This window comes from Haemaphysalis longicornis, unplaced genomic scaffold (assembly GCF_048455015.1).
Source record: "Haemaphysalis longicornis isolate Haplotype H1 unplaced genomic scaffold, Haemaphysalis longicornis Haplotype H1 scaffold_5, whole genome shotgun sequence".
Taxonomy (NCBI): domain Eukaryota; kingdom Metazoa; phylum Arthropoda; class Arachnida; order Ixodida; family Ixodidae; genus Haemaphysalis; species Haemaphysalis longicornis.
The window spans coordinates 42,922,456-43,182,945 of record NW_027526385.1 but is presented as its reverse complement, the minus strand read 5'-3'; the positions used below and the strand labels follow the sequence as shown (position 1 = coordinate 43,182,945).

Here is a 260,490-nt window from a genome sequence, read left to right as displayed (position 1 = left end):
AAAGTCAGGCCCATGGTACAAGCCGTACTTTTTGACACGCGGAGAGTGGAAGGATAGCCAAAAATGTAGCACGGAGAAAATGCCAATGAACTTCAAAATGGCACCACATTCCATGCCCAAAACGATGAGCGTTCAGAGGCTATGGCTGCAGTAGGTGTATTTATGCGTTCGGAATAATACATCAGGGTACACGAGATGAACTCGTCACCGCCCCTCGGGGTTCATTTCTTAACCCTGTTTGCTTCCCGCCGCCATTCAAATCCCGGTTCCGTGTTAGGCCAGAATAACGTTGGCGGGAAGGGGGGCATTTGGTCACGCGATGATAAAATTCCGTGATTTATAATTCTCAGCGTAAAATGCACCAAGAGCAACCCATTTCTGGCAACGCAGTGACAGTGTTTAGCGTGCTTTACGCGTTTCCGTGTCTTCGAGCACCGGGCGTGCATGGGCCTGTAGAACGAACCCGCTTAAGGGCGTAAATAATGTTTTTCCCCCTCCATCACCACGTAGTTGCAAAGGGCCATATTTAATTACTGCTCGTGGAAGATTAAATGACGAGATTCCGCCCACAGGGAACGAAATTCAAGCATTTCGGCCCCTGGATTCTTATCGTAATTTAACTTGCGTTATGGGGATAAGGCGCATTAGCAAAGACGTTCAATGCAAGTACTACTCTCCTCGAGAAGCTCTTCTCGACGCGTTTTGGCCCCTTCAGTAATTATCGAGGCAGATGTTCGTTTCAGTCAATGCCTTTAGCCCAATTATTTTTGTCGCCAAATCTCTTTACGGCATACCTCATCGTGGTTTCGGTGAACAGAGATCTCTGTCGCGGTACAAAAAATGAAAATAGAAATAAAACAGGAACAGCAGCAGCTGCGAACAATGTCAATGTAGTACGGGCACACATATTGCCTTACTGCTAGCATTGATGAAAATATTCTCTTAACGCAACAGATGCCCTGGGAACATTGATACAAAAACGTACGTGAGTGCGCTATCAGCGTTATCAGCACCACTTCAAGCCGGCAGACTTGGAATGGTATACGCGCAGTATTGCGACATTCCCCGTGGACGTATCAGCCGTCAGCCGGACCATTGAGTCCCCCCTTGTTATCAGGCGATAGAAACACAACAGAGGCCTGAGCCGCCACTTTGGGTGTCATATCGGCACTTGAAAGGATCCAGTCATAGAGTTTCTTACATAAAGTATGCAAGAAACTGTATAGATACGGTCACATGTTCCGATGCTCCCCCGTATACGCTAATGTTATGTCCTGTGTAAAGTTACAGCTGGCCACAGTGACCCGTAAATCCCCCTTTTTTTAACGCGGGGCTCCTTGGAGGCGCTCCTTTTACGCGGTAGAGCTTCGTTGTCTGGGTCCGAAGGAGCGAGGATCTCGCGTTTGTTTTGAAATTCCCGCCGGCATTCTGTCGTCTGCTATGCTGGAAAAGGCTGCGCCGCATCCATTAGTCTCCTTTCTACGTTTAATTTATGATCACATTGCAGTTGCGGTTTTGGTAATACCGTACTAGGTCAAAATATACACGATAGGATAGGATCTTTTTTCTGCTAGGACTTCAATGCGTGAAGGGCAATACCTTGTGAAAGGCGTAGGCATGGGCAAAAAGAACAGTAAAAAAAACAATGCCGGAAGAATGAATGTAAAACACAAGCTCATTATCACAAAGCGATAACAGCGGAAAATAATTATCTTTCAATTTTGTTATGGTGAATTCTGCCGAGCTGGAAAAGTTGTCGGTACTCTATCGAGTGCTGAATCAGTCTCGGGTCATTGGCCACCATATTGGAAACTGAGTTTCGCAACATCGGTCGCTCCTACCCTTGGAAAGTTTAAAAAGTCGCAAAAAACTGCTCGTCATATTTCCGTCCGGGCAAGACAACTCTTGTTTCACGTCCGGAGTGAGCCGTGGAGGAAATTGACCCGGGTGACACCCATGTAGCGCTGCACAAACTTTTGTGTCGTCTGCCGTAGGGACGGGGCGACGGCACCTCTGATAACTTCGGTCTAACCATGGCCAAATCAGAAGACGGACACAGTCGGGACGACGACGATGAGTCCGATATTTCGGGTGAGATAGCGACGACCGCGGAGTTTCTTGTACTTTTGAGCTTGCAACTTAGCCGGTTTAGTTTCCGAGACACCTGTTGCTCCGCGAGCGCAGATTTCGCAAGCGTCGTTTAACAAAGGACTCGCTGCACGGCTTTCAACTCGTCCGCCTGTTTTTGTCGCCGTTATCATATGCATTTCCATCATCACTGAGTACGCTATCGCATTCATATGCCTCACTTGTCAATTTTATGTCTGTCGAATGCTTGGATATGTATTACCTCAGCTGGTTATACTGAACGGTGTTTTGACGAGTCTTGTTATTGTTATGCCGCTGCTGTTGTAAATGCCTTGTTTCTCATTCGAACACCGTTATTTTGTGGAAAACAAACTCTTTTTATGCAACTGTCATTGCCAAGGGACATTGTTATGTATGCAAAATGTATTGTTATGTGTGTATTCTGTGGACAGTAACCTCATCACGATTAATGCTGCTGCTGTATCAACGAACCATTACAGTCCACGTAACTTTTACTACAAAGTGTAAATGTTTCATGGTTGCACCGATCTGCAAGTTTTATTTATTTATTCATTTAGATTACCCTCAGGGCCAAAATAGGGAGTTTGTAGTAAGTGTGATGTTAGCAACTAAACAATACAAGTGATGAGCAGAGGAAAAATACATGTACACAGTACGGAATAAAACTCTAACAGCGTTAACAAAACAACAAGATTGTATTGCATCTAAAAGTAGTGCCGAAAAAAATGCCGTAAGGCCATATCACAATGACAGATAAACACTTGAAAGGCAAGTACCAATGGAAATAACGAGGCAAAAGGCGCAACAAACAGTACCCATTGTGGTACACATTCAAGGCATATTTCTGGTAGCTGTAATTTGTAAGGGATATTGCATTGTGAGAGACAGGCAGTGTAATGAGATGATAATAAAGACAAAGACACAGGAGCACTCAAGAAAATGTACACTGTCGAGTGTAGTGTACAGTGGCGGGACGCGTACTTATGCAGCTTGGGGAAGTTAACGAAATGCCAACGTTGCAGGTCGTCCATGCAGCCGACGGTGCTGCCAACATGTGGTAGATCATCGAGAAAGAAAGACTCTGTGGGTTGATGTGGGCGGGCGTATGCCTTGCAACACTCACGCACGTGTGCGCGCAAATCTGGGCCGCTTCGGTAACGATTACGCTTGACACTGTTGCACCGGGAGGTCTGAAGATGTTCATGAACAAATTTCAGCTGGTGATCCCTCAACAAGCATCCGTACCAAAGAAGTGACTGGCTCTGACTGGCCAATTGCGGGGCGCGTACACATTTCTCTTTTTCGTCGGTGTGCATTTCGCGCGCTCCAGCCAGCCTTTCAATGCCTTCAACGTATCTTTTTCGTGCTCGCTCTGGGGGTCGTGTTTCGAGTGTGCACCTGCATCGTGTTCCCGTTCGCCAACACCGACGCATACCTTGCCATGAAAGCGATAAGCACGCTTCCACTAAGGCAAAGGTTACATTAGCTCCGCCACGGTTAAAAAAAAATTACACGTGACGAAAAATCAGTGTCGAGGGGGGGGGGGGGGGGTGGAGTGGATTAGTTAAGGGCTCTGTGGGGGGAGGGGATCGCCCAAGTGCCCCCCACCTTGGATCCGCCACTGCCTCAGACGCAGCAGATATGCGCCATGACCAGGGAAGACTGCAGTCTGCACTGCGCACAAATTTAGCGTTAGGGAGTATGGTAATTGTGAGTGCGTTTTTTTCTTGTTCGTTCTTACAGTTGACCACGCAGACGCAGAGACTAATAGCTCGGCAAAAAAGGCCAAAAGGAGGGTGACGCGACATGGAGAAAACTTGGTGTTGGGGGGGGGGGGGGGGAGGTGCCGTGATGCTGAAAGCCCCTTCTCCCCTCCCCCCAATGAGTGGTCAAGTGGATGGCCATCCCCCACACCCGCTGACACGCGTAACCCGTCATGCGAATTTTAATGTAGAATGTCCTCACCCTGAGCTGCCGAACCCATGACACAGTTTTCCTTACCACTATAAGCTTTTTTGGTCCACTAATGCGTGACACTTTACAAAGGACCTATCAACCCTCCTCCGCACCATCCTTCCTAAACATATAAGGTTCCAACAACCATATCAGATTGATCCGAGTGGTCGGATCGCGTATCTGTGTTGCCTGAGTCTTTGGAGGTGAGTCCTCTGCGCCTTGCTCGGAGCCTTGCAATTGGTATTGGTCACTGACTTCTGTGTGGGAGGGAAACCACCCAACAGCACAGGCCAGTGTCCAAGCCACTGACGTGCCGCCTCTAGGGCGGCCATGGCCGTGCCGAGCTACGGCAAAGCGCGGCCGCAGCCGACGGTCGCACCCCCCATTTGCACGGTGTGCAGCATCGGGTATGTGACGCCCGATGGCAGATCGGTGTGCTTCTGCCGTGCGGTGGGGCCTAGACCGTCGACTGCTCCAGTATGGTGCAGGAAGGGCTTGCAGCCGAGGCTCGAGGCAGCCCCCAGATGGTGCCGCAAGCGACGTGGAGTCGACATGCCACTGTCGACTTCACGCGTGACGAAGACGGCTGCAGATGCAAGTCGCCAGATCGCTGATGCGCTCTCGGCGACATCTGCCGCTCTGCCGCCGATCTTCGTGCACACCATATGGGAGTGCTGCCCAGCCGGGCAGTTCGCATCTCAGCACCATGTGCGAGATGTGTCGCGTTTGTCAGCCATCTTGAGGGCACGGTCCACCTGTGTGCAACGATAGAGCAGCGCTGGCTGCTCTACCGTCCTGCGACATAGGCACCGTACCCTCGATGGCGACAAACTGCAAGCCCACCCATACTCAAGCTGTTCTACCGTGGCGAAGGGTTGTGAGCGGAAGGGGAGAACGCACGAACGGCGGCCGCAGGGGGTACCTGGAGAAATCTGGGTGCTAGGCGTGTCACGACGCCTCGGACCCCGAGTGCCCATACTCAAGCTGTTCTACCGTGGCGAAGGGTTGTGAGCGGAAGGGGAGAACGCTCGAACGGCGGCCGCAGGGGGTACCTGGAGAAATCTGGGTGCTAGGCGAGCGACGACGCCTCGGACCTCGAGTTTAAAAATTTTTATACCGTGACTACGAGTCACATACGTGACGTCACTAGTCACGTGCTACCGCAGCAACCGCAGGCTCAGACAGACTCAGACAGAGCACAGCTGCGGTGCCTCTCCACTGCGGATCACGTTGAGCGATAAATTGAGGGTTTCAAATAATAGCAGCACGTCCCAGTTCGGGATGTTTAAGAGTTCAACAGGGTTGTTTAAGTGAAGACATAACATTAGGATGCGGGTTCGATATTAGCCACTGTGGCTGCTTTTCTGATGGAGGCGAAAAGCAAGAACGCCCGTGTGTCGACATTTTCCCTAGGTCCCTAGACATTTTCCCTAGATCCCTAGGTGGTCAAAATCAATCTTGAGCCCTCCGCTGCAGTGTGCCTCATAACCCAGTTGTAGCTTTGGTGCGTTAAACCCAGCTTGCAGTTAATGTAGTTAATATGCTGTTCTGAGGGCTGATTATACGATACGTAAACGCCTAAGTATTATGGTAAGTTACAGTCATGAGAAGAATATTGTAAAGGGTGTAAGTAGAATAAGAGACATATAATGTGAGTGGTAAGAGTGTTCTCTTGCATTTATTTATACTGTCAGATGGCAGCTAGTTGTTACACCATGTAGTGATCACATTATTTATCGACTGAAGTATAGCCGAATTGTCATCAGATGTAATTTAATGGTAGAGAGCAAAATTATCACAGGACAGATCAATTGAAGACTGAACTGTGGTGTGAAGGTCATTAATGCAAATTAGGAAGAGCAGTGGGCCAAGAACCGAACCTTTGACAATGCCCAGATAGACTGGAGAGAAACGAAAGAGTGCAATTAACAGCGGCAAACTGAAATTGGTTTATGAGAAGTTATGCACCCAGGCAAGGGTGTTGGGACTGAGGTTGAGTTTACTTAATTTAAAATTAGCGGTTCGTATATAATTCCTTCTAACAGCTTTAGCAAAATGAAGGAATGCATAGTCTACGGTTGAACCCTGCTCAGTTATATTGTTAAGTGAGTGTACGAAGCAAACGAGTTGAGGCTCACATGAATGGTTTTTAGAAAAGCTGTGTTTGAAATTGTAAAAAAAAGGTGTTAAAATTCATGTGATGAGCATTTCCAATGGCAAACTATGTTTCAAAATTTTGCATGGAATACTTGTTCGTGAAGTGGGCTAAGAGCTATTGGCGCCTTGTTTGTCACCACTTTTATGGACTGGACACACCCTCTATACTTTCCAGTCATTTGCCATGGAACCCGTCAGCAAAGACTGTTAGAAAAATTTAGAGCAAATCGTTGAGGAATTGTTTAGAATATCTTTTGAAAGCTTCAATGTATGCTATAGAGATCAGTAACCAAGGAAAGTTTAAGAGGTTCAATAATTCTGGCAGCGGCGCATGGATCAATAAATGTGGGAGGCGTGTTAGAAAATTGATAACTATTAACTGATGTCAGTCATCAGTGGCTATCAACCAATTATTGGCTATTTTTAACCATTGATTTCTTTGAAAAGTTGAAAACTGACTCATTGTCCAATTTATAGCACATAAAGGTAAACAGTTGCGTTGTTGCAGTAGCGGCCATTTACAGCAGGACTCTTCCGAATGCTGCGTTGCCGCGTCTACGCTTTCTCGCACAAACGTAAATTGGGTCTCTGCGTCAAGCGCTACTGCTCTGAGTTAACAGTCACAGGCAGTAAAACTTGCCAATTGCATTGAGAGTTACCGAAAATGCTGCCCATCCTTGCATTCAGCGAAGCCGCAGACTGGCATGTGGAATGCCAGTACCGAACGCAGTACATTCGGACCAAGCTGCCATTGAGCCTTCGAAAATGATGCATCACCTTTTGTCATGTCACCAAAGCTGGGAGGAAGCGAAACACGTTCCCGTGCTGTCAGCGCGCTGGTGGACTTTGTCGTGGATGCGTGAGCGAGGGAGCATTTTATTTTTTCCAAACTGTCTCCTCAACCTGTGTATGTTCTATCTTTTTGGTGTCCTTTTGGCTTGTATTGTATTACCCGATTGAGCGACCCAGAGTGTTCCCGTCGGTCTGTTTTTCGAGAGCTGCTCCAGTTCGTGCATACGCTTGCACGGCTTGTACGGCCGCGGTCTGTGCTGTACTTTGACTTTGAGGAACAGGTCAGTTCACTGCTGCTAGTCATGTCATTTTGTTTTTTGTGCGTCCGGCTGTGTTCCTGTCAATTTTGTGAAATTATAAAAAGGATATCAATGACGTAAGTGAGGCGGCAGGCGCGAACGAGGGAAATCTCTGGCGTGGCGACGAGCCATTTTTGAACAGATCTCTACGCTGAGAATGAAATGAGAGGATGTATGAAGCTTGAAGTTGTCGTGTTTGTGCCTTTGTGTGCGAAAGAGTTTTTTATGGTGCATGCAGCATTAGACATGCCTGGGATGTGTAGCCAGTCATCGGGACAGTTTTGTTGGCCGCTTTTGGTTTTGAGCGGAATTGCCTCTGTAACTGTCAAAAAATTTCCTTCACATATCTGGTACTATCGTTTTGGCAAGCTATTCTATGTCATGTGTGTCATCATGGTAGCGATTGGTGTTTGAATACAATGATTTTTTTGAAAGAAGTGGAATACCTTCGCCTTGCAGTTTTTCTGCTGGTAGTGAGTTTGTGTGTACCAGCCAACAGCCAAGATGCCTGGCACACTCAAACAATCTAGTCACAGCGTTAAATCTTGAAGCATGTACCTTTGTATGTACATTCGAAAGGAAAGTAACATAGAAGTAATCTTGTGCCATTATTTTTAGTCTTGTCCTTATGTGTCTGCTTGCTCCATCTTTCACTTTTTCTTTAGCAAGTCTATGTTGGGTTGTCTAAAGACGAATGTGGAAATTTGACATCGTGCGAAGGTGTGGGCACTAGGAGTGGGCAAAAAAAAAAAAAAAGAAAAAGGAGGCATTTAGATTGTGGGTGCTGTCCACAGGTTGTGCGTTCTTAGTTGCAAAAATTTTTGACAGACAACGTTACGAAATAGTGAGCTGAAACGTCTGACGTCGTCACAAAAGTTTTCCTTGGAGCATGCAAACCGCTGCTGTACGGCTGGTCACAAATGTGAACCCCAAGAAGCTGCCAAGCAGTTCCTCGTTTGGTGGGGTTGTCTGATAGAGCAACGCATGTGCGAGCTTTGCTGACAGTACTTGCTACAAATAATTCGGCTTCAGTTGTAACTTGTCTTGGATGAAGGTGGCTAAAAGTGACTTGTACTTGTTGGTGTGTATCGTTTGAGAGACCTGTAATTCTTCCAAAACACGCAGGCCACTTCTCACTGTGAGTGGAGCTTTGCGTGTACTGCTATAGTGGGCTCTTGTTTCTACTTCAATGACACACTTGGCTGGTTTGGTGGTGTCCTGTTTCGTGCACAAGTTCTTTGCCACTACTTTTGGATAACACCCTCTACTCTTGGATAACACTGTTGGATAACACTCTCTAACACCTTTGGATAACACTCTTGGATAACTTGGATAACACCACTCTTGGATAACGCACTCGAACACCCTCCCTTATGGGAGGGTGACGCAAATTGCAAAGGTTGTGTGTATGGTTAATATTAGGGGCTTCGCCCCTGCGGGGCTGTTGGCGTCTCCTGTCATCGTCATCGTTGTAATTGTCGTTGCGTGCAGTGACACCACTAAAAAGCACGAGGACACTCATTGACGCTTCGCGTTACAATGTAACGCGAGATAAAAAAAACACCGGGACACTCATTTACGCCTCGCGCTAGAGAGCTTCGTGCTTTAAAGACAAGAGACCTTTACAGCAAAGCTGTATACCCGTTCCAACGGTTTCATCTCCATTTGCAAAAAGAAGCATGCAGTGTATGAGTGTATTCTTGGTGCCTTGGCGTTTTTGCCAACGTAGATGAAACCATTTGGGGGTAGAGATATGCAGCTTTGCTGTAAAAGTGCGCATTACGAAGCGCTCCAGCGCGAGGTATAAACGAGTGTCCCAGTGTTCGTTTAGTACGCGTAACATTATAGCGCGAGGTATAAATGAGTTTCGGTGTTTTAGTGCTGTGACTACATGAGACGACGATTACGGCGACAACAGGAGACGCCAACAGCCCCAGCTCCTAAGAAGGTTGGGGGGGGATATAGGACAGTGCATCTGCAAACAAGAGGCGACCAGCGAAGTACGAGGTGTTTGATCTATGTGGTGAGGAGGAAGGAGTGTCGAAGGATGACCCTGGTGTTGAATGATGACCTTGAAGACACCCCCTTCCCTTGCAGAGGACGAGGAGCGAGAGGAGAGGGCGCGCCTGTGGCAGTACACCCTTGGTCGACGGTGCAGCCAGGGCAAGGACCTTGAGGAGCTGTGCGACACCCTCTCGCGCTGGAGCGGTCACCGTGACTGGGCGCGGGCGGTCTGCACCCTGCTGCCGTCGCGGCGCCACAAGGCCGCCTACTCTGGCTACACCGCCACGCTGCCCGCTGCCATGTCCAGGGTCAGTGCTTGTTGCAGAAGGGGCGCTCACTGCGGCCACACTGTTGGAACGCTGTTCGTAAAAACTTGTCAGTGCATTCATGGACGGTGTCATTTCGTTTAAATACATTCTGAGTGAAACAAATTCTGGCTGAAGCGCAGAGTTCCCGCGTGTATAGGTTATGATGTCTAGCGTTCCTTTACACTTGGATCATATTTAGCAGACCTGATACTGAAGGGACACTGAAGGCAAAATACAAGTTGCTCTAGATTGATAGATTAGCTTATTGAGAATGCAAGTATGCCACTCGTACCGAAAGCTTTTTTAAAATAAGGCACAGAATAAGGAAAATGTGAAGACGGGGGTCGCTGCCACTGGCTATACCATGCAACTTGCACTGGAAGTGGCTAAAACGTCTGGCAAGTGTAGTGTCTTTCCTGGCTACTGCTGGATAACGCTACTACAGCTGAACCTCGTTATAAGAGACACTGATGTAAGAGACAAATGGGTATAAGAGACACTATTGACCCACATGGTTGGCTGCCCTATCTTTCCCATTAAATTGACCTCTTTTATAACACACATTGGATGTATAAGATTGGTTATAAGGGACAAGTCATCCTTGAACTTTAATCAATAATCTCGCTTGTAATAGACATTTTAACTTCAGACGCAGTGCCACCAGTCACTAATTGCAGTTGCTTCCATCCTGGAAGCACAGGTGGACGACAGACGCCTGCAGTCTCTATTATAACTTCAGCAAACACACAGTGGTTCAGTCAGCTATGAAATGACGATGAGAAGCCCTGCCAATGGAAATGCAACTTACAGAAGTGGTTGAAGCTTACTGCCATCCATTGGATGGAGCGCGATCGCACATGCGGGTTCTCCCACTGGCATAGCTCCCAATCAAAAAGCATCGCAGATGTTGAGTCCTGCAAGCATAATGAATAGCCTGAGCACACAGCGGAAGAAGCTGTGCGCTCCGCCCATTCATCAGGCTTGTGAACTCAACATGTACGATTCATCTTCCACAAACAGGAAAGAAAAAAAAGCTTGCAGAATCGGTTGTAAAATATACAGTGTAAATACAGTCATAAAGCAAACAAAGATTCAGAACTGTTTCATAAATTCTGGGGGCCAAACAAATTAGAATGAATCTTTTGAAACATGCTGTAGCATTCTTTTGAGCTTGTTTCAGTCATAGGGTGCCCACATTAACTAGGGTCTGATTAGTAAGTGAAAACATGGTACCCTGCTTATAAGAGACATCTCGTATAAGAGACAGAAACTGCTCCCCAGTACGTGTCTCTTATAAAGGGGTTCAACTGTTGTCCATACTTGGGGCGGTGGTACTGCTTTTCGAGGAGGCTGAACAAGCTACGCACGAGTGGCTGGTTCGACGCCAACATTCGTGGGGCCTTAAAAGGACAATATGTTATCTTCAACAAAGCGTCAATTTTATGCATTTATTCTGCGCAGTTGTTCTTAAACATTGGTCATCCTTTTATTGCGAGTTACAGTGGGATTGAAATTAAATGATCATGACAAGTTGCACGAGAAGGGAAAACGCTTGAAAGATGCTGTTTGCATTCCTGAAGACTATAGTGGGATTTGTGCACACACTGTTGCTTGGCCATATGATTCCTTCTCGCCAGATATAATTGCAAACATTTTTAGAGACGGATGCAAATCTTCTAGTAGGTAAGTGCAAATTGACTGGGCAGCCTTCAGATAACTAACTGCATTCGTGAATCAAAAATTCATTGTTTGGTTTGTGGAGCATTTGCTGTACTCTGTGACTACACTTGAAATCGTGTAAAACAGACTTTGTCTCTGCTGTTATACACTGCAATTTTACGCATAAGTTATAAAAATAATTACCAGGTATAACATACCAAAAAGCATACCAAAAGGGTGACAACTGGAGCAGGAAGTGAACTAGGTGGTAGCATCTGCGAACCACCAAGTGACTGACAGATGAAGACGGGTGTAGCCAGAACAGTAGATTTTAGGTAGCTGGGGCTTCCGGGCTTCCATTGTCTCAAAATGGAATTACTTGAAGATTGCAAAAAAGGAACGGTTCTAGATGAGACATTACGTGCATCGATCGCGAAGGAGGAGTACAGTAGCGTACCTTTATGTATCTTATAAACTCCGGTATTGTTTACACGTAGATCGTTTGTAGATGCGTTCACTTAGTGCGCTAAAAATCGCCGCATGGGTCCATTGCATACCTTCATTCCCGATTTTGGCTTTGAAGGTTTGACGATCGATTGGATGTACTTTCAGTGAAAGTTGGATGCTCTTTCAGCAAAGGTTTTGTTGTACTTTTGATGCAGTTTTGATGCGGGAAAGGTAATACGTTTCTCTCAACTTCCTTTGGGAAGGGACGGTAAAGTTTTTTCAGTATTTAATTCCGTATTTTTCATTCTTTCTTGATTTGATTTGATTTGAAAGCCACTGTTTGGCAGTCGCACATCAGCGCGCACCTGTCTCATCGTCGTCTGCCCCCCCTGCAGGGTTCCATAGACGATCCGGATACGCTGGCTGTCCGGCGGCAGCTGTCCACTGCCTCCCACCGGCGGCGGCCTGGCTCCTTTGGCCTGAGCCGGGGGCTGAGCATGCGCTCACCCAGCGGCCATGACTCCTACGACTCCGTGGTGAGGAGGGTTCCCTTTTTTCTGAAGTTTTCACTAGTGTTGGACCACTGGTTGGCTTAGTAGGACATGTGAGGATGGGTAGTATACTGTCACCTGTTTGGCACACAGGGGGAAAAGGGTAATGGAGTCAGTGGAACTGGGTTGCAGGTTGCGCTTGGGTTGCAGAACTGTTGGCAAGACTGTGCAGAAAGGGGCATGCATTTTTGTGCTACATGGGGCTCCAACATGGAATTTTTGATGGTCATAATCATAATCGTAATCATCATCATCAGCCTGGCTGCACCCACTGCAGGGCAAAGGCCTCTCCCATTGATCTCCAATTATCCCGGTTTTGTGCTAACTGCGACCAATTTATTCCCGCAAACTTCTTGATTTCATCTGCACATCTAATACCCGTCACACAGGCACTTTCAATCACGATTGAAGTGAATTGCGATCGAGTTTTCGAGCGCGCTCGACGCACTGCCGCTGCTACACGGCCCGTTTCAATCGCGATCGAGAAGTTGCACCGGTTGCACTCGTGTACGCCAGATGGCGCTAACAATTTCCTTGCAACCGGCGTCTGGTAACTTCATGCGGTCGTAGGTATACGTAACTCCCCGCACGGGGCACCTTGAGCAATCTTGGGTGACGGTACTGGCGATACCGCGGACCCCGAGCCCCCAAACATACGCTGGATCCAACCGTGGCAATGTGTTTATAGGTGGAGGGTTAGAAGCCGTGAACGGTGGCCGTCGGAGCCCAGGTCAAGCTCCGGCGGATGGGCTCCCTGTCTGTTCACCAGGCAGGGAGCTCCGGGACCTCTTTGGCTACCAGGGTAAGGTCAAAGGAGAAAGTACCCCTGTCTCCCTGCTTTCCAATGTGTCATATGGCATTTTCCAAACCCCCCCCCAAACGTGATCGGCCCCCGAAAAGGGGCCGCACCGAAGTTTCGTACCCACCTCTTTCAACAACTGTCTTGTCAACAACCGCAAATAACTATGCTCGCTTTCTTGTGATTGAGTCTGCTGACTCAGCACGACCTGTCGCATCCATGTCCGTATTCTTGATCTCTAAATTTCTGCAAAGCACCATAGGTGGCAAATATCAAGCTAAAAAGCTCAGGACCGGAGAAATCCTGGTAGAAGTCAATGTTGAACAACAAGCCCGCACTCTTCTTGCACAAACCCGCATCCATGATCTCGACATCAGGGTCACGCCACACAGGAGCCTGAACAGCTCTCAGGGTGTGATTTCTGAGACAGATCTCCTGACGGAAACAGATGCCGACCTTCTCGAAGGTTTAAAGGATCAGGGCGTCACAGCTGTGCGGCGCATCACGATGCGCAGGGACGACAAGATAATCCCCACCAAACACATCATCCTGACCTTTGACCGCTCGGCACTTCCACAATATATAAATGCAGGCTTCATCCGATGCTCCATTCGACCTTACATTCCGAACCCGCGCCGCTGCTTCAAGTGCCAGCGGTTCGGGCACAGTACAAACTCTTGCCGTGGCCGAATGACTTGTGCAAAATGCGCCGCGTACGATCACCCCAGTGACAACTGCCCATCCAACACCCTCACGTGTGTGAACTGCGGGGGGCCGCATGCAGCGTACTCCTGCAAATGTGAAAAATTTCACACAGAGAAAAAGATCATCAACATCAAGATAACTGAGAACATCACCTTCCCAGAGGCGCGAAAGAGGTTCGTCTCTTTCCCCCTGGGGAGGTACGCCGACGCGGCTCGCCGGGGGGCGGAGCGGCGTCTGGTGTCTACAGGGACCCAGTTCAGCGAGTCTGACCTGGTCCCTCCCCCGCCCCCCCCTGGGGTGCCTCAGGCAGCCCAACCCGCCACCACGCCGCTTGCTGAGGCAGCAGCGGTTGTGGTGACAACCTCTTCTGTAGGGACCGGTGCCGCTCCCGCCTCCGCCTCCCCGTCCTCCAGTGCGTTGGAGGCTACCGAGGTGATGGACACCACGGGCCCCGCATCGGCTCCCACCGCCACCGCACCGCCCGTGCCACTTTTGGCGTCCCCGACGCCCGCGGCGGTGGCGGCTCAAACGAAGGGCTCCCGAATGGGGGCCAAGTCTGGGGGGCCCGGTCCGTCGGGCACCCCTCGGACATCCGACGACGAGATGGATGTCGGGCCGTTCCTGCCTGCAACGCAGCGCAAGGAGCGGCCTCCGACGCCCAAGCCAGCAGCAGAAAGGCCCAAAAAGCCAAATCCTAGAGTAACAGCCCCGAAAGACACATGAACACAAATACACACAGACTTCAGTAGCTTCTAAATCTCCATAATGGGAAGAGAAAATATTAGTCAATGGAACTGTAGAGGCCTCATTAAAAATCTTGATGATGTCCATGAGATATTGCATTCGAACCAGCCAAGTGTGATGTGTCTTCAGGAGACGCATTTGAATCCCAATCACACAAATTTCTTAAATAGGTACATGGTATTCAGAAAGGATAGGGTTGGCTGCACACACTCTTCGGGCGGTGTAGCCATAATAGCCCGGAAATCCCTAGCATGCCACCCTATCACTCTCAACACCGTCCTTGAGGCTGTAGCAATACGCACAATAATTTTTAATAGGTTGGTAACGGTATGCTCAATTTACATTCGTCCTGATTATGCACTTTCCAGCTCTGACTTCGAGGCGCTGGTCGACCAGCTGCCCGAACCGTACATCCTAACAGGCGACCTTAATGCACACAACTCTCTTTGGGGCTCCTCCAGAACGGATGCCCGAGGTCGCCTGATAGAGAAATTTCTTACATCTTCAGGAGCATGCCTTTTCAACAAAAAGCAGCCTACATACCATAACTTAGGACATAATACATACTCACATCTCGACTTGGCTATTGGTTCCGCAGTTCTCTTTCCATGTCTTGAGTGGGGTGTGGGCACAGACCCATATGGTAGTGATCATTTCCCCACTTCCCTAACATATATAGGTAAAGGCCCATGCAGTCCATCTTCCCATTACAGGTTTAATGAATCAAAAGCAAACTGGAGTATATTCACAGAAACATCTAAACTACACCACACAACCATAGAACACCTACACGTGGAGGAAGCATCCCAACTTATCACGGCACACATCCGCGACGCTGCCGAAAAATCCATTCCCCACGCCTCCAGCGCTCCGCGCAACCAAAGGAGGCCGTGGTGGAATGAGGACTGTAGGCGGGCGCGAGAGGCCCAGAACAAGGCGTGGGGTGTCCTTCGCCGGTACCCCACATCAGATAATCTCATTTCGTTTAAACGGGCCAAGGCTTTTGGGAAGCGAGTGCGCCGTGAGGCGAAAAGGGAGAGTTGGCGCACCTTCCTCACTTCCATCAACTCCTACACTGACACGCGAAAAGTATGGACACGAATACATAAACTAAAAGGACAACAGACACACAGCCTGCCCCTGGTTAGTACAACAGGGGACACACTGGAAGACCAGGCTGACGCGCTCGCACAACACTTCCAACATGTGTCCAGTTCAGCGCACTACACCAACACTTTCATAAAACACAAAACATCCTGTGAGAAGAAGTCCTTACGAGACAGTAATAAGTCGACCTCATCTTATAACACCCCCTTCTCACTGCATGAGCTGAAGATCGCACTTAGTACTTGTAAACCTTCAGCTCCAGGCGCAGACAACATTACATACACTATGATTCAACACTTGCACACAGACACACTTGAAACCCTCCTTCACCTCTACAACAAAATATTTCTTTCGGGGCACCTCCCAGGGTCATGGAGGGAGGCCATTGTAGTGGCCTTTCTGAAAGAAGGGAAGGACCCTTCCTCTCCCGCAAGTTATCGTCCCATCGCCCTCACAAGCTGCCTGTGTAAGCTGTTCGAGAAGATGATCAATAGGAGACTCATGTACTTCTTAGAGTACAATGGTCTTCTCGACAGCTGCCACGCTGGCTTCAGGGCTGGGAGATCCACCAATGATCAACTGGTTGCATTGGAAACATATATAAAAGATGCCTTCATTCATAAGCAGTATTGTATAACAGTCTTCTTCGATATGGAGAAGGCCTATGACACGGCCTGGCGGTACGGCATCTTGTGTGACCTCAAGTCGTTTGGTGTTTCCGGCAACATGCTGAACACGCTCAGTAGCTACATGTCGGAAAGGACCTTTCGAGTGAGGGTTGGCAGTGCCCTTTCGAATGTATACGTGCAGGAAAATGGCGTCCCTCAAGGTGGTGTCTTGAGCTGCACACTGTTTATTGTTAAGATGAACTCACTTCGGAAGGCACTGCCACCAACCATTTCCTGTTCTATATATGTAGATGACATTCAAATATCTTTTAAGTCCTGTAACTTTTCAGTTTGTGAACGCCAAGTCCAGCTTGGGGTGAACCAACTTGCTGGCTGGGCGGACACAAACGGTTTTAAACTGAACCCTGGAAAGAGTACTTGTGTTGTGTTCTCCCGCAAGCGCGGGATTAAGGCAGACCCGGAGATCACCCTTCATCGCGCTTCTATCCCTGTAAAAAAGGAGCACAAGTTTTTAGGTGTCATATTTGATGAAAAACTCACGTTCATTTCACAAATCAAACAACTTAAACATAAATGCCTGAAAACACTAAACATTCTCAAAGTCCTCTCCCACCAGTCCTATGGTGCAGACAAAGAACTCCTTCTTCGCGTTTTTACCGCCTTAGTCGGGTCTCGGCTAGACTACGGTAGTGTTGTGTATGGGTCGGCATCAAAAACAGCACTAAAAATGCTTGACCCAGTTCTCCATTTGGGCCTGCGCCTTGCGTGTGGGGCTTTCCGCACTAGCCCGGCCCAGAGTCTGTACGCTGAAAGTAACAAATGGTGCCTGGAACATCAACGAATGTACATAGATTTATTATATGCTTTTAAGGTCTCATCATTCAATAACCATCCTTTTAAACCTGTCCTCAACGATACATCTACAACCCAGCTATTCTCAAATCGTCCATCTGTTCCTTTGCCCTACTCTCTGAGGGTGAGAGAGGAAGCTTCAGGTCTTTCCGTTGGGTTTTTAGATGTCTGTACATCTTCATCATTTTCTGACGTTATACCACCATGGCAACTGCAGCCTGTTTGTTGTGATGTTTCATTTATGAAAATAGATAAAAACAGGGTTCCGAGAGCTGCGATTCTGCAGCATTTCTTGTCACTTCAGGATAAATATAAATGTGCCGAATTCTATAGCGATGCCTCGAAAACTTCAATTACAGTGTCGTGCGCCGCTCATGGCCCCAACTTTATTGCTTGCAGAACCATGAGTGTACACACCACTATTTTCTCTGCAGAAGCATATGGCATTTTACTCATCGTTCAGCACATTCTTAAAAAACGAATTCCTAAGTCCGTCATCTTCACAGACTCTTTGAGCATTGTACGTGCATTGTCTTCACACAGACCCAAGAAAAACCACATTGTCAATCTTGTCTTTAATTTCATAATGTCTATATATGCAAATAATTTTCAAGTAATCCTGTGCTGGGTTCCAGGCCATGCTGGAATCGCGGGGAATGAGACCGCTGATGAAATGGCCGCCACTGCTGCACTTGCAAGCACAGTGGACATAACAACAATACCCTACACTGACCTCAAGCCACACATCCGACAACACCTTCGCAAAACATGGCAAGCCGACTGGAATACACAGACAGACAACAAGTTACACATAGTAAAGCCACACTTAGGACAATACACTAGTGACTCACACAACAGATTCATCGAAGTTGCCCTAGGTAGATTACGGATAGGCCACACACACGCGACACACTCCCATCTGCTCACCGGATCTCCAAGACCCCTGTGTAGCAGGTGTGGGGAGGGCCTATCCGTACTTCACATCCTCATTACATGCAAAGCACTCCAGACAACAAGACGCAAGCACTTCCCTCAACTCTACAGACAACACATTCCACTACACCCAGCACTCTTTCTAGCGGATGATCCCGTGATTCCTGTGCAACGCACTTTTAAGTTCCTCAGTGACATCAAGTTTTTACATCTCATTTCCTATCACGCGTAGTTTTTTAAAGCTTTATTTCATGCCACGCACCATCACAACCTGGCCCTTTACACCAGCCATCCTCACTGTCTTTTATTGATTTTACTTTTGTTCTTGCTTACTGATATCAGTGTCTAAGTTCTCACCTCTCATATTTAACCACTGTTTTGGCGCTCTTTGCCCTAGTTGGCCTTGCGCCATTAACATCCAACCATCATCAGGTATACGTAACTATGTAAATGTTACCGCACGCTTATTTGGGTCAAGTTATTTGACACAATTTGTGGTGTTAGTTGAAGTTGTCACCTTCTGTGCCATTACTGAGTGGGGACGAGAGTATCGCCACTTTCATTCGATCGCGCTTGGAAGCCTCGATCGCGCTTGAGAAACCAGGATTGAGTTCGAGCGGGATCGAGCAAGATCGCAATTGAAACTGCTGTGTAGCAGCGCCCGATCCGGATTGAGCTTGATCCGGATCGACTCAATCGCGATTGAAAGTGCCCGTGTGACAGGGGTATAACTTTCTGCCGCCCCCTGCCACGCTTGCCTACTCTAGGGATCCACTCTGTTACCCTTAATGACCAATGGTTATCTTGCCTTCGCATTACATGGCCTGGCCACGTCCATTTCTTGTTCTTAATTTCCACTAATATGTCCTTAATGTTCCCCGACCCACTCAGCTCTCTTCTTGACCGTTAATGTTACACCTATCATCTTCCGCTCCATTGCTAGCTGAGTCGTGCTCAATTTAAGTTGAACCCTCTTTGTGAGCCTCCAAGTTTCTGCCCTGTAGGTGAGTACCGGTAAGATGCAGCTGTCATACACTTTCTTCCTCGTACAGTGGTAGTTAGCTATAAAGGGTAGTGTCTGGGAGGAGTTTCTGAGCTACCTAATGTGTACAAGGTGTTTGCATGAAATCTGTCTTCGGCTTGGGGGGAATGCACGATCAGAGCTACACTAATCTAAGACATCTAATATAAGTTCTTTTCGCCGCAGGATACTCTTGTGCCCCGTAGTTAGCCCCTTGATAAACAACACTGAGTTATCTTGCCCATGGTTTGTTTTCGTTACCAGAAACGCCCAGTCGTATGAATTTGATTTGGCGGTGTAGTTTAGGATTGCCTGGTCACCTGACTAGAGTTTCCTCTGAGGTTTTTATTTCTGTTGGTTGGCTTGTGCTCGGAGGGAGGGGAGCAGAGGTGCAAGCCACACTCGGGATGCGTCTCTGCCTCTGCCCAGTTCGACTCGAGGCTCAACGATGAGCCCCTCACCGAGCAGGAGCAAATGGAGATGCGGGCGGCCATCCAGAGCCTCCCCGTGCCGCTGGCGATGCGCCGCCTCTTCCGGTAAGTTCTCTTGCAAAGTGGGAAACGGTATATCTCATGAAAGGGGAAACTGTATGTTTTAAGCGTTGGGAAATCATATGTCTTACGAGACGGGAAATTTGCTTGTCTTATAAGACGAAAAATCGTATGCTTTAGGTGTTGGGAAATCGCATGTCTTACGAAAAGGGCAATTCGTATGTCTTATAAGAGGGAAAATTGTATGCTTTAGGCATTTGGAAACTGTGTCTTACGAGGCTAGAACTTCATATGTCTTATAATATGGAAAATTGTACACCCTATACCACATGTCTTACAAAACGGGGAATTGTATAAGGCTTTTCGGGAGTAAACTGTACATCTTCTGGTGGGTGCAGGAAAGAAAAGGACCGCACTGCCATTGTTCTCAATGCTGTTCTGCTGCAGAAGCTGAATTACATAAGTGAGTGTAGACACATTGTAAAAACATGATCAAAATGAAATAAATCAAGACAACAGGGTTGTTTGGATTATAGAATGAGTAAATAAAGCCCACTTCAAGCAAAATTCAGTTTTGGCTATGAAAAATGAAAAACAAGGCATTGCCGAGCATGAAGAAAAACAAAGCATTGCCAAGTGGCCCAGCCAGGTACTTACTATGCTTCTAGAGCTTGTAGAGTTTGGCGCAAGTCATGACGGTGTGCACTGGGTACCGAGCTTCCTGACACTCAGTGGCGGGCAGTGGTGTGCCTAACTGTGCCAAAACAGTCACTCTACCAACTGAGCTAACCAGGAGGCTCGCCGTTTGTAGCACGAGTGCGAATTGATCAGCAACTTGTGTTGAGGGTGAATTTAAGGAAAATCTCCAAAATAGAGTAAAGTGCTGCGAAGGGAACATTTGACACCGACCTGAAATGCAGTGGAAGTGGTAAGCGAATATATCTACTTAGGCCAAGTTGTGACCCCGGATTCCAACCATGAGGCAGAGATAATTCGAAGGATAAGAATGGGGTGGAGTGCATTTGGCAGGCATTCTCAGACAACAAATGGCAGCCTACCATTGTCACTAAAGAGGAAAGTGTATGACAGCTACATCTTACTGGTACTCACCTACGTGGCAGAAACTTCGAGGCTCACTAAGAGGGTCCAACTTAAATTGAGAACAACTCAGCGGGCAATGGAGTGTAAAATGATAGGTGTAACATCAAGGGACAAGAAGAGAGCGGAGTGGGTCAGGGAGCAAACTGGTGTTAAAGACATATTAGTGGAAATTAAGAAGAAGAAATGGGCGTGGGCAGGGCATGTAATGCGAAGGCAAGATAACCATTGGTCATTAAAGGGAACAGAGTGGATGCCTAGGGAAGGCGAGTGTGGCAGGGGCGGCAGAAAGTTAGATGGGCAGATGAGATGCAGAAGTTTGCGAGGATAAATTGGTCGCAGTTAGCACAGGACCGGGGTAATTGGAGATCTATGGGACAGGCCTTTGCCCTGCAGTGGGCATAGATAGGCTGGTGATGATGATGATGAAATGCAGCTGGGGGGCACAAATTCTCCCTTGCTGAAGCTTACTCCACCTTGGAGATTTCCCCTAAACTGGTCGACTAAAACTTGTAGCTTGATTGTTATAAAGAAAATAAAAGTGCCGTCAATTCATGTGCTGGTCGTTGCACTGCTTGAAATTTCGCTGCTACCTTGAGCAAGACTCATAGCAGTGGATGGGGCATGGTAAGTGTGTGGTACTACCATGCACTACCATGTATGGAAGTGCATGGTAGTGCCGCTACCATGCACTTCCCAATGCATGGTAGTGGAACTAGCATCTAGTGGTAGTTTTAAAGTTTTTAGGCATATATTCATACATCGGAGATGTTTTTTTGCGCAGCGTAAGGCTGCCCCGGTTTCAGGGAGAAAGACTTTGGTGAATACCGTTTAAAAACAAGACCGGCGCTGAAAGACTGACAAACTACCTACATAGTTCTGGTCAGGGGTTGATGCGGTAAACCACATGACTGAGAACAGGCGGGTATGCGAGGGAAAAATGCTTCTCCCTCACCTGTTTTTTTGCTGCAGTGATTGATACACGTGAGTCAAAGGTGCCCTTTAATCGGATTTAATGCAGTTTCATCTGGGGCTGATTGTAGTCTGAGGCTTTTATAACAGTACTGAAGTTTTCATTGGGAAGTTATTGTTATTACCAGTAACTATTGAGGCAAAAAAGGTAATTGAGGTATTGAGCAAAGTAAAAAGGTATTGAGCAAAAAAAGGTTGAGCAAAAAAAGGTAATTCCCACAGAATTTATAAATTTATTTTGCATGTATTTAAAAAACTGGAAACTAACTGTATGGCCATGCAGACTAAGCAGTGCTTGCCCCCACAGACTCAATCGAACCCTTAGCTTTTTTTTTTTTAATTGCACTGTGGTTAGCGGGTTCTATTCAACTTCGGTGGCCTTTTCTTTTTTAATATGGGGGGCATTCTGGGCATGTTGGTAATCCAATTCTTCCAATTCTTTTTCCACGTTCCCCCCTCCCCAATATAAAAAAACAATAACCTGTGGAACAACACCCGCTCCAGCAACGCTATGGCAGGTTTGCAGCCGATCAAAAATAAATGAACAGGTGTTATAACGCAAACATTCTTTTTGCTGAAAAAGCCAATTGGTAGAATGCAAAAATAAATACCCCCCACATATTGGTTTGTTTTCGGCCAGTTCATAGCAGTTCGGCCAGTTTGTACTCCCATGGTACTGCACGTCCACACGCGTATGGAACGCACACATAAGCACGCACCATACGAAAATACCTTAGAGCATGCCACTAGAACACGAGAGGGGTCACCGATCTGGCCCTGCCCACCCCGAAAACACGGGAACACCGCTTTTACATCCCGAACGGCACACACTGCTTGATCACATGGCAGCAGGAGCACAGTACTGAGGAGCAGCGTCCAGAACATAGAGTTTCATACTAATATATGCTAGAGGGAAATCTGTCGCTGCAGTCGCGGGCCGCCGTGGGCGGCGCCATTGCCGCTAGCGACGTTCCTCGCCTGCTTGGCTGAGCTAGCCATATGGCTTCTTTTTTGTCTCGAAGCCAAAATCAACAAAAAAGGGATGCATTTTTTTCTCGTTCATTGTTCCTGAAGCTTCTACATAACCACTGGCGAATTAATCTTTCTGGAGGTTCAATTTTATAAAAACAAAACAAACTTGATGAACATTCTGCAGTACCATTGTTGCTTTTTGTAGCCAGAGCCGACTTTTCAGCCTGTTCATGAGCCATGTCAAGGACAAGTGGAACGTGCCTTCCCAGTACATGACGGAACGCTCGCCGAAGCATAGCTCCCCTAGACAGTGGCGCCAGATTTCCCTCTAGTATATATTAGTATGAAACTCTATGGTCCCGAAAAACCCCGCAGCGGATGACGGTATAGTCACAGCAACTCCACGAACTTCATAAAAGTTGTAACATGAGTTCAAACACGCATCAGCACAGGCTTTGCCTCAGGCTTCACTCAAACGTTGTAGAGGACGGCAGATATCATGTGCCCAGCATACAGGCACTGACTACCTGAAGACCAGATTCACTGCCGCGAAACGTCCGGCATGCGATCTCCGACAAACTCCACCAGTCCTATTAAAACTTTCACCACTTCAGTGTTGTCCAGTGCCTGACACAAATGAGGAGGTTTCAGTGGAAGGCGAACAACGCGATTTAAATGCGTCGTTTGCCATGAGTTGGTTATGGTTATGTTGGTAATCCATAAACGTGTGCGTGATTGCAGAAAAATGCACAAGTGAGAGAAAGAACAGACACACACAATGCTAGCTTTCAACTAAATTAATTGTGCCACTGCAAAGAATTTTTTTTTATCAGTATCTACTTTGCAGGAGGTTATGTTCAAAGCAAAACAGAACCGAACAAAAAACAACAGCTAAGAACCACAGGATGCTGCTGCCGAAAAAGACAATGACAGAGCGACAGAGCAGGGGCCCGAAGCTGGGGTGGGGGGAAGAGAGGGGCCCCGAGAAGTGCGGCAAGCAGCACTGGAATATGTTTGTTGAGTGCGTAGACTGTGTCGTGGACCGGTCATTGACGGCAACAGCTGGTGCGCCCACTTTTGTGTGGGTGGTACAGTTGACTCCCGGTAATACGAAGTCCACAGGGACCACAAGAAACTTCAAGCTAACCGAACTTCCAATCAAACGAAGAGCACAATGACAACATTGCCATTAGTCCGCAACAGGTGTCCCTTGTTGATTTTGTTCAGAATCTTGACTTTCGTTGGCAGTTTGAGCGTACGACATGTGTTGCCCTGATAGTTCAGACTTGTTGCTAAATTCGAAGCTAGAAGCGTCCACATGGAGACTGCTCGCACAGTGCTGTGTGCGACAAAGAAGGTTGAGGACCTGAAAAGAGAGAGGGGCGTTAACTTGCACAAGTCTCATCTGACCTGCCGGTTTGTGATGGCACCGACATAGTGCGGAGCACGGTGGTGTTTTGGCACTTAAAATTTTGAGTCTTATCGAGATGACAGTCACCTCGATGCTTTTTATTCGAAATAACTTCCAAATAACCGATATATCGGGTTTAAGATTCGAATTACCGAGTGATTTCTTCTATTAAATAGCATGTGAAATTGGCGGGACATGAACATCACTTCCAAAGAACTAAACATGCCGATTAAGCGATTTCGAATTATTGAGCGTCGACGGTAATACATTGGGCGGACCAGGTGTTGTCTCACTGGTTGGTCATGTGAACGCTGCAACTATGTCGGTACTGTAAGGGGTGGTTTCTCGCTGATACATTGTCAGAAATGCGCCTGTGAACCCATCGTCAATCAGTGTACAGTTGTGTCTGACGGCAGGATGTAGCTCATTCATGAAATAACATAAGCTGAGACGATCTCAAGAATCTGGTATAAGTGTGTTAGTTTCTCCTTTTTGACCCTCAGTGATGAAGAGTTGTACTCTTTTGCATCGGCTTTTTCTTTCTCATAGTTTTCTTGCTTTTTCTTCTTTTTTTTTTATTAATACTCCTTTTTGACCCTCAGTGGTGAAGAGTTGTATTCTTTTGCATCGACTTTTTCTTTCTCGTAGTTTTCTTGCTTTTTCTTCTTTTTTTTTTTTTTGAATACACACACCCACACAGTTGGTACTGTTTGAGTACAAAATTCTGCACGGTGGCACAGTAAATTTAGTTGAAAGTTTGCACTGTCTACGCCTGTTCTTTGCTGAAGTAAAGCACAGACATAACAGACGTAACAGACATATTATGCATACTCAAGTTCTTCTTTAAATCTCTGTGGTTAACAGGATCCGTTTTTCCCGACTGCAGTTATGCAGCTTAAAGGAGCACTGACACGAAAATTTTATGTTACATTTTTATGGCTTTTATCGATGCTTAATGGTCTGGCGAACCTGAAACAGCACTTCAAATACTTCAGCGCGCGATAGTTAATTACTTTGAACGGCCTGAAAATCATTTGTTTCAAATTCCCGCGCTTTCATCCCGAACGGCGCATATGACAGCCTCCCGGTTTGACCTCACCGCTTTGTGCGGACGTCACCGGCGCCCGCTTGAGAGGGTGTTGCGCCCGGTCGCCGCTCGTGGGGCCGCACGCGTGAAGTGACGTCACGAGTTTTTGACGAGCGCTGTCGCGTCACTTCTTTTTCCTGTCCTGGAGTGATGTCACGCTGATGTCCATTTGCTGAGTGCCGCTCTGCGCGCTGCTCCGTCGGCGCGATAAATGCGATCCAATTGAACTATGTTCTTCGTGTCGCAGGCCGCTCATATTTCAGCCAGGGTATTCTGTTGAGTGAAGGAAGCGAACTGTGCAATAATATTAACGCCGAAAATTGGTGTCAGTGCTCCTTTAATGATAAATAAAATGACCAGAGTCACAATGTAATGGATGTAGTCATTATAGTCGTTATAATTGTAATTATGAGGCTTTCTTTTTGTTTAGGAGGTGCACATAAACCAGGACTTTGCCCTCTTATCTCCTGCGGCTTAGGTTATAATCAAGAGGGGCAGTCTTTTGGTATTCCCCTCAAGGCTGACATAATTGAAACAGGGTAAAGCACCTAGACAGCTTAGCACAAAAGCATGGGACCGCCTGCCTTTCAACAAAAGGCCTTTCTCTCTTTGGTTTGATTCTTCTTTCATCCAGTGCTACAGGGGGTGCCGTATAATGCGGAATATAGGTCGACCCCCTTACCTTGTAGCCGAAAAAGGCACAAAAAAATAATTCGGTACACAACATCGTTTTATTCAGGCTATAACTTGTTTCGTCTCGGGTTACTCGTTATGGTTGTCTGAAATGTCATTGGACGGCTGCTCGTCGCTGGCTGTCGCCCACACAGCAAGTTGTACTCGGTGCAGTCCATGGAATTGCTTATGCAGCACTCCTTAAACACAAGACCGTGTCATCGTGAAGCGAGTGCAAAGCATGGGGCACTCGTGTGGAGACCGTAGCGAGAGCCAGTCTGTGCAGGTGGCCAGCAAACACCTTGGGGTATCCATTCGTAGAGACGTTGCATGACGCTCGCGGACAAAAGTCGACACTTTGTATAGCAGCACAGGTGCACAGGTGCTCAGAGCAGCACCCATGCAATGAGGTCTTCCCAGCGTTGCATGCCGAGAGCTGCCCCTTCATCTAACGCCATTAGCGACACTTCTTTTGGTGATACCGAACTGGCGCAAGGCGGACACGCCATTGACCTTGGGAAACCCCCAACTTTTCTTTTAAGTGCTGCTGTGAATTGGCACCAAGTGCCTAAACTCATTTTCAGCAAGAAGAAAATAGCACACACACATCTGCTGACAGGAAGAGAAGCAACAAAACAAAGATGGCGTCGCGTCCGATTGATGGTGGCGGCAATGGTGCCTTTGGGGCTTGGATGGGCCCGATGGACTGCCCGGTCGACAGATGACAACTAGAATTATGCCAGTGACTGCTATATAGGTCGAGGGGTGACTTTTCGGCAAATTTTTCGGTAAAAAATCTCGACCTATATTCCGCTTTATACGGTAAAGCTTTGAGGTGACTGCTCGCACGAGCTAACTGAACTAACTGCACTTTTGAGCCTTCCGTCTGATTTTTCTAAAACATGTAGTGCAGTTGGTTGTCGGACTCTGCCTAAATTAACATTGCAATATGTCTGCTGGTTGTGAGCTCAGAGTCCCCAAAGCATGTTCAAACAGCCTGAAAATTTGCAATGCAAAACCTCAAAGCAAAATAATCCGCAGCAGAACAGAATGTGTATGTTGCATGCGCTGTGACTTGGCTTGTGGCGAGATAATGTACTCGCTGGGTATGGGCTGAAAACCTCGATACAATAATGTGCCACTGCTGTGTCTTACGCTGCACATGAATGCCACTTTACCAGCATGACGACACTAAACACAAACACCAGTATCTTTATGGCACAGGCGCGCAGCATTTTAATTACAGTAAAGCACAGAGCGTAAACAAAGACCGAGCAGACTGTCATCTTTACTCACTCCCCAAGCATTTTCATGGCCTTCCACTCATGTTGAGCAAGAAAAAATATGGCTCTGAACAAACTGATAAAAGCCATGATGTCTGCTTATGCTCAAAGAATCACCATTATTGTGTGCTGAGTGCCTGAACACTACGGCGTTCTGAACAATAAAATTGCTAACCTGTGCGCCGCTGTCGCTACACTATGCTCTGACATAAATGTCCTGCATGTCCTTTTAGAACTTGAATTAAATTAAAGCCGTTGGGACTTAAATTACGACTTGAAGCTGTTCCTTTGTAGGAGACTGAGGGAACGCTGGCAGAAAACATGGGGCGCACAAACAGGCAACAAACTGCACCCTATAAAACCACATATAGGTAGATACATACCTAACACACAAGCGAAACAGGTTCTTCAAAGAGTCTTTATCTGGGTTACAGATAGGCCACACACGTGCAACCCGTTCTCATATGCTCACTGACCCCTGTGTAGCAGGTGCAGAGAGTGCCTGTCATTAATTCACATTTTAACAATGCCAAGCACTCGACACAACATGGCTGAAACACCGCTCGGACAACATATTCTACTCCACCCATCTTTCTGTTTATCCGATGACCCCACGGTTCCTTTTAAGTTTGTTTTTAAGTACCTATCAGGGATTATAGTTTTAGAGCCCATTTCGTATCGCTCATAATCACAATCTGACTCTGTACACCAGCCATCTCCATTTTCTTGTAATTCATTTCACTTTTATTCTTACTAACTGACTTTGGTATTTATCTTTACGCTAGGGGTGTGTGAATTTTCAAAATTTCGAATGCGAATCGAGTACTCTCTTATTCGGAGTGAATTCGATTCGAGAAACGCATATTTGAAAATTTCAGAATATTCGGCGATGAGCGAATGGTCTGGAAAGGCAGCGAATATTCGCGAAAGTAACTAACTATATGCGGGCTACGTATTCTCCTATAGGCCCAACAACCTAGCTCCGTAGTTACCAACGTACTCGCGAATCATCAGTGGAAGCCTGCGTAGTAGTATGCGTGGGCCGTGAACTATGCTGGCGAGGGTGAGTGACTTCACGGCAGCGGCTGTGTGACCGTGCCAGCTGCTGTACGGCTAAGGCCTAACACTGCCACTGCAGTGGAAGCTTGCCTTTCATTTCGTACCGTTAAGTTGTATCCAAATGAAGAGCAATGAAACCAGGACTGTTATTTTGAATTTCAACCCATTATCAGCGAGAGTGAAAACACGTAGGGATTACACTGGGCTCCAAACTTCCACACACGCTTTTGCAGAGCTACGTCGATGCGCGAGTATGTCGAAAAATGCGTGTCATTACTCGATTCTAATACGCCCTTTTTTTTTTCTCAGAAAAACACACCCCAGAATCGCGGGCATATTAGCATCGATAACATTGTGGTTGCTTATCATTACCCGAGGCAACCATGATAACATGTTTGCGCGAGTTAACACGCTTGATAACATGCTTGATAACACGCTGCGTGATAACACGTTTTGGTGGCAAAACTGTGCACTAGGGTGAAGACTGTGGCGTATTTGGAGCGTTTGGAGGGCGTTCCCGGTGGAGCAAGAGGCCTTTGCATCTTCCGCTGTCTTCTGGCTTTCATTAGTGGCACGACCATCGTAACGCCAAACCGCTGTTTCTATCTCCTGATGTACTCGCTCAGTGCAACAAAATTCCTGAGCTGCAAGTTGTATGCTACTTGAACAGCTTCTTCAGACAGAAGCGTGTTACACACAGCACGCCCTCCGCTTCTTCTTTCTCTTTCACGAAACTCAAAAAGAGCGTCATCCACTCCTTCACTGCACACCGACGCTTTGTTGCTCAACTTCCGCCAAAGCTTGGCCTTGAAAAAGTTCTGCTGCAGAAAACTCTCGTACCTTTTGTCCCGCTCGTATATCCTCTCTTGATTTTAACTCAAGTGGCGAGATGTCACGTGCATGTTTTTTCCTGGTGCGGCGATGCCATTCCACGACTTCGATTTTCTTCTATCTGTATACAAATACATCGCACCAACTGCCGCTGTCGCGAAGTCGCAAGCACATTCGGCCCTGTCATATGACAATGAGAAAATGGTGAGCATGTACGGAATCGCCCCGTGTATTTTTCAATGCCAAACGCATTGCTTGCTTGACATTTGGAGGGAGTGGGACGCCTGTTTCGGCCACATGTCATAAGTTGGGGTTCCAAGCTTAGCTGGGATCACCCGACCGTAACAGAATTCAAGAGCGGCGTGTGCCTGGTTATCAAGGCAACCGATGTTTGAGACCACCGCAATTGAAAACTCAGCGCCACAAGAGAGTGGTGGGGGAGGGGGGAGGGGTGCTCTTGTTTGGTAGTACGCGAAAACTTGAAATAACTCAGATTATGGGAGTGGGAAGCCTGCGTGGGTGGGGACGCTTGATCGGTATTTTACGGTACTCACATATTCAATATTCGATTCGACATTCAAAAGCAGTTTTTTGCCTTATGCAGGTTCGATTCGTACTAGAAAATTGCAATATTCGGACACGCCTACTTTGCACCACATTTATTCAACCATGTCTTGGCACTCTTGGCCCACATTGACCTTGCACATTTAAAACCCACACTCATCGATATGACAGTGCGCAACAGTTGTGCATTCACGGGGCACCCATTTGCGTGCAGATTTGAAAAGCAACAGAGACAGACCTTTATTTTTTAAAGACTATAGTCTTTCTTGGGCTACATAAATCCAGAAATTTTGGTCTGTCTGTCTGTCTGTAACTCGATTCAGCCACCCGGCCAAAGTAAAATGAATACTGCGCAATAGTCTTATATACTCACAGCCAAAGGGAAACGTGTAAGCCCGGTTTATATGTTCATACTTGTCAACTTGGTTGAACAAGAACGAGAGATTATGCAAATATAAGACAGGAAATTAGTACACAAGGGATATTTACAGCGTTCCTTTTATTTAAAAAAAATTCATGGATGCTTGGTTTTTCGGTAGCAAATGATATTCTACATCAACTGCAGAAAACCGTCGCCTGCTGTTGCCCGCACCACCTCCTGGCGGCTTATGAGAAATCACGCGGCAACAGCAACGAAAGGTTCCACTATAGCTAGGTTCCACATTCTGCTTGGAATGCACGTGGAGCACGGCAACGCGGTTCTATAAACCTTGTAGTCGGCCGCCTCGATTCACGCGCGTCTCCGCCATACTGCAGCGCTGGCATCGAGGAACCCGGCCTGTAGCTGTGGAACGTGGTGAATTCTAATCGCCTTGAGCAAACCTTTAGTGTGTTTACCTTGGGATGAGCGCGACGGAACAGGAACAGCATGAGAGGTGAGCGGGAAAGCAAAGGGGGACATTTCCTTGGCCAATGTCTACAAAGACTATCGTCTTTTGACGACATTTGCAACGAAAGGAGCAGACACGCGGCCAAACCAAACTGTATGGTGGATGTTTGTTGATGTTCTGATCATCACTTCTCAGTCAAAACTTTAATTTGAGGTTTATTATCATGTTCTGACTCGTTATGGTAGCCCTGCTTGCAGGAATAAGGTACAATGACCTAGAATCGTGCCGAGCAAGCTTCCACCAAGTCGCCGTCGTGCTATGAAGTGATTTCAGCACTACGAGCCTACTAAATTGCAGCGCCACCTAACAATTTTGAAAAGAAACAATTGCAAGGCTGTTCAAGACTTTGTCAGAATAGACAGCTCTACTAAGAAGCGACACTAGACTTCCGAAAATACCCTCAGACAAAAACGAAACTAGCCGGCGAGCAGCTGGCGGTGTTCAAGGCTGATTAGAAGCGTTCTCCTCGTCTGAACTGATATTGGCTGATTCGGTGTTATCTTTCGACTTTCAGCGGAAGCTGTTATCGCAAAAGTAAGGCGTGGGTAAAGTGGAAGCACGAGCGGCATGCTTGTTTCGAGGAACAGTAGCGGGCAACGGAGACGCTATGGCAAAAGAGCTTGTAGTTGGGTGACGATGCACTCAGAAAGGTTGGTCTCCGTTGGGATAAACTGGATGACTACAACCGCCGGGTGCAGGAAGATAATTACTGATAAATACTACAGGTCACTGATGGACTTTCTGCACACCACTGGACTGCACGCATACCTGTAGACTCGAAAACCTATCGGTTTCGTGACCTTCTGTGCTTTTGGCAGCCCCTCTCTCTCTACTTTCTTCTCTTTCTCTTGCCTTCCTACTTTCTTCTCTCCTCCCATCTTTAAACCGCCTCTCATATGCCGCGCAGCAAAAACTCGAAATAAAAAAAAAATTGCATTGTAGCGCCAAATATGAATTTCGCAAAACACAAAAACGAAACCGAAACTGGCTGAAAATTCAAGGCGCACTTGCTAGACATGCGGGAACCATCAGAAATAAGCTTTGGCAGAATAAAACAACCTTTTCTCTGAACCAAAGATTACTACTGAATAGCTGGTGTCATTTTCAAGTAATTATCACCTCTCAACGCTGTCAGATTACAAAGCTGACAGCCTTATTCGGTACTTGACTTTTGCCAGGAGCCTTTTGATAAAAAGAAATTATAAGGTAATGCAGCCTAACCACGAGTGGCATGTGCAGCAGCCACGCCCCCTTCCTCAAAAACACACTCACCTCTGCTCGCAAAAAACGGCGTCAAAAATCTCAATATCGCCGGAGCGGGAAAATTTAAACTGATTCTAAAAGTGCAGTGCCTAGACTGACCACTAACTAACTAGCCGCATTAGGTGTACGAGAAACGACAACAACATGTCCAAATAGGCAATATAAATCATCGATCACCGGTGATCGATTTGAATAGGGGTGGTAACGAAAGAGTTAAAAAGACCTCTTGGTCCTGACAGCAGTGATACCAGTTTTGTCGCAGGCTTCTCACAAATAGTATGGATAGTCGGCAAAACAGATGCAGAAGTAGTGTCTCTCTAGCCACTTAGGGCAATTTTTCTTACAATGTTGAGTATTTTATGTGTGCGATTATTGGCCACAGGCCAAGACCACTTCCAAAAAAACATGACTCTGCAATTGTGGTCTCCAGTTCCATTTGATGGTATTGCGTGAATGCTGACATGCAGTTTACACACTGATAGCTCTGTTTTTAAGTGGGGACACCGGTCTTGAGGACATTTTTGTGGTTTTTTAGCCTATGTGGTTGACATTTACACATTAGGTGTACTTTAACACCTTGAGCACAAATATTCAGTCAGTTTTCGTCTGTGTGGGGTAAGTTTGAAGTTGTGCATCGTGTTATGCCATTCCGTTTCGGGCAAGTTTTTTCATTATCTACCTGTGACACACTGGAGTACTTTTTATCCCCTTGTACTCCAGAAGTACCAGGGAGTGCAACTGTACCGCAGTAGTAATTTTAGTACTGTTTCTGTAATTGCTATAGAGTTATTAAATGTCAGGCCATCAATTACCAATGTTTTCAAATGAACGAACTGCATAAAAATTGTGCTAGCAAAAAGAAATTCGATATTTTTGCGTTTTTATTGCACTGTTCAGTTCATAAGCATTCGAGTGCAGCAAGAATGATTCAAATCTGACCAGTACATCCAAAGATATTGTGTCCATCAGTTGACCTCATGGGAAAAAAAACTGTTCCTGAGAAAAAAAGAAAAACCCGCCGCGGTGGCTCAGTGGCTAAGGCGTTGCGCTGCTGAGCACGAGGTCGTGGGTTCGATTTCCGGCCGCGGCGGCCACTTTTCTGATGGAGGCGAAAAGCAAAAACGCCCGTGTGTACAAGATTTCGGCGCACGTTAAAGATCCCCAGGTGGTCAAAATTAATCCGGAGCCCTCCACTACGGCGCGCCTCATCGCCTGCGTTGTGTCGGCGCGTTAAACCCCAAAATCAATCAATGTTCCTGAGAAAACAAGGCATGAAGTTTGGGAACATTAGTTAAAATGGTCATTTGGGCTACTTGAAAGGATGACAGCTTTGTAAATACTTGTGGTACAGCTAAAAAAGGTAGATGGAAGGTACATCATGCAGGTTAATTCTTTGGGACCTGTAGACTGCAAATGAAATTAATATAAAAAAATGTTTTGGTAAATTTTCAGTCTTCAAGACCCGTGTCCTCCTTAAAGGAGGACACGGAGGATGAAGACAAAATACAAGTTGGGTTTATTAGAAAGACTGCTTAGTCCCGATAACAATGATACCAATATCATCGCAATCTTTGAACAAATAACTTAGATATTGAAGAAAACGTGTGAAGCAGTCGCGACCCCCTAGCCAATTTCCCACAACTTTTCTATGACGTCACGGAACCTTGTTTGTGCGATTGGCGTCTGCCTAACTGACCTGTCGCAACGACACATGGCCGGACGTCTGTAATGGGGCCTCTAGTTCCATTTGACCGCATCTCTTGAATGCTAACGTGCAGTTAACGCACCAAAAATTATGTTTTATTGTTGGCCCGTATGACGTCATTCTTGCTCATAACACGTCACTGTGGCGCAAAATTTGAAAGTTTTTAAATACTTCTGGCTTTTTTTTTTCGTTAAAAAAACATCTTTTGGGGCTGTAATGGAGCTGAGTGAGATACTGAATCCTAGTTCTTTCAAATTAAACGAAGTTGTATTTTCTCTTCATGGCTCCTTTAATGCTGGCCTTTATTACGTCTCTGCTGACATCATGTAGTGCAAAATTTGAGAGTTCTCTCCTATTTCTTGGGTTTTGCCAGCTAAAAAAACATCTCTTGTGACAGGAATGGAGCTGAGTTGGTTGCCAAAAACCAGTTTTCTCAAATTAGACAAGGGTGAATTTTGTTTTTCATGCCTTGTCTAAAACATTTAGTGGGTCATAGTTTGCTGAAAGCACAGCAAATTCTAATAAACGCAACTTTTTTTAGAGATGATCGATTGATCGGAACTAGTAGAACTGAGATTTGCTAAGTCGTGAAATTGCCCTCTCCGGATTGGCCACATTTTTTGAAGGTCGGCCGCCTGACACGAGGGATTGAGGTTGCGTGGGGAAACACAGATTGCAGGCTATTGCCGCTAGATGCGTTTTCTCTCAGGTCACAGTTCACTGCTTATCTGTGCCCTGCCTTCTGATGAAAAACCGTGCAGCGCAATTGAGCCTATGACCCAACAACCCGCCACAACAATCGGCATGCCTCTTTGGCTGTCAGCTACGACTTGCTGGTATTGCTGTCTGTGGTGATAGGGAGGTGGTGATAGGGGAGATGGGAGGCACGTAAGAAAAGAAGAAAAAGAAAAAGGACGTAACAGTGACAGGACTTAGTAGAAACACTTGAGTAAAGGAACATTTATCAGCGATGCCTGGCAGTGAAGTTCGGGAGTATATGTGGGTGCATTTTCCGGCCACTCAGCACTTGGGCAGTGTCAAGGCTTCATCCTCCTCCCCCTCCTCCTCCTTGTGTGGTCGTCCCAAGTGCTTATCAAGCACTGTAACCTTGACAGTGCTGCACGGTTTTAGCGATATGCGAGTGCAGTGTTTGCAAAGGCCAGATTTGAGTGCTGCAGCCCTAATGTACACAAGGTCTTCCCTTATCCACCCGTATTTGTACAGCAAGAGGACCGACAAAGGGTAGGAGGTTCTCAATTGTGATTGTGCCATAGATAAGCTGCCCCAAAACGAGGAAGTCTTTGTTTCGTTGCCTGCCTTTGAGCAATGCAGGCGTGTTTGCCCCGTAAAGCACATGAAAGCACAGCATTTTATGGGTCAGCAAACACTTTGGGGGTGGTGGTGCTTCGACGAAGCGTACACCAATTCAACATTTGGTTGGCTTGCTTGGAGAAACCTTGAAATTTTTCGGTACTGGAAGTTAGCTTTGTAAAATAAACTAGTTGGTTCAGACAGGGAAGTGCGTCAAACATGGTTTAAGGCCAGGCAAGCATTAAGTTTTAAATGACAAATTTGGATGTGTGGGGGCAAGAGGTAGTAAATAACAATTTCACTGGCCTGCGGTGTACGTGTGACATAAGGGGCTGCCTGTCGCAATCTACTCAGTGCTTGTAATTTCTCGCACTCTTTCCGAAGGCCGTCGATAGCCTACAATGCCGTGAAGCTGATGGAGAGGCTCTCGAAGTTGTCGCTATCTGAGGCCAACTGATAAGCCACGCTTCTTGGCGGCTGGATAATGCACGCTGCCAGTTGCTGTCGCTGGTTGCTGGGTGACGGACGTTCGAAGCGAAGGGGTTGTTGGTGATGGACGGAAGAGGCCGCGAAGGATTTGGTTTGCGCGATGCTCACGTCCGACGGAGAGGCACTTTTGGACCTGATGAGGACACTGCGTACGAGGAGATGCGAGACTACGGGAAGTATTTTTCTCCAAGGAATGCGACGAGCTTGGAAAGCCAATACGTTCAGTGCGACGGCTACGACAACGGCAGCTACGAACCCCGCTACGAGCGGTGCGACCAAGGTGGGAGCTCGGTGATAAGAAGAAGCGATCACTATCGGGATAACGGCTATGGAGACCGATCCCACGGTGAAAGTTACGGCAACGGAATCGGCTGTAAAGATTACTGTGAAGACGACTGGAAAAGCTCTCGGAGGAAACACAGGCAAAGTTTCAAAGGCGACGACTATGAAGACCAGAGGCAGTACAGGGAGGATGGGCGCTACGGTGCCCGGAGAAATGGCAGTTCCAAAAAATTGCGGGAAGATGACTACAAAGGCCATGGAAGTGGATTTTACGACCAAAGATTTGGCAATCAGGAGTTCATAAGGGAGAGGGCGGTGGCCGATGTTGATGACTGGGGACCGGAAGTAGAGGTGCACTCTGCCAGTGGTGAGCATGGGGTTTATAATTACCGTCAGCATGACGACCACCGTTCTTCAAGAAATCGAGGACAAGGTAACCGGTCCCTATCTTGTGACATGTACCGCACAGATTTGTGTGACGAGAAAGACCTGGGTGGCGTAGATGATAAACGTGTTCACCCTGATTACAACTATCACCCGAGTAAGAGACACAAGGTGCGAGACATCGAGGGAAGGCCTGGCCAAGCAGAGGAGAGTTGCAGTAGATATAGTGATTACAGCTGTGATAGCGGAAGAATGCAGTCCTACGGAGATTACTACTCCAGAGAAGAGAGCTTTGGAAAGAGCAGAAGACCACCTCCAGGAACTCAGCTTGAGCTGTGTGAGCAGAGGATGTCACGCCCCAGGACACCGTCCTTTGAAGACGGCCGTCCCTCGGATGATTACCAGAACGGAAGGCGTGGACTAGACAATGAAGGCTATGAAGTGGATGACATGGACCGCTATGAGCACTGGTCATACACAAGACAGGAAAGGAGGGATAGGGGGGACAGTTTGTGTTACCGTGAACGGAGTGCCGGTGATGGTGGCAGCTTGTTGGACCATAACTCTGAACAACATTTCTACAACAGTCGTCACTCTGGGGGCACCACAGAGGGACATCCTCCGGAAAACCTCTCCTCAGTCCAGAAGGAGGAAGGCAACCCTGTTCAGGAACGTGCGTTGAGGAGCTCAGCAGAAATCGCGGACAAGCCGCCAGCGATGGGCAACAGTGTCGCCGTCCCCAAGCGGATGCCGTTGACTTCGACGACGTTCGCTCCAAACGGGGAATCCACAGGGAACCTCCTTGACATTCCACAGCGTGCGGAAGATCCCCCTGTTGTCTTGAGGAGACGGGGAGAGTCTCTGATGCCTCACGGATCGCAGAGGTTCGCCACAATGAAGAACGCCAAGAAGATTGCAAAGGAGATGGGCATGGAAGAGGCCAAGGCGGAGGCAAGGGCAGAGGTGGAACAGGCAGTGGAAGTCCTTGAGGATTACGCTGGCCGGGTGCAGCGAACAAGCTGGGCGAAGAGGTATGATGTGGTAGTGGGGTTGACGCGGCACTTGTGAGATCTGTGGGTTGTGCTGGCATGTGGTTTGGAGTAGCGGTGCATTGCGCTGGCTTGTACTATCAGACACAGTGGTGAAACTTTGGTCGAAGCGGAAAATATTTTCCGGGTCCTGAACAATGCAGGGCACTTTACTGTGATGAGCTTCAAAGGTTTCCCTCCTTTCGTGCAGGCCTTCAGTTTTGAAGCCGGTAGGTTGGGCGTTTGTCAGATTTCTGAGGTCATTTTCCGAGGGATTAAATTAAGAAGGTCGGGGAGGTGTCCCAGTCGAATTCCGTCTTCCATTCACGGCAGCAACAAGAACGTCGTTTGACTACCCTTTTGTACATTTTGTGTTGAAGGCTAGAGATAAACGTAGTCAATAAATCCATTCGTCTACATGTTGTTCGTGTTTGTGTTGGTTTAATTATATGTAGACTGCTGTGGGAGCAAGAGACACGTAGACACACTCCGTCTTCACCTGATGTCATCTGCCAACACACTCGACTTGTTTTGATTGAAATCCTTTTTGCTTTATTGTTTAAAATGCTTGCAGGAATCAGATACAAAAAGCGCCCACGCAAGAGGGTGACAAGTTTGACGCCTGGGAACTGAAGAGCTTCAAGGTATGTCCGTGTGTTATCTCTAATCTCAACTGCTTTATCTCGCTGTGAAGTTGTCAGACACCAAGCAGTTTGCGAGGCCCAGCCACCTGTAACTCATAACTTGTGGTTGTTTAGTTACGCGTTTAGTGATTTATAGTTATGACAAAGTACATGACAAAGGTCATACATTGAGTGACCTGTTTCTTAAAGTACGTTTGTTCAGCTATTTCGTAATGCTCTTATCTAGAAGAACAGCTATGCAGTAAACCATGACAAATGCAAGCTTCCAAAAATTAGCATTGTACAGATGAAACCAAAACGTCTTTGCTCTTTGTTTTGCGCAATTTGCGTTGTAATCCAACGTTATTTACGGGAATTTTTTTTTCTTGCCTGATAATTTGACACTCTTTTAGAAAGTAAGATTGTGATTCTTAAGGGTTTTGATTTATTCAAACATTTCTGCGTTCCATCGGGCCTAACAATCAGTCATTGACCGTGTGTGTTGTATGCATACATTAATGCATTGCTGCAAGAAATTAAATCCGGCACCTGTGGCTGCCCTGTACGATTACAGTAACGCTGCACTGTAGCTGCACTGCACTGTGGCTGCTCTGTGTGTGGAACTACACAAATGCTGCACTGAGGCTGCAATCCGCTGTGGCTTTGCTCCACTGTGGCTGCTCTGTGCAGCTACACTAATGCTGCCACTATGGCTGCACTGCACTGTGGCTACTCCGTGCAGCTACACTATGGCTTCACTGCACTGTGGCTTTACTACACTGTGGCTGCTCTGTGCAACTACACTATGGTTACAGTGTGGCTGCACTATGCGAGTCTAGACATATGTACCGCCCATAATGGTCTCTCACTGGGACTTGCTCTGACTGCAGTACTTGTTTACTGTGTAAGATGAGACCGCGATTTTTTTTTCTCTGTGCACAGGCGATGAAGAAGGCGTCAGAGCTGAGCAGAGATGTCACAACCTGGTTCACAATGTGGTCAAGTGCTCTCAAAACTATCGAAGGTGGGCACTTCTTTCTTTTCTTTTTGCTCTTCTTGCCTTTTATGCCCATGTGCTGACCAAAATTAAAAAAAAAAAAAAAGGTGGCCAAGATTATTCCCACATATAACTCATTGGCAATTTGGAGACAGCAGTGCCAAAGGCACAATCGGCGCCAATTTGGTTGTCCGCCCAGATAAGTCTAATCACGTCGTTTGGCCGACCCAGAGATGTGGTTGCAAAGCTAATGCCTCAAGAGGGTAAGCGACGCAGGGGGAACCAAACTGGAAAGAACAACAAGGTACAGGGATGCCGACGACAAAATAAATTATGAACGAAATAAATTATGAACTCCTCCTCAACCCGCTCTATCCTTTTTGATGGATTTGTTCCTGCTATTGAGAGTTGTTAGAATTTTCTTTTATATATACCACTGCTTTGCAACTCTGCGTTGTCTCCTCTGTACCCTTTGCGTTTCGCCCACTCCTGTAATAGTTCTCTCAGGCAGCAGCATGTATAAACAAACAAATGAATAAATAAGTAAGTAAACAAACATCACTTTTCAATTCTTGCTGCATAATGTACAGGCAAAGTTTTTCCAACCCGAAGTGGACTGGTTGTGGCCAAGCTGTTCACAGATGTCGAACACCTGACGTCTGAGTTGTGAGGAGCTGTTGAATTGAGAGAAGCGTTCCCTTATATCTGAAGGGTGTGCGTAACACGAAGTGCCTCCCCCTCCTCCTCCTCCTGATGATGATGATGATGATGGTGATCCCCACCCGATGCGCAGGCCACTTTGGCACGGGCGTGGTGTCCTACTTCCTGTTTCTGCGGTGGCTGCTGTTGGTGAACCTGCTAATGTTCCTCCTCCCCGCCCTGTTCATCATCACCCCGCACTGGATCCTGCCCACCGTGTTCGCCCTGGCCTCCTCCAACGACACAAGCGCTAGCAGCAGCAACAGCAGCGGGTGAGTGGGCATCACATCGGACAGACAGCTGTCGTCTTTATTAGACTGCACAACTCTTGTTCTGTTTTTTCCAACTGAATACAGTAGCCGACCGTCTTTTCGGACTCCGAAAATTTGTACTTGGTGGATATTTCGGACTTTCCCGAAGAACCGGTGGTTGTCCCATAGGAGTAATGACTCACGGATTTTTCGGACTGCTCTTTTGTTTGGACTGTTTTTGGTTCCCCTCCAGGTCCGAAAAATCGGTCGGCTACTGTAATTGAATGAGAGTGATGAAGAACTGAACATGTATTGAAACTGCTGCTGCTGGACAGTACTTTAAGCTTGATGTCGTGTAAGTAGGTGAACCCTTTCTAGGCAGATACCGCTTGAAAAGATGTCATTTTGGGAAGGAGGGGGGTTGTGTTTGGCAGGAAAGTTTAAAAATTTACTGAAAACTTTGAGAAGACGGAGTAGTAAGCAGTGCAATAATGCAATCGGATACGTTTACCTTTACTGGGAGTGTAGCGAAATATTGCCTATAGCAAATGCCCTCTGTGCCCCTGAAATGTTTTCAGATCTTTGTGCATTGATTTACTTACTTTTTTATATGTCCAGTTTGCGTGGTATGTATTGAATCATCAACTATGGGTCTGGGAAATCAAGGCAACCCGCTTGAAAACAGACAAAAACTGGTTGTTTAGAGGCAAGGCAGCGTTGTAAATGCGCAAAATGCAGCTGTAATATTTTGCACTTACATTTTTTTTTTGTTTTGCAAGAAGGAGAAGATGGTAGGGAGAGGTTAGGCTTTGTAGATGATGTAGGGGAAGTAAGGTTCGCATTTAAAAACTGTGCAGTCTTTCCTCTGTGCAATTTTTTTTAGATTTCCCCGTTTACCTTCAGGTGGGTTCCACATAGTTTTTGAAAAGGTTGATGTCACATAAGCAAGTCATTGGTTTTTTTAGTACCCTGGAGCATGGTGAAGGAAAAAAGTAAACAAACATATTCAAGGGTCAGCTCAAACAAAAGCGTTCATGAAGCTAAATTGGGATGCCAATGCTCCTGAATTTCCCTGAAAATGTATTGACTTGAACTTGTTTTACAGCTTTGTGAATCTTGCTATAAATTTTACAAAAATTAGCTCCCTGCGAAAGAAACTGAACGTTTAGTTCAGGCCATCACAACAAGGTTAAAAGTACTGTCCGTGGCAGTTTCTCATGTTCTGCTTTTTACTGGGCATCGTCATTAGCATATAAAACGAAACAAAAGTAAAATGTACCTGTCCCCTTTGTTCGAGCATTGCAACATTCTGGTGTTACCAAAATAACAAAAACAACAATACACAGGAGACCATTGTTCCCACAGAACACAAAAGGCCGTGTCAGCTGCTAATCTCGCCCACTCCAGTTTCGCAGTGGTGCAAGCACGTGCTTATCTTCACAAGTCAAGCTTGCACACTGGCTCCCTTCATTGTCCACTAATCTTTGCGCTGGTTCAAGGTTAGGGAAGCTTGTGCACATAACAAGTGCACCTGCCCTTGCACTGACGAAAGAGGGAATAAAGGGAGTTGTCATGTAATTCTGTGCATTATTGGTTGCTTCCTTGTTTCTGTGTGAATTATCTATCCTTGGCCAAAGTGTTGTGACCTTTATTCGAATAAGGCTACCTTGCTTTATTATAATGGTGGCCCCAGTGTTGCAGTGACCCGTACATTGAGTGACGGTGACTGCACCAATTCTGACCGGGGACTTTTTCTTGCTGCAGGCTCCGGACTTTCCCCGAGCCGTCAACGCTGGCATTCTCCTCAGTCAGTTTGTCCCCAACCTCCCAGTCCATGGTGAGTGGAAAACGGTTGGCTGGGGCTGTGTTGCTGCCGGTGCTGCTGCTGCTGCTTTCAAGGTCTACCCCTATACTGCCCATTGTTGAAAATTAAAACTGTAGCAAACCATAACTGACAAGAAGTGGAGAATTTCGAAGATTCATTTCTTCTTGTGACTATGTTTGCTATATGTATATACAGTGAACTCTTCTTATCAGAAGTTCATCTTATCTTGCTTCAAGACGGTGAATGAAGTAGACTTACGATGGAGAAAAAAAAAATCATTTATGTGAGTGCGCAACTTTATAAAAGATTGTCTTCAAGTGCTCTTGCCTGGTTTTATCCAGTCCAAGCGGCGGCGGAGAGCATACAGGCGCTACCTCTAGCGACAATGCAGCAGAGGCAGGGAGGGAACTCCTTGCGTTCTCGGTGGTGACACGGTGGGACTTGTGACTCGAACCAACAGGAACTCACATGCTCCCGCTGAGAAACGGCATTGGTCAGGAGAGCTGCTACTTTTGCTAACAGAAAGTCTCCATCGTCACTTTTTTTTAACCTTTCATCCTTCTAGTTTTGTGCACCTCTCCTCCATAGCAGAGCGGCCACAAAACTTTTTTTTGCTTTGCCGCTGGCTCCATGAATTGAAGGGTGGGAATAGTGGTAGGTTTATCCGTGTTTCTTTTTTTCTCGCTCCCTCCCTTCCTCTGTGGCGCAAGTTCGCTTTGCGGTGTGGTTTTCTTTTACTTTCCTTTCCCTCTGGTCGCGTGAACGCCCCGCTGCACCCCACAAAGACTGCCGTGTTCACTACCCAGAATCGCAAGCAGTGGTGGTCACCCCGAAAGTTGTTTGTCTTAACTAAAGAGTAGTCTTAACCAGATTTTTCTTTTGCATTGGGTTTATGGAAAACAAAACAGATGTTCCCACGTTGTTCGGCATATGTGAGAATTCGTCGTAACCAAGTTCGTCTTAATGGGAGTTCACTGTATATACAGTTAAACCTCGATATAACGAAGTCGTACTTGGGGCCGCAAATTTCGTTAAATCGAGAATTTCGTAAAATCGAGGTTTCGATTTTACAGTTCATTTAACCAGTTATTGGGGTTTTAACACTTTGGCCCTCGCCAGGCAACGACTGCTATGTAGTTACCTCTCCAATTAAAGCGAAATTTGTACTAAAACTGGCCGCGAAAATTGTGTGAATTAAGAGTTTCAACACTTGGGCAATGGAATTCGGATAGCCGACGGTAGTTCATGTGTCATCGTAAAACCGGTGCTTTTTCCGCAACGCCTCATTAAATATGATAGCAGACTAGGTTTCCACTTTTTCTTTTTTCATTTCGGTCACTACTAAATGCCGCTGTTAGTCAATTGAACCCGCGTCCATGTCCCGTGAACTTCACCCCGCCGAGGTGCTCGTTCGAAGTTACGCCTCTTTTCGTCCATTCAGTGGTAGGCTTAGGCGCGGCGGGCCAATAGCGAAAGGCTGCTATGAAACTTTCGAAAGACTTTTTTAATGTACAAGGGCTCCGCAGTATGGGCGCGTGATTCAACCACAACACTCGAGATAAAACCATGATTGCGAGTTGAGCGGAGTACACGCGGACCGCTTCACTGTGTGAAGCAGCGCTTACGTGATCCGGAAAGCGGAAAGCTTACATTAAAAATCTTCCGGCCAAATTCGATTAAGCAATTACTTTTATGCCCACTGAGCCCTTACGAAACGGATTTCTCCGCACCGCAGCTGTCTAATGAACGCTGGTGAAACGAAGATGACCACGTTCAAAGAGAGCAATTTATTGCCACCAGCACTCGATGTTCAAGCCGTAGTGAAGAAGTCCGTAAGCAGTGCTTGGCGTTTCTTGACCAGGGCGGGCTTTACGTGACGCTCGTATGCTGACAGCGCTAACAAGGTCTTAAACATTCGTGTGCACCTGCGTGCCTCCGCAGAACATCGATGGCATCCATCACACTTCGGTGGCTGTCAGTTTCACCGAGCTTCCTCAGGCTCTTGTTCGGAACACTTTTCTTTCTCTTGGAGTGCTCATGCTGCTTACAAGACTCACCTAACGATGCACGAACAAAATATTAATTTGGTTATCAGCGAGCACAACCTAGCGCAGCAGCACCGTGAGCAATGACGCGTAGAAAAAAAAAAGGCAGCGTCTCCTGCCACGCGCGTGGCAGCAGCCACGCCCCCCTGGCAACGGCTGCTGCCACGCGTGACGTCATAATGACGTCATAACATTAATAATTGTCATTATTTTGTGTAGTGTAGTCCGAAATACACATTTTTTTTTATTTGCAGTACAAAATAACGCACCATTGAACTGCTAAAACTTTTCTAAACAAACAATTTTTGTTCTTGCGGGAGCAGCCGGCGATGCTGCTGCTGCTGCCAGCTGCCGTATCGCGCACATGGAGTCGCGTATCCGAAAGCGTGACGAAGCTCCGATTTTCTCGGGCCGACAACGTAGATAAACCGGAGTTCATATTGTTAGAAGCACTATCTGAAAACGTGAGAAAGTTGCTTGTGATTATGTATTGCGTGGGGACCCAGCCAGCCTTTCCAGACCGCAGCAAAATAGCCGCTCTCGAGTAATGTTGACCTGTGACCGCTTGGTTATGCTTGGTGTACGCCGATGGTACCTGCGTACAGTTTCAGCGTACGTGAGACGACATCGCACAGCCGACTGGCCTCGTTCGAACAAGCTACGTTCCACACAAGGAAAGACACCGTCCGAGCGTAATTCTGTGAACCTTCCGACGCATGTCGGCGCGGCGGCATCTGCTATCAACAGTTTGCACCACGGCAAGTCCAGAATGCTTAAATGGGCGACCTGAAATCGCGGTGTGTGTTCTCGAAATGAAGACAACTTAGCAGCGCCAAAAGTTAATCAGAATGTACAGTGCCGAGGACGAAGGGTAGTGGCGGCAACCGTTTTTTACTAGGCACATGTGCGCATTACAATTACAGACAATTGCGCCGAGAATAGGAAAGGTAATCTTTGGTGTCCCCACACATGTACCACGTACGTACCACTACAGTAGATCTCCTCTTCTGAAATATTAGCAAGGAAAACTCGAAAATCGGGAAGTTCTTATTTTCTAGTGGGCGAAATTGTAGCTTAAAATTTGTTTTACACCCACGATACGTTTTATGAGCAGAAAAGTCTTGTGAGCATGCGCCACAAGGATCATAATTGCGTGATATTCAGCGCTTAAAAAGATTTCCTAGTAGAAACCAAATATTTCGTAGTAGGATACATGATTCTACAACAGTTTAGGACCTGCGACCTTCAAAAGGTAGACTAGCTAGACGCTTCATCTCATAGCCACTGCACTGGTATAACTTTCACGTCTCACTGTACCGTGGTGTACGCTATGTTGGCCAGACTTGACTGAGTCCCTCATGCAAAGGAAGTTAATTCAGGACACACCAGACGATAGGGTCAGAGAAGAGGCTGTAGAGACGGCAATAGGAAGGGTATACGCTTGGCCGGCCATCATGTCTAATGCACCTACATGCACTCCAGCATATGAAAACCTATGGGTTCTGCACAGGCTCAATAAGCAACGTCAAAGAGAATCTTAAGATATGCCTAGAACGTGAAAGCATCTACGGATTGTTTGTGTAAACAGGTATAAGCAGCGAGCATGCTGCAAATGTAATTGATAGGCAAACGTCAAGGCTATCATGGGGCGAATTTAACAAAAAGAAATGGTGCAAAAGATCCCAATTTCAAACTACATTGATGTTATATGTGCATACACTATAAACACAGTCATCAGTATGTTAACTGTACGTAAACACTCAAGTGATATGATCAAACGGAACTAGAGGCCCCACTGCAATCGCCCAGTTATGTTTCTTTGCAGTGGAATAGGTCGGTATCTGTTAGTCGCACAAACAAGATTCTCTGATGGCATGGAGAAATAGCTGGAAAGTGGCTATGGAGCTCCAGCTGCTTTACACATTTTCTGTAATACCAGTTATTTGTTTGAAGTTTGCAATAAAATTGATCTCATTTGTTAGTCTTTTTAATTAATGAACGAAACTTTTCATGGCCACAAAACGGTGGTCGATAAACAAATGCTCACTTTCTTTAGTGGCTTGTAACGATTCACTAGAATTTCACATGGCCAACCCAAGGAATCCATGGCTCGTACACTGCAGGGTAGTGCTAGTCTCCAAAAACATTTGCCAGGACGACTGGAAACTAGTGCGGCCCACAGGCTCCATAGGTGGAAACCAGTAGCCCACCCACAGTGCCATAAAACAGCTAATGAATGGAGTGAGTCTCTGCTAAATATTAAGCAGGTTCAAAGGGTAGGTTCGCATTGATAGATTTTGTGCCATCGTTCACTGTGCGTAGATTAACTATAACGGGCACAATAGTCATTTTTGTTATTTCAGACAGTTGAAGGGTTGCCTAAATGTTCTTTAACAAAACAAAAAGTGAAAGCTCTCAGGGATTTTAAAAACATTGTTTAAGCCTCTCCAGCAATTGTCCCAGCCTGAAGGAACTCAGCTGATAGTTGGTGCCGACTGTCGTCCTCGCTTGCTAGCTCCCTGACCAAGCACATGAATGCAGTGACTAAGAAAGATGGTGACCAAAGTGAGAAGAGAAGGTGGATCCCATACAACAGCCCTTGATCATCTAAACACCAGAAAAAAGCGCCGATGACTCACAGGCCACGACTAGGGCGTTAAAATACCTTTTGACATACATTTACAACCTTTTATCAAAAAAATCTTGATTACACACAGTCCCTCCATGGAAGGGGTTTGTTTCTGACAAGGTCGTTGAAATTTGTTATTAGTGACAACATAAACTCATCATTGGTCCCTTTCATTCAGCACACTTACGGGCTTCGTTTTAAAAACCCTGCTGTTTCTATTTCACGTATAAATGAACTGCTTATGCAATATTCTCTTATTTACCTATGTTCGAAGTAAACTGTGTTATACCGTAAAATGTGATGTGCCGAGTGCATGCAGGTGTAACATTCTTCAATGGGACATGCAGAACATGAAGCTCAGTGCTGATAAACTTAAATCAGGGAAAATAAAGCTTCCCATGTTGCTTCTTTATTTTTGTAACTATTCTCTCTACCAAATACCTTGGTGGTAAACTCAACGAAGCTCACCTTTTCCCTAGGCCTTTATAATTGTTTTGCTCTGCAATTATACATTCTCAGCTGGAGCATGCCTGCTGAATTCAGGCCCCAACCACGCTTTACTATTTCTCAATTGCAGCTGTATCAAATGTTGCTCTTTAGGTTTTGCCAATGATTTCCAACAGGCCATTTAATTGGTGTCAGAACCATTTTATACCTTTAATTGCTATTTATAGCAAACAGTATTATATCATTTTTCATAACACATTTTGTTGTAACCTCATTCAATGATTTTGTTACCCCGCCAGCCTGGTTCATAAATCTTTGCGTGAACATGCCCGTCTTGCAGCTAATCTGCATTAACAGACACCACACATTTTGGCTTTCCAGCGTAGCTTTGGTGTCCGCAAAAAGGAATCTTTTTCTTGGCTCCTCTGCAGCAGAGCCTCTGCTCTGCAGCGCTTTGTAGAAAAAGATCACTTGCTGGTTTGGCTTTCCCGCAGGGCTCTAGTGTAGTGCAAGAAAGTATCGCGTGCTTATTCCTTTTTTGTTGAGGTTTTAATGCTGTGCATCTTCCAGAAGAACCCTGGCATTTTGTTTAGAAACGGAACTTCACAGCACAAACAGTGCAGAGAAAGTAGAGCTACTCACTTTTTGCATAGACACGGAAGTTTGGCAGATCACTTGTCATTGACAAGCAAGTGTTTGATTTCTGGCTTAAGGTGCAACGCTGGGATAGTTTACTAGCTGGGGGGAAAAAACACAGCACTGATAAACGGTACTGAAGTACTAGGAAAGGTGCCGTGATCAACATGGTTTCCATGTGTTGGCAGCTTTTTGGTCCAGTGTTTTTCATGAATATTTGCCAGGGGGCCTTAACATGGCCTGCTTTTGTGTAACAAAAATGTCAACAGTGAAGCACTTATCAATGCTCACATGCTGCTCATTGATACCAGAGCAAAAATACGTTCAGCAGTCATTTTATTGTTAAAGCCACCCATGATCCATACACCTTCCAGCTGTACTGCAACTTTCACAAACACCGACAGACATTCACATCTACGCACGTGGCCTTGGCTCCAGTTCTTGCACAAGGAATTAAGAAGTACTCTTGGGAGTGGGCAATGTCACGCTCGACACCAACCATTACCCCGAAGTTGTACTTGATGAACTATTTTTTACGCCTGTTGGCTTAAAGGATTGTTTAAGTGCCCGTTTTGTGGAAGAAAAAGAAACAGCTAATGGGCACACAACACACAACCCGTGAATGTGTTTTCTAGCAGCTGGCTTCTGACGAGACTTGCATCATTATTGGGACATTTTATAAAGCCCCTTACCACTAAGTAAATTCACTTGAGCAATTTTCCAAAACAGTTTACACAGTGCGGAGTTAAAAAGCAATAGAATGTGAAACGTCCCCTCACAATTGGAAACTCTTCCTGTTCACTACCCCAAAGGCTTTGACAGTAGACGCTTAAGCACGCTTCACCAGTTGCGAATACAAGCATTAGTGTCAAGTCGAACTCCGCAGAGTGCTTGGGATGGGCATATAGATGTCACAGCCACTTGGAATTTGTGCAAAGACTGCAAGCCTCCGAGATAAGCTCTCATCATCATTAGCCCATCCTGCTGAGAGTGAATGAAAGTATTGTGCCTGGTTATGTTCAATTCCAACCAAGCCAAACACAAGAGTAAAGAAGGAACGAGCCTATCAAAATACATACTCAAAGCAGATGCAGGAGGAAGTTCTGTTGCCTAACCAGGTTAGAGGAGGCGAAAGGTACTGGAGCGAAGGAAAGGGAAATAAGAGCCAAGCAGTAATTTTAAGCCTTGCCTATCATTTCATTAAGACTTCCTAAGTTGAAAGCACAATGGTACTAAGCAACAAATCTGAGCATAGATGAACAATAACTGAATTGTCACTTGTTAACCTTATGCACACCAGACTTTTAAAGGACTATTAGCAGAAGTTCCAAACTTGGCTCACACGGCGATCTTATCGGCTGCACTTCTCCCATGCTTGCACAGTTGGAGCTTGAGCCTCCTTGCACAAGAAGCCAGCCAGTCGGCGAATGGTTTCAGTGGTATCTTGAATAGATATATCTTTGGACGGGCAGTTGGGCTCCACCCACGGAAGGGCAACTGCGCTCCCTGCACGGATTCTGCAGCGCTACGTGCACAGATCGTTTCTGTGGAATAGTCAGGATACATTTCTCGGCGACAGTACTACTGCCCCGGGGGAAAAATTGCAGAAGCTACATGCGAGATCGGATTGCGTTCGATGATGCCGTGCGCTACCTGACGACACTCGATTCGTGCACACGCTGACACTACGTCGCTCGCTACGGCGCGACGCGATGGAAAATACTGATCCCTACGTTTTATAATTGAGCCACCACTCCAGAATCAGAACACAAGGCGTGGCATGGAAGAAGCGAGGCACAAGTAGACAACAAATGCAGGCGCGTAAAGCAAATAGCACGCGAACTGCAAAACAACGTGAAGCTTACAAAATATTAAACGACAACAGTACAGTTCTAGGAGCATGTAAAAAGCGGGGCGAAGCAGCGTGCAGAAAACAATGCGTTAGGCTTACCAAGACGTGCAACAGCAAGTTCACAAAAAATACCCAATCTAAATAATTACAAGCACACCTCCCAACAAGAAAAAAGCGCCGCGAGGCAGTCGCTGTACAGGGAGATAAGGACGTAACGATGCGTCAGGCCTGCCATTCGAACCACGGGCGGAGAACATCGGGACACAAGACGCGAACACCCGGCTGCCGTCGTCAACACAAAAAAATGGCATGATCAAATGACGTAAATATGACGTTTGTTTTGTGACGTCACAGGAAGTCACGTGATTATTTTAGCTTGACGTCACTTCTGCGTGGCAGCAGCTGTTGCCAGGGGGGCGCAGCTCGTGCCACGCGCGTGGCAGGAGACTTAACCAAAAAAAAAAGCTTGAAGTAGGCTTCGGTAGCCTAAGCATAGAGGGCGCTGGCGTAGGCAACGATGGAGACGTCAAAATAGTGGGTGCACTATTAAACCGTCTATGACCGCTAGCGGTTTGTGCAGCTTCGTTCTTCGCTTTTAATTGTTGTTAACCGTAGATTTCACCGCTTTTCTTTCATTTTAGCCTTCAAGAGTCAATTTGAGTACTGAATTTTTTCAATGTAGGGCCTGAGAGGCAAAATAAAACGTGCCTCGACCGGAATTTCGTTCTTCCTTTCTTGCCGTGACTTCGTTAAATCGAAAGCGCCGCACAAAATTACTTCGTAAAATCGAGACAAAAATACATGCATTTAGCAAAATTTTGTTAGAAAACTTGAAAAAATTCGTTATATCGCGAATTTCGTTAAATCGAGGTTCGTTATATCGAGGTTCAACTGTATAGATGTAATAATCTGCCAAGTTGAGTTTATTTCTGGCAATCACCATCACAGCAGCTGAAATGGAGGAATCGGAGGCCTGGTTAAGGAAATGAGGTGGCATTTAACGTAGCTATGAACATTGCTCCATAGGAAAGCTGCTGAGAAGGTGGTGTTTGTAGAAACGAGGCTAGACTTGCTGGTTGCAATCACTTGTTGACAGGAAGAGGTGAAATTGTTAAAATTTTTTTAGAAATGTGCGAATGCTGCATAGTAAATTTCTAATCGAATATCAGGTCGAATTCAGAAAAAAAGCTGAATATCGAATATCAATTCTTTTACAGGTGTCGATTTTTCATAGGTTTCTGTGCAAAAGCAGAAGCTACTTCGTATGTTCGGGAGACATGACGTTTTTTTTTTTCAACCTGGAGAACGCACTTTTCAACTTGCATTGGCGGTGGTCTAAAAATCCGGAGCGGGCACGATACGCATTAAAAAAAAAGACTTGCACTGAAGTTTCTGTACTGCAATCATAGGCAACGACTTGACAGTGCTTCGTAACTCGAAAGCAAGCACTTTGCAGGCATGAACAATAGGGCGCTTAAACCCAGCACAACCACAATCATAGACCATGAGGAGGCACTCCTTCAGAAGCACATGGGCAGCGTGAATAATACAGAGTGGATGGAAAGCGCGCATTACAGTCACCCTGGACAAGCCTACACTATCCACTGTGGTCTAAAAAACAAGTGAGCGCGGAGTAACTGCACACCAACTGCATTAAAAACAGCCACAACTGCTTTTGATTTTAAATGAATGGAAGCGCTGTCTAAATGGCGGCCGATCTTTACCGGAAGCTGCCCTAATATCCGGTCGCAAAATTCAAAATGGCGGCCAGAGTCGACGGCAATGGCTCGAAAAAGAGGTCTTATCAACGCAATCGCAGATTACTCCGTGCAGTGGGATAAAATTTACGGCCTCTGCAAGGGGCACTCGTTGAAAGCGCGATTTGGATGAAACTTGACCAGCAGACGGTGTAGCAGCAGTGCGTTAGTGTGCACCGTCACCTCTCGCTTTCGCAGAGCCGGGCATGTTTGGGAAATCCACTCGACTATTTTAAAAATCAAATAGTGGATATTAGATACGCGAATCGAATTATTCGCGGCGGTACTTTTGATTCGCATTCTAATATTTCAGTATTCACACACCGCCACTTTTTGGTGTGTGTGTCTGGGCAAGAACTAGTGACATCGTTTCTCACATTGTTTTTGTTGTGTTTCCCTGACGAGTGATTTCATGTGTGCGGAGTGCGAGTCGTGTTGTTTTAATTGGGGCTTCCCGCAGAAGATTGGATCGCAAAATAAACGCAAATCGTGTATTGCTGTGAAGGCCAAGGGGTCCGGGGGAGGGGAATGAATTGCAGGAGGACTACTAATGCGTCTGTAATCATCAGCAGGCAGTTTGCATTTGCAAAACTGCCGCTTTTCTCTTGGAAGTCGGGCCTTTGCTTGCCCTAAAGCGAGCCCCTCGGGTGTTCTGCTCTTCTTTCTGGGAAAAGCCGCCCGAGGACCTCCATGGGGACGATGTCTGGTCTGGCGCAGAGAACCGCACGCCCACGCGGATGCAGGAGTGTTACCGGCAGTACCAGTCCCTGGTGACCAGCCAGAGCAAGGAGGGCATCTCGCGCGTGCAGGACTTTCTCCAGGGCACGGTGAGACCAACTGTTTCTTTGCTGCGTGCGGTTTCTCGTACGCTTTTCTTCTATTCTCTTTGTTTGTCTGTTTATAATGGAATGACCCTGTGAGGAGTTAACTTGCCACTAGATTTGGAAGGAGGGTGACGGAGTTGTGTAATTGTGGCCGCAGAATAATAAACTGTGCCTACGTACTGCACTATTTTACGAAATTCAGTTTGTCAGACGATGAAAGCTCTGGTGTCGCATGTTAGTCTGTAACCAAATGGTGGTACAGGAAAGCTGCTGGGGCAACGCTTCGATCGTGGCTGAGAGAAGGAACAAGACGCTTGGCCAAACTATACGGAAGTGATAAGGACTGGCAGGACATCGTTCCGAGCTTAGAGTATTGAATGGATTGGGGGGGAGGTAGAGAGTTGCATTCAGGTTTTGGCGGCAATTGTGCGGCAGTTGCAGTCAATTCTTTGTTGAGTGGCGCACTTTTTTTTTTTTTTTGTCTTGGTATCTGCCTCGTTTTTCAGGGCTGGATGGAGCTGACGGCCCTGTTCTCGGGCCGCTACATCAACTCTGTGGACCACATACCAGGGACCAGGCTGGGCTACAACTTTCCCCTGGCCTTTGTGTTGACCAACGTCTTCTGCTTTGTGCTCTGCCTGCTGCTGATGGTCCGATAGTGAGTCGTGCCTCCTGCCTGTCACGTGTGTCCCTGGGTTGCCAACTATTTATGAAATGATAAGGTTGTGCCTGGTTCTCAGTCCAGGTGGAACGGTTGCTGTCACGAAAGTTTGCCACATGGAGCAAAAGCTGCATGTGGCTCCATGTGGCCATCTGGCCACAGGGAGCCACATGAAGCCTCCATGGCCATGTGGCCTAAGCACCATGTGGCAAATGTGGCTCCATGTGGCCATCTGATCAGATGCTGTTGCCATTATAGTCGTTGGTGAAGAGGTTATGCTTCTGCTTATGGACGCTGTGGTTAAGAGTTCAAATCTCTGTAAGCTCTTATATGTTATTTTTTTTTCTTCGTGGGGCCACGAATAGCGTCTTGTGGTAGGTACATTTCACACCCACTTTGCCGTTCACACGGTCAGAGCAGTCGGCCTTGATTTTTATCCACTTGCCAGAACCGCTACTGGTCACTGAAGCCACGAATGGTGTAGCCATCGCTAGAGTCATGTAAGGTAATCTGTCAACTAACTGTGCTCACAGATAAACGTGTTCCTTCTTCTTATTCTCCTCCGGATGGAACTTTAGTGACAGCTGCTGTTCCGTTTGGTTGGAACTCGGAGACCCTTCCCACTTTATTAAGTTCCATCCGGACATAGCGTTTCGTTAGCATTGTTCTGTCTGGTTGGAAACCGATACACAGCCAAACAATGAAGCATGAACAAGCCCATCACGGGGCTGCGTTCAGTGTCCCCCTCGTCTAAAAGGGAGTCTGGCAATTGTGAGATTCTGGTGTTCACGGTGTTGTTTCAAGGGGTGTGAAGAAAAAGGTGCGTGACTTTTGTTCTCAGCACCACAGCGGGCGTCCGGGAGGCACTGCTGGTGTCTGAAGGGAAGCTCCACCGGTACTGCAACCTGGTGTTTGCGTCGTGGGACTTCTGCATCACGGACGAACGGACGGCAAGGCTCAAACACGTCAGCATTGTGCAGGAACTCAAGGTGCACGAGCCATCCCTTTTTTTCCTTATGGCAAAGTTGTTAGGATGGCAAGGTGTTCGATTGAGCTTGTGGGTGGGGAGCAGGCAGGGTTTCATAGGGGGTTGGAAGGCATGCTGCTTTTATTGCTCAGATCTAGGAGAGCCTCTGTTCTGTTTAACTCTTTCGCTACCGCCGGAAAATCGACTAATTTTAGGGGTCCAAGAAAACATTTTTTTTCCTGCTAAAAAATTGGTTAGGCACTAATTGCAGGAGCACAAAATGCAGATTATTAAACGGCATTTCCAATAATACCAGTTTTTTAAAGATTTTCTTATATCATAGTTGTAAAAAAAAATATCAAAACCAAAATTTTTGTCGAGTTGTCGAAAAAAATGATAAAAAATGAGTTGTGTATATCAAACCACCAGTAGTAGAAAAAAATTAGAATATACATTTTGTAGGAAAACATTTCAAAAACACGCCCTAGATAAAATGTCGACTTGCGTGGAACAGTTTGTCAGATATAAAAAAAATGTTAGCATGCACGGTGCTCGTGTCATGCCGTGAAGCCCAACCTCCAATTCAAAATGTGCGATTTCGGGTGGTTTCCCGGAATAAATCTGGCGGTTTGGCATTATCAGAGGCACCAATTAGCCCCCACACAATGTAAAAACATCTTGTCAATGGCTGACTTTGCATTTACAGCGAGCACAATATTTGGGACAAGCACGCGATGCGGAAAAAAACATGCATGAAGTTGAAAACGGAACGCCGTGGCTGATGCTTGTTGTCGTTCACGGTCAGTTATCTCTCAAAACATAAAGCTGAGCTTTATTATCATCTTCTTACTCGCAATTGTAACCTTGCTCGCAAAAATGAGGTACGATGAGCTAGAATCGTGCCCTGCTATCTTTGGCCGAGTAGCAGTTGCGCGCTGAAAAAGATCAGCACAACGAGCCTCCTTTATTGCAGTGCCACCTAACATTTTTCAAATGAAACAGTACAAAAACTTATCAGAGACTCCGTCCGAATAGACAGTTCAACTAAGCAGCAACATTAGACACCCGGATATACCCTCGCATGGAAACGAAACTGGAAGGCGAACAGCTGGCAGTGTAAGGCCGGTTTGAAGCGCTGTCTTCGGCAAAACAGATATCTGGCGACTGGGTGTGACCTTTTGACTTGCATCTGAAGTACTTATTGCAGAAATCGGATTAGGGTGGGGGGAAATCAGGAGCGCCGTGCTTTGTTCGAGGATCTGTCGCGGACGCTTCGGGCGCCATGGCAGGTAGCCCTGAAGTTGGGTAACTGCGTAGTAGCGCTAAATATAAATTTTGCGATGCAGAAACGAAACTGAAACTGTTGTAAACTGTTTGCGAATGGTCCTGGGGTAAGTAGAACTACCACAGTACTTAGAACAACGTGCGCAAAGGCAATAAAACTGCCTAAAATCATAAAGTAGCTTTGCAACCAGGCACTGCTTGACATTTTCAGCCGATTTCTGGGATTTTTACTGTCAGAGTGCGAACCTGACGATTAAATATCGTTTGCTAGTTCCCCATTCACGCACTGATAGCAAAAAACAAGCGCTGGTGCAGAGTAATTACGAGTTGCAACCATTCTTCGTTGGTAGCCGTGACGCGCGATGACCATGCCCCTTTTCCACACCCAGGTGATTCAAAAGCGTGTCAAAAATCACGTTTCCGTTGCAAAAATGAAAACAAAACTGATTTTGAAAGGCCATTTTCTGATCTAACTCCGAACAGCTTTACTTGTTCGAGAAACGCCTGGAACGCTATGAAAAGGCGCTCCCAAAAGTATCGATCAAATTGATCGATTTTGATAGGCGCTGTAGCGAACGAGTTAATCAGTCGGGTTTGACATCTGACAGTAATTGCACTAGTATGTGACGCTCAATACGGATGTATCTGGGGACAACTTTGGGGACCCTCTTAGTAGCCACTGGTCAGATATCAAATTTCTTTGCAGTGGGGGGTACTTTTTGTTATTACTTGCCCTATTTTTATACTGTTACATGTATACGTGTGCCCTAAAATGCGGAATTGAACGGTTGGCATCCACCTAAAGCGCAGCCATGTGGTTATAAAGGAAAGGTGTTCAACTTTCCTTTGTAGCTGTACGGCTGCATCTTAGGTGGGTGGCAATTTTTGAATTTTTGGGGATCGATCATCTCAAAGTTACGTATTCTATCGCACACAATGTCTGACTCCTGACTTGGAAGTCTGTGCGGAAATTTATCATTTGTGTTAGTGTCCTGGCTTTGTCTTAAAATCTTAGTGGCACATTAAAATAAATATCCCATTATATGCTTACGACCAGGGCAGGGTACATTGCAATTATTACGAAGCAGTATTCATAGCTGGGCAAGTGCCACGCATTTAATTGATCAGAAACACCGTTACGGCATGAGCATAGGCATGAACATAGACTTGTGGAAACTCAAGGCAGTGACAGCTCTCTAAAGTTAACTTTGAAGTTAATAACCTTGGATAATTGCCTAATGCTGAGTAATACCAAGTTGCTAGCTACGTAGGTGAGTTTCTAAAGGGGAGTCATTGTGTGGACAGAGTGACCTGGCCGAAGAGCGGCGCACGGCGGAAATTGCCAGCTGGTCTCGTCGCAAGAAGGTCGGCCTCTTCGTGGTGCGCCTGTTTGTGAACCTGGTGGTGCTTGCCGTCATCGTGGGCTCCCTCTTTGCCGTCTACAACGCCACCAGTTTTTCGTTCAAGGTGAGTGCCCTGCCGTCATGGCCCATCCACCTTGTGCTAGGAACAACTGGAACAGGGCGTCTCTGTTTCAAAGGTGAAAGCCTCGAGTGCTACATTGCACAAAAACCTGGTGTTCTCATTGTCTGGTACAGATAATGCCTGCAACTGTAAAGGGGGGTAAAAAACACATTTTTTTAGTTCATATGAGAGTTGAACTGGGTTGGGTCTCCAGGGTAGGAGCTGAGTATGTTACCACCATGCTGCGTTAGCATGCTGTCATTGGTAGAGCCCCTAGCTTTCCGCGATTCCGCAATTCCGTGAAAAATCGCAGCATTAAAGTTTTCTCGCAGAAATCAAAATAAAAAATGTTGAAAGTGTGGCGCCACGACCCCAAAACGATAGATTCAGTGAAATGTGGCGGTAAAGTGGTATTTTCTATTAGTAATGGCAAAATGGTTTTTATTTTTTGTCTGCAACGTTTTTACCGATGAAAATTTAAATTTGCATCTGCGTATTCCTACCTTCTCAAATAATAAAAATGGATAGGTGGCGCAGCCTCTACCCGAATCAAGGGGCTTAGCCATAGCCACAGAAAGAGAACATTGCACTCGATGAGGCCCGTCAGATTGCAAACAACCCACCGCGGTGGCTCAGTGGCTAAGGCGTTGCGCTCCTGAGCACAAGGTCGCGGGTTCGATTCCCGGCCGCGGCGGCCACTTTTCTGATTGAGGCTAAAAGCAAAAACGCCCGTGTGTACGAGATTTCGTTGCACGGTAAAGATCCCCAGGTGGTCAAAATTAATCCGGAGCCCTCCACTACGGCGCGCCTCATCGTCTGCATCGCGTCGGCTTGTTAAACTCTATAATCAATCAGATTGCAAACAAAATGAAGTGTAAATGAATAAAGCGGCTAGCAAGGCGCTGGCATACTTGGAGAATGACACTTGGAAGTTCTTCAAGAGTGTGAGGGGCTTGGATTCCCTGCAAGTTGGGTGTCTCTCAGGGAAGAGGTCAGAGATTGGGGCTGTTCCTGGACTTGGGGAAGAATCCCTAGCCCTAGCTGCTGAATGGCAAGTGTACCTGAAGTCTTCTTAACTCTTTCGGGACCGCCGGAAAAAGTGATGAAAAATGGAGGTCTCAGTACAAATTTTTTATTACATAAAGCAAAGGCACCATCCTGCCTTAGCATATACCAAAATGCAGCTAATTATATGTTCTTTGACATACAATGCCAAATTTTACTTCAACACTGACGATAGAACCATGAAAAAATCTGAAAGTAAGAACTTCGTAAAAAAACTACAGAACAAGATAGAAAAAAGCGTAAATATAAAAATATTAAAAAAGAATAAAATTATTTCAGGATATACAAAATCTAACACAATGCTTTGTTTCTTCATCGTGAAAGTTTGATTCGGCTAGGTGTAACTGGTTTTTTGTTTTGTGTGTGATCTCTTTGGTACTAGGGCCATGGCTACGTCGTCGCCCAGATACATGCCGGGCTCTCGTCTCGGCGAAAACTTGATCCGTTTCTGCGCTGGTGGCAGGAAATCACTACCATAGGTAGTTAACACCCTAGTGAATAAATATAAACCAGCCAGAACATATTTCGAGCGCACATACCTACTCCAGAGCCAATTGAAACCGAAACCAACACCCACCTTTGAGCGCGATTTCATGTTCCAGGCTGATCGACACCCGAATCCTCACTCGAGCTGAAATCCGATCTCTAAAGCCGCATTCCGACTCTTCACTGCTACTCTCATCGTTAAAATCCACAGTAGAAGGCGAAGATATGCGAGACGAGACGAGGCGGATTTCTTATCGCGCTCGCGCGAGTATGACGCCATGTTTGTTTACATTCGAAACCACTGCCCGTCAGAATAAAATATCTGATGCGTTGCCGTCTGGCGATAAAAAAAGAAACTTCACAAAAGAGAAAACTCCAGTTTTCAAACTATCTCCTAGATGTCGCTAGGTATTCCATCGAGCGAAAATTTGTATTCTGCAGGCTCGCAAAACCATCGATCATATGTGATCAATGGCCTATGGAGCGGTCCCGAAAGAGTTAAGACCTCAAGTCTAGTGACAGAGACTTGGCACTATTTCTTTCTAAACAAGAAAAGCCAGATGAATATTTCGATGTCCTGGCTTTCTGGGCTGGGATGGAACACCTGACTTCAACACTTTCTTGCATTGCCCTTAAATGCCTGTCAGTGGCAATCAACTCTGTTGACGCAGAAAGGTCGCTCAGTCGCTACGGTGACATCGTGTATAACAAGCACTATTCTCTTGGTGAAGAAAGCACAAAGCATCACCAGATGCACAGCCACAACAGCTTCCTTCAGTTGTATGAAATCTGGCATGTTGGGAGTCTGAAGTGTCTAATAAATGAACTGTTACATGTACCTTATGTCTTTTCAGTGTTGTCGCGGAGTTTTGCAGATTCCCCTATCTAGAATCGCAGAATTTGAAATGTTCCGCTGCAAAAAGTAAGGGGCTCTAGTCATTGGTGAAACAAAAGCTAGTCTAGTGCATGTGGCTCTTATGTCATATCACTGGAAAGGTGAATGCAATGGCACGTGACCCGCCGTGGTGGCTCAGTGACTAAAGGCTCATTCCCACTGGCGATTTGCTTCGTCGCGCGTCACGCGATGAGGCCATGAGGCGGTGTTTGCACTTGCGATGAGCGATGATGCGACTGCGTTCAGCGCAACTGCTACCCGACTTGTGCGTCAACTTCCTTGGTGCGTCAACCATTCGCAGTCAAAGAAAATTATGTTACAGGAGCGTGACAAAAGCAGGTAGAAATCAAGCTAAAACACATGCTACTAACCTGGAACAATGCCGAAAGCATTGTGGGTTGCAGGAGGAGCAGAAAATAACAAACTCAGGAAGGCTCTTTTCAACATATTATTCCACAAAGAAATGCACACGCTTGCTTTCACGCCACAACACTCGCATCACGGCCCGCAAATTTCGCTTATTTTCACAGGTGCAAAGTTCTGACGCCTCTAAACTCTACGCGTGTTTACCAGTCGCCGATACAAGTACGAAGAGGCTGCAAGTCGACCTACCGTCTCACTGTCCACCTAGCTATATACGATGATTACTTGCTTTTACAATCCATACACGTGTCTCCACACTGATGAGTTCCACGCGTACACTGAAGCCACTGACGAAAGAACTGAAACGTACCGCAAGTTGCTTGCCGGCCCGACCCGACAGGTCCAGCGATAACGGGCCAAGCGGGCCGAACGAGCCGAGTGGCAGCGGCTCGGCCCCTGATGTTTGCATTGCCGGATGTAAACAAACATTTCGTTTCTGGCTATGTCAGCCTACTCCGCAACTATGATTGGCTATCCGGTTTTGCGGGGCCGTCGCGCAACGAGGGAATTCGGTCTGAGAGTGATTTGCTCCACCGTCGCAAAGCGGCGAAAAGCGACGGCCGGCTCATCACTTTGCGATGTCGCAGTATGTCGCGCGACGAGGCGAATCGCCAGTGGGAACGTGCCTTAAGGCGTTGCGCTGCTGAGCACAAGGACACGGGTTCGATTCCCGGCCGCGGTGGCCACTTTTCTGATGCAGGAAGAAAGCAAAAACGCCCGTGTGTACAGATTTCGGCGCACGTTGAAGATCCCCAGGTGGTCAAAATTAATCCGAAGCCCTCCACTACAGCATGCCTCATCACCTACGTTGTGTCGGCGTGTTAAAATGTTACAATCAAATAAAAATCAATGGCGCGTGCGTAGAACAGGTGCACCCCAGCACTGGAGAATGCAGCTTCTAGGGAGCTGTGTCGTGAAGTGTCACCACTGGGCATGTTGTATTCGCACCAAAAGATCACGAAATGAAAAGGAAGAAAGAGATGCTAAGACAGTAATGGCAGTGAGGGGTGCTTGGTGTGTATATCTGGGACCTGCCTTCAGAGCATGTAAGCAGACTTAAGTGCCCTGCGGAATTTGTTCATAAATCCCATTGTAGACATAATGCTTGGGAGGATTAGGGGAGGACAGGACCTTTGGTGAAGGGATGATGTGGAAAGATCTGGGAGGCCTGGCAGCAGTTTCCAGTGAAGCAGGATAGGAGTGGTTGGAAAAGCAAGGGAGAGACCTTTGTCCTATGGCGGTGAGCATCAGCATGATGATGATGATGATGGTACATGTTAGAGATCTCCGGACAGTTTTGTAGAATAAACTCGTATTTCTCCACTACAATGTATCATTGTCCAAGTATCACTTGGGACTTGGGTGTGGGTTGCATAGCTAATTTGTTGTCAGGAATCAAAGAAGTCCGTGAGAGTTCTTTGCTTTGCGGCTAATTGATACAAATAGGAATTTGCTGTTTTTTTTATGCGTGATCAAGCTTGGCCTACCTGGAGGCATTTCTACACTACTGCAGGGTTCGCACAGGTCCTTGAAAACCTTGAAAACCCTTAAATATACAAGTGTCAATTTCAAGGCCTGGAAAGTCCTTGAATTTTTAAATGGTCCTTGAAAACCCTTGATTTTTCTGGAGAGAACCAATGGGCCTGTCTTTTTTACAAGAATTTAAAGTGTTTGTCGTGGATTTTATGTGTTAACAAATGTAAAGAAACATTGTAACAATCAAGTTTCAGTGTATTGCGTGAAATTACAAGTTCGGTGGATTTTCATTATTACGAGACAACATCGGGAGCAGACACTTCTCAATCCAATCAATGTTATAATACAATCCAGTGAAAGCCAGCTTCTGTTCTCTATCTTGTATCTTCCATCTAGTCTGTGGATGCTCACTCATTGCATGTGTTCTGTGCCTTATATGCTCCACCTGCATTTGCTCTTACGTGCAAATGGCGGACATGCGCTTAGTTCATCCTGCATTGCAGCAACACTTCCTGATTTAATTTCAGCTGGTACTCTTGCTGACAAAGCAGGCAATGCAGGCAACATTAATGAAGTTTTGAAATCAAACAGCCTGAGAAAAACACCAAGAAAAAAGAAAAACCCCTAAGTACCAACCATGAAATAAAAAAATAAAGCTGGGGGAGCGTTCACAAACCCGTTAGCGCCTATCTAAATGTGCACTAGTGTGCTGAGGTATTGCGCAATAAAAACTTTGGATTGTGTTGAAAAAGTTATAAATAATTCCAGATAAAACATAAAAGGGAGATAAAACATGGGGACCTTGAAAATGTGTTTTCTGGTCCTTGAAAGTCCTTGAAAACCCTTGAATTTTTGCTTTTGAAGCCCGTACGAACCCTGTACTGGCATCTTGGTGTAAATAAAAAAGCGAAAAAACGCTGGCAGTAATGAGGAACACCGCAGAGCGCTGACTCACAGTTGAACTCTCATGGATGAGACACACACCAGCCCAGGCTCTCTGTCTCTCTCCCTCCCCCGTGCTTCTTCTCTTCGTTGCAACAGCTTCCCTAATCTCGTCTCTCCTCCCCCCCTTGTCTCCCGCAGAAGCAATCCCAGGCCCCGAGCACTTCCAAAACGCTGGCCCTGCTGATCCAGTTTGTGCCCTCGCTGGTCATCACGGGGCTCAACCTGGTCGTCCCGGGCGTCTTCTCCAAGCTAATCCGCCTGGAGAACTACTCCATCGCTTTCCAGGTCAAGCTCACCCTGCTCAGGTGAGGGGAATAGGTGCTCACACATGCCAGAGGCGGTGGCCCCAAGGGTCTCCCTCTGGTGCCACTGTTGGTCAGCCTGCATGACAGCTGAGGGTTGATATTGCCATGACCCACTCCTTGGGACTTGTTTTGTTTGTGCTTTGTTGCCCGCGCATGGATGAACCTGGTTATCTTAAGAGTGCCAGTATGCTCTTTCTGCCGTATGATGAGGCGGTCAACCTTGTCTATACTCGGTGACAACTTAAGAACGGCACCGGAAGTTGCCGCTGTGCCTTATCACCGTAGCCGGATGTTTCTGCGCACGGCGCAAGTGTAGGACGTTACTGGGAATATTTTGAACATGGCGTGAGCGTTCCCGTGATTTTTCGGACTTAATATGCTTATAAACGACTCCAGTGACGACAAACAAACTGCGCGAGACAAGGCAGACGATATCACGCATTCATAGCAAACCCCTTTCAAAACGCGCGCGCACTGACGTCACGGGTCCGGCGCTTTGGCGGAGTGATACACTACACGAGGTGGTGCCGTTCTTGAGTTGTAACCGAGTATAATAGGGACGTGCGGCACCCCATCGCAACTAAGCCAGACTGTTCCTGTGTTATTGACGCCGTTCTTGGTCTAACTAGGTAGTTCTGGAAATGAGAGCATTCCGAGATAAATGCACACTGAGGAAACGCAACAGCAATCGATCCGCCAACGCTCGACCATGCACGTCACTTTGTCAGCTGTTTCTCCGACGTTTTTGCTTTTCTTCCAGTTTATTGCGAAGCACAGGTTTGCTCCAGTAAACTTTATTTACGAAAAGAACCGTGTGCCGTCTTTTGCTGCTGAGAGGCTCATGGGGAGGAGGAGGAGGAGGAGGAGGAGGAGGAGAGAGAGAGAGAGAGAGAGAGAGAGAGAGAGAGAGAGAGAGAGAGAGAGAGAGAGAGAGAGAGAGAGAGAGAGAGAGAGAGAGAGAGAGAGAGAGAGAGAGAGAGAGAGAGAGAGAGAGAGAGAGAGAGAGAGAGAGAGCAGTTTAATGGTACTGACGAGGTCTGCCCAGCAGATAGCCTAACATGCTACGTCAGGTGAATAATGACACAAATGAAAAAAGAAAAAGAAAAACGACAAGCGGAGGAGGAGGAGGAGGGTAGACGTGAACACCTTCTCTCCTGCCCCCCTGCAGGACGGTGTTCCTACGCTTCACATCCATCTTTGTGCTGCTGCTGTCGCTGTACAAGCAGATCAACTGCGCCCCCGTCAGGGAGGAGAACTGCCTGGAAGGGGACGGCGACTGCAAGAAGCCCATGGTGAGCAGGCCTTCTCTCCTGGGGGGGCACCTAATCTCACCAATTCAGGGAGCTTAAAAATGCATGGGCATGGGAAGGAGGCAGGCAACACACAGTTCAGTCATCTGCCCTCCTGTTGTGCTAGCTTGTCCTTGCAGTTCGGGCAATTTTTTGCTGTGGAGGAGTGCTTTCTTTTTTTTCTTTTTTTTTGGCAGTGTAGATAATTAAGAACTAAAGGAATGGCTGGAACCAAAACTGGAAAATACTATACAAGAAAAGAGCAAACGAAGCAGCGTCCAGAGGCAGGACATCACTTCATCCAGTCTCTTTCCGCTCTTTCCAATTTTTTTTTCTCTTAAAGACGATAGTCTTTCTTGGGCTTCTTAAATGCAGAAATTTTGGTCTGTATGTCTGTCTGTCTGTGACTCGATTCAGCCTCCCGGCCAAAGTGAAATAAAATCTGCTGCGCAATAGTCTTAAATACCCGCAGCCAAATCTAAACGTCTAAGCCCGGTGTCCATGTTCATACTTTTCAACACTGTTGAGCAAGAACAAAACATTACACAAATGCAAATATAACGGAGAAAATCAATACATAAGTTATATTTGCAGTGTTCCTTTATTAAGAAATTCATGGATGCTTGGTTTTTGCAACAGCAAATGAAATACCAAATCAACTGCAAAAAAACATCGTCTGCTGTTGCCAGCGCTACTATAGATCTTTCGCTTTATTTTGTGTTGAGTGACAACTCGAGCCATGCTATTGGCACATGCTCGGCATGTATATACAAGAACGTCTGCAGTAATTGTTAGGGGAACATCAAGGGTTCTGTGAACCACATTTCGTTAGTGTGAACTCCGCTGTAGCCACTTTGAACTATGCTCTAATGCCCATTCGGAAGTTACTGTGGTAACAACTGCTGCAAGTGAATGCAAATTAACTGGAGGGGTGAGTGCTTTTAGCCCCTCAATCATTGCGAGGGTGTGGCACTGCATTTGGGCCACTACTAATATTGTTTCTGTAATTTGTACTCTTTTTCGCCCGCAGTGCTGGGAAACAGCCGTTGGCCAGCAGATCTACAAGCTCACAATACTGGATTTCATCGTCGGAGTGACTCTAGTCTTTGTCGTCGAGTGCCCGCGCAAGTGAGTACGCCTATATTCGGGCCAAGTTGTTTCAATATTTCACGCAAGATTTGCTAGATTTAATTGGAACATAACACATTCCAAATGGACTTGCACCATCCTAGGTTTTATTGTTTTTCTGGAGAAACTCCATATACCGTATTTATTCGAATCTAGGCCGGCCCCGATTCTAAGCCGACCCCCGAAAGTCCGAAGGCGCGAAAAAAAAAAAAACTTACCTCGAATGTAGGCCGAACAAAAAGGCGAGGTCAGCGTTCACAAAAAGAAAACACGTTTATTGAACATGAAGATGCGGTCCTGGAACTCAATCAGTTTCTCTTCAAAATCACCAGGCAACTTCTGGACGATTGAGGTTCGACGACGGAGGCTAAAGCCGAAGTGCTTCATGAATTTCTTTGAAGTGTGCCTGCCATAAGCCTCGTTCCCTTAAAAGCTCCCTTGCTTTTGCCTGGAGCACTTCCGTCGTTACTGGAAGGGCAGCTGCTCGCTGCGTTTGAACGAAGTCAGCCAATGCCATCTCCATTTCATGGTGACGGCATTCTCGTGGTCCGGTGATTGCCAACCTCGTTGCGGCGCACGCAAATATCCTCTCCCGTTGCGTCCTCCAACGACGGACATTTTTTTCATCCACGCCTAAGTCCCGCCCGGCTTGAACGTTCGACGGCAACTCCGCAGCTAAAACAACTTTTCTTTTAAAAGCGGCACTATAATGGCACCGCTTCTTTTTGCGCTGTCAAAACCAAACGCCATGCCAAACGCCACACCGCACGCAGGCCACTGTCCGCACAATTCAAAATGGCGGCCTATGGCCCTTAAGTGGCTACTGGCTCGTCTAGTAATGGCTACAATACTTTCTTTTCTGGGTGGCGCTAGCTGAGTGCCACTTCACTTGGAAATTGGCGCGTATTTCAAAATCCTCGAATCCAAGCTGACCCTGGAGTTTGATATATCGGTATTTCAAAAAAACTATCGGCTTAGATTCGAATAAATACGGTAGCTTGAAATAATAATGACTAACATTTTAGAAAGGGATATTTACACGTTGCATCGTCATCACCACCATGAAACTTGTCGCCGTGCACAACAGGATGGAGAACAGTGACGTCCAAATTGTGTTAGCTGAATTCATTCGTTGCAAAGTGGAACTGCCCAATGTGTTTTTTATTTCCTCTATTCCCTGTTTTTACTACTTGGGGTTCCTTCTCAGGAAGAGACTGGACTTTTTCAGGCACCTACCACTTTCACAGGCTTAGTTTCTTTTTCTCGCATCAAGATGCACTGGTGACTGTCATAGGTTGTGCCACTGATCTCTCTCTCTCTCCCCCCCCCAGGCTCATAGTGACTCGGTGCCAGTGCAAGCTGGCCAAGGTCATAGGCCAGCAGGAGTTCAACATTCCAAACCGGGTCCTGGACCTTGTCTACTCGCAGACGCTGTGCTGGTAAGGGGGCAGACATTTTGGGTATTTTCGTTCAGATGTTTCACTGCACGTGCTTGCGGCAAGCGCAAAAGATGAAAAGCGGGCTGTCCACAACAGCAAGTTCTTTTTTAAGTGCAGAGCACTTCAGGCACTCGCCTTGTCGTCCTAGCTCGCTCGCTCGACCCAAGTATATAGAGCACCAAGGTGCCGTCCCGGGGTAACGCCGTTGTTCGTGGTGTACCCCAGAGGTTTTGAAAGCCAAGCGGTTTACATAGTCATAAGCGTTCGAAACTCATGAAACGCTGGCGCTTGTCATACATCTTCCCGTTGTTTAGCGCAAAGAAAACTATAGGTATACATTTGAGGGAAAATATACGTAATTAACCGGCAGTGCCCGCGATCCTTTAGTTAAGGACGCCCGTTGGGTTGGTTTTTGCAAATGGTAAATGAAGGCCTGCCATCTGTGTGTCCAGGCTGGGAACCTTCTACTGCCCACTGCTGCCGGCAATCACCATGGTCAAGTACTTCATCATCTTCTACGTCCAAAAGGTTTGTGGCTGACAACGTTGCTTGCTTCGTTAAGCACAAAGCTAGTTGTAACTTCTTCTTCCTTTGTTCACAGTTCACGCTGATGAGCAACAGTGCGCCGTCCCAGACGCCGTACCGGGCCTCCCGTTCCAACACGTTCTTTGTGATCGTGCTGCTGCTGGCTCTTTTCCTGGCGGTCATTCCGTTCGCATACGCCCTGGTGGAGTGAGTACACGTATCCCGTCTACCTTGAATGTTCTACAAACAGTAATCAAGCCGGAACATTGTTTAGGAGGACCTTTTTGACTGCAAGATGCCGTTGTCGTGCACACTTTTTGCTCGAATCTTTAATTCTTGTTTAAGAAATTGTTCAACTTTGAGAAGTTAGCTTGGATTAATTTACAGACCTTTTTAATTCGGGCCAGCGAACACACATATGTCATGTTGCCGGGGGGAAAAAAAAAGTCCTGTAAGGCTGGACAAATAAAAAGAATGAAAAAATCTGAAGGTCCGAACAGAGGTGCCAATCTTCAGCTCATAAGTTGCCTCATTTCTCCTCCTTCAGCCTGTTTACATAAAGTGGGTTCCATTGCAAAGAAAGGTTGAATAACTTGTGTGCTTGTCTACCAAACAACCTAGTGATAAAAAGAAGATAACGAAGTATCAAAGGAAGTGGATAGAACGTCACAAAACACAAAAGGACTGCTGTACAGTCTGCTCTGAACTGTGGCGTGTGTGTTCCTCAGTGGCAGCTTATGTTTCAACCGCGAAGTCTCGCCACCAGGAGGATGATTTGACGTGCCACAGGTTGGATGCCATACTTGCGCAAGAATTAGGGCAGACAATCGGCGGGAATAAATGCATGGGAAGGACATATTAGTAGAATATAAGAAGAAATGGACGAGGGCAGGGCATGTATTGCAAAGGCAATATAACCATTGGTCATTGAGGCAACAGAGTGGATCCCTAGTGAAGGCAAGCGTGGCCAGGGGGCAGCAGAAAGTTAGGTGGGCAGATGAGATCAAGTTGTTTGCGGGGATACATTGGTCACAGTTAGCACAGATGGAGATTAATGGGAAAGGCCTCTGTCCTGCAGTGGGCATAGATAGGCTGGTGATGATGATGATGATGATGAATCGGCGAGTTTGGAGAGACACATTTTCGTGAAATTGCACTCGTCGTCATGTTGTTCCAAAGCCTGTTTGGCATTCTTACGGTTAGGTGTGACAGTCTGAGCATTGAAGATTAGGCCAGACCACCCAGAAAGTATAGTTTTACGGCACTTTGTTTCCAAAGTTATTGAAAAAGACTTTCTAAGAAGAAGTTGGTGTGATGTAAGACTAGCAACCACCAACACACTGCTGGCTGTGGTTCCTTGCAGGATCCAGCCGTCGCTGTCGTGTGGGCCGTTCCAGAAGTACCAGTCCACCTGGCAGGTGGTTCCTGAGACGATCCACTCGTGGGGCACCCACGCCTGGGGCTGGTACGTCGTCAAGGCCGTCGACTTCTTCACCAGTGTCGCCTTCGGCGTCCCCGTCGTCGTGGTGCTCATGTGGGTGCTGCTTGTCTCTCTGTTTCTCCTCACATTCTCCCTCTCACGTTGTTTGTCGAAAGATTCTGGGCTTCTGGATTGATTGGTTGGCCAAGTATTACTTTGTGTGATTACTTTGTGTGTTCTCCCCGGAAGTACACTCTGTCGTATCCTATCGTAGACTATGTTATCGTAAAATACAGTCCATGCTATCGAATGTGGGCAGATGGAGTTGTGGCTTATATCAAACTGCAGTAGAGTCTACGTTCAATGGGGTTCATCATGAATTCAGTCAAATGCAGGGTGCATGTAGAATTGGCAACTGTTATTTTGGACATCCTTACAATTACGACAGTTTTACAAGAACTGTTGAGTTTATTTATTTTGTGGAACACTTCATTGCCCATTTTTATCCTTCCCATAATGTGCTAAAAAACTGGCTTTGAGCCTTTTTCTCACCGCTGCTAAGCCTCACTAGTACATAACTGCCTAGGGCACAGTTTACGGTTAAAAAGTGGTCGAACCACTGTGTTTCCCCATTTCTTCGGAACTGGTTAAACCTGGCTGGCAACACTTCCATCCACACCTTGATGCCACAATTCCTTCACTGAACTAAAGTCACTGTGTACGGCGACATTGAGAGTGCTCGTGCTTGGAAACTCTGCGTGTCTTTTAGCATTGACATTGTTGTCCCAATGGCTGCCGCTCGAGCCGTTCGCCTGTTTACTTGTTGTGCTTCAGGGTGTGCATCTACTACTACTACTCGGTGGCGGCTGCGCACACTCACATGGAGAAGGTGCTCAAGGACAAGCTTGTCCTGGAGGGCAAGGACAAGCAGTTCCTCCTGGCCAGGATCACCGAAGTGGCCCGCCAACGACCCTCCTCTACCGCATAGCACCACTACGCTCACAAGACCGCACCACCGGATTTGCTCCGTGCCGCCAGGACCATTCAGCGATTTCGCCACCGACCAGTGCCCACCGTTTTTTAAGGGCCTTGGGAGTGGTCACTCAAGCCTGATGGGAGTAACCACTTAGGCCTGACAGGAGTGGCCACTGAGGCCATTCACTTCAGCTTGGACTGTTATCTTCAGCAGATAACGCGTCGTGTAGTTAATCCTTCAAAGTGAGTTGAAGCGAAAAGGTGAAGAGTGTGCCGTGCAGGCAACAATTGTCTGTGCAATCGTTGCCTGTTGTAGTGGGCGCATGTTTGGGCACTGGTTCTTATGTTGGCATGCACCACTTGTGGTGCTTGTGGGTGCTGGAAGGGGACCTCTAATGCCACCCTGTAGCTGAACTTTGTCAGCGGTTTTTGTTGCTCAAGCAGAGCAGGAGTTTTCTTCAGCAAGTTTAGCCTGCAACGTTCTAAGGTGTACATTTTTATCCACTTTACCGAAATGCTGACGTTACTGGTGTGTTTGGCGAAAGGGAAGCAAGCTGGCCCTTGCAGATGTTTATTTTGATGCATTTAGCTTGGTTGTTGTTCTCTGATTGGTATGTGTAATTAGCTTGGGAACACCCCGGGCTAATGAGGTGTTCTCTCTTCCTTGTGTTGCAAAGGGGGTATAGGGATGCATTGCTCAAGTGCAGTTTGGGCCCAGTGTCTGGTGAGCTCTCTTTTAAATGTCATAACCACTGAACTTATCAGGGTGATTGATCCTATTGACATTTGAAATGTCTGTCGGCTTGCTCAATTTGAAGCTGCTTTTGGCGAGTTCTCACTGTGTCAGTTTCTGATTTCTCATTGAAAGTGCGAAACGAGAGCACCCATGGCATACAGTGGAAAGCTCAAGTGAACTGACTTTGGAGGCTTTGATTTATGATTTGCAGCCCTTGTGATGCGAGCAGTTAGGGAAGTCAAGCAGCTCACTGTATCGAGGTGCCTTGGAAGTGGTGGGAAAGATCTGAAAAGGTGTAACATGGCGAAATTTAACTGAGCAGCATATGCAGCGAGTTGAATCTCCGGTTAACCTCTTACAGCTACTTTTTGACTCTTAGCGCTCTCTTAGGGCTGTAATGAGCAAGGATCTGGGGATTGTTTGTCTACATAGGGCTTTAGTTGGAACAAGTTTGTACGTGTTGAATTTTTTACTGTTGCAGTGAAAGTAGTTGGTGGAGTTAATGGCATCGAGTACTTTTGCGGTGCGGAGATATCCAGCCACTTGTGCCTTAATTTAAGGAAGGGTAATATGTGTAGTAATTGTGTGGAATGGGAGGCTCTTTGAAATAGTTTGAAGCTCATCATCAGTCGACGTAGCACTGTTACTTATTTCTTTATCTTTTACGTTTTTTTAGTGCACTGTAAGTCCATGAGAAAATTTTTCCGCGGTTTGTGATTTTATTGTGTGGGCCTCATTCAAATCTTAGATGTCTTTCGCTGGAATGTCACCCTGATGCGTCGACAAACTTGCTCCTCGTTATTCCCAACATATCCTACAAGGTATAGTTCCTCGCATTTACTTTTTCTTCTTCCGCAGTGGTGATGATGTGCATACTAAGGCAGACTGTGCTGAATGAGTATTGGAAGTGTACAGTAATACCCTCGTCACAGTGCCTTGTGTGAACTCGTTTAGGTTGTGTTACAATGCTGGCTCAGGTGGCCAGCTGTGCCATTGCTCTTCTCATATTTCTGATCTTGCTCTGTGAAGGCGTAAAATGGTACGCCTCTTCAGATGTACATACTGTTCTTTTATACTGGCGGGAGTTAGTTTTTATACGAGTTTGTATCATATAGACTGCAGTGCCTTATAAAGTATGAAGTTGTCATTCTAGTTTTTTTTTCTTCCCGTCAGTTTGGGGAAATTTGTGGGGATGTTATTGTGCGGTCATTTTTCATGCACCTGTTACAAGCCCATGGAAGCGCTCGACTCCTGTAGCACTCTTGAAACAGTGTAGAAGGTGTAGTAGCAACAGTATTACCTATTTTTCGTCCCGTAGTATTTGAATGAATAACCAGTAATGGTTGGTCCTCGCTACTGAGACCAGATATGCTTAGGGCAGTGGGTGATTGAGGCAACACTAGAAGTTTCGGTTAGTGTAGGACCCTAACCGAAACCTCTTTCAGTTGTGATCTGCGCGTGCACTCACTGTCGCATGAAAATTTTAAAGCGAAAGCTTTCTTTGTGGGACCGATGGTGTCCCGTCCAAGAACTAATGTAATATTTCCCCGTAGACCAGTTGTTCGACCGAAAGGCTCTGATAAGATCTCTGGGCAGATGACGTGCGTGCGTGAAACCGGGCTTATTCCATTGTGACAAAATAATTTCTATGGAAATGGCAGAAAAGGAACAATTCTGGACAAGACAATACACGGATCAATCATGCAACAGTATACCTTGATCTCATAAACCACGTATTGGTATACATTTGGAGTGTTTGCAGATGCGTTCAATTAGTGCGTGAAAAACTGTCACATGGGTTTGTTTCGTTTGTGATTTGGGTCTTTGAAGGTTTGATGATCGATTGGCCGCACATCCAGCGAAGGTTGGGCACACTTTTAGCTTTTGTGCTTCTCTGAAATTTCTTTAGGAAGGATGGTAAATTTTTTTTAACCAAAGCATGTTCACAGCTGCTATTCCTAGGTAAAACCCTGTCATTTTTGTATGCTCCAAGGTAAGAATCGCTTTTCTTTTTTTTTTACGTTTTCCTGCTACACCGAGCGCACCTGTAGCTTTCACCTTTTCGTGCTTTTGGTGGATTACAGGCAGACTGGTATCTGTCTCAATGTACGTTCAAAAAATGAGCGTGTGTTTATTGGATTACAATTGAATGGCAAAAAATTCATATAGAGCGGGGTCACTTACACCTATGAATCCGTTTTCAAACCCGGTTACTCAGTCACTGCTACACCAACATATATACTAAGGAGATCATACGAAATGTGAGGTCGGGGCGGACTTATACCACATGTTATGGTCGCACCTCGCAGACAGAAGCAAAACAGTGCCACAAATGCTAGGGGCTACTCAGTGCAATGAATACGGAGCAGTGGGAGACCACTTTGCTGAACCCCAACCCAGAAGTGCTACTTTGGGTTGGCTGAATGGCTGAGGCCAATACCAGAATCCAAGAGCTCCTTGGCAGATGGCTGAGGAAAAAAAAGGGGGGGGGGAAACTCTTCCCTAGCCCCACTGCTTTATTCATGTTAGCTTCCCAAGGGCCAGCAGCCACTCTGAGGTGTTCGGATTTTTTCAGCTCCTCGTTGGGCCTTCTCGGCAGCTTTCGTAACCGGTCGTCTGCTTGCCTCGGCAGCTTTTGTAACCGGTCGTCTGCTTGCCTTGGCTTGCTTGATTCCACCAGCCGACAGAGCAGACGATAATTTGTATAAATAATGCGCGCCAATCTACCCTGTGAAGGTGGTAGGAAAGCGAAGCTGTACACGACACCCACAACGATTACCCATGCGACGTCACTTGAATTCACACACGTGGTTCTACAAAGAGTGAAACCAGAGACAATTGAAATGCACTTAACCACACCCATTTTACTTCTAAGAGATACTCTTTGCTAATGTTAAATCAATGCATGATTCATGAACGGTGGTTGGTTGGGTTGTATTGGTGACACACATTAGTGGAAACTCTTCATAAAATTAAAGCTCAAACCCATTGTTAGACGATCTCACTTCTCCTCTGTCTCTGCTGCCACAGACGGGAGCAATGAGATTGGCGGCAGAAATGGAGAAGTGGAATGCCATTCGTTGGTGTGAGGTTCCTCTAGTTTATACTAACTCCTAGCGCATGCACAATGCACACATGGCTGCTACATATGTCGTGGGCGAAGCGCACCGTGGTGCAAGAGGTCGTGTGATACTATCACGTGGCATTCAGCGAGAACGCAGGGGGTAATCCCGCAGATTGACTGGGTGACGCAGATGGGCTGGGTGAGTGCACTGTCTATCTCCCCCGTCTCTGTGGGGGCTCGTAGCTCAATCGGTAAGACAACGGGCTCCCGCTCCGTTTCTCTATTCGTTTCAGGTTCAATTCCTGGTGGTGCCAGTAACTTTTTATTTCTTGGTGGGAGTTTTCTGTTGACCCCAACGATCATGACAGAACCGTTTGGGGGTAGAAGTAAAAAGCTTCGCTTTAAAACCATAAGAAAGCATTTGTGCTCTCCGCAGTGTTTCAACGTGGTCTGAAAGGTTTTGAGTTGGTAACAAACAAAATATAAAACACTTAACTGAGGTGAATGTGTGTTGCGGTAGCCGTTGAAAACTCGCGCAACTGGGATTTCATGCTTGCGCAACAGAAAAAATGGGTGCAAATGTACTTTATAAAGGACTGCTACACCGGTACATGGCAGCTCACAAGAAAATGGGGCATTATTTGCCGTTCCCTGTAATCATTAACGAATGATGCGGGTGTGCAAAACGGTAGTTTCAGAGCTTGGAGGGGAAGTACTCCTGAACGTCGAAAACGTGCGCACTCGCAGACGATGCAGTACCGTCGATTTTACCGTTGGCTACAGCACCCCAGCTACTCAGTACCAGCAGTGCCAAAAAGGAAGCGTCCGCTGCTGGGACAGCGCCCTGAAATACAAGGAAAGTAGCTGAGCTGCCGGAATGGATTAAACTAGCAGCGAGTACGCTGATGTTTCTTCGTCGTAAATGACGTTGCACAGCTCGGGTAGTAAGTTCACACACGAATCAGAGGATGAGAAGTGATGTCGTAGAAGTGGTTGGCGGTGCCCAATGTTCAGAGGAGCTTCTGCGTGGGTCTAAATGCACTTAGGACGCCTGCACTCCCGCATCTGTTTTAACAGTGCAGTAAATCACAGTTAAAATCACGTGTGAACTCGCACGATGAGCTCGCACAAACAATGTTTTAAATGGATGCCGCTGCTGCTTGCGAACAACCTTGCTTCGGACAGTCGTTGATGAAGCGAGTAAAGTCTAGGATGCTGTGAAGTTTGGAGTACTGCCACCAGATGACCTTTCAATTGAAGGTCTACGCGCAGTGCCACCAACTTTACTTGACAGCTTTTTGAGGCGGTAGGTCCACACCTAAAAGTATATCTTACACCGTGCCCTGTGCACACATTGAGTAAAGAGGCATAGACAGGTGACTGCCGGTACCACCTAAGTATAACCGGCAAGCAGTGATGAGTTCCACAGGATTTTCATGTGCAAGAGCTTCAATTCTGTATTTGTCTTCTTGCACGAGCCAGAGGTAAGATCCGCGGCGTGGCTATCATGGTGCTGGAGTGAACTGTCTCTTACCTTTTTCCAGAGTACATGCGCCACTCGCACAAGAACATATTGCCACGAAGCCAAAGATGACAAGTTGTCTTCAAGGAAAACAGGTTTATTGGAGCGAACTTGTGCTCCCCTAACAAATCGAAGAATACACAGGCGGCGAAGCAGCAGTCAGCAAAGTGACGTGCGCAAGCGATCGTCGGCGAGTCGAATGCTGCGGGGTCTGCTCTGCTGGAATTTATCTTTGGGCGCGCGTGTTTCTTGAACCGTCGATTTCATCCAGAACACTGTAGATCAAAGCAGATTATTCTAGGCTGTTGACGTTAGTTCGTAACGCTCGTCCTATCGAAAGAGATACCTAGTAGTACGGCATAAAAATACAGAATGTAACACGGGCTTCATTTGGCACACCGATAACACTGCCCAGTGCAGCCAGTTGGCAACAACAAAACATAAACAAACCCAGTGCATGGTTCGCGGCATTATTAAAAAATGCTGCGGCTTAGCTCAGCTAACCTTGGATATGCAAAGCAAAAGCTTGGCTCAGTCTGGTTGAGTCTTGGCTTCGCTTGGTTAACCTTTGACGTAGCTGTATTGCCGACCACGGCTCAACGCCGTTCGGTCCCGTGCAACATTCGCAGGAGGAGGCCCACCTCGCTTTCATTCGCGGCGAACGCGGTGTTCCTCTTTGCCGGGCACAAGATGAGTCACGTAGCCCGAGACGACCCAGCGGCGCATGCATGGGAGGCGGCGGGGTCGGTCGGCTGCCGATCAGCTGAGCACCCACAACCGCTTGCCGCTCAGCTAAGCAGAACGACTGAAAACGGGGCCTTGTGCGCAGTGCCGGAACGGGGCCCGGCGAATCATGCGATGCGCTTCGAGGGGTGTGTCTGAGGTCAAAAGGTGAATTTGCACATCTGCGACGAAACCGCTGGACGAAAGTAGTAACGCTTTGCTTTTAAAAAATCCCCAGCTGCTGGCGATGCTTGCAGCTCGCAACTGGAAGTGTTTATCCGCATCTTTTCATCCTGCACACAAGAAGGGATCGCCTCTTACATATAGGCTGTATTGCAAGCTACGTGGTCACGCTAGTCAAGTACACGCTCGGCGGCCGAATCAACCCCGCATACACCTGATGACCAGCGCTGGCTTGGATGACCGGTATCTCCTGGTGTCCAGGCCTGAGAAAGCACAGTCGACCCATGGTCTTCTGGGCTGAGTGAGGGACCAAGCTCCCACATCACCAGGCTCAAAATAAAGTTTTTTGACCACCACAGCAGCAGGTGTAAATGCCATATCTGGAACCCATTCTGGGAGCAATTTGAGTCCACTGTCCACAACAATCCGACGCTTACCGACAGCGACAAGTTCTCGCGTACCTCAGGTCATCGCTTGTAGGAACCGCATCGGCTGCCATCGCAGGCCTTACCGCAACGTCTCGATGTTACAAAGACGCAAGAGACATACTTGTCGACAGATTTGCGAAGTTGGACCTGATCGTGCAAGATCACATCGAGAACCTTATTGATCTACAGCCCGTCCGCTCATCGGAGAAGGATGAGAAACGATGACTGTGGTCGGACGTGTTCTGTCTGTGATGTGATGTAAATGCAGTTCTTTTCCCCTTACCGAAGGCGTTGTAGTCGCGACAATATCCTCAACAGCAGATCGACAGCAGGCCAATTTTAGATAATATTAAGGAGCTAAAGACGTACCTTGCTAGGCGAAAGTAAAAGATCGTATTTACGGTGGTACGCGACTGATTGTGTGGCCCACATCGGCCTAGTCGTGGGAAACTGTAAATTTTGCGTTGATTCACCAACCATCAAGACGCGTAGTGCTGACGTTACTCAGACCAATCAATAATGAATAAGAAGACTTCATGCGGCAGGTACTTCTAGGCGTCTTGCAAATGCGTTCAATGTGCGGCACGTAACTCGTCGAGCTTTTCACGTACGAATGTGCACCTTGCTGCAATGGCATGATTCCCATCTCATGAAATCTTCAAGCTATGTGTGTATGAAGCGGCCCGTACGTCGTGTCCTGCCCCTGTTGTCGGATCCTGAGCCCGTGGTTCTAGCATATGCTGGCGGATGCCTGTTAAGGAATTTCTGCTACAGTTAAACCTGGATATAACGAAGTTGACAAAATTCCGCAAGTTATCGTTACATGCAGGTTTCGAGTTAAGGCTCACATGAATGAAGCGAAACCAAAATCAGTGACACTGAACTTACCGTTGAAGGATTTATTGGACAGCAAAAACTGCGTGATTTGCGCCTGCTGCGTTCCTACGAGCTTAGTCACTACACGACATTCCGAAGAAGCAATGTCACCCCCATATTTACAAACGTAACTTGATTACCACTTTCGCCTTTTGACACTTATCGGGGCCTTACAGCGTTTCAAACCTATGATGAAAGGGCGCTTTTTCGCGAACTTCGTGCTCTTTTCCGCACTAAAAATTGACACGTGCTAGCTGGGGTGCTGTACCGGGCGAAGACAGCATCTAAAATTGCGAGCTTATCTTGAAAATGCATAACTTTTCGCTATCAGGCAGCAGTGCTCATCACCGACGAACCGAAACCACATAGCAGTGGAGTCGTGCGACTACACGCCGACAAACAGGCCTAGCGCCTAACCAGCACCGCGCTCACACATGAAAATACATGGTAGTTTGAGGTGCGGGTGGAATTCGCTGAAATGGTACATTTCTCCAGCCGATTTTTCAGAAAAAAATTGCTGTGGTTAGCTTTGGTTAATCCTCGTTGATAGCGAAAGCTTCACTAGGCTAGGCCCATTTTCAAGGTGTGGTCGAGGTGGGGTTTCGCAATGATATACAGATATGTTTACACTGTGCACTACGAATACACTGCATATTCATCATTTTTTTCGCCTCACGGCGTTTAAGCCTCGCCCCTGTACGAGCGACCACAGCTGGATGTTCGCGACTTCCTCCATCGCACACGGCTCTGCGCCGCACGTGGCCTCCTGGCCTTCCTTTGTGGATCGCGCTTATATCTGCGAGGGCGGCCTCCTCGACTTCCTCCGCCAGGTAGTGACACGGGTTCCGCGCACGTCTCCGTTCCCTCCTCGCCTTTATCTTCCATTCCGCCTAGAGCAGCGTCCCCGCCATCGGGACGCTGCTCCGTGCCGGGTGCTCCGACAGATGCCGACACGGGTCCTGCGTACGTCTCCGTTCCGTCCTCATGGGTTGCAAGCAGGGCTAGTTGGAAAGACATATTAGATGCGACCGCATCTCATTCACCCGCCTTGTCCCTGCATCCGGCGTCGTCGGCGTTGTCGTCGGCGTCCGCCCCTCCCCCATTCTCCGCCGCGCCAGCTGCGCTCTCCGCCGCTCACCCCCTCTCCTCTCCGATAGCGAACACTCTCTCGCGAGGGGCATTCGATTGGATTGGCTTGGATTAAATTGGATTGGATTTGGATTGGATTAAAGTGGATTGTGTTGGGTTGTGTTGCGTCATATCCGTGGCAGACGCACTGTCGCCGGCGCGTCCTCTCACCGTTATGCGCGCTATAAAACGCGGTGCCTGCGCCGCTCCGCTCCATCGTTCCAGCGCCGTTGCTCCGCTGTCCAACGCTGCAACGTGAACCCCCTATGCGTCGCATCTACACAGGGGTTCCCGCGAGGGGAGGTGGTAGTTTTTTCTTGGATGAAACCAGCGTGAGGACGCGGGTTCGATTCCCGGCCGGTGCAGCCGCTTTTCTGATGGAGGCGAAAAGCAAAAACGCCCGTGTGTACAAAGATCCCCAGGTGGTCAAAATTAGTACGTAGCCCTCCACTACGGCGCGCCTCATCGAATGCGTTGCGTCAGTGCGTTAAACACTACAATCAAATCAAAATCAGCGTGAACGTAAACAAAGACAAAGGAAGTGGAACACAAGTTATATCAACGTGGGTATGCGAGAGCATGAATTGTCATTGAAGGCCCCTATCATCGCATCTTTCTTCACATCCCAGCAAACCATAAAACACCTTGTTGATGTCCATTTAATGTAACTTCCTTGATATCCAATGTGTAGAGGATATCGGTGAACGCCCACGTTATGTCCACAGGATATTCAGGCAATGTCCATATTGCCTGAATAGACATCCACAAATACTTTCGTCTGGATATCCACAGGATGTCATTAAAATTCATGGAAACTTTCTGTGGACATTTCAGAGATATCCGGACGACATCATATAATGTCCATTTGATGCCATGTTGAGGCATTCTCAGGACCTTATATTATTATATAACTATTTATATATTATTATTAGTGACATGAAACCATCTGCAATTTTTATTGCAAAGAAAAATGGTATTTATTTCACAATCATTTCAAGATTCACCAGATGAATTTTGCTGGAAGTCCAAGACCTAGAAAATATTAAAAAAAACATCACCAGTTAAACGCTTGTTAAATAGCTATTATTGAAACAGATGCTTACACCATATATCTGCCCATTGAAAGAGTGACAGGTTAAAAAAAATTGCAATCAACCGGGCGGGTCAAATACTTTACATACAAATACACCATCAGCAGGCGTGCATATATGAATCGTTTCTTAACTGTACAGCTAAAATGAGACAAGAGAAAAAACACAGCAAAGATCTCAGCTTTTGCTGATTTTGAATAAAAAAAAATTGGGCCCATCTCCCCGCGAGGGGGACTCGAGTAAATGCGTCGCATAGGGGGTGGGTGTATTACGTTAACGTTTAGTGTTTGGGGAGTTGGTGGTAGTGAACGCGTTGTATCAGCAGCTTCTTGACGTAGTTTGAATGAGTCAAGGATATAAGGCGCGTTCGTAGCATTTGATTCTGTGCCGGTTTTGTGGCGCAGTGGGAAGAGCACCATGTACCTCGCGTTCCGCCCACAGGTAGTGAATGCGTTGTATCAGCAGCTTCTTGACGTAGTTTGAATGAGTCAGGGATATAAGGCGCGTTCGTAGCCTTTGATTCTGTGTCGGCTTTGTGGCGCAGTGGGAAGAGCACCATGTACCTTGCGTTCCGTCCGCAGGGTCGTGGGATCGAAACCAGGCGCCGATAGCTATCATTTTTTTTATAGTGTAGGGGGAGGGGTACGGACCTGCGCCTCGCCGGCTGGCTGCGGACAACGCCGAGGGACGACGGGTGACAGTGCGAGTTAAAGAAATGCTCTGCATTTAAAACAGTGCCAAATAAACTATGTGATTCAACATGAAGCCGTGAAAACTTGAGCAAAGAATAAATTTTAAATGTAATAAACCCACAAAAGATTTTAAATTAAAGTTATCATGAAGTTAAGCAGCTGGCCACTCCCAGGCAAGGCCACCCAAGGGCTGTCTACGCACGAGATGCTCTCACCGGACTGACCAGGACTAATTACGGTTTTAAATTGAATGCGGACAAACGTTGTTGACTCTGCTGTAAATACCTGTACATAGTTTTTGTTGCGCATAACGCACGTCAGTCATTGTCATCATAACGCGCTTCGCTCTAGGGGGGGGGGGGGGGGGGACCCTGTAGTGGCGGCAACACCATCTGCATTTAGCCCCACTATCATCATCCGCATCCTCCCACAATCATCATCAGCGGTGCCTGGTCAGGGCAGCAGTTCCACGCGACACAGGAGATCGAACACGGCTGCGCTCTAGGGGCGGTCGTATGCCATCGCCGCTCTACAGTTCCGGCCGGGGCTTGCACACCAACAATAAATGAAGGAGAGCCACAGCATCACCGAGTCCACGGCTCCCTTTCCTACACGTCCATCCCTGCTCTAGGACGTCGGTTTCAGGGCCGATGTACGTACCATGTCCGTCCGTCGGACGTCCGGATTTAGCCCTTCCGTACGACCAGTCGGGCGTCAGAAATTGGATGTATTTCGGACGTTCAGTAAAAATTCCCAGAATAGCATAACGAGCAGCTTATATTCCTACAATAAATACTACACCGCAAAGGCAGGCATACATGAACACAGTGAACTTGCTACACATGCTTCGTTAGCGGTTCTCAATTATATATCCTTCCCCAAAGAGGTTATTCATTGTTGGAGTCGGTGAGGTGCTTCAAGAAAGTAAAAAAAATTAGGCTTAATTTTAGAAATATGCAGGTGGAGCTTGCAATATACAAGTCAGGGTGTTGATGTACAAAATCTTTTTAATTGAAAAGTATCTTTTTTGGTTTTTTTGCTTTTATATTCAATTTAAGCCATTTTTTTATGGTTCGTAGTAACCTTGTACGTCCACTGGCGGATGTGTTTGGACTTTTACATCCGTTTCTAGATGTCCACTGTACGTCCAAACATGGACGTACAGTGGCCGTCCGAACTGGGCATTGGATGTTCGGCTGTATTTCGGACGTCCCGCGGACGTCCATGGTTGCTTGTGATAGGCCATGGATGGAGCACCTTTATGGACTCGCTATTATCAGTAAACAGGATGAAGCTTGCCTCTTCCGCGAGCACCAGGTACAGCGCATTCTACATACCTTCCCAACATCGTCAAGCGCCTAGATAGCCGCTTGGGTTCAGTGAAGGCGGCAGCGGTGGCTGGAGCCGTTGTTGATATATATGCTTGCTGATGGGAGGCAGCACATTTGCCGCTCATTGCTGGAGGGCAGTTCTTTCTCTGGCGCGTGCAATTCAATCTCCAAAACCACTTTTTACGGAGCAGTCGCTGTGCACTGAACTGAGGCTAGTTGCATTACCACGCATCATGGAAAACCACTGGGACACGCCCGGAGTGAAGGCCCGCGTAGGCGACCTGTTCCCTCAGCGTCTGCGTTGGCTCCCATCGCTGGGGGCCCGTAAGTTGGCACCGCTTTTGGAAGTTATCTGCTAGACGGTTGTGAGAAATGACGGTGTTCCGTAGGAACACTCTGCCAACGTTTCTCACCTGCTGCACGGTCTCTCGTGAACCGGTCACCAAAGACTCGGCCTTGAGTAAACGCGTGAGGTCCTGCTTGCGAAGAGTGACGCTGGAACCTTTGCCAGACAAGTCAGTGCGAGAGGCACTGGGAGCTTTGGGCAGGATGCGCAGTCGAGAATACACCGTGAGAATACACCGGAGCAACTTGACGTCATCTCTTTCTGAAGACAGAAGCAGCACCGTTCCAGTTCAGAGAGACCATACCATGTCAAAAAATTAGCAGTGGCTTAGCTCGGCTATGCCAGGATGTACGTAGCGAGAGCTAAGGTTGAGCTGGTTATTTTTAGCTTTCCTGGTTGTCTAGGATTAGCTTGATTATCATGCTTACTGCTGCTTCAATGACACGCACGGTATACGCATTATGTGACACATGTATATTTATCAAGTGGCTCCGGCGCAGCGTCACAAATCGCACCAGAGCTGAGCTGGTTCTACAGGCGTACGCCGGTGTTGCTGCGACGCACGAGCCATCGGTTCCACACCCGGCCACCCTTCGCATGATCATCAAGTGGACCGGGCCGCCACGTGCCGAACGGAGGTCGGCGAAGACGCTGGGCGCGTGGGGTGTGTGAGAGACGCCGGGCAGCGAACAAGGTTCTGTGTGCCGGGCAGGGGCGTAGCCAGGAATTTTTTTCGGGGGGGGGGGGGGGGGGGGGGGGGGGCGGTCGACCAAACGATGGGAGGGGGAAATATGTAGGCAAGGCTTCTTGCGCGTTGTTTTTGAAATGAAGCTTGAAATAAATGATCCTTAAACATGCGATTTGTGTATGCTGAACGCTAATAGTAAATCCTACCTAATTAGCTTAGATGATGATGATGATGATGATGATGATGATGACCTAAATTCCCGTTCGCCGGTCTATGGATAGGCCACGGGTGATTCGTCGTCCATAGAGCAGGCGGTTATGCGGGCACGCGCTCGTGAGCGTGATCATGAGTGTGCTCGTGAGTAGTGCGCAGTCCCCGAAGTTCGTCAAGCGGAAGTGGAGGCCAACACTGGCTGTTTACTATCTAGATTCGCGTGTTTTAGATTTTCTTTTAGAAAAGGGAATCAAAAGTTTTCATATCAGCTATGAAGTACAGTCGAGCACGATTTGAAGGTTATCGCGAGCATCGAGCGGCCAAGCGTGCTACCTGCCTACGGTTGCGTTTCAGAACCATGGAAATCAACATTTCGCACTCTTCTCTCCCTTGTTGGCTGTTCTATGCTACAACAATGGCCCGCACGACTCACTTGCCACCCTTTAGGTGTTATCAAGCACAGATTTGGTTGCCTTTTATCTCCGCTGACGATAAAGAAACTGGCATGGACGATTTCCTAAAGCTGGTGTTCTGTCTGCTTCATTTGAAAGAGTAGCTTTACCGCGATAGCCTTCGAATCGCACGGGACTATACGTGCGGCACATTCGTATATTATGGCGGTGAAGCTAGCAAACGTGCGTCTTCGTCCTTAATAAGTAATCGCCTTTTTGTTATTTTTTGTGCTAATTTTTGTGCTAGTAACATGAATAGTAAACTTACGCTTAGCCGAAAACCTATTGTACTGCTGTTAAATGTTGAGCTTGTTGCACGTTTCTTAAATTTAATTCTATTTCTAGCCGTTAAATCGAACAGACATGGCTTCAGAAAAATTCCGGTTCAGAAAATACGCAATGCTGATTCTAACCAAGAGGGAGGTCAAGGAAACAATGGAATAGTGACAAAAAGACAAAGCTCTGCAATAAAGAGAATTGTGCAGTTTTGTTGACGCGGAGGAAATACAAGATGGGCAGAGCAATGCTTTTCATACAGCAGAAATTATGCAACCGCAATAGTCAATGAAATGCGACACCGGTAGAAAAATAAACACATCGAGGATTGATAGTTGACTGAACAAAATACACTGACATGCTCTGTCATGTTATTACACTCTGTACCAGTGTAAAGGCAAGGAATGACACGCTAAAGTCCAGAACACATGTATGCCTATATGAGGCTTTTCCGGCTGCTCCGCCATTTCCCGGCCATGCTGTTCCGCCAGCGAAACAGCGGGACTGCCTCGATCAGCTCGCGGCAAGTTCTCGGCGCAGCTCGGTGTATCCGGCGCGAAATGCAGCCGGGCTGTATATGTTGCGTTGTACAGCATCTGGAGCGGGCATAGGGATCAGACGTTGACGTATCCCTTGAACAAGAATGTTCTTAAAACTCCAGGTCCGGCACTTGCAGGCGACTTCAGGCGCTTCTTCCGCACCCCAGCCTAGCACAAAACATTTCGGGAAGGGGAAGGGGCACGGGCCCGGCGTTCCCCCAACCCCCCAACCCCCCTTCCCCCCGGCTACGCCCCTGGTGCCGGGTGACATCACTGCTCCTCGCACATACGCAGCACGGCTCTCCAGGAGCCACACGAAACTGCTCAACGACGGCCAGTGCAGCTCACGCTACAAAATTCACGGAGGATCACTCCAAGGTGATGACCTGTAGCGACAGCAGTTGACGTACAGTTGGGAGTCGGTCTGGATTCCACGATCGCCAGCATTTTGTCGTTTTGCGAACTAAGCGCGTTCCACCTTGGGCAAGAAATCAAACAAATGTACAATGAAGGCGTACATTTACCCAGCCCTCGTTCGTGATAGCTGTGACGTCATCGTGATGTGTGCGGGACTGGTGCGTGTGGCCTTTTCATTGGGCCAGGAAAGTCACGTGACCGCTCTGACTTTATATGTACCGTTTACAGGAGCATTTAGGCACGCATAAACCAGATTGCACTAGCGCCGCGGCCGCCATATTGGCCTTTAGCGCACGTGAGTTTCGGTTTCCGCCGTAGACTGCCATGGTCTACTGAGAAATGCGGCGTTCGTAAAATATGAAAAGAGCCATGATTTAATACTGTTGACGAAATCGAAGCTGATGTAGGTCGCCACGACATGGAAGAGAACGTTAGCGGAGACGCTCCAGTGAACGGTAACATGTGAATGCCATGGCGCGCAGCCACCTCTGTAACGTAACTCAATCATTCATTGGACCTCCGTAGGACAGGCGTGTCGTGATAATTACAAATCACATGAAGTGTAAAAAAGCAAAAAAAAAAAACACCTTTGCATTTAGCGATAACAGTGTCTCAGAACCTAAGCTATTCTCTGTTTGCGCCCTCAGCGAGCATCGCGCACCTCAGTGCGTAAGCCACCCTCCAGAACACCATTACCTGTGGAATCTCGATCGATACATTTCATCATGAAAGACTTGTTATCGTTGAATCGGGTTATGCGTTACATTTTCAGCGTGTACTGAAGCAGCGCCACAACTGAGAAGCTGGCACAAAAGGGAAGTTCGCCCCTTAGCTCTCAGTAATTAAATCCTGCGTGGGTGCCAATCGGCGGCACATACATGCATCCTGCCTATCGGACACGCATCATCTGAACTTGCTGTAGCTAATCTGACAAAAGTTAAACTACATGAATGGATATCTAAAAATAATAACTAAAGGACGACCGAAAATTGTCGCGTCCCATATGTTACCAAATCAGTTTTGTAATGCGCAATACAAAAAATAATATATTTTCATGTCTACAGCCTTATTTGCCCGCGCGAGAAAAACTCGATTTGAGCGTTTACAAGCTTCACTGTTCGCGCTCAGTCCCAACATCTGTGTTTACACACCCGCAAGTTAGCGCACATGGAACGGCTGATAACGCGTCGCAGGTGTATGCTGACCGCGTCAGCTGGCAATTAACGCTGAGCGCTGCAGATTTTTCATCGCACGTAGAAACAGGATGCGGTCAAGGAGAAACATGCAGCTTCCACACCAATGAGGGGTCATTTTGCTTCACGTTATTTCGTAGTCATAAACTCGTGCGTCCACAGCCCACTAATTTTAGCGTAAACTAGCTGAAAAGGAAACCTTCCAAAACAATTCGATAATTATTTATACATGCAGAATTCTGTGATACTGCGTAATGTTACAGCCATTAGGCTTTACTGCTGTAAGAGCGTACGTAAAAACAAAAATACTAAAACATCGAACTACTAACTTTATGTTGGGCAAAACGTGCGTGAACAGGGCGACGGACGCTAATAAAAAGAGCGCTGACACGACATTTATGCGCGATTTTTTAGGACCAAGTAATCGCTGAAGTTTGGCACACGCTACCTAGTCAGACGCAAAGTCCTCAACCACCTAAATAAATTGGTCAAATTCGCCCATCAAGCCGCGCCGGCGAAGGCCAGGGCGAGAAACGCGTTCTAGAAGGCATGCGCCATGGCGAGTGACGTCACGTCGGCCAACATGGCCGCGCCCAGGGCGCCGTGCTGTAAACTGTCTATGTAGAGGAACTCCGAAATCAGCAGCACAAGCGTTCAGCCGTTCAGCTGGCACTCTTGTTAGCTATGGGGCACTCTGCTTCTTCAAAGCATCGCATACAGACGCAACGAACTCATCCCGGGAGCGAGACAGAGTTCTTCCGAAAACATGTATGCGGCGACCATCTTGGTTGCCTTTTACGCATTGTTGCCAGACTTCCCCTAAACTTAGAGTTGCGAGCACCCAGCACCGGAACAGATAACGGTATACCTGTGCGAGTTGCCTCGTTGGACAGCGTCGGAACTGGTGGTGCCTGTCCGCACAGCCGCAGTAAAAATTCCATTAGGAGAGGAAGGGAAAAAACGACACTCGGAGAACTTTGTAACCATTGAGTCCTTTATTGTCTCGACAACTTCATCAAAGAATAACGAAGCGGCAAGTGCTTATGTACATATTAGAAAGGTTGCCGTGTTATTGGTGCATGTCTATAGGTTCGGCTGTTATATGTCTGCATATATGATATTGATTGAATCAAACCTCGGGTCGCTGAAACACCCCGGTCGAACTGCGGCCGTCAATGATCGACAACCGAGAGGCCCGCGATCTTTTGCAGACTGTGCAATGCTGGTGGGCAGATATATTGCTCTCGCCTATGATCTCCACTCATGCTTCCTCCGCCAAAGTTATTAGGGCAACAAATCGAGTGCACCGCACCGATAGGTTTGCTTCGTGGAATTAATTTAGCAGATGTTTCCGACATTTCCCCGGCTAAATCACCATGTATTTGCATCCATTGATTTGCTAAAAACTTGCTTCTTATTGTGTGACTAGCAAAACAACAGGCAAGCAGAAATACACGGAGGAAGAAAAAGTTAGGGGACGGCATGACGTCATGCAGCCAGCCTTCACGAGCCCACCCCCGTTGACACCGCTCTCTGGGCTGTTGCCCTTTCCACAGCCGTCAGAGTCGGCCCAACGCGTGTCCCACAATATTTTTTTTTCTTGTAGCTTCATGCCTGCGGATGTTTAGTTGGAGGTAGCTTTTGGCATATCCCTCTGTATTCGTCTGCTCGGCGCTCTCTTGTGCGTGCGTGCGAGCGTACGGGCGATTTGCGATACATTTTACCCGGTTCGCAAAAGACGGGGCAGCGCCATCTTTTAACTTTTTCTTCCTCCACGCAAATACCTCTGGTTTATGCAGGGACAACTGGTAACTGCACCACATCTGCCAATGTTCCTAATAGTTGTAGAATGTGCTCTTTTCATGTTACCTTGCGAGTATAAAATAGCTTTTTATCGATATTATTCACTTTTGTAGTGCGTACTGCGGTCAGGACTTGGCATAACGAAACACAGGAGCAGTGTTTTGAGTTCAACATGAATTGTTACTCGGGGATGCATCTAGGTGCTGGAAAACTAAATCACGCCAAGTTGTTAATTAACTAATTTGATTTGTGTTGCCCGGATCTCCAGTAACGGAATCAGTTCCACTGATACAAGTCTCTCGATTGACGAAGCGATGGACGTATTCACTGGGGTGCATTTCGCGAAATCCGATCTGTGCGCCAGAAGACACCGACTGCGACCGGTGGCTGTGCCAGACAGCGTCGTATAGACTGGATGTACAGTAAACCCTCGTCATAACGAAATATCGCTTATAACGAATACAGTTACCTGTACCGCATACTCCGTTATAACGGGGGTTTGCCGTAGTCCACGCAAACCCCGTAACGGGCCCTATAGCACACAACCCCGTACTCGCTCCTAACCATCTCCTGCATAGTTCCACGTATTATCACTTTTTTTGCAATAAAGTTTACATGACGAATTTAATGTGCAGGGAAGTGTCTTTGTCTGACTGGACACTTCTGTTAAAATATTTCCCCGAAAGTCCGCTCGGGTGGCATCAAGGCGTCTCTCAAGATACCCGCACAATAGCCGAAGTGTCGACGCTGTAGCTAGAGAGTTTTAACTTTCCGTATGTACCGTACGTTCCGTGCGTACCCTGTGTACCGGGACCCCACTGCGCATGCGCGAGGGAACGGCAAGGCGGGCTACCCCTCACCGGAGCGAATGCGTGGGCACGGCGATGACCGGCCGCCCGTCAGCGGAACAAGCCACCCTACCGGAACGAATTCGCACACGCCCAGCTAGGAGTACGCACGAAGCACAGGGTAAGCTGAAACTCTTCGCTATCTCTCCTCATCCTGATTATGAGAGCTGTTCCGTTGAAAATCCAGTCAGTGTTTGCAACGGGTCAGCACCCCTGGAACTTCGAACCAATCCTGCTCAAGTTCCACTTACTGCCTCATCTTTACAGCAAACGAAAAATTTAAGGCTGCCAACTTGAACTGTGCAGGTTGACGTCACTGCGCATGCGTACAGAGCCCGTCAGGCTTCCGCGATCTGCCGTCACTCCCAGAAAACTGTACACTACAGCGATAGGGTGAGGGTGTGTGTTGGGTGGCTGTTATGGTTCGTATGTATAAAACCCTTTTAGAAAGTAGTATATATATCAGGCAAGGCACGTATGAGATGTTGTAATGGGTCGGGCGCGCGCGCTTCGGTGCATGTTCGCGGCACCAGGGCGATTACGGTGACGCGATATATGTACACAGGCGGCGTGCGCGCATGCGCATTGAAGGCGAAGTGCATAGACGCACTCTGCGTGCAAAATGAAGGTAAGTCGCAATAGCGGGAGTTCAGTGCTCTAGAGAACTACAGCCGGACGCAGGCGCACGCTGTGTGAACGTATATATGTTACGCTCGTGCATATATGGAAGAGGAATCGAAAAGGCTGTAGCAAGAGTTTGCAAAATATAAATGTGCATATATGGGTTTGTGGACGTGTGAGCACAGGGGCCAAAAAGTGGGACTGTGCTAAGAGAGTGCATACGTGTTAATGCGCGCTGAATATTGCTGATGACTTGTGCGCGTGCACTGTGTATAAGCTTTATGCGCCATGAAGATTGGGGGTCGAGTTTGATTATATGGTCTGTAAAATGACAATATAGGAGAATCTAGATGTTGTCTCCGTTTTTAAACGCTATCCTTCTCTTTTCAAGTCGTTTGCGTTGCTTCAAGAGTATTTGATAGTACCTAAAATATTTTTTCTTCCATGTTTTGTGCTTCCGCTACTTAAACTTGAGTAGCACTGTGTTCTGCTTAGGCGCAGTTTAGGCGGCGGATGCCATTATAACTGTATGTAACTATGTTTGGTAGTTTTCTCAACTTTTAGTAGATCTTTCGAGAAGACAGAATATAGGTGACGTCCATGTGAGGGGAACTCCTATTGATTTGTTGTTGTTCAAAATGAAAAATCCACAGTTTCGTGCGTTGCGGCGGCTATTGTTATTGGTACGTAGAATATATATAGCAATCGACTCTTAGCACCTCACCAAGTATAGTTTGCGTAAACTTCGCAAACTTCGGTTGGGACGAGAATGTGTGGAAAGCTCGTAAATACCCGTGAAACAGCACAAAACCTTCATTGGAGCAGGATAACGGTATCTCGGCAGCACAATATTCTCCGCTGCCCTCGACAACTGCGTGTCAAAGCCAAAGTGCGCGGAAAGAAGAAAAAAAATCAAAACACCGCGTAAACGAACTCGCCAACCACTAACTAAATAACAGTCAACAGCTTGCCTTGCAAGCGAAGCAAGTGCACCGCGCAACCTCAACAGCTTCCTTTGTTCGAAGAAAACGTGCTCTAGGAGCAGCGTGGATCTCTACCTCTACTCGCGACCATGCCCCGGTGAGCCGGGACGGGACGGGACGTTGGGACGTTACGTCACGCTCCATTCTACAGCTATCGCAGTTTTTTTTTCTAATTCGTCCGCCGAGCACCGGACAAGATCACAGCACCTTTCGCTACCGCCTGACGAGACTTCCTGACCGCCATGACGGAGCATTTTCGCGACGCCTTCAAAGGAGTAATCGCCGAGGCTTCCACGCAGGGGAATATACTCGGGCGTTGCCAACGTTTAGTCCGCTAAAAGTTGTATTTATCTCGGTGGTCCCAGCAATTCATAAGAGGCCCGTGGGCGGCGATGTTTTTTGCTCTGAATGAAGTGAGAGAGCCACCCATGCCGCGCACGCGTGCGCAATTAACGCGAATTTCGGGCGTTGGACGTGACGCGTTGTGTCCCACGATAGTCTGTCCCGTGGAATAACGCGGCCTCGGAGTTATCCGGGTCGGACCTGTCGAACAACGTACATTGGCGCGCAAAGTACAAAACTCGTGATATTGACCAGCACCACATGTTCACTTTGCATAGAGGGATATGTTAGGTGAAAGATGGCTTGCACTTGCTTATCGCTGACGGGGAGGGTGGAGTTGTGGGGATAGGGGTTTGTAAACAGGTTAGTGTCGTGCAATTTTTGGTTCTGTCATCTCGCACTTCTTCCGACAAGTTAGAACATCAAGCATACGGGAGTGTGAGGCCCTGCTCCACCGTCTTCCTAAGAACGATGCTCGTTATGTTGAGTTGAGACAGCAATTTCGTTATCACTCGTACAGATACGAGCCTCCTCGCAACCACTGATATCACAGATTCTCTTTGGTAGATAACCCAGCGGGTCACTGTCCGCGTCAGCGAATCAGGATGCACACCTTGCTGCGTGCACAACCAGTTAAACGTGCTCGCCAAGCGAGTTCGGTGCGCGCATAATCACACATTTCCGAGTGCGGTGACGCGTTAGGCTTAATTTCTTGATGAGTGGTTAGTGCGTGTGGCGTAGGCGTGCGCAAAGTCCGCATACGGCCCCTCGGTGCAACTATTTTCCTCTACTTATGCATGTACAGAATATATGTTGAGATGAGTTTTCGAACGTGATAGTGTCATGTTTGATCACACGCCTGGCAGATCAAGCGCTGTGCTGAGGCGAGGAATTGTTTCCAGCATGTGTCGCCTCTCTTCTTTTGTGTGAATGTGCGAGACGTGAACTGCAGAGAACGAATTTCTCATCTTTGGCGTGTGTCCGATAGCTGCAGGTAAGAAAGCATTAGACAGAGCTTGAATCGGCCTTAAGGTTGCTTTTCTGGGCGTAAGGGTAAAGATGTCGTTTGCGCCTGCCACACCGTGCACGCCAAGCCACAGCCGAGTTCCCCAAAGAACCTCTTGCTTTCAACTGAGTACGCGTCTATCAAAGGCATTTCATCGCGAACAGAGCAGCATCTGCAGTACATGCCATACCAGGTGGACCTCTCCTCCTACACGCTTGTCTAATACTGTCTTGTAACCTTCTCGGCTCGCGGAGGAAGTGGACCAGCAGTCTCTTGTCAGTGGTTGGCAGCGCGGGGTAAAATGTCGGCGAGAAGGGACGACGGGGGGTTGATTCCCTTCGCAATGGCTGAGCTGGGAGATTAAAAGGCACGTCTGGCTCCGGCCCGGTGGTCACCGCTTGCCCATGGCCGCCGCCGCCATCTGGACGAGCTTCCGGGTCGAACGCTTCCGGCCGCCGCTGCTTCCGGATTGGCCGTTCCTGCAAGGAGGGGAAAATGAACGGACAGGACGGGAGGTTAACCAGGTGTAGAGCCCGGATAGTTACACTGCACTGGGGGAGTGTGGTTCTTGGGATAAAAGTGAGGGCAGGCGAACGGGAGGAGATATGAGGGGGAACGAGCGCGCACTCAGCACGTAGAAGGGCTTTTGCCGCCTTTTCTGAACTTGATGGTTGGGACCCATCTCCTGAGATTGTCTGAAAACCCTGGCGGCCAGCTTCGGCTTGTGACGAGAGCCCAAGAAGCCAGATGGTCTTAAGGGGTCCTCGAAGAGGACTCTTCCCGAAGGCCGACTGCTGTACAAAGACGTTTATTCCTCATTTTCTACCGTGAAACGCTGTATTGTTCAATGGGCTGAGCTCTGTGGGAAGAACGCGTCTCTCTGGCAAATATTGAGGGCAACGACAAAATATGCTTTATTGTCTCTACAGCCACACGGGCATCGCAGTTCGCGCTGCTGGCCATTCCTAAGAGGGAAGTTTTTTTGAAAAAGCCCAAGTACAGTTTCCCAAGTACAGTCTGCATAGTAAATTCGACTGGAATCGAGGGAGTGCATACGGAATACAGCAAGGCACGCGAACGTGCTCGGTAAGCACTCATTTTGGTGTGCGTTACGTACGTTTGCCAGTCCTCTCGGCTAACACAGTCTAGCATTCCTGATACACTGTGTACAGCAACCATCGTCATAACGAAGTACTCGGGATATATCTAACTTCTTAATAGACATTACTTCGTTAAAAACGGGAATTATTTGCTCTCTGTACACTGCTGTGCGGACCATGAAAGACTGAATAAGATGTGATTGCGTTATAACGGGGGTTTATTGCATATAAATGTAATTTTAAATAAATGGGCTGAATAAAAAGTTCCAGTACTCGTGGTGCATAAAGAGTAAAGTAGGAAAGATGATCTAAAGTCACTTTTAGTCAGTCGGTATGATATTTAGCTCGGTAATTTAAATAGAAATGGATCATTGTTGGCTGAAATGACATTATTTTGTATATATGTCCTTTTAGCTGACGAGGCTATAAATGTTGAAGCTATAAGGGCTCCGTCCAAATTAAAGAGGTTACTGTTTTGGACCGCCTTTAGAATTGAAGCAGGTGATTTTCATGTTAAACGGTGGCATCAGAAAGTCGACAGCACATGAACGGTGGTGTCCACAACAAAGGGTTTAATCCTTTGCGGTAGATAGCCGATAAAAAGTCGTTGTAGAAGCCCTTTCAATGGTCACATGCTGCAGACGTCGCATAGATGCGGTATACGCTGGGATAAGTAGCGACTGCTCTTGAAACTGCGCGCATTTCAGAGGCGAGTGCCTACATTTTCTACCTTTTATTTACAAAAATATGCCTAAAAACTAGATGACGATAGCATAGAAGGATTAATGTGCTTAGGATAAAATAGGTGGCAAGGATGGTACCTTGAAAAAGACAGGTTGCGTTAACGGGAAACCACGGTGGCCGAGAACACAGCTACTGCTCTGTGACAGTCAACGTTAAATATTTCTATTCCTTACAGTGGCTGGGGCCATAGAGTTTCACACTAATATTTACAGAGGGAAATGTGGTGCTGCAATCGCGGGCCGCAATGGGCGGCGCCGTTGCAGCTAACGACGTTCCTTGCCTACTTCGCTTAGCTAACCATATGGCTTCTTTTTTGTCTCGTAGCCAAAATCAACAAAAAAGGGTAATATTTTTTCTTGTTCATCGTGAATGAAGCTTCTAAATATTCAATGGCAAATTATTCTTTTTGGTGGTTCAATTTTATAATAACAAAACAAATTTGATGGACCTTCTACAGAAATATTGGTGCTTTTTTGCAGCCAGAGCCAACGTTTCAGCCTGTTATCGAACCATGCCAAGGACAAAGGGTACGAACCTGCCCAATACATGACGGCTCCCGTAGGCAGTGGCGCCAGATTTACCTCTAGTATATATTAGTATGAAACTCTATGGCTGCGGCTTCGTCTAGACGTGAAAATAATTAATAGTGACTCTGGCAGGCCAGTGAGTGGTAGCGATTTGGCCAGTCGGGTAAAAACATATCCTCCATGGGTAAAAATCAAGATAGGCTGTTCCCTTGCAAGATGCATGGCGCATGCGCAAAGAGCAGTGAGAAGTGCGAAAGAACGTTTTGCGGAGTAAAAAAAAAATCAAAGTATTGACGCCCTCCCGCGATCACGAAGCGCCACGATTCTAGATCTAGCGAGTTGTCTGAACGGTCATCGCCCTTCTTCGACCGAGAGCCTGTGCAGCAGAGCGACAGATTGCGTGCCACAGTGGCTGGTACTGGCTTTCGATCCTTTCGTGGGCCATCATCATCATTTCCTGCAAGCTCAATAAAGAGCTGGGGACATATCAATACAGTGGCAAGAAAAAACGGAAGAAGGGGCATCAACGCGTATTGGATGCGAACGAACTAATTTCCTGTGTTCTTTTTCGTTTTACTGCTGTCAGCTCGATCAGGCTACGGTGAAAAATTATTTTGAATTACTTTATTGCGGGCATCAACCTTGTATTATTTTCGCCTTTTAGCGGATTGCGTTCAGGGGGGCCCGTATCGCAGAAAAAGAGGCTTCAGGAAGGTGGCCATCGGGTCCAAGATGGCCACCGGGTCTTCCATAAGCGAAAATCGTTTTTATTTGTTTTCATACCCGAGCAGGTAAGTGCCGTCCTTGCTCTAATTGTTTAAAAAATAAAACACAAAAAAATCCTGCCTGTGAAGTTGGAACGCGAACGGAGATACGGTTTGCTCGGGAAAAAGCTTTTGGAATACTTAGTTCTCTGCATTATTAATATTCTCTCTCTCTCTCTCTCTCCCTATCTCTGATACATACATACATACATACATACATACATACATACATACATACATACATACATACATACAAACCCGCCGCGGTGGCTCAGTGGCTAAGGCGTTGTGCTCCTGAGCACGAAGATGCGGGTTCGATTCCCGGCCGCGGCGGCCGCTTTTATGATGGAGGCGGAATGCAAGAACGCCCGTGTGTGCGAAATTTCGGCGTATGTTAAAGATCCCAAGGTGGTCAAAATTAATACGGAGCCCTCCACTACGGCGTGCCTCATCGCCTGCGTTGAGCCGGAGCGTTAAACCCTACAATCAAGGAAGGTAGGAAGAAGAAAGAACGGAAAGGCCGGGAGGTTAACCAGGTGTAGACCCCGGTTTGCTACCCGGCACTGGGGGAATGGGGCTCGGGAATGAAAAGGCGGGGGAGAAGAGGAAGAGATAGGAGTGGGAAAGCGCGCGCTCTAGTCCCGTTTCGGGCCCTACAGTCTTTCACTCAAATTCGTTTCACTCAGGAAACGTTAAAAAACTTTCGTCGACTTCTGCGAAGTCGATGGTAAAGACCGATGACTTAGAATAGTTTCTACTGTAAATGGCCGATTGTGCAATCAGCTGAGCGCGGTGGCAAGCACGCTCCTCTCCAACGAGTATTCCGAGCAGCGACAAAGCTCATGCTCTATAGTCTCTTCCTCCCCACAGGCGTCACAGTGGGCGCTGCTGGTCATCCCGATGAGGAAGGAGTAGGCTTTCGCGAAGGCTACTCCCAACCACAGTCTACAAAGTTGACTGTGGTCGAGACAGCCCATACGGAATACAGCGCCGAAGAAGAGGATCCTGAATATACAGACGGGGATTCGAGAAGTCTGGTGTGTTCCATTGCTGCATGGTAATCCTGCGTGCAAAAGAGCGAAGCGTGCTGGCGGCATCGGTCCTTGAAAGCGGAAGCAGAATGGTGCGGTCGCTCTCATGGCCTGTACGGGCAGCTTCATCCGCCAATACGTTACCGATGACTTCGCAATGACCTGGAAGCCACTGGAATATTACTTCATGGCCGGCTGCGATGGCTTGATGGAATTTTTCTCTTATCTCCGTCACCAGTTGGTGAAAGGGGCCGTAGCGCAGGGCTGCACGTAAGCTCTGTAAGGCAGCCTTGGAATCAGAGAAGATCGCCAATTTTGAGTAGCTCCGATGACATGATCAAGAGCCTCACGAATGGCTGCAAGTTCTGTAGCTGTCGAGCTCCTGGTATGGCTAACACGGAATCGAGTTGTGGCAAAATATGTTGGCACAACCACCGCACCTGCCGATCTGGATGACGTTACTGAGCCATCTGTGTACACATGTTTCCGGTCGTTGTACCGTTCATGCAGTAACAGCATCGTAAGCTGTTGAAGGGCCAATGGTGGCAAGTCTGATTTTTTTCCAATTCCCGGAACACTGAGACGAATCTCAGCTTGTGCCAGGCACCACAACGGGGAGGACGGTGTTGCCGCAGGGGCGTACCTTGAAGGGATTCTAGCCCCGTGCGTTGTGATGGCTGAAAAAGTAGATCGTGGTCTATTCTGAGGAAGCTGCGCCAGATGGTGAGAAGGCAGCCTCGTGAGGAGCCTGATGTACAGGCGTAGAGTTTCAGTAGCCACGTACGTTGCTATTGGGTGTGCCTGAGCGATGCAAATGGTGCCCACTGTTGATGCACAACGCGGCAAACCAAGACACGTACGCAGAGCCTGCGTACATACATACATACATACATACATACATACATACATACATACATACATACATACATACATACATACATGCATGCACACATACATACATGCATGCACACATACATGCATGCATGCACACATACATGCATACATACGTACATACATACATACATACATACATACATACATACATACATACATACATACATACATACATACATACATTTACTGTCGTGATAGCCTGCGTCTACGTCTCAAAACTCTATTGCAGTGGTTCTCAACAACGAGTGTGTTGGGGAATCCTCTTGAGATTGCAGATGGAAGGCCCCACGATGAACGTTGTCGATCTGTGTCATTACATCAAACTATTTTCACATCCCATTAAAGTCGTCTACACATGTTCACTGTCCGCCTTTTGAGGTAAATTTAAAGCTGATTCATGTTATGCTGTCGAACAATTTGCTCTTGCAGCTGAAAGAGGACGCACATATTAACTGTCCGCGTTTTCAGGTAGATGCTTATGCTGATTCATGTCATGTCGTCAAACAATTTGCTCTTGGAGCTGAAAGTGGCCGCACATATTAACTGTCCGCGGTTGGAGGTAGATGTTTATGCTGATTCATGTCATGTCGTCAAACAATTTGATCTTGCAGCTGAAAGTGGCTGCACATATTAACTGTCCGCGTTTTCAGGTAGATGCTTATGCTGATTCATGTCATGTCGTCAAACAATTTGCTCTTGCAGCTGAAAGTGGCCGCACATATTAACTGTCCGCGTTTTTAGGTAGATGCTTATGCTGATTCATGTCATGTCGTCAAACAATTTGCTCTTGCAGCTGAAAGTGGCCGCACATATTTACTGTCCGTGGTTGGAGGTAGATGTTTATGCTGATTCATGTCATGTCATCAAACAATTTGATCTTGCAGCTGAAAGTGGCTGCACATATTAACTGTCCGCGTTTTCAGGTAGATGCTTATGCTGATTCAAGTCATGTCGTCAAACAATTTGCTCTTGCAGCTGAAAGTGGCCGCACATATTAACTGTCCGCGGTTGGAGGTAGATGTTTATGCTGATTCATGTCATGTCATCAAACAATTTGCTCTTGCAGCTGAAAGAGGACGCACATATTAACTGTCCGCGTTTTTAGGTAGATGCTTATGCTGATTCATGTCATGTCGTCAAACAATTTGCTCTTGCAGCTGAAAGTGGCCGCACATATTAACTGTCCGCGTTTCGAGGTAGGTGCTTATGCTGATTCATTTTATGTCGTGAAACAATTCGCTCTTGCAGCTGAAAGTGGCCGCACACATTAACTGTCCGCGTTTTCAGGTAGATGCTTATGCTGATTCATGTCATGTCGTCAAACAATTTGCTCTTGCAGCTGAAAGAGGACGCACATATTAACTGTCCGCGTTTTTAGGTAGATGCTTATGCTGATTCATGTCATGTCGTCAAACAATTTGCTCTTGCAGCTGAAAGTGGCCGCACATATTAACTGTCCGTGGTTGGAGGTATATGTTTATGCTGATTCATGTCATGTCATCAAACAATTTGATCTTGCAGCTGAAAGTGGCTGCACATATTAACTGTCCGCGTTTTCAGGTAGATGCTTATGCTGATTCATGTCATGTCGTCAAACAATTTGCTCTCGCAGCTGAAAGTGGCCGCACATATTAACTGTCCGCGGTTGGAGGTAGATGTTTATGCTGATTCATGTCATGTCATCAAACAATTTGCTCTTGCAGCTGAAAGTGGCCGCACATATTAACTGTCCGCGTTTCGAGGTAGGTGCTTATGCTGATTCATTTCATGTCGTGAAACAATTCGCTCTTGCAGCTGAAAGTGGCCGCACACATTAACTGACCGCGTTTCGAGGTAGATGTTTATGCTGATTCATGTCATGTCATCAAAGAATTTGATCTTGCAGCTGAAAGTGGCTGCACATATTAACTGTCCGCGTTTTCAGGTAGATGCTTATGCTGATTCATGTCATGTCGTCAAACAATTTGCTCTTGCAGCTGAAAGTGGCCGCACATATTAACTGTCCGCGGTTGGAGGTAGATGTTTATGCTGATTCATGTCATGTCATCAAACAATTTGCTCTTGCAGCTGAAAGAGGACGCACATATTAACTGTCCGCGTTTTTAAGTAGATGCTTATGCTGATTCATGTCATGTCGTCAAACAATTTGCTCTTGCAGCTGAAAGTGGCCGCACATATTAACTGTCCGCGTTTGGAGGTAGATGTTTATGCTGATTCATGTCATGTCATCAAAAAATTTGATCTTGCAGCTGAAAGTGGCCGCACATATTAACTGTCCGCGTTTCGAGGTAGGTGCTTATGCTGATTCATTTCATGTCGTGAAACAATTCGCTCTTGCAGCTGAAAGTGACCGCACACATTAACTGACCGCGTTTCGAGGTAGATGTTTATGCTGATTCATGTCATGTCGTCAAACAATTTGCTCTTGCAGCTGAAAGTGGCCGCACATATTAACTGTCCGCGTTTCGAGGTAGGTGCTTATGCTGATTCATGTCATGTCATCAAACAATTTGATCTTGCAGCTGAAAGTGGCTGCACATATTAACTGTCCGCGTTTTCAGGTAGATGCTTATGCTGATTCATGTCATGTCGTCAAACAATTTGGTCTTGCAGTTGAAGGTGGCCGCACATATTAACTGTCCGCGGTTGGAGGTAGATGTTTATGCTGATTCATGTCATGTCATCAAACAATTTGATCTTGCAGCTGAAAGTGGCCGCACATATTAACAGTCCCTGTTTTTAGGTACATGCTTATGCTGATTCATGTTATGTCGTCTTTGCTCTTGCAGCTGAAAGTGGCCGGACATTATAAGTGTCCGTGTTTTGAGGCGTATGCTTATGCTGATTCTTGTCATGTTTTCAAACCATTTTCTGTTGCAGCTGAAAGTGGCCGCACATATTAACTGCCTGCGTTTTCAGGTAGATGCTTATGCTGATTCATATCAAGTCGTCAAACAATTTGCTCTTGCAGCTGAAAGTGGCCGCACATATTAACTGTCCGCGTTTTGAGGTAGATATGCTAATTCATGTCATGTTGTCAAACAATGTCCTCTTGCAGCTGAAGGTGGTCGCACATATTAACTCTCCTTGTTTTGAGGCAGACGCTTATGCTGGTTCATGTCATGACGTCAAACGATTTGCTCTTGCAGCTGAAACTTGCCCAAATACTAAGACGCTTCTTTTTGTGTGTCTGTCTTTTTGCCTAGCCGGCATGTTTTAAAAAGGCCGACGCTAGAGGACGTGCTGCGCGGAGAAAAAATGAATGTACACATGTCATGCAGCGAAGACACATCTTTGCAATGGCAGCAAGGTTTGGTAAAAAAAAGGAGGTGGAGGAAAGAGGGAGAGAGAGTCAGTTAAGGGGAATGCTTTGCGGAATCCTGAAATGGCCTCGTGGAGCACGGGGGTTCGCGAACCTTCCTTTTAGAACCAATGCGCTATAACATTGCATGCAGACAAAGAGCTGGAGGAAGAGGTGAGACAGAGAGGTGTGCGGGGAGGGACTGACTGTTTGCGAGACTGCGTGTACTTGTCGATGTGCGTCCAGAGGCCCGAGAGGAGAGCGGAAACGTCGTCCAGGGCGTACTCCTCCACCATGTCCTGTACCGTCCGGCCCAGGGCGTCCTCCACGGCCAGGTTGGCGCCCCACGAGAGCAGTGTGCGCACGCAGTCCGCGTAGTTGCTGCGTAGAGAGGGTTCGGTAGATAGGGCGCGCAATGTAATCTCTCTGTAATATCTTGCAATCTCCTAAAAACGATGGATTTGTACAGAAGACTGTAGCACAAAAGACTACTCTCTATCAACACACTGAATTCCTTTGTCTATTGTGTCCTAATGCTAGGCACATCACTTGACGATCTTTCCTTGCCTTTCTCCTTCTTTTTCTGTCATCTTTTTTCCCATTGTTCCCCTTCCCTACGAGTAGGATAGCAGACTAGGCAATGGCGTGGCTAACATTCCTGCCTTTCCTCCATCCTTCTGTAACATTTACTGTAGTGCTGTAATTTTTTCCACAGCCAAGTTAGGATACCCCTCGTGACAGGCACTTGCTTTTACAGTTTTTACCTCGTCCAACGCCTCCCCCTCCTGCGGTGGCTCAGGGGCCAATGCGTTCTGCTGTTGAGCCCAAGGTCGCGTGTTCGATGTGATGGAAGTGAAAAGGAAAACGCATGTGTGTTGGGATTCCGGCGCACGTCAAGGACCACTAGGTGGTCGAAATCAAACAGGAGCCCTGCACTAAGGCGAAACTCATAGTCCGGGTGTTGCGTTGGCGTGTCAAGCCCCAAGAATCACACATTACATGTCGCAGCGACTGGACCACAATCATAAAATATGGTAATATGGGAGTAAAAGTAATTTGTTTAGTTCTTTTTAACACGAAATTGTTTTATTCCCGGATACGCCACGATTTCACTGATGTCATATCCGTCACGGAAATGACGCCAGTACAACGAAGCAAGCGGCCTGTAAAGGGTCTTCTTGCGGCACACAGGGTCTTTTTGCGGGGAAGCAACCTTTACTACTAAAGAGTAAGGCGAATTACCTGTAGTGAAGGAATATAAATATTTGGGAGTGTGGATAAACGAAGGGGATAACTACTTAAGAACTCACGAGGAGCAACTTAAGGTTAAGGGAAAGCGAAACGCAGCTATAATGAAGCATAGAGCTCTGTGGGGGTATAACAAATATGAAGTAGTAAGAGGAATGTGGAAAGGAGTAATGGTTCCGGGTCTCACGTTTGCGAATGCTGTACTCTGCTTAAAATCAGACCTTGTATCAGGCCTTGAAGTAATCCAGAGAACGGTAGGACGTTTGGCCTTAGGCGCGCATGGAAAAACAACTAACGAAGCAGTTCAGGGAGATATGAGCTGGGCGTCGTTTGAAGTTAGAGAAGCTCAGAGTAAAATATGCTTTGAGATGAGGTTGAGGGCAATGAATCAACGAAGGTGGGCAGCTAAGGTTTTTAGGTACCTATACTTGAAAAGCGTGGACACGCAGTGGTTAAGAAAGACTAGAAGGCTAACGATGAAATACAGAAAGAACAGTGAAGAATCCAAAACAGCCAAGGTAACCAAAAAAGAGGCAAGGCAGATTGAAACGAATAAATGGAGGGAAAAAATGGAAGCTAAAACGTCGTTAGAGATGTACAGGGCTGAGAAATTGAGCATCAGAAAGGAAAATTTCTACGATAATTCCCAGGGCAGTGCTTTGCTTTTTGAGGCTAAAGCAGGTTGCCTGCGAACTAAGAGCTTTGTGGGGAAGTATTCACAAAATGATGGGGTATGTGATGTGTGGTCTGCGGAAAAGAAACAGAAACTATGCGGCAGTTAGTGTTAGAATGTGAGGGTATCCATCCAAATCTACATGAAGGGAATATTGGGCTTCCAGAAGCCCTAGGATTTAAGGGTATCAGAGAGGAAGTTAACTTCAAGGCTGTCGAGGGGACAAAAAGAAGATTAGAATGCTGGTGGACGAAAAGCAGAGAGGGGAATTTTGCCTAGGACAGTTACCACCTGTAACAGGGAAAATAAAGTATTTCGGGCCTAATAAGCTTTAGTGCCTGCCCTAAGCAGCGCTAGTATTAAACCAAGAGTGTAAAACATGGTTATATTAGTCCTTTTTGGTAAGATCACCCCGCTTCAAAGGGGAAACCAATATCAATCATCATCATCATCATCAGTACGTTATTCTTAAGGGTCGTTCGTTCGTTTTCGGGTTTTATATTTTAACACGAAAGTGTTTTATGCCGTGGTACCCCAAGATTTCACTGACGTCATATCCGTCACTGAAATGACGCCAGTACACCTTTGCCGAAGCGATCCACCAGCAAGACGTCGCTGGCCAAGCACACCCACAAGACAGCCGCCGACCCGCAGACCATCCTCAGCTGCAGATATAGCTGCACGTTTCACTTTCGTGTTTGAGCGATTCCTATGACAGATGAATCAACCAAATCAACCACAGTTTTTTTCAGAAATACTGAGGAGTGTAACGCCCTACCTAAGGGTGAGAATTGTTCATAAGAAAGCGTTTGTAAAGGCATTATGAAAATGTGTGCAAGCGCGCGTTAGTGCAGATTGTGCACTGCACGTTTATTTAGCCGTTCTTTTGCTGGCATTGCATATTTTTTGCTTATGTCCTTTTACTGTAATGCTGTAAGTGGGGGTCTGAATAAAAAGTAAAATAATTAATATCATCCGATAATTTCTCGGTCAAGCTGTCCATGCTGATTCAAAGTCCACAAAAGAAAAAAAAGAAAACCAGGCGTAGAGATGTCACGGGATGCCTTTTGGAAGAACACTCAAACGATGAGCAGCATATACAAGAAGGATACAGACTACCAGTTCCTACCAGAGGTTTCATCTTATGGAACTGAATCCCTAGATCTGACTAAGAAACTTAAAAAAAAACTTCTTTCGTAACCATTACTGGTGACTAGTGCTAATAACAAACTGTTTTTGTCGCTTGTGTCAACTAATTACGGCTGAGCAATACGCCGCCAATAACATAGAAATTTGAGTGATATCCTGCTTATTGGTATCCTGCTTATGGTGCACATTGTGTGCACACGGATGGACGGGGGCGGACATTGGGAGGTCCTAAGTTACTTCGCACCGTTACAGGTGACGGAGTAAGCCGTTTGACTCTCGGGTACTAACTCACGGTCGTAACCCGATTGGAGGTCTCGCATGGCTTTCCGCAACAGTGATATCGATGCCAGGCCAGCGAGGCAGTACTTCTGCGAGAACGTCAGAAGGATCGTAGAAGTGTGGAAGGTCCAGCCGTGTGTATACCGGACTGGCTTCTGGAGGTGGAAAAAGTATTGAACATGCCGCGTTTTTAATTGAGATACGCTAGCGACCATAGCGTGAGCGGTTTTACCCTTGTTGTTTATGCCTTTTTGTTTTTGTTGATGATGAAACCCGGCAATCAAGTAAAAAAAAAAACGGTCGTAGCCCAATGGGTAAGACGACTGACACTAACTCTGTCTGGTCTACAGGACACAGACTGGAATCCTGCCGGTGCCTGTGTGATTTTTTGCTATAGTAAATGCTATGCGCAAGGACGCGGACGGTCATTGTGCGGTCCTAAGGTACTCCGCACCTAAAACAAAGTTGCCGTAGACACTTCATAGGTAGACGGACACGACCTGGCAAGTGTTACTGTGGATGTCGTGTTCGCTTACTTGAGCGCCGCCAGGTGCAGTGGCGTGAAACCATCGGCAGTGATGTTGTCCACGTCAGCCCCCATCTTCAGCAGCACCTGCAGAGAGTCCCGCACACTACTATTGAACTTCGTCACCGTCACATCTATCATAGTTTATTTCGTAATAGATGTATGTATTCCTTGTTCAAAGCTTTTCATTAAAGTTTAGACACGAGGACAGCGTTAGCATGTAGCACAACGGGAGTGTCCAGGAGCCATTTTAAGGTCGTATACATGTTAGAATCCACGCAGCGATCATCGCAAAACATCGATGGTAATCACCGATGGCGAAGTGCGGCAACAGATGATCGGTTAATTTTAACGCACGCCAAGAATGCTCTGTGTATCGTCGTCAATGAGCCCCCGTTTAGATAGCGAGGAAGTCATCGACGATCAATCGGTGTCTATCAAACCACATGCAAAGCAGTGCATGCTTCGCATACACACCCCGCATATCTGACTGTTACCGGCAACAGTAGCGAATTTCAGCTATTCAGGACTGTTTATGGGAAGCAATTCTTACGCGCCCTCTGAGACTCCGACGCATGAGTAGGAACGAAGGCGAGTGGGACGCGGAACCCCTCATTTCCTATTCTGATTCGCCACACACACACACACACACACACACACACACACACACACACACACACACACACACACACACACACACACACACACACACACACACACACACACACACACACACACACACACACACACACGCACACGCACACACACACACACACACACACACACACACACACATATATATATATATATATATATATATATATATATATATATATATATATATATATATATATAGAACAGAAAGATACGGGACGAGGGACTCAGTGAGGACACATATCAAGGTTGCAGTCGTCATTGCCAGTGCTATTCGGCTGTTTCCGAAATATTTAATAGTGCCGAATGACGTTTGTTTGTCATGTTTCTTTGATACAGTGATAAATAGGCGAAACTATAAGTCGAGAAAAAATCCGCCGTTTTGCCCGGGAGCGGGAGTCGAACCCACATTTCCGCATAACGCGTGCGGTGCGTTAACCAACCCCCTGTAAAGTCGAGAGAGGAGCCGCTGCGGGGTAGCGTAATTGGTTAACGCACCGCACGCGTTATGCGGAGATGTGGGTTCGACTCCCGCTCCCGGGCAAAACGGCGGATTTTTTCTCGACTTATATTTTCGCCTATTTATCACTGTATCAAAGAAACATGACAAACAAACGTCATTCGGCACTATTAAATATTTCGGAAACAGCCGAATAGCACTGGCAATGACGACTGCAACCTTGATATATATATATATATATATATATATATATATATATATATATATAGAGAGAGAGAGAGAGAGAGAGAGACCTTCTATTGGCCCAAAATAATTTAGGTGAGTGGGGCGACCGCGAATTTAGTTCATGATTCGTTGGGGTTCGTCAGATAAACGGTAACACTATAGATGCGGCAAGTGTACACGCGAAAACCCGCTGCGTATCTGCCGTTTTTTCTCTTTTTCTCGCTACCATTAAGCTGGCAAGCCCCAACGCAGCCATCAACCCCACTCGTGACAAAGGTGAACCACTGACGACAACGGAGCGCACAGCGATTCTCCACTAAATGGAAGCGATATGCTTCCTGCGGAATAAGGAATGCTTAGTTTAAAGTTATGAATAATTTGTGATCCTTGATTTGTTTGTTGAAGCGACTCGCCGATCTGCACTCGGACTAAACCATTTTAATCTAAGACTAAACCATTTTAACCATTTATTCTTAGAAGTGTCCAAGAATAATCATATATCCCACATGCAGTTACGATCGAGTTTTTTTCATATTTAGTATAGAATTTTGGGAATTAAAAATATGCAACAAGATGTTGCATATTTGTAACGGCAGTATCCCGGCAATATCCCGTGTTTTCCGTTATAAGAGTCTCTCTGAAGACCCGTGGGACGGATCCCCGGGAGGTGTGGGCCGTACCTCGAGACAACCGTTGTGGCCGTTCATGGCGGCCAGGTGCATGGCTGTGTAGCTGGTTGGGTCGAGGGCAGCCACGTCCGCGCCTTCCATCGCCAAGAACTGTGCAGCGGAGGAGGCCAAACAAATGAAGTCAGCGTTACAGACTCGTACACGGGAACCTTATTCAACTCTTACCCGACACGCACTGTAAACGCAAACTAGCCGGAAATGGAGTTTTAATCAAGTAATGTGCCCTGAAAAGTACCTATAGCAAAAAATGTACTCCCTAGGCATGATCTAAAGAAGTGGACGAACCTCCATGATAGTACCGTTGCCCATCCGGGTAGCAAAAGGGAGGATTTAGAACGACTTAACACCATTTGTGAGATGGCGTTCCGTTCTTTGTATACTACCACGTCCACAATAAACGCCCTATCTGAGGTAATCATCTCAAGCGGGCGGTCGCCATGTTAGTCTTCTGTTGTCTCCGTGCACCAGCACTTCAACCGTGGCCTAATGCTAATTAGAACGAGTAAGCAGGACGCGACGGTTGCACGCAGCTACAAAACCAATACCGTACGTATACCCGTATAGATGCTTCAACCATCGCGATCACAGGCAGAGAGCGCGGCCGTGTTGTCTCAATCTGTTTATTTTGGCGATAGGTGTTGTCAAACTCTGCTGCTAACGAAGAGGCAGTTCTCGCCGTTGCAAACAATTGCAATGTTCATCTGCTTCGCTTGCTTGCGCATACATAGACGATTTAAATTCTCGTGCCAGCGCGCCAACGCACCCGACTGCAGCGACTCAACTTGCCCTGGCGGCACGACTGGCTGCCCGGATGTAAACAACCTCTGTGGCTGTGCTATCAACGCAGCGCTGGCAACGCGGCCGGTGACTCGGCGCGGCCGGAGCTTCAAGCCTCGCCTTGGGCCGTCGTTTTTTCTTATTTGTGAAGGACTAGTAGTGCCATTTGGTGGAAAGATTTTCATGTGCCCCTGTCACACGAGGAACGGCCGCAAACAGCATTTGGATACGGCGACAGGTGTGGACAGCTCGCTGGTAAGTGGTCTTTCATCAGTCGATGCGTTTGTCAAACGTTTGGATAGGGTTAACAGCGAAGTACCCGGGTACCCGTGCCGCTCACAGCACGTACACGCACGGGCAAAGAAAAAACCGCACACTCGTATTATTTTACTTGTTTGTGGGTTTTGGGGTACGCATTCGCATTCTTTTGTAGGCCGGTTTGTAACAGGGCATTCGAGATAAAATCGTTTGTCGCGCGCGGCGTCGTTTCAAAGCAACGTGACGGTTACTTCGTGCTGGCGAAAATCAGCGCAGTCAGACGGAAGCGGGAAGGAAGGTAGAGAGATCGGGAAAGAGGGCGCTAATATATAAAAGAAAGCGTAATGCAAGACGATAAATATAACACAACCCGCCTGCATTTCTCCGAACTTCAGAACAGAGCCGTACACGGGTACGTTGTCACAAACTCAGCGTACGACGTCTAAAAGTACCGTATATTTTTTTTCATTTTTCAACGTGACCTGAGCCACTTATCTTCTCATTGCCGCGCATGCAGACCTGATTGTGTCCCTGTGTTTGAGCGCACGTGCAGCCATCCTTTTGCGACATAAGAACCAGCAAACGCGAGAAATTGTAGAAGCCAGCCACATCAGAAAAGCTGGTTCCGAATGTATCAGTCATCCCTCTATCGCCCTGCTTAATCGAGAAGTCGCATATTTAGACGCACATTGAGCGCTATTTCGGTGCTTCTTCTGGGAATGCGTGGTGGGGGTGGGAGGGGGGTCTTAATCCATGTATGATGCGGTTATCTTTGCTGATTTTTCGCCTTTCGTGCGCCTCAAAGTTCGTTTTGTGGTTTTGTTGTTACGGTTTTTTAGTATTTTCGGCTGAGTGCGCCGAGAATGTGACGCATTGGGGGCGCGGCAATTGGGCGCTTGGGCATATAAAGTTTTGAATTGTGCAATAATAAACTAGTTGCGAGTGTGCGCTTGTGCCGTCTTCATGTGTTCTTGTCCTCGTTAATTTGCGCGCAGTTTATTTTTCGCAATGCATAATTACCAACTCGCCCAACTCGCAACCCTTTTACAGATCCTATACTCCGTAAAAATGAGTTGCCTGTACTTTTAGGTACGGCAAAATCTCGCGCAGCGCATCATTCTGCCAGGGGGCCATATCCTAATGTCAATGCACACACTATGAAAGCAGCTTGCACTTAATGCGTCACATTGTCTGCTGATAAGCATTTTAGATTCGCCCCTCTCATCATCACTCACTTCGTGGAGATGGCGGGATTTTCTTTCATAGCTTGTTGTCACTGCAGTAATTAATAGCAGAATCAGTCCTACAAATCACAGAAACGGTTCGTTTCACGTTGAAAATACTCACAGTAACACACTTTGCACCACACGGAGGAACAATCGGTTGCAGTGATGAGGCATAAGGGTAACTTGTTGTTAAAGGGGCATTGAAGGCAACCAGCAAGTTGGTTTCAAACGGAAGTCGGACCTCCGCATAGCCATTTCATCATTGATTTAGTGCCAAGATGCCTTAAGTGCAGAGAAATCGCTGTTCAAATGCTCATCAAACGTGACGCAAACACGACTGCAGTCGCTGTTTGCATCAGGATAAACCGGAAGCAAGTGAAGCAGCGGTGATTAATAGCAGTATACAAGCAACTGAATACAACATTACCACGTACCAAGCAGTTTGGCCAGTTTCGGTCAAATCGCTCATGCTTCCCCAAACTTCCCTGTCATTTGCCGTTCGAGACCACTAAGCAAAATGTTTCTCCATTGGACCTGTGATCAGTATTTACGCTTCACTGAAGAAAAACATTCGCCTTTTGAGGCCCCGCAAGTTTTGGCGTCGAACGATTTTCTCATGCGTAGCTCGCATGCTCCCTTGGAAAGCGGTACTGCCACCCCAAGTATGGACGAGTAGCACCATCCAGCGGCAGCCAAGAAAGAAGTTGTGCGCGTCAGGCCACTTAAGCCCTTCCGGTGAAAACGTGTTTTTGCTAGTTTCAACCTTATTTTTAAAAAAATGCCAGGTGTAAGAGGGGTATAATAGTGTTCTCCGTGAGCTAATCTATCAACCTAGAGAGACTTGCATTTTAACTTCACTGCCATTTAAAGTTGTGCTCGAGTATATTGTGCAGAAGTAATATCTTTTTTATTGCTGCAAAAGCCACTATGGTTAATGTACTGGCACTTGGTTTTATGAAGCCTTTGCATTCCTAATTTAAGTACTGAATCTTCGCAGGGAACCTGGCATAACAATTTTATTACTGTACCGAATTATTAAGTTCATTTAACCATAGTGTCTGTTTTGAATTTTACATGTGGGTCATTTTTTTTTCTTTTTTGCTTTTTCAGGTAGATGTTCCTTTGACTCCCTGCCTGCATTCCGCGAAAGGGGAAATTAGCCTCCGCATCGATGGCCAGAGTGTCTTGACTGCATCATCTTTACTGGGAGGACTGTGTAGTCTGTTTGCATCGTTCTGGGTTTTCAACATTCAATATCCCAAGAAGGCACACAGAGCTCTAACGTTTGTGGAACATGCCTTTTTGGACCTTGCCAGCACCAAACCACGTGTGAAGGATTTAGAACTAATTAACTTTTATCGCATCAATAACCCTCACCAATATTTTATTTGTTTTCAATCCTGTAATCATTGGATAGTAGTTTAAAGAATTTCGTATTATGTTTCTGACGTTTTCTTTTTTTTACTGAACAGGGGATATTTGATGGGCCCTTCTGTATGCTGATAATACAGCTATCTTTTAGTGAAGCAATAATATTAACCAACTAATATAACTTGAAACAATTATCTAAATAATGTTGGCAACTGGTGCCAAATGAATCAACTTAAAATTATCGGAAAAACACGAATTACATGGCTTTTTCTTCTTACTCTGAAGAAGCTGTCGCGATACCACCCATTCTGTTCTATATCCTTGCAATTAACCCCTCAGACTGGGTCACTTTTCTTGGCACATTTGTGTCTTTATCAAAACGCACTGGTATTTTCCGCAGCATATTTCTCGTTCTTTATATTACTCATTTATCCATAGCCATCTCATTGCTGTCTGTGTCCTACATCATTTGTCTCTTGTGCCTTTACCATCTACAAAATGCTCGTTACCTTTCAATATCAAATCGTTACACAGCTCTCGCTCATTTCACCACCAATTGAAAAATTTTTTTGTTGTTGTAAACCACTGCAACCATTTTTTTCACTTTGTGTACTGAGTACTGATGCGTACTGATAAGTACTCACGCGTTCTCAATCCTCTAGTATTATATAATGATGTCACTTACCATGCCGTTGTGTTTGTGCCTATATGTTTTTCGCGTATTTCCAGTTCTTGTAGTAATATTGTTTCTACAGTTTGTTCAACTAGCACACAGATCGCTCATTTCACCACCAACTGAAATTTTTTTGTTGTTGTAAACCACTGCAACCATTTTTTTCACTTTGTGTACTGAGTGCTGACGCGTTCTGATAAGTTCTGATAAGTACTGACGCGTTCTCGATCCGCTATTATTATATAATGATTTCACTTACCATGTGGTTGTGTTTGCGCCTATCTTTGTTTTTCGCGTATTTCCAGTTCTTGTAGTAATATTAATTCTACGGTTTGTTCAACTAGCATCCTATTGCTGTCTTCCATTCCTAACTGGCGTGTTTTTAGCAATTTACCATTTTTGCTTTCTTATAGGAGGTCGCCCTAAGTTTTTATTTCGGAGCCTCCTTCTGTACACCATGTACCATGTAAACTTGTATGCGAAAGTTCGTTTGAAATAAACCTGAAACCGAGAAAAACCGTGTGAAATCAGTACTCCCGCAGGGAACTAGAAACTCTCCCTTGTGGCCTTGAAAAAACTCCTTTCGGAAGGCCTACAAAACCGCCCCAACTTTGCAAAACTCCATTCAAAAGAAATATATGCTTCCCTTGAACCTCCTAAAAACTCCCCTCGCGAGGCCTACAAAACGTAAAACTCCATGCAAAAGAAGTAAATGCTTCCCTTGAACCTCCTCAAAACGCCCCTAAAATAACATAAGTACTTCCCAAGGGAGCCATAATAGGCTCCTATTCAACCGCCTAAAAAGTCCATAAACATCACTTAAAAACGCCTTGAGGAAGTAAAGAATACTCCATTTTGATCTCCTTAAATTCTCCCTAACATTTCTTAACACTCCCTAACTACCTCCTTTCTATCACCTAAAAACACCCTGTTTTGAGGAGGTAAACAAAACCTCCCTGTTCCATGTAGTAAAAAAACTCCTACATGGAGGATCACTAGAGGACAGGCGAAAAAGAACCTCTAGGGAGTATATGGGTGGAAAAAAAGTTTAGAGTGCGCAGAAGGATTCGACAAGGCACATTGTAAGCATCCTGAATGGCGTCGCCGTAAACACTGGACGTGCGGTCATGACGTTTCCCGCACAGCCTTAACGTGCCGACGCATGCGCCGTACACGCTGGTTACAGACCTCCCGACGGCAAGCCGCGCTGTTCGCTCATAAGCGTTCCGCATCGAACGAGTCCAGGAGGTCCCGCAGCCACTACACTGTTTAGCAGTCAGCCCAAAACGGGGTATGACAAAGCCGACCCACCGATAAGCGAGTCACTTAAGATGGCTCACGTTACGGGTCGAGTTTATTTTTCCAAGTTCCAACTCGCTTGAACGTGCGATGTGTGAGGGTGTGTTAAACACCACACTTTAAAGTCCACCTTAAGGATTCATTGATTGATTGTAGGGTTTAACGCGCCGACGCGACGCAGGCGATGAGGCGCGCCGTAGTGGAGGGCTCCGGGTTAATTTCGACCACCTGGGGGGATCTTTAACGTGCGCCGAAATCTCGTACACACGGGCGTTTTCGCTTTTCGCCTCCATCAGAAAAGCAGCCGCCGCGGCCGGGAATTGAACCCGCGTCCTCGTGCTCAGCAGCGCAACGCCTTAGCCACTGAGCCACCGCGGCGGGTTTCACCTTAAGGAGCTCTGGTGATGATCATGACCTGAATTCACGTTCGTAGATCTGTGGGTAGGCCACGGGTGATTCGTTCGCCCGAAGAGCAGACGGATTTCGGGCATGCGTTGTTGAGCATAAAAACACTACAAAAGCAAAAAATCGAATCAAATAAAAATGCTATATAAATAGAAGCAACAGTAAATGTTTAAATTACATTCAGAAATACGAGTATTAAAATTTTAATTTACCAATAAATATATATAGGTTTATATGTATAAATAGAAGAATCATTAAACATAGATGTATACTTATGAGGCGTGTTGGATGAAGCTCAGCCCCAGTTGTCGTTGTGCATTGTGTGTTGGTCATCAAGCTTCGCTTGTTTTACGTTTTCGTTTAGGAAAGCGACGTTTGATTTTTTTCACGATGCCACATCCTACATTTTCGCCTTCTCCGTGGCCGTCTTTAAAACGAAACTATGCCCGAACAGGCGTGAGTCGACTCACCCGAACGACCTCGGTGTGCCCATTAGCGGCGGCCAGGTGTATGGGCGTCCAACCTCGCTCGTCGACGGTTCTGGACCGGACACATGCGTCCAGAGAAAGTTGGAAATACAACAACGTTGAGCTTTTGAGGCGAAAATGAAAACAACCTATTTAATGCACGAAAAAATGAAGCCGTGGGTTGCACAGATATTGCAAGTTGTTTAAATCAGCACTGAATATATATACCACCTAGTTCGCTGTCAGTTCTTAGTTTGGAGCTAACCTCTCCAATAAATCAACCTTTCTGTCTATATCTCTTGGATGGAACTCAAAATTATTAAGCATTGAAAAGCGGGTAACACCAAAGCCAAATCAAGAACTGTTTTACAGCGGCAATCGAACGAAGCATTAAAACATGTAAAAATCCCGGTCCATTTCTGCTAACGTGAAACCTGGGGAGGGGTGAAGCATGCAGTGTAAAAGTGCATTCTTGGCGCCTTGGCATTTTTGCCGAAGTAGATGAAACCGTTGGGGAGTACAGGTATACGGCCTTGCTGTAAAAGGCACGCGTTTGTGAAGCATGAAGCGTTCCAGCGCGACGCGTAAACGAGTGTTCCGGTGTTTTTTTTTTTACGTATTAAGTTCCAGCGCGAGGCGTAAACGAGTGTTCCGGTGTTTTAGAACCATGACTACGTGAGACGACGGTTACGACGACGACATTAGACGCCGACAGCTCGAGCCCCTAAGGGGCTTGTACCTAAAACATGCTATGACTAAATTGCTTTAGTGTATACAAAGTTCATTATAAAAAAATATTCTATGAAGTGATGTTTAATTTTAAACCCCCAGAAAAAAAAAATATGCAGCTGCTCTAACTGAAATTAAATTTACGCAGACGGACGAATGGCCACTCACTCCATTCTTTTGGAGTCGCTTTTGAGCAGCAGCTTGATGACGTGAAGGTCACCGGTCCGCGCAGCTTCGTGGATGCTGAGACGTGCCACGAACTCCGCCTCCGTCATCTTCTTGTACGAAGGTCCCACGCCAAAATCGCCTTCATCAATCTCGGGCTACACGGGACACCGTAGAAATAAAACAAGTTGCGTTATTATTTTGCTCGTAAAAGAAAGTAACGTAGCAGCAGTCATTTCTTTTGATGTAGCGCAAAGTCGCAAGTGGCTTGACCGTATTAAAATGTGTCATTACTCCATACTTTGCACAGCTTTACCTGTACACCAGACATCAACAGTTCCTGTTCTTGGCAGCAAGTGAATCCTTAGATTCTATTAGGGGAGTCCAGTATATGGCATATTTTTTGCTAGCATGAGAATGGAAACCGGTGTTAAGAGTCTGCATTGAGAGTGTTGCTATAATCACCATGGTTGTGCAGATTGGGAGCCCTTACAAAATTCTAACAACTTATCGACATGCAAACGTTCCATTTTTTGCGAATGATATGTGGGATTACATTTGGATGGTATGTCAGTATTCTTTCTACGTTAAGTCTTCGCTAACGTGAAAAAGTATGGATGTTAATGACTGAGAAAATGAGATAACATTAGCTGAAGTTTCCTTTCTCCACGAGTAAGTACCCAGGCGGTTAACAAAATGTGTTTATTATAGAGGTTATTTATATAGGAGTCCTGTTATTATACAGGCGTCCTCAGCTTTCCGTCTGAAGTGTGTCTTCGCGCATGTGCTGATCAAGAATACTTCATATAAGTTTCAACTATCTATATCTATATCTAATCCCTTTCACGTGTATGTATATTTTTTCTGTACATTGCTACGTGAGGAGCACAGACCCCGTCAAGCCTCCTCTCTCGGGCTTTTTGTCTGTGCCCCTGGTATCTGTGCTGTTGTTGACACCAAATAACGATTGATTGATTGATTGATTGATTGATTGATTGATTGATTGATTGATTGATTGATTGATTGATTGATTGATTGATTCGCGAAGATTCAAGCGACTGATACGTTGAGCTGCTGACCTTAGCCCTGTGAAGGATATCGCTGCTGTCTATCTCTATGGTGGGCCTCAAGAACTGGGGCGTCGGCGGTAAGGGTGGTTCGGCAGGGTGCGTGGCTTGAGCTTGGGCTTCGGATTGGCTTTGGCTGGGATCTTCGGAGGGGTCTTCCTCCGGTTGCTGCGCCGGGACGTCGTCCAAACCCTCGTGGTCGGCGGTGCGGTCGCTGGCTGCGGTCGCTTGAGAGGCGTCTTCGGCGTCCAGGGACGGCAGCTGCTCTTCGGTCTCCGTCGACGTGAGCTGCTCGCTCGTTCCGGGCTCCTCCGTATCGGCTTCTGACTCCCCGGCCTCCTCCTGAACGGGGTGAAAAAGAAATCAGGAAGAACGCAGGACTGGGAGTTGATATGGGCCGCTCTTTGACTGCGTTAAGTGAGAACGCATGCGAGAAAGTATGGGAAGTTTAATTCCTTGGTCTACGCTGTACTGACGCGAGCGACTTCAGGTACAGACCCCGGTAGCCTAAAATGTTTAGTTTGCGTATTGGATTATTCGATTACTTTGTTTTTATGAAGGGCAAGGGGCGACACAAGGAAATTCCCCGTGTTCTACTGCACTGCACTGCATTGCGGACGCAGCTGCCGCAGGAGCACGTTGACGCGGGGTGCAGGAACATCTTGCTGTCTGCCGCTACCCGTATGGCGCCTGAGTCAAGATAATAGGCGCTAGAACTCTCACAATGACATTAGCCAGCTGACACAGTGTTGCCGAAACCCACATACGCCCAGTCTTGCGCAAGCGCAGGCAAGTGTATTGTAACCCAATCCCTCAACAGTGATGAGACGCGTCACTCATCAAACACGACGCCCTCGGATCGAGCATCGAGTCCCCCTCTCGTTTTTTTCGCCCCCTTGCACCTCATAATTCTATTCCTTCCATCTCGCTGGCCACGAGAAAAAAAAAAAAAACGAGCAGCCAATATGACCCAGTACGCATGCATGGAGTGGTTTGCTTGATTTTTTCGCGAAAAATATGGCGATGCACGCCCACCGAAACTTACGCACCGCTGCAGCGACTCAAGAAGAAAGTTCAAACCATTCAGCCGTCTCATTTCTAAATGGTGCCAAAGCAACCCTTGGGACTATTACCTCGGCTTGTAGTATCCGAGCCTGCAGGATAGTTGTCGGCGGCCAGCTGAAAGGTGCGGCTCGGGTCTTCACCTCCAGTTTGCTGAAATTTCAAGAGTAATATAAGTGTAATATCAGTCTACATTGATCTGAAAGCGAGTAATAAAGACCGAAACTCATGCGCACACTTACTGTACCGGCGGTAAGATAAGGAAGAATTTTTGCTTCGAGTTACGAAGACATCACATTGCGTGGTAAAAAAGAAGTCCTCCTCTCGAACCCGCTCGCCCGCAGTATGTTCGGCCTCGGACAAGGTGCCTTATTGATCGCGCAACGGCAAAGCTTAAATCAAAACGTTTCTTACAAAGTGAGGTTCCTGAGCTGGCGAGCTTGAAGGGCCCGTGAAAATGGAAGCGCCGCCATTTGCCCTTCGAATCCTAGCTCAAACAAAAGTCAAGTTAGCATAGTAGGTTCTGTTCGGTGACCTTTAAATATAATTCATAATGCTTGGACATCCCAAGCGCACCTCGCAGTACCACAGTACGCTTTCTCGGGTTCTTTGTTCCGTTCGCACACGCACATATGTTTAACGGCGCACCCCCTTTGTGGCTTCCGTGTTCTGATAAAGCCCCGCCGCGCCCAGAGCCAAGTGAGTGTGCGGAGGTCCCCTGAATTTTTCACAACGGACGGAGCGCCGCCGCTTTTGCCGTTTGCGCAACGTATGAAACCTGCAGTAACGGTTTCGGGGAGATGGATCCGCAACGCTGCAGGTGAAACGAATATTGTGCCGGGGCCCGGGACTCGACCACGCATGCACCATCCTTTCTCGTTAGGTATATATGCCAGCACCGGCGAGATGCGTGTTTAGAAGTCTCGGCCTCAGAACGATGCACGTGTTGGCCATGCATGGAGGGGGAGAACTCGTAATTCGAAATTGCGCTGAAAGTAGCTGACTTGGCACCAGTTGCGTGGGCATTGTGCTGTTCTGTTGCTTCGGAGGGGGGTGGGGGTGAAATTTGCGAAAATATGCGCGTTGACAGGATCCGCGAGAAAGGCTGCGTTTGAGAAAAAGGACGACACGCACTCGCTCCATATATCCTCACGAGGAATGGGAGGAACGCGTGGCGATATAACCCCTGCAGGCCCCCTTACGCATTCGCATTGGGATCCATATCATGGTTGCAACTGCGCCAGAAAGGTCACTGGTCGGAAGCGAAGAGCAGGCAGGACCACAGCCTAGTCTGTTGTTCGCTTTCGCCCAGTGTATTTCCTTGCGCAGCTGAATCCATGATGTCTGAGCAACAACCTGCCATACCCATGAACTTTAAGGGTCCCTAATAATAGCTTTGTATGCGGTTGAGCTCCACCCTTAAAGGAGCCATGAAGAGAAAACAAAAGTTTGTTTTATTCGAAAGATTAGGTGTTTCATAGTACCCCAAGCGCTTTCCCGGAAGCAAATGATGCTTTATTCACTGAGAAATAAGGCAATTTAAGCCAAAATTTTAAATCTCCCGCTAAAATTGCACATTTGGTGACGTGAGCAATGGTGTCACACGGGCCGGTCCATGAAACAGATACTTAGTATGTCGACTCCATATAGCACCCACACGCGGGAGTCGACCGAGACGGCGGCCATTTTAAAAATGCTAGTAAAACCTAGTGCACCCGCAGCCCTAGTCATGGAATCGCCTGATCCGGAGAACAAAACTCTCGCCGAGGAGCTCGGGCTTGCATTTAACAACCTCACACCACTTGAACGCTCAACGCTTCTAAGTGCACGAGCGGCAAGAGTTGTGGGATACGCGGTGGACGGAAAAGCGACCATTCCGCGATAGCCACAACAGACGAACGCCCTGCCGTCGGCACCGCTGCCTCGTCAGCGCCGTCGCCACGGACGAATACAGACTGGTACGTATGTGCCGTATTTTTATTACGGTTAATAATAGTTCAACTTCAGTAGCAGTATCGCTTATGCCAGTTGGCCGGTGTCGTGTATGGAAAGCCGTTCGCGCGAGCTCTCTGCTTCGACCAGAAAGATACGAGCGTCAATGCGCGGTGTTTACGGCATTTTTCCTCCAAGGTCAGAGAGCCTCGAACCCGAAAATTCGTCTGCGCGACGGCGAGATGTCGAGCTCGGCCAGGCGGTTGTTTCGTACGCATTGGCGCACACGCTTGCGTGTTCGTTCGGAACTTCAACCGTTTACTCCACCGTTCTTTGTCATAAAAAGAATGTGCAGTATGTTTCACGGGCATTTAGCTCGCTATGCAAACTGTAAGCCCTGCCTAACATGCGTTTGCTTTTGCCGGCCTCCGCCAATCGCAGAGCTTAGCCCATGTGACGGCATAGGTTCTGTTGCGGGAAATGAGCTGGTGGGTCGCATGACCATTCCCGTTTTTCTTAATTATGTAGCTTATTTGAGCGAAGTTTGCGTTATAAGTGGTGTCGTTATGGTTCTAACGAGGCAATCTTTCGAATGAACCAAACTTGTGTTTTCTCTTCATGGCTCCTTTAAGCATTCTGATAATAAACAAAGAGGGTAAACTTTACTAACTACTAACAATATAGAGAGAGAGCAAGACACACGGAAATGCTAAAGACTGCGCCTGTACCTGTGTCCTGGTCTCTTTGTAGTCGACAGCAGTTCGAGAACTTTACACTCTTCGTTAAGATGCCCCAACTCACCCAAAAACAAGTCCTTCTAAAGGCACTCAATTAGTCGCTAACCTCAGGTCGACCTCGTCGTCGTCGTCGTCGTCGTCATCGTCCCCGTCTTCAGCCTGCGTGTCGTCGGGGTCGTCCTGGTCGTCCGACACCGACGCCAGCGCCCCGGAGGCCGTGGTCGTGGTGCCGCCCGACCCCGATGACGATGACGATGGCGAGGAGGAAGATGAGGATTCGGCGGCTGACGAAGCCACGGAACTTTTAGCGCTCGACCGGCTCCAACTCGAGTCCTGCTCCTCGGAGGACGACGTCTCCCCGTAGCCCGTGTCGCCCCCACCTTGGGTAGCCGCGTCTCTTGCGGCCCCGCTCTCCCGACATTCAGTGACTGCGGAGGGGCTCTGGGACTTGGCGGGACCGCGTTCCTGGAAGTGAGAAAGGCGCGTAAAAAAGGGCGCGGAAAAAAAAAAGTTAATTGGGCCGAAGTGCTCTCGGCAGCGAAGTGCTCGAGTTAGTGGCGTACGAAGGATTTAGTTTCCGGGCATAACAACGTACTGGAGCAATTGTAGGCACCCGTGAGGCGCAACAAAAAATACACGAAAAACGTGACATACGACAGGCCTGTCCTTGTCTTATTTGAGTTGCGGTTCAGGGTCGCCTGTGATTAATCTTGGTGGGTGCTTGTAATTGCAGTCGAAAGAACCACTCAGGTAAAGATCCCAGAAACACTGTTTGCACTCCTGTGATCATGCATGTTCACACTCCACATTTAGTTTACACTCCGAATCTTGTCACCCTTCCAATGTTCACACGCCGTATCTAGGTTGTACGCCGCATCTATAGTTTACACTCAGTTACTAGTTGGTACTGCGCATGTTTATGCTCCGCATTCAGTTCATACACCACTAGTTTTCACTCCGCATCTAGGTGCGAAGCATAAATAATAAACCTAAAAATAAACCGAAATCAAACGATAAACCTAAGTACTTAAGAGCAACAGCAACAAGTGCAACAGGTGTACATGCGCACTGGACACAGTCATTGGCATGCAAATTAATTGGAACGTGTTGAAGATGTTTAGCTGGAATATGGAAGCAGACAAGTTGCGACTTTTTGTTGTTTATGCTAATTAAGTTATCGCTGTGAAGGAAAGTTTGAGATCCACCTAAATGCGGCCATACGGCTACAAAGGAAAGCTATACAGCTTTCTAAGAAACTTCGCAGTTGAAGAAAAATTCGTCCTGGTCCAGGATTAGAACCTGGGACCACTGCATAACCGGAGCAGTCGCTCTACCAACTGAGCTAACCAGGAGGCTAGTCGTTAGTAGCGCGAAAGCGAATTGATCAACAACTCGAAGTGAAGGACAGGTGTTAGTCGACCAGATTTAGGGTTATCGACCAGAATTATCGTGTAATGCGGTAAGCTGCCCACTCTCACCCGTCCGTCCAGACCTCCTGCACTCCGTGTCGGCGGTGTTGCCCCCTCCTGCTGCTGGCAGACGCAGTGGACCCCGGGTGCCGACCCACTGCTGCTGCTCACTACGCTGGAGTCCAAGTCCGAGGTGCGTGGATCCCAGCGAACGGGCATGCCGTCCCGCTCGCCGCCGCCACCACCGCCGCAGGCCGAACGCTTCCTTGCCAGCGGGCTCGGCTGATCTGCGGGTCCGCACATCATCCTCACTCATGCACTCTTCTGGTTTTCTCAAGAAAAAAAAAAAACTAAACGAAGTTTAAATCGAGCGCTTTCTTGGCAGGACCGCTGGCGTCCTGTCAAAAAATTGGCCGTGCATCTGCTTACTTTGCTGCAAATGTCGTTGAAAGACAATAGTCTTTGTCGACATTTCCCAAGTAAATGCGTCCCTTCGCTTTCCCGCTCACCTCTCATGTTGTTCCTCTTGCGTCGCGCTCCTCCCAAGGTAAACACGCTAAAGCTTTGCTTAAGTCACTTTAAATTTACCGCGTTCCACTGCGCCAGTCCGGGTGCTTCGATGCCAGCGCTGCCCTACGGCGGATACGCGCGCGAATCGAGGTGCCCTAGGTCAACGTTTATAGAACCGCGTTGGCTTAGTACACGTGCGTTCCAAGCAGAACATGGAACCTATCCAGTGGAACGTTTCGTAACTGTTGCCGCCTGATTTCTTAATTACAATCCTGCCAGAAGCTATAGTGGCGCAGGCCACTAATCCCCCATCCCTCAAATCTACGAGCAGTGGGAATGCGTGCTGCGCAGCGGCCAGCTCAGGGACCAGGCTGCACTGGTCCGACGGGCTAAGTAAGCGGCCCTGGCACGTGGTCTACCAGAATAGGATGACCGCCCTTGCACGCTTTCTTTAACCTTCTCCTTCACCCCGTTACCTCAATTTTCAACAACAACGTGTCTGAGAGTGCTGTGAGGTTGTGCGGTGCCCTACCCCCCAGAACTGTGACCACAACGGTAAAATGGTTCCCAGCGCACATGGGACTTCTCCACTCAACCAAGGGACACAGCAACCGCAATGAGGAGGCGGACCAGGCGGCGCGTGCGCTAACCGGTCGAGACGCGTCGGGATGTCCGGATTCTCCATCTGCGGAACAGGAGCCCGACGAAGATTCAACGATCAACACGTACAGTGGGGTCCTCGAATGGTATCGATCCAGCCGTAGGACCATGCCCCCGCCACATCCAAGACTTACAAGACAAGAAGCAGTGACCTACAGACAACTGCAAACGAACTCGTTACTTACTCCAGTGCTCGCTAGACACATTTGTCCGAAAGTGTACGCAAGTGATAAGTGCAAGTGGTGTGCTAGTGAAAGAGCTACTACGGCTCATATCCTATGGGACTGTAGAACTCATCCAACCGAAGCAAAAGAAAAAGGGATCCCACCGCAGTTCATAACTGCTACTCAGAGTTGCGATTACAACACTCAACTCCTGGCCGTCCAGCTGGTGACGGAGGCCCTGGATAACCAGAGGCCTGAAAGTGACCCATCAGATGGGTTACGAGTAAGCCCTGGCTAGGGCCGCTCGGACACGACGTGAGAGGCCACGTCCCCAAACAGCCGGTGTCTAATAAAGTTGTTTCTCTCTCTCTCTCTCTCTCTCTCTCTCTCTCTCTCTCTCTCTCTCTCTCTCTCTCTCTCTCTCTCTCTCTCTCTCTCTCTCTCTCTCAATTTTCAGAAACAAATGCTTACGGTCGCTCTCTCCTCCACGATGTGCATGAACTGGGAAGACTAAGTGGCAGTCATAATCGGCTTAAACCACAAACTTATTACAGGCGTCACAGTATGGGTAATGACTCTGGGAGGAGGTCGTTGGAGCTCCAGAGGCTTTCTTTTTTTAGGGGCGAAGCTCCTCTTGCTCGGGCCCTGTCCCGGCCGTACACGGCACATTGTACACGGCACATGATTGATGATTGTGGTAGGATATCCCCCTAGGGATTGGCCAACCAAAGATTGGCCGAAGAGGTCATATTGTTCAACGCGTTCGTTGCTACCCAACAAGGAGGAGAGGAAGAAGAAGAGCTTGTCGTTCGTCGCCTGCGAGCTCAAGACGTTTTCTCTTGCTGACGGTGCAAACTTACTTCCGCATGTACGAAGCCCCCTCTGGGGCTGCCAAGCCTGGATTTATTTGTGATCCGAGTATATTTTTTACATCTCCGTGGCCTAAACGTATCTCCCCCCAAGCGCTATTCGTTCAATCATGCCTGGATTGTTTTTCTGTTAAGTTATATGAGGTTATTCCGGTATCCACAATCGAGCGAGAAACTGAGTTTTACTTTCAAAACCCCTTCCCTTCCGCTGCAAAACTTCTGCCATGCTCGCTATGAGCCGCTATTTTAAATGAATATTTATCCATGTATCCTGCTTCTTCTGTGATTTATACTGATGCATCTCAAGCTGGAATTGGTATTTTTTCACAATCTTTAGATTGGAGTTATTCGCTGCGAATCCCGGATTACACACCCATTTTTATGGCCGAATTTTTAGCAATAGCTCTCGCCCTATGCAAAGTACCGCAGCATGTATCAAAAATCATCATATTATCTCATTCGGTGGCAGTTATATCGGCATTAACTTCCTCTTCGAACTCTCCATTGTACCGCACACTATTATTTTTTGTTCCCAGGCACGTGAAGGAGGTACGCTTGTCTTGGGTACCTGGCCATAGGGACATCAGGGGCAACGAGCAAGCGGACCATTTAGCAAATCTCGCTGCCACAGCTCCCATTCAATTCGGAATTCCTAATCTGGCTCTATTTGCATCGGCGAGATTAAGACGATATTGGCATTTAGACGCCACCCGTTCCGATTCACTTTTATCATTTGAAGAGTTCCAACATTTAAAGTTCGGGTGGAATGTTCATTTTTGTGGCTCTGGGCAATGCGAGGTGACCTTCACCGAGCTGCGCTGCAGGGTTCCAGGGCTTAATTTCTATCTGTTCAGATCAGAACTTTCACCTACAGAACTATGTGTGCGGTGCCAGGTCCCCGAAACAATGGAACATTTTTTTCTCTACTGTCGCCGCTTCTCAACAGCTCGACAACTGTTTTTGAAGGACCCGATTGAGCGGATGGGGTTGACCTTATCGGTAACACTTATACTATCTATTGGCGCATCAAACCTGGGGTTTGCAAAAAGGGATATATATAATTGCATTCAAAATTTTTTTTCTGCCTCAGGTCGTTTGAATTGCTAAACGGTGCTGATTAATGGGTAATTCGGGTTTCATTCACAACTAAGTTTCCTTTTACAGCCTCTTTCCGGAAATAAGCATTTTGAAGTCCCCACGTAGTTAACCGGTTTAGCCCTGGCCAATCCCCCCTTGTGGGTACGTGCCGAAAAAATTTGAGGACATCATCATCATCATCATCAAGACGCGTACCGGGGGTACGCGACACAAGACGCTCTGCAGAAGGCGAGGGCCAAGGTGGCTAAAATGTCACACACCGAATTCGCCAACTTACCCATGGAGATTCCCATCGTCCCAAACAAGCCCTGCATAGTCACCACAAACATCGACGTCGTCGACGGGCTTGTCAACGGAGCGGTGGAAAGCTTGACGTGTCGAGTCTTTATATGATGTGCGGGCGAATGTTTCACGGTTTTGCCGATAAGCATTTTAGCTTCGCCCCTCTCATCATCATTCACTTCGTGGAGATGGCGGGATTTTTACGCTCCTCGAGTCTGTGTTTGTGTGTGTCTGTTTTATTTTATTTTATTATTATTGTTATTCTGTAGCCCAGGCTCCCTTCTTGCCCCCTCTATCTATCCGTGTGACCTCATCTTTCCCCGTACACACCAGCAGGTGTTTCGGTGTACTCCCTGGGTTTGACAAATTGCGCCTTCCGGTAGACATTTCTTCCAAAATCTCAAACAATACGCTCATTTATTCCTTAATTCGTTCATCAGAAACAGAAGACCCACTGCAGCAAAAGTAACGGCAATCGCAACGACTGTAGGCCCAGGAGAAGTGGAAAACAAAGAACTCCTCATTATTACGGACGATAAACGTTCATGCCAGGGATACACCATCGGAAGAATACCAAGGACGGCGGCTAACATCGTGGCAAGCGTTCGTAATAACTCCGTCCGAAGACATAAACTAACCTGGGTCTCGGGACATGAAGGACTACTGGCGAACGAAGAACCGGATCAGATCGCTCGTGAATTCACGAACCGAGCGGAGATCACCACGTTCTGCTCAGCTCCATTTATTCGTCAATACAGGCGCGAGGAGCTTGGAGATGGAAGACGCCAATACGTGCCCCCTTACAAGAACTTCGCAAGAAAGAATCCATGTCATGATGGAAAATTCAAACGAATGCCTATCCGAATCTACATATATGTGCGGGTGATTATGTCCACAACAATATCAAGACGCTGGCCCCAACGCCGGTGGTAAACCGACATTATACCACGTATACGTGGGAATGTGTGGGCAGCCAGTACAACACGACAGGAGAAGCAACAGCAGTGGGAGACAGCTCGTGCCGCCTCAAAGTACTGATGAACCTGGTTCGAGTCGTGGCAAGATCCAGTTGAGACTTGAAATGAGGTGTCAAACACCACTATGCAGTGTACAACTATTTGTCTTTTCTCTCTCAGAAAAGTTAATGATGATGATCGCAAGACCAGATTCAGATTTAACTTCATTCAGGAGTTCGGTCTCTGATATTGAACCCTTGACAGCTGTACACGGTTAGTAAGGTGTGATGGTGGTTACATCGTCACTCAGGCATGTTAGATTAGTAATGCAGGCGGACTGTTGTTTGTCAGTAGCGTCATTTTATATGTCCCCGTACGCTTTTAAACTGTGAAGAGATATGCACTAGTGACAGGGCTGTCTTTATCGGCTGATCGGATAAGCGAGAGCGGAGAAAGTAGTAAGGGTTTTAGAAAACTACATCAGGGGTTGATATAGCTCGGTGCGGGCGCTTTTTGAGGCCGTGTCGTTTCGATATACAATGGCAAAAAAATGAGGGTGGGTGTAGAAGGTCCACTGAGGGTTACCCTCAATCCTCAGCAAGGTCCCGGAGCCCCCTGTCTGATAATCAGACAGGGAACCCATCCGCCGGAGCTTGACCGGGGCTCCGACAGCCACCGTTCACGGCTTCTCACCCTCCGCCTTTCAACCTTTCGCCACGGGTAGGTAACAGCTTCAGTATGGGGGTCCCAGAGCCCTCTGCCCGATAATCAGCCAGAGAGCCCATCCGCCGGAGGTTGACCGGGGCTCCGACAGCGCTTAGCAGAGCACAGAAGCTCTGACCAAGCTTCTGGTGCCGGCAGCAGCATGGCCCAACTAGGGAGAAGCCTGGCCCAACGGGGAGCCTCGGTGCATCCGCGGTTTGTCGTCGCACATACCGTGCCGATTTGGCAACCGGCTGCACCGGCTGTAGACTGGTCGACAAACCAGACGTACCGCGAAACTGGCGTGCCCACCAGTGCAGCCCATCCAGGCAGCAAAGCCACCCGGAATCTGGACGGCGCCACAAGGGGGGGCAGCGTCATCGGGGCCGCTGAGGGCGAGTCCTCACCCTCGCGACCAGCATCAGCTGCCGCCCTTGCGACCCGTTCAGTGGATGGTGTGGGGCTGCACCGCCGTCCTGAGGACGTTGAGGGGGCCCGCCAGCTCTTCTTGCACCAAGGTGGGGAGGTGCTTGGCCGCCGGAACTCTACGGAGCCGAGGCGGTTGAGATGGTACGTGCACTTCCCCAAGACTCCCCGCACACCTCGCAGAAGGGCCAGATAGTCTCTTCAGCAGGCCGGGGCATCCCCCTGTCCGCCCCCGCTGGGGTCACGCCGTGCGATGCGGCACCAGTGACTACCCTGTAGTGGCCTTCCTTCTCCACAGAGGGCGTGCCCAATGGGGAGATGTGGAAGATTCGCTGTCGAAGGGCGAGCTCAGCGAGCGCACAGTCAACCAACCGCTGCAGGGGTCCCGAAGGACAATGTAATATGTTCTCTGGAACCTCATATATTTAGCACGTTTGCTGAGGTGGAGCGACGATGCGTTCCACAGCGAAGCTTTGTGTGGTTACGCGAGAGGAAAATCCAAGGGCCCGTGTGCGCAGAAACGTCCTTCTGGCACACCCGCAGGCGCATGCGCAGAAGCAGGTTCCAGAGGAGTTCGAAACAAGGGCAGAGCGATTTGCTGGGTTTGGAGATGACGCCGCACATACCGACGCTAGCAAATGCGAACGGCGCAACGGAGGGAGCGGTATAGAGCCTCTCTCACGGCAGGGCGTGCACGCAGCGAGCTACTGCGTGAATCGCACCTCAATCGACAACAGCAGGCAGGGGTGCTGTGATCGGAGTGGCATCAACGTGACAGAGCCAAACAACGCCGCCCGTTACAGCTTCGGTAGTTGACAAGCTGTACAGAATGCATGGGAGCTTCTTTATAAAGAGCTAGGCATTACTGACACTAATGAAAAGTTTTAGCGAATAATAGTTAACAGTTATGCATAAGGAAACCGAGTTATAGATTTGGCTACAAATTCGGGAGATAAATTTTGGTTCAAATTGGGCGGGAAAGGGGGGATTCGGACAAACTAAGAGAATGTTCGGGCACAAAATGACGCGGAAAGGCCGCGCGATTATTAGCTGGTAATTACTGGGGAAGCGTCCGTCCTGCACACGACACCCATGGGATGTGGATAATGTGTGCTTTAACGTGTGGTACGCGAAACTATATCCTACCGGTGTTATCGTGCTATCCATATAAATAGCACCTTCTGGGGGCCTGCCCATTGCCAAAGACGTCATGGCCGCCATCTTCTGGTCCTCGCCGCCCATGTCTATGACACGCTAGCAGTGCACCATCATGCCTTACGTGAAGACCACCAACGAGACACTGCCGCTTCATCTTTCCAGTCCGAGGAGGCCTTATAAGACTTGGACTTGAGCCTTCAAAATGCATCTCTCTCTCTCTCTCTCTCTCTCTCTCTCTCTCTCTCTCTCTCTCTCTCTCTCTCTTCAGCTCGTGTTGTGGTGAGTCCTGGAGTGGCGGTGGGCACGTGATCGGCAGCCGTCTGTCCACGTTTCCGGTCGTGGCCTTGAAGCCGTATTCACTACGTGTTCACGTGAGAATTTGCAGGAGGGGAGAGCGAAGCATGTTAGTAGGCTTTTTCCTGGGGTTTATTGAAGCGAAGATTCAGTATCCGCCCTGAAGCCGTCGCACGCTAATGCTCCCTGCAGGAAGCCAACTTCCTCTGGCGATGATGATGAGTGATCGTGGGGGAACCGAAAGAAAAAAATTGGCCGCGTTGCAAATGTCGACAAAAGACGATAGTCTTTTATCGACATTTGCCAAGTAAATGCCTCCCTTCGCCTTCCCGCTCACCTCTCATGCTGTTCTTCTTCCGTCGCGCTCCTCTCAAGGTAAACACTATAGAGGTTTACTCAAGTCAATTTAAATTTGCCGCGTTCCCTGATCTAGACTGGGTACCGCGATAACAGCGCTGCCGTACAGCGGAAAGCGCGTGAATCGGGGCACTCTAATGTAACGTTTATACAGCCACGTTGCCATTTCTCACGTGCCTTCCAAGCGGAACGTGGAACCAATCTAGTGGAACCTTTCGTAACTGTTACCTTTTCATTTCTTAAAATTCCGCCAGGAGCTTTTGTGGCGCGGGCGACAGCAGGCGACAGAGTGAATGCGGTGGATGGAGTATTTAATTTGCTGTCACAAAAATCAAGCATCTACGAATTTTAAATAAAGGAACACTGCAAATATCACTTGTGTATTGATTTTCTGCCTTACATTTGCGTAATGTGTTGTTGTTGTTCAACAATGTTGACATATATGAACATTGCCACCGGACTTGGACGTTTAGAGTTGCCTGTGGGTAATATAAGACTATTGCGCAGCGTCTGTTTCACTTTGGCCGGGTGGATGAATCGCGTTACAGACAGACAAACAGACATACAGACAGACCAAAATTTCTGCGTTTAAGTAGAAAGACTATCGTTTTTAAAAACAAATGCATTTCCCCATGAACCGGTTGGTCGACCGATCAGTTCTAATAAGATCACTGGACACCCGGCGTGTGCGTGAAACTTGGCTGTCATTGGGTCAAAACGGTTACTGGAAAATCGTGGAAAAAGAACGGTTCTAAATAAGACAAGGCCCCCTCCGATCATGGCGAAGGAGTACCTTTATCTCATAAACCACGTATCGGTGTACATTTAGATCGTGTGCAGGTGCGTTTGCTTAGTGCGCGAAAAACCGTCTCGTGGGCTCGCTCTTAGTTTGTTAATTTCGGTTCTCGAAGGTTAGACGATCGATTGGACGCACTTCTACTTTCGAGCTTCTCTCAACTTTCTTTAGGAATGGGTGGTAATAAATTTCCCGCTTCGTTGGATGTTTTTGATGGTGCCCACTGAAGTGCATGGACAGCCATGTTGAGAAAGGGACGAGCCGCCGCGCGCCCCGTTGCTATGACGGCTTTAATGGAACAAACTAATGATGCTGATAATGGGCTCGTTGGAGGCGAGGGGTCCTCTCTGTAAACAAGCCAATCATACTCTGAACGAAACTACCGCTTATAATGAAGTCACTTTCCGCCTAAATGAGGTGACCTTTTTTCCGTAGAAAAATAACCGCGTGTCTGCTCCTTTCGTTGCAATTGTCGACGAAAGACGATAGTCGACAGGCACCCCTGCCAAATAATGGCCTCCCTTCTCTTTCCCGCTCACCTTTCATGCTGTCCCTTTCCCGTCTAGTTCCTCCCAAGACAACACGCCAGAGGTTTGCTCAAGTCAGTTTAAATTTACCGTGTTCCTCTGCTCCAGGTCGGGCGTCGGGATGCCAGCGCTGCCGTACGGCGGAGACACATGGGAATTGAGGCACCCTACTACAACGCTTATAGAACCACGTTTCCCTACTCCACGAGCGTTCCAAGCAGAGCGCGGATCCCATATAGTGGAAGCTTCTGTTGCTATTGCCGTTTGATTTTTTAAATGCCGCCAGGAGGTAGCGCTGGCAACAGCAAGCGATGGTTTTCTTCCGTTGATGTAGGTAGTATTTCTATTGTTATCGCAAAAACCAAGTATCCATGAATTTTTTAATAAAAGAACACGGCAAATATCACTGATCTATTTATTTTCTACCTTATATTTGTAATGTCTTGTTATTGTTCAACAATGTTGACATACATGAACACCGACACCGGACTTAGACGTACCAAAATTTCTGCGTTTAAGTAGCCCAAGAAAGGCTATCGTCTTTAAAAAAGAAGGAACGGCAACGAACACTCACGTTTCTGTAGGGGGGAACCGCAGCTTCCCTGCGTGGAATCGGTTTCTGTGCAGGGGTCTTCTTCCGTCTGGGATGAGTGGTGTCGGAGTAGCCGTCGCCTCAGGTAGTACACCGAAGGCTGTCGGGACACAAATCAATCAATCAAATACTGTTTGGTAAACCATTGCTGAATTACACAGTGCTATTGCAGAAATCGGAACGCCTTGAGAGGGGGCAGCCTGTGGCACGGGTGCGGGCAACCACTGTTAGGACATGCACGCGTCTTACAAGTGCGACATTCATCCTGGACCAGGACGAATTTTTTTTCAACTGCGAAGTTTCTTAGAAAGCTGTATAGCTTTCCTTTGTAGCCGTATGGCTGCATTTAGGTGGATATCAAACTTTTCATCGAAGAATCTTACTCCACCTTGGAGATTTCCCCTATATCTGGTCGATAATGGGTGAAAGTTAGAAGGTGGCGCATTCTTAAGAACTTGCAAGCAAGCGCGTATACGTCGGTACATAGAACGCGTCCAAAGTGTGTTCTTGTTACTCGGGGAATGGAGCACTAGGAGATGCATGGCGACGCTTCTGTCCAGTAGCTGCCAACTGTCCCCTCAGTATAGCTGCACAGTGAGCATTAAAAAAAATCTGGTAACCAACCTTGCTCACCCGCTTGTGCCCTTACATGTTCCTATATACATATCCCTGTATATATCCCCACGCAGGGAATAACGGCGCCCTAAGGCACTGTACATAGGCTGCATCCCAAACTCTCGTACTCTCTGGAACGGCGGTGTCACCCTTCCCACGGAGCCCTTAAACCTGTGCCTTGATTTCTATGTTCCTAATTAACAAAACATTCACAAGAATAAGAAAAGATCCCTCCCAGGTTTGCTCGGGGGATACAAAGAACATATTTAGGTACGCAACAGTCCAGTAATCCTCAACTCCCGCCCGTGCAGCCATGGACCAAGCGAGCGATGACGCGGGGAAAAGCAGTCGAACGGGGAAGCTGAAACGATCGTGACTCTTAGATACTTTGTTGCGCTTTTGCCAAAAGTGCGCGACACGTTTTTAAGTGGAGAGTACTTTATGAGCTCGCCTTGTCGTCTTAGCTCGCTAACGGCCGATGTGACTGCCGGAATCAGGCGGCGCAGCGAGATAACGGACCCAAGTAGAGCCTGATGTACCGGGGTCGGGGTGTCACGCTGAGGCTTCGAAAACCACGCGGTTTATATAGTCATAACCGTTCACACCTCGTGAGCTGCTGACGCTTGTCATATATCTCCCCGTTATTTAGCGCAAAGAGAACTGCTGGTACATTTCACGCAAAATCTGTGCCGGCAGCGCCTGCGTTCATATAGTTATAGGAACGCTCGCTGGGTTGGTTTTTACGATAGCAAGCGAAAAAAACGGCCGCTCAAGAAAAAAAAAATGGCGCGTTCGAAATGGCGCAGAAAGGCTCCAGAAGCGCAAGAAAAAAAAAATTACGCGTTCGAAATGACGCACAACAGCGCCAGCATACGAAATTAAAGCAAGGGCAAAAAGAAGAGAACTCCCGCTGGCGCAGTTTCAGGCAGGGAGTGCGCGAGCACTGCGAAGGCGGGGAATTTGAAATGCCTTGGGTGGCAGCATGGCGAATCACTGCTCTGTACTTACGTCAACTTTCACATTGAGTGGAACGGCTTTAATTTTTGTGTGCGAAGTTTTAAGTTGTTCCCTTACATCGTCTCTCTTCGCCACAGGTTATTTAACCTAGATTCGGTTGTTTGAATTCGTTACTGGAGCAGCCAGTTCAACGCGCATATTAAATATAAAAGAAAACTGTTTCCCGTGGTTATGTACGTGTATGTTCTCCTCTAAATCTGTCTAATGTTTCCTTCGCACTAAACGTTTGTTCACATGTGCGAACCGTACCACCAGTATTAGTGGTTAAAAAACTCGTCTTCTTGTATAAGTTTTGTGCTACTCGCTGGTACGACCGACTTGTTTTAAGCAACGTTACATGCTGATGAGCTAAACAGTGCTCCAAAAAAGCAACCAGAAAAATTTCGGTGCCCTTCCACTCTGCGAAGAAGGACGACGACCAGTAAAGCTGCGGTGCCGAGCCTCAACGTTTGCGTCAATATACTTTGACCGGGTCGAAGTCCAAGTGGAGCCCGAAGCAAAGCACGCTTGTTTGTAATTTGCCTTTGAGCATGCTTCCTGGTTAGTTACCTGATTGAAACTTTGACGAAGTGGAGTTTTATTTCAGCGGACAAACATGGGGCTATCCGTTTCCCTTCCATAGATAGCACGTATTGATAGCAGACGAGAATTCAACAATATTTACAACTTCGCTGCGAACTATGTAAGTTTGAAAAGTAAATAAATCTCGGCGTAATGTTGGAGTCGCCTTAGCGGCTAATTGTCAACATAGAATTTGTTTCGGGGTACCTTCAATAAAACAGGTGTTAGAGCCACTTTTTGGGACGATACTCCATCCGAATATGAACGTGCTTCGCTGTGCAACACTCAATGTGGGAAAGCCATCTTATGAAGACCAAAGCTTACAACGATCCCCTAATGCCGGCTTAACCTTTAAACACATATGCATTGCCGACAAGACATTTTTTAAGGGGAAATATAAGCCGTCTTATACGCAGGCCTGAGGACACTTTTTTATTTTTTATTATTCTTTTCATACGCTCAAGGCGTGGCGCAGAGTTTTATGCAACGTTACCAGCTTATTCCACTAACGTTGGTTTCGCGATCCCGGGAATTTGAGTGGGCGTCGCAACGTGGCGCTACGCTCGCGTGCGATTCTTGTCTACATCGCTCTGTTGCCGGAGACGATCTGCTGGGTCCTAGCCATAGAGAGGTTTGCTGTAATATCGGCGCCAGAAATTCTGCGTGGTTTGCCATTCGTGCGTCATGTGGATGTGTGTCCCGGATGATTATTGGGCTCATGGAAGAGGGAATCCGGCGTTCGACTTTCCCGTGTATTCCTATGGTACTTCCGATCCGAACGCAGTCCTTAGTTTAACGAAACAGCGCGATGCACGGGACAAAGGGAATAAAAGACGACACAAGCGCTCAGACTGCCCTCGGACTGCCCTCGGACTGCCCGCTGACTGCCTCGGACTGTCCGCGGGCAGTCCGAGGACTGGCGAATCGAGGATGCGCACTGGTGGCAGCACTCTCGGCTCCTACTACGAAAACCCACATCGATTCAATTCCCACACGAACTCAAGCGCATTTTGTTGTCTTTACAACGACAGCCATTTTCCTTACCTGACAACAACAACGCCGCTTTTTCTGAAACTCTCGTTGAATGTCGTTGGGACGACTATTTTGTTCCAGAGGTGCACCCGCCTAAGGAATGTCCAGTTTATGTTAGAGTACGCCTAAGCCCGTCAACGTTTGGAGGGGGGATTCGAGTGTAGCAAAGCAGGGCTTGCCTGCGCCCAGCACGTACCATAGCATAGCCGACAGTCGTCGCTTCCGTTGTAGGGGCGGTCGGTTCGAATTCTTTTCGACTCGTCTCAGGCTGCGGTCGATGGTGACCGGTAGTGCTGGCCCACTCCGACCTCATCGCCCGGTTCCTGTGATGGGCGAACAGTGCACTTAGTGCATGACAGAAGAATAGACGTGGAATTCAAAATGAAAAACAACAACTTGTCTCGACTGCGGGACTTCCGTCCCGAGAAGCCGGATGAAAATAGACACGCAATCTCTTTAAACGCCGACAAAGAGAGGGTGGCGAGGACGTGGACATGGCTGACGCGGGTCGCACAGCGGCAAATCTTTGAGAAACCTTTATTTATCTGAGAAGTGTACTGATTTTGAACATCGGGCTTGTTGATGACTATTCTACTCTAAATGCAGATCCAAGTGATCAGACGTACAAACTTTTGCGTTGAATAAACGATTTTGCGTCAAATCCGAGACCCGAGTTTTTGCCCACGCAGGACAAAAGTGCACGTGATACTAGCAGCCATGAACAGCTTCGCTGTAAAAAATGACTGGCAGTCTCGTTGCTAGGTGAACGGCCGGTAGCAGCGCTTACCTCCGTCGGCTTGAAGAGTTGCTGCTTGCGGATTCAGACGAGTCCCGACTGGATTCATAGTTCTGCAAGAAAAGTGCGGCGATTTCAGTTATGCTGGAGCTCTAGCCACAAAGACGAGGAACGAACAAGACTGCAGTTTCATCCTTGGCATTGCAGCCACCGATTTACGAACTGCTGCATGCGTTTCGTGAATTTCGAAATTTGACGGGTAGAGAGAGTCTGAGAGATCTAGGGGCCAAGATGAAACGGGCACGGATAACATATGCAAAACAGTGGAGGCTGGGACATAGATTACTGGTCCTGGTTTTTATCGCCAAAAGGTTGAGGGTCTTTTCGACCTTTGGTGCTTCTCAATCTTAGCGCAGTGAATACCGCCATAGGCCGTACTATAAGGACGCAACAAATAGTTACTGCATCAGATGAGTAGCGCAAGAGTTGCTACCGCAACCAGGAGGCATTGTCCTTAACCTTGATGAGTTCCGCCATAGGCCACACCCAATGGAGCAACAAGAAGGCATTGTCCAATGTTTGAATGAATAGCGCCTATGTGCTACTGCAACAAGGAGCATTCGTCCAGGTGGATATCTCCATAGACCCTACTAAAATAACGCAACAAGGAGGCGCTGTCCATAATTTGGAGTGCTCAGCACAGATTTTCCGGGCGTTGATCGCGTGACGTACATTTCCGTCTTTCTTTCTAAATAAAACAATCTCGTTTGCCGCGGAAGAAAGAGTTTGCATGGGCAGCTTTGCTAAGAGGGCCCAGATGCTTTTCATGCCAATGTTTTCTCTGTACGAATGCGTGAAATCACATAATTGAAATTGGAAACTCATATATTGTGAACTAATTACGACACGTAAATTAAAGTCAGCGTAATGATAGAGCCGCCTTAGCGGACAGTTATCATGTAGTATTTTTTGGCGGGGGGAGGAGCTTTGACAAAACAAGTTCCACGACAAGAAGATGGAGTAGGGCACCACTACGCTCTAGATATATGACCAATTCAAGTGGACTGATAAAAGGCATCTGCGCTTGGACATGGCGCAATTCAAAATGTTATGCACGCCTTGCGTGTTGTCCCTCCGCACATCCATTTTTAACACGAAAGTGTTTCTTTCCCGGATACGAAAATATTTCGCTGACGTCATATCCGTCACTGAAATGACGTACAACGGAGCAAGCGGCCTGTAAAGGGTGCACCCCTGCACGCAGAGTCTTCTTGCGGGGAAGCAAACTTTAGTATTATAGAGTACTTTATTTATTTATTTATTTGTTTATTTATTTATTTATTCAAAGTACCTTACAGGTCCAGCAGGGCATTGGGTAAGGGGGGCAAGAAGGGCAGATAATAAAAGAATAACAGAAGTTATACAAAAACTAGATATATAATACAGCAACAATTCAGTGAAAAAAAAGAAAAAGAACATGATAACAGCAGCAAGAGTGGCAAGAAAATAAATACAAGTAATAATAACATCTAATGTGGTAGCCGCTACCGCAAAAAAAAAGGAAAGAAAAAGGAAAACATCATGGTGCTAACAGGAAGGAACGCCAGTACTTAGGGTTGTTCGTTTTCGGGTTTTATATTTTAACTCGAATGCCCGAATGTTGGTTATGAATAGAAGCCTTACGCTACGCAAGCGCCGAGCAGTGCGCATCCGGGCTCTGTCGAGAACGCTTTGCTGCCCGTTCGAGTTGTCATGTCGTAAATACGCCAGTAAGTATGGTGCTACTTGTATCATCGCTCTTCTCTACTTGTCACGCATTAAACAAGCTAAGTTTGGATCTTTGCTCTAAGTCGTCGGAAGGGAGGTAACTCCCGTGCAAGCCGCTCGCTCACCACACTACCACTACATGACGGGGGTCGGTTCCTGGCCGACTTCACCCCTGCAACAACTCGCAATAAAGCTGGCTTTGGTCCAACGCGTTCACGCTTGCGCACAAGAAAAATGCGCACAAAAACAATACCAGCACATTAGTTTACACAAGGAATGGCGCAGTAAGAACTACTCACCCTCGCGGAAAGCGGTGACCTCCTGGCTGTGCGGATCTTAAGACGTGGGACGCTGTTGCTTCTCTGTAGGGAAGAAAAAGGGGAAGGGGAACGAAAGGTAGAGAAGAATTCACGGTTATAACTGTTCGAGGGCGGCCTGAAGAAGGGCATGAATATTTACGGTCGGCAGGAAGCGGCTTTCGAGAAGCGGGGAAATAAAGACAACGGAATAATTCAAGCGCACTGCCTCCGACGAAGCAGCTCGAAACACAAGAGCTTTCGCATTTCGTTTGCCGTCCTCGTTCCGATTTTCGTAATACCGGCAGTCGAACTGTTGCAGCGATGAGGTGCAAATTATTCACACTAATGGTTCGTGAATGAGGGCCACGTGGGGACTGCTAACTAGTTCGAAGGAACTGCGTCATGTTCTTTTTTGCTTTTTGAAGTGTATGGATTCATGCGGACAGCGCTCGGCATTTTTTTTTCGGTGCCGAAACACCACGCTAGCATGATAATACCGCAAAACCTCCCTAATTCGGACCGCAAAGGGGAGCCATGCAAGTTAAAATTAATGGAAGTTGTGGAGCAAAGTACGATTCATATTATTATTATTATTATTGATTATTGAATATCTTGAATATCTGTACGTTTTAGTGTGAGTGTTGGTAACGCTGAAGCTTTTTTCTTTTTTTTTTCATTTTAGAACTTCCTAACATTTTGTTAGAAAACCTTGGTTTTATACGGATACTCTATGTCATGTTCATTCAATATTTCCTTGTATAGTTCCTATTTTTCACGTCTCTTGAACGTTTCGCCATGGCCGAGTATCATGGCTTGCAACACTAGGCCTGTCTTTTCTGTTTTAGGTTCGACGCTGAGAGGAGCATCTCTTGCCGGCGGCCCTGTCCTTCCTGCGTCGTCGTCGTCCGCGTCCGCACAGCTGCGTCTCTCCTCCGCTCACCCCCTCTCCTTTCTCCGATAGCGAACACTCTCGCTCAACATCTGCGGGCGCGTGGCGCAGCGCACTCTCACTCCGCCGGTTGGCAGCGCTGCGCGCAGCGCAAGCGCGCTGTGCGCATGTGCAGCGCCCTCTCTCTCTCCTTCGGGCGTGCTGCGCATATAAGCGGAGTGCCGCGCTCCGGCCGGTCTCTCAGTCGACGGTCGTCCGCGCTACGATTGCTCTCTCTCTCTCTCTCTCTCCCTCTCTCTCTCTCTCTCTCTCTCTCTCTCTCTCTCTCTCTCTCTCTCTCTCTCTCTCTCTCTCTCTCTCTCTCTCTCTCTCTCTCATTACCCGCCGATTGCTCACGCAATTCGAGTAATCGAACCAACGGGAACGCATAATGGAACCCCCTTCAGCGTCGCATCACACCAGGGTTCCCGCGAGGGGAGGTGGGCGTAATTTTTTGACCTTTTCTTCTTTTTTTTTCCTTTTTTGCCTTCTAAGATTTCTGTAACTACTTTTTTACTTTATTGTTTCTGTCATACATATTGTTTTTGTGTGTTGTCTTGTCTTAATTTTAGTGTTTCTTCTGTTTTGTTTTGTATGGTGTACCAGCACCAAGACCCTAGGGTTGTACCTGGGCACCGAAAATAAAGGTTGATTGTTTGATTGATTGTTATATTATTTATTATTATTATTATTATTATTATTATTATTATTATTATTATTATTCGTTCCTGTGTTCACTTCAATATTTAATAACTGTCTCCGGTCTGGCACGTTCCCTCGCTCATGGAAAATCTCTTGTGTGTTCCCTGTTCTCAAGTTAGGCCCAAAAACTGACGCCAGAAACTATAGGCCAGTCTCGCTTCTTTGTTCTGCATCTAAAATATTCCAGTTATCTCTTCATACGGTGTTGTCTTTCTCACTTAAACACGTCCTATATCCTAATCAACATGGCTTTATGCGTGGTCGTTCAACTTCCACAAACCTCGCGTGCTTCATGGAGCAGGCTGTCCCAGCAATCGTTGGTAGAAGCCAGCTTGATGCTGTCTACTGTGACATGAGCAAGGCCTTTGATGTTGTCAACCACTCGTTATTGCTTGCCAAACTCATCCTGTTAGATATCCACGCTTCTTCGGTGGGTCTTATACGTTGCTATCTCCAGGAGCGGTCAAACATCATTTAGGTACAAAGCAGCCATTGGTGTACGCCAGTGCTCCGTTCTGGGTCCCCTTCTTTTTTCTATTTTCATTAACAATGTTGCTTCTGCCATTCAAAATTCTTTTTTGTGGTATGCCGATGATAAGAGAATCTTTAGAAGAAGTGCGTAATGTTCAGGACTGTAATTGTCTTCAGGCTGATATCGTGTCATTACATCGTTGGTGAACCAAAAATTTTCTAATTTTGAACCCTTCAAAAACTAAAGTTGTCTCCTATAGTAGAAAACTTAACAGTTGCAATACTCTTACAAAATTGCAAGTACTGCACGGCCGAGGGTGACCGAAATTCGGGACTTGGGAGTACTGTTTGATTCTTCTCTGACTTTCTTTTTCCACGTTACCTGAATTACCCGACGCTCTCTTCAATGTCTGGGTGCTGTTTTCAGGTATTCTAGAGAGTTTAAAGGTCCTCTTCCTTTCTTAAAGTTGTATTCGGCTCTCTGCTTACCTCTTCTCGAATACGGTTCTGTTGTTTGGAATGGAACTTGCAAGTCCAATAGTGACCGTGTCGAAAGGGTTCAAAATAAGTTCCTTTCTATCTTTAAGCACCGTTTCCGTCATGTGCCAGAAGACGCAAACGTCAGTGTGCCTTTTCTGAAAAGTATTTCTTCCCTTTGGTGTCGACGAATGCGAGCTGATATTATCTTTCTCTATAAACTTCTTCATGGTGATATTTTGTGCGACGACGTGGTTACATTAATCAATGTCAACTTGCCGAACGAACTTTTCCGAACATTTCGAACTTTTAGAACAGATGCTTTAAGTAGACGACGCTCGTTCATCTGCAGAATACAATGTGCATATATTGAATATTCCGATTCATGATTGGACTTGCGCAAAACAAACGGGGACGAGGAAGGAACGACAAGGACGAGCGCACTCTAACAACTGGTTTAATTTCTTGGAAGAAAGACATATATACCCCACAGACCTGCGTACAACATCTCAGTAAAAGCTTTACAGCGCACACACATCACATAAGTAGATCATCGTCTACAAAAAAGGCGACAGCAGCGTCAATTCCTTATCTAACAAGGCCACAAGGCCTTTTTTGTAGACGCTGATCTACTTATGTGATGTGTGTGCGCTGTAAAGCTTTTACTGAGATGTTGCACCCAGGTCTGTGGGGTATATATGTCTTACTTCCAAGAAATTAAATCAGTTGTTAGAGTGCGCTCGTCCTTGTCGTTCCTTCCTCGTCCCCGTTTGTTTTGCGCAAGTCCAATCATGAATCGTTTCCAACTAGGCCGGCTTGCTGTGATGCTTGAATATTCCGATCGTCTTGATATATTCCAGAGCTCTTTTTGTTTGTTCTCTAATGACTTGGAAACTGTTGTCGCTTAAGTGCCTTTATGTCATTCCAAATTTATGTGCCGTATTTATTTTATGTAACTCATGTTCTTCCTTGTTTGTTTTTCACTTTTCCTGGTTTTGTGTTGCTTGAATTAGGCTTCAGTGTAAGTGCTTGTAACGCTGAACTTCTTTTTTTCTATTTTGAAACTTCCTAACATTTTGTTACAAAACCTTCGTTTTATGCGTATAATCCATCTCTGTCATGTTCATTGAGTATTTGCTCGTTTATTTCCTTTTTTTTTCACGTGCCTTGAACATTTCGCTGGCCGAGTGTCATGGCTTTCAACACAAGGCATGCTGTTTTTTTTCTTGCTGTTTTGCTTTCTGAGATTTCTGTAACTATTTTTACTTCATTGTTTTTGTCATACATACGGTTTTCTGTGTTGTGTCGTCTTGATTTTAGTTTGTTATTATAAATGTTTTGTATTTGTGTACCAGTACCAAGACCAGGGTTGTTCCTGGGCACCGAAAGTAAAGGTTGATTGATTGATAAAGGTTGAGTGATGGATTATTATTAACTAATGAAAGGTAAGAGTACCAACAGTACACAGCGATTAGGAAGCAGTGGGGCATGTCAGAAACATCATGCTTGAAGAAGTCCGTCCTTTTGTTCTTCAAGGCGAAAGTCAGCACATCTCGCTCTAGCGAGCGGAGGTAACGAAAGGCCTTCCTCCTCTTTGCATTCTTGGAAATTGATGAAGAGATCGGCTGCATACAATCTATTCATGACTTCGAAGCGTACTGTCGCGCTGGTGCTTCGTCATCTTACTGCTCGTCGTCACTGGCGGTGAATGGTTTGGCGCTTCTCCTTTTAGAAACGTCTGGTGCCATTATCTGTCGGCGCACGACACACCGCTGCACTCGCGTCTATTGCTGCGTTCCAATTCGCAGACAGCTTGGTAGACAGTCTACGAAGCAGCCTAACTAGACGTCTAAAGGAATGAAATTGGAACGGCGCCTCGGTCGCAAACGCAACATCAGCGCAGACGACCAGCAGACGACAGCGTTGTTGCAGACATGTTGAGATGAGCAAGCCGCAAGTTACGTAACTAATATTACCGTTGTTATTACAAACGTTACGTAATTTAAAAACTAGGCAAAGTAACCTTCATGACTAGTAAAATTTACAAAATATTTAAATAAAGGAACAAGTGCTTTTGGTTCAACATAAAAACGCAAAAAGGTGGCGCTGGCGTCGCTTTTCAGTTTACACAGGAAGGTAGCCTGCATCGTTGCTGACTTCGATGCTGTCTCCTCGAAGCAGTCTTCGTTGACTGCTTCGTTCGAATTGGCACGGGGCTTAACATGGCGTACTGTCCGCGAAGACGGCAACGAAGCTGTCTAAACGGTAAATTGGAACGCACCCTATGTCGACGCAGTACAGAAAAATTATGCACCCTTCGGTCTATATATAACGACGTCGATGGTTGAACGCGGAGCTCTCTCGTTGGGGATTCCTTTTTTTCTCGTTTGCCTTCCGAGTTTGGACTTCGATTCGCAGACGGTTTGGAATTTGATTCGTCGTGCTTTGACTTCAACCCGCACGCAGTCTGGACTTTTGATCGCAGCGACTATGACTCTGACTTTTCGCACTTTCATTTCGCACAAAGAAAGGTTCGCGCTCAACCATCGTGTTCGTTAAAGGAGCCATGAATGCAAAACACAAGTTTGTGTTATTCGAAAGATTTCGTGTTTTATAGTGCCCCCAGCGCTTTCCCGAAAGCAAACGATGCTTTATTCACTGAGAAATTAATTATATTAAGTTAAAGTTTTGATTTTCCCGCTAAATCGTGCGTTTTCGTGGCCTGCAATGACATCACAGGGCTTTGTTTACCGTTAGCTAACATAGATCACACCACAACACCGCGGCAAGCCGTTTTCTGCCTTTGGTTTGTTTGTGAACGTATTTGTACCTGGTTTGTTTTGTGTATGGAGACAATCGTTTCGTGAAACATTGTGCTCGCTCGACAAATACGGCCACTTAAGACACCGTTGCTTGCGTCAATCGGCCAGTGTCGTCTGAAACAACCCCAAAGCACCGCAGTCCTGAGCAGGTAACCCAAGCATAGTGCCCGCAGTACCAACAGCAGTACGCATCGGTACTTCTATGTTTACGTGTGCTTTCGCAAATTCCACTGTTTGTCCCACCATTCTTAGGGCTTTAAATAGAATGTGCCCTACATTTAAGCGCATATAGCTCGTTCGGCACGCATATAAGCTCTGCCTAACTTGCGTTTGCTTTTGCCGCCCTCCGCCAATTGCAGAGCTGTCTGGTATGACGTCATAGGTTCTGTTGCGGGAAATGAGCTGGTGTGTCGCATGGCCATTTCCTTTTTTCCTAATTATGTAGCTTATTTGAGCGAAGTTTACGTTAAAAGTGGTGTCAGTATGATTCTAACGAGGCAATCTTTTGAATAAACCACACTTGTGTTTTCTCTTCATGACTCCTTTAAACGGAGAGATGCATGCTTTTTCCGTCTAATTTTGCATGTCCATGCACCCATATCCAAATCCAAACTGCTTGGACAGTGTCAGAATGGTGCAATCGGTACTTTCCTGTTGAAAGCGAGGGTGGCATGCCTTACGACCTGATCATGCTTGTTGGATTAAGCTCTATTTGGAAGGCAAGAATGGCCGCGAGGTACTCTGAAATCATCATCAATCATCATCAATGCATCAATGCATGAAGAGCGAGACAGTATTTTAAAGAGGCATTGAGTGCATACGTGGAAAATCAAGAAGCACTCCATCTTCCCGTAGGGGAACCCTGAGTAGCATGCGAAGCAGCCATGGGGTCGACTGAAGTTCCCATTATTTTTCAGTTCGTCGTTTCCGTTGACGTTCAGCTTCGCGTGCCGTCGTTGTATCAGTAGCTTCTTGACGTAGTTTGAAGGAGTGAAGGTCATATGGCGCGTTCGTAGCACATGCTCCCGTCTCGGTTTGTAGCGCAGTGGGAAGAGCGCCACGTACCTCCCGTTGCGGCCAGAGAGTCGTGGGATCGAAACCGGGCGCCGCCTAACTATTCCTTTTTATAGTGGACTGCGCTGACGTCAGCCCAAATGATGGCGGGGCTGAAGAGACGCGCATGCGCAGTAGAGTGCGGAGGGCGGACGACAACGGAGGGAGCTGGACAGCAAAGACAGGGATTAATACGAAATGATAATAAACGCTAATTAAGCATGTTGAAAACCGGGCCTGTTGATGCTTGATTTGAAGGATTAAAAACAGGTAAAAAGAGTCCAGCATCGTACTGTGGCCAGTACGATGCTGGACTTCAGTAATGGCCATACAAAGCTTGCGTTTGGTGGGCAACTCCCGTTTTTTTCATAAGCTCAATCGTTAATACAGGATCTTCCTGTCTGCACTCGGACTAGTATCAGCGTCTTTTTGTCTGGTTTTGATTCTTCATGTGTAATATGTTTTGACGATACAAAGTCTGATTACTCCAAGGCTGACTCAAACACTGAGCCTCCATGGAAATCCCTGTGGGCGGGGCTTGGCACACATCTTCCGCCATGCTTTTTTTCACTGTCGGGGGATAATAAAAATTGGGCCCATCTCCCCGCGAGGGAGACTCGAGTAAATGCGTCGCATAGGGGGTGGGTGTATTGCGTTAACGTTTAGTGTTTGGGGAGTTGGTGGTAGTGAATTCGTTGTATCAGCAGCTTCTTGACGTAGTTTGAATGAGTCAAGGATATACGGCGCGTTCGTAGCCTCCCATTCTGTGTCGGCTTTGTGGCGTAGTGGGTAGAGCACCATGTACATTGCGTTCGGCCGCAGGGTCGAGGGATCGAAACCAGGCGCCGGATAGTATTTTTTTTATATAGTGTAGGGGGAGGGGTGCGGACTACGACTACGGACGTTAACGCGGGTGACATCGTGAGTTACTGAAATGCTCTGCATTTAATAGCCTTTCTTCCCCTGAGTATTGCCTTCTTAACGGGTCACAAAACACCGGGGTGCGAACTGGCGACGGGTCACACAACCCCGGCATCCGTACCGGTGAGGCGGGAGATACTCACGATGGCCAGCACGAGAGTGGCTGCGGCGTCGGCCCTGCACCGGCGCGAGTCGGTGGCAGCCAGCCAGAGCGGGCTGGTCGCCGGCGGAGAGCAGGGTCTGGCGCCTCTCGAACCCGCCGCCAAGGCCCCGGCCCGGCTGCGAAGAAGAGGGAAGAGAACACGGACACTGTAGTGCACAATGCATCACCCCTGTGGAGAAGAAATCTCTTTGATTTGCTAGTTTGGAGTGTTCAGAATCTGATCCAGAACAGCTCCGTATTCTCTTGCTCATATAATTTGTATTGCGAGAGCAATCCTGGAGTCGCCCATGAACTACTTTGAACTGCTTCGGAGTAGCTTCGTATTTTTTTCCCTCAAAATTTCATAACTAGGGAACTTCTGGACTGCCTAAGAACTACCCAGAGCTGTCCCAGAACTGCTCCGTATTTTTTGTCCATAGATTTTTTTTTATTCACCAACAAGTTGTCCGAAATACATAACACAAGCTGTTGGGCCAATAGCCGAAGCTAGTTTAGGCCCATTGCATAAATACGCAATACAGCAGCAAACATACACAGGTGAGTCAAAAGATACTCATTACAATACAATGCACGAAAACCAAATAATTACAAAAAATTGAACAGAACAAAAAAGGAACGGGAGTTCATGCGATGTTGAATAGGTAGTAACTTGTTATTGTAAATACAAAGCTATTAGCAATTTTTATTTCTTTAGGTAAAGTGTTCCAAACATTTGCTCCGTAGTATTGTAGTAGCCGTTGACCATAGGTATTTAGGTTGCACGCAAATTAAGATTCACATTGCTAGCATTCCTTGTGTTCCTTGTAGGTAACACCAACAAATTTTTTGAAAAAGGATGGCAATGGAGAATAATTTTGTTAACAACTAGACAGACCTTCATTTCACGGACAAGCAATAATGGAAGTATTTCAAGCTCAGAGAATAACGGACGGCTGAGAACACAAGAGTTAGAAGATGTCATAATATGTAATGCTGGTTTTTGAAGGGAGATGACAGGATCTAAATAAGTTTGATATGTAGATTCCCAAGATTCACAACAATACGTCAAGTGACAATGAAAGAGCGAGTAGGAAATAATCTTCAGAACTGAGATACTGAAGTACGTTCTACTTCTTAAGAGGGCGAAACAGGACGATGCAAGTTTAGAGGACATCATTTCTATATGCCCTTTCCAGTTCATATGGCAGTCCAGAGTCACGTCTAGATATTTAATGCAGTCAACTTGCTCAAGAGAACAATTATTAAAGTATATTTTCATGAAGTCGGCATCAAATAGCCTATTTAGGGAACGTAAAAGGATGTACTTCGTTTTCGAACTGTTTAGAGTTAACTTATGCCCGTTAAGCCAATTCGATAAGCGCAACAACTCATGATTTATCGCACTTACTACATCTTCAGCTGATTTTCCACTGACCATAATTGCGGTGTCGTACGCACAAATTATGACCTTGGATTATGTTAAATACGTAGAAAGGTCGTTAACGTACAGGGAAAATAGAACCGGACCGAGGACCGAGCCCTGGGGAATACCTGTTGAGATTTCTAATTGTGATGATGAAACATCGGCAACAGAGACATACTGTTTGCGATTGGACAAGTAGCTGGAAGCAAATTCTAGGGTGCGTCCCTGAAACCCGTAGTTTTCTAAGATTTCCAAGAGAATCGAATGCGTTACGGAGTCGATTGCCTTTTTGAGGTCAAGAATTACCACACCCGCTATTTCACTGTTATGTAAAGAGGAGTACACTTCTTGAGTTAAGGCCCTTACAGCTGAGGATGTGGATCTATTTGTAGTAAATACATGTTGGGCTGACGTTATGATGTTATTATGTTCTAAGTATTTTCGCAGACGAACAGAGATAAGTTTTTCAAAAACAGTGTTTATAACACTCAAGACGGATATTACCCGCCGCGGTGGCTCAGTGGCTAAGGCGTTGCGCTGCTGAGCACGAGGTCGCGGGTTCGATTCCCGGCCGTGGCGGCCGCTTTTCTAATGGAGGCGAAAAGCAAAAACGTCCGTGTGTACGAGATTTCGGCGCACGTTAAAGATCCCCAGGTGGTTAAAATTAATCCGGAGACCTCAACTACAGCGCGCCTCATCGCCTGCGTTGCGTCGGCGCGTTAAACCCTACAATCACTCATCACATCAAGACGGATATTGGCCGATAACTGCCAGGTTCCTTATGGTCACCACTTTTGAAAATTGGTGACTCTTGCTACTTTTAGGTTGTCAGGGTATACCCCTTTAAATATGGCATAATTAAACAGACGAAGTAGTTGGGGCCCAAGTACATCAGTATTGTCCTTCAGTGCACGAACAGTTATACCATCATGACCGGCGACTTTCCTGTCTGTCAGCATTGATATTACGTTCACAATTTCAGAATAGTCAATTTAGTCATTCGTAAAGGAGCATACCATCGCGTTGCCGCTTGCATCTCATTGCGTCGGAGGAACCTGCCTAGCTAAGTGCGACCTTATGGTAGTAAAGTATGAATTAAATTTTTCTACGGTACTAGTATCAACTAGGTCTGGAATGACAGAAGTTTTAGAGGGTTTGCCTAGAACGTTATTGATAACATCCCACATTTTTTCAGCATTGCCTTGCGCTTGCTGCACCTGTGAAGTATAATATTCTTTCTTCCCTTTTCTTATCATACCGACCACTTTGTTCCCAGCGAGTCGGAATTGCTGCGCGTAGAAGTCGTTCTGTTTATGTAGTTTCCATTTACGATACAGTAATGTCTCGTTCTTCTCCAATCCGCCTCCTTGCGAGGCGGGCGTTGGTGACCCTTGGAGTTCCTGCCAGCCCTGCGCTGCGTTTAGTGCAGCGCTGCGGCTGTGATGAAGGCGACGACCCGTTGAGACGAAACGAAAACTTGTATTTACACTTTTTACAGTTGGTTACAAAGAGGATACATTGAGGCCATTGGTCGCTATGTGCCCGCGGCACCCCGTCAGAGACGAGCCACAACTCAATCCGGTCTGTCCGATGAGCGCATGCTTGCAATCGAAGAAACCTCGCATCCGGGGGAGGAGGTCGCGTTCGCTCCGACCGCGTTCCCACGCACCTGCAAGTTGCGGGCCCCTCGTCCAAGGGCGCGCAACCATACGCGCCACTCAAACCAAACGCACGTGCACAACGATATCCGACGCCTCAACCTAGCGCTAGCCTCGGCCCGGCCGCACACTGCATCCGCCGCGCGAAATACGAAGCGCGGTCATCCACCCAGCAGCTCCCTCGACCGCCTCCATCTGGCACGCAAGGCCGAAACACGGCGCTCAAGGGGGGGGGGGGGGACTCTACGCCCGCGAGGCCGTTGCCCTGTTGCCTGCCTGGGCATGAAATTAGGGCAATAATGACGGGATCACCCGACCCTTACACGCCCTTCCCAAGATAAACATAAGGGCCCAAAGGCCTCTTATGGAGATCCCAACAAGACACAGATAATCGCGACAACCGCTCCCTTAAAACTGAATAAAAAAAGATGAACACAACACGGAGCAAACCCGACAAAATTCCCCACGGTCACTTTCCAAGACAACACAGGCACTTGTCCATAAGCATAGTGTCCACTCAGGAAAAGCGCGTCAGCGTAAAGAAAACAACACACACGCACACACACTCTCGTGTCAAACAAACACCCATGCAAAGGTCGTTTTCAGGCTGATGGGTCCTCTGCAAGTTCGAGCGTTCACGGTATTCTTCTCCGCCGTGAGACCCCTCACTTCTCTTTGAGTGGGTCCTTCTCGCCGCCCGCCAGGCCACCAACACTGCCACCCGCTTCCCAACATGCGTTAGGTACTCTGGACAAAGCGTCCGCGTTTGAATGGTCGCTACCCTTTCGGTGCTGTACAACAACATTATAGCGCTGCAGCGCTAGTGCCCAACGAGTCAACTTTGCGCCCTGTGGCATGGACAAAGTGAGGAAGGAAAGGGGGTTGTGGTCGGAGATCACCGTCACCTGGGCGCCGAAGAGCCAAATGTCAAACTTTTTAAGCCCCCAGATCACCGCAAATGCCTCCCTCTCTATGGTCGACCATCGAGCTTGAGTGGGCGTGAACTTATGGCTCGCGAACGCTATGGGACGCTCGGAGCCATCCTCGGCGCGCTGGGACAAACAGGCACCCGCCGCGAAAGCGGAGGCGTCGGTGGACAACAAAAACGGCGCGTCCGGCTTCGGCGTTGCCAGCGCGGTCGCCTCGCAAAGTGCTGCTTTGAGTCCCTGGAACGCACTGTCAGCTTCGGCCGACCACGGAATCTTGTTTGGAATTCCCTTCCCGGTCAGTTCCGTAAGCGGCCTCGCCACCTCAGCACAGTTGGGCACGTAACTTCGGTAGTAGCCGCACAGTCCGAGGACGCTGCGCAGCTCCCTCTTAGTCGTTGGCTCTTTAAGACCCCGTATTGCAGCCAACTTGTCCGGGTCCGGCGCGTGCGCTCCCGAACCGACAATATGCCCTAAGTAGCGTATGGACCCTCGGGCGACCTGACACTTTTCGAGTTTCACCTTGAGCCTCGCCCGGTCTAACGCCGCGAAGACCGCCCTTAAATGTTGTACGTGCTCGCTCAGGGTCTCACTGAATACCGCTATGTCGTCTAGATACGCACAGGCGTATTCAGAGTGCGGATGGAGCAGCTCGTTCATGGCCCTCTGAAACGTTTGCGCCGCGTTTTTGAGGCCAAAAGGCATGACTTTCCATGCAAACTGCCCCCGATGGCACGTGAAGGCGGTGAGTGAACGAGCCGCTGGCGCTAGAGGTACTTGCCAGTAGCCTCTTCGCAGGTCCAAAAGGGTAATATAGTTGGCCTGCCCGACGTTCATTATGAGCTCCTGCTGCAGTGTCATCGGATACGCGTCGGGCACCGTTCCTGCGTTCAGTCTGCGATAGTCAACGCATATTCTGACTGATCCGTCCTTTTTCGCCACGCACACGATGGAATGCGCGTGTGGGCTCTCGCACGGGAAAATTAAATCCCTATCTAGTAGCTCGTCCAACTGCGCCCCTACTTCTCCCTTTAGAGCTATGGGGATGCGATACGGTTTACACGGTTTTAGCGTGAAGCCCTCCTGCAACACTACATCGTGTTCGCGTACCCTCGCCACCCCCAGTCTGTCGTCGAACAAACCGCTGTACTCCGCAAACACCTTGCGGATCTGACCACTCTCGTTCTTCTCGAGATGACCTAATAAGTTCCCCAACAAGGTCATGTCCGCGGAACCTCCTTTCCCAGATCGGGGCGCGCACTCCACCTCCCCGAACGCCTCATCTTCCTCGAAAGCGACGCCAATCTGCATTACCCTACTGTTATAGGGTCGCAACTTGCTTGCGTGTACTAGCCGTCGGTTTCCTTCCGGCATTTCGACAAAGTATGAGTGCTCCCTGTACCGCTCGGTTACCCTACCTGGTCCCTTCCACTTGGGGAACATCTTACCCGGCCTGTCGTCATCAAACACCAACACTGCGTCCCCCTCCTGAAAGCTCTTGCTTGTCGCCCGCTTGTTGAACTGCTTTGCGTAAGCATTCTGCTGTCTGGATCCTACCAGTTCGGCTGTTTGCGCTGCCTGCTCTAGACGCTCTTTCAGCTCTTTCATGTAAGCGGACGGGGACGGGCCAAGGTCCGCTAACGCAGGCATTTCTCCCGTTAAAGCGCGTTTGACGACAGCTAGCGGTCCGCTAGGCGGTCTACCGTACACCATTTCAAATGGCGACACTCCTGTAGTATCATGCGGGACTTCGCGATATGCCCACAAAAGAAAGGGCACCGCCTTGTCCCAGTCTCTACCTTCCTTTTGGATGGTGTGGTACAGCATGTTCTTAAACGTCCTGTTCCACCGCTCCACAGCGCCATTGCTCTCCGGGTGTCCCGGGGTCGAAAACCTCGGGGAGCAGCCGAGTCGCTTTAAGAACTCCTGTGTTAACTCAGCAGTGAAGTTAGTCCCACAGTCGGACGCGATCACTTCGGGTATCCCTGTGCTGCTAAATACCCTCAGTAGGGCGTCGCAAGTCGCCCTAGCGCTCAGAGAGCGGAGACACACTACCTCGGGCCACCGTGTGCACAAATCAATTATGCACAGTGCATATTTGTGCCCTCTACCTGATGGTGGCTGCAGCGGGCCAATGACGTCAACGTTAACTCTCTCAAACGGGTACCTAGGCCTTGCCAGCGGTTCTATCGGGATCCGGTCGGCAGTACGCAAGTCGGATCTTGTCTGGCAGGCATGGCAGCTAGCGCAGTAGCGCCTTACGTCTCCTTCGATAGCCGGCCAAAAGAAACTGTACTTTATGCGGGCCTTCGTTTTGCGGAAACCTAGGTGACCAGCCCAGTTTGACTCGTGAGCCATTCGCAATACATCGCCTCTACGACTCTCCGGTAGCACCAGTTGCATTACAGCTTGTCCCAGAAGTTTGTCTCGGTGGTACAAAATGCCGTCTACCACGACCATGCGTCCCTTTCCGCGTTTTGCATTTTCCCAGGCAGCTTGCAATGTCGCATCACTCTGCTGCTCGGCCCGAAACCTCTCCGACGAGCTCCTCTCGCCATTCCCGTCGTGAGTTGTTTCACTGCACTGCTCCTCGCTTCCCGCGTCCTGACCACTCTTTGCTCGCGTTGTAACCTGACCGATTGCAACTTGAACCGAGCCCTCTGCGCTCCGCTCATCGTCTACCAGCCTTGCTAGTTCGCCCTCCGTGCGGTCCGCAACGTCGCTCCCGTCTGCACATACCACCCCTTTCATCTCGGCTCCCGCCCTAAGACGCTCCCACGCCTCTTCCGAGAGCAGACAATCGGTCTGAGAAACCAACCTGTCCGTCAGCGCGCAAAGTACCGGCACCACCTCTTTAATGTCCGAAAACACGCCGACCTCGCGCGTTATCGTCAACGGAACCACCGCGAGCTTTGCCACTACCTTCTCTCCGAATGCGGAAGTCAAGTTGATTGTCCCGTGAGGCTCGATTAGCTCCGGTGGCAGCGCGCTTTCTCTAACGACAGTTATCTCCGCTCCCGTGTCCAGAATTGCGTCGATCTTCCTGCCATGGCAGCCCAAGCTCACGGGCTTAAGTTCGCTGTGGCCTGCACACGCTTCATTCGTTGCAACTCTGGCCGACAAGCTATTTCCTTTTCCTTCCGAGGCTCCTGCCATCAGTTTGTTGACATTGTCCGGGCATTTCGCTTTTAGGTGGTCCCTTGAACCACACCCGAAGCAGGCTCCCCACTTTTTTCGCACGTCGGTGCTCTGTTTCACCGCGCCCGGTTTTGGCGGCGGTCCACTTGAAGTTAGTCCCTGCGAGGCCGGTGCATGCCGTACCTTTGTTTCCGGCTTCTTAGCTGCGCCGTCCCTTCCCTCTGCATCCTCGAAAGTCTGCAGTAGGCTTGCCAAAGCTGGGGCCTTCTTCCAGCCTTCCCCTTCTTGAAGGGTTACGTAGCGCAGCGCGGACTCGGCCAGGTTATTTTTTAGCTGGTCGGCCACCAGCAGCTCGATCACCTCCTCGAACGACTTCACGTTTCTGGCCTCGAGGTAGAAATGAAGGTAACTCTGGAGTCGCGTCGCGAATTGTCTCCACCCTTCACTTGCGCGTTTCCTCGCCCCAAGAAACCTCCGCTGGTATTCCCCGGCTGACAATTTCAGCTCCTCCAGCACTGTCTTTTTGAGAACCTCATACTCACTATGCTGGGATGGAGTGAGTCGCGTCGAAACAAAGGGAACATTTTCCGCTATAAGCGGAAAGACAATTTTGCCCCACAACTCCCTCGGCGCGGCGTATGCCTCAAGCGTATTTTCCACGGACTCAAACCAGATCGGCACTTCCGCTTCTGAAGGGAATTTCGGGACTACTCCCGAGACGAGTTTTGAAAAATGCCGGAGTTCGCTGCGCGTGTCCTGTCCGCCCGAGTCGCCGGAGCTCACGCCTGGTTCAGAACTCCTTTTCAGTTTCTCAAGCTCGATCTGCCGCTCGAGTACCAAGCGTCTCTCCTGTTCGATTTTGAGTTCAGTTTCCAATTTTTTCATTTGCATTTCCGCTTCGGACGCCACTGGCTCAGGTGGACTCCGCCCTTCCGCACCTTCATCTTCGTTGCCCATGATGGGCTCCCCTCGTTTGTCCGGATTCAAGTGGGCAAAACGCGTGAGCATGCGTTTTACGGGCTCTTGTTGGGTGGCAGTGATCGCGACCCAGCGGAAGACAAAAAGGACTCACCCAGTGTCGATCCGATGTGGCCGCCTGTTTCGTCCGCCGTTTCCGCGCGACTGTCCGACTTCTCCCTCAGATTCGGCAGGTCTGCGATGCCTGTTGGCGCTCCTTCGCCTTCGCCGAGGCGGTGTCGTTCACAGTCCGTCGGTCTGCGGTGACTGCCGGCCTCCTTCGCTACCGCAAAGACTCGCCGTCTCCGTCGGCCGCTCCTCCGCGACTCTCCCAGCTGCTCCGCTAGTCGCCTGGAGTTTCCGGTTGCCTGCAGGTGCTCCTTCACCTGGCTGCAACCCAGTCGTCGCTCCTCCGTCGGCGTCGTGACGACTCCGGTGCTGTCGATCGCACCCAGCAAGTTCGGGTTAAACTCGCCCTTCCCGCTTCGGCCCGTGCTCCTTGGATTGGCAGAGCCCTCCGCCCGTGGCCGATGCGTCTATCCTCCGTTCTCGTTCCGTGGTCGTCTCGCCCAGCAGGATCTTGCCGACTGCGCCCGTAATGTCTCGTTCTTCTCCAATCCGCCTCCTTGCGAGGCGGGCGTTGGTGACCCTTGGAGTTCCTGCCAGCCCTGCGCTGCGTTTAGTGCAGCGCTGCGGCTGTGATGAAGGCGACGACCCGTTGAGACGAAACGAAAACTTGTATTTACACTTTTTACAGTTGGTTACAAAGAGGATACATTGAGGCCATTGGTCGCTATGTGCCCGCGGCACCCCGTCAGAGACGAGCCACAACTCAATCCGGTCTGTCCGATGAGCGCATGCTTGCAATCGAAGAAACCTCGCATCCGGGGGAGGAGGTCGCGTTCGCTCCGACCGCGTTCCCACGCACCTGCAAGTTGCGGGCCCCTCGTCCAAGGGCGCGCAACCATACGCGCCACTCAAACCAAACGCACGTGCACAACGATATCCGACGCCTCAACCTAGCGCTAGCCTCGGCCCGGCCGCACACTGCATCCGCCGCGCGAAATACGAAGCGCGGTCATCCACCCAGCAGCTCCCTCGACCGCCTCCATCTGGCACGCAAGGCCGAAACACGGCGCTCAAGGGGGGGGGGGGGGGGACTCTACGCCCGCGAGGCCGTTGCCCTGTTGCCTGCCTGGGCATGAAATTAGGGCAATAATGACGGGATCACCCGACCCTTACAGATACCACGCGCACCGTTCTTTTATGGCTTTCAGTATGGGCTTTGTCATCCAAGGGAAGCGTGGTTGCTAGAACTTACAGCTATAGCGGGTTGTGCAGCTGTAAATTATGGACGATAAAGAACTAACAAAGTTGAAAAACTCGGTATACACGTCTTCAGACAAGATATCATGGTAGTGCGTGTTTTGAAGTTAACTCCGCAGCAGGGCGTAATTGATCCGCGCTTTCGTAGTAGGTTTCTTGTTATCGGGAGCAGCCTTATCAGTGCGAAGCAAAGCAAACACAGGGTAATGGTCGATCACGCATTCATCGTAAACGCCAGCTAAGACTGAGTCCATGTAACACAAAATATGGTCAATGGTCATGGCGGTGTTTTTTGTGATTCTGGTAGGCGCAGTAACCAGGTTATGAAAACTACATGACTGCAGAAGGAATGTGTAATCAATGTGTAATCAATGTTTTGCTCCGTTGAGGTGTCAATATTGAAGTCACCTGTAATTAGTACAGGATGCTTATTGCCGGAGATAAAAAACGTTTAGAATATTTTCCATTCTATCAAGGAAGGGCGGTACGCTATAACTAGGAGGTCGATAGACGACGCCTACCACTGTTCCAGATGACAGTGTTACAAAAATGGTTTCTGAGACATCGGCAATAACCGATACATCTTGTCTAACATTATACAGCACGGAAGACTTGATAAGAACTGCTACTCCACCCCCACGCGATGATGTATCTCTACAAGATGACAGGAAATTATACCTATTAAAAGAAATGTGCTCGCCGTTCTTTAACCATGTTTCGGACGACAAAGGAACAATATCGAAACTAAACTGGTGCCTGTTCAGGAAACTTCACAGGAAACTCAGCAAAGATGTTCTACTGCGAGAGCAGTCCTAAAGCTGCCCACGAACTGCGTCGTACTGCTCCAGAACAGCCCTGTATTTTTACGTCCGTAGAGTTTTATCTGGCGGGAGCAGTCTTGGAGCTGCTCACGAACCAGTTCGAACTGCTCCAGAGTAGCTTCAAATTTTTTTCCTCAAAATTTTATAACGAACGAAGTCCTGGACTGCCCACGAACTGCTCAGAGCTGCTCCAGAACAGCTCCTTATGTTTTTGCCCTTAGAAGTTCTGCTGAGAGGGCAGTCATGGGGCTGCCCATGGACTGCTTAGAACTGCTTCAGAGCAGGCTCGTATTTTTTACCCTTAAAACTTTTATAACGAACGAGTCCTGGACTGCCCACGAATTGTTCTGAGCTGCTCCAGAACAGCTCCGTTTTTTTGCCCGTAGAAGATCCATTGCGAGAGCAGTCCTGTAGCTGTCCACTAACTGCTCGGAATTGTTCTCGACTGGCAAACAAAGAGATCTAAGGTGTCTGAAATTTTTCCGGGCTCACGTTGGCTGGCATCGCATCACCAGTGGCAGGCCTGTGTTCCAATGCATGCCGGAAGCACTGCTGGGCTGTATAAGGCACTAAGGAGGTTTGTGGTCTGCGCGTCGGTTCCTGTGACGAGTGATTGTGAGGGGCTTGCGTGCTTGTGTAGAAGGCTAGAAATCCCAGCAGAAGGGGTAGTCGCATGCAACTACAGCCGACTCATGAGTGCGTATGTGTGTGTGTTTGTGTGTGTGTGTTTGCGTCTGTTTGTGTCTCTACGTGTGTTTGTGTGTTTTTGTCTGTGTGTGTGCGCACGGAGAAAGTAAAACAAAAACAAGGCTGTAGAAACACTCGCATGAGATACAGGGATGCGCGTTACGAATCGCGACAGATGGGTACAGAAGCGACACAAAAAAGCCAGCAATTAGATACAGGAGCTCGATAGGCGTAGCTCAAAGACCAACTTTAACGGGAATTCAGTGCAGAGGGAACAGTGGTGTGGCAAAGACCCAAAAAATAATGGCATAAACGATTCTCTGGCACACACGTATGAAAGATGTTCTGTTTGCAAGGTTGCTCAACTCGAGCAGTACTCACGCGCGAACAACCTTGAAATCAGAGGTGTTCCAGTTACTAAAGATGAGGATTGCCCCGGGATATTAGACCGGCTCGGCAACGAGATCGAGTGCCCACTGAGGAAAGAGGACATTGACACTGCCCATAGACTACCAACCCGAAAGCCGAATGAAATGAATATAGTTGTCAGATTCTGCTCCCGTGACAAGCGATCAGAATTCCTCGCCAAAGCACGGAAGACCCGCCCAACTACAACTTGTCTCGGATTCCCTGTAACACAGCAGAAGCCAGTTTACGTCAATGAGCATCTAACGGTGGAAAACAAGCTTCTTTTTTCTAAGGCACTTGCTCTGAAAAGGCAGTATAACTGGCTTTATCTGTGGACCGAAAATGGCATCATCAAGGCAAGGAAATCTACCGTGGGCCGCGTTTTTCGCATCATTCGCGAAAATGACCTCAATGTCTTTTCGTCATAATCTTTAATCAGTCAACTCTGTTGCCTCCTTCATGTCTTATCTTAGTCCTAAAGAAGCTGAATCAAATTTAACTTGCGCTAACGGATTTTCTGCTGTCCACTTTAATGCTCGCAGCTTACGTAAAAACTATGAAGATATCGCGGCTTTTCTTCAATCCTTAAATCATTCCTTCTCGGCAGTTTGCTTCTCTGAAACGTGGCTCAGCCCGGTTGATAAGAATTTGTATGACATCCCAGGGTACTCATGCGAATACGGTTACCGGTCTGACGCCCCTTTTGGTGGCTCCGCTGTTTGTGTACGTAACGATATTAGTTACCGTAGACGTCACGATCTAACCATTAATGTCGCAAATTGTGAATGCGTATCGGTTGAACTTGATTCCATCTATTCATCTCGTAATGATAAGAAGACTGTTTTGGGGTGTATTTATCGGTCCCCTTCTTCTGACGTTTCACAATTCTGCGGTGCTTTCTCTATCATTCTTGATAAATTATCGTTCGAAAAAAAAAAGACGTAGTCATTTTAGGTGATTTAAACGTCAACCTTCTTGATTGTAGTAGTTCTAGCACTTTGGAATACATAAGCTCTTTTTGTAGTTACGGACTACAGTCATTGCTTTCTGTTCCCACCCGCTGTCCTAGTTACGGCCCCCATACGTTACTGGACCACATTCTTTCAAATTTGCCAATTTCCCCTACTGTTGGTGTAATTCAAACGTCCCTTACAGATCATCACCCGATATTTCTGTTTTTCAAGCTGTCAAATCATTTCATATCAAACCATAAATCCAAACCCGTTTTTTCGAAGGAAACATTCATTGACATTATTTCTAGTAGGGACTGGTCTCGGATTCTTAGTTTATCTAATCCTGAAGACGCTCTGGATGAGTTATCGAACGTTGTGATTGCGGCAGTTAATGAAAGTACTACCCTCTGTTCTTCTAAAAGAAAATATAGCTTTTCCCGTTCCCCTTGGCTTACTGATTCTCTCCTGTGCTCATTACGTAAAAAAAGACAACTTGTATAAGAAATCTAAACGCCAACCTTTCAATGAAGGACTAAAAAATCGATACAGAATATATTCTAATATACTTTCTTCAGTACTAAAAAAGCAAAACGCATTTATTTTGAAAAACAACTTCAACAGGCTAACAACAACACGAAAAAAAAGTGGCAGCTGCTCAATGATTTTCTGAACGCGGGGAACCGTCCAAATAACGTATTGTCCTTGTATTATAACAACTCTGTTATTACAGACTCTGCTGACATCTCGAATGCATTTAGTGACCATTTTTCAAAAATTTCCTGCAACTCTGATCCATCTCATGATATACCACGTTATGAGAGATGCGCACAATCATTCTTTCTTCGTCCAACCTGCGCCAGAGAAATCGAATCGATCATTTCCTCGTTAAAAACTACAGGTCCTGGCCTTGATGGCATTTATTGCAAGCACATTAAGTTGGTTAGCGCGATTTTGTCACCAGTCCTCAGTCATATTTTCAACCTGGTCTTTAAAACTTCCATTTTTCCTTCGCAATTAAAGATTACTAAGGTTATCCCTATATTTAAAAAAGGTGACCCTTCACTCCCCGAAAATTACAGACCCATTGCAATTCTACCGTTTTTTGATAAAATTTTAGAAAAATTAATTGAAGTTCGACTGACTAATTATTTTAACAAATTTAGTATCTTGTCCTCTTGTCAATTTGGCTTCAGGCAAGGACTGTCTACTGACTTTGCCATCGCTTGCTTCACTGATATGGTAAAGTCTGTGGTCGATCGCGGGGACATAGCTGGGGCTGTTTTCATCGACTTTAGCAAAGCCTTCGACACCATTGATCATAACATTTTGTTCTTGAAATTAGAATCTTATGGTATTTCGGGACCCCCTTTATCACTCCTAATGAGTTTCTTGAGTAATAGATCCCAAGTCGTATATGTCGATGACTCGAATTCTGACCCTTTTATTGTTAATAAAGGTGTACCCCAAGGCTCCATCTTAGGCCCCTTGTTATTCTTAGTTTTTATTAATGATCTCCCTTCTTGCCTTCATCACTCCAGTTGCTTTCTCTATGCAGATGATACCACTATTGTGTCATCCCATCGTAATCAGCATACTTTGATGTGCAATTTGCAGAATGACCTGTTAGCCATCCAACAATGGTGCTTTTGTAACCGGCTCGTTATTAATGTTAAGAAAACTGTTTTTGTTCCGTTTCACTCCCCTCAAAAACACCTATTTCCCGTCCCTAATTTATACATCAACGCAGATTGTATTCCGTCTACTGATCGCGTGTGTTTTCTTGGTGTTATTGTGGATAGCCATCTCAAATTTCATTACCATGTAAATTCAATTTGTACAAAGGTTTCATATGGAATACGTGCCCTGCTCAGGGCTCGATCCTACTTTGATATAAAAACATTAGTAACTTTGTATTATGCCTTTATACATAGCCATTTGAATTATTGTATATCGTCTTGGGGCAGCACATATTGTAATCATCTCTGGCCTCTTCAAAAACTCCAAAAACAAGCTTTAAGAATCATTACTTTTTCTTCCCGTCTATCTTCTTCTACTCCTCTGTTCATTGAACTTGCGATTTTGCCCCTTCCATGTCTTTACCAGGTAAATATTGGCACTTTGTTCTTCAAAGTATTGCGTTGTGGACTCCTGATATCTATTTTCCCTCCTAGCACTATTTCTAACCCAAACTCTACTCGGTTCTCCTCTCGCAACAACTTTCTACTTCCGAAAGTAAGAACTAACTTCGGTAAACAAACTATTCTGTTCTCTTGCTTGCACTTGTGGAATACCTTAAACCAGGACATTAAATCTTCTCATTCTGCCATACCCTTCAAAAAAAAAAAAAAAAACTGAAACTGTACCTATTGTCTTCATTACAGTGATGTGACGCGTCTTATTGTAGTTTTCTTCCTATTGTAAAAGCTGATTTTTTGAATATTTGTTCAGTACTCTTTTCTATTATGTTTACTAGTGTTGTCATTGTAATTTTATAGTCATTTTGTTAATTTGTATAGGAGGTCCCGCTTGCGGTTTTTATAACCATGGGACCTCCTCCTGTATATACTGTGTACCCATATCATGTTTGTTTAATAAAACTTATTTTCAATTCAATTCAATTTCAAAAGCGAGATGACGACTCAACTTAGTTCGCGCTCTGACATGTAGATAATGTGCTGCAACGCAGCGTAAAAGATGCGGGGCCTCCTGCCTCCCCGCGAGCGCGAGTTGGCTGGGGGACAACATGGGTTGGAAGGCGCGCTCGACCTCTGGCTGGCCGCCGGCATTCCACACGTGTACCGCAGACCAAATACCGCTCATTTGGGCTCTGCATACGGCACGTGCAACGTCGCTTCTAAAGCGAGTGCAATGTCCCCTGCAGAAGGGAACGGGAGGTGTTTGGAGGAAGAGTAATTTGCACGAGTGCCGGCGCGATGGTGGCAACGGCACTGCGAAAGGTCAAACGGCCACCACTAATTCTCTGCTCTGCTATGCTCTGAGGCTCGCTCGGTCGTTTTTTTTTCGTGACTGTGACATTGAGATCTCGGTGTACCCAGCTGTCACCTCAACATATGCAGCGGTGACTGCCACAGTAAGGAATAAGGTGCCGGCTGAGCTCACGAACAGAACTTCGTAGAAGCTGTTGTAGTATCTGAAAAACGGATACGCACTAAGCATACGAAGCAATAGGGTACTTCACACATTTTGTAGAGAAATATAGTTACAAGGTTAGTAATTATCGGCAAAAAAAAAAAAAAAACTCGCCGCGGTGGCGCAGTGGCTAAGGCATTGTGCTGCTGAGACCAAGGACTCGGGCTCGATCCCGGCAGCGGCGGCCGCTTTTCTGATGAAGGCGAAAAGCGGAAACGCCATTGTGTTGGAGATTTCGGCGCACGTTAAAGATCCCCTGGTGGTCAAACTTGATCCGGAGCCCCTCACTACAGCTCGCCTCATCGCCTGTGCAGCGTCGGCGTGTTATGGCTCATAATAAATCAATAAATATCGACTAAAATAATAGACAGTATCGACTAAAATAATAGACGCCTTCGGGTAAACAGCGTTGCACCTGAAATGCCAAATAACTTTTTAGAAGATGAAAATTTGACAGTGTAGCATATAATAATGTTCGCATCACTCCAATCGGGTCTTATTTTATGGGAGCAAAATGAATTTCACCAGCCAGAGTCATTGTATGAGAAGGAAAATGGCACTTCGTGTGACTGGCTGTACTAGAAAGCTGGCGTGGGAGAATAATTGTTAAAGGGATCACGATTACAAAATACAAAAGTGGCAAGTTTGGAACGACCAGCCATTCGTAACTCGCTCAACCTCAATACAGGCACGAATTACGTTGATTGAACAAGACAAGAACCCAAGGAATATCCAAAAACTTCAATATTTAGTGCGCTACACCTCGTCACCAGAGATGTAATAGAGGAAAACCCTAGAAACACAGTTATCGGCGTGGAAACTGCACGTTAGTGTTGAATTGATGAGATGAAACGGATCTGGAGGCCCCACTAGAATTTTCCAGTCATGCTTCTCAGCAATGGCTCTGATCGGCGGCCGTCCATCGCACAAAGAAGGTTCTGTCACGTCATAAAGAAATAGCCATAAAGTGGCTGGTGGGTATCCATTACTTCATCTGTTCATTTTAATATCTAGATTAATTGTTTGAAGCTTGTGTGAAAATTGGTTCATTGTGAACTTTTAACCGCCCCCCCTCCCCCCCCCCCCCAAAAAAAAAAAGTCACAAGGATTTTTTAGGCTTTAAACGTTGACACCTATCTGGAACGCATTTTGCATGTTGGTAAACGGGAAAGAAAAACTAAGTAATTCTTTGTGACCTCTGAGTTTTAGTGGAAGGTAAGCAAATTGCTCCATTCAAGCCAGCATGATCTATTGTTAACTGCCATGATTTGAAGCGCAACGAAAAAACACGGACGGTGAATACAAAGTAGACAACACAGGCGCCTGTCTTGTCTACTTTGTATTCACCGTCCGTGTTTTTTTGTTGCGCTCCAAATCATGGCAACTATGAACCAACCAGCAAGAAGTTCTGTTCATCTATTGTTAACCTCGGTATTGTCACCATGTAACCTGATGCCAGCGTACATGATTAACACTGCTTTATTTAGATAATGCTTAACTGCCAAGTGATGTTATTAACGCCGATTAGTTAATAAGAAACGTTTTAGTTAAGTTTAGTTTAGTTAAGAGGAAACGTTGTATCAGTCATGGGAGCACTGGCACAAAATTTCAAAGCTGAGATAACTATGTAAAAAGCTTCCTTTGTATATGCAGATATGTGCAGGGATGTTGCAACAGTAACTGTTCAGTATAACATACTTTAAGTCAATTTTAATCTTTGCACGCACAAGATAGTTCAGAACGGGTACCCTTTCGACATCGGCATCAGCACGACGCGTTGAGTGCCTCGTCATGCGCCTCGTCCCAAACTGCCGACGTCAGGGCTCCCGTGACGTACCCAAGGCGCTGACTACTGTGGGCGCTCGCTGCTCTGACTTGTGCCTCACGTCACACTTTTGAGAGACGTTGAACTGCCGGTGCGCACCCGACGAGAACAGTGACGTCAAAAATCCCGAGCCGTGTCCACTAACGTGAAACCAGGGTAGGGACGAAGCATGCAGTGTATAAGTTTATTCTTGGCGTGGCGTTTGTGCCAAGGGAGATGAAACCGTTGGTGGGTAGAGGTATACAGCTTTACTTGAAGCACGAAGCGTTCTAGCGCGAGGCTTTGGAAAATGAGTGTCCCGGTGTGTTCTTTTAGTAAGCGTTACGTCCTGGCGTGAGGCGTCAACGAGTTTCCCGGTGTTTTCGTACCGAGGCTACATCGAAGATGACATGAGACGACGACATGAGACGCCGACAGCCCGAGCCCCTAACGGGCTTCGCCTCTAATAGTGCTGTCCTGTCATTGCGGCCGCCTCGGCGTTCGTTTCGTTGAAACCGAAGCTGACACAAAAAACCAAGGCTGTAAATAATTATCTCCGCTATGGTTCACAATCTAATGCGCCATTCTATGATTACTGGGCTGGCAGGCACCCGCAGCAGCGAAAAAACGTAACACAAAAATATCGCGCCAGTAAATTTTAATCTATACGTGATGCTTGAACCGTGTACCCAATACGAGCACTTATGATTAACATTACTACATCGGTCCCCTGTCCACGATTGCAATCAAATTGAAAGTTATGCTTTACTGGCATACGTACCGCTCCTGCGCGAACCATCCTTGGATGATTGATTGAATAAATAAACAATAAGCACGAATAAATAAGCATGAATAAACAACACACGGCTATCTGCTTTCGGACGAGCAGTTTCTGTGATATTATTTTTATGAAGCGCAGCCTGTAAGATTATTCCGTTCGTCGAACGCTCGTGCGCTTGTATATATGCCCCTCATGGCATTCCCTGCATTCTGCAAATTCTATGACATTACGGAAACTGGACCGAATAACGTTGTCTGCAAAAAGCGTAAAAGGTGGGGCGAGGGCATAGAGTGAGGATGGCGCGCGGTCGGAATTTTCGCTCGTCGTTCCACGACTTTCCGGACCTTCTACATCGTATTTTATTGTTTATTTGAACTACCGCGGAAGCAGCTAAAATAGTTTCGTAGCAGGCGATGCGGTGCAGTTGGTGAGGCGCTCTGATGTTGAGCCCCATTTTGAGGGGTTCAAAAGGCGAAAAACATCTTTTTGCAGAACATGGAAACTTAGCGAACACGAGGCCGTCGAAATAAGTCCGAAACCCACGCTACAGCTCCCCTTCCGAGTGTAAGATTTTGATGTTAAGCTCCCTCACTAAACCTGTTTGTGAACCGGTTCAACGCTTGCGAGTGGGTTCGCGAGCCGCCATATACTATTAGGTTTAGTCAAACTTGAACTGAATCAAAAAGGAAATAAAAAAATTACACCATCTTCCCGAGGGGAACCCTGAGGTGATGCGAAGCATCGCAGAGTTCCAATCCAATCCAATCCAATCCAATCCAATCCAATCCAATCTAATCCAATCCAATCCAAGCCAAGCCAAGCCAATCCAATCGAATCCAATCCAATTCCCCTCGCGAGAGAGTGTTCGTTATCGGAGAGGAGAGGGTGTGAGCGGCGGAGAGCGCAGCTGGCGCGGCGAGGAGAATGGGGGAGGGGTGGACGCCGACAACGGCGACAACAACGCCGGATGGATGCAGGGACAAGGCGAGTGAATGAGATGCGTCGCATCTAAAACCTCCCAAATCCTAACCAAATAATATTTCTTTCCTGTTAGACTTCGTGATTAATGGAAATATTCTTTCAGAAGTGGCACAGCGCTCGCGCACCGGTACGCGAATCGTCATTCTTATTGGTTTAGTCGAGGGGAAACTGAATCGGGAAGAAACGAAGCACCCCGAACCCGACCTCAATAATATTTTCTCTTTGTTCGGCACCCCAATTAAAGAAAAAAAAGGCCGTCACAAAACCGGCTCTACGTTTGCGAAGCGGCCCGCAAACCATCAGTCGTTGCCGAAGTGACATTCCTTTGTCACTTGACGCTAGTGACTAGTCACTAGCGTTAAGTGTCAAAGAAATGTCGTTCTTAAAACACATCGTGTAGTTTAGCACGTGCAGTTTTTCTTCCCTCTTCACGGTTTGGTCGGCGCCTGGAATGCGCGCATGAGCGTTAGGATCGCTTTGATTGTTCTCTTCAGGCTGGAGAAGATAGGTTGTCATACTATCAGCGGGGTTGTACCTGCTCACGCTAGCCCTTGTCACCGCCATCTACACTTGTCAGCATGATTATACCTTGGTTGTTATTGTTGTTTCCGTATACGTTAGCCATGTATAAATGATTGTAGTTTCCCTTGAATAAACAGTGGGAAGTTGGCGCCTGTATCTGTCGCATCTTCTCTCGTTCGTCCACATCTAGTTTTCACCACCTTTTCTTCTTTCTTTACCTGTTCATATACAGTGCATTTTCAGAGCTCTCGCGGATGGAACTACGATAGCTGGCATATTCCTTGTATTGGTAGTGAATTCAGGGTTACCGGATTTCAGAAAAATGCCAGCTACGAAAGCGATCGTAAATGCGAAACGGCAAATTCAAAGCCTCGCAAGGAACTGTTCAACGCAGGGAACGACTGGGAGGATGAGCAGTAGCGAACAAATTACTTATACGAGCTTTTTTTTTATAAAAAAATTTAGGTATTTAACTTCAGCGTGAAGAGAACCTGACAGTAACATAAAATTCACCGGCCATTACAGTCTGTGAAATGGTTGTCGAGCGAAGCTGCGTGTGTTGGCGAATGTGTCGGACATTAGAGTCTGTAATCAGGTAGTTATCGAACCACAATCTGCCACACACGTTGGAGCTCAAGCCGAAATGATGGTAGACAAAACCTCCATGGAAACTGTCACACGCACACTTCAACTCTTGCAAGTTGGCACCTGGCGCTTTGCGCCGGTTTTCGCACGTCTCTTACGAGCCCTCTCGCGAGCACGTTCGTCGGACGCCGCATTAGTAGATGATTTAGCGCAGCGGCCAGCGTACGCTAGCGCTACGGCGGCTGGTATACCAGGACCCGACTGGGCAGATGCGCATTCGTTCCCCGCGGCGGGCATCCATGCCTCGCCGATGTCGTGTGTTCGTTCCGGTGTGTAGCGACCTCTTCCCCGCCCCCGCGCGCGCATGCGCAGTTTGGTCCAGGCAACCCACCGCTGTAGCGTTAGCTTAGGCTACCCGATATGCTAAAGCTCTCTACTATCGGCATGCCGTCGACGACTAAGCTCGCGTCGCTGTTTTCGGTCCCCATTCACATTGCATTTTTCTGTAAGTGGGCTTTACTGTGCAACGAACAGTGTTGAAAAGCCAGCCTATAAAAACCGAGATTCCACCGATCTTCCTAAAGTCGGCTTCAGTTCTAGACAGAACTGCATTGGGAATAAGAAACCTTTAGAGGCAATGTAAGCCATGTTATATCGAAATACGACGGCCGAAGGACCTCATCGGTGTAAGTGCCTTTTTTTTAGTTGACTTTCTTACATTACATTTTTCCGCGCGGACGCGACAAAGTCCCGCATTGTAGCCATACACAGCTACTCCGTATAAAAAAAACCCGCCGCGATGGCTCAGTGCCTAAGGCGTTGTGCTGCTGAATACGAGGACGCAGGTTCAATTCCCAGCCGCGACGGCGGCTTTTCTGATGGAAGAGAAAACCAACAACGCCCGCGTGTACGAGATTTCGGTGCACGTTAATGATCCCCAGGTGGTCAATTAATCCGGAGCACTCCACTACGGCGCGCCTCATCACCTGCGTTGCGTCCGCGTGTTAAACCCTACAATAAATAAATAAATAAATAAATAAATAAATAAATAAATAAATAAATAAATAAATAAATAAAAACCACGAAGCGTGTGTTCTGCGCGCATGTTTTTTTTTTTTTGTGAACCCCCTTATACAATCACCTTGCCCGTGTCGCCAGGGCCAGCTTCCCAAGGGTTCGGACGGGCCAAGATAGTCCACAGATAAACATTCAAAGGCAACTCTACACAAATGTGGTACGACGCTGTGACGATGGTGACGTAGCGTTTAGTCATCTGGGACTAGTATAATCCAATCCCGCCCTCTTTCTTCCCTGTCTTTTTTTCTTAGGTTAGCTTCGACCAGCTCAAGGGAAATTAGAAACGCCTTCCTAGCCACTGCCAGCAATCTTCTTAAAACACGTGTCGCCCTTCATATCTGCCAACGCCACGTGCTTGGCTAATGCTGCGACGCAGAGACGGCCTCCTGCGCCGGCGCGGGTACCCGGTATGAAAAATGTAAACACGCCGCCCTCAGAGGACAGCAGGTGCACGTTCATTCGTTCAGCAGCGCCGCCGTCGCGACACGTTCCTCGCAGTGTTCCCTAACCCCGGGGGGTTCCAATTTCCTTCCCAGCAGTGCTGCCGAGCTCACGATGTTGCATCAAACATGAGCCCATCTGGCCGATGCGACGCGTGAATGTTTCAGCGGTACTGCGACGCGTTAATTTAGCCGAACGGTGCACAGCTGTCCGCCGCCCTGTCTCGAAATAGTGCGCCTCGTTCCAGCCCTGGAAGGCCACCAAATTCGCCCGAATATAATCCTGTCGCTATTCTTCCGTTGGTATACGTTTAGCTGCCCTGCAAATCAGATGGCGCCATTTGCGCTATAACCGTGTGAGTTATAGAGAACGAGTGACCGTTTTTATGGAGTGCGATAGCATTTTAAAGCGAAGCTTTAGTGTCTTCACTGATGCCGTTCGACGCCAACACGCCCGGCAGGAAAGACAACTTTCTTTGACGATGATCATGGATGATCGTCGGTGAAGTTAAAAAAAAATTGCCGTGTATCTGCTCCTTTTGTTGGAAATGTCGACGAAAGACGATAGTCACAGACGATAGTCACAGACGATAGTCACGATAGTTACCCGCCGCGGTGGCTCAGTGGCTAAGGCGTTGCGCTGCTGAGCACAAGGTCGCGGGTTCGATTCCCGGCCGCGGCGGCCGCTTTTCTGATGGAGGTGAAAAGCAAAAACGCCCGTGTGTACGAGATTTCGGCGCACGATAAAGATCCCCGGGTGGTCAAAATTAATCCGGAGCCCTCCACTACGGCGCGCCTCATCGCCTGCGTTGCGTCGGCGCGTTAAACCCCACAATCAATCAATCAATTAGTCACGATAGTTACAGACGGACCATAATTTCTGCATTTAAGTAGCCCAAGAAAGAATATCGTCTTTAACCCTTTCGGCCCTGGCGTCGTCATTTGACGACACAACACATAATATCCTCTAGCGCCTTAACAACAAAACCAAAACTGCTAGTTTTCAGGCTGAGGGTTGTTCAAGGATGCCTCTTGCGATAGACACCACCATAGTTGCGATTTCGCGAGGCTGGACGATATGAAAAAGACGAAGCTTCAGTGGACACAGGATATAACGACCGCGCGGGTAAGGAAACGGAAATTCCGGTTCGTCAAAATGTCTATAAATCTGTAAATACTTGAATTACCAGCTTGATATTTTTTCTGTAACATCAGGGTATCATAGGCTTTCCGACAAAATAAAAAAAAACTGTTTTTACAAAAAAACATTTTTAATTGCTTAATGACCTAATTAATTAACGTGCCTGTAAATTAATAAATACTTGCACTATTAGCGTAATTTTTCATTTCTGTGCTTCTGATGTCCAAAGCTGTACGAAAAAATGCATAAAAACATTTAGCGCTCGAAATAAAAAATCCAGGGCTGAAAGGGTTAAAGAAAACGCTTCCCGTGGACGGCATCTAACCTGCCTCCCTTGCGTTATGAAGCCGAAAACGCAGACGACAACCAAACAATCCGTCACGAGACGATTGGCATTGCTCTGGATGCCGTGAGCCTGTTAGCCCCGGGACGTTAGGACTAACTTCCCATTTTGAGGTTTAGGACGTCGGGCCTAACGTCACATCTTGGGGTTGAACACCCCAAACCGGCAATTACTCAAAAAATTGTGCACTGAACGGCAAGAAGCACGCAGGTACCGATTCGCACCGTACACTCCAAACCCAAACGTTAGGCCTACGGAGTTGCACACCAGAGAGTTGCTGTGGGCATTCCAGGAAAATGGGGCGTACCTCCAGAGTAGCACACACTCGGAATGTTTGATTGGTCATCCAAAGAATCCATTATGAGAAAGCTTCGCGTTCAACCATCGTCATCGTCATCGTCAGACGGAGGGGTGCATGATTTTTTATTTACGGCCGGTATTCAAGAGCGTGGCGCGCATGCTGGCAGCCATGTGGATGCGCCGTCACTGGTTGCGTCGGGCTCCGCGAGATGGCGGTACTTGTCCGTGTCCGTGCTAAGCGCATGAGAAACTCTATGGGACATTCCAACCTCTAGCCCGCCGAACGCAAATTAATGTCTCGACTCAAATGTGAGTACGATAAATAACAACTCTGTTGGCACTACCGTTGAGAATCTGGTTGAAACGGAGCAGACGACGCACGCCGGTGTTATTTTCGTTCTTCTGCGTGCGGCCGCAGTGGCATAAGCCGCGCCATGTTTGTGGCGCTTCGGCCATGTCCGTGCCATTTCAGTGTTGCCAAATGAAGAAATGGACAGCTAAACTTTTCAATGAATACCGGCTATAGGGAGGTATTAGCGCATGCGCAGCAGCTAATTCGGTGACGGATTGAATGATTGGCCATGGTGGGGGTGCTTTGCAAACGTCGTCGAGAATCACACCAGCCGTGCTAAGGTGGTGCCAGACGGTTCTTCGTGTGTGGAAGGCGGGTGTTGCCATGCGGGACTGTCCAAAACGTTTTCCAATCCACTCAAAAATTGGGCTACAAAATTTCGCAAAATGTGGGTATGTACGCACCCATGCAACGTTAGATATACCTGAGCCCATGTCTCTGCAGCAGGGGGAAGGGGGATGAGTGGAGTGGGGTACACACACACACACACACAAAAATGGCCACCGAAAATTTTGAAAAACGGGTCATTTTATCATGCTAACAGGAATTTAAATTCTCATCACGCGTGACTCCGACGGCATGGCTCCCTAAAAGAAAGAAAAAAAAAGCAGTCCAATACTGCTGAGAAAGACGCTACCCTGCATTGAGACATTGAAGAGGTTAATTCGCGGAAAAGTAACGACACCACATCTCCGAACGTTTGGGCATCAAACGATTCCATGCAACTTGAAGAACGGAACCGTATTATGAAGGCGGGGGGGGGGGGGGGAGGGGACGTGCATATTGCACACATAGCCCAGAATAGCCAAGCCTAGCCTAGCCTAGCATATCATAGCATAGCATAGCATAGCCTAGCATAGCATAGCATAGATGCGGTTGCTATCTTCTCAACTTCAACCCGTGTGCGAACTCATTCCTGTCCACGCTACTCCTGTTCCCCGTTAACCTTATCACGCTTGACGCAAGGGGTGTGATCAGTCTAATGTTGAGCCAAACCAGGACCCGTCTGCTGGCACAAAGCATGTACACACCGAATAAAAGTTTGCAGTTATATATTTGATTACAATATAAGGAACTACCATGCTCACAACATTTCAGGGTCAACCGGCCGAGTAAGTTGGATCGATCATTAAAATTAAGAAAGTTGTTTTCAGCAACAAAGTGATCATCATTCATGTCCTCTCGCCCTGTTCTTGCATTTGGAATAAATATTATACCTACTCAGCTACGTTATAGGGTAAGGGTTTATTTAATAGATCGAAACGATGTTTAATTACAAATTTGTATCACACTTCATAATACCAACCGAGAGAGAGAGAGAGAGAGAGAGAGAGAGAGAGAGAGAGAGAGAGAGAGAGAGAGAGAGAGAGAGAGAGAGAGAGAGAGAGAGAGAGAGAGAGAGTTAATGGCAAACGGGCATGGGACCTTCTGTTACACGGAGCGGCTGTGCGATATCTCTATTGTATATTCTCAAAATATCAACGAACAGGGAGAGAAACGTTATCTGGCTGAATGATATGAGGCTAGTTTAAGCGAAACCGTTGCGAGTAACACAAATCCAAATGGCGGGAGCTATTTTAACAGAGAACCGCGCGCACAAACAACGCTACTGTGACCCTCACTTTGCTCACCCTAGCCAACCCGGCTAGGGGGAGTGGAGGACCCCTAGCCGGGTTGGCTACATCTGCGGTGACGACTCCGGCCAAGTCATGAAGACCTAGCAATAGGACTTCATTCGCAGGCCCCAAAGAAGTTTTCCCAATCCAATCCAATAACTTTCTTCTTCTGTGCTACTTTGCAAGCTTCGACGGAGCGCTGCGCGAACACTTTCCGAGCAAGCGAATCCCTGAGCGGGCGTTTCAACGGCATGACGCCTCCATTTTGCCCATGCCTGGAGACGTCACGTTTCCGCTGGCATCATAGCACCCATTTCCGTACACGTTCTATGGACAAGGCCCATTCCATTGATTAGTTGAGTCTGTGCACAGAAAACGACTAACATCTCTGCGACGTCCCAAAAAGATCTGAAGGTGTATGTCCCCGTAGTATATCTACTAGACGTAACAAGTGCATGCCATGTTTTTATCAGGAATTTGCGATGTTAAGAATACGTTGCCGGTGCCTTATTTTCGTAGGTTATTTGGAGCATGTTAATGACATACGGTAGATATTGCTAGTATTGTTAATATAGCTCGCCCCAGCACGCGACGCACCTTGCAGCTGTTTTAACAAGCATGTGAAAAGCGCCTGCGCCCGAGAGAGAGAAAAAGTAAAGGAAAGGCAGGAATGTTAACCAGGCTACGGCCTAGTATGCTATCCTGCACTGGGGAAAGGGGAACAATGGGAAAAAAGAGGAAAATAGAAAAAGAAGGGGAAAGTCACAAAGCCGGATTCGAGCTTCTCGCCTCTCCGCTTCGGTGATTGTGCGTCCACATTCTCCGCCGGAGAGGAGGGGGATAAACATCTTTATTGTGTAGCCAAATACGGGAATAGCGGCATCGAGAGCCACGTTTATAACCTAAATATGTGTTCCGCGTTAACTTTAAATACGCAAAATATTGAAGTCCCTGTGGAAGAGAATTCAAAGCGCCTAAAAAGAAGTGCGTAAAGTATCAGAACGTTACGTAATGGCGGCTACATCGGTGTGCTGGCAACAGCACCAAGTCCGCGTGTGTGACGCGATGTTCAGCGCGACCCCGTAACGTGGCGCGCGGGGTTTGAACGCCGGTGCACAAGCCTCCATGTGGCCCACATTGAAACATTGAATATCTTTACACTTATGAAATTTGCACCGACGCTGCTACATTTGGTATTTTTTTTCTTTTGACGCCGAACTACGCCGTCAAGGCATTTTGTCTATGGCAGTTATTTACTTAATATAATAAAAATGTAAAGATAGGGATGTAGCCACCCAATCTATATTGTTATAGATTATTTCGGTAGTCAAAAATGAAAATTTTGAAATATTTGCGAACTTCTCTAAGGGTCTCGAGTAACTGATAAATATACTTTGTTACGTGTACATGGTGGCAAGACAAGTGAGACAAAATGTGGTAGATTATGCCATGATGAACTTGTCTACTCGCGTGAATGTAAAATGCAGATGCATAACTGACGTTTGGGGGGTTGAAACCGCTAATATATCGCCAGAATTGTAGTAAAAAAATGCCGCCTTAACTATTCCTCTTCACAAACCAAAATACAGAGCCGGTCGACCTTGTGAGCTGGCGCTCCTGGCGACCCTGGAGCTGGCGACCCTGGCGCTGCGGCGCGATTTTCTTGATTGGGGATTTTATCTGTTTAATTAAAAGGACAGTAGCGCCGTCTCCACACCGCAGACTGAGGACGCACACGATTGGTGGGTAGACGCAATTGCGTTTTATTATAGTGTGGCTAAGCCAATCACGCCGCAGTCTCTAGTGCGCAGCACGGGCGTCCGCCGAAGAGCGCGCGGCATTGCGCAATGTCAGAAAGGAAGGAAGGAGGGCAGGAAAGAAGGAAGGAAGGAAGACTACGTGCGTGGCAAGGTGGCGGCGGTGGAAAGCAGTATAAAGTGGGCTGTAACCATGCTCCCTCCGTAGGTGACCATGCTTCACTGTGTAACAAATAATGTGAGGAAGCCAACGTACAACGACCATGGTTACGCTGATTTTAAAGTCGGCTTTACCTTTGTACGCAAGTACTTCACTGGGAAGATATGTTTTTATTTATTTATTTATTTTTATTTATTTATTTATTTTACCCTCAGGGCATACAAGCATTGTAGAGGGGAGGGGCTCACATAAAAGCAAAAAGATGTCAAAAGCTACGACAAGTGGTTAGCGATTGTACCACAAAAATATACAATGTTAAAAAAAAACCTGGTAAAGCAAATGCAATAAATGCAGCCATAAACGCAATCACACTCGGTACAAAAGAAAAGCAAATGGTAAGCGCACATCATTCGCCGTAAAAGAACACTGTAACGGCGGATCGACACACAATACACTAAAAAAGAAACAATAAATAAGGAAAAACGAAAAAGCACTCCTTACTAGAAAGTATTACACAAAAAAGAGCAATAAAGCCGTTTTGTATCAAAATGTGTGGTCCCTGGGACCTTTTTATATTTTACGTGTTTTTGTACTTCGAGAATTGTTGGTCTACGCTCGGTCTAGGGTTAGACAGCTTCGCAGTAAAAGCAAAAAGAGGGGGTAAGGACCCCACTAGTCAATGCCACACACTGCTGCGGAACTATAAAGAACTATTCAAAATCTGTGCGAATTACCAACCGCATCAAAAGTGGCGGTGAGGGAATGGCCAGCAGCTTTCACGTGTCAAAGTCCTCTCGGCAGTATGGAAAAATTAAAGGAATAAAAGTATATTTGAGTCAAGCCAACCAAATCGGGCGGCTGCGGCCAACACATCCCATTCGGCCACCATTCGTTCCCACTCACCGTCGCAGTATTTTCCGGTCCATTAGGGCGAGGGCAGCGCGGAGTCGTTACCCGCGCCTGAGTTGGCCGCACGTTGTTATAAGGGAACCGATTAGGCGGAGAACATTAGCACGTACAGTTCCTTCACACTCGAAGCCGGTGCGGGAGTAATGAAAAGAGGGGGAGAAAAAAGAGTCCCCTGGGGGCTGCGGTTCATCTACAGCACGTGACTTCATTTCAGGGAACTAGAGGATGTCTTTCCTTTTTCGTTGCTATTAATTTCTACATCGCCATTTTCTTTCCTTTCATTATTTTTGCATGACAGGAAGAGAAAAATGACTTGAAAAAGGATAAACTGAAACATACGGGGCACGTCCGTTTCCTGGGATGGTCAGTTGATTGGTTGAAGGAACAGCATACATGTAGCAGAGCAGTGACAACTTGAAAATATAGCTACGGAGGAAATTGACAGCACTCTTGCTCGGCTGTTACATGTATAGGCGAACACTCACTTTACGAAACTACTTTATTTGAAATCTCGTTTTATATGAAGCGCTTCATGGTGTCCACAGCAGTATATTCGGAGAAAGCCATCCCCGATTCTAAAAAAGAATCGCTTATAACCAAGCCAGTTTTCTTGTCTCTGTGGCTTCGTTATAATAAGGATTTACGGTAAATACGACGTGCTTATCCACTGCGGGGGAATTTATGCAGTCAAGAGTGAGACTTAACGTCCATCCGGTAAGAGAAATACCCTTTTTAGAAGGTATTGATAAGAACATTGAACATGGCCGTTAGTCGGGAGCGGGATGACCATTGGTGTTCATAAATAGGCAGAGCGGGCCTTAATTCCGCTCCTCAACAAAGATCCACGCTTAAGCCTATTTTCCTCATGCTGTAAAAACGGGTCCGAACGGAAAGGGTTCCGTAAAATGTCGATCGCCGACGGAATTCGGCCTCTCTCTCGTATAATTGGTTTTTGAGAGTGCCGAACCCCTTCCGTTTGGGTCCGTTTTTACAGCAGGAATAAAACAGGCTTCATATGGAATAGAGGCCGAATTCGGGTCGAGCACCGACTTTTTACAGATTCCCATCCGTTAGCCTTTTTGCAGCGCGGAGAGATAACAGACTTTATCGGATCGTAGTGACGATTGTGATGACGTGCGGACGTGTAGTTTCGTCCGTTTGTGCGTACAAGTTAACACGGAGATAACGTACGTACATCTGCACGGTGTTGTGTTTGTTATATTTGCTTATGGACTCTGCCGGCTTTATATTGGCGGCAGGTCAGCGGGTGTGTGTTACAAACCGAAAGCAGCGACAAAGCTATAGGCTGTATTCTCTAGCGAGGCACGCATGCAAGCAACCATGTGAGCGCGCCGTCACTGGTTACGTCGGGCTCCGCAGGATGGCGGTGCTTGTCCGTGCTAAGCACATGATGTGTGTTGGACGTTCCAAACTCTACCCCACCGAAGGCGAAGTAATGCCTTGACTCTACTGTGAGTGCGATTAATAACATATCTGGTGACACCACTGGTAAGAATCGGGTTGAAACGGAGCAGACGACGCACGCCGGAGCGTTTTTTTCCTGCGGTGTTCGGGTGCAATGACACAAGCCGCGCCATGTCCGTGGCGCTTCGGCCATGTCCGCGGCCGTTTCCAGTGTTGCCACGCGAAGAAATTGACAGCTAAACTTTTCAGTGAATACCACTTATAGAGTAACTAACGAAATAATTCCGTCACGACCGACTAATCCGGAGCGTGTGAGTGTTAGAAAACATATTTTTTTTCGCAGATTTTATCACGGACGGTCTGGACGCGCTTGCAAATTCAGGAGGGGGTACTGCAAGGTTCCAGAGAAATATCAGCCGTAACTCTAAGAAGCGCTCTGCGAAGAACTTCTCAAACATTGTTATTCAAGTTTCTACGAGAAACACCACTTTAATGTATGATTTTACTAAGTTCTCGGGGGGTCTGCCGTTTGAGCGAAACTGCCGGGAATACAGAAATGCTCAGCAACCTGTTCGAACCTTATCCAACTTTGGAGAGAATCGTTGCGCTTTCATGTGAGCGCGCCCCGTTGCTTTGAATATTGATTTAATGAACATGTATTATCCTGTGTTTTCAACAATTTGGTCCCAATTGTTTTGGCTCGCATTTTCAACGAGTTCTGCAGACCAATTTCGTTAACACTCCCCAGTTAAGTTAATTGCGATATGCAGCTTATCAAGGCAGCTACTGAAAACGTTTAAAAAGTATGTACACTCTGCTTTTCTTTTGTTTCCGAATTAGTTCAGCTATCCCTTTGCTCGCTAAGTTGCCCTCGTCGGGGAAGAAATGGCAGGGGTCGCTTGAAACTGACTGAGCGAAGGGTGGGCGTGCAATTATCAAAACGCTTCAATCACATACATGTCCCGGTGTGTAATTTTTGCGGGTGAAAGTTCACTGTCAAGTCAGTCGTTGCAAAAGCACTGCCTGTGCTCCTTACTCGGCGGCAGGAAGTTTATTTACCTAAGCACTCCGCGAATACAATTATGCGTGTCCGGGGACCCTTCTTTCGATGAGGCAATAGTTTTACTTGCAGATTTAAAAAGGCATAGCTAATTGTTTTAAATTTGCCATTCTTCATGCTTCCGCTTAGATATAATTTTAATTGCTTCGTTAATACCTTCTTCGCGACAACAGTTATTCCTCTCATTGAGAGATATATATATATATAGAGAGAAAACTTGATTGCATTACAGCCAGTAATCCTAGACGTCGGCCAAGAGCCCTTGCTCTAGCAGCGTATTCGGCCAGCTGAATGGCCCAGACTTAATCCACTAGGTAGGATATGGGCAATGCGGTCTTCCATTGCTGTATGCTAATGATGTTGAATTATTTTAGATGCGAAGCATCTTATGCTCGGGGCTGTGTCCCTCCCTCCCTCGTTGTCGCTGTCCTCCGTCCGCACTCTACTGCGCATGCGCGTCTCTTCAGCCCCGTCAGCGTTTGGGCTGACGTCAGCGCAGTCCACTATAAAAAGAAATAGTTTGGCGGCGCCCGGTTTCGATTCCACGACTCTCTGGCCGCAACGGGAGGTACGTGGCGCCCTTCCCACTGCGCTACAAACCGAGACGGGAGCATGCGCTACAAACGCGCCTCATGTCCTTCACTCATTCAAACTACGTCAAGAAGCTACTGATACAACGAAGGCACGCGAAGCTGAACATCAACGGAAACGACTAACTGAAAACTAATGGGAAGTTCAGTCGACCCCATGGCTGCTTCGCATACTACTCAGGATTCCCCTACGGGAAGTTGGTGTAATTTTTTTTTGTTTCTGGCGCGTTCAGAGATGGTTACTATTTATTCTATAAAAGGAACAAGACTGCGCATAAAACCATGCTTCGCTGCACATCGTTCGCTCAGTAAAATGATAAAAAAGAAGCGCAGTTGTGAACATTGTTGCACCACTTGTGGAATTGTCTTCGTTGTATATTAATTTGAAACTGAAGCGCCAATGTTTGAAAAATTCCTCGGGTTTACGGGCTTTGAAGGAGAAAGCCTAGCGATTATCAAAGGCTTCTTTACCGCTTCATCGGATTTGCGTCTCTTTCCTCGCGTTCGTTTCCTCGTGCTTTGGTTCCGAAAAGGTAGACTGGCCCCAACTTACGCGGCCACTTCCAAGCTGTAAGATCTCTCCGCGTGCCGTACCTGTTCCACTCATGACCCGTCACGTTCACCTGTCACGTGGCACGCCCAAGGGTAATTCGTGTTTCCCGAATAGCAGGTTGTCGTGCTACAGCAGTGGTAATTGTGGCAATTGGCTCCTACTTTGGGTGCCCGGGTTCAAAACGCCCATGATCCCCGCATGAACATTTGTTTTAGGGGCCAAGCCCCTTCGGGGCTGGTGCTGTTGGTGTGTCCTGTTGCCGTCGTAATCGTCGTCTCATTTAGTCACGGTAGTAAAACACCGGGAAACTCGTTTACACCTCGTGCTAGAACGTAACGCGTACTAAAAATACACCGGCACAATCGTTTACGCCTCCCGCTGGATGGCTTCGTGCTCAAAGACAAGATACTCTTACAGAAAAGCTGTACACTTGTACCCCCCAAAGGTTTCATCTCCGTTGGCAAAAACGCCAAGGCGCCAAGAATACACTTATACACTGCAGGCTTCGCCCTTCGCGAGGTTTCACGTTAGTAGAGATGGCCAGGGATTTTTTATTTTCTTTTTACAGCTGCAGACATTTTGGTACCATTCGTGCTGACAATGAAGGTCACTTTTCGAGTATGATCATGCATATAAAACTTCCGCATAAATAACGAGCTTCCTGTCTAAGAGTGCTCTCGTGCCGGCCACTTCTGACGCACAAGTTTGATCACTTAACTAAACTTAATGAGCAGAGCAGGAGATTTCGCCAGTGCGCATGATAAGATCTCGCAAAAGAAGCAGAATAGCGAGAAAAAGTACACTTTATCGTGCACCTCTGCGTGAATGCTGGTCTATGCATGAATGGTACACGTGCGGAAATTCCAATTAGACTCGAACCCGAGTGCAGTTGTCACAGAAAGCCGAATCACGAACCGCGAAACGTAGTCTCTTTTAGTTCAATACGACAGCAGCAAAGACACAGCAGGGTGCAAAAAAAGCCTACGGGAGACATCTGTTTTTATATGAAGATAAGGGACTCGTCTGAATCTCAAGAGCCGTCTACTCAAGTGAGTCAGCTAACCGAGTCGTCTTTATGTCCACCGTGCCTCATTTTACGTTCTCCCGATTATATTTTCGACTTTTTAGCGAAAAGAAAAAGCAAAACGAACCCGAGTTTCCAATTTATCTTCTAACCTGCCCGTTCACACACATAAAAAAAGGGGGAAGTGGGGAGAAGACTCAAACGCGGTGATCTCTTGGAGAGTTCCTTCACACTTGACCCGGCTCTGCCCGTGCCCCAAGTGGCGCCATCAAACGACGGGTTCCGCCAGCGGTAACTGCCAGGCATAGAGCTAGTTGTACGCGCGCGTCATGAGGTAAGAGAGGCGCGTTGGAGAGGAGGGGGAACGTGCTTCGAGCGTGGCGGCGGGCATTCTTGCGTGCTCACATCTCTCTTGCGTAGGCCATTCCGCTCGGCTGCTAGGACGCGAGTCAGCGCACGCTCGCAGGCTCTCTCTCACCCTCTCCTTGCTGAGCACGGGCAGTTACGTGTCTCGTCGGCGCTGGAAAAGAGCAACTTGCAGCTCAGGTTCCTCTCGGTAGGAATGATAGCGACCACGCTAGTAAAAGGTGGGACAGGGAGGGCAACTTTAGCGATGTCTTCTTGCCGGCAATGCAGCGGTGTTGTGCGGTGGGGCCTGCAGCGCAGGAGGGGCGAAATCGATTAGCCGAGCGCCCTTTGCCGGCGTCCTCTTTGCGCCCTTTACGGCTGGAACGACGCCGCGTTCTCCTCTCTTGCGCTTTCTTCTGCTTGTGTTCTATTCCAGCCCGAGGAGTTCTTGCGGGGGAGCCTTCTTTTGTTCTTCTTATGACGCGCTGTGACCTGTATTTCGCAGTTGCTTGCGGCGCGAGGATCGCGTCCGCCAAGCTTCGACCGCGACAATGCTGGGCTTTATGACATACAATGCCAGCGTGAAATTAACGAAACCTAGTTATGGCGTTTACGGTGTTGTTTTCGTTTAGGTGAAGGCGATTTTGCAGTCACGCCTGATCTTATGGTGGCCTGCGTGGTGCTTTTCGCCAGTTGTGGTAATTGCGTATAGACTGCAACATCCACTCTGATATGGCGGAAATTGAAGCTGGTCGCACTACGTTCATCTTGCACGGTGTCTATTTCTTACTCGTTGTATTCCGTTTTTTAACACGAAAGTGTTTTCTTCCCGGATACACCAAGGTTCCGGTGACGTCATATTTGTCACGGAAGTGATGCCAATACAACGAATCGAGCGGCCTGTAAAGGGTGCACACCTGCACACAGGGTCTTCTTGCGGGGAAGCAACCTTTAGTACTGAAGAGTACGTTATACTTAGGGTTGTTCGTTTTCGGGTTTTATATTTTAACACTAAAGTGCCGGGATACACCAAGATTTCACTGACGTCATATCCGTCACGGAAATGACGCCAGTAAACCTTTTCCGAAGCGACCCGCCAGCAGGACGTCGCTCGCCAAGCACACCCACAAGACAGCCACCGAGCCGCAAATCATTTTCAGATGCAGATTTCGCTGCACATTTCGCTTTAGGGTTTTACAGATTCCTGTGACAGAGGAATCAACAACAGTTTTTTTTACGCTGTGCAAGATGAGCGGCCATGCTATGCCGCGGAAAATATTTTTCGCCGCACAGAGGTCGGTTGACACAATGTTTTTTCAACAGTTTATGCAATGAAGATAGCATTTTAGAAAATGAAAAGCGCAGTTGCAACCCGCCTACTTTTGACCTTATTATCGCTACAAAAATATTCTAGTGGGAATCCAAGAGAGAGCAGTGCGGGAGACAGTTATCACTAATCGTCAATAGCACTGGTAAGTTGGCACTTACATTAAGTTTGTTCACAAACAGTATCCCGGAAAACCACGCCATAGCTTCAATGTGTGCCGGTTAAGCTGCTTCTGGTAAGTTAAATATTTCAAATTCGCTCGCCTGTTACGCCCCCTTATCACGTGATTCGTACGGACATTATAAGGATGCTAATTCACCACCGGCATATTCTTCAATGTTCGGTTAGTTTTTAAAAGTCACTGGTACCCTACACAGTTCTCTGTTAGGGGAACACGACTGAGTGTTGAACGATATCTCTAAATGTCACAAGAAACAAATTATACCGTACTTTCGTTAACGTTGCGTATTTAAAATTGCCCGCTTTCCGGAAACCATTCGTAGTTGGCAGGTTTATGTCGTGGATTCGTGTGGAAATCACAGCAACAAAGGCGAATGTGTATATTGCAGTGCAAAAGATTCGCCCATTTAAAGTATGGTATTGGACAGTGTGAAGGACGCACTATGCCCCGTGTGGGTATGCTCTGATATGTGGCCATGGGCAATAATGGGTATGCAGTGAATGGGGGCTGTGAAGACGACGAGGAGACAGCACCGGTCTCGCTGAGAACGCGCCACGATCTCGGATAGCTCGCTGCACCGTGATCATAGCTCCGGCCATTCCTTTCGGCGTCTACCTGATTACCATCACCTGGAACGCTACCAATCCCTGTCAATAAACACCTTTGCAAGGTATACATACATACATACATACATACATACGTACATACATACATAAGAAAAGAAAACTTTGAAGAAGGTAAAAGCACGATTGTTGCCAACGTTTCAGCAAAGAGACTTGCTTTCGAAAGCAAGTGTCTTTGCTGAAACCTTGGCAACAATCGTGCTTTTACCTTGTTCAAAGCTTTCTTTTCTTGTGTTCTCTACCATCTTCAAAAATTCAACTGCTCCATACATACATACATACATACATACGCACATACATACATGCATACGCACATACATACATACATACATACATACGCACATACATACATGCATACGCACATACATACATACATACATACATACATACATACATACATACATACATACATACATACATACATACATACATACATACATAAAAGAAACTAACAATTAACAAACTAATAACAACTAAACTAATGTGACATTAACTGCTTGGAGGTTAAGCGATCGTGTTCGTTTTGAGGCGGGTTATTAGAACTAGAATGGCTGCGGGCAAAAAGAATCTGTTGAAAGCGTTAGTTGACCCATGTAAAGTTGTAAGCTGAACGAGTTATAGAGACGACGCGATGAACGGGCAGGAGGGAGGAGATCTGTACTGCATTGTGAAGGGAAATTGTAAAATAGTTTGTGTAAAAGCCAGAGTCGAGAAACTTGACGGCGGATTTCGAGGGAGGGGGGGGGGGTTTGAGAGATAATTTAATAGTGCTAATGCTTGTGCGCAGCTTCTATCGTGACGCAATAAACCTAGCGGCACTCCCTGCAATCCTTGGTGTTTGAAGTTCCAATTCAGGCCCTACGCCGAGGAACCGGCTACACTGATACTACCAGACAAAAACTAGGTTAATACTAATTGGATGAAATAGTTTCCTGCCGGCATCAGCCTCAAAAGTAGACTTAAGCACCAAGTGCGAGCCTTACCATCGAGTTGTCTTTCCAAGCGATCATTCTTTGGTTAAAATTCAGTAGACGAAATGCCGTGTTACGTAATATCCCTCACAAGATGCCCACGTCGGTGTCAAGCGCTGCAAATTGGGCGTGGGCGCAGCCGGACACTCCTAATCAAATTTGCCTGCCTAATTTTTTGATCAAACATTCTCGATGAGGGGCTTCTTAAGTTTGCCATGTTTGACAAGGTAAGGGTCAATGCAGATGCGTCATAATAGAACTAAAACAAGGGGCTCGTCGTTTGCGTCGTTCGTAATGACCAGACGTGCAGAGCGAGTCCTTTCAGAGTGTTTACCTTGAGACTGGCGCCCGGCTGCGCAACTTGAGGCGCGAAGAAACGTCCAAGCCTCCACTAAAGCAGCCAATTTTCTTCGCTGCACCCAAGCCTATTTTAAGTACAGTAGGTTTGCTGCTTCGTCTAGCACGTTCACACGGCTTCGCGTGTTACGTGGGCTTGTGATCCGATGGGCATGCCCTTACCAAACCCAGCCATCATTTACCAACACAAGCGGAGTGCTCCGTCTATTACATATAAATATACACATATTTGAAAATTCTGAGCAACGTCCTTGCCTTCGTTGGCGTTCATCGCTGCTGGATATGATATCTTTGTTCATTCAGCGAGCCCTTCATTCCAGTTTTCATTCGCAGAACGACGGCCTCTGTTCTAGGGGCTTTGGTGCTATAGGGAGCGTAAGATGGTTATCTCCCACTTGCAAGCGCCCGTCAGGTCGTAGACGCTCAATCCAGAGATAGCCTGGCGGGGGTGAGAGAGAGAGAGAGAGAGAACAACTTTATTTAGTCGCCTGCAGAGCGGTTTCGGACGACCCTCTCACGAGAGGTTCATCCTAGGCGTGACGCGGTAAGGCGGACGGCATGATGCACACGGGAAAGACGTGGAACATGCTACGACACCTCCTGGACGAGACCACGACCAAGAGTACCCAACACAACAACCTTGCCCGTACGCTCCATAGGGCCATCACGGAACTGGGAGAGGACGAGGTCAAGAAAACACTGGACGCCAAGTACCTCCCGACCACCCCACCGAGGACCATCCGGGTTACCTCGGAGAGGAGAACGCGGAGCTAGACAAGGACATAGACCCATGGGAAGTGCGACGCGCTGCAGAATCTCAACAGAAGATCGACGGGTTAAAAAGTTCTCCTTCATCCCGAGCTTTTCCAGCCGCCGGCTTCCCCCCCTTGCACAATTGCCCCACAATTACACTCGCATAAATACTCGAGAAAGTGGAAGGGAGCACAGCCTCCCGGGTTGCAGCATCGGGTCCGACCCGAGCAGCATGCTTCCCTCCACGTTCTATCTTTCAAACTTTCCAAGAAATCTATTTCAGCATGAAAAAATTCTGAACTACTCATCGATGCCCTTCTTGACTGCTGGCTCTCCTTTCTGTATACAGTTGAACCTCGATATTATATAGCGAATTATCGGCTATAGCGGACTGAATACGAACTTTGGTTGGTCCCGCTTTATTTCAATGGCACTTATTCTTTTATAACGAAACTGAAACAGTGAGCAGCGTGCGATATCAGATATAACGAAAAAATAATACTCCAGGAGGCTGAGAAGCTACTACTTGGAAAAAACCTCCGTAGTCCGAAACTTCAGAAGTGTAAAGGCCCTTTTGTTCGTCTACATTGTGGAAAACTTGATCCTACTCAGTGCTGTGTGTAGCCACGAGAGGGAGATCACACGCTTCATCAAATAAATAAGGACGCAGGCCTGTTTTGCGAAGTGAACTTTGTTGTGTTGTAATTTAACCTACTCATTTTTCCGGTTCATTGAGCTTGAAATGCAACAAGGAGAAAGGTAAGGCTTACCTTGTTTATAGTGGGTTCGAAGATTAAAATAATGCATTTTTGTATCAAGTATTTTTGCGCAAGCCAGTTTGTCGATTTGTTACAGCGGATTTTTACCTCTACTTTTTTTACGAATATCGGATATAACGAACTAATTTGCTCTCCCGATGCTACTTCGTTATAACTAGGTTCGACGGTATAAGGATAGATAGATAGATAGATGGATAGATATATCCACCCATATAAAAACCAGCTGCCCAGAAGGCCAACCAAGGCACAGGGCACTTCGTCTCATAACTTTCCTCAATGAATATGGGATGGTTCTAAAGTCCCTTTACGGCATATTAAGCGGCGTATTTCATTTATGTTTGTGCGTTGTTGCACGCCTATTTTATTACCGAAGTCATTTTGCGTCCGCGGCCCGCTATTAACATTCCGCGGGCTTCAAACTTTGATTGGTCCACATAGCCACCACATACCCGAAACATTCGCGGCTATTCGGCTCCATTACCGAACCACTCATTTCACAAGGAATTCCATTCCCTCGAATTCGATGCGTCGGGAAACTACGCCATTTTAGCCCGGATGTGCGGCAGCCGAACACTCGCGCACGCCTGCCTGCAGACTTGTGGTTGGTTTCAAATTTCCTATTTTAAATGTACTCCTTTACAATTTACAAACGAAACTCAGGCGGGCTCATTTCGAAAAATCCGGCTGCCTTAGTTTTAAAGGGCCATGAAGACAAAATACACGTTTGGTTCATTAGAAAGACTGCTTTGTCTCGACAACAATGACAGCAATTTTATCACAAATTTTGGAAAAAATAATGGAGATATTAAAGAAACAATGGCTGTGGCCTGACTCAGCTAACCTTGGATATGCAAAGCAAAAGCTTGGCTTAGTCTGGTTGAGTCTTGGTTTCGCTTGGTTAACCTTTGATGTAGCTGTCTTGCCGACCACGGCTCAAAGCCGTTCGGTCCCGTGCAACGTTCACTCAAGGAGGCCTGGTGAACGCGGCGTTCATTCACGGCGAACGCGGCGTTCCCCTTCGCTGGGCGCGAGGCGAGTCACGTAGCCCGAGACGACGCAGCGGGGCATGCGTGGGAGGCTGCGGGGGTGGTCGGCTGCCGATAAGCTGATCGGCAGCAACCGCGGCGGCGGCCGCCGCTCATTCTGAGCAGAACGACTGAAAAGGGGGCCTTGTGCGCAGCGCCGAAAGCGGGCCCGGCGGGTCGCGTATATGCGTTTCCTAGTCAGTACAGCCAGCCCTCACCTGAGCTTGCTCATGGGGGTTATATCACAGCATAAACGTACCTAAAGAATACAAAACCACCCGAACTGAAATAAATAGCACCCAAAATGGACCTGCAATGGTTGAAAACCACGGTGTAGAGAAATATTCAACAGAAATCCGACCTCAAAATAGAAAACCCGCAAAAACTTTCAAGAAGCAGCAGCTGAAACTGACCAAAAGACAAAAAAAATACCCGGAATACCATTTATAATGCATAAAGATGTCATACATAGATTATATGCGTGATAGCAAATGTTAATATTCAGATATAAAAAACCCTAGAAAAAAAAAGCGGTAACAGGATTTGAACCCGGGTTAGGATGTCTGCTTCGCAGGATCGGAACTACTACACCACGAGATAAAGCGGTTCCGAGTGATTAAATCGAGGGCCACATGCTCGTGGACATAGCTTCAAACATGCTCCTAGATGGCGCCATGCGTCGCTTGGCTGTGCTGACTAGGAAACGCCTATACGCCGGTGGGTCACACAGTGCCCAATAACAAACAAACACAGAGAACAACTTCTTGATATCCATAGAAATCATCTCGTAAGATGGAAACCAGAGCTAATGAAACATACAAAAACATTCAAAATTTTAGAAGAAATGACAATACTAATTAACGCTAATATTCAACAATACTAACCCCTCAAATATTTTGTCACAATTTCACTCACACGCAGAAACAAAGTCAGCGGCAAATAACGTGATAATAGCTTTTAGATCTTTTGTATTTATCATTGTTCTGTAGTGAGTCATTTTCTGCGTAATTATCTTATTAATTACCTTTTTACATTTTTTATTTTAAATCCAAACATCCATTTTCAATGTATTTAATTTACCCGTTATACCTCTGTGGAACGGGAAGGGTTTCAGTTCATGAGCCCGTTTAATAAAGTGCGCTTCGAGGGGTGTTTCGCCAGGGGTGTGTCTGCGATCAAATGGTGAACTTCCGCATTCACGGCGAAACCGCTGGACAAAAGTAGTAAAGCTTTGCTTTAAAACCTGGGAAGTAGTGGCGAGTCCCCAGCCACTTTCCGGCAACTTTCCTATGACGTCACAGAACCTTAGACGTGCGATTGGCTGCCGCCAGCCTAAGCCATTGCTACGACACATGACTGGGCTATTGTAGTGGGGCCTCTAGCTCTCTTTTATCGCATCCCTTGAACGCTAACGTGCCGTTAACACGCTAAAAATTGTTTTTAATGCTGGCCCGTATGACGTCACTCCTGGCAGTAGCACGACACTGTAGCGCGAAATTTGAAAGTTTTTCAATACTTCTCGCATTTTCTTTTTTTTTTTTCGTTAAAAAAAGCGACTTAGTGGGTGGAATGGAGCTGAGCGAGCTCCTGGAGCCGAGCTCTTTAAAATAAATAGAGTTGGACTTTGTCGTCATAACCCCTTTAAAGTTTAAAATAAATTCATTGCGCACAACCGTTCCTGAATATACACACCGCACTCGTCTTGTCTGGACACCGTTGTACCGCCCCGCACTGTTCGCGTTCGAAGCGAAGTTGTCCGTTCTCTACGTCTACTTTCGGTACGTGCGACGTTGGCGGTAATATTGAAATCGATCACCTGCGCCCTCTCATCGTTGTGCGATTGATTAAACGGGGCCGTCGGTGCCAGAATCCCGAAGGCGCCCGGTATTGACCGCCACCCGTACCGTTGGCTATCACATCGCGGCTTCCGCGCGCCGTAATTGAGACAAAGGGAAGCGGCCGAAGGGGAGACATAACGCTCCCCGTTCACTTAGGCTGCGAAGGATTTCATTCTTTTTGATATTGAGGACTTAGAGTTCGTCCATTAGGCCTGTTTCGATGTCGCTTCCTTCACGCTACAATGGGATTCAGAAGTGAACTGTCCTGGGGCAATGGCTTCCGTTTCCTGTGCCGGATGCGGACATCGCCATTAGCTCCGACTCGAGTTCGAGTACGACCACGGAGAGGGAAATATGTCGCCGCAGTTGCGTGCCTTCGTGGCCCCGCCATGGCAGCTAGGAACGTACCTCTGATACTTGGCTTGGCTAACCGCGTGGCTTCTTTTCGCTTTTGAAGCCAAAATAAAGAGAAAAGCTAGGGTAACATTTTTTTCTTGTTCGTCTTGGATGAAGCTTCCAAATATTTCCTGACAATGAATCTTTTGGAGTTCTGCTTTTATATTAATAAAATAACTTTAAATAAACTAACAAAATTCTTAAAAAGGGGTACAGGACGATCTTCAGTGCTTATTTTCACCTCTGGCAGCGTACGGCTGATGTGTGTCATAGATTCATCAATTAGGGACATAATGTGACTGGAACAAGGGCCAGTTATGCGCACTATGAATGGCCCATATTGGGCGTATACGTTCACAGCGCCGAGATTTATGTGCCAGGGATAACAGCGCATTTACCACGTGACAAAAAATTAAGAGTAAACTGCCAGTTGGCAGTTGTGCAGCTGCTATACGTGAGACGTATGCAATGCAGACTTATCACGATACTACATGTGGCTTAAACCGTTGCTTACCTCTGCTTCTCCGCTCTGTCATAGTCACTGCTACTTCATTACAGCCAAGATCCATACGATCAAATTTCAAGCTCATTTCCCAGCATGTAGTGAGGCAAAGCAACCGTGTGTCCACGGCAACACACGGCGCGAAGATCAACGACATCATCTACAGGAGGGGAGGATTTGTGGGTGCACCGTATGTTGGGGAGGAGGAAGTGTTTTTGCAGTGAAGATGATGGTAATATTACAATACATGATAACGACAACTATTATAGTATCTAAGAAGAGAAGGCTCTTTATTGAAAAAAGCGGAGAGTTTTTTCCGGCGTTTGCAATCGCCTACATGCTTCTCTGCTAAGCATCGGGGATGTAGGGAAAAAATGCCCTAGAAAGAGGTGGCCAGAAAGGAAAAAAAAAAAAAAAAACACTGGCTTGGCTTGACGTGCTCGACGTACTATTTTTCAGATTGTGTCAGAGAATTCACAATTTTAATACCAATATATAATACTAACACTGATATTCTCATTGTTTTCCGGCTTACGTATGCTATCCCCAAAACGCAAGATCATTTTCTCACTTCAGTGAGCAAAGAAGGTTGCACTCATGGTCCTTAATCAAGATTTACTAAAGGTCCTCTTCCCTCCCTCTTCCCCCTTCAATTACACAGCCGATCCAGAGCAACGCCACGCACATTTATTCCGGGTGACACAGTGTCGGAGGCGGGCTATGAGAAAGGGCGACGGAGAACTCGCCCGGAAAAGGATGCAGGAGCGCCAGAAGAGTGTAGGCCACTGTAGCGCGTGCAGTACGAGCCACCTTGAGATGTCAAGGTAGCGACTGGGCCGAACAAGGGGCTTCTGGCGATGGTGAGCGCGCGGAACGAGTTTAGGCGGCTGCCGCCGATGGGGCTGGTCAAGTGGCGACGGGTGCGGCCGCAGAGTTCAACAAAAATTTTACCTACCCTTCTTCCTAACAAGGCTTATAGAAGCGCGCACGCTAAAAGTGAGTGCAGCCTTCGCTGAAAGTGCGTCCAATCGACCGCCAAACCTTAAGAGACCCAAATGGTAAACAAAGAACGAACCGATGCGACAATTTTAAGTGAACGCATCTACGAACGGTCCAAATGTATACCGATACATGGTTTATGAGATAAAGGTGTACTACTGCACTCCTTCTTTGTGATCGATGCGTGTATTGTATTGTGTAGAACTGGTCCTTTTTCGCGATTTTCCAGTTTCCAGTAACCGTTTTGACACGATAGAATGCCGGTTTTAACGCACGCGCCATGTATCCAGGGTTCTTATCAGAGATTTTCGGTCGCCCAACCAGTCCACAGGAAAATGGATTAGTTTTTTGGCAGAGCGCCATCGGTCCTACAAAGAAAGCTTTCTCTTTTAAAAAGCTTTCTCTTTAAAAGTTCAACGGCAGGTCAACATGAGGTCCAACTAGGATTTCAACGTCGCATTCTATGCAAGTTCTAAGCATCCTCCGTAATTGTAGGTAGAACAAAACCTCTTCCTTCGGGGCGCGTTATTGCGGCTGAGAGAGAGAAAATAAACTGTGGTTGATTTCTATGTCATAGGAATCAGTAAAACACGAAAGTGAAATGTGGAGCGAAATCTGCAGCTGAGCATGATTTGCGGGTCAGCGGCTGTTTTGTGAATGTGCTTGGCGAGCGACGTCCTCCTGGCGGGTCGCTTCGGCGAAGGTATACTGGCATACTGGCGTCATTTCTGTGACGGATATGACGTTAGGGAAATCTTGGGGTAACGCGGCATGAAACACTTCCGTGTTATCATATAAAACCCGAAAACGAACAACCCGAATTATAACGTACCCTTTAGTACTAAAGGTTGCTTCTCCGCAAGAAGACACTGTGTACAGGGGTGGAACATTTACAGGCCGCTTGCTGCGTTGTACTGACGTCACTTCCGTGACGGATATGACGTAAGGGAAATCTTCGTGAATCCCGGAATAAAACACTTTCCTGATAAAAAACAGACCTAAAGGACTGAACGGGTGGACACAATCAGGTGCTGCACCTTTATTATGTCACGGGAGACGGAATTTCGGTATTTTCGTCAGTGTTTGGGCTCGAGAGGGGAAAGAACGCACCCAGTTTCCCCATTTACGTGAAATGCGTTCGAATTCGGAGCGGAAGTAAGCCAGCGAGTTGTTTTGCGCGTTTTTTTTTTCGCCCTTGGCTGCTAGCCCAGTGAGAGAGAGAGATAGAGACCCGTACCGTGTTTACAGTCACCGCGCGACAGCGTGGCCCTGGCGCCCTTGTAAAAACAAACGCGATGCGCACGCGGTTAGCAAACGAAATCCCCCGGGCGATTAGGTTAATTGGATTACGCGAGGCTCCAGCGGCTCACTCTATCGATCTCCGCCGCCCTTACGTTTCGTTCCGCAACTGAAAAAAAAAAAGCGCGCCGACGTGCCTGCGAACGCAGAGGGGGCTGATGGGAAGGGGGAGGGTGATTTCTGGGAATACCGGCGGTCACCGATTCCACACCGGGTCACGATCCCGTCATAAACAATACGGCTCGGCGAAGCGCGTCGGGGACCGCGAAATGTAGAGAGCGAACGTGATGAGATAGAAAAATAATGAAGACTAAGCGGGAAATGAAACTGTTACGAGCGGGGTCATAACAAAGGTCGCGTCATATCGCCGCTGCTGTTCGCTGCACCGCTCGCATGAGGACGGAGCAACGTACGACTTGTCGGGCGCTGAGTGATGTTTTCGTCACACATCGGCTGTCGCCGGCCGTGCAGGGAAAGTGAAAGTCGACCGATATGTTACACCGTCCCTTCACCCTCGACATTGCCAGAAACTGTGGGCGTTAGAAGGGCGGAGTTGGCTGCCGGGCCGACATGAGTGCGGCAATCCGGATCCGCCTGGAAGTCTAAAAAAAAAAAAAAAAAAAAAAAAAAAGACGTCACTGGCAACGGTTGCGCGAACCAATTGCCGAGGAATGACAATGGGTGACTAGGCGATAAAATGACCAAATTTTTTTACATTGTTTTAATTCTGACGTCCAGTGAACGTATGAGAGGAAAATGGTAGCGGAGGGTGCGCTGGCATTGGCAAGATAGTACCCATTACGGAACAGCTGTGACGCCGTATTATATACCTGCGATTTTCAATTAACAGCCTGACGAAATGTACTCCTTAACTACTCGGAAGAATTTGCGCGCTGCCATTCTAGCATTAGAATGTTGCTGAAGTGCATATGTGTGTGTTGTGACCGTTTTGTTAGTTTTCTTTTTTCTTTTTTCCTTTGTGGTGTACAAGCTTCCGATGGCGTGCAAGAGTACTAACTGGTTACCAAAGAGTGATGAGTTCACCCGTGAAATCGTAACAATGTAGTTGTAACCTATGTTGATATATTGTCTTTTATGTATGTGTCTGTTTTTTTTTTCTTCTTTTCTCTTCTTTTTATGCTTTTTGTCCTCGGTGTTCAGTTCGTAGTTCGGTGCTTTCAATGAGTGCTTTCCACCGTAGTGACGGCCGCTGTTGCTGGGAGAATTGCCGCACAAGCCCACCTGTTAACTTTGGCGGGTCCATTTTCTGTCTGTTGTACGTACTCCGTGATAATACAATTAATAAGCTTTGAGAAGCTCCCCGTCATGGCGGACGTGTTTAGACGGAGCTGCGCGAATTTTCAAATTTTCAACAGGAAATCCGCCATGTAAGTTCTTGTCCTTTTGCACTCCTTTTTCACAAAGCCCTAGAGCAACTTTGTACCAAATCTGAACCTCCTAGCACCAATAGTTTTGCAGGTGTAAACGTTTATTTTAACGGTGCGGAGGTGGCCGCCTTGAGTAATACCGGTTGTCAATGCAGGTACAAACCTAGGTAACTTCCGCGACATGGTGGCCCCTTAAAGGTCATAGTCAAACCCGTTTATAGCGAACTTCAATATGCACCGTGATTAGTTCGATATATCCAATAGTTCGATATAGCCGAACCCGCCTATAACGACCTTATTGTTACGAGTTCGCAATCCGCTGGAGCCCCCCGCCGCCTCCCCAACTCCGCCATCCGCATAGGCAGAAACGAACACAGTACAGTAGCCATTACCATACCAAAATAATCCATTTATTGGAAGTATCAAAGCTACTTTCCGCCTTAACTGCCCACGCTGCAAAAAAAAAAAAAAAAAGCCGGTGATTTTTGTTTTCACTTTCGTTTTGGCGGCTTCAACTAGCGTAGCATTCTCTACACGAAACATTGTTTGCACCAGTTCGAGTACGCGTCCTCAAGAATCTAAGAAACATTGGCGGAGCACATCGACTGCCGAAAGCGCTTCATTATAAGCGTCGGACGGATTTCACTGGCGACATCATCGGGAACGTGGGCGAGCCCTTACCACCGTTCACCGATGCTGCTGTCTTGGTCCGGACTCGCTGACTGCGCGGGTTCCGTCGCGAGTCCCGCGCGTCGGAAACAGTTACGGAAAGTATTAGGCGTCACGTCGCTCCATGCGAGCCGCAATGTCTCAGTCGCCGCTCTTTCTCCGTGGTCGCGGCCAATCCACATCTCAATCGCTGCTCCGAGATCACGCATTTCGACGGCCATTCTAGGCGCCCAGAGTTCGATATATCGGATGTGAACTTCGTTATAAGGAATATGTTTCCCATGTATTTCCGTAACTGAATTATTTTTGTTCGATATATAGCATAATTCGCTCTATCCGGGTTCGTTATAGCCGGGTTTGACTGTACTTGCGTTATCGCGGGACTGTTCCGATAGTTTGACGTTAGATCAGCTCGCTAGGCGCATTTTTGGTAAAGTTACAGCCACAATCCCAAATGTAAACACAACAACCTGCGATTTCGAACAGTCCGCTGCGTCTGTGCAAAATCGCAGAATAAGCAAGTAATTGACCCGGCGGGGCCTATAAACAGTTGAAATGGGTTAAAAAATAAACAGTTGAAATGGGTTAAAAAAGACTTTTTGCTGCATCGCACAGGAACTTAGAAACAGGGGAAGGCCATATAATAACAGCGCTCGTCGAAGCGCGATATAAACAACCAGCACTAACCAAAAGCCTAACCGTCCCAGCCAGCTGGGTTAAATTTGCAAAAAAGGAAATTATTCGCTACCCAAGGGCCAAACATTGTTGCAAAGCTACAGAAGACCTTCCGCAGGATCGGACGCTAAGTTACGAAGGGGAAAAACTCTAAATGAGATCAGCGCTACGTCAATAACACTGTGCCATACCGGACTAGGAATAAGAACACGGTCCAGGGGGACACAGGTAGCATCGCTAAAATTTGAATAACACGACAACCCCTGGGCTCACAGAAAAGTGCAAGCAACTTATCGTGGCCGCCCGAGCAAGGGCGACCTAGATATGTACTCGGTTCGAATGTAGCAAATACGGAAATAGTCTTTGCACCCCTGCTGTGTTCCAAATGTTTCCGGACTTCAGAGACCATAGCCAGGGTGGCCTAACGTTTGCGCGTCCCTGCCAAAAGGTCACCGTTGTTGGTGGAACGCACGATAAACAGTTTTTCGGCTTAGAAGAGTACACAAAAAGGTGAGGAAGGACTCTAATACTACTTCAGCGGCCTTTTTGGGCAGCTGAGCTTCAAACTATCCATTTTTTCGTAGCTGTACACTGGAGCATAGCAGTGGCTTACCTTTCCAACGGCCAGACATCAGTAAATCCCATCAGTAAGCCAGTGTCTCGGATTACTCCTTCAGAACCGTGCTTATAGAATGCAAAACCGACAGACGCTGGCTCAATATCGCTGCAGGCGTGAGCGGCAACGTCGTCCGCGGGAAACTTCTCTCGCTCTCTCTCTTTTTCATCCGGCTCCCTGTACCCAACCCATGCTGGTATGGAGTGCTGCCTGATCTGAAAGTAACCATCATCCCAGATACCTAAGGGAGTATACACTAGAAAGGCTCAAAAATGCTGGGAAGGCGCTTAGGGACATAAACAGCACTCCCTCACCAGAGGAGGATCTGGTCACCCTGGTGTAGTAGTTGGCCGCCGCCTCCCATGACTGACCATCTCAAACCTCGTCCCTCAGTCACCAGCAGCTGTAGAGCACCTGTCCTCGGCGGCGGTCAGAAGAGCGACACAGCCGAGGGTGCTAAGAATCTCTGGGTCCCGACCGGCCGCCTTTGGAACTTCACCCTTGCAGCGTACAACGCACGCATCTTGTCTAGCGAGGGAAGCTTAGCTGTACTACTATAGGAGCTCTCGCACATTAAGTGGGATATTGTAGGGTTAAGCGAAGCTAGAACGACAGGAAAAGGCTTCATGGAGCCCACTAGCGGGCATATTCGGTTCTATAGTGGACCCCAAGAGAGGACAGAACATAGGGTGGGATTTTTAATCCACAGAGAAATGACCGGAAGCGTGGAGGAGTCCATCAGCATTAGCGAGAGGGTCGCGGCTGTTGTGATCACGCTAAACAAGCATACAGGTTAATGTTAAAGATAGTACAGCCCTATGCGCCAGCAACCAGCTATGATGATGAAGCCGTAGACAGCTTCTACGAGAAAGTCGAATCAGCTGGGAAGAAGGTAACAACACAGTTCACGATTGTGATGGGATTCTTTAACCCAAAGGTCGGTATAAGAAGCAAATGGGAGAAAGGTCAGTGGGAAACTTCGGGATAGACAATCGCAACAGTCGAGGAGATACACTGGGGGGATCTTCAGCGAGAAATAACCCGAGGTTAACGAACACATCCGTCGACAAATGAAAGAATAGGATATGAACATGAAAAAGTCCCGTTGGGAAAATGAAAAACGAAATTGATTTTATTTTGAATGACAACCCGGGTACCGTGCAAGACGTAGAGGTGCTAAGATTCGAAGCAGAGATCATAGGAAGCTAAGCCGGAATCTCAGAAGAGAAAGAAGGAAACTAGAGAAAACTAAGAAACCCTGCATAGAATAAGTCAGACCCATACCGCAGGAGCTTAAAATAGCTCTTCAAAACGAGCAGAACGAGCAGAACGAGGTCCTTGTAGACAGGCTAAGTGACAACCTAACATCGGCACTCAGTAAATTAGCAGCGGCTGTGAGAGAAGCAAGATGTAAGGAACAAGCTGAAAAACCAACAAAGAAAACTAAAGAACTACTTGCCAAACGTAAGAACCTGAAAGTGTCAAGTACGGCGGATCAGATTGAACTAGCCGAGCTGTCGAAAGTGATTAACAGAAGTAGAACAAGCGACATTCGTGTATATAACGCGGCAGTGATCGAGGAAGCGCTGCAAATAGGAGGAAGTTTGAAAACAACTAAGAGGAAGCTAGCCATCAGCAAAGACAGGATGTACGCACTCAGAGATGAGCAGGGTAACATTACGCGCAACTTGGACGAGATAATAAAGGTAGCAGAACGATTCTACACCAGGCTGTATGCCAGGGACGTTGCCACCAGGGGAAAATACTGAGAGTACAAGCTCATCTTGCGATGTCCCACAAGTAACTAAAGAAGAGGTAAAAAAGGCTCACAAAGGCATGAAAAGAGGAAAATCTGCAGGTGACCACGGCATATCCATGGATCTTTTGAAGGAGGGAGGAGATATTGTACTGGAAAAGCTTGCTATTAATGCTTGAAGACTCAAAAAGTGCCTATAGCCTGGAAAAACGCCAACATTATTCTGATACATAAGATAAGAAGGGAGATCCCAAGGACCTCAAGAATTAAAGACCCATCATCCTACTCTCAGTTGTTTACAAGCTGTTTACCAAAATTATAGTTAGCCCCACAGGTGACATCCTGGATTTCCAACAACCCAGAGAGTAGGCTGTGTTTAGGAAAGGGTACTCGACCATGGATCACATCCATGTTGTCAATCAAGTGATCGTTTCTATCATTCAAGTGATAGAAAATAGAAAGCGTTTGATACCGCATTCACCGAAGCCGCGCTAGAAGCCGCGCTGGTCTTTTAGTACTAGAAGCACTAAAAGACCAGGGAATAGAGGAGACCTGCGTAAGATTTCTAGAGGACATATATAAAGAATGCACGGGCAGAATAACCCTCCACAAGTGAAGCGGTAAATTAGCGATTTGAAAGGGAATAAGACAGGGAGATACCATCTCACCAAAACTATTCACAACATGTTTGGAGAAGGTATTTAGAAAGTGTGAGTGGGAAAATTAGGTTTAAAGATAAACGGGGAATAATTGAGCCGCTTGAGGTTTGCAGACGACATAGTATTGCTGAGTGAGACTGCGGAACACATTTCGAACACATGGAGTAATGAGGAATAAGCATGTCAAAAACGTCCTCTTCAGCTTACGAAACGAAGCGGTATAAGAAGTTAAAGATCATAACTACCTCGGACAGATGGATAGTGCTGACCCCAGTCACGAGAGATAAATGCGGCGCAGAATAGGTATTGGCTTGGAACACTCGGGAAACATTCCCAAATAATGCAAATTAAGCTACCTCTCACTCAAGATAGAAATTTACAACTATACTCGGTTACAACTTAAAAATTAAGAACGGCACCGAAGTTGCTGCTGCGCCTCATCACCACAGCCGGATGTCACTCCGCGCAGCACAAGTAGCGCGTTACTGGGAATATTTTGAACGTGGCACGAGCCGTTTTTGTATCTTGTTGGACCTAATATGCTTATAAACTACTGCAGCGACGGCAAACAAACTACGTGAGAAAAGGCAGACGATATCACGCAATCGTGGCAGTCTCCTTTCAAAACGAGCGCGCCCGTTGACATCCGGGTCCGTCGCTTAGGCGGAGTGATACTGTACATGAGCTGGTGCCGTTCTTAACTCGTTCCGGAGTACAGTGATTACTGCCGGTGATGACATACGGAGCCGAAACTTGGTACCTTACTAAACAGCTATAAAGCAAACTTAGGTCGGCTAACGGGCCATGGAACGAGTAATGTTAGGGTTAGCACTCAGGGACAGGAAACAAGAGGCCTGGATCAGAAAACAAACCAGAGTAGACGACATCGTAGTTCAAATAAATAAAAAGAAATGCACTTGATCTGGTAGTGAGACGAACCCGCAACCGGTGGGCAATTAGGGTAACAGAGAGGATACCAAGAGATGGGTCTATAATAACCGGAAGGCCGTTAACCGATGGAATGGTGAAATAAAGAAATTCGGGGATAACCTGTGGACTCGAGCCAGTGCAGGACAAGAGCGGCTGGAGGTCAATAAGAGAGGCCTTCGAAAGCTAAAAGTGCGTCCGACCTTTTCAGAAAGTGCGTCCAATCAACTAAAAAAGGTTCAAAGACACAAATCGCAAACGAATAACGAACCCACGCGACGATTTTTTACGAACGATCGAAATGTATACCGGCAACTGCTTTATGAGATAAAGATATAATATTGTATACTCCATCTTCATGATCGATGCCTGCGTTGTCTTATTTATAATTGTTCTTTTTTCGCGATTTTTAAGTGTTAGTTTTCACACAATGAAAGACCGGTTTGACACATGTAGAGTCGTCTTGGCGGGTAATTGCCATGTAATTTGTTTCGGGATGCTTTCGAAAACACAAGAGTTGGAGCTGTTTTTTGTAATGATACTTCCTCTGTAGATGGCTATGCTTCACTGCAGAATAAAGAATGTGGAAAAACCAGCTTACAACGCCCAAGCTTAGACCGATACTTTGAAAGTCGGCTTCACGTTTAAACACAAGTGCATTGCTCACAAACACTTTTCCTGGAGCAATTTAGGCCGTCATATGTCAAAATATGAATGTTCTAGGACATTTAAAATTTTATGAGTGCTTTTTTGGTAGACCAACCGGTCTATGGGGAAATGCATTAGTTTTTTTTACAGGACGCCATCGGTACCACAAGAAAGCTTTCGCTTTAAAAAGCTTTCGAGTTAAGAACTGGTGTACGGAAGGTAGTGCTTGAGGGTGAAACCCATCCGCGGAAAGCGACGCGTCTCCGCACGCGTTTTCCGACTCCAGAAACCGTTCGGGCAGCGGTCGGGAACACGCGGGAAAGCTCCAGAACCGGTTTTGTGGAGGACAAACAAACAAACAAACAAACAAACAACAAAAAAACGAGCGCAAACAAACAAACCAACAAATAAACACAAAAAAAAACGTGTGACCAGATGCGTCGCTCTCAGCACATGTGTTTCACCCTTTGGAGCCCTAATGCGTGTTGCTGACCGTTGATTGACCGGTTTCCGAAGTCGAAAACCGCATGCGGATACGACTCACTTTCCGCACATGTGTTTAGACTTTATGATTCGCTCCAGGAGCGACTTCTGACGGAACCCCTTCCGTTTAGGGCCTGTTTTGCATCCGAGGGGGAGAATAAAACAGATTTTAGTTCACATTAATAAAAATTGTCGCAAACAAACGCTCGACCCTTCCCCACGTGGAGATTCTTAACCCCCGTGCGGAGTTCCGCGAGAGCAATAAGCGCGAGAGCAATTATTCTACGTCAAGTATTTTGCGTAACTGACGACACGACACAGGGAACACACTTTTACATTGAACTTACAAAAAACGAAAACAAAGGTGAACGACAAAATAAATTCTTCGCTTCCGCGCCTATCCTCGCGCGTCTATATTTCGCAATCGTTACCTTTTTATTCCTGCTGTCGCCTGCAGTAAGCAGCCGCGCGGCCGCTTTCACGAAAGTCAATTTTCCAGCCCTCTTTTGTAGAACACGTACGTATCGTTGTCCTCCCCCCTCGGTTCGCCCTTCGCCGCAGCCCTTAAATCGATTCCCTCCGTTTGTGCAAGCCCGGCCGCGTGTGAGCTGCAAAGACAGGGACCGATCGGGCGCGTCGACGAGAAGCTTCTTTTCGTTCTCTTTAACCCTTTTCTTTCCTTTTAGAAATGCGCGTGCATCGGTGAAACAGCCGGCGTTCGCCCTACCCTATCAGAACCCGAAAAGGTTTGCCACCCGTTGTCTGCAATCCGGCGCGCAATTTTCCAGAAAGACCTGTCGGTGGGGCGTCGCCTGCCTTAGCACTGCATACAGTGTTGTAGATTAGGAGCCCGCCGGTACAGGCGTGCCGTCAACAGTGCAAATAGCGTGCGTGCCCCGCACCTCATTCGTAAACAGCAGAAAGGTATCTGGCCTGGACGAGCGTGCGCTTGCGCGTTTATACAGTAGGTTTCTTTTTTTATTATTATTGCCTGCTCAGAGCAGCTCCGACCAGCTCCAAGCGGCCCAAAACTGCTCCCGCCATAGACGTTCTATGGGCAAATAAAGTACGGAGCTGCTTGGAGCTCCTCAGAACTGCTTTGAGCAGACAAGAAAAAAGAGACCAAGTGGCTCCAACTCTGTCGTTCCTTGCGTATAGTTGGCCGTACTCTAGTGCATGGGTCACAACACCGCATATCTGGGTTGGGCCTGAGCCTAGAGTTTCGTGCTAATATATAATAGAGGGAAATCTGGCGCTACACTCGCGAGCCGTCGTGGGCGATAAAACCAAAATAGAGGCTCCACTACAGTTTCCAAGTCATGTGTCTTAGCGGTGGTTTAGGTTAACAGCTCCCATCGCACAAGCAAGATCCTGTGACGTCATAGAAAGGTTGTCGGTGAGTGTGTAGGGAGCCGCCACTCCTTCAGATGTTTTCTTTAATATCTCCGTTATTTGTTGGAAGTTTGCGATGAAATTAATGCATTTGTTGCTGGGCCAAACCAGCCTTTTTTAATGAACCTAACATGTATATTGTCTTCATGGTCCCTTTAAAAGGGAGGGGGAGGGTTGGGAAAGGTTAGGTGTTCAATTTACGCTGTACCGGTTATTTAGGATAAGTCTGTTATAGAAAGGTACCGGTGCCCCAAAGAGTAAATGAGCACAGCTTCGTGAAATCAGAATAATTTCTATTTTATGTGGGTGCGAGCATAAATAGAGTATGTGTGGCCCGATTTTATTCCAGAATGACTTTTTCGAAAAGTCACTGACAGGTTGCTGGCCAGGAATATAGCGGAGAAATCCCCTCAAAATTTCCAACCCGTGCTCCGTTTACTTTTTAGGGCACCTGTACAACCCACTTTTTTATGTCAGACCGCCCTTCGCGGCTACAACCTTAAACAACCGAAGAAACGAATAGACCTCCACAACCGCCGCCACTACTGCTCAAGGCTCTATCACCATCTTTACCGACTGCAAGCTGCCTGTCAGCAATACAACGCCGAGTGCATCGCACCGTCAGCCCTCTGCATCCTACCAACGCCTTACACATTCTTTGACCTACGCATTCTCTGGACTTGGGGACATGCGTCTGTGGAGGGGAATGAAGCTGCCCGCCGTAACAAGAGAACGCCCGCGCGAATATCTACCGGGGATTCCTTCACAGCGCCGCGCCGTCACCGTCGGAAGAAGACCGCACCGGGCCTGGAACATACAAGGATATACTTCAACACGACCACCTCGAACACTACACTGTGCCACCTCCTTCCAAGCTTACCAAAGAAGAAGGCGCTACCTGTCGTTACCTTCATGCGAACACATACTGGCTCGGCTGCCTCCTCCACGCCATCCACTCAACTCCTAAACAGGTCCATCGCTCCATCACTCCATCACTCCATGGGAGTGATGGGAGTGCTCTCATTTCCCCCTCCTCCACCTTCATCCCCATGCCGACCCCATGATCAGTGAGAAGCCATGGGAAGTTACTCTGGGACTCTGGCGATGAGCTATCGCTGCTTACCAAAAGTACCCGCCAAGCAGTGACCGCCCAAGTACACCTGTACTGAGACCTCGAATCGCCATGTCTCCAGAAAATGATTAGTTTTTGTTTAAAATAAATTGAATTCTTCCTCCTCTTCCAAACCTTTCCTAATTCTACTCAACATGCTGGGAGGCCCAATACGAGCCTTGAATGAGCAGTGCACGGGCTGCGGTCTGCTGGTCATTTCACAGATACGCTATGGCTTTCCTGATTTGTTATCTGTTGTTTACACGCATTTGTTAATGCGCTGATTTATTTCATTCTGCGCTACTCAATATTCCGAGAGGCTTTATACTCCGTCCGATTTGGGGACTTGCACGTCTTCAGAACGAAGGATAATAGATGCAACAAGTGGGTCACCTCAGAGCCCTGCCCCGACAAGCACACCCATATTCAGGAGCATGAAACTCGTCGTACTTGCTCCTTGTACGGATGCAACTAAGTACAGCACCTTAGGCGGTAAGAAGTCATCAGGCTATTGCTAAAATCTTTTGGAAATACTACCAACAATACAAAACAGATTCGTAAGCTGAGGTCACAGGAAATGGATATTCTAGCAGCTGAGTGAGTTCCAAGACTGCGGGGTATGCTTGGGTCCTCAACTCAAACTGGTATACCGTGTTAGCTTCATAGCTTCATTACTGCAAGTGCATACGAATTGCTAGCTTTACAGAAGGAACGTAGTAAATAATTGACAGGTTTGAGGACAACGAACATTCCACGTCAGTCACAAACTAACAACTGGGGAAACTAAAGAGAGCGTGATCGAATATCGAATATTCTTAGAAACTTCAGTACACCGCGGCAGAATTCTCAGTTTGGTTCTTTTCATGGCCGTTTGAAAGTGTGCATTTCGAGCGAGCCCTTGTTGGCTGAAACGGGACGTCCCGGATGCGTATTTTTAAATGCTTCGCTGTACAGCCACCCCACGCACGAGACATGCGTCTTCGCGCGATGCTGAACGTTAAGTTAACATGGTCATAGGCTGCGCCCCGAACCTAAAGCTATCTAAAACATATCAAACAACCATTAATATTAAAAACAACGCGTAAAATTGAGTTTATAAAAAATTGCAGTGAAAAAACTATATTGGAGACCCGCTGGGGCTCGAACACAGGCCGTCAGCACCAGCATCTAGAACTCCACCTCAAGGCTACAGAGACCGAACGGCAGGCTCATTTCAGTAGGAGTTAAATAGTTGAGTGCGCGCATTGACATCACACATGTCACGTGGGGCGCTGTGCCATGAAGCGTTTGGAAACACGCATCTGGGACGTCCGCTTTCAGCCAACCGACGCCACGCCTTGCTTGTGCACAACCAAGGTGGGGCCTCGGTTTCTTTGCATGCCATCGGTCAGAGGCCTCGCAAATGTAACCTCGAGATTGAAAAAATGGGCCCGAAACGGACATTTTTGAAACAGGCACAATTCAATATTTCGCAACAATGTCCATCCTCTACTGCATACCTGACGGTGTACTTGCCCACCTGATGTGACTAATGAGGTGTGCCTAGCTGGAAAGCACACTGTGCCGTGCCCCTTCGACAAAGAGCCTTCTCGTCTCAGTGCGCGCTGACAACCAAAACGTATATCGATATTACGGCTTCCACGGAAGCGCCTCATGATATCGCGTACCCGTGAAATCGACGCGGCGCCCAACGCCCGAAGTGCGGTGCATTTCGCCTGCAGGCCACGCTGTCGTGCCAGGGGCGCATTGAATTGTTGTGGTTGGGGACGACGTGGCGTGCGATGCACGCAGGCGAGTGTTTTTCGCGCCGTCCCTTGACAACCGCCGGCCACGGTATATGCACGCCGTGTTCTCGGCGTGCGCATAAACACAGTGCCGCTGTTGCGGCCGCCGCGGGTCGATCGCTCGGTCAACGCCGCGTGTTGGAAATGAATGCACGGGCGGTTGTTGCTCGACCCGACAAACAGCCGGCCTCAGCGGTGTTTACGAAACGCTCGCTCGGCTGACACCGGCCGGCTCTATTTGCGATCCGCTTAGGAAGACAAACAAACAAACTGCAGTGCTACGAGATAACATTCGCGCGCATTTCTAGAGGGGAGCTTTGGAGGGGAATTCTTACAACTGTACTTCTGCTCTATCGCCCCTTCTCCCGCTCCGCCACGTCAAGGGTGGCTGTAATGAGGCGCCGTGGTGGAATCCTCCACAGGCCGCGACAGCGTAGTGGCTGACTGAACTTCAAAGGAACCCTGCAATGCTGATTGAACTTTTTTTCTAAATCTTAAATGGTTTCAGAACGTACGTAAAAAACACATCCAGTACATAGAATCGGGGGTCCCAAAGTACCTCAGCCTAAAATTGCTGCTCTATGCCCGCCAGATAACTTTGAAACCTGTTCAAAAGATTTTTCTCTCTTTCACGAGTTCTGGCGTTCTTTGAACGCTCGAATTACGTTGTTACAGCAATGTAGCGGCTATTGGCCGCTTCCTTTCCGTTGCAGCGATAAACTCATTCGATAGCCGCTTTAGACAAAGCCGCAAAGCAAAGCGTAAAGGGAAAGCAGATAGTTCTGTTGCGACGAGAAAATCAGGCAGTGCCGCTCCATTCTGTCGATAACTATAGCTTTGACAATGCTTCCAGAAGCGAAGGAAAGAGTGAAAACTTGTCAGAAGTTTTGCAGAGTCCCTTTAAAGCGTTGAGGCTTGCAAGGTTGCCGTGTCACTACACCGCCGCATCCATATACTTTTACATGTTACACGTGCCCCCCGGATAACCTTCCTGAATGGTTCTAACTGGATCACCACGATCAAGCACGGTCGTGAGAGATCCCGTTATCGGCCATTTTAAAGGCGCAAACATCGTCCGTTCATTCGTCTCCACTACGGAAACAAGCTATACAGCTGAAACTCGTTATAACGAATACTGATATAGCGAAATATCGGCTATAGCGAACTATACAAACTTTGGTTGGTCACTCTTTATTTCAGTGACACTTATGACAAGTAGACGGCGCCCTTCAAGGACAACAGGCGGCTTTATTGAGCGTCTCGCTGACCACCCTCCGAACGGAACGGAACGGAAGATGATAGGTGTAACATTAAGGGACAAGAAGAGAGCGGAGTGGGTTAGGGAACAAACGCGTGTTAAGGACATATTAGTGGAAATTAAGAGGAAGAAATGGACGTGGGCAGGGCATGTAATGTGAAGGCAAGATAACCGCTGGTCATTAAGGGTAACAGAGTGGATCCCTAGAGAAGGCAAGCGTGGCAGGGGGCGGCAGAAAGTTAGATGGGCAGGTGAGATCAAGAAGTTTGCGGAGATAAATTGGTCGCAGTTAGCACAGGACCAGGGTAATTGGAGAATAATGGGAGGGGCCTTTGCCCTGCAGTGGGCGTAGATAGGCTGGTGATGATGGTGATGATGATTGATGATGATGATGATGACCACCCTCAGTCCGCGTCCATGATCGAACATGAAGAGGTGAAGATGAAGTGCACGAGCCGGGCCCGTCCCCCAAGCATGCAAAGCAGGCCCAGCGCCACCATTCAATGTCACTTCTTTTTCCGCCAACAACCAAGTTCCAACAACTTATTCTTTTATAATCATTTATAATGAAACTGAAACCGCTATGGCCACGCACGAAATCGGATATAACGAAGAAATATTTGACCAGGAGGCTGAGAAGCTACTTGAAAAAAAAAAAAACCCGTCGCCTGAAACTGGAGAAGTATGAAGGAACTTTTGTTCATGGACACTGTGGAATAACTCATCCTGCTCAGTGTTGTGAGTAGCCACCAGACAAAGATCCCATCCTTCATCAAATAAATAAGGACGCAGGCCTGTTTCTCCAAGTGAACATTGTTGTGTTGTAATTTCACGTTTCATGTTCTGGTTCATTGAGCTTGAAATGCGACAAGGAGAAAGGTAAGGGTTACCTTGTTTATAGTGGGTTCGAAGATTAAAAGAATGCATTTTTGTATCAAGTATTTTTGCGCGAGCCAGATCGTCGATTTGTTAGAGCCTATTTTTACCTCTACTGCTACAACGAATATCGAATATAGCGAACTAATTTGTTGTCCCGTAGAGCTTCGTTATAACGAAGCTCGATTGTATTCGTTTTCAAGCCAGTGCAGGCCGCACACTTCCGGTGCGTTGCATAACTTTAATTAAACTGGTGACAGGCTCCTCTCCTCAACGTAAACCGACTTAACAGATACTGTACCACAGTTAACCACGAAAAAAAGCTTATAATTGATATAAATGCGCGTTTTTCCTAATAATAAAAATCACGGACATAAATATAATTAACGAACGCCTTCCCTCCGGAAACACGCGTACAGGCGAAGCTTGACCTCAGTGAAAACGAAAACGCGCAAAATCGAAACGCAATGTCCCGCAAAACGAAAACGAAAATATTTCGCTGAAAATCAAAATGCAATGACTGAAACGAAAACGCAAAATCATTGATAAACCAAAACGAAACCTTTTTCACTTCGTTGAGCTTTTCGCGAACGCAAATCTTTGGTGCACGCTATTACGGGCCATTCTCCCGTGATTATCGGAAACGTTTACGTTCTTAAAAGACTGCCCGCTCTTCCGCTGAGTGAACCACGCGTGGCCTACCCATTGCGCGCTAGAAGGTGAACTGCTCGAAGAGAGCGAGCGACCTCCTAAAAATGGTATCAATCTGTGATTCTTCTCCAGTTGTATTATATAATTCTGTAACCGTTTCTCCAGTTCAATTCTACAGGCCGACTATATAAGGCTACTAGATGGGTGTGTTGGCCCCACAAATCCACCCCGTTTCTTAGCCAATCCCCCACGTGGGTATGTGACATCAGTAAAGTAGCAGCAACTACAACAACAACAACAACAACAACAACTGTGAACGGTGAGCGAGAGCTGCGCCAGAAGAGCACGTAGGTAAAGTTGGTTTTGCCGCAACGCGTTTTGGCGTACGCCGCCACCAACGGCGCAAGTCGGCCAAATACAAGCTTCGCTTGAAAAGAAAGCACAATGGCTGGGGCTGGAACTCGGGGCGTAAGAGTTAGAAGCCGCGATGCTACCCGCTAGACCACAGATGACCAACGCCCAATTTGTATTAGCAGTTGATCAAAAGATTGCGGCAGTGCTCGAAGTTAACTGTCAGTAGACGGCGCTGAGTGTAACAGAAGGTGGCTGGTCTCCACTCATTGGAAAAAGGTAGTCGCCAGGACCCAGGCCTCAACCACATATTTCCGGACACGGCAGACCGCGGGTCCATTCCATTTCGCAGAATTTTCTACCCTCAATCGAGTCTTCAGTATTGACATGTTTCGCTTGCTGTCCCCTGGTAGCCACTATAATAATTAAGCGATTGGTTCACCGGTTGTCTTTCCTTCGCATCACATGGCCTGTCCGATCCCACTTAATTATTACGCTTAATTACCCGCCGCGGTTGCTGCTTCTAAGGTGTTGTGTTGCCGAGTCCAAGGACACGGGTCTGATTCCAGGCCGCTTTTCTGATGTAGGAGAAAAGCGAAAACGTTCGTGTGTTCGAGATTTTGGCGCACTTTAAGGATCCCCAAGTAATCAAAATTAATCCTGAGCCCTCCACTACGGCGCGCCTCATTCCATGTGAAGCGTCGGCACGTTAACCCTTATAATCAATCCCTTACGCTTAATTCCAACCACAATGACTTCGGTCCAGTAATTTTTATTCCTCCCACAAGCACGCACAAATGCATCAGCAAAACTGCGGGAGCTTCTTCGTGCGAAGCTCACATATTTGTTCAACAGCCAGAGCAACGTTCCTGCATTTAAAAGAAATCGTATCCGAGGAAAGTCGTCGTATGATTTCCAGGCAACATCGAATGACTGCGAGTCAGGTACGACGACAACGCAGCGACGAATCCCCGCTTGGATGCCTCATTATTCGGTCTTTACACACCTCAGGCACTCCCACGATCGCCTTATCGCATGACGCCAGCCTAGGCTCGCACCGACGACGCGGTAATTGTGCAACGCTCCTAAAGGTCGTCGGTGTTGTACAAGCGGGGTAACTTCATCCGGCCTCCCCTCTAATCCCCAAACCCTGCCCCTATGCTTAGCGCTTGAAGCTATCAAGCGGATTTGAGTAAGCGGGGAGCTGGCCCATTATTCCTTTCGAAACGGCTAACCTTTGAGGATTCCTCCGCGCTCCCCGCTGCGGTAACTACGGTAACGCCTGTCACACTCCGATAAATACAAAACTGCATTAAACCAGTGCTGGCCAGTGAGGCGTATTGATACGCGCATCCAGACTGGGGCAAAATTTCTGAGTTGCGTCCGTTTAGAAAATGTCCATTCCGCGTCCGTTTCAGTGGTGACGTAGTTGAACTTGCAAGGCGTCTGACCAATAGATGTGCCGCGTCACACCTAATCGTCTGCTTTCGGCCAATCGGGGCTTCCTCGAAACGGACACTTTGAAACGGACATGAAATCGACAAAACTGAGAATTCCGCCCCTGCTTTGGGTAGGTAGTAGACCGTCGTTTGAGCGGAAGGTTGCAAATATTTTTATTTTGGTACGCAGACCACTATCTTGGACCTACAAGGATGGCTAACCGTGAATATAAAAAATGGGTAGTGCGGGAAGTCTTTAATACTTTCGTTTCATGTTTCTTAGGCATGAGGTCTACACATGAAATGTCGCATGAAACGAAAAAAAAAAAACTCACAGTTTTTCGGCGTCTGCGCGGATATGATGGCAGCACTGATGGCAGCACTGTTATTGTAATAATTACAGAGACTGGACTGGTTATTACGGAAATGAATCAAAATAACCGCATTTGTTTTAAAAGCCACGCAAAAAAAAAAAAAAAAAAAAACGAGATTAGAGCCCATCATGGTGCAAGGGCTGTGGTTCACAGTAGGCCGGAGCAGCCCTGCTGCGCTGCACTGCACTGACCCATGCGACCCTTCTAACTCCCCCCCCCCCCCCCCCCCCCCTTCCCTTCCTCCAAAAGAAAAATCAAGGAAACGGAAATAAATTTGGCTCCAATCTACGCTGTGTAGGTGGTTGGATGCCGACGCTGTAAACGAGACCCAAAACGATTGCCCGTGCGACGTCACTCTTCTTCCCCTTCCCCAACTATGGCCATATACCCTCCCCCATCTTAATAAATGTCAGTCAATTCAATTCAATTCATATACGTGGCTCTGCAAAGAGTGAAACCAGAGTCTCTGGCAGCCATTACCTGGGTTTCGCGGGGCCGGCGTTCGCGGAACCGAGTGACCAAACGCAATAGTCACAGATAAAGAAAACATAGGGGAGCGGCTGGCGAAGGGTGAGGAGAAGGAGGGTGGCACGCGCGGCTATGGCTATCTCACTGCCTCCCCCTCACTTTTACTTCATGCATCGCCGCCAAGAAGCGCCCTCCCGCTCCCTGGACGCTGTTCCGTTTGCCACTAATCCAAACCACGTGAACTCCGTCATCATACAGTAGGCGGTTTGCACTTCGCACGAGGGCTTTGAATGAGCGCAACTGGTAGACCCGCCGCTGTGTTCGTTGAGTACACCGTCTGTCTCCCCATCTTCCCGTGTGGGCGTAGCTTAGTCGGTAAGACGACGGGCTCTCGCTCCGTTTCTCTATGCGAGTCCAGGTTGGATTCCTGGCGGTGCCAGTAATTTCTTTCATTTAGCCTGACGTTTTCTGCAGACACGGACACGAAAATTTCTTTGGCTGGTAGAGGTAAACTGCTTCGCAGTAAAAATGAGTTTCGTAGTCGCATTCTCATGTGGTCAGGGCACTAAAACACCGGGACACTCGTTTTCCAACGCCTCGCGCTAGAACGTTCCATCTCCATGGGCAAAAACGCGTACCAAAGGAACACACCGGGACACTCATCTTCCAACGCCTCGAACTAGAACGCTTCGCGCTTCAAAGACACGAGACCTTTACAGCAAGGCTGTATACACTACCCCCCAACGACTTCATTTCCGTGGGCAAAAACACTAAAGCACCAAGGCCTAAGACACCAAGCGCTCAGCATCGAAAACGCATTATGAATAATTGATAAGGCACATTTTAACGATGCCCCCCCTCCCCCCTCTGCCACGTGTACCTGGTAAATATTGTTTGCGGATTATCTTTGAAGGCTAGGCACTATCAAGTGACACCAGCCGAGCGCGAGCGACAAGCCCGACGAGACGAGGAGAAACATTTCATGCCCTCCGTTTCGAAATTCCTTATCGAATTCCGTTTCCAAATCGGTTTCGAACGCTATAGGTTTGCTCCTCTAAAGCATACTTCTTAGCATGCTGCGACGTGTAACACGAAGACAACTTACGGCCAGTCTGTCTATCATTTAATTGCTTAAATCCGGTTCAACGCAACAGAGCGCGCCACCGCTTCAGCAAGCGCGATTGCTCCTTTCACAGGAGCTCCTTTCACAGTGCGCGCCGTGTGGCAAGGCAGAGAGTAACAACCTTTGAATACACTTGTACATGGCGAGGCAGTGGAAGTGGTAAGAAAATATATCCTCTTAGGCCAAGTAGTGACCCCGGATCCCAACCGAGACAGAGATAATTACAAGGATAAGAATGGGGTGAAGTGCATTCGGCAGACATTCTCCGATAAAGAATGGTAGCCTACCGTTGTCACTAAACAGGAAAGTGTACGACAGCTGCATCTTACCGGTACTCACCTACGGGGCAGAAACTTGGAGGCTCACTAAAACGGTTCAAATCAAATTGAGGACGACTCAGCGAGCAATGGAACGGAAGATGATAGGTGTAACGTTAAGGTACAGTGAGCGAGCGGAGTGGGTCAGAGAACAAACGCGTGTTAAGGACATACTAGTAGAAATTAAGAAGAAGAAATGGGCGGGGGCAGGGCATGTATTGCGAAGGCAAGATAACCGTTGGTCATTAAGGGTAACAGAGTGGACCCATAGAGAAGGCAGGCGTGGCAGGGGGCGGCAGAAAGTTAGGGGAGCAGGTGAGATCAAGAAGTTTGCAGGGATAAATTGGTCGCAGTTTGTACAGGACCGGGATAGTTGGAGATCTATGGGACAGGCCTTTGCCCTGCAGTGTGCGTAGATAGGCTGGTGATGATACACTGCATACTTCGCCCCTCCCCAGGTTGCACGTCAGTGTAGATGGCCCGGGATTTTTTTTTATTAAGTTAAAAGCGGGTACATTGAACGGTTGTGAGTTCCGTAGTAAACACTGGCTTCTCGAATCACTGCAATTTATTAAGACTTCATGCGAATCCAAGCAAACTAGTCGGGGCAAGCAGCGCGTGCAAAGCCTGGCGCCACAGCTCATGTAAACGTATGATGCAGTTGCTATGTTCGTCAACTCATAACTGCGAATACAGGGCAGCTGCTGCCCACTTTCAGCGCCGGTGTTCCCTCTGTCTGAGTCAACGATGGAGTTGGCCGCGATATCTGCATCGAGTCCGCCGCCGCTGCCGCACGGGCAGGAGCTCCGCGCTTACACGTAGAAAAGGGTAAGCAGCGATCAGAAGCGCAATACTGAAGAGGAATCGAACATGTTCAAAGATGAGCTAAATGTAATACTAAAATGCAGAATAGGTTTCTCAGGGACAAAAGAAAAAGAAACGTCATCCACCATCACTGCTTTAAGGTGATCGAAGCGCACATTTATGCGCCATTCGTTTAGCCTGGGGTGGTTGCCTGTGGAATCTCTGTAGCTTCATGCTAAATATCAAAATGTCACTCGGCCTCTAATTCCGTACCACGCAGGGAAGATTGCTGGGGTGAATGCCGGCGCGCGGTTTTTATACCCGTCGAAGCTAGCGTTGTATATGCGCGTTTCGCCGGGCACCGGCTGTCACCGGTCCCCACCGAAGCTGATAGTGGACGTGCACAGAAACAAGATCCCTGAGTATAAACCACATTCCCACAAAACAGCAAATCAAACGTTTATAACCACAAATCGATCGGCGTTGTTTACATTGCTCGTCGCACTGCGCGGGTTCATCGCTGTCGCTTTTCCGTTTCATTTCAAGGGAACCGAGAGAAATTATTTTTCCGGCGGCATGCGCGCGACGTTTTTGAAAATTTTACGGGAACCGTAGATTCAGCAGTGCGCAGAAATACGCGTTACTAGCTCGACTTTTTTGCAACGACTGCGGGATCCCTGCCGCGTATCCGCGGCTCCTTCGAGATGACCAACATCCCATTATGGACGGCCGCACTCGAAGCACCAGTGCAAGGAGCCTAAAGTCAGGTCTGCGTTGCTCTAGGATCGGTTCTTGTGCAGCGCATTCTCGCACCATGTGTATAATGTTGGGTGGGCTGTCTTCAGTGCTAAAATCTGGTTGAGTGGTGCGCCTCCTTTGTTCGTACGGCGCCGGGTCTTGTGCTTTATTTCCCGATGCCTAAATGTGACCGGCCCCTCCGCGGCATGTACTTACACGCACCATCGAGCTAATTAACGAGTTTGTAGTTAGCACGAATTAAGCTGGTGCTTCCTTTAGGCGACGTGAACTTGACCTGCCCTTTGAACGTTACGAGGTAGCTGCGTGCGCCAACGAGGCTACCTAAATCATATAATTCAAGACTTAAACAACGGCTTACGTGTTCACGGCTCGTCGAGTGAGTCTATATTGTCCGGTTACCTCGAGAGGTTGCAACGTGTTTTCGTAAATGCTAACTCATGCTGGCGCAGGTGGTCTTTCATCAGTTTGCTTTGTACTTGGAAAACGCAATATAAAAGTGTACGTGTTTTATGTTTTTTAACACGAAAGTGTTTAATTCCGGGACACAAAGATTTCGGCTTTAGTCATATCCGTCACGGAAATGACGCCAGTACCATGAAGCAAGCGGCCTGTAAAGGGTGCACCCCTGCATAGACGGTCTTCTTGCGGGGAAGCAACCTTTAGTACCAAAGAGTACGTTATACTTGGGGTTGTTTGTTTTCAGGTTTTATATTTTAACACGAAAATGTTTTATGCCGGGATACACCAACAATTCACTGACATCAAATCCGTCACGGATATGACGCCAGTGCACCTTTGCCCAAGCGACCTGCCAGCAGGATGTGGTTCTCCAAGCACACCCACAAGACAGCCGCCGACCTGCAAATCATGCTTAGCTTCAGATTTCGCTGCACATTTCACTTTCATGTTTTACCGATTACAACAACATAGGAATCAACCACAATTTTTTGTTTGCACTGTGCAGCGTATTTTCAGAGTTAAGTCAAACTGACTAGCCCATGCTGATGCCTTGTTGAGTCTTATTTCTCTGTACATATCCCGCTGTCTCATAGGCCCGTCGGTTACGTTAGCCTTCCATGCTTTCCGCCGTCCATGCGATCATGTCGTGAACGTCTTTTGGGGTTTGTAGGTGTCTCACACGCGCTATTAAAGGCTAGCAAAAGTCGATTACTGGTATTTGTAGTCCGGTCACTAAAGACGTTAGGTTCTCTGTCTCTCTTTCTCAACGTACTGCAAAAGGTGAAGACACACGCTTTTATGATTGGCCATTTAGTCTTTCATAGCGCACGGTTCAAACTGGCCTCTGACTATATAAGAGTGGTTTCTTGGGCGAGTTGGTCATTCATCGTAAAAGTAAGCGCGAAAGGAACAAGGACAAACTAAGTGGACGGGACACGGCGCTACCAACGCCCTCAGCGAATCGGGTGATATTTAGTCTTTTACACAGTTTCTTGGCTTCTGTTCCGGCACGCGACAGGCACACGTTACTTTTCATCTGACCTTTGACGCTCCAAACAATACGGTGGCAATTGCAACAGTTCAAACTTATACTGAGTCTGCAGCAGGCACCTAACCGTCACCAGGGCAACCAGTTCGACGACCGCAGCATTGCCAGCCTCGTTGCATTTACTAAGGCACCTCGCGTATGTTTTCCCCGCATGTTCCACTTATGAAAATATGTACAATAAAGCCAGTAACGCTGAACTCCGCCATCACCAGCATGAGAACCATTTGGGGCGTTCACTTCCGTGTGTGTAGTTATCACGAGTAAGCAGCGCCAGGCGGACATTCGACGAGTCCGTTATTCGCGAGCTCTGACCACTCCCGTTGCCGACTCGTGATGCCAGTTTCGATCAGTACAGAGCATACACACGGAGTTCGGGACCACTCGGGCCACCGCGGTACAGCAAATAGCGCTATTTGTGCTGCAGAATAAGCTTTGTGCAGGAAGGAAGTTAGCGGCGCTCAAACAGTGACGCCAATCGAACGGTCACGCAGTGCCTGTGCACGGCCCAGTTTTGACGGAAGGGGCCATTGATCCGTGACGTGCGTCTCGCCCAGGCCGACCAGCAGTGGCGGCAGTCGTATTGAGGCGCTGCCCCTGGTGAACCCGAACACACTGAACGGAAATACTCCGGTTATGGAGTAAATGGCACGTCCTGTAGTGCACTACGTATACGAAGTTTTGTTTACTCCTCTATGAGGGAGTATATTCTAAACTCCCCTAAGGAATACAGTTTTTTGATTTTTTGAGGCACTTAGCGTAGCATTTTTTCTCCCATTACTCCGCCGGGAAGGAGAGATTTTTTCTGGAGTTTTGCGGAGTATTTCATACGCCAGCAGGCATTAGCCGCCTCATGGGAAGTAGGTACTATAGGGCGGGCGGAAATGCATCAGCCTGCCGCCATGCCTCGGCAAAACGTGCATCCATTCACTGGCGCTCACTAAACAGGGAAAAAGGAAAACATCAATCATTCTCCACTGTCAAGGTGGATGACCAGCGAACCTTTTAGCACAGGGCGAGGAGGTACGTGGTGCACAAGTAATGGGAAAGGTGCGAGGAAGTTATATTTCTTTGAGCGATGACTCCGGTCATCCGTATGGAAGGCGAGAACAGTTACAGCCGCTTTATGCTGAGCATGCACAATAAAGTTGGCTTTGCCACAGGACAGTTTTACGCATGCCGAACAAAAATGCACCGAACCCTAGCCTCGCCCGTCCCGCTCTTGAACCACATCATCTTGTGTGTTTAGCAGCATATATTAAAGAAATGCTTTTTCAGCGCGTTCGTGGGGCGTGCCGCTCTCGAGCCTATAAGTCCCGAGCTCCAGTCGTCAGACAGACGAGCATCCCGGTGTGTTGTAGCGTAACTGTGCGATCGCCATTGATAACATCATTGGCCGTTTAAAACATGAGAAGACACACATCGGGAACACTTCGCGATTTAAAACGTCTAACGCTTGGAAGTTACGTGCAGCCTCGGCAGTTTTTGTTCGCAGACGCGAAACTTTGAACGCTTGCCATAAAAGCTTTGCTTAGAATGATTTTTCCTCAAATATTCGGCAATTTGCACTCGCACTGTCCATTCGTTCTCTCCACTCACACGCACTCGCCCTCCCAATCATTATTCGCACCAGCCACTTCGCGCACGCCCACATACCCCTCACGTCTTGGCTGTTAGTGCCGCTCGTCGCGAGTGGTTAGCGGTAAGTGTGAGCAGCGCTCACGCTCCTGAGTGGTGATTAGGTCGAAAAGGATGGTGAGCCTCACTCCCCCCTCACTCGAAAGAGGTGAGTAAGTGCATTCGCGAGTGAGCCTGCCTACCTAAGGCTGCCGCGGACATTCAAAATTACAATTTCGATGCCATGACCAGCGAGTATACCGACGGATCTCGAAGATGTAAAACCTGCGCGAAGGGAGGGGAGCGCCGAGGCTGCTCGGATTGTTTGTTTGTTTTATGCGTTGATTTACACGTGGTTGTCGGCTTGCGCCGTACAGTAGAGATAGAGAGAGAGAGAGAGAGAGAGAGAGAGAGAGAGAGAGAGAGAGAGAGAGAGAGAGAGAGAGAGGAGATTGTGTGTAGAGAGAGAGAGAGAGAGAGAGCGATAGGAGAGAGATGGAGAGAGAGAGCGAGTAGAGAGAGAGGGAGAGAGAGGAGATTGTGTAGAGAGAGAGAGAGAGAGAGCGAGAGAGGAGAGATTGGAGAGAGAGCGAGTAGAGAGAGAGGGAGAGAGAGGAGATTGTGTAGAGAGAGAGAGCGATAGGAGAGAGATGGAGAGAGAGCGAGTAGAGAGAGAGGGAGAGAGAGGAGATTGTGTAGAGAGAGAGAGAGCGATAGGAGAGAGATGGAGAGAGAGCGAGTAGAGAGAGAGGGAGAGAGAGGAGATTGTGGAGAGAGAGAGAGAGAGAGAGAGAGGAGAGATTGGAGAGAGAGCGAGTAGAGAGAGAGGGAGAGAGAGGAGATTGTGGAGAGAGAGAGAGAGAGAGAGAGCGAGAGAGGAGAGATTGGAGAGAGAGCGAGTAGAGAGAGAGGGAGAGAGAGGAGATTGTGTAGAGAGAGAGAGAGAGAGCGATAGGAGAGAGATGGAGAGAGAGAGCGAGTAGAGAGAGAGGGAGAGAGAGGAGATTGTGTAGAGAGAGAGAGAGCGATAGGAGAGAGATGGAGAGAGCGAGTAGAGAGAGAGGGAGAGAGAGGAGATTGTGTAGAGAGAGAGAGAGAGAGAGCGAGAGAGGAGAGATTGGAGAGAGAGCGAGTAGAGAGAGAGGGAGAGAGAGGAGATTGTGTAGAGAGAGAGAGAGAGAGAGCGAGAGAGGAGAGATTGGAGAGAGAGCGAGTAGAGAGAGAGGGAGAGAGAGGAGATTGTGTAGAGAGAGAGAGAGCGATAGGAGAGAGATGGAGAGAGAGCGAGTAGAGAGAGAGGGAGAGAGAGGAGATTGTGTAGAGAGAGAGAGAGAGCGATAGGAGAGAGATGGAGAGAGAGCGAGTAGAGAGAGAGGGAGAGAGAGGAGATTGTGTAGAGAGAGAGAGAGAGCGATAGGAGAGAGATGGAGAGAGAGCGAGTAGAGAGAGAGGGAGAGAGAGGAGATTGTGTAGAGAGAGAGAGAGAGCGATAGGAGAGAGATGGAGAGAAAGAGGGAGAGAGAGAGGGAGAGAGAGGAGATTGTGTAGAGAGAGAGAGAGAGCGATAGGAGAGAGATGGAGAGAAAGAGGGAGAGAGAGAGGGAGAGAGATTATTTGTGGCGAGTTGAGGCCCTAACAAGCGTCCCTCAAGTGGGGCACGCGCGCCAGGTAATCGTCAGCCCTAGTGTAACTCAGGTGATGGGATAGGTGTGGTCGAAACGACGATGTGGTGCGGTCCATTAGTATGAAAGACGGAGGCGACGAATGCATCTAGCGTCGCCTCCGCCTCGCTTCGCCTGCGACTGCGGTGCCTGAGTGGCTCCACAGAAACAATAAATCGGTCGGGAAGATTCGAATTAGTGTGGCACGTCCAAATTATGTGGTCAGCTGTCGCCGATGTGCTTCATTCGATGCAGTTTCTTTGATTGGGGTCATAGCGGTTTAATTTTTAGTGGAAGAGTCTTTACTACGCCTGCCTGAGCATGGCTTAGCTTTGTGCGGGACGGGAGACTTAGCTTCAGAGCCATAGAGCTGACCTCCGGGCTGCTTGAAGGGAAATAATTTTACCGGCTAATTTATTGCTCCGCGCAAGCGACAGCAAAGTGGTGTAAGTAAATTAAAAACAATGCTCTTCCGACCGCCTCGCAGATGAGTACTTTTTCTGCAGTGTCTAAACTGCAGGCAGCTATAAAGCGCTTTCTTAAAACAATGTTCCCCGTTACAATTCGGCAGCTATACCTTCAAGAGGGACCGGACCTGCGATCTCTATGAAGCTGCGAAGCATGGGACATTGCGCTCTGGATGCTGACGTAAGAGATGTATCCCCAAGGTGCTGACGTAAGAGCCAGCACCTTGGGGATCACGAGAAATCTACTGCATTAGGTCATTCATACAGTAATTCATTCATCACTCATGTCCACTGTAGGGCGATGACATCTTCTGATACGGGAGCTTTATGTCAGGGTATACACCAGGGCGGTCAACTTCTGTTCCGCTGTAGGTTACAAAGATCTATCACATATCATTGTTATAGTTTCGCCAAATATTGCACCAGTGTGGCCAGGTATTCTTTTAGTGAAGTCACTGAGCCATTGCAATTTGAAGTCAAATAAAGGACGGGTATTGGCTATTCTTAATGATCAAAATTTGCTTTAAACGAACATTGATTGATTGATTGTAGGGTTTAACACGCCGACGCCATGTACGCGATGAGGCGCGCCGTAGTGGTGGGCTACGGATTAATTTCGACCACCTGGAGATCTTTAGCGTGCCCCGAAATCTCGAACACACGGGCGTTTTTTGCTTTTCGCCTCCATCAGAAAAGCGGCCGTCGCGGCCAGGAATCGAATCCGCGGTCTTCGTGCTCAGCAGCGCGATGCCTTAGCCATTGAGTCACCGCGGTGGGTTTTAAACGAACATTCACTGCAACGAAGTACAACTCGACATCGACATTACATGGTAAACGACACTAAAGCCCCCCACCCCCTCACTGCACATGTTCCTGAACAAAGTGTAAATAAAGCTTGCCTAAATAAATAAATAAATAAATAAATAAATAAATAACCGTCAATCAATAAATTAATCAATCATTACCATTTTTCAGGGTGGTGATGCATGGGGCGCCCTCCCAGTGGAAGGCGTTGACTCGGCTCAGTCTAGTCCATGACGTCACTACTGTCAACTGCTGCTGGAGGCACAGCTTGAGAGGGAAACGGTGCCTCAGTATCGTTCGCTTTCAATGTCAGAGCGCATTAGATCGACACCTTCCAGATACGAAAGCCTATGCGTGAGTTCGTCATTTCTGGGGGAGCTGCCGGGGAAGACATGCTTCTCGTATTTCGATGTGGTCACGCTCAAATAAGACTGACGTAATTGAATTTGGGCTTCTCAATTAAGGGACTCAAGAAATAAAGAACAGTGGCTGAGAACGCTGCGCGCAGACTTTTTTCTTTAATTGGAGGCGTTGCCAAGAGGCTCTCGCTAGGAGCCGTTGGCGCCACTTCCATTTCAAGATGCGGAGGGTTGTTGGCTCCGCTCTACTTGATTGTTTCTTTTATAAGGCTTTCCTTAACGCCCCTCTCAGGCAAGCCTCGCAGTCTTTATTATTGCACGCTCTTCAGTAGCACCATCCAGTGAAGTGCTCGGGCTTTTCGCGCGATGAAAAAAAACCTTCACGAGCTTCCTTGCTCTGCCAGCAGTTCTGCGAAAGTGCAGCTATCACACGTGCATCAAGAGGTCTGGCGTTCGTCCGAAACACAGGCGAACACAAACAGCGCAAAATGAAAAGCGAATTCCAACGAGCTAGGAACGTGCACGTCGAAATTTGGAGATTTCGTTCCGTGATATACGGCCTAAATTGGCGCAACTCGCGTTTATATGAGTGAAGCGTGGGTGCCGAGCGCCCTAAATGTACCCGAGTCACGCCATTTGAGAAATGTTTTAGAGGAAGCAGTCTGAAAATTTCAGTTCTCAATTTCCTATTTTTGCGTCCGTTTTTTTTTTTTGTTGTTGTTGTTGTTGTTGTTTCAAGCGGATAGCGCGGAAACCTTTCCAGCGTTTTCCCGCTCCCGCAGGAATGGACACAAGTACAGGTAGAAGATTAAAAGCAAAAAAGAGAAGAACGAATCTCGAAGAGGGTGGAAAACTTTCCCAAACCTACGTTTTTGTGCACATAACCAAAGCCCCGGAAATAAATAGTAAGCCCAAATCGTTTTGGTCCTTGGCGTGTGAGGGAGGCAGTTCGCACACCATGCACTGGTGGACGGCTCCCGATCGATGGTTCAGTAACATATTGTCGGTGCGAAGAAAATGTTAATAAAATTGAAATGAACTTGCATGTCGCATTTTTAGGGTGTTGTCGTGTTTGTCGTAGTTGCTGATTTTTCTGAAATGTCGATGCATGGTGAGTGCGTTGAGAAATATCAGACGTAGCGAAAAACGTTAACGTTTTGAGTCTCCTTGGCGATGACGCCACAAGCTCCAGGCACGGAGAACGTGATACCCGCAGGAAATGGAGCTTCCCCGGGCGCTGTTCCACCAGACGCTGGTGTAACTGCCCCGGTGTAACTTTCTGGAGTAATTTTCTGGTGAAGGAGCACCCCTCCCCCCTCACACACTCTCCCCGATTATCAGGTGTAAGATCAAACCCAGCATCGCACTCGGAAAAAATGCTGCAGCCCCGGCAAATAAGGAAAAGTGCGAAAGACAACTTCCCTTTAAAATTTCGTACGATAAATCTTGAGCGGGAATAGTCCGACAGCGAGCAATACCCGAACAAAAAATGACATTAAAGGGACACTGAAGTGAATTTGTCAAGCTCCCGTTTTTGCTTGCACTGCGTAGACTGGCTCAAATTAGCACACTTTTCATCGTTTATCCGGTTGACAAATCGGTAATTATTTTACAAAGCGCGAAAGAAGAAAAACTACCATGCGCGGTTTGCGGCGGCCGCACCAACTAAGGCTGTGACGTTGGGAGGAGGGGCGCCGTGATTGGACGATGCCCAAGGTTAGCAATCAAACAAGTTTCGGTTTCGGTTTCGGTTCTGTAAAACATAACCAATGGCGTTGTTGGATGGGCATTCTCAATATCTCAGTAATCATCGTACCGCGCTTCTGCCATGTTGTCGGCTGTAAAATGCACAAGATAATCCTCCCAGGACGGCTTGTAGTCGTAGCATTCACTAGCCGAGACCTACGCAGTGCATGAGCGCCCTCCGCGTACCCGCAGACGCCCAAATGTCATGCGCATTTCCCCCATATTTGGAGCTTGCCTCCCTCCTGCCTGTATCGTAAAAAGCGTGTTCGCACCAGGCCAAGGGCTGTTCATTCTGGCCTGTGCCCACTGCCTGCAAGCAGTCGGTGCTTATGGCAACAGCACGCCAACGAGAACTAGCTAGCGCGCCAGTGCCAGCCTGCGCGCGTTTTGTGAACTAGTTCGTGTAGCCATGAACGTTGAGGCCCAAAAAAAGGTGAACTCAATATAGAAAACATCGGCGGAAAACAAAAAAGTTAAGTTACAAAAAAAAAAGCACGTACCCGGGGGGATTCGAACTCGTGACTTGCAAAACACTTGCGGTGACATAACCAGCACCCCAGACCACTGAGCCACGAAGCGGGACGCGAAGGTGTTGCTATTATAAGGTATATATTGTACAACCGGTTTACACTTTTATTTAGTTTTGGCATTTCAAGCAGCTTAGGTGACTATTTGTTGTACTGCGCTCGTGCAGTAAGCGTCGCCCGAGTTTCCACAGTAGCTCACGTCTAGCAATTGCATTTCGTAGACGGAAAAAGCGTTCGCAGATGCGTAGTCGTGCTCCTGACCGCTGTGCTTGTTCGCCCAGCGCAAAAAAGTTCTTCCCGCGCCCTAGTTTTACGCTGTACGGTAAAAATATCAGTTGATTTTATTTCCTTAGTACCTATATTGACTTCGCTGACTCTTCTCCCGCCTTCAAGAGGCCTTATATTTTCCTACTGGCGTACCAGTCAGCGAAGCGTCGCATGTGCGCTTGTGCAGCGCTTATGTGAAGCGGCCTTGACTTGGAGCTAGATACAGTGTACAAACAAACCAAGTAAAGAAAGGCACATTCTTCCATTCACAAACGTGTCCTGGCTTCGTTTCAACTGAGCGAACGAATTGCGACCAAGCAATTTTTTTTAACCTCCTTGATTGCGACGACCCGCCGGCGGCCGGCGGACGAAACGCTGGGCCGACTGACTCTGTCTGAAGGCCGGGGAGCCGTGCAGTTGCGCAGCCAATTGCCGCCTCATGCCCTCCTGACGTCACACGAAAACGCCACAGAAAATGGGCGAGCGTAAAGAGAGGAGGACAGCATTTTCGAATTAGTTTTTCTACTAAATAAAATCGCGTAAACGCGCCTAGAGTGGTCGAAACATGGCCTGGGGACTCCGGACTACAATTTGCGCTTGTAATCCCGCAATGTTTACATATCACTTCAGTGTCCCTTTAAGTGTTTAACGCCTTAAAATGCCGAATGACATCATTTGGTCGGGCCGTGCTACACACGAAAACGCAAAGGCATTGAATGTGTTAGGCATGATGGTGATAAAGACCAAAAAAAGAAATGCACTCATATTTTAGAAGTTTTTAACCTAGAGGAAAATGTCTTACAAGGGTTAAAAATGTCTTTTGTGAAAGAAAACGCTATACTGTTTTCTAAAAAATGGTGTGAGCCGTATCTAAAAGTGGCTTCAGCTGCAGCTGCCGTCACCTGCCAGCGGTAGCCAAATCCGAAATATTCAAAACGGGATGTATTGCTTTTGGTCGCTGTTTTAGTGAACTTCGTCTTCTTCAGAACTTCGCCCCAAAGAGGGCACAAAAAATCGCCTTATTTCGAAGGTTAGCCACGTTTCCGCGTCAACACTCTGGTGCTGAGAGTTTCGTTGGTTTCATTTCGTGCTCACCGCGTTCGAAAGTAGGAATATTTAAGGCATTCGTGAAGTTGAATGAGCTGACGGCAACTCCTTAAACCATAATTGACATTACAGCGGATGGCACGGGATTTTTGCGTGTAGCAGCGAATTAATGGCATTAACACTTAAGGCATTAAGCACTTAACGTCATCGTTTGTGTACGTGTGGCAAGGGTATAAGCACTCTTTCCAACGGCTCCTTTCTGAGCATACTCTAAGCGACGCATATACCTACGGCGTGAGCTATGAGCACATATCCGCACTGCACAGAACCTCATCGTCACGTGACCTCACGTGCTGTGGCGACGTGTACAACGGCGTAACGGGTGGACGGACAGACATATTTCCGGTGTAAGCAGAGTGAATGCTTGTATAAAATAGTCCGGGAAGACGAAATACAACTTTTCCGACGAAATACTGAAAATCTCTCAAATTTCGCGCCACACGACGTCCAAAGTGACGTAATAGTAGAAATACCCGAAGCGGAGCTGTCAGTGCGTTGTTGGCTGCGCGTAAGTATGCAAGTGATGCGATCAAACGAAAATACAGGCCCCACTGGAATCCCGCACTCGTGTTTCTCGGCCGTGGTGCTGGTCGGCGGCGCCGGTCAAAACGCAACCCAAACTTTGGCACGCGCAGTAGCGACAAACAACCCCACGTACGGGACCCAAGCTTACGAGCTTAATCGCGCGCGCTGGCGTTCACTTCGTCCGTTGCACCGAGCCACTCTGCGCGTCACCAGCGGATTCCGTGTTTGCACGTTTCTAACAGGCAGCTTTTTTAAAAGAAATCAAAATATGGTTCAAAAAATTACGCCCACATCCCCTCGCGGGAACCCTGGTGTGATGCGACGCTGAAGGGGGTTCCAGTGTGCGTTTCCGTTGGGTCGATTACTCGAATTGCGTGACAAATCGTCGAGTAATGAGAGAGAGAGAGAGAGAGAGAGAGAGAGAGAGAGAGAGAGAGAGAGAGAGAGAGAGAGAGAGAGAGAGAGAGAGAGAGAGAGCAAGCGTGGCGCGGACGACCATCGACTGAGAGACCGGCCGAAGTGGGGCACTCCGCTTATATGCGCAGCGCGCCCGAAGGAGAGGAGACCGCGGAGAGAGAGGGCGCTGCACATGCGCACAGCGCGCTTGCGGCGCGCGCAGAGCGCCCACCGGCGGAGTGAGAGAGCGCGCCGCACTGGCCTGCCACAGATGTTGGGGGAGAGGGCGCGCTATCACGGCGAGAGGAGAGGGGTTGAGCGGAGAAGAGACGCAGCTGTGCGGACGCGGACGACGACGACGACGGACGCAGGGCAGGGCCGCCGGCAAGAGGTGCTCCTCTCAGCGTCGCATCTAAAATATGTACGCGTTGAATCGGACGCAAAGCTAAAATATCTCAAAGCCGAAACCGCCAACTGGACACCTAAACAAAGCGGTGGAGGCACCTAAACAATGAATGATGGAGGCTTTGTTTAGAAGTAGCCTTCTTGACGGAGGAAAGGGCAGGGAACCGGGCAGTTTCCCATGCATAAGGATTCCGGGGGTCGTGTATTCACGATTATGGCATTTTTAAATGCAAAGCTTCAATAAATTGCGAAAATTTTAAATGCGGAGCTTCACGTTCCACGTTCCCACAGTTTCCCACATGTTCGATTAAAGGTTGCGTTCTATTTTGAGGCGTCTGTTAATGACATTATTTCATGCGCTTGGTAGAATCGTCGCCAAGTCATTTTTGTGGTTTCCGGGTGTCGAATTCCACTGCGCGTTGCTATCGGGGGCGCGTTAGAAACGCGTAACTACGGCACTGCTCTAACTGCACTACGCGCTGCTGTATACCACCGTCCCCACTGAAAAATATTGCGGAGGAATAAAAGGATCAATCTGTCTTCAAGAGCACACCTACCGAACAAGGAAATGGGACCATACCTTGGTACCTTCCACAGTCTTGACACCCACCCGCTGTCCCAACTCCTTTGCTGCCTTGGCATCGCCCACTGTCTTCCGATTCGGTCCCATTTCACCTCATACCTCTCATTCTTCGTCGCACTTGCGTTAAGCGATTTTTCCTACATAACAGAACCACACGATCCAAGAAAATCTATATATGTACGGAATAATTTGAGGCATTAAACAACGGGGACCCGAAGAAACACGTAGACACAGACGAGGCGCCACCTCCAACTAAACTTTATTAGTGAAAAACCCTGGGTTAAATACACTGTTTTGACTTCATGAAAACGTCACACCAACAACGTGTGCAAAGCTTTGATTGATTGATTGTAGGGTTTAACGCGCCGACGCAACGCAGGCGATGAGGCGCGCCGTAGTGGAGGGCTCCGGATTAATTTTGACCCTCTGGGGATCTTTATCGTGCGCCGAAATCTCGTACACACGGGCGTTTTTGCTTTTCGCCTCCATCAGAAAAGCGGCCGCCGCGGCCGGGAAACGAACCCGCGACCTGTGTTCAAAGCTACATGTGTCTATCCAAGAACTCGAGTTCTTCGAGTGATAATGCGATATATGTACCAATGTCAGTTTCATTCCACTCGTTGTCAGTACAGCGTGGATGTCCTTCGATCTCCCATCGATTAAGGGCTCCCAAACGCATTACATTCCACATGCCACTCCAACCGCAGCTTAACTTCTTTAAGTGATCACCAACACTTTCAGTTTTTTATGTAATATCTTTGTCTTCGGCGGCTGCGTAAAACAATTCGTATTCGTACCGATTCGGTTTCAGCGCTGAAACCATCAAGAACCCCACCATCATTATTCAGTTGCCGCAACGTCATTTATCAGATAACCGCACTCCACAGGAACCTCGAGGACGCTCAAATCAACTGCAAGGCTATTCACCGCGGGAATAGGCGAATTCCTACAGCTGCGCTAGAGGGTTCGCGTTCTCACATACATCGATCTTTACATCCCACAACACAGCTGCCAGCACTGCGGAGAACGGACTAGAGTACATCGTATGTGGGCCTGCAGATTGGACCCTTTCCCTCTTATCGCCTCCCTCGACTAGTGGAAAGGAGTGCCGGGTTGTTCACACCTGGAACTCTAGAAGGAGCTCACGAATAGGGCAGCCATAGTCTCCCAAGAACTGCTGTCTTCGGCCACCACGCAGCACTAACCCTTCGCTTGAGAAAAAAAACTTGATTTCTTTAACCAGAGCTTGAAATGGGGCTAGTTGGTTTTTGACTCGGATCACCCGCCGTGGTGGCTCAGTGGCTAAGGCGTTGCGCTGCTGAGCACGAAGACGCGGGTTTGATTCCCGGCCGGGGCGGGCGCTTTTTGATGGAGGCGAAAAGCGAAACAGCCCTTGCGTTCGAGATATCGGCGCACGTTAAAGATCCCCAGGTGGTCAAAATTTATCCGGAGCCCTCCACTACGGCGCGCCTCATCGCCTGCGTTGCGTCGGCGCGTTAAACCCTACAATAAATTGTTCAATTTTGACAAGGATCATCGCTGGCGCTAGACGGGACAAGGACGAAGAATTACAGACACAAGTGAAGCGCACACTACCAACTGATTTATTAATCACAACAAACACAACTTATAAGGAAAAAAATTCAGATGACGTGGCCGGAAGGGTTAATCAATCTCGATGGAAATATATACAATATTTCTCATCGCGCATGCGCTTGCCTACGAACTGTCGAGTAGTTCCATCCCTGTTGTCGACAATGCAATCGATGGCGAACTGATACAGTCTGTTTCTATTCGAATTACACAGGCTTCCCATATCTCGCGGGTGATCGTGTCTGTAGATGTAAAGAGTACCGCAGTGCGTTCAAATTGCGCAGAACACCCATGTCTTGTGCAGTGGGCAGCCAAGTGCTCTGGTGCTGAAACTTGCTTGCACATATTTTTATGTTCTCTGAGTATTTCCTTAACGCAGCGCCCAGATTGGCCTATGTAAGCCTTCCCGGGCGACATATCTTCTTTATCTCTTTCTCGCTTATCTCTGCTGTTTCCCTTGCACCGACGCCTGTCCAGTGCTCCCTGAAATTGGAATATTCCGAATGCGCACGGCATCGGCAAGTGGCTACCTCATCGCCTTTCTCCTTTAATGCCAGTGACCAATTGATGTAACGTCACTTGTAAAAGAACTTTCTTCAATGAGAGACAGCATTATTAGATGCGACACATCTCTTGGACTCGCCTTGTCCCTCCATCCATCCGTAATCCGCACGCCTCTCTCCCATTCCCCTCGCCACGCCAGCTGCGCGGTAACGCCGCTCTCACCACAGCGCCATCTTGCGTTAGCGCTCGCTCCCCTCGCCATGCCAGCTGTGCGTCAGCGCGCGTTAGCGCTCGGTTAACACATGCGCATGCGCTACTCTCTCTCATTCCCCTCACCGTTAACGCGCGGTACATATAAACGAAATAACTGCGCCGCTCCGCTCAGTCGCTCCACCGCCGCCGCTTCGATGACATCCGATGACCACCGATGATTTGAATGTAGACTAACAGGTCTGCTACCGCGATGGTCGGCGCAACCGTAACAAGCACCGCCCAGATGCCTCGCATCACCCTATGGTTTCCCACCGCGGAAAGATGTTGTCAATTTTTCGTCTTGATTCGTTTTTACCACGAAGAACAAATGACTGGAACTATCTCCCTGCCTCCATCGCTGCTATCACCGCGACGCCACTAACTTCAAAAATGTTGTCAACGAATTTATTTGTAACCATCCTCACTCCTCTCTGTAATGCCTCTCGGGGCCTTTAGGGTATGTAAATAAATAAATAAATAAATAAATAAATAAATAAATAAATAAATAAATAAATAAATAAATAAATAAATAAATAAATAAATAAATAAATAAATAAATAAATAAATAAATAAATAAATAAATAAATAAATAAATAAATAAATAAATAAATAAATAAATGGTGTGTGTAAGGTCACCATTGCTTGCGCCGGGAGACGCCGGCCTGAGCCAATAAATGTCATCCCCTTCAGCGCCACTAAAACCGATGCCGCGGGCTGTACGCGGCAGGTATTGGAAACACTCCCCTCTCCTCTTGGGCCGTCGACGTGAATAGTATGCAGCCCTATATTGCCCTGCCTGCCGGCATCGCGGCGACGTTCTCCGTCCCTGCGGCCTAACGAGGTCATCATCACGCTTGCTTAAGAGGGCCGTTACGCTCGTTTGGCAAACGATTGCCTCGCGCGGTTATTTTTGCGCTCATCGGGACGAACCCGTATCGGTGGTACGCGTGTGGGCGATGTACGGGTTCACTGCTTGGAGTATCCAGAGCTAATGGCCTCTAGGCGAAGCTCGTAATTGGCTCGTCCGGAGAGGCTTATTATCGGAGCCGTGAACCCCCTTTGGCCCGTGCTGGGAGCCCTAATGGGCGACAGAGGGCACGGGTCGTACTCGACTGACTGCCGAGACGATTTCGCACGTGGACACGCCAAAGGTCACGATCGCGCGCTTTTTGATGACTCCACATAATGGAACAAATAGCGCTGAACTCAACACGACGACCACAGCATAGAAGAGAAAAAGGACATACGAAACGGACGATGCGCTTCGTCCGTTTCGTGTGTCCTTTTTTCCTTCTATGCTGTGGTCGTGGTGTTGGGTTAAGCGCTATTTGTTCCATTATGTATTGATACCAATTAGCCCAACACCAAGCTTTAATGATGACTCGGCCTCACGGCAGCGTGGTGGACTTGAACTGACGTCAGCCGCTTCGTTCGCTTGTGTTAAAAGAAGAATAGGCGTAAAGAAAATGTTGTGCAAGACGTGTCCCCATCAACAGATAAAGAAACAAAACAAAATTTTGAAAAAATTACCTTGCCGAAAGTGCACGCCAAAATTTGTCGCTGAGTTCACATTTTCATGATCAAGCATTAGCAGTAAATGGCGCCAGTTCTTAGTAGTGAGTTAATTATGGCAATTAAAATTATTATTGTTACTAATAGGTTAAAATGGACGTGGGCAGGGCATGTAATGCGAAGGCAAGATAATCGTTGGTCATTAAGGGTAACAGAGTGGATCCGTAAAGAAGGCAAGCGTGGCAGGGGGCAGCAGAAGGTTAGATGGGCAGGTGAGATAAAGAAGTTTGCGGGGATAAATTGGTCGCAGTTAGTACAGGACCGGGATAATTGGAGGTCTATTTTAGAGGCCTTTGCCCTGCAGTGGGCGTAGACAGGCTGATGATGAGGAATAAGTGAAAAACAAATTACGTTGGCGCAGCCATTGTTACGCCGCGCAGGGAAGTCTTCGCCAGGAGGTGTGTGGCCCCGAAAAAAAACCAGCTCTAAGCTGTGTCGTCGAACATCGCGTTAACAACTTTGAATACAAAATGTAAAAAAAATGGGAACCGTCTTAGCTCGAACGAAGTGTTGTATTTGCGCCGAGTATAAATATTTGATGAACTTAGTGAGGATTTTATTGAACTGTCGGGAACAAAAATCTGGATTCCACGCCAGTCGCAGCAAAAGCGTAGCGCATCGCCACGACATGACTGCGGACCTGCTCAACTGTACACCTAGTTGTCTGCACCCGTTATCTGTACACCTGTTCGTTTCCCGCCCTGGCTGACAAGCGCGTTGCCTGCAACAAGACCGAATAGTTGTGGATGTGGAATCCAAACTTTTGCTTCCCACTGTACGCTGTTGTTCAGGTGAAGCTAGGCACATGAGCGAATTTCTAAGGCATGTCATTACTTTATTGTATAATTACACAAACGTACGTCCCTAAGCGTTGCACAAAGCTTTCTTGTGCCATTAGCACTGCGATTTGTATTGAATATTACGCCTCCGAAATGGTTCTGCGAAGTTCCACACAGATGGAAGCCTCGACATTAACAGCGGCGTTTAAGGACCTATTACCTAAAAGTCCTAAATATTTCAACACAGTTGTCCCGTCAACTAAGTGTCCAAGGCGAAAGCTTGCTGCGTCGTCGCTGCAAAATGGTCCTGCCAGGTTCCTCACAGAAGCCAAACATCTACAATCCTTAGTCTAAACAAACATCTAAAACGCCATCAATGATGAATGGGAAAGCAATTACATTGATTGATTGATTGATTGATTGATTGATTGATTGTAGGGTTTAACGCACCGATGCAACGCAGGCGATGAGGCGGCCGTAGTGGAGGGCTCTGGATTAATTTTGAACCCTTGGGGTTCTTTATCGTGCGCCGAAACGCCGTACACACGGGCGTTTTGCTTTCCGCCTCCATCAGAAAGGCAGCCGCCGCAGCCGGGAATCGAACCCGCGCTCTCGTACTCAGCGAATGTGAAAGCTACAATGTCCAATTGAACCCTCTGGGGATAACATGGCGCTGAACGGATACGCCGGCACTGCGGGCGCCGCCAAGGAGCATAAGGGGCCGCAGCATAAGCCTTCCAGGCTCGCTGGTGACTGCTGCGCCGCTAGATGAGGCCGGCACATGCTTGCGTTCACCGTCGATATCTGAAACCGATGGATATCTGAAATCGCAGACATGTGGCGCGCCCAAGCCAATGGACACGTCAGCCTGGCGCAAGCTCGCATCCTCAACCAGTGGAAATGTAGGCGCCATTTCTCCGCAACAGACAACGCATACGCCCACTTTTCCTCTCCCCAGTCAAAAAACAGGACAGAAGATGTGCGAGGAATATCCTGTAAGGGAATGGGACATTCTGTCGTTTGTACAACATAAATCTCTGTCGTGCGACAGACATTCTGTAGTTCTATTCCTGTCGCACAACAGACCATCCTGAAGGACTACAGGATGGTCTGTTCTACGGCAGGTATTCCCGTTGTACAACAGAAATTTTTGTTGTATTTTTCGACTGGGTTGGTGGGTAATTTAATGATTTCGCACTATCAACAGAAACACCTGCTTGTCGATATTTTGGTTGCGCGTTAAAGTTGACTCATGAATTCCGATACTGCACTCTTCAAGCCCAGCTAGGTGTTGCGACAGTGCCCCAGTCTTTGTCGCTCTTGTTGCATATTGTGGTGGACGTAGTAATCACATCATAATCGCATCATCTGTACCACGACACATTAGTCTTTTAAATGCAGAGCATTTCAGTAACTCACGATGTCACCCGCGTTGAGGTCCGTACTCGTAGTCCGCACCGTCGTTGTCCGCACCCCTCCCCCTACACTATACAAAAAAATACTATCCGGCGCCTGGTTTCGATCCCTCGACCCTGCGGGCGGAACGCAATGTACATGATGCTCTACCCACTGCGCCACAAAGCCGACACAGAATCAAAGGCTACGAACGCGCCTTATATCCTTGACTCATTCAAACTACGTCAAGAAGCTGCTGATACAACGCATTCACTACCACCAACTCCCCAAACACTAAACGTTAACGCAATACACCCGCCCCCTATGCGACGCATTTACTCGAGTCCCCCTCGCGGGGAGATGGGTCCAATTTTTTAACGAAGCAAACATGTATTCTGTCCAAACTGCCCCTGTAAAGCTGTGCACGGAAGATCACCTCCCAGGTGCGCTGGCATGCCACGCTATGAAGCTTACTGTGCCCGCCGGACGGGGTTAAGAGACTCGGCGCAACGAAGGACGAAGCGGCGTCCTCCACCACCACGAGCCCGCGTTCGTGGTTGGTGCGGGTGTAGAAGGAGACGTCGTCCTTTCAAGCAGGCGCCGCTCGATGTCTGCTCTCCGATCGGGGCACAAAAGCAACCGCTAAGAAGCGTAGGATAATGGCCGATAGCCGGTGGAGAGAGAGGCCGCCGCCGACGCAAGACAAAGCGTTCCCCGCAGCAAAGCGGCAACGGCGGCGGCGGCGGCCTGCTCCGGCCGGGCGATGGAAAGGGGCTCTGCTTGGCCGCCAGGCGCAAGGCCGCTATTATTCAGGTGCCGCCTGGTAAAGGGCACGCTCCACTGTCACGCACGCACCTCGGACGCCCGGGGCTCATTTGAGCCCCGGGAAAGGTTCTTCGTAACCGCAGGCCTGAGGGGAGAGGGAGAGGAATTGGCCGAGAGGAGGCTAGGAGAAGGGAGGAGGGGACGCCACGCAATGACGAGGCGTGGGTGTTACACCTTGCCGCTTGAAACGCGGTTTTCGCGGCATATGTATACCTCACCGTTGGGCGAGTTGAAGGCGAGGTTAGTAAATGAGGTGGGGAGTGATGAAGGCGTCATTAAGGATGTTTGTATCAAGCTGCAAAGTCAGACGGGGAGGCGCGAGTAGACGATCTTGCAGGGCGAACCGGGCTCAAGGCCATTGCAGCGACGGCCGCCTCGAGGCGATGCGGCTAGCTGGGCGCTGCAACGGCAGCAAAACCTCAATATCCTCTGGAACGCGAATCAACTAGAAACAGTAAAAAAAAAAAAAAAGAAAAAAGAGAGAGAGAGAGAGAGAGAGAGAGAGAGAGAGAGAGAGAGAGAGAGCGAGAGACGTTTTCACACTTTATACTTTTGATGCTGTGATGGAGAAAGCAATAGCGGCCGACTGCCGCAAGTGTCTTCCCATTATTACCCCCATCCTTTTCCCTATCCGCCTTTTCCCCCTTCCCTCGGTTACTATGATTCGGCCCACACCCGCGCTCGCCTCGCCCAGCAAAAAAAAAGACATTTAGTGGGAATGCGCTTTTCAACTCCTTTAATCGCTGCCTCTGTAGTGAGAAGACTCAGATCACTCATTTAGCAATTCACTACATGTCCCTAACAGGCGTTTCTAACGGGAAGTAAAAAACTGCGCAATTTGAGACGTCCACAAAAAGGAGAGAACACAGGACAGGCGCAGTTGTTCTCTCTCTCTCTCTTTTTTTTGGCCGTCTCAAATTGCGCAGTTTTTTGCTTCACATTAAAGATGCACCAACTCACCCACCAACAAGTCCTTCTAAACTACAGGCGTTTCTTAATCGAATGACGCAGCACAGCAAGTAGGTTTACCACTAGTCAGCTACCTTTGTCAAACGTTGCCTGATAAAACATGGCTTTATGGTAAATAAATCTTTGCGCCTTTGTTTTCTAACTGAGTCCTACGCAATCAACCAGAGACAACAACTAACCACTGCCCTGTTTCGCGTCGTGACGTTGTGTTGTTTGGGATCTGCAGCAGACATGGTTTTAAAAAAATAGACATAAAAATACAGACACAAAACATACAGATACAACAAATACCGACACAAAAGATACATATACAAAAGATACAGATACACCCGGTAGTTTTGATTATTGCCCGCGACTGAAAATTGTTTCATGCCCCGTGACCTCTTTGTGGTGATTAACTGTCCATCATTCGATGTGTAGTATGAGTGACTGAAGGAACCTTGCGGAATTAGGTCAATTTTACAAGAAGAACGTGTTCTGTGTGCATATCTACGCGCCTCAGCCGCATCCGCCGCAGTGGTTGCACCTTTTTGGACGCTCCAGTTCGCCTGCCTGACTTTTAAAGCGCAGCTTTCCTTGCCTCTCCTGCCAGTTTTACGGACGCTGCTGCTGCTGTCATTGCTTCTGCAGCCTGGCTGGGTGCGCCGCAGGGTTTTATATTGCACCAGATAACGCTGGCCTCCTCGCCGCGGGGACGGGGAAGCGACTAGCTTTGACGCGCTCGGGGAAGCCGCACCTCATGCGTGGATCACCTTCCCTGCAATTGTAGCGGGTGACGTCTAAAGAGGAGCGTATTCGCTGTGTCCACCGCTCAAGGTTAAGCATGTGTCACTGAAATTACTAATATTGTAGATATAAAGATTTACTATTGCACTCCTTCATGATCGATGCGTGCACTGTCTTACCTAAAGCGTTCCTTTCCCGTGACTTTCAAGTAACAGCTTTGACACAATGGAAGCTCGGTTTCACGCGCGCTCTTCGTGTCCGGAAATCTTATGAGAGCAAGCGTGATAAGACCATTTCCCCACAGACCAACCGGTATATGAGGGAATTTATTAGTTTTTCGACAGCCCGCCACCGGCCCCACTAGAAAGATTTCGCTTTGAAAAATGGCTCCGGTGGGTTTGGGGATGCCTGTTGGTCTCGCATTCCAGAAAAGACCCCTTGTTCGAATCCCGCCGACACCCGAGCTTACCCAATTTTATTTTCATCGGAGTTACTTGTCTTATACTTTACAGAAGCTTCCCTGAAAAATTTCGCCTCACCCTGAGCATTCCTTGACCAGCTTTTTTTTTTTTTTTTCACGTATAGAAGAGTCGACCATATTTCGTTCCATTTGTGGCCAATTTCGTGTGCCGTTTTGGTGCTAGGGACGCCGGGTTTTCGGCCAGCCGAGTTAAATAATTGTACGAAATTAATAACAACAGGACACTGACAGGGCATTCACGGTATGTTCTTCCCTTTCAAAAAAAAAAAAAAAAAACGGCATGCAGTTGAGTAAGGGCGTCAGTTGAAGCATCTACCTTTTTTTTTTCTTCGCATCGTACATTGCAGTCGCGGTAATCGCGTACTCCTGCGGAAAATTAAATATGACGAAAGGAGCATGAGTAATCTCTGCTCTGAGCAAAATGCACGCACTCAGATACGAGTGGAGCTAAAATAGAAAGTTGCGAATGTTTCTTGGGAAACCGTGGCAACGACCGTCAGGGGAGCATTTTTGTAGCCAGCAGCAGCAGCAGCAGTAGGAGAGAGGACTGGGACAGTTAGGTAGTTTGATTTGTGATGGAATCGCGCTAGGACGACAGAACAACAAGAAGAGAACCCAGCTATTCTTGGCTACGGTGCTAAGAATTTCTTACGCAATTAGATGTGGCTTCAGCGTAAACGCTGAATTGTTGACAGGGGCGCGAATGGAATTCTAAACCATTTCGGCAAGGAAATCAGCTGTCACAACAAGTGAAATTGTTGAGGGGGAAAAAATTACACCATCTTAACCCTGAAAAGTATGCGAAGCAGACATGGGGTCGACTGAAGTTCCCATTAGTTTTCAGTTCTTCGTTTCCGCTGACGTTCAGCTTCGCGTGATTTCGTTGTATCAGTAGCTTCTTGACGTAGTTTGAATGAGTGAAGGACAAAGGCGCGTTCCTAGCACATGCTGCCGTCTCGGTTTGTAGCGCAGTGGGAAGAGCGCAACGTACCTCCCGTTGCGGCCAGAGAGTCGCGGGATCGAAACCGGGCGCCGCCTAACTATTTCTTTTTATAGTGGACTGCGCTGACGTCAGCCCAAACGCTGACGGGGCTGAAGAGATGCGCATGCGCAGTAGAGTGCGGATGGCGGACAACGACAACGAGGGAGGGAGGAACACAGCCCCGAGCATGAGATGCTTCGCATCTAAAAGAAGTCGTTCTCGTTGTTATGAGTAGAGAAGGTGTCCAGACATGAGAGCCTTCGTAAGATAAGCGGACCGGTAATTTAGGCAGCGCAAAAACAAAAATTCTTCGCTTTAAGCTTCGACCGTATCGCAATGGCACATCGAATAAATGTCGGATCCATGAAGCGAGTGACCCAGGTTTAAATCCAACCACAAGAATCGTTTTTAAAGCGAAGCTTTTAAAGCGAAGCGTTTTACCTCTGCCCCCCAAGGGTTCTGTCGTGACCGTTGGTGTCAACAGAAAATTGAATACAGAAAACAGAAATCATGTGTTCTGCCGTTGTATAAAGTTGGCTTTCCTGCAACGCGTTTTGGTTACGACACCGCCACCAGTGAGACCAACAAAGTTTGGCTTTAATAATCTTAACGCGGGAAATCAGCATCTCAACTGTACGCGCAACACATTGAGGTGCTTGACTGGTTCTGAATTCAAGCTTATTACTCTGCCGTCGCACCTGAAATGAATACGCAGGTACGTACTTTGATCCGAAACTATAAGGGAACGGTGTTACGTGGCACAGCCAAATGTCGCTGTATATTGGTGAGGAAGCTAGCTGAACGCCCGCTATTTCTGCGAACTACGCAATGTGTCTCAGAGCGTGGTGTTGACCTGACAGGTCTCCGAGGTCTTCAGCGAATGTGTTCCTCCAACAGTACTGGTTAATTTATTTGGATACCTGTAATTTAAAGAAAACATCTCGTGCCCGCTATCGGTGCTTCACAACATGCACTTCATTCCCTTTGAAAGCGTTGTATTTTTATTTTCCCAGTGGAAACCCAGTCGAAAATGACAAGAAATATCTCTGTAGTTTGTCGTATTTTCGCGTGTCGTACTGTCGTCTTGTAGTGTTCTTGTCGGGTCGTGATTCTGATATTCTGTAGTGTGTCGTATTCCTGTCCCGAGTTTGATGTTCCGTCGTGCCGAATTTCTGCTTTGTCGTGATCCAGATGTTCCACGAATAGTTGCACATGGTTTGAATGTTATTGGGCGTTGTGAGGAGTATAGCGTAAATGGCAGTCCTATTGTGACTACAGGAGTGTTTGTCGTTTAGTAAATTAACTTCGTCGTTACGACAGAAATGTGTGTCGTATACCAACAGATGGCTTTGTCGTAACAACAGGACTTTTTCGCCACAACAAAGTTTTTATCGTACGACACGAATTCTTGTTAGGTGTTTGCGGTATTCCTGTTGAGATTTCAGAGTGGGAATGTCGTTGGATGTGTATTTTATACCTAGCTACCTCATTTCCACAGGTATACGGTAGAAAGCCTACGACGTGCCTGCCCGCCGCTTGCCTTTTCCACCGTCCGCGCCGCAATCAGCACGCAATTTTCCCCGGCAAAGAGCACCGGTGGCGAATACTGTAACGGCTTAAGCAAAGCCCACTGGAGAGCTGGCGCGCCTTTCGGCCGCGCTCTGAATACTTCAGAGCCACTCAAAGAAACATGAACATTCGATCCGCCCTCCGCTGCCGTGTGCGGTCTTTTTCCTGCCCTGGCACACAACAGAGGCTACCGAAAAAGGCCTCCGCGAGGTGGCGTTTCATTTTATGATACGTCTAGCGATCGCCTATTCTTCTCACTGGCTGCGATAAAGAAAACATGACTACGGTAGGAACGATACGGCTGAGAGGTAAGCCCCAGACGGTGCCATGATGAGATTAGGCTTAACTGTGTACGAGCATCTGGGGGCTGCGCTGCCTGTGTGACGAGGACCTTGCTCCCTCTTGCTGGGAGGCTGATCTCTGAGATCTTATTTCCTCTCTTCAGAGATCATTCGCTATTTTAAGGTTGCTACTCGGCGCACTTTAACCTTTTCAACAACCGGCTATCACAGGCAAACGCGTTTGAATACGAAGCGGCGGCTTCGATCTTTTTTTTTGTTTGCGCTCTTGTGGGGGCCGTTCGAACTTGCAAAGAATTGATTCTGAGAGACGAAGTTCTCTTGGCACGACATTTATAAGCATGAAACAGTGAGGTAGAGCGGATTGCGTTAGCACAGCTGTCGCATAATTTAGACGGTTTTAACGTCAACCTTGAACAGTACCCGTTATTGTAGTTTATCCCGAGAATCGGTATCTGAGCATCTGCTTAAGAAATTACACTTTGAATAAGTTAGCAAGCTGCGCTGCTTTGTTCGAATTAAATAAAGTTTTGAGGAATAATATATAAGATAGAAGGGGACATAGAAACGCTGTTTCCGAACCACCCCGGCGGTACGATCTCCTTTGAAAGCTGCTTCAGGATAGGAAAAATATACCTACACAATTTGCATGCTTAATTATGTAAAAAAAAGCCGAAAAAGGAACGAGACAGAGAGAGCATGTATGCCAATGCCTTCATGTTTTATAACGATACAAGCAAACGTACGAATAACCTGCTTAAAATTTTAACACGGTGTTATACATCAGCAGATTTCTAGAACTACTCTCAGCGTAATATCCCCGTTTGAAATTACAGACGCAGGGAATAGCCTTCCTCCCTTACACATTTTTCTGCAAGGATACTTTGTAACAACCCAGACAGCAACGCGGGAGCCATCGTTCGTCTGCGCGCGTGTATTTCATCGATTCTATTAAAATTTATGCTTCAAAACACAACCGACATAGCAGCTCAGCGATCCCGTTCCGTAGCTTTAACTTACACTTGGCATGGAGGAAGAAAACACATCCAAGTATTTCTTCATAAACGGAGATCATCGCAAACACTGAAGCGGCAACGCCGCAACCCCCCTCGTTCAGGAATCGGAATTGTTGAACATATGTCGCAGCAAAAACTCGACAGGGACACAAGAAGGACCTAGGCAGACCACAGATTCTTGTACAGGAACAGGAAAATCCGGAGCGTGTGAAGAGATGTTGGCGCCGCCCTGGCGGACGCAAGTGGACGTACGTGGCAGGATCGCCGGCCGACAGCGAAGGCGATTGGGAGGTAGCGGGGTGTGGGGAGGATACCAACGCTTTTCGCGATGTCGCCCACTAGCTGTTGCGTTGTGAATAATAAGAAAAGGCTGTGGTTGATTCCTATCTCATTGGAATCAGTAAAACCCGAAAGTGATATGTGCAGCGAAATCTGCAGCTGAGCATGATTTGCGGGTCAGCGGCTGTCTTGCGGGTGTGCTTGGCGAGCGACGTCCTGCTGGCGGGTCGCTTCGGCAAAGGTGTGGTTGCGTCATTTCCGTGACGGGTATGACGTCAGTGAAATTTTGGGGCATCGCGGCATAAAACACTTTCGTGTTAAAATATAACACCTGAAAACGGACAACCCTAAGTATAGGGTACTCTTTAGTAGTAAAGGAAGCTTCCCGCAAGAAGACACGGTGTGCAAGAGTGCAGCCTATACAGGCCGCATGCTTCGTTGTTTTGGCGTCACTTCCGTGACAGATATGACGTCAGCGAAATCTTCGTGTATCTGTGAATAAAAAACTTTCGTGTTAAAAAACAGTAATTGCGCACAAGGAACCTGGTTATAATTTTCATCGTTGTAACGCTTTCAAAAACACGCTTGATAGGCCCATACACGACGTGGGAGTGCTAGTTACGCTCCTACAGCGGGGGTCCGTGTGATGACCTTTACTTTGTATTTCTTGTATTTGTTATTTTATAAGGTTGTACCTAGAGTGTCCTCCAACGGCACTATAAGTGCTCCACTAAATCGACGTCTACCGGTGTCTTGCAAAAGAAAAAAATGCCGCCTCTGCCACTAGTACGCTCTCTCCCACAAACGTAACGTAATCTAATGTATCATAACGTAACGAACAGAAATAAATTATTAAAAACACCGGAAACTAACCTAAGCCATGATAATTACACGAAGAAAAACTACTAAATGAAAAAAAAGATAATTATACGACGAATACGCACGGCGAAAAAATAAATATAAAACAAAGACGTGGACTCGAACCCCCGACCATGGTGCCAGAAAGCTCAGATGGAACCTCTATACTCCGCAACGGCAGACGCGCTCTTCCCTGTGCCAGTGTAGTCTGGCCAATATTCGAACGTCGTCGAATTAGAACGTTATCGAACGAAATATTCGAAATATTCGAATATTCGAAAAATTCGAAATATTGAAACGTCGTCTGACGGCACTCAAGCCATGGCTGCAGCGGTGAGCTAGAGCATCCTCGGTCGGGACTCTATGCACTGCGTTTTATAAACTAGACAGTTTTTCCTTCTGAATATAATTAAAACTTTTTAAGGCTTTTGCTTCGGTTTCTTAGTTTTTTAGTGACCTTACACACTTGTGTTTTCTATACTCACGGAAATACTACGCATAATAATTAGACCTCAACTGCAATAAAAAAAGGGCCGGCCCCAGGCATTTCTGTGTCTTTAAATACCGAAAGTTTTCTGTAGGCACATTTATTCTGTAAAGACTGGCTGAAGATTCGGGGCACAAAGTAGTTTTTTTCGTTAATAAGTACGCAGAATTTGGAATTTGTACGTAAATTTTGGAGCGCTTTCTTGATTGAAAGCACGCTCAGAAGCGCGAAACGGAAGCGCTTTTGCAGGTTTTTTGTTAAGTTTTTTCGTGTCGCAATAACAAAGAAATCCCGCCAACCAATCGGTAGATTAGCGCCGCCAAGTAATGTTTCGAATATTGAATGCTGAGGATTTCTTTTCGAAATTTGGAGGACATGAGAGGCATACTTAACAGCGCAAAAAAGGCACACGCGACCCTGCCTACAAAAACAGTCATTGACACAATTTTAATTAACGTTAAAACATTAAAACGACCGAGCCCGTGCAAACAGAATCCCGCAAAAAGTCGCTATTCGACTGACTTCTTTTTCGCGTGAGTACGGAAACCCTTTTCGGGCCCGTTCTTGCAGCACGGAGAGGTAAGAGAACAAGCCTCAACACGAAACTCGATTAAACAAGAATAAGGGGTGCACTCCAATGCCCTAAGGGGTGCCACCTTCTCTCACACAACGTGCACTGTGTATTTTGAGCGCTAACGAAATTACGTCGCGTGCTTTTTCCTCGGCTGAACGTGTCCTTCCGTCTGCACCAGCTAATGGTACTGCAGGCGCTCAATACCGCCGGGCGCCAGCTCCCGTTATCAACCCTTCGTGACTGGGTCTCTGAACGCCCGAAATGGTGGCAACCCCGCTGGCGGTCGGTTGCCCCAAGAAAACAGTGGATACGTTTCTCGGCGCACTGTTTATGCCTGCAACGTTCCCGTCCTTTCGATTGGCGGGGGTGTGGCCGCACGCGAGAAGGAAGGACGATCGAGGACGCCGCAGACCGCGTCGCGTGTTCCGTTCTATACGACACGTTCTGGCCTCTTTTGCGGGATCTTTGTTTCCAGGTGTCCGTTGTTCGATCCCTTTCAAGATAATTCACTTCGTGGAGATGCGTTAATTTTTTTCACCGAGCTCTCCCTTCGGTCCTTTGAAAATTGTCTAATCTGTCATCCTGCTCCCTTGTCGCATGCAGCGGCGTGCGGCGGCAGGATTGAACAGTCGTCGAGCGTAGTAGTGCGTTTGCAATTGAGACGTCTTTAAAAGTCCAGCAGCATTTGCGTTGTGTACCTCGGCAGCCATTTGCACCACGGCATCTGTGAGAGAAGACTCGGTGGAAGTGGACGAGAGGAGAGTGTGGAAAGGAGGTTTGAGGAATCGGTGAGGAAGTTAGAGACGAGAAGGAGGGTGGGTGAGGGGAATGCACTGCTGCAACGCAAATCACTCACACAGCCGCAATCGAATTGCTAGTGGAAACGCCGCGCATCGACGAAAATGATCGATCACTGCGATCACAGGGCATGAAGGTTCCACCAAGTGCTCCTTGCGCATGCGCGAGGACTCTCGTGTGGTAAGGACAGAAAGTTGGGCTAGGTGGTTAGACGATGCTGCGTGCATTTTACTAGCTGTGATTTTCTGTCTCTTGTGAACCGTCTTTCGCGCTTCGTCCTGTGATTTTGTTACTCTTGCGGTCCATCTTTGGCGCTGGTAAAATTCACCCAGTATCGTCTAGTGTGGTACTAGTTCTTTACCCCTACTCGACTACTGGTGTTAGAATTGGCGTTACTCCCTCGGGTGGTCAACTTGGGTTAACGTAACCCATAGGTATACACAGCGGCACCGCTGTGCAGTACTAATGGCTGATTCATTCACAGTCATATGGTTAAGTAGTTAAGTATGACATTCTTTCTTGGAGTAACGCCTACTCTTCCCATGTTCTGTGAGTTCAACAATTCCAAATCAACCTATCCGCATTATCACGTGTCACATTGTTTTTCCGCTTCAGCTCTGCTGCGTGAGAGAAATATGCTCCGTGTCAATAAAATATTTCACTAAAATGTAGCGATCTTTTTATTTTACTCAGCTTTTATGTTTCCTGTGATTTATTAAACATAATCATTTGTAGAGCGAAAATTGTTGCCGGTTTCTAGCAAATAACAACCTCTTGTTACGAGCTACCCACACAAATTACGAAAAGAAAACTTGCTTCACTGCGTTTCATTTTCAAATAGCCTTCGTGCTACCACAAAATAATAATCATCTCCGAGAAGCTTTAAAAAATTGTTCAGGCTTTTGTGTTGTAAACAATTACAGCATCAAGCCTACATTTTTTTGTTGTTTTCTGTACCATTTTATTGTGCTGTTCGCTGCTCTTTTATGTTATTATTGCGCCTAACATTACGTATTTATACAAAACACTTTAAACCATTGTTTGGTACTTTTAAAAGTGCACGAGGTCGTGGGTTCGATTCCCGGCCGCGGCGGCCACTTTTCTGATGGAGGCGAAAAGCAAAAACGCCCGTGTGTTCGAGATTTCGGTGCACGTTAAAGATCCCCAGGTGGTCCAAATTAATCCGGAACCCTCCACTACGGCGTGCCTTATCGCCTGCGTTGCGTCGGTGCGTTAGACCATACAATCAATCAATCAATACCTTAAAACTGTGTTTTTGTTATTTGTATTTCATTTTTATGTTCATTATATGAGCCCATGTTAATTTTTTTTTGTATTTGCTGATATTTCACAGCATTTCTAATCGATCGCCTCTCATATGTTTATTAATATGTTGTATCCATTGGCGACAAAAAATTATTGTCACTGACGGATTCCATCGCCACATATGGTAAACTATTGGCGACAAAAAATTATTGTCACTGACGGATTCCATCGCCACATATGGTAAACTATTGGCGACAAAAAATTATTGTCACTGACGGATTCCATCGCCACATATGGTAAACTGCTGCTATTTGTGAAACCCAGAAACGCCCCTGCTTCCTTAACACCGCCAAGCATTGATTATTTGTACATTGGGAAATTTTAATACAAACGCCTCTACTGCTGCGTTACAACCCAGGTGTGTCTTGGGCGCGTAGAACTCCAATTCGAATCAAATGCGGGCAGCTGTCTATCTGAATTAAACGAGCTGAGACCATGTGATGCATTTCTGCGCAAAATTTTATTGAATCAGTGGTAATGTCATTTCGACACGAAAGCTTGGTAACGTTTTTTTTTTGTTTTGAAATACGTGATTCCTAAGATTCTTCCCTAACGCTCTTTGAGAAAAACCTCGCCCTGGAATAAATAGCGAAGCTCGCGAAAGCACTGGCGATCAATATCCGGGTTTATTTTTGCTGAGCAAATAATGATTAGTCGTCTGGTCGAATGCCACTCACGAAAAAGATGCTGCAACAGCTACATAATTCGACCATTAGGCCTGCGTAACAATGCTCCAGGTAGGTGCTCGTTCGCGAAGAAAAAGAAAGATACATGCAGGTTGCACACGCTATTAATGTCCTGCGCGTTTATTCCGCTACCAGTTTTTCTCCGCCTGCTTCTGTATTCTCGAATCAGCAAGTATTGGAACAACTGACCTCAGTACCGCATTCACTGCACCATGATAAATGACGAAATATGAGCATGCGTAACGAGCGATGGTAATGGCGTGCGCTCTGAAGCGGTATATTCTCAAGTACACACATACGCGTAACCTTTGAGGCCAAAACTGCACTGACCTGAGTTATGGAATTTTGTAAACCGTTTGCGTAAACTTGCGCATTGCTGCAAGTTTCATACACTGTGCTCGCCCCCTCTGCAACGCCGTAAGGGCGCTAATGTTAAACTCGTAAAGCAGACAGATTAATGAGGTGGAATATCACGTCGAAAAATTTTGCACTCTACTGCTCTACTACTCTACTCTACTCTACTCATATCTGAAGGTATGTTAAAATATACTTTTGCATGCAGAAGAGAGAGCGCATGCGCAGAGCTTCGCCTTCTGCGTATTGTTACAAATCTGTTATATTTAAACATAGAACTACCTTCTCACGAGGCAGCATTAAAATCTGGCTGGCGCATGGCTTGTTTTTCTTTTCTAATGTGGAATACCTTTACCAGTCGGACTTCGTAATTGGGCAGACGATTCTGCTCATATTGATCGCAGTTAATAAGATCATAAAAATAACTTTGCAGAAGCGCGAAAGCCGTCTCACGTCAGAAGTGCGTCAAAACCTTCCCTAAAAGTTCGTCGTATACCTTCGCTGAAAGTGCGCATGATCGATCATCAAATGTCCAAAGACCCACATCGCAAACGAGTGGCGAACCAACGCGAAGATTTCTCGCGCGCTAAGTAAGCGATATTGCACTTTTTCTTCCTGATCGATGCGTGTTTTGTCTTATCTAAAACCGTTCCTTTATCGCGATTTCCCAGTAACCGTTTTGACAGAAGCCCGGTTACACGCACATACTATGCGTCCAGGGATCTTATCAGAGCTTTTCGCTCGACCATTGGTCTATGTGGAAATGCATTAGTTTTTTTACAGGAAACTATTGGTCCCAAAAAGAAAGCTTCCGCTTTAAAGCAACAAGGAAGTTTGGTTTATTCAAAAAGATCGCTATGACCCGACAACAATCATGCAAATTATAACTAACGCTTCAAAGAAATAACCTAAATCGTGCCAAAAACAGATGGCGCTGTGCCTACCCGTCAGCCACTTTCTTGTTTTGCACTCAAAACGTAAGAACTCGTTTATGCGATGAATGGCGGCCGCCCAACAAAGGCCATTGGCAGCAAATATGAGTGTGCATTTCTGGTTGTGCCTCTAAACTCTGTTTGGTGGTGCCGCTTGAATACTAACGTGGAATGAACACATCCTGCGGTTGGTATTTCCCCTTTGACGTCACTGAAAATGATGGGCAGCGCGAAATTTGAAAATTTGGCAGCCTTTACACCTCTTTGTGGTAAAGATAAAGTCCTTCAGGGCTATAATGGAGTCGAGCAAGTTACAAAAGCTAGTTATTTTAATTAAAGAAGGTTATACTTTGCCGTGATGATTCGTTTTAGTGGAATGAATTTTTACTAACTCCTAGAGTGTTTTTTTTTTACTTTTGGTTCCCACATGTTGTTCAATGGAGCAGTATATGTGCAGGATAAATGGCCTTTTTTATGCAGAAACCGTGCCTCATAAACAGTAACAAGCGAATGAAGGCGACCTCGTTGCTCTATTGTGATTTTAGAAAAAAAAGAAAAAACATCGCTGAAAGAAGGCAGAGAGGGAACGGAAGTACACTACATTTACACCGAATGTACAGTCTTTGTCAAGATTTTCTAGGCCAAGGCGAAAGTGCGCAGGGCGCCAAAAATTCAATGCACCAGCTTAGCTCCACCGCGAGGCTGAAATGTTTTAAGCCGGAAAGCTAGAGAAAACACCTCCCTTTCTTAATGTCATAAAATATTTTTCTCACATTTAAAGGTAAAGATTATTCTTTGAATTCTTTGTGGTCGAGGAGGCGTAGGATTGCCCTAGAAAATTTTGACAAAGGGTGTGCGTTTCTTTTTTTCCTTTGATATCTTGCTGTAGCGTTATTTTTCTCAAATCAGCGTAATTAGAGTCTTCCGTTCACGGCTGTCATACATTTTAAAATTTTTTCTGCAAAGCTTGCTAGCACTATACAGGGTGACCAAAATTAAGTCGGCAGGTTTTTTTTTTAATTAGGTGCTTAGGTTTACGTGAAGACCACCTCTACAGTGAGGTTTTCTACCCGGGAGGACACACAATTAGGGGCTAATTATCAATTTCGGTGGCTTAATTAACTAAAATTGCATAATTAACTTTTAGTGGGTGCAGCAAGCAAGCATATTTGTATTGAGAAATTGGACGCAATTGTGTATCCATGCGGTTTCATTTGGCAGAATTATTCTAGCGCATCCGTACTCCGAGATATCGAACTGCGAAATTTAATTGCCGGTCGCATGATTAGGCATCCTGGAAACTGAAGACCGGCGCAAAGCTCCTCCCTTTTGGTCTGTGTTTTGATGCCGTTCCGTGCACTGCAGAGCGCGATAACTCGAGCCAAGACTTTACCAATTTTTTCTATGCCTTTACCCCAATGTCAAACTAAACACCGTACACAGCAGGCACGTTATAAAAGGGAGGAGCTCTGCGCCGGTCTTCACTGTCTTGTACGCGTAATCATGCGAACGGCAATTAAACTTCGCAGTTCGGTATCTCGTAGTAAAGATGCGCTAGAAGAATTCCAGGAAATGAAACTGCGTGGAAACATGATCGAGTCCAACTTTTCAATACAAACATGCCTGCTTACTGCAGCCACTAAAAAGTTCATTATTAAATTTTAGCTAATCAAACCACCGACATCAATCATTACTAGATGATTTTGTGTCCCCCTGTGCGCATAACCTCATTGTAGATGCAGTAATTACGCAAATCTAAGCGCCAAATTTTAAAAAGACCTGTCGACTGAACTTTGATCACCCTGTATTAAGCGTCACGAACTGGGCGTAAGCTCCGAAATTCCTGCGTTATTTTCTTGCGCAAAAATGCAGTTAAATTATCTTCGCAGACGAAAATGAAAGTTTGACACAAATCCTGTAAACCAAAGAACCGATAGAATCGCCAAACCGGGCTGTTTTCTTCATGTCGCAGCGGTGAGCCGCTTCATTACGCATCTAAGAATATCAACGTCAGCGTGGCAGCTGCCAAGAAGGCCTCTAGAAATTCACCCCAATGTCATTAGTTATGCCTTTCACTTCTAAGCAAGTCTTCTGAAACAGTCACTGAAGTAAGCAGAACCCTTGTAACGATAAATACTTAAGTACGCCGACTTATTTGATCGTAAACCAAACGCCTTGATGTAAAGCGCCGTCCCAGGGCTATCCAAGGTGTAGTATTGCTTGAGGCGGTACACATGCGCAGCGCTTACAAGCGGCTTACCCGCTGAAGGTGGAAAGACGGCGGGGATAAATTTATGTGTGACGTCCGTCACCCGACGCAGGAAACAGCAAGAGCCGGCGTCGGGAAAAAAAAGTTTTAATAAAGCGAAAGCTTTAAGTACGCCTTGTCTCGAGATTAATCATCGCGTCACATTGACCTTGAGCAGCCGGAGCGCAAGTCTGGCAGGAGTGATGTCGCTTCACGTGATTCTCTGCGGAGAGGCGTTGCAGCTGCGTTCACTCGGAACATGGTTGCTGCGGTACCACGTGACTAGGCGAGGATTTAAGGGCTACTTTGCCGGCGCTTGGTCCCTCAGTATTGCCATAGATGCCGCACCGGCTGGGCCGTCTGTGTGGGCGCTACAGCGCAAGCGACCGGCTGAAACAAACCATACAGTAACTCGTGATAACTACGCTTACAAGAGTTAAGTCTGATTAGTTTTGACACGAAAGTGTTTTACTTCTGGATACACGAATATTTCGCTGACGGCATATCCGTCACGGAAGTGACGCCATGACAACGAAGCAAGCGGCCTGTAAAGGGTGCACCGCTGCACACGGGGTCTTCTTGCGGGGAAGCAACCTTTAGTACTAATGAGGACGTTGTACTTTGGGTTGTTCGTTTTCGGGTTTTATAGTGTAACACAAAAGTATTTTGTGCCGCGATACATCAAGATCTCACTGACGTCATATCCGTCACGGAAATGACGCGAGTGCACCTTTGCCGAAGCGACCCGCCAGCAGGACGTCGCTCGCCAAGCACACCCACAAGACAGCCGCCGACCCCCAAATCATGCTCAGGTGGAGATTTCGATGCACATTTCACTGTCGTGTTTTACCGATCCCTATGACAGAGGAATCAACCTCAGTATTTTTTGTAAGAGGGACCAGCCAGTTGCACGGACCGCTGCGAGTCTCCTGGAGGGCTTGCGGTGCGTTAAGTTTGTCGCGGTAACCTGCCTTGCTTAATAGGACCTGGGGGTTGCGTTGAGAGTGTACACGGTCGATAAGGGGGCAGAGCATGGTAGTCACGTGTCAAGAATCAAACCAGGCTCACAGCTTTGAAGTGCGTAAAAGGAAAAAGAAAAACCAGAGGTGTCGTGGCGGGAAGAATGGCAATTTAGGCGGAGACAATGTAGCAGATAGCAGCGGCCCAATCCCAGTGGTCAGTAGAGACTAAGGGGGGGGGGGGGGGGCGTGGTCCTAAGTTTCCAGTTGATAGTGGTTGTAGTAGCCTTTCGGTGAATGCGTACCATTCGCGGATGGTAAGCTGTGGGAAATTTGTGCTGAGTTGAGCGGGAGCGAAGGAGCTAATCAATAACATTGAACAAGAAGTATCGGCCGCAGTCCGTGAGTAATTAGCGGGAAGCTCCAACGGGCAGAATTACAACAATGCATATATTCTTTGCAACATAGGTCGCATAACAAGCAGCCAAGGCGGAGGTGATTGCGAAGCACGGCGCATAGTCCATCGCAACGGCCGCTGTCTTGTTTCCGGACTTAAAAAAACGAAAAGAGTCCACTAAGTCCAGAGTAACACAGAAAGAAAGTTCAAGGGTAGTCTCGATTAGTGAGGTAAAGGAAACGTGGGCAGTGCTTTTCCCCGCCAACACAAGTCGCATGCAGTTACGTAACATCGCACGAGTGGATATAGACCGGGCCAGAGGGAACGACTCCGCACGGGGTCGTACGTGCGGGGGACTCCGAAGTGGCCAGAGGTTGGGACAGGGGCGTACGACAGATTTCATATCGGCGGAAAGGAAAAAAAAAAGGAAAGTAAATACATTGAAAAGGAAAAAATTAAAGGAAAACAAGCAAAATTACATGAAGTTGAACAGCGCAGGGACGGGACTAAAAGCAGAGGCGACAATCACGGGCGCTGTCCCGTCCCTGCGCTGTTCAACTTCATGCAATGAACCAACTAGCCCAGTTACAAACCCCCCTAAAGCAAAATTAATAAGCTAAAGCAACAAATTTACACTAATTTAAAATACAAGGACGTCGAGTTGACGTCCTACTCTACTTAACCTTCTCATTGCTCTGTTCATGTTTTTGCATGAAGGAGCATGGAACTTTATTGTTGCCTCAGTAGAGTACACCAATGGAATGTAGTTAATACAGAATGGGGTCCCAGAGTAATATACTGTAGTGCGACCCCTCTTCCGCCCTGAAATTGCAAAATGGCCGGTCTGTGTGGTAAAATTAACTAACACCAAAGCCGCCTGCGGTCGGTGGGCAGTTTATCCACACAATAACAATTGTCAGTAGTAAATAATTGTTGACAGAAAGAGTTAGTTATTTTCGTTTTTGGTCACTCCGGCCCACCTCACAGTATCGAAAATACCGTGGGAAGGGGGGATAGGGGAGCTGCCCCGATGGTAAAGGAAATGAAGTGTGTCCACCTACTTTGATAGAATAGGTGGATCTGATTTTGTGGCATTAAAATTTCTAAATGAAAAGTCCATTGAGAGCCACAGATGGCTGCATTAAAAAAAACTTGTATAATCACTTCTGGAACAGGCCATATGGGGATTTTCCTTGGTTAAGGTAAACATTATAATGGTCTAGCAACTTAATTATTCATTAAAGCGAAACTGCCTTGCGCTAGGTACTGACCAAAACAGAGTGCGTCTGTAGCTCAAAGTTCATTTATCCAGCATTGCAATCTCATACAATGTTGAAATAATAATAAGGGCAGACACCAAAAGCTGCTAAGAAGCAACTTGACAGGGTTTCTGCCCCGTATTTTGACAGCGAAAAGAACAGCAGAAAAATGGACAGTTCATTTATCCAGCATTGCAATCTCGTACAATGTTGAAATAATAATAAGGGAAGAAACCAAGAGCTGCTAAGAAGCAACTTGACGGGGTTTCTGCCCCGTATTTTGACAGCGAAAAGAACAGCAGAAAAATGAACAGCAGCAAAGCTCTCAATGTAATGTATGTATTGTGGAAAAAATTACACTGAAACTGGATGGCGAGGCGACTCCATTATAACGCCAGTTTCATTTGCTTAGACACCCGCCGCGGTGGCTCAGTGTCTAAGGCGTTGCGCTGCTGAGCACGAGGTCGCGGGTTCGATTCCCGGCCGCGGCGGCCGCTTTTCTGATGGAGGCGAAAAGCAAAAACGCCCGTGTGTACGAGATTTCGGCGCACGATAAAGATCCCCAGGTGGTCAAAATTAATCCGGAGCCCTCCACTACGGCGCGCCTCATCGCCTGGGTTGCGTCGGCGCGTTAAACCCTACAATCAATCAATTTACTTAGTTAGTTCAGAGTCAAGTTGTAAACGTTGCGGCATTCTCGTCTGCTTTGAATACATGGCCGTCTTTGAAGATTGTAAACTCACAAAAATAGCTGCAACTGTTGCTTTATCAAAACTACCCCGATGAAAAAGTACATAAGAAATAATTTAGAAACATTTTATGGACGTTATGTGCCCCCATTCAGACAATATACTAAGTTACCATCCATAGCTCAATGCAGGCCCGCCTTCGCTGTTCTTCGCGATAGCGCAAGAGCTGTAAAATTTTTAACAGCGAAGCTGTTTAAGCTTTCTTCTGTCCGTGCGGATCGTTAAACGAAAATGCCGCTCAGTGAAGTGGAGAGGGAAGAAATGCTAGGCCAAGAAGTGTTAAGAAAAGTATCGAGGAGGCAAGGAACTCACGAGCTGGAACCCACGCCTCAAGAATAACAACGCTTCCCACGGTCAGACTTGAAACTGAGTTCCTTGCGTTATGAAACCGTCGTCTATCCGATTGCGATATCATCGCATTCAGGACTCACAGCTTTTTCTTTGGGTATATAGCGCGGGCGTTGGCTTTGGACTTCGGTTGAGTTAAATCGGACTTTGGTTTCGGACTTTGGTTCCGGACTTCGGCAGTTCGAATTTTCAATCTTTAGGAATGTGTATTGTGAACTTTGATGTAGCTCAGTTTGCATGAAGAAGGCTTCGCTTTTTGGCAATCTTTCTCTCAATAAAGGGGCACACCACAAAAAAAGCCAAGTAAAACCTAGTAGACCACCAACTTTGCTGTTTCCTCAGTCTTTGCATCTCAACGGTGAAGGTAGCCGAATTGTTTTCGTCCCTTTCCCACAGGCCTTGGCCAGCCTAACCCATTTTACAAGGGGAAACCTAGCCGCATGATGTCACAGTCACTATGTCCTTTGTCTTCTGTCCTGTCATCTCGTAATAAATTAGCACTAAATCATCAAGCTTTTCATTCTACCGGGATGCGTGTCTAGACATACTTTCGGGAATGCCACGTGCGGGTCGAATCCGGGCCTGTTGCAGTGTTTGAATCATTTCTCATTGCCTCCTGAGCACGCTGTCACATGTTACAATGTCATATTAATGACCTGTACAAGACTGAACGTATAAAGCGAGAGGGGAGGCCGAAACAACCATTCTATTCGGGATCCTAGAGACGCTACCGCTGCTGACTGCTTTAATTCATCGTGATAGGCTACGTCGTGTTGAAAGCGAAACCACGTGTAGTGGAATACACCCAAGCAATTAGAAAGAACTCACTGCGGAGGTCGTTTTAAGTTTTGCGATTTTTTTGTGCCTACCGTGGTACCAGTATACACGCTGCTATTGAATAGCGTAGAGTAACATACCAGTTTGCCACATTCTTGACCCTGCAAAGCAGTTTTCGGCTTATTTATATCCCAAATACTTTTAGAACGTAGTAAACAAACACACTCAGTACTTAGAGTAAGGGGTCACAAAGTACCTCAGCCGAAAATTAATGTTCTATGCCCATAAAATAACTTCGAAACTTGCTCAAGAAAATTTTCTCTCTTTCCTGGCCTTGGCTTTTTTCGATTGCTCTAATTACGTCATTACAGCGGTATAACGGTTATTGCCCGGCTTTGTCTCAGTAGAAACAATACACGCATTTGATAGCAACTTATCATATGCAACAAAAGCAAAGAAGAAAGTGAAGGCACATCTGCTGCGAAGAGCAAATTTCGCAGTGTTCCAGCGGGCTGGCGATAACCGTAGCTTTCGCAATGCTTCCAGACGCGAATTAAAGAGTGAAAGCTTTTATCGGCAGTGTTGCAGAGCCCCTTTACTGGTTAAAAGCATTTCTGTTGTCCAAAAAACGCGCTGTTTATTCATCTGTTTTGTCTACGCAAAAAAAAAAAAAAACGAGAATTTACTGCCACCACTTCCGACCGGAATAAAACTCATTGTTTTTAAAAGTATCGATGCGTCTAATGAAAATGTCCATTAGATTGCAATTTTGTACTTCATTTACCGTAAGTTCATATGTGAAAATTTGAAAGCAAACAAAGAATAGAGAACAATGGCCCTTAAAAATTATCTGGTGAGCCACATTACGCTTTAATTTATTTTAAATTTATCTTATTAAGCCCTTTCCAAGCCGACAAAATCGATGGGGTAAGTTTTTTCCCATTGAGCTGTGATTCGGCTTGTAAAGTGTCTACGAAAGCGGTAATCACAAGGTATGAATAAAATATACGTTGCACAACAAAAAATAATTTCTCCTTCTAAACGTTTCAGTCCACAAAACGCAAGACAAATACAAATGATACCCGTCTCGGGTGAAGAGGTACGACATTTTTTGAATGAAACTGTTATACAATTTGAAATTTAATAGTGACGCCATAGGTTAAAATTGTACAAGCAACATCCACTCCAGTTCGAATTTTTAAAGGTCCAACATAACTAATGCCAATGAGTTGAGTGCTCACCAATGACTGTCGCTGATTAATGCACTCCTGCTGACCAATGACCAATCCATTTCTTAAGTATTATACAATACATATGCAATACTTGTAAATACGTATCACACATTACATTTGCGCAAGGCTTCCTTGCAACTAGAATACGTAAACCTGCCGCATCAGTTAACACCGTTAACACCACATCAAACGAGTTGCGTTATGTTAACGACCACATTTGTTGCTTAAAGGCATTAGCGCAGATATATTTTTTCTCGGTTGCCCACACAGGAACAGAAAGTGGTTGGCACCGAGATGTGCAGTCGATAAAGTATTTTTGGAAGCCTCGTGTTTGCGTTAGCTTGCCTAGCAAGCCTGAAAAATGGTACAGCGGCCGTGTTTCAATATCTACTTTACAGTTTTACTTCCCTTGCTTCCGTCTTTTTTTTGCTTCTCGTATTAAGGATTATTGCGGATATAGCCTTACAGCTTTCTCGCTGGAAGATCCGCCTCTACGCCCCGAGTTAATGGGGTATGACGGATTTACTCAGGCGGCTCATTCTAAATGAAGTATTTCGTTCGCCCCATTTACTTTCCTTGAGTTTTCGCTTAAAATCTTCGCGGGTTACTGATATTGACCGCTTAGTCGACTGATAAAAGAATGTATTTTCGGCGTCCAAACTCCTTGCACTTCGAGTTCCGTTTCTTTTTTTATATCTTCATCCCGTTTTAGGGACGAAGCACCTTAGCGGCTCGGGCTGTCGGCGTCTGATGTCGTCGTCGTCGTTCGTCTTCGTATTCTGTGTGGTCACGGTACTAAAACACCGGGACACTCGTTTTCCAACGCCTCGCGCTAGAACATTTCATCTCCATGGCAAAAAACGCGTACAGAAAGAACACTCCTGGACACTCGTTTTTTGTTCGCGCTTGCTTGCTAGCTTCTATTTCGCTCCGTATTCGCTTTCACTTTAAAATTCCCAGTTCTTTGTTTCGAATTTCATTTCCCCTCCGTCTTCGTAATCGGGATGTCGCGCACGTCAGCGCGCACCGTGTGGCAAGCGAGAGGCTTATAATCTCTGAATACACTTACACCCTTCATGCTTCGCTCCTTCTTAGGGTTTACGTTAATGGAGATGACCGGGACTTAACCCATGTGTAGCGCAAAATGCTAAAAACTGTGATTCATTACTTTGTCACAAAAATCGGTAAAAGGCGAAAGTGAAATGTGCAATGAAATCTGCAGCTGAGCATGATTTGTGGGTCGGCGGCTGTCTTGTGGGTGTGCTTGGCGAGCGACGTCTTGCTGGCGGGTTGCTTCGGCAAAGGTGTACTGGCTTCATTTCTCTGACGGATATGACACCAGTGAAATCTTTGTGAATCGGCATAAAACACCTTCGTGTTAAAACATAAAACCCGAAAACGAACAACCCTATGTATAACGTACTTTTAGTATTAAAGGTTGCTTCCTCGCAAGAAGACCCTGTCTGCAGGGGTGCACCCGTTACAGGCCGCTTTTTTTTTGCGATAGTTTGCCGTACGGCCTAACAGTTATATATACGACGTCACATTTGTTTCACGCAGAAACGTCAGCAGAGACCGGTACTGAGGGCCCCATATCCACCGCTGTAGATTGGGGGGTCTCCCAGGATGGAGCCCTGTGCCCCAGAGGTGTGGCCGGCGAGAGGTTTGCAGGGCAGGGCAGGTCCATAGAAGGTGGCTCGTGTCGGCTTCGGACGCAAAGACCGTACAAAAGGGACAGGTGTCCGCAAACGGTGCGTGATCACGGGCAGGCCAAGCGTGGGTTACTGCTGGGGATAAGGCCACCCCAACTGTTTCTTTCTAATGGCGTCATTTCCGTGACGGATATGGCATGAGTGAAATCTTGGTGTTAATACGGCTTGAGACCAACTAGTTACACTCGAAATGCTAAACTTTACTCATTTTTCTGATGGAGGCGAAAAGCAAAAACGCCCGTGTGTACGAGATTTCGGCGCACGTTAAAGATCCCCAGGTGGTCAAAATTAATCCGGAGCCCTCCACTACGGCGCGCCTCATCACCTGCGTTGCGTCGGCGCGTTAAACCCTACAATCAATCAATCAAATCAATCAAACTTTACTCATTAACGTTTCTGCAAAATGTCTTCTGTGCCATAAATGCTACCTTACAAGGAAGTGGTTTAGGAAACGCTTTTTATAATGGTATCTCTACGTCGTCAGGTTGCACTTTCTTTTTGTCAGGCACGCCTTCCACCAGTTCCCTCTCGCTAACGTAATCTGACATAGTAAAGAGAACATTTATTGGGTGTCGCAAAACAAAAAATAAAATGTATCATATAATGACCGAAGGCAACAAATAAAGTGTGGCAAAACTGAAGAAAAGACAACTGGCCGCATATCTGCTTACGTAGCTGCAAATGTCGTCAAAAGACGATAGTCTTCTCCCGCTCCTTCCACGTAAATGCCTCTCTTCTATTTCCCGCCTACCTCTGACGCTCTTCCCCTCCAGTCTGGCTCCTCCCCAGATAAACACGGTGGAGGTTTCCGAAAGCCCATTCAATTCTCGCGCGTTCCACTGCTCATGCGCCATCTACTGGCTACTTCTGTTACTGTTGAACTTGGAACTCCGTCATGAGGTGTACTCATGAGGTGTACGCCGTCATGGGGGCTCGTTCGGTGCTGTTTTTATATTTTTAGGTGAAAATACTGTTTTCAACGCGTATTTTATATTTGCCTTCGCAACTATAAAAAAGTAGACATTTGTCTTTAATTACAGGAACACTGGGAGTTCAAGTTGTATGGTAATGTATTGATGTAATGTTGTTAAGTACATGTTTTCAGATTTAGTGGTTTGGAAAGGTTATGCTTATAAAAACCTTGTTCAGGAATTCTCTCATCTTTTAGCCAGATGGCAGAATCGAGGGACAAGCAGACGGACAGGCAGACAGACAGACCGAATTTCCGAGTGGTCCAAGAAAGACTATGGTCTTTAAAAGCAAAACGGCGAAGAAAAGACAGCGCTGGAGCCAGGGTGAAGCTTACACCATTCGTAACACCAAACGAAGACCAAACATTCTTAAGCGTCTGATTAGCAAGGTTCAAAGCACTAGTAACGCCAGCTCTAGAACTTTATCCAAGACGCTGGAGCATGGTCGTACGGCTTTCTGTACCGTTTTATTTTTCTTTTTAGTGTCATTCTTATCAACACGACAAACTGCAAGACGCAAATCGTTTAAAAAGCTCCTGTAAAGAGTGCTCTACCTTGTAATTACTAAACCTGCGAGAAAGCGCGCTTTTCGGGAGTACTTACATCTGAGCATAAGCGGCTTGTCAGAAACGAGCATATGACAGAAATGCACGCAAACTAACTGCCACTCTACCCACGCAGTATCTTTCTAGAGAAACCCCAACGTTTGCGGTGCCTTGGGAAGATACCGCTTAAAGGTAAAACAGTTTTTCGGCGTTGCGGGTCGTGTTCTGCCTCCGGTTTCTGCTGTTCCCCTTGGCCTCCCTTAATAGCTGCTGCTCATTTTCTTCCTGCGTTAAACCACCTGCCTTTTCTAACAGCGAGAGCCGCTTGACCTTTTACAGCTCTCTTTTTTTTCCTGTGTAGACTGTTTGGGCAACGGCAAAGGTCCGAAATGGAGAGCAGTGCATGCTGGTTGGAGGATGTATCCTCGTCCCGAATTCTCGCAGACAAGACAAAGAAACGTGGGTGTACTACCTTATTTAAAAACAAGCATAGACGTATACAATAGATTCATATGCGAGGCCCCACAGGCGTGTAGACGACCTCTGCAACTTGCGGGATGGTAGTCCAAACCACCATGAGGCGTATACGCGAAACATTTTGTATCTCCTGTAGTATTCACATAGACGTTGACTGAACGCAATAAGTATGTATTGCGTAGACATTCAGTGAGGATAATTTTGGTTCCTGCAGTATTTCAAACTTACGCAGAGCTTTCTCGCTAACTTTCGGTACTACCACGTAGTTAATAAACACGATACATTACCACAATTTTCACGCGTTTCGCGCCTAAGATGTTATGTTATATGTTACGCCCCTAATGCCAAGCGTCTCCAAGAGGAGGCAAAATAGCGTACGACCAACCATAGACGGTTCCAAGGCGGCACGCTTCAAATTTTTCTGCTGTAAACGAAGGAATGCCGATTTGACTAATGCTATACGCACAACGTTGTGTACCGTTCTACCAATGGCTATACGCACGACCACACATCGGTTATGGAAATCTTTTCGCTTCGTTTCATTATTTTTCTTTTCATCTGGAGTGCATGCAACGCAACGCTTCGGCTAACATCACCGTTTGCATCAAACTTACGTGCTCTCTCTCTCTCTGTTTCCTTGTCTGTATGGTGGCAGGCTGTAACTGCGATTTTTTCCTTTTGTTTCTGTATCCATTGCTACGCAATGTCTAGGATCGACAACAAAGAGAACAGTCTTTTATGGTGTCCTGGCATCTCACATCTGTACTGAATCTATGGGTTGAAATTCCCGTTCGTGCGGGATTTCTTTTACTATATTACATATGCTAGCTTTTGAAAGGGAATTCCTTTATTTATTAAATTTTTATGCTCTATTTTTTTTAGCGGGAGTCGGATAGAGGTCTGAAGCGGTTATCGTCATAGGGCACTGATTCTTACTATTTCAAGGCAATCACTAAATTTACTTCGGTTATACACAGTATTTCGGGAGGCTGGTGTAGGGTGGTACGCTTTAGGTCGCTGTTGACTGCACATATTTAGAAAACTAACGAAGTCGTACGTACAGCCATTCAGGAGGGATTGCACGACGTCGCGCGTAAAAGCCCCACCTACTGATTTTGTTCTCCACAGCGACATGTCACGGGTTTCGTGCGGTGTGTGTAACACGTTCGCTGTCATGATGCAAACACCTCGAATGATCGGAAGACCGGCAAAGAAGCTCAAAAACAATTCATAGCCGAGCTTTCGAACACGGTTCGACTGAAATGTGAACAACTCACCGGCAACTCAGCAATCGACTGACCCAACCCCTTAAGCAGGGGCTTTTGCCTTCAGCGGCGCTACGGGCTCGGGTTAATCGACAACTCGAGACTGGCACGGCCACCAGCGCCTACAAACCCCCGTTCTCACGGCCTCGGTTGAGACGCCGGAGTTTGTTCCCTGTGCTGACGCACTTCTTCTCGAACGGACGGTAGCAGTGTCGTGCGGGGAAGCCCCCTCGCACTCACCTCACGCACAGGCTGGCTTGGCGGCGGTCAGCTCTGTGGAAACGTCGCTGCCGTGGCGGGGAGGCGGCGGCTGCGTCCGGGTCCCTCTCGGCTGCGTCCTGTTCAGCCGTCGCGACGCTGAAATCACTCGCACTGCACCACAGGACGCCGGCACACAGAGCGCTGCACTTGCCAGCAGCTGCTCTTCGGTGTTCGTCGCGATGCGCTACAACGCGCTTGTAAGTCGGCCGCCCCGCGCGACGGCGCCGAGGGTTCTGAAGCTCCACTCGGCCCTCTGTCGTTTCCGGAAGCGTGACGTCACACCCGGCGGGCGACGTCGCTGGTGACGTCATGCGGCGCTCTGTTCAAAGGAGCGCCGGGTGAGGCCGCGATCAACGTTTTATTTCATCGGGCTTCGAGGAGCTTGGATTTTCTTGCTTCATCTTGGTGGCGGACCCGTTACGATTTGAGCTTGACCCCAGAGTCGCTATACCGCCTAGCGTTTGTCCTGCGTATTTTTCTAGATGTTTCACCTGTAATCGTTATGCATTCGATCCCGCTTATAATGAACACATCGGGAAACTGAAATATGTTCGTTATATCCGCTTTTCGCTATATCTGGATACAAAATCTATGTATACAAATGGTAACGCAAACGAAGATTTGTTCGTTATAGCCGCTGTTTCGTTAAAACCGGGTTCGCTATAACTGGGCTATACTAGTAGCGTCGCACGAAATTTTGAAAAACTTCAAAATAACAAAAATATTAAAAAGCAACGAAGAGGGCGATAATTGTAACGCCCTGCATTCCCACAATAATGAAGATTTCGCGGAAGTTACACGTCTAATCGTTATAATAGCGTAAATGGAGATAATTGGTCAAACGAAATTTTGAAAAGCTAAACAAATAGGAAAAATATTTAAAAAATTACGGAAAATTGAGAACCGTGTAACGCCCTGCGTTTCCACAATGATGCAGATTTCGGAAAAGTTCCACCTGTAATCGCTATTCTCATGTGCCTCTTCTCCCAGCGCAGACAGGGAGTCTTCACCAGCCTGGAGTCCCGTTGAGTCCTGCAAACTAAAGAGGTCTTTATAAATATCTGTATCACGACTTGAGATTTTACATAGTAGCATATTTTTGTGTGGTTAGGGTAATAATTCTGATATCTTGCAATTCGTTGGGGCATAAATCGACCTCTACAGATTATATTTACGTTCGTTTGCCTAGATCAAGAGCGAGATGACTTCATTGGCGCCGAGTTCTGAGATGGGTTTAGACGGGAAGGCGTCTTGAACCATCTCCCTCCATTAGCCGCGAACCAGGATTCCATGCATCCTGGCGACGGCTTCCGCCTTCTGCACTGCTGTGAGTTGAGTCTTCGGTGTGGAGCTGAACAGAACTATCTCCCATTGTTCTGTAGTCTTAATATTGTATCTTCTAAGGGTATTTGATGTCTGCATTGCAATTATTGCCGGTTCTTTTTTTTTTTTTTTGAGCTCACGGGAGGACGATATTATTTGAAGTACGTGTGTTGTGCGTTGCATATGGCAGGCTTTCACTCTAGTCACAAGCAACGCAATGTCGAACTCGCCAATTCGTCTAGTTGTATTTCTCCTTCGTACATTTGGTGAAAAGCGGCATACTCAATAAATACACACTGCTCCTTCGCAGGTTGGCGAACAAATATCATAGCGAAATTATTTCCACGTTGTTCTACCTGCGCCAAATCGGCTCTCGGGAATTGAGCAGTTCGCTGATTTCCCCGAAATTACCATTAAACACGCCCGCTCTTTCCGCTCCTTCGTTCGCTTTTGTAAAACGAGAAATAAAGCCGCTCCAGCTGGCACTCAGGTATTACCGTATTTTCGCAATTCTAAGCACCCCCCCCCCCCCCCTAATTCCGAAAAAAAATTGAAAAAAAAAAAAACGTTTGCATGCGAATCTACGCACCCCTGTTCTAAGCAACCATCGCAAGGTGGATTTCAGGCGCGCGCAAGTGGGCCCGAGTTGACGTTCTGGTTAAATCATTTGTAGAAGTTTCAATAACAAACAACTTCAACGGAATAGAAGACGACCTGCTGGGGGATGCTGAGACCGCGGCGGCCCAAGTGGCTTAACGGACTCGAATGGAAGTGAGGGTGATCTGAGTATCACGTAAGCTGCTGGTTCACCCGCCGCGTGGCTCAGTGGCTAAGGCGTTGCGCTGCTGAGCACGAGGTCGCCGGTTCGATTACCGGCTGCGGCGGCCGCTTTTCTGATGAAGGAGAACGAGATTTCGGCGCACGTTAAACATCCCCGGGTGGTCCAAATTAATCGGGAGCCCTCCACTACGGCGCGCCTCATCGCCTGCGTTGCGTCGGCGCGTTAGACTCTACAATCAAATCAAATCAATTAAGCTGTGGATGCACTGTCTGTATCTATTTTTCTTTTGAATATTTGCCAAATAAAACAGTGTTCCTTGAACCCGCCTCGTCGAGAAGCGTCCGCGCAAAAAATTGGGGGTGAAGGCGTTAATTTAGGTTTTTCGAACTTAAGCACCCCCCTCACTTTGGACATCGCGATCGCGGAAAAAAGGGAGTGCTTAGAATCGAGTGAACGCGGCAATTCCGTTTTCTTTTCTCGTTCCCGTTCCGCATACGCGCCGAGCCCCGTGGCGCGGTATGGTGCCGCCGGTGTGAACTACGCAGGCGCGGATATCGACTCGGCCTTTTCGCCAGATTTCACCCGCGCCGCGCTGGCGGCCGTGTTTGTGTTTACTTGCTATTGCCGGCGCGAGAGAGCAGCCGCGCGTTGCCGTCGCTTCCATTGATTAGTCCCGTTTGCTGGCCGCCGCCGACAAAACCGATCCCCGCACGGCCAACTAATGCAGTCAAACACAAGGAGCGGCAGCACCTGACGTCTTGGTTTTGGTTTCCGTCATTTGACTCGCGTTTTTTGTCTTTCACCTCGATCTTCTGCGCCCGCGATGCTACGACGCCAATTTAGAGAAGCGGCGTTTAAAGAAAGGAAAGAATTTAAAATAGAGTCCGACCTATTAGGTGGCTGGACTTTCGTTTTTTTGTTGTTGTTGTTTTGATCGATACTCCCGTCCTAATTAAGAATATGCTTGCACCAACCGGCGCCTAATACTCCAGAAAAGTAAACAAGCTAAACGCGAGAAAGCTGCAGACTGGTCGTCGTCTCGCAAAACTAGCCGGAGTGAAGTGGATTGTTTTGTTTAAAATGACGCTCCTGTCTTATTAAGGCAATACACGCATAAAGGGGTTCGGGGTCCCGTGTTTTGATGCGCAGGTATTCTTTGTCGTATACGATACCAAACGCTCTGCGCTTTTAGGAGCGACGCCTTATAACTGAAAAGCGAACGCATAAGTGGTCAAGTTGGAACGATTAATGTCGCTAATAGTGAAAACGCAGGTGATTGGTACCTTTTCAGTCAATAAAAAAATGGAAAAACAAAGAAATCTGCACAAATTCAGAGAATTATTTACTAATGCGTAGCATTCTTATGCCGCTTGTCATGAGTGTGAGTTCTTTACAGCCAAATTTGTTTGTTTTACTAAATCCGGTCCGACCAATTATCGCCATTTGCGCTATTATAACGATAAGAAGTGGAACTTTCGCAAAAGATGCATTATTGTGGAAATGAAGAGCGTTACAGGGTTTGCCATTTTTTAATAATTTTCTTTCTTTTAGTGTTTCAAAATTTTTTATACCAATTATCTCTCTTACGCTAATATCTGCATTATTGGGGAAATGTATTTCCGTAATTATTTGATATTTTTTTATTTTTCTAGTTTTTCAAGAATTTACGCTATTATGAGGATTATAGGTGGAACATTCGCGAAATCTGCTTTATTGTTGAAATGCGGTGAGTTATACGTTTTGCCATGTTCCCTAAATTTTTAATATTTTTGTTATGTTGTAGGTTCTCAAATTTTCGTGCGACCAGCTATCTCCGTTTACGCAATTATAGCGATTACAGGTGAAACTTCCACGATTTCTGCATTTTTGTGGAAATGCAGGGTGTTACACGGTCCTTGGCGTATATGCGTTTCCTAGTCAGTACAGCCAGCCGTCCCCTGAGCTTGCTTGTGGGGGTTATATCACAGCCCAAACGTACGTAAAGTATACAAAACCACCCGAACTGAAAAAATAACAGCCAAAACAAGCCTGCAATGGTTGAAAACTACGGTGTAGAAAAATATTCACCAGAAATAGCCGAAACCGACCTAAAAGGGAAGACTCGCCAAAACGTACAAGAAGCAGTAGCTGAAACTGACCATACCCGGAATTTCATTGATAATCCATAAAGATGTTATAAATAGATTATATGCGTGATAACAAATGTTGATATTCAAATATCACAAACCCTTGAAAATGAAATAAGATGGCGACCACCGACTAAGATAACTCGCAATCGGCCACGGGAAATTGGTTACCGGAAAAGTCGGCCGTGGCCATCTGGGGACAACTGATCTGGAGACCAACCGAGGTACGTACCTAGATGACAATTCCCAGGGAGTTAATGAATGAATAAAAGTTACAGCCGTTCCACTCTACGTGAAAACTGTTGGAAATGCAGAGCACTGATTCGCCATAATGGGCTGTAGCGCCGTTATCCGCTCACTGCTACCACCCGACGCATTTCAAATTTCCGCCTTAGCAGTGCTGGCGCGCCCCCTGCCTGAAACTGCGCCAGCAGGAGTTCTGTTCTTTTTGTGCTTGTTTTCCCTCCCGCATCGCCGCCCGACGTTCACGAATGGCTGCGGCTTCTCGCTGGCGAAGTTCGGCGTCGGAGGCTCGATTGAGGCGCTGGCGCTCAGCATCCGCAGCACGCCGCCGCGCCGCCTTCTCTTCCAGCGTAGACATTGTCGATGAAGTCGATGGTGAAACGTGAAACGTGCCGTGAACCCCCTGCCGCGGCTATGACGCAACGTGGCGCGGCTATGACGCAACACAATCCAACACAATCCACTTTAATCCAATCCAAATCCAAATCCAAACCAAACCAATCCAAGCCAAGCCAAGCCAAGCCAATCCAATCCAATCCAATGACAGACCGACAGGGAGCGATGCGGACTACGACTACGGACGTCAACGCGGGTGACATCGTGAGTTACTGAAATGCCCTGCATTTAAAAAAAAAAAGCGGTAACGGGATTTGAACCATGGCTAGGATGTTTGCTTCGCTGCAGCGGAACTACTACGCAACTAGACCTTTTTTTCTTTATTGCCTGGATTCGACAATTCACAACACATCACAGATCAACAGCGTAAATGATATACGACAAAAACTTCCGGTCACTCTAGCGTTCGGACGTGAGAATCATGAGCTCCAGCGGAGCGGTAATGGCGGCTCGGTCGAGCCGCGGAAACAGGCCTAACGGAAGCGACAGCGAAGATTATCAGGTAAAAGAGAGTTTTAGAATAGCGTACGCAGCCGTACGCAAACAGTTAGCGAACGCTTTTTGCGTCGTTCGCATTGCGCATGCGCCGTACGTTAACTCGCTTCTGCGTTTAGCGGACGGAAGAATAGCGGACGCTATTTCAGAAAAATAGCGTGCGTACGTGAGGCCGCTTGCGTTTACAACATGGCGGCAAGTAGTGCGACAAGCATCCACGGTTCCGGTCTTCTGTGGACAGTAATTTGCTTTCCGATGGACCAAGTTCTTTACTCCTGTGTTTTTATATTCGTCGAGTGGTTAGCACGTTGCCCTCTCGCAGCTCTGTATCGTCGTAACATCGCTGACTGTCCGAACGAAGCTTGCCGGCAAGCCAGCGACCGAAACTGTGTGTGCGTGCGTGCGTGCGTGCGTGCGGGCGTGCGGGCGTGTGCGTGCGTGTGTGTGTGTGTGTGTGTGTGTGTGTGTCCGTCCGTCCGTCCGTCCGTCCGTCCGTCCGCGTTCGCTTCGCGATGAAATGCGACCTTGTGCTTCTGCGGGTGGATAGTGCTTCCCATGCTCTGGATTATCTTTCACAAGCGACGTACGACTCAACCTCGCGTCGGGTATGTGCAGTGTGCGTAGCTTAAAGCCTTCTAGGCTTGCGCGCCAGTGTTAAGTGACCGCGCGAGGTGAGTGCCGAATTTAGGACGGACAGGAGGAGCAACCGATCGCCTGTCACTCGCGGTCACGGAGTAAGATAAAGATCGCGGCTCAGACTTGCAACGCATGTTGTGACGTTGTGTTCGTTCGAAACGCATCTGTGGGTTGTTTTGAAGTTGAATAAAATGTATGCGTCAAACCCGGGCATTCGGTTCAGGGTGTTCTCTGCGATTGCACAAAAGAAGTGCCACGGGGCTTCAACGCTTTCTTTATGGAACATACTCAGGTAAGAGAATATTTATATCGTGTTATGACCTTGTTGCATTCAATACTAACGAGAAAGCGTTTGTTTACACTTGTTGGGATAGTCGTAAGATGTCCAAGCACTCCGGCACTCCGCTGGCAGATCAGCCGGCGATTATATTTCGCAAAAGATTCGACAGATGACGCCGTAAGCATTAGCGTGTCGCTACGCAAAAGTGAGGAGACGCTCTACTAAAACTCATCTCGCGGTGTTTACGTAGCGTGACGCAAAAATTTACATTTACCGTACGCAAAGGCAACAAACAACGGCAACAAAACTGCCCACTGGATGCATCGTTCTGAACACGTTGTTTTTGCACGGCGACGTGAAGGCTAGACTGTTCAAGGTCGAGGATTTAGACCAAGCGGTTCCGAACAATTAAATTGAGGGCCGCATGCACGTGGACATAGCTCCAAACATGCCCCTAGATGGCGCTATGCGTCGCTTGGCTGTGCTGACTAGGAAACGCATATACGCCGGTCCTTGCTGTGGGGTACTCGGCAAAGGATGCTACGCATTAAAGGAAAATATTAGCTCAGCTTCACTGAATTAACGTGACGGACGCTGATGTTGACAGCGAAGCTGCCTAGCGTTCAATAATCGCAAGGCTGAGCTTCATAGAACTTCTTCAAGCCAGCAGATCAATCCCCGTTCACTGAAATTCCTTTCTTGCCGTGTTCCACTGCTCACGCCACCTACTGGAAACTTTTGTTAATTTGAACTTGGAACACCGCCACGAGGGTGCGCAGCGAGCGCTTTCCGTTTTTTTTAATGGCGTAACTTGTTTTATTTACTATCGCAAAAATCAAGCAGTTGTGTATTTTTAATTAAAAGAACAATTCAAATATAACTTACGTGTTGATGTCTTGCCTCAAATGTGCCCGATGTTTTCTTTTTGCTTAACAATATTGACAAGTGCAAACATTGTCACCAGATTTAGTAGTTTAGGAAAGCTTAGAGCCTATATAAGCGCCTCGTGCAAGCATCAATTGTTTTAACTTGCCGCATGTGCGCTTGGCGATTGGTCGCCTGCTTATTCGCTTCGTGTTTTCTGCCACGCGGCATATGAGAAAAGGTTAGAGAGAAGAAAGTGGGAAAGAAAGAGCCTCGTAGGCTACGCCTTCTCCACATCTCTGCGACCGCGTTACTACAGTTCGTCCCATGAAAGCCTTACCAAAAAGAGCTTCGCTGCAAAAAAAAAAAAAAAAAGAGAAAAATCTGGGCCAGAAGTGCTAGCAATACATTCATGCATAGCAGTGAAGCCCTCTTTCAAAATTTTGGTGTATAGCATGTCATACAAGGGTCTTCACACTTCCATAAAAGGCTGCTCTGTTTGCCCATCGTTATCCGTCTTCGTAGCAATGTTTGTTAGGGCAGCAGTGAAGCCGACTTTTAAAGAGCTGAGCGTACACTTGAGGGGCAGGAAAGAATGGCATGAGTAGGCAATTCTCGGAATCGATGTACCATTACAACGAAGCTGTCTGTGGGTAGGATGCGGAATTTTAGGGGTCAGCGTGGAATAACGCAATGTACGAAATACATTTTACAAAGACCAAGCCTTACACCGATAAAGTTCTTGGGCCTACATATCTTGATATGAGAAGGCATATACCCCCCCCCCCCCAAATGTATTTTTAAACAATGCGGTTGAGAATAAAAGCGAAACAAACTTCAATGCCCCAAATACATTTTTAAACAATTCGGATGGGAATAAAAGTGAAACAAACTTCAATGCAATCGGTGTAAGACCGGTGAGCTTACAAAGACTCAAGGTTACACTGATGAGGTCCTGTTCCAAGCAACGCATTCTCGTTTTTAAATGAAGACGACTTTACAATTATGGTGTATCTTGGTCATGTAAGTTGACTTTCGCACATTGCGTGCTGAACAGTGAAAGGTACTCACAAAAAAAGCAGCAACCGGAGGTCTTTTAAGATACCCCTTCACGCGAAAATTGTTCGCAGGGCGAACTGCAGACTTCAGTGGGTGACGGGGCATACCTGCAGCGTCTCACCAAGTGATCGCCGCACCAGCGAGCGCACGAAGGCGCACGATATGCTCTGCGTTATTTTGTAACGCTTCGCCGCGTGGGACCATGTTTCGTGTCTTTCGCCATACTGTCATCCTCCGCTTTCCTGCTCGCTCTATCTTCGGTGGCCCCTTCGTTCTCTCGGTTATCGCGCAGCGCGTCGCCGCCAGAGAGAAAGTGGTGGTGATTTATTAAGAAAGGAGGAAAGACAAAAGAACTGGAGGAGGAGAAAAGCGAGAGGAAAGGCTGAGAGGTTATCCAGGCTGAGAGCCCGGATTGCTACTCGGCACTGGGGAAGGGTTGTTCAGGGGATAAAAGAGATGGCAGGCGAAAAAGGGGGGATAGGAGCGGGGTCGCGCACACACTTTAGTCCCTTCGTGGGCACTAGAACCTCTCAGCTAAACCTGTGTCCTTCATAAAACGCAGAAGGGCTTTTGTTGCCTTCTGCGAAGTCGATTGTAGGGATCTTTGTCCTAGAATAGTCTCTAGCTTGAACTCTTGATTGTCCAATCTTCTGAGCTCGGCTGCCAAAACGCGTCTTTCCGATGAATACTCGGGGCAACAACAAAGCACATGGTCGATTGTCTCTTCAACCTCGCAGGCGTCGCAGTGAGCACTACTGGCCATCCCGATGAGGAAGGAGTAGGCTTTCGTGAAGGCCACTCCCAACCACAGCCTACAAAGTAAAGTAGACTGTGATCGAGTCAGCCCACACGGAAGACGACGCTGGAGTAGAGGGTCCTGGTTGTGGAGGCGCGGGTGCACAAAGCCCGGTGTATTCCATTGAATAATGGAGGTCCTCCGCGCGAACTGACGAAGCAGCCTAGCGGCATCAGTCCTTGCAAGCGGAAGCAAGATGGTCCTTTCACTGTCATGGCCTGTCCGGGCAGCTGCATCAGCCGAGACATTGCCGGTGATTCCACAGTGACTTGGCAGCCACTGAAATACTATGTTATGGCCCTTTATGACAGCCTGGTGAAATAATTCCCGAATTTCTGTCACTAGTTGGTGCAAAGGACCGTAGCGCTGGGCTGCTCGGAAGCTTTGCAGGGCGCCTTTGGAGTCGGTAAAAATGGACCATTTTTGGGGAGAAGCTTCCATGATGTATTGAAGAGCTTCACGAATGGCTGCAAGTTCAGTAGCCGTCGAGCTCGTTACATGGGCGACACGGAATCGAATCTTGGTTGATTCTGATGGTATAACCACCGCACCTGCCGAACTCGAGGACGTCACAGAACCGTCTGTGTATACATGCTTCCGGTCGTTGTGTTGTTCGTACAGTAACTGTATAGAAAACTGTCTGAGAGCCAGTGGTGGTAAGTCGGCCTTTTTTCCAATGCCCGGAACATGCAGACGAATGTCCGGTGTTGCCAGGCACCACAACGGGGAGGACGGTGTGACCGCAGGCGTGTAGTCTGACGGTACCTCAGCCTTGTGCGCTGCGACAATGGCTGCAAAGGAAGAGCGTGGTCGCCTCTGAGGAAGCTGCGCAAGGTGGTGACTTGGTAGCCTCGTGAGGAGCCTGATGTGTAGGCGTAGCGTCTCAGTGGTCACATAAGTTGCTGTAGGATAGTCTTGGGCAATGTATAATGTGCCCACTGTTGAAGCACATCGCGGCAAACCAAGACACGTGCGGAGAGCCTGCGCTTGGATGCTTTGGATCACCCGAAGGTTAGAGGAGCATGTACCGGATATCGCTGGCAAGCTGTAGCGCAAAACTCCCAAGAAGAGTGCCTGGTACAGTTGCATCATTCCTCTGACCGATGTGCCCCACGTCTTTCCAGCGAGAAATTTGAAAATGTGGGCGATGGCAGTGAGTTTCTTCTTTAAGAAAGACACATGTGCGCTCCATGACAGGTCCCTGTCGATGATCACGCCAAGAAATTTGTGATTTCTGGAGTAAGGTATCGACTTTCCATTGATGGTTATGGGATATCGGGACATGGGTTTGCGGGTAAACGCGACGACCGCGCACTTTTCACTAGAAATACTGAGTCCTTGCTTTCGGAGGTATGCCCTCGTCACATTGGCCGCTTTTTGAAGCCGTGCTCGCAGCTGAGGTCGATTAACAGCCGAAGCCCAGAGGCAGATGTCATCGGCGTAAATGGATATACGGACAGTCTTCGGTAGAGCGTGGACAAGCCCGATTATCGCTAGGTTGAAGAGGGTTGGGCTTAGCACCCCACCTTGAGGAACACCACGTTTGATGATGTGCTGCGATGTTGGGCCGTCCTCAGTCATTACAAAAAATGATCTTTCGGACAAGAAGCTGTGTATCCATTTGTAAATTCTGCCACCGAGTCCAAAGTGCTGAAGGGCGTCTAGTACTGACTCGTGAAGCACGTTATCATAGGCCCCCTTGACGTCGAGAAAGAGGGCTGCTGAGAGCCGTTTGCGGCTTTTTTCTTGCTGTACAAACGTGACTAGATCTACCACACAGTCAATAGAAGAACGCCCTCGTC

The 260,490-nt window shown here is 47.3% G+C and overlaps 2 protein-coding genes across 7 annotated transcripts in view; one reads left to right on the top strand and one right to left on the bottom strand.

Moving 5' to 3' along the window:
• The window catches only part of LOC144138117 (transmembrane channel-like protein 7), a 76,836-nt gene extending 6,757 nt beyond the window's left edge, over window positions 1-70,079 (top strand). Inside the window, exons 1-20 of one of the 6 annotated variants that reach the window (XM_077670225.1) lie at window positions 1,776-2,091; window positions 9,411-9,625; window positions 12,127-12,267; window positions 19,502-19,608; window positions 37,439-37,508; window positions 38,430-38,511; window positions 39,278-39,455; window positions 41,199-41,271; window positions 51,300-51,452; window positions 51,956-52,107; window positions 52,952-53,099; window positions 55,667-55,828; window positions 61,254-61,420; window positions 62,589-62,712; window positions 63,740-63,837; window positions 65,169-65,276; window positions 65,729-65,804; window positions 65,878-66,008; window positions 67,165-67,335; window positions 68,056-70,079. In XM_077670225.1, the coding sequence (XP_077526351.1) occupies window positions 2,034-2,091; window positions 9,411-9,625; window positions 12,127-12,267; window positions 19,502-19,608; window positions 37,439-37,508; window positions 38,430-38,511; window positions 39,278-39,455; window positions 41,199-41,271; window positions 51,300-51,452; window positions 51,956-52,107; window positions 52,952-53,099; window positions 55,667-55,828; window positions 61,254-61,420; window positions 62,589-62,712; window positions 63,740-63,837; window positions 65,169-65,276; window positions 65,729-65,804; window positions 65,878-66,008; window positions 67,165-67,335; window positions 68,056-68,209 (2,568 nt within the window). In that variant the 5' untranslated portion in view covers window positions 1,776-2,033 and the 3' untranslated portion in view covers window positions 68,210-70,079. Of the gene's footprint in view, window positions 1-1,775; window positions 2,092-7,111; window positions 7,130-7,167; window positions 7,296-9,410; window positions 9,626-12,126; window positions 12,268-19,501; window positions 19,609-34,986; window positions 36,868-37,438; window positions 37,509-38,429; window positions 38,512-39,277; window positions 39,456-41,198; window positions 41,272-51,299; window positions 51,453-51,955; window positions 52,108-52,951; window positions 53,100-55,666; window positions 55,829-61,253; window positions 61,421-62,588; window positions 62,713-63,739; window positions 63,838-65,168; window positions 65,277-65,728; window positions 65,805-65,877; window positions 66,009-67,164; window positions 67,336-68,055 lie in introns of those variants that run through there. The other 5 variants (XM_077670229.1, XM_077670227.1, XM_077670226.1 and 2 more) reach the window with 5 other exon arrangements.
• Window positions 70,080-85,027: 14,948 nt separating this feature from the next.
• LOC144139657 (uncharacterized) lies at window positions 85,028-250,000 on the bottom strand. Its single transcript, XM_077671950.1, has 16 exons — window positions 249,669-250,000; window positions 140,474-140,609; window positions 132,957-133,019; window positions 130,942-131,003; window positions 130,351-130,477; window positions 126,912-127,029; window positions 117,608-117,825; window positions 116,236-116,594; window positions 113,532-113,613; window positions 112,411-112,740; window positions 111,335-111,489; window positions 110,441-110,510; window positions 103,953-104,051; window positions 101,944-102,020; window positions 98,266-98,439; window positions 85,028-90,176 (listed from the first exon to the last, which is right to left on the bottom strand). The coding sequence occupies exons 1-16, from the start codon at window positions 249,998-250,000 to the stop codon at window positions 90,089-90,091; spliced, it is 2,490 nt and encodes an 829-aa protein (XP_077528076.1). The 3' UTR covers window positions 85,028-90,088.
• Window positions 250,001-260,490: the final 10,490 nt, after the last annotated feature.

What these genes read in the sequence shown, in the direction of transcription:
- LOC144139657 (XM_077671950.1), bottom strand. Translation starts at nt 250,000, where the DNA reads ATGACGTCACCAGCGACGTCGCCCGCCGGGTGTGACGTCACGCTTCCG. An exon ending in CCACTCTCGTGCTGGCCATC is followed by an intron (nt 133,020 to 140,473) that starts GTGAGTATCTCC and finishes TCTTCCCTACAG; the next exon opens with AGAAGCAACAGCGTCCCACG. An exon ending in GGCACACCGAGGTCGTTCGG is followed by an intron (nt 104,052 to 110,440) that starts GTGAGTCGACTC and finishes TCCGCTGCACAG; the next exon opens with TTCTTGGCGATGGAAGGCGC.